Source organism: Amblyomma maculatum, chromosome 11, assembly GCF_055883805.1.
Source record: "Amblyomma maculatum isolate TAMU_Amacu chromosome 11, ASM5588380v1, whole genome shotgun sequence".
NCBI lineage: Eukaryota > Metazoa > Arthropoda > Arachnida > Ixodida > Ixodidae > Amblyomma > Amblyomma maculatum.
The window spans coordinates 100,518,428-100,806,490 of NC_139354.1; the positions used below are offsets into that span (position 1 = coordinate 100,518,428).

The 288,063-nt window shown below is 45.3% G+C and overlaps 2 protein-coding genes, 4 long non-coding RNA genes and 1 pseudogene across 12 annotated transcripts; 4 read left to right on the plus strand and 3 right to left on the minus strand.

The window, feature by feature from the left end:
- Nucleotides 1–24,464: 24,464 nt before the first annotated feature.
- Nucleotides 24,465–76,761, minus strand: LOC146174498 (uncharacterized). 3 transcript variants are annotated; one of them, XR_014701824.1, is made up of 6 exons: nt 76,713–76,761; nt 66,408–66,481; nt 64,527–64,622; nt 45,359–45,422; nt 25,404–25,500; nt 24,465–24,641 (listed from the first exon to the last, which is right to left on the minus strand). It is a non-coding gene; the product is annotated as an uncharacterized LOC146174498 (long non-coding RNA). The 3 variants fall into 3 exon arrangements; XR_014701825.1 differs by lacking the exons at nt 66,408–66,481; nt 76,713–76,761 and adding an exon at nt 72,409–72,486; XR_014701826.1 differs by lacking the exons at nt 64,527–64,622; nt 66,408–66,481.
- LOC146174499 (uncharacterized) lies at nt 31,995–32,772 on the plus strand (annotated as a pseudogene).
- On the plus strand, nt 32,790–43,286 carry LOC146174500 (uncharacterized). The gene is given in 3 exon segments (XM_084584264.1): nt 32,790–33,200; nt 33,306–33,974; nt 43,200–43,286. Coding segments are annotated over 3 exon segments (1,167 nt in total).
- Nucleotides 76,762–83,357: 6,596 nt separating the features above from the next.
- On the minus strand, nt 83,358–234,477 carry LOC146174501 (uncharacterized). 4 transcript variants are annotated; one of them, XM_084583576.1, is made up of 5 exons: nt 234,267–234,477; nt 229,741–229,803; nt 85,111–85,378; nt 84,881–85,023; nt 83,358–83,724 (listed from the first exon to the last, which is right to left on the minus strand). In XM_084583576.1, the coding sequence occupies exons 3-5, from the start codon at nt 85,245–85,247 to the stop codon at nt 83,666–83,668; spliced, it is 339 nt and encodes a 112-aa protein (XP_084439702.1). In that variant the 5' UTR covers nt 85,248–85,378; nt 229,741–229,803; nt 234,267–234,477; the 3' UTR covers nt 83,358–83,665. The 4 variants fall into 4 exon arrangements, 3 of the variants coding, with proteins under 3 accessions (XP_084439702.1, XP_084439701.1, XP_084439703.1); XM_084583575.1 differs by lacking the exons at nt 229,741–229,803; nt 234,267–234,477 and adding an exon at nt 122,024–122,209; XM_084583577.1 differs by lacking the exons at nt 83,358–83,724; nt 229,741–229,803; nt 234,267–234,477 and adding exons at nt 84,129–84,199; nt 122,024–122,209.
- LOC146174502 (uncharacterized) lies at nt 95,333–102,722 on the plus strand. Its single transcript, XR_014701813.1, has 3 exons — nt 95,333–95,489; nt 97,361–97,510; nt 102,369–102,722. It is a non-coding gene; the product is annotated as an uncharacterized LOC146174502 (long non-coding RNA).
- On the minus strand, nt 163,298–202,584 carry LOC146174503 (uncharacterized). 2 transcript variants are annotated; one of them, XR_014701822.1, is made up of 5 exons: nt 202,504–202,584; nt 200,615–200,710; nt 184,200–184,263; nt 164,241–164,339; nt 163,298–163,480 (listed from the first exon to the last, which is right to left on the minus strand). It is a non-coding gene; the product is annotated as an uncharacterized LOC146174503 (long non-coding RNA). The 2 variants fall into 2 exon arrangements; XR_014701823.1 differs by lacking the exons at nt 163,298–163,480; nt 164,241–164,339 and adding an exon at nt 181,638–181,664.
- A 23,479-nt stretch (nt 234,478–257,956) lies between the features above and the next one.
- LOC146174504 (uncharacterized) lies at nt 257,957–266,052 on the plus strand. The gene is made up of 3 exons (XR_014702255.1): nt 257,957–258,044; nt 260,144–260,347; nt 265,551–266,052. It is a non-coding gene; the product is annotated as an uncharacterized LOC146174504 (long non-coding RNA).
- The last annotated feature ends 22,011 nt before the right edge of the window (nt 266,053–288,063 follow it).

Genomic DNA, 288,063 nt, shown 5'->3' on the forward strand with positions numbered 1-288,063 from the left:
ATGAAACCTTCCGAGGCACTTGGTCAGTCAAACATGGTACTGCTCAGCCACACAAGTACGTTCATACAACTTGGTTAAAACAAGCTTAAATCAAGCTGTCTTTCACATAAGGCGGTACATTGCAACTGCAGTGCGCGTAAAAATTGGAAGTATTAGAAAAATGACACTGTTTCTCAAACTTCTGCAGTCCTTGAAGACCAATAATGTAAAAAAAGTTAGGAAAAAAATATTCTCCGAGAATCTTGCCCTCCGTACACAGCTGAATTGACAAGGAAAACAAAAACCAGAAAGTGTGCATCTGCACCTGGCAAAGCTAACAATAAATAATTGTAAAAAACTATATGCTGCATTTGCACATAGCAGAGCTAACAATAAATAAAGCGAGTGACTATATGCTGCGTCTGCACATTGCAGAGCTATAAATATAAGTAACTGTGAGAAAACTGCATGCTGCGTCTGCGCCTGGCAGAGCTAACAATAAGTAATTGCGAAAAACTATATGCTGTGTCTGCACATAGCAGAGCTAAATAAAATTTCACTCAAAAACAAAAAAACTGTATGCTGTGTCTGCAGCAGAACAAAACAAAGATAAAAACAAATCTAAAATTTACATTGGTGGTTGAATCTGATTCCTTAAAATTAAAGTTAACACGCCAACAGTTTGCACAAGCAGTTCCTGTTGTGCGCCGGATGCTTGAACTGCAGCTGTCAGGTTCTGCATGGCCTTCATATAAAAAAAGCTCCAATTAGAAATTTATACCATTGAATAACTACCCATAGTTTTTGGTGTGAAATGTTAGATATTCAGGCATCTTGGACAGGATATCGTTATAGAATACTCATGGCAGTGCTATAAGCCGAGTTGTCACAACCAATTTCCAAGAAGTAGAGGAATTGAAAAATAAGTCCACGTACATTATGCTCAAAGTAATGGTTTCTACTTCCCAAAATGTGGTCGGTACTGTGAGTACACACCTGTAACATGTTGTGCTGGAATGCAGCATGTTGTGCATTCTAAGCCTCCACCAAATCCGCCAGACGCCGAGTTTCTAGCAGCGCCTCCCGCATCAGATCCTCGCCGCTGTCAAGCCTGCTGCGCCTCCTCCTGGGCTGCGGTGCCCTAGGCAAGGGCTGCGGCAAGGCCTGCGGCAAGGGCTGCGGGGAAGACTGGGGGGAAGGCTGGGGGGAAGGCTGGGGGGAAGGCTGGGAGGAAGGCTGCAGGGAAGGCTGCGGCGAGGGCTCTGCTGCAGGAGAAGGCTGCGGCGAGGGCTCTGCTGCAGGAGAAGGCTGCGGCGAGGGCTGTGGTGACGGGTGAGGCGAGTACTGCGGTGACGGGTACGGCGAGTACTGCGGTGTGGCTGTTGGAGAAAGAAATGTCCTCATGATGCAATGCTCTATGCAGTGGAATGTGGAGCAATTTCTTACGTTACTGCTGATGCGAATGCACTGAACACCAGCAACAGAAGGCACAATTGGTGGCCAATAGGCAATGCTGTTGCAGCATATTTCATATCAACATACGACAGATTGTTATGGCCCATCACAACCTCATTGTATAGTGTGACAATGTCAGAGACACAGTTATAATGATGCATTATCACTGCACTTTTACTGCTAGTGCTACAAATACTGTTACTCCTCATGCATTTACAACAAAGTGTAGTGTGGAGTATGCATAATGGCAGGCCAACTCACAAGCTGTGGGGCCAGGCAGATCCTCTTCCTCTGCACAGGCTTCCACAGACTGCGCCGCACCCCTCGAAGTACTCGCACTGGGGTGCAATAAAGACGTAATTTGTAGCAGCAGAAGACATACTGTCAAAGTTAGGGTGAGATAAGCAGAGTGCACAAGTCGTAATGTATACAAATCACACATTGAAAGAGTTATCCCACCTGCTGCCCACGCTGCCACTCGTCCCCGCCCTGTCTCCTACGGACACCCTGCTGCCTCCACTTGTCCCCGGCCTTTCCCCCGAAGACACCCTCGGCTGCTGGCGGCGGCTGGCGGCGGGCTGGTACGCCTGTTAAAAAAAACCATAACGCCACACGTTCGCACATAACTGCGTGTATGCTCATGCAAGCAAAGTATGCGTCAAACCACGATGGACACTTACCGCACATGCGAACAGTGGAGGCCCGACTCCGGTGGCACTTGCCGTGCCAATTAGGTTGAGAACCCGGCCCCCCAGACCGCCAAGCTCGCCACCTCCGGTTTGGCTTCAAGAGAATGCGGCGAGGTACGTTGAAATGACATTTTACAAACTGATGTTCACGGACTTACCGGCACTCTTGCTTTATGCGGGCTGCCTCCGCGCGCTTGCGGCAGCAAAGCACGTGCCACAAATGCCGCCAACCGTCGGCGGTCTTCTCGGCCGGGCCCTCATTATTTAACAGAGCCGCCAGCTCTTTCCATAGTTCACGCTTTTCAGCAGCCGTATACGAACTTCTCAGGTCCGCGGAGCTGCGTGCTAGCAGAGGATGGGTTTCCATGAACTCTACTAGCAGCAGCTCCTGCTCGCGCGACATCCTCCGTTTAGGCGCCATTTCGACTAACGCGTCAAAACTTTCAGGCAGCAACTGGCGGCAAAAAAAGAGTCCATAGTTTCTTGTTGCGGTTTCGATGACGTAGCAACATAAACAGCCTTTGGCGTGCAACAGCTAGGATTGCGACTGGAAAAGCAGGAACCATAACGTACGATTTATCTTTCAAAACGAAATAGCAACAGCAAATAGTTATTTTACGGTTACGTATGCAGGCGCAGCGCTGAAGGAACTTGCGTCGCAGGATAAGAACGAACGATAACTAGTACGGTTGGTAGCGAGCGCCCAACCGTCCCTGTTTGCTCGTTCTTAAATGAATGACTTCTGTGTTGGACGATCATACAGCCATGATAGTTTATTTTTTTCAAATAACCGTGTATCGTGGTCCCATCTCGTGTCTCCTAAAAAAGAAACGCAACCACAATAATGTACTTGGCGCATATCACCCTTACACCACTTTTTACATCCATGTAAACGCTGGCAGATAACACAAAACTTACCTCAGCAGGTTGTCTTCGTCGATTTTACAGTCCGTGAACTTCACTGGCTTCGATCACAATTTTCCGTGCACTTAGGACAACCACACAGAACCTTGCATTCAGAGCCGTGGAATCAGCTGTTTTCTAGGAGGCCGCCATGTTTATTGTTTACCTCTGCAAGCGCGCCTTTACGGCGACAAATGTTACCAATAAAAAAGTTTAACTGTACAAGTGTAATTGTTCCTTTTTGTATTTGATATAATTGAACTTTAAATACAGTTTCTTGAAAAACAAAAACATTATATATTTTATTCACTGCGTTTATATGTAAAAAAATAGCAGACTGCCCCTTGACGCGCACATAAATTTCTTGCCGTGAAAATAAGCGGCTTGGGGCGGCACCCTGGCGATCATTGGTTGATTCCGATTTTCGTCGCGCGTTGACGTCTCGCCGAGACGTCACGGCGTCGTCATTTTGACGTCACGCTCTATAACTTTAGAGCGAGAACCGTAATTCGGCCCCTGGGCTTGGCCAATGCCTTGTTTTGGGCTTGTCCTTCCTGGCTATGGAGGGAGGCTTCCCATAACTGTATGTTTTCATGTAGCTTGTTTAGCGCTGGGCAAGCCCAGAGCATGGGATTTACGGTCGCTATGCCTTCACAGTTTTTGCATTTGGAAGAGTGCATCTCAGGATGCCATTTGTGTAGGATATACGGGTTTGGCAAGGTATCCGTCTGCAGGTTTCGACAAATTGCGTCTTCCTTCTTTGTGACAGATTTATGGGAGGGAGGGTTCTTTTGGTTATTCTGTAGTTTTCCAGAATTTCTCTGTGTGTGGTTAAGTCTCGCTTTTTGAACAGAGAGTGGTCTGCCCGCTCTGGGGACCGGTGTCTAAGTCCTCGAGCGACCTCGTTGGAGATCTGGTTCGCTGTCAGTCCACTGTTGGCGGGCGCCCATGTTATTTTAATTAGGTCGATGGGTACGTTTTCCTTGCCTGCTTGCAGAATTTAGCTGGCCTCTTTGGACACCTTACCGTTCTCATAGGCTTTGATTGCAGTTTCAGAATCGATCATTATTATTCTGCTTGATGAATTTGTGATTGCCAGGGCAATCGCTGCCATCTCTGCCTCCTATGGTGAGCATTGTCTTATGCTACAGCTGGAGATTACCTCGAATTTGTCGCTCACCGTTACTGCAGCGTAGTGCCCTTCTGGGTACTCTATCGCATCGGTGCACACTACCCCTTGTTTTGGAGGAGGGAGCTTTAGAGTCTTTGGACTCTACTTCTCCTGCGTTCCTCGTTGTGTATGGGGTGCATGTTTCTTGCGATGGGGGGTATTCTTATCTTGCTGGCAGTTTATTTGGGAATATGGCGGTTATCCCCTGTCACGATTCTGGGTTTTGGTAAGTCAGCTTCCTAAATATGGATCTGGCAGTTTTGCTTCCAGTTAGTCTGACATATTGGGCAGTGAGGTTCGCCTTGACACTCCTAGATTGAGGATCGTCTCGGTTTATGTGCGCGCTAGTAAACCTAGGGCTGTTTTGACACCTTTATTGGTGAGGATGTCTGCCTAGTCTCTCTCTGCTTTAGTTGTCTTTAAGTACGGGATAGCGTAGGTGATTCAGCTAATGATTAAAGAGTGGGCAAGCCTAAGTAGTTTCGCCTCCTTCATCCCCGCGTTTTTGTCTGCGGTCGTTTTGAGAAGCCTGCAAGTTTGGTTTGTCCTGGCTTCTTGTCTGTTTATTGTTTCTATGTTTCTTCCATTTAGTTGTATCCACATACTCAGTATCCTGATACTTGTCCGCCCTTTGGACAGGAATGTTGTTGACCAGAAGCTGCATATTTACCTGCTGCTTGCTCACATTTAGCATCTCCAATTTTTCTGGCGAGGATTTTAACTCTATGGGTCTCAGATAGGGTGTCTTCTATTTGGCAATCGCTCTCCCCTCTGTCAACCAGAAGGGTGAGGTCGTTAGCGCAAGGAGCGGGGCAGAGGCCCTCAATCTTTCTTAGTCGTTCTGGCAGCCCGATCATTGAATTTTTAAAGGGGTAGGGGACAGCACCGATCCCGGTGGTGTACCTTTGTTGCTTAGCTTAATGTTTTCTCTTGTTGTGCCCTTTACTTCTACGTTCACGATTTGGTACGTGAGGTAACTTTTGATGTATTTGTATAGCTTGCTTCCTACATTTAGACTATCCAGGTTCAATCCCGCGAATCATTTCAATCGTTTTTGTTCTTTTTAGAGAGCCGCTAGCATGTGGCCATATCAATGTGAATCTTGCGCGCGGATAAATTTTGTATTGTTTGTTCATTCATGCGTGTCGTCCCGAGATGATACTGTATAATTTTATTTGTCGCGAAAGATGCGTCGAGCTGTATCTCGAAGATTCCAGCCTGTCTTGCGCGTGTCTACAATGTTCCAGGTTATGCTAGTCACTGTTTTCGTCTTTACCTAGACGTTTCTTCCTCGCCTATCAATTGAGTGTTGACGGGCGCGATAGGCATTCGTTGTTCGACGACCAGTGAGCACGATTGCTGTGATCGCCGCCGCCGAATCGCTCAGTTCTTTTGCGGACGCAAGTAAGCACAATAAAGAGTTTCTTTCGTGCACTCCCGGACTCTTCATTTCTTTTCATCGGCCTTGTCACCAGCACTTGACAATATCCACTATCGGCCTTAAGTCACATTGTGTAAGCAATTGCAAAAATCTATTGGAGAGTTACCATTGAAGGAGGAGGTCATGTCCATGTGGAGGAAATGCTCAATTAAGAGATGTTTGCAGAGTAGAAGATGGAGCTTCTTTTGAATAATTAGAGTGAGAGCAGGCTTTAAGGATTTATTCGCTATGGTGGTAAATCTGACTACCAAATATTTAGACACGGCGAAATCACACTGGTTAGTTCTTTTCACTCACTACTTGTTCCCGAACAGTCAAATATCTGATTCTTATGAAGATATCTCAAGATTCCTTCAAACTGTGTTTTATTTCTGGAGATCAGATCTCACCGAGGAGCTTGCAAGCTGAAATGGTGATTCGGGAAACGAATATTTGGGTCTAAAAATGTGTTTCGCTAAATAATGTCTGAAATATTTATTTCTTGGGTACAAGGATGTGATACACGGTAATCTACTCTTTTTAAACAAGAGTATTTCGAATTAAAATCTAGTAACCAATAAAATATGAGCTCGAGCCGAGAGGTGTGCGCAGGCAGTTGCGCAGAACGTAAAATTGCACAACGACTCATCAATTTGATTTGCCGGGAATAATTTGCTTGATATGCATGTAATCTTGCGAAGTTTTGATCTTCCAATTTTTTAATTGTGTCAAAAACGAAACCAAACAATCGAGTTGATGTTTTTAGAATACAAATCAAATTTAACGCAAATATTTTTTTTTATTTTGAGGTGATTTTACCTAATCTTATTCCAACCCTACTTTGACTCGATATTTCCTCTTTTTCCATGTATTGCTAGAAGGAAATTCTGAAACAAATATCTTCCATGCTTCTAATCATATTATCTTTCGCTATTTTTGTTACAGATGTGTCTTCTCAACCTAATGGAGGACAGAAACATTAGCGGTCAGGCGAACGAGGACGCTATCACTTTTGCTCGATACGCCGCATTATTTTACGGATGGAACTAAACAAAAACATTGCAGTTGTTTGCTGACTTAAAGTAAAGTTCAGAACAATTGTAAGAACATTACTGTAAATATAGAGACTCTAAAAACTCTAAGGATCACAAATGATGTCACACAAAACTGCGCTTCAGGGAACTCTACTGCACAAAAGGTAAACGTGGTTGGGGCTTTCTAATACAGAAATATTTGTAACGACAGCGATAATCTTTCAGTCGCGTAGTATGATGCATACATGAATAAAATCTGAACTTTAGTGTAATTAAGGACAACCCGGAATAGCGCTGTGATCTGTAGCAACTCCACTCAATATATTCTTCACCATGAAATGGTTATCAAGATGCCAGAGATTAAATACTCCAAATGTCATTGTACTTAACGTCGTTTTAGAAACACTTTGGCTTTCATCCAAAAGCCTGACAAGTTCCCTCTTGTACGTTTAGGTCATGTTAGGAGAGCACGAAAACATCAAATGCTTGAAATGTTCACGCGATTGTTTCCAACACAACTAATGACTGTTTCAAGGTTAGGTTCCCGTGTAGCTAAGAGACGACTTACAGACAGCACAAGCGTGCAGCAGTGACGTCTGGTTTTGCCAATCCGCCTCTGCGCTGATGAAAACTTTGAACCAGTGCATTGAAAATGATTTTATTAGTCTGCTAAAAAACGTTAGGAATTTCTAAAGCTTAGTGTCGTGTTGGCTTGCGGATGCTGGTGATCTCTGTTAGTATTTTGTTCCCTACCTTCTGGTCAAATCTTACGGCACATTTCCTTCAAAAGTTTCAGTCATGCAACATAAACACTTTCCGTTGACTTTTTCACTCTTGTGAAAAATCAGCTTCATATGGTTCCTTCGTGCTCAACTATTCACTCCTCGCCACGCCACTCGCTCTAAGTTACACCACTGAATGAGACTGCCAAGGATTTATGACGGCAATTTTGATCTAGAACCTCCGCCGCATAAATTTAAACAACGTTTTGCTTCTTATGGTCCTCAAGCTGATAAACAATTTATTACCTTCCTATTTTCTATACCTTCAGTGTCTTCTCTCTAGAAAGATTTATATCAACCTTTTCTGGGGAGCCAGAAATTTCTCACGTTCACTATTTTGCCTGTTTATTTGGCTGTTGCGCGCCTGGAAATTCAATAACTGAATTAGTATCAGCTCAGAGGAGGGAAATTACCGTTTAATACTACACGGACATAAATTATCCAAGGCTTTTTGGCTCACATGCCGACGAAATACTTCAGGGCTGGATTCTTTCCGGCGTCTTATATTTAGTATGATCGGTCAGGCAACGCTGCTTTAGGCAGTCATTGGAATCGATGCGTAGATTCGCGTAACTGATCAAAGTTTCTTAAAAACTGAGAAAAATAAGACAACAATATGAATTAAATTACAGGTATCATGCACGCCATATAATTTGGAACTAGCCCATGCGAGGTTTTATATATTCCTTCAGATTTTGTCAGCACCTGTAGTGCCTCACAAATACACTGACCCAAAGAGTCGAGGGTGGTATCCATCCATTATTTTTTTCATTTCATGCACCCCTTTTCGTAATAGATTGAACTAGCGCGCAAAGCGGATAAGCAGATTGTTTCTTCATCAATCACTTTTGACGAAGAAATAATGAGCTTACTTGCAGTCTGTGGTAGAGAGACATGCATATCTTTTATGTGACCGTTGAAGTACCAACGCCAGAGTCGGTTATTGAACACATGCTCTAAATGAATCAGGCATCCGTATGGCCAGGATGTGGAAAAATAAATGTACTTTTTGTAGAGGAATTTCGGAAAGGGAAATAAGACGTAATTGTTTTTGAGAGAATTGCATTGGGCCACGCAATTGAAAACAAAATTAGTGGGAACTTTGAACCCACCAGTAAAGGACAATCTTGTATGTCGTCCTTATGGTGAATTCGAGTGGAAGAGCAGGCGCACTCGAGAGCACTTTGGAAGTGCTCTCAGACAAGCGGGTGGTCTCAATTGAGAGAGCAGGAGTAGAATCACTGGCTTCCAGTGGTAGAGGAGGAGGACGTTTCCTCCGCTGAGAGCACCCGAGTGCACTCTCGGCTGCTCCCTCGTCTAAAGCGAGTGTAAAGGAAGTCACATGGTGACACGGCTGCACCTGCCGGCGCGGCTCGCGGTGTCGACCGGTTAGCATCTCTCAGGGGCCAACATGGTAACAGCGTACTCGCAATCGACATTGGCTTACGATAATTGTGACAGCGACAGCCGAAATGCTTTCGATGCTGTGAGAACGTGAAACTCGGCAGTAGCTTTTTTCGAGCTTCCAAGTTTCTTTACGTCGTTTCGAGCGTTTCAATAGAGACGATGATCGGCGTGGCTCTGTCTCATAACACACTGGCGATTAACGTACAACTAAATCTGGAATTGAATGATGTGATCTATATGCATAACAATTTTCACAGCCGTTCTTGGGGCCACTCTAACACGATGATTACTGCCAAAATGTTCACTGCAGTCTCAAAACAGGGCCAATGCATCAGAGAGTATAGCCCGCGCCATGGCCCCAGTATAAACAGTAGAAAAATAAATAAAACGAGGAAGATAGTAATTTACCGAGCGATTGTTCCACGAAAGAAAAACAGAACAACATAGAGCGCTTCTAATGCACAATACGTTACGTGTTTCGCAAGCTTTAGCGCTCTTTCTTGCACTGCCTATAAACAAACCGATTCCTCGGTCATCGCAATGCTTCCCGGAAAGTTTGCATACAAATAAGATTTAGTTACCAGCAAACTAGTGTTCTCGCTGCGGCGCTTGCCGGTTTTGAAGCATCGATCGTCGGCCTTTTTTCCTTCAATGTTTGTGCTACAGCTCCTTGTTCAGTGAAAATTACGGCCACGGTAGCAGAGCATGACCGAAGAGCCTGCGCCCCTAGCTTTGCCAGCGCTGTGAATCTCCACATGTTAAAATGAAATAGGTGCACAATATAATGAGCATGTCCAGAACATAGTTGCAAGTCCTGAGAGCAGGCAGCAAGCTCTGATGGTCAAGAAGTTGTATATTTTAGAGCGGCCGCAATGGCCTGTACACCTCGAAACGTGAAGTTCAATTAAAAATGCTGCCTTGACATAAGGGCGCTGACATCTTGTGCTGATGATATTGCCCTTTTCTGTATTGATAAAAAGAGTGTGACCGAGGTTTTCCCCGTAACTGAGCGTTTTTGTTATAGTTCGGGTGCGTCTCTTAACCTAGATAAATCAGAAGCGTCTGGTTAGGTCACTGGGGTACAAAGCCTAAATTTTTGCCGGCATCAGGTGGGACTCCGAATACTTACAGTATTTGGCGGTTCCTTTGCATCAATATCGCCATTGTGGGCCTCACTGGGATTCTCAGGTCTCATCAGTTAGGCGACAAACCCAGGCATGGATGGGGAGGGAGCTACCTCTATTTGCATGAGCACAAATATGCAATGTCTTCCTGATTTCTGAGCTTATCTATGTATTGCATGCAAGAAACAAAGCACAGTCCATGCATACAATTTTTGCTACTTTTGTGTGGCGCTCTCAATGGGAGCCTATGTGTCGAGATAATTTGTGTCTCCCTCTGGAAGCTAGTGGAACTGGCCTGCAGCCCTTGTTTGGTCATCAGCTTGTTTCAAGGTATTTTTTTAAAGCAAGCCATTCCTTCCTCCTAGCTGTGTTTCATAGACGATTAAGTGCTCATTTGCTTTAATTTGTTTGCGCCCACTGGTAGTAGAAGTGACGGTCCTTTGGGGGGTTTCTCAAGGAAGTTGCGAAACATTCCATTTCCTTATTGTACGGTTTTCCTTGAAATACGTATACAGTCCATCCAGAAGACCGATGAAAAACGTTTTTATTGAGACATTATTTCCTGTACCGATCTATTGGCAGCCTTACTTCCCCTTTTTAGACAATAGTGTATTAAACCGGGTTCAACGAATGTATGTACAATCAGCCGCAAAGCCTTTCTTTTTTAGACTTCACATATCAACTTTACCCGTAAAAACGTGGCTTCGTGCAAAAGGGACTTTTGTGCAATGGTCAGTAGACTGTGGCCTGTGTCAGCAGCCAGAAACTATAGATCATTGCTTTGTGTATTGCTGTGATGCAGTGCTTTGGGGAGACATTCTTCAACTGACTCTCAAAATCAAAAAAGGACATTAATATTACGCCCTATATGATAAGGTTTTTGCCTACAAAAGAAGCTTCTGCGGCGCCATGTGACCTTTTTGTACTCATGGGACTTTTTAGCCCTTGGAAGAGCCGCATGACGGATCACTACGCAGAGCAACCACGTTCATAAAAGTCTTTTTTCAGAAAATAATGTGCTATTGCGCGGGGGTTATATGCTGCGCAGGATCGACCTCCTGCCTGATTACGTTTACTGGATACATATATATGTCTCCCGGAATTTTGATATGTGATCAAAGTGAGAGCTTGACGCCTATGTAACTGTGTATTGACAGGTTGCGGAATGCGACCTGGTTAAAGAGCTCTAAGCACTTGCATGCAATAAAGAAAAAAAAAAACTCTGCGTGGCTGAGTGGTTAGCGCAGAATGCTAGGGGCTCGTGGTAGTAAGTTCGAATCGAGTTGGGTATATTTTTTCCTCCAAAACAATTTTTTTAGCTTTTATAATGTATTTGAAGGCGTCGTTACTTTTTAGTTTCTCCTTTTTATCCAAGTCCTTTTTCGCCGGGATGCAATAGGCGAAGAATGATATTAGGTATAGGATCGACGCTGTCATTGGTATGAGCGGCAAATATGCCTCTTTTATTTACTATGCCTGCAAATAGCACGTTGAAGCTCTTATTGCCACATTACGTGGGTCAAATGTGCCATGATTTAGTGAAGAATTCAATGACGACGCCTTTTTCCTCCGGCACTTAGCATAGCTGTATACGTTTCGTGGCATTCGTAGCTGCAGTCGAGCGGTCAGGTCAGGGATAACGGGAGTTTGCAGTCGAAGCGGCGAAGGGGCCGATATGTTGGCTCAGAGCGGATTTCGCTCGCTCGTTCCGCCGAATGCTCAAGTTTAAACGAGGCATCAAAATGCCGGCTGCTAAGAGTCGGCGCTCGGCGAGCGTAAAGCATTGCTCAGGTGCTGTATGCATGTTTGAGAGTCGCTGCTAGCGTCGAAAGGGCCAATGGAGGTGGGTCGCCGCGCTGTGAGAACAAAGGCATAGAAAACATGCATTTCTACACGGAGCGTGATCTCTCCTCGGGTTCGCAACGAGAATGTTGGGGAAAGAAGTGCGGTCACCTGGTCGTGGCGCACTGTTCTCGACCCGTAGAGAGCGTTCCCGTTAGAGGACAGTTGCACCCTCGTTCGGCGTGCTCCTGTCTACTCTGTACTACTCGGCGCCTCTGCTCTCGTCCCGCCAACCGAATGCGCCATTAGTGTTAGATGCGTGGACGCTATGCTAGCTGCACTATTCAGTGAACTCACACAAGCCTATATTTGAAGGTACTCCCAATACTAGAATAGGGGTAACACGTGTGCTGAGGGAAGAAAACGCCAGACCTTCAAAACAGAGATCTCAAGTCAGAGAGGGCGATACATCCTACAAATTATTATAATGTACGCCAGGGGCAGTCACATGGACAGCGAATAAACGACGCTGTAGAAAACTTTGTTGTCCAATGTAGATGTCTAACTTGGTGTGTAAATACGCTGCTTATTTTGGGGCATAAATTACAGGCAAAAGGCTGCTTCATCTTTGAAAAGCTCGAGGGAGGGCACAATAATGAACTATCGACTATCGGTAAAAAAGGCTTGCTACGCATTAGGAGGGAAGATTGCTTCTTCTACCAGTCGATTAACACCTTTAGGCCAGTGCTGTTTTGTATTTTCTTAGTACGTCTTGATCACCAGTGAAATTTGAGAAGAAAAAAAACGCTCTGTTCTTTCAGAAAAAAAGTGTGAAATGTCAGAGCCCTTCTTTTATTATAACAGGCAATTGATGCTTTTGAAGGCATAGGGACCAATTAAAGTAAGTTGAAATAAGAATCATAAACCGCGCATACGACGAACCTTTAATCGATTATCAGTTTGAGGAGCCGATCACGATCTAAAAGGTAAAATAAGTAATCATACGATGGTAAGAGGTAAATAAGAACTGAACAGCGCATTTTGCATACATTCTATTATGATTATAATAACTTTCACGTATGTAATCAAAGCTATATTGACATGTTCAAGAACAAAAGTAAGCTGTGCGTCTTTATTTGTGGCTAAAATAATATGACACAGGGAGCGTTTCTGAAAAAAACAAAACAAAAATTATATGCCTGTTTTAGCAGAGTTTCGGGCATGCCTTGAGGAGCTGAGATTATATGTGACTGATATATTCTGCTGCGAATTTCCTTCTCTGTACATAGCAACATAATATTCTGGCGATAATTTAACATGCTCAGGTGATATTCCCATTAGGTATTCATGCATGACTAGGCGCTCTGTTTGATGGCGTGTTGGTTTTCAGAAATTTGTATAGCCTTGAATTTTATATCACCTGTCATTTCATTTTGCTAAATAGCTCTGCGATGGGCGCCAAGCTTGCTTCATAATTCGACATGCACGCTTAATTTTCACTTCCTCTTCCTCTCTCTTGTGCACCGTCCGGTTTATAGAATATAAAGACACACCCACTTATTAGAAATTCTGTCATCTCTGCCAGGATTGCATTTTAAGACAATGTCTCTGGTAGGTCGGATTGAAGATCGAGATGTACTCGAGGCGAAGTCATACCTTCCTGCCTCTGCATTGAATATTTATAGAAATTAAACACCCCTTTGGAATTTCATCGCAACAATATTGTTGATTATTATTGCTATTTTGGAACTTCTTTACCATTTCTACGTTGAGAATGCGTCAATAGCATATTTGACTAGCTTGAAACATTTTCAATATTCACTTCTCTGATTCGGTCGAATATTAGAATTATAGGGTGTTCTCTTAGCTGTTCGATTATTTTCAAATATTCGCACAATCTACTATATTCTCAAGGTTGCAGACGTTTAATATAATTGCATCCAAATGTAAGACATTGACCGGCGGCATCGATAGCTCAGAGGAAGGAGGATAATGGAGTAAGAGGGTGCGGTTCGGCTGCATCTCAAGAGTAAACCGTATGCTTTAGAGTGCTTGAATAAAAAATGCCTACCCTGCTAATGCGTGGAGTGGAGCGTTAACGAAGCAGCGCGTTATTTAAAGCAAGAAGGCTCACGCTTCGGCCGCATCTTGTGGCTTCTTGTGCCTTAATGAGTTTTCCAAAGTGACTTTACTAATGTGAGCACATAGGGCAAGGGACCGCCGATTAGGCGGTCCTTTGCCCTTGCGGTCCCTTGATTAACCTATTAGGCGGCATTCATATAACGAAGGTTATTGACCAAATAGTCGTGTATTCAATTTTATTGCAACTGCTTAACATTGCTGTCCTGTAAAAATTTCGGCTTTGGCGTGGTGAGGAAAAATTCAAGATTATGATTCTGGTAGCTTGTAGTTATCAGGTCACATGATCTGTCAGTCAGCTGCCTGAGGGCCGTGGCACGCCACGATATGATAGGAAATCGTTGAAGGTGGAGCTTTTTGAAAAATTTGGGGGGGGGGGGGGAGGGGGGAGGTGAAATGGATATCGATCGCTGCGATCTTAGAGGGAAACCTTGAAATTTATGTGTGAATTGCTGTTGCACGTATTGCGGTAGCTTATGGCTTATGCTACAAATATATGCGAGATAATGAAGGCGGATATTAAAGCAACGGTGACTAAGCGTGTAGAAAGTGCATCTTCGCAAAAAAATGAAACTGAAATCTAACTTCAGACAGAGCCAAGAAATATATCGCGTGTAAAATTTAAAACGGGCATCAAATGTAAACAGAGAATAAGAATACGCTTTCGGTACACTATGTAAACTGATCAAGCGAGCTTATGAGCTGTACAAGAGAACTGTGTTCAAGAAATCTTTTTACATGTGACTGCAGTTTATCTCATGACTAATGTATATTATTAGGCGAAGTTTCAACGTCCCGAAGTTATCATATGAAAGACTATTGATTGCGTTAGGAGCTCAGTGTACCGCTAAGAATTCGAGTACGCTGGAAAGACCTAAAGGGCACTCAAGCTCTGCCTTTAAGATGAAGTGAAGCATTCTTCGGTGAAAAAAAAAAACAATTTGGCGATTTTTCAATTATCTGAATATATTTTGAATATGAACAAAATATATAAAACTTGGGTGTTCGCAGTTTAGAAAACATTTTTAGTCGTTTTTTGTTTGACACATTGACAGAAAACTTTGGTGCACCTAACGTGGTCTCTTCATTTGTGATATTGCCAGAAAGTAATTGTTTCGAAGTTTTTGATCAGAAACTCCGGTTTCTATTTCACTTTAAAATATACTCTTGCGATAGGCGTTGTGAAACCCATTTAACTCGATCTTTCTGACTCCGAACTGCTTTCAAAATGCCTTCACGGGAGGACCCAGATTGTCAGTGAGGCACTAAGCCAACTAATTTGGGTGAGGTGTCCTTAAATCACCTTTGTCAGTCTCAAAACAGTTGAGGCAGTTGTCGATGATGCAAGTACATGTTTTAGTAATGTAAATGCATCACGAGTAAGGATGCTGAAACATTTAAGAGCCACTCCAGGACCACTGTGCGTGTCAAGTTTAACATCTCTGGAGATAAGGCGGGTTCAAAAAGTGCTTTCAAACTGACATCTGAAGCGAAACAGTGGGAAAAAAGACCGAAAAACCATGACAAAGAGTAGAGCAATGTAGCTATGCTTCCACTTCAAAAACCTACAGTTTAAAGAATATTTGAGGAACAGAAAACGTTCAAAGATATACTTCAGTGAAACACTTTGTGGGGTATGTTGGTGCATTGTTACTAATATTTCAAGGGTTGCAACGACGGCCCACAGAAATAGAGACGACAGGACATGTGCTACATGTAACAATATATTGAAGCTGATAAACAGCTACTTATATGCAATTACAGGGCGGGGGAAGGGAAAAAGTGAACAAAAGGTAGAGGATGCACGCGCGATCACAAAGATGACACATGAAGGGGCATGTGTGATACAAAGATATCTAAAACATGTCTAAAAAACCTTCCCTCTTTTTCACATATCATGTTTGACGAAGTGCTAACGCAGGCACTCCCACTCCTAGCGATTTTGTATGTCTCAATCAATTAACGTGCAACACTGTATTTACTTTTGCAGACGATCCTTGTATCTTCAAGTCTGGCTTCGCAATTTCGTTTTTCTTTTTTCCCGCATTCTTTCAAGTCAAGCGGCAGATTCGAGCCTGATCCGTTCTTGACGGATATTTTGTGCACTCTTAAATGGTCATTAATGCACCGGAACGTTTGTCCGGTGTAAATCCTTCCACAGGTCAGCGGGATGCTATAAACAACTTTCATAGCCCATTCCACAAAAGGGGTAGCATGTTTAGTTTCAAATACTTTCCTGGTATTGCTTTCGGAATTGATCATTCTAGATAATGATGCGAGTTTCGTGGGGGCAGTAAAGACGAAGGGAACTCTGTTCTTCACGGCCACATGCTTTTTCATGGGAATAAGGAATTACCACCGACTTAACTTTATTTTGCGGCTGCTTTGCATTCATTCTTGTTTCTTTTCAATCTTTTTTCACCTTTGTGGCTCTTCCCGGAAGACACCAGCGTGGCCCTTCCCGGGAAGACGCGATAGGCCGAAATCTGGCACAGTATTGCTATCGCAATAAAACCTGCCTCCATTGCGACTGCATTCAGCATCCTTGCCATGCCAGGCTACCACGCAACGCATAGTCCACAAAATATTGTTGCCTGGTGGCATATGGCAAGCGACGGAACACGGCGACACAACAGCAACAGATCGACGTGATGACGTGATGATGAAATATGGTTTAAAGGTATACAACATGAACCTGAGGGCTAATTGGTCTGGCATCTTCAGTTGCGCTGCACCACTTCAAGATGCTTTAATGGCCAGCGGGCCTAGCGCGCTGGCCATTAAAATGGCCATTGGAATCATTGGAATGATTCTAATTCGTACTGCCATATATGAATATGTGCAGTCAGTCTAGCAAAGGTATATTGGTGGGTTTTTCGGGAATTAATTTAGTATTTTAGATTTCAGAACTCCCGTGAATATATTCGCACTAGTCTGTGTCAATGGAGGGCTCATGCAGGTTCTAAATTTCTGCAGGTAGTAACATCAATCAAAATTGAAATAATTTAAACTCGGCACTTGTTTAAGGTGCAATAGACAAACTTCCGACTCATGAGGTTGGGCGATGTTGAATAATATTTGAGAAAGGGCATCAATACTTTCAATAGAAATAAGATAGAAAGTGTAGAGAGTGTAGAGAGTGCCATGACAGCGTGTTAAGTATACATACATATGAAAGGTTGGACGTGTTTAATCGAGCTAATTTAGCTTTTACGGTGCAATAGACAAACTTCCGACTCATGAGGTTGGGCGATGTTGAATAATATTTGAGAAAGGGCATCAATACTTTCAATAGAAATAAGATAGAAAGTGTAGAGGTTGTAGAGAGTGCCATGACAGCGTGTTAAGTATACATACATATGAAAGGTTGGACGTGTTTAATCGAGCTTTTTAATAAAAGCTCGATTATTTGGAGGATGTGAGGTTTGTCCTGCACGAATGAAGAAAGCTGGTAGGAGTTCTACTGCGTTTTTATTTAGGTATACCGACAGGTATTCTGTGGCCGTATTATTGTTAAAAACAGTGGGCCTTCCCGGGGTGTCTCTAGTAAACAATCCCTCTGTGGAAACCTTGTGAATCTCGAAACAAACTTGATTGTTTGTTTGATGGCTTAAAATATTTGTAATGAATCTAGGTAATTAATTCGCTGCCATAAGTTTGATGAAATTAAATTTATTCTCCAGTGAGGCTTTAAACCCTTAAGGGACAGAAAATATAAGGAGGCATATAATCCATGAATTTAGAATATTGGAACCAAAAGGAATAAAAAGCTCAAAAGAAACATTCGAATCTCTTAAACATATTCCCTCTGCACCATAACTAGTCCGGGAAAAATCCCATATAGCGTGAATTGTACAGTTCACAGCACATGCACACTCCCCCTCCCTCCACCTCAGAAATAACATAAGCTGCATGTGTTTTTCCAAGCATCTTTACATCTTATCACTTTTTACTTATTTTAGTTCGCCCTTGAATCCATTTCTTCAGATAATGTCTTGCTTGGAAGTAATGATTCACTGTGTTGTTATTATTCTGTTTCTTTGTCCTTTTCTCCTCCTCCTGAAAAGCTCTTGATAACTATTTCATTGTAGCAGTGTTTCTTATCAGTATCTTTTGGTTGCCTGTCCCCTTTCAAGTACTGTGCATCAGCATGAAACCTGCTTTGGGTGCTCACTCATCATCCACCCTGCATTGCTGATTTTCTGCTGCTGCTTCCTTTTATTTTTTTCCGGTCAAGGAATCATTGGTTCCAGGTTCATAGACATTTATACCGTAGGAAACATCATCTCACTCCTTGCCCTGTTCCCTTCTCCTCCACCTGCCTTTTCTTCTTCGCAAGCAAAAGGGAATTTAAACCCCACCAGTCATGACTGCGCTGTTCAGGGAGACCCCTTTTCAAAATGTTGGCTCGGCTTGCAAACTGAGGATCCTTACAACCTTTGTTCAGTTTTTTCATAATCTGGAAATAGAGAACGTAGATGCAACTGAATGCCTGTGCTACTGACATATAGCCACTTTGGAAATATTAGTTTGATGTTTTGTTGTACTTCATGAAGGGAAATGGTTATTCCCATTTGCATTTCTTACACAAAAGCCATCCTAGTGCTATCTGTTATATATGTGTTGTAAGCAGTTTATCGACTTAAAGGGCACAGAAAAAAAATTTTGACTTTCATATGCTAACGATGCATGTCTGTAGAAATTGTCTCTAAGAACTGAAGGCGATTTTTTAAAGCTGAGCGTGGACCCTTAGTTTAGATATATATTACATATTTCATTACCACTCGGCTGTGTGCCGAGTTGAGGGGAGGAGGATCATATTTTTTCTTTGTTATTTTTTATATTAGACCTTCCTTAATATTGCTTGCAGTCTGGTGATGAGTGGCAAAATACTGATGGTTTCTGCAGTTTTCTAACCTTATTTGTATTTGCTGTTTGCTAATGTCAGTTTGTTTTCAGGTATATACAAAGGCATCAATTGCCTTTGCTTTTGTACAGTGATTTTTAAAATTCAGTTACTTAACACATTGAGTAAAATGAATTCTTCATGACTACCATTCACACAAACTTGCAGTTCTTACATGACTTCAACATGCTGATCAAGAAGGACGGCAAAGAGGCAGTTGAAATTGGCCTTAACAAGACAATTGGCTTGGTTTTGAAGGACACCATTCTTGCAAAAAAAGCACATTGCCCAGGTGCTTGAAGTGTGTTCTGAGGGAATAAGTGAAAGCAGCAAGAAGCGTAAGTGTTAAGCTGTTTCCTTCTGTTTGCTGCATGTGCTATCTAGTTGGCAGTTTTTTGCTGATAGCCTACATTTTTTGCCATTTTGCATTGCCTTATAGATAAACTAAAAACATGGCTAAGCATCAGAAATAATAATAAAACCATAACTAGCCTGTGCATTTATTCATATGTAACAGTTTTTGCATTAGCTAAATTTCAATTACCTGTTATTCTTCTCTATTGTAATGGTGCAGCTTTTTCGAATCTGTTCAACTACTAGTAGAGAATTAGGGGATACCTAATTCAAATCTTCACAAGCTTTGCTATTTTCTGCTGTAAGATGTTTGGCTTTCAGTTTGTATGCCTCTACATGTTTTCAATTTTGTTTATTTGCATTCCTAAACTAAAAAATAAATTATCGCCTCGAAACTCAGCTTTCTCCTTCTTTCTACAAGGAGGTACACCATTGTTGTGTTGCTTATTTCTATTGTAGATGTACAGGCAGTATGCATTCTGCAACCCTTGCCAAACATTGGGAACCAGCCGAGAGCTCTGGATGTTATGTTTGTACCATTTGTAAGTTTTCTCTTTGTTATTTGAATATTCAGGAAGCCTACTTGAAACCGATATTATTAGCGAATTTTCTTTGTTTCTAAAATGGCTTATAGTCTAACTTGTAATATGTATTAGTGATTCATAATTCAAATAGAAATAATACACAGGTTTTCATCACAACTGTGAATTCTTTCCTGTGAAAAGATTATTTGCACTGTAAGTACCATCAAAAGCACTTGTAAGAGACCCCTGCCATCACATGCTTACCACGTCGTATTGCATACAAGAGTCACCTGATAAAGCACTGGTAATGTTAAGATTGGTGCAGTGTGCCATTTGACTAAGCACTCTGCTGCAGTGTACCAGCAGTGCTTTATTAGAGGGCTCTTGCAGGCAGCTTAGTGGGGTTCAGCATGTGCTGGAAAGGGGTCTCTCAACCTGCTCATGCATGCTAGTACCTAACATGTTCTTATTATCTAGAATATATAAATCTGAGACTGCTTCAAAAGAAAAATTTGTTGTATTGTCTTATCCAACAGGCTTCTGAAGGTGGGTAATGCAGTTTTACAGTGCTTAAAAAAATGCTGTAATTTGCTAGCCAAGTATGAAATGATGTAATAATTTTAATGCTTCTGAGATTAGGTTTACCACGTTGGTTGGGAGAAAATACTGCTGTGTTTTAATGTTCATGTTGTATAAATGTAATGCCTTCAACTACAGATGCTAACATTTCATGCATACCATGTGGCACTGTCAATAGACATTTTTATTTATAGCAGACATTCTCAATAAATCCAAACTGTTATTTTTGCATTTCAAGTTAGTCAACAAATTTTTAGTATTCGGACCTTTAGCATTTCAAAGTGCTTAGACTGCCTGCCGCTATGCCGATTACAACTTCTTGAACACGAGCTTTCTGCTGCCTCTTGAGCCTCACCACTGATGTTCTGTATGTCTACGCATACACTGTGCTATTTGTGGAAAATATTTTAACATGCCATGCTTCAGTGTTGACATTTTTTGGAGCTTCTGCTGTTTGGTTGTTTGGTAATGCTCTGCTGTTGCACACATAATTGTCACTCAACTCAAAGCTCCAGTGTACACTTTCAATGAATAATGTGCGATGAAGTTTCAGAACTGCTACATAGGGCAGCGATAAAACTTTCTCCTTGTAACTAGAACTTAAATGTAAACACTTCAGGAAACATTGCGATGACCTAGTGCTCGGCTGGTTCATACTTAGCGCAAGGAGTGAAAAAGTTCAGAAACGCATTATGTGCTACATATTACATGCACTTTGTTTTTTTTTGTAGTGTCCCATCGCTAAGTACTATTTCCACATTTTTTGTTTGGTTCTGCAGTATCTACTTGGCCAGTACAGAGTATGCTGTAGGTCTTGTGTGAAGCCTTCAATTGAGCCAGCTGTTATTATTTTAGTAGTACACACCATGTTTCAGTGCTGTCAGCAAATAATTACATTTTTTGAAGGTAGCCTATAACTAATTTCATTTTCAGTTGCAAGATATTCAGAAGTGGGTAATGTGAGGGTCAGAACTATGCTGATCGTGGTTGCTTAAAAGAGATGCTCTCCCACTAATGCTGGAAAAAAAAAACTCCCTTGATTTTATATTCAAGTGCACATTGTATTCAAAGGAAACAGTGCTTACTCGGGCACTGTTATTCATTTCCCCATTTATTTGCCTATTTCTAAAATGATACTGGGAGCAGTGCAGCCCCAGCATCCATTCAGCACTTGTTTGTGCTTTGTGGGATACCAGAAATGCACTTGCATCGTTGTAAATGTCAGTATTTTTTCCCATCATACAAACGCAACTAGTGTCTTCGCGTCACAACTTCGCTGAATCTTGCAGACCACCAGCGTACCCAACAGAAATGTGTGAAAAAGAATTGGTTTTGCACTGGAAGGTGCTGGTTTTTGTAATAGGGTAGTTCAGTTTACAAATGCTGTTAAACCAGCATGTAAAATACAAGGCAGTATTTTTGCCTTTTGGCCTGCATTGCCAGTTTAGAATAATTTAATTTATTACCATTTTTGAAACAACTTTTTCCGATTAAGATCATGTGAATGCTGTTAGGAGTGATAGACATCCAGCTATTACTTTTTGCTTCTGCATACTTTAGCAAGCTATTGGTTATTTACATTTTTAACTATCATATTAAACATTCCAGTGCATGTGAAACGAAAAGTTCATGGGGCAGCATGGAAGTTCTCTAACCCAGGCGCTTTTGATGAGTGAAGCCATTTTTATTTGACAAAATAGCTTTCATAATCTAAAAATATCATGCAACAGCATGCTGCATGAATAAAAATGGGTTGACCTTACGTGCTCTCATTTATGATTTGTTCAAGGACTGGCAGCTTTGTGCCTCCTGAACCAACCATAACAGTTCACTCTGCATTCTTAATTGTGAGATAACCACCAGTGGTTTCTGATGGGGCCCTTTTCCAGCACACTGCTGTACACTAAACTATACACTCCGTACACTCGACTAAAGGGGCATTGGTGTATTCTCAATATAGAGTAGAAAACATGTTGAACTTGCTTTTTGCCATGCGCAGTGCACATTTATACAGCTGCTCTCTTATGCACTTCTTTCACAATTTTATCATGGAACCGGAAGAAAAGCCTGCCACGCCGTGCGTAGGATATACTGGGAGCAGCATCAAAGACACTGAAGAGCATTTCCCCTTCATTGAGCAACGGAAGCTTCTTCGAGTCATCGACTCTACTTAGGGTATTGTTCCAATAACGGGTGGATTTTGGCTGTTCAATCTGGCATATGGCAAGGGTTCCAATAATTTGTACTGCTTTATAGAGCCCCTCTATTTGGGCGTCTGCGTGTCGAAGCCAAGATGCACTGCACGACGCTTTATTTCACCGCACAAGGCCGAATTTTATGCAAGTTCACGCGTTGACGCTGGCAAAGCATAGGATTAATATTGTGTACTGTGATTATTGTTGCATACGACTAATAGTTTTGTTTTTGTTTTTCAAGAAATGTCACCATGCTGTTGTGTGCATTGTTTGGTTCTGTTCTTCACGAGAATTGTATACTTTGTTGTCTGCATTTGTTGGAACTGTTTGGTTCTTTCATTTTTTGGGGTATTTACGTACGTAACATGTGTGTTTTAGCTGTCTGCTAGGGTCTTGGTTGAGAGCGGCAGTATTGTTAAATAAATGAGGTTCCATAGCGCGCATCAATGAAGGAACAGAACACAAGTGCCCCCTGACCTCCCCCCCCAAGCATCCGAGCACCCACTAGCCCGAACCCTGACCCTTCTATGCCAAATAAAAGACTTCCAGTTTCCTCCTGCGTGTGAAGCTGTGACATTTTTTCGTAACATGCTTTGTGAATTTGAGAAAACAATCATACTGGTATGGGTCATTCGGGATGTCAAAATAATGGCATGCAGCATCTTTTTACATGCTCATTTGGCATTGCAGGTGGTTACTAGGTATACGATTAAGCTTGACTGCAACGGTGCACATAGGAAAAACATTAAAGAACGTGTAGTGGCAAAAGTAATTCCCAATTAGGGAACGCAATATATGCAGGTTACGCGCACTGATTTTTTTGAAGGGGTGTAAGGGTGCAATGCCACTGCTCTCACCCTGCAATAGGTTGTAACGGTGATGAAAACACCCCAGTGCATTGGTCCCATAGAAGGGTGTTTTGACCAACCGAATCACCATCTTTGAGGGTGTACTGGCACTCTGAAGCCACTTTTTTTAAGTGTGCATGGGTGTTAGTTATAGACATGCGAAAACACCTAATAAGGTGTTTTTGTTTTTACAGTGTAGCGAGAATATTCAAGTTGATAATGATAACGAGAGATTCGTAAATACTCACTGCTAATTTAAAAAGAATCAATGAATGAATAAATAAAGCTTTTGGTTGATTGAAGCGGTGGCTCTCAGCCACTGTTGCCTTATTATTTTGATAAAAGAATAAAAAAATGCTTTTTGCCCCCCACCCAGCAATTTGTTCTGAGAGCAATCATAATCATATAAAACATAAGCATTTTATTACAAAATATTAGAAAATGGCTAAAACACACAGTATTGAGTGTAGAATAAGAAAAAGATGCTACACGGTATGCAAGAGCACAGAGCACGAGTTGAGGGGAAGCCTCAGTTCGCAAGTCGACGCAACGTTCTGACAAGTGGACTTGTCATCTCTGCGAAGACCAGAAAATGTGCACGAGCGAATACGCCCAGCGTGGCTAGCCATCGGCTGACATCAAACGTTCTGTATTGCGGCAGCAGACAAAAGCTCTAGAGCGAAGCAGCAATAGAATGCTCTGTACTGGGTCAAATAACTGCAACGGTCCGCCAAAAGAAACTTCGTGCAGGGTTCAGCAGTTATGAAGTGGCTTCGATGCTTTTTTCCCGCAAAGAAAGCACTGTTCTAGGAGCGCATGGCGTACTCTTCAAGACGCAGTCCTTTTACCTGGTTCATTGGGCCAGGAGGTAACCACCTGCTCCTTTTCATTTTTTTTTCACGTCCTCCACTTCCTTGGCTGGCTGCCGAAATTACAACTTCTGTGTTTTCTTTGCTCACATAAGTAGTCAACCTTGCGTGAAGTTCCTCAATAGCTTTCACGAAGGGTGGATCGTTATGTTCGACGTTGCTGGCAACTTGTACTTAGCTACATGCATCATATATCGAAGGGCGCGGCTACATGCATCATATATCGAAGGGGGCGTGTAGGGGCGTGCACAGGCAAGAACAAGAAACGGAGAGACTAACCAACACAGGGATGACCATGAAGTGAACATTTTATTTCTGTGCGTTAAAGAGGAATACATAGATGACTCCAGTCTAGAAACATACAAACGTAAACCCATAGGAAAACGCCACCAAAGATGTTGATGTATCTTTTGTGCGTGATGTTCTATCTCTTCGGTGCACGGTGCTCAAGCAACTAGCCAACCATAATGCTTCAGCATACCTGCAGGTGATAAGCGAGAAGCTGCATAAGTATCACGCCACACTGCAGCGTTTCTACGACAATGTAGTCATTAGATGATCACGTCGTTGTTTCATCTCTTCTAAGCATCTAACTCAAAAACTCTCGGCTCGAATGATTTCTAAGCAAAGTTTGTAGTACAACTTGCCACTCACTAATTAGATAGCGCCAGATGGACGTTTCAATGCGGAGTTATCACATTGTATATGACAACATATGTCAGTATCGTGATAATTGGCCAGTAAAACAATTAGTGCCGCATCCACACGACCTCGACCAAAACTGTAAAAACCCCACGGGGATATCCTAAGTTTCCACTAAACGGGGAATTAATGTTAATGAGATGTAACAAGCTGTTTCATTTATCGGCCTCCACAGGTGGAAACTGATTCTTTATTGAAGAGTGTTTGATCTTTGAGTGGAGAATTGTGATATATATATATGTAATTCATATCCACGACTCTTGACTTAGAAACATACTTCTGACTATAGCATGCAACACATACTTGTAACCCTCTTCAACAAGGTTGTTTTAATACGTCTTTTTTACTGTAAACATCAAAACTAAATTAGATAATAATGCTTTCAGATTCACACCGCGCAGCCTAAATGACTTCCGATAAATGCTTCGTCTAAGGTAGTGGGCTCCATAAATTACCCAGCGCACGTTTCAAGGCTTCAGCAGAAAATAAAGGACAAACGAGAAAGCCATGGAATTCAGCACAAAGAGCGAAGATTTCTCACTTAGGTTTATGCTTCAGCCAATGCAGTACCCACTACACCATGGATTCTGACCAGTGCAGGAACAGCTTCCCCAGCAGGATCCCAAGAAGCCACAGAACTGAAAAAAAAACAATAACACAATATATCACCTAGATTTTGCTCCTGACTTTTCCCGGTACCATATATTCCACGCCGCATGCCAGACAGTTTTTTTATTCCTAGCCACGGATAATATGTTTTCGTTTGACACTTTGAGCTGAAGCAAAGGCAACCAGCTGCGAATCTCACCCCGACATCGCATAAAACCCACAAGATGTGTTCGAACATGGCTAAACTTAGACCGGATTCTGGCTTACAGACTGTAAGTCGTAATAACATGGATGTCAGATTCCCACCACTGGTCTCTCCTCCAAGCACATTCACGAAGTGTAAAAATCTGGGGTTACTTTCACAAAGAAGAGATTCACTGCCGCAGCGGCAATTTATTATAGGCTAAGAATCATGTTTCAGGACGGTTGCAATGATTTCCAAATCAGCAGCAGCATCATTATTTAGTGCACGTATAGCTGAATGCCTAATTTAGTATGAATGATCACCGAAAGCCTAGATTGTAGAAAGTATGTGTCGAGTCCAAGAGAACCAATGTGTTAATTTTTTTTTCGCTATTACTAATTCAAACAATTTTAAATAAAACTAAAATAGAAACCTGTATTCTGTAGAGAAATAGAGTTCAGATTGAGGCTGCCAATGTTGTGTTTTATATATAAAGCGCAAATTAACAACTGCAATGAGGGACGCTTCTTGATCTTTAAACAAGTTCTAGTGAATGACTTTCCTCAGTCTGGCCGTATTGATTGACTTCCCTTCATCTGGGCCACGGTATCTATCAAGGCAAACTGTTTTAGATAATTCTATATCGGCAGCGTTTCAATAGAGGGAAAGCAGCAAATTGAAACTGAAACTGATTTCTTGCCCAGAAAGGAAGCTCCCGATGATCAACCCGTTATGTCATATAGGGTGCTTGAAAATCTTTCTCACACAGTATCAATGGCAAAACCAGATGCTGGAAATCACGAAAGCGCTCATAGATACCTTAAATGCCTGATACATTCCTAAAAACCGGCTCCTCGCGCTTGATGCAATCATTAAAGAGGTATAAACTTTGTCGTTTCAAGCACACATCTTTCCACAGAAGGCGTCTGAATTTAGGCCATTTATACGGAGAATTCTTAAACTGAGAAGACGAGTAGCTCCAAAATTCGCTAGAATCTTTCAGGATGAGAAGTGATTGAAATAACATATTTTTCAGATTCCGGATGGCAGATTAATCCGCAGTGCTTTCCTTATAAGAGAAACATTATTGCGCTTGTAGGTTGCTTTCGATGTGTCCAATGTCAGTGATCGTATTTATTTTAAATAGCGATGTGTTGGATGTCTTTCCATTGTGGTAAAATGTGATCCTGAAGATTGACGTCACCTTAAAGCGGTGTTTTATTCAAAGAGGACTACAGAGAGTCAGAGGTAGACTTAAGTCGGTCAAAGAATTTTGGCCTCAAATTGGAGATAAATATATGGAACCCGAACAGCCTATCAAAGCTTGAAAGAAATACAAAAATTGAATTTTCTATGTCAGTTAAGGTCATGTCTGTCTACAAAAGTGTTATGTCTATTGAGCTATAAATTCTTGAAATATGTATGTCTCAAAACTCATTGTGCGAGGTGCTATCACAACTTCAATGTCACTATTTCTGCTGCTGATATGAAACCTCATTAATGTTGGCTAGCAACAGCCACAACAAAGGTGCCTACCAGCTCTGCTTTCTCTTGCCATCTCGTGACATCATAAACCCCACTGAATAATCAGCAGCAAACTTCCACCCAGTGCCTCAAATATCAGCAGGTTGATGACGACGCCTTGTCGTCGAGCCACACATGTTTGTGACCGTCAAATGTTTTCCTCGTACTGATCGTTAGCGAATTCTCGGACCTAACAAGGTTACATGGCTTAACTCCAGTTAAAATCTGTGGCAAATGGCCCCATTTAGCGAGCATCATTTAGGTGGCAGTTTTTAGACTATGCTTCAAAACCGGTGCTGTGATAGCCTTCTCCTATCATCCAGCCTGTCCGACGTGGTTTGTTGAATGAGAGCGATTTTCAAACTATAATGGCTAGCAGGTGGAGGATTAAGTGGTATCCCATTCCGTGCTTTAAACCGGATATGAGGGAGGCTTTGGCTGCGTTCTCAAAACAAAGCGATATGTAACCGGATTGCGGCTGTGTGGCAAAAACGATGACGACGGATACTGTTGAGGGAGGGCGTTTTATGATTCCTGAAAGGTAGAGAAGATATTGAGGTGCTATAGGATGAATACTGACGGTGACTACGGCAGAAGAGGAATACTGGAGCGACTGCGCTAATACATCGCACAACATTACGATAATCAATGGGTATGGACTCAACGGTCTTGGAGAATATTCAAGAGAGCGGGACTTGAGAGCAGGTGAAAGTGTGGGGATCAGAGAGGAAGGAGTCTATGAAGGTAGTGGCCATTGTGAGCAAAATTCGGGAGCATGGCCCTGACACGCTTTGCTTCTCAGTGTTGCTGTTTCAAAGAGAGATTGGTTGCTACCTGAGATGGCAAGTAGGGGAAAGATAAGGTGGAAAGGCAATTGAAAATTCTGTACAATATTAGACAGGCAGCCCTAAGGGCTACAAAAGCGCGCAAGCGCCTTCATTATAGTGTAGCTTTCTATACAATTACAGCTGTATTTCACACCGTGTGTATCTTGGAAATGTATTGCATATGTAGCTTACAAATTGACGACTTGGTAGGCTTTCACGCAAAGCTTCGGTAACACATATAGTCTACTGCTTCTTTGGCCGAGAGTTCCCGACAAGGCCATGAGAGCCACTGCCTGCCTGCCCAGATTCAGAGGCGGCTTCTTTCCCCCGATCTGTATATTCTCGTGAGGGCTCTGCACAGTAAATGGACATTCAGAGTCATGTAATCCGACATGTCGCTATGTTAAAAGCTGCGAACATTTTTTGGACTGATTTGCCATGGTGATCCTGTTTTTGTTGCAGGTGTAAAGTCACAAACTTGCCTTTTGCTCGTGTGAATATTTGAATTGTGTCTGCTGTTTGATGCCTTGTAACTGCCTGAAACTATTTTCACAGTTTTAGCTCAGGGAAGGGACCAGAACCTTCTTGCAAATAAACTGGATTGAAGTTAACCGAAAGCAATGTCGTTGTGCGGCGGTCTCGGCAGCTTTCTTGCTATGCAGCGGTCCCTGTCTTTATTGTGAGGGGATTCGTCTACTCCAGGCAACGTGTATTTATCACGGCTACGCTCACGGATCGCGACCGCACTCTCACAGCTGGCTGGGTTAATGGAAGCAGAGCTAATAAAACGTCATGAAGACGAAGAAGCACACAGCACAGTGCTAGAAGGTGTTGCGATTGGAATTTGAAAACGTAGATGTTCACTGCACAGCGCGAGAATGTGTGCTAGTTTTACACAAGGCGTCATCAGTTTGCCGCAGAATGCGTCCGACGCAGCTACCTCTACAGTGGCACAACCAGCGCCCACTGTCGTCGTTGCGCAGCCTTGTGATCCGGGAACCTTTTGCGGCACCGATGACATCGACGTCGAAGACTGGCTCGCTATGTACGAGCGAGTCAGTAAGCACCACCGATGGGACACAACGTTGATGCTTGCAAATGTCATTTTCTATCTGGTTGGTACGGCGCGCGTCTGGTTCGAGACTCACGAAGATCTAACATCCTGGGACAGGTGCAAAGAGAAGCTTCGGAATCTCTTTGGCAAGCCGATCGGACGCAAGCTCGGCGCTAAAAAGGACCTGGCATCGCGAGCACAGTCGTCGACCGAATCATATCTGTCGTACATGAAAGACGTACTAGCTCTATGCTGCAAAGCGAACAGCGCCATGCCCGAGTGGGACAAGGTGGGCCACATCTCGAAGGGCATTGCTGACGACGCTTTTAACCCTCTATTTTGCAAAGATTGTACGACGTTCGACTCCGTCCTCGAGGTATGCCGGCGGTTTGAGCAAACTAAACATCGTCGTATTGCTCCCCGCTTCGACCGCTTGCCAAGCACAGTTTCTACGTCTTCGTGCGAAGATCTGCCAACACTGCAGTAGCCGTACCATGAGCCAAACTTGACCAGGATCGTTCACAGAGTGCTGGAGGCAATGGCCCCCGTCGCATTCACACCTCAGCCAGCGGATGCTACTATAGCACTGATCCAAGCTCTCGTTCGCCAAGAAATGGCGAACGTGGGCCTTAATGCGAGCGTAAGCCTCAGCTCTGGTCAGCCGTCCGCACAGCCATCTGTCCAGCCCACAATTTCGAGGGTAGCTGCTGCGGCTCCGACTGCGGCCTTCCCGACGCGATACCCCGAATCTACCCGACGCTACCGCAACCCAGAAGAATGGCGGACCTTGGACAACCAACCCATCTGCTTCAACTGCTCACGTGCCGGCCACATTTCTCGCCATTGCCGCAGCCGTTGGGTTCCGCCACCTCGACCTCGCTACTATCATGATGGCAGCACCGCCTACGGACTACACCCAACCTCTCTCCGTGATACGCCCTCTCGTGACTTTAACCCGCCATCCCCGCGCATGTCCAGCCGATCGCCGTCTCCCCAGACCCGCAGTTCCCGCTCGACTCTACCTCACCGTTCCTCGTCCCCTCACTTCTCTGGCCCGCTCCAGGAAAACTGATCAATGCAGCTCCGGCAGGTGAAGCTGCATTGACGACCCGGCCCGAAAATCCTCTGCTGACCCTCGCTCATCACCGCTATCTTCCACATATCTGTGTAGATGCTGTGCCTGTTACCGCCTGTAAGGCCGCAGTGAAAAGCGACTCCGGCGTGCAGTCGAGCTGGCGGTCAAACCCCCCACGCACCGAGGCCAAGGAGCGAGCGCTGTAGTTTTTTTTCTGCTTTTCTCCCCTTTTCTTGGGCGCGGGCACTCGAGCGCGCGGGAGGCTTGGTTTGTTTCGCCCCTTCGCCCCGAGGCGTCGCCAAGAAGCGAACGACAGACGCATCCTTATCAGCCGGAAACAACAGCAGCACGCTTCTGCGAACCACTTTACGGCCAGCTCGTCCAGCGATGTCCCGCCCTTGGCGCCAAGCATGGATGCAGGGAGACGCCAGTAATGAAGCTTTTTGCACTGCCACAAGCGCTCACTAAATGTCCTGCAGAAGGCGACAATAGGCGCGACCCTTGGCCCTCCCAAGTAGGCAATCAGCCCAGCGGCCTCCCGCTGTGTCGCGAGACATTGGGTCCGAGCAACAGCGACTGTACACTGCTCTGGGACAGTGCCCCCCCCCCTTTTCCTCGAACGGGACGGCTGGGTGTCCTAGTCTCCAGATCTCCCTTGGCGTTTCTTTCACAAAGGCGCCAGCTGCAAGGTCGCGTCGCAAACACGCTGAGGAGGGGAGGCAAAGGCAGGCGCCCTGTGAGAGGGTTTGGGTACCAGCGAGTGGAGAGAGTGTGTGTTTTGAATGTTTTATTTTTATTTGGCGTAAATAAGGACCTGGGTCCAAGATTATTCCCAACCCATGGGGGTTGCGGCATGTTTTTAAATAATTTGATTGGCTGCTTCATTTTCGGGGCGGATCACCTAAGTGGCCGCCCTTGGGTCTTTGTAGATGACTGGTATCAAAAACCTCGGACCATGTTCGACAGTCAAGATTGAGGCTCCGTGCTTAGCACGCATTTACACCCCCTAGGCTTTAACCGAAACGCTCGGTAGGAAAGTAAGGGCCTGTAAAGTGACTTCTCTGTGTGAGAGTCTTCATTTTCTTTTAAGTTACAGTTGTCTGTGTGACTTGTTGCTGTAACTTTGCCTATGTATACTATTTTGCTTCTGTAAATATATATCTCCTCTTGACCATCATCAGATCATCGTCTTCTGCTTCTTCACTGCCGAATGACCACGTTTGGAGAGGCTTCAGCCCCTCCGAAGATTGGCAACGAATGAGCTATATATCACTGGCGCCGCACGACAGGGTTCGGCAACCAGCGACCACGATCATCACCCAGAGCACCCAGGCCCTGGGAGCCCACTAGGCAACAAGCGTCCGCACGTCCAGCCAGAAGCAGCAAAATGATCGAGGCCCCGAACCAGAGGCAGCGTTCTGGGGAAGGACTCCGACGAGGCTGCGGCACCAAGGGACGGAGGCCCCAACTGGCGAAACCAGCACGGGTAAGCGGGATTTCTTGAGCTTTATTGTAGTGGCTATGGCTCAAGCGCAAAGTGGCGTATGGTTTTAACACGGAGCATGATGGCGAGCGTAGGCGAGAGAGAGACAGGGGGAGATATAACAGATGACAGCGAGCAGTCGCAGCAAGCGACAACTCAGCCTGTAGCAGGAGCGCTACGTGAAGTAGCGGAGATGTCGCTATCCGATGCTGTTGCAATTCGCCGCATGGAACTAGATTTTGAGCTGCAAAAATTGAAAATTCTTTCACAGGAACGCCTAGAGTTACAGAAACTTGGGCTAGATCCAGCGGTTGCAATGGCGATAGCGGGAAGCGGGCAGACGTCTGTAAGGTCAGACATTGACGATCAGCGTCGAATGGAGCCCGATCCAGACTCCCAATGCGCCAAAGTCCTTAAGGGAGTGAAGCTGTCGTGTTACGCGGACGTGCCGTTATGGTTCGAGGGAGTCGAGAGAATTTTCACGACGTGCAAGGTGCCAAACGGAAGCCGCGTTCACTTAATCATGCCAGCATTAGCTGAGCGTGTCAGGTACCTTCTCCGTAAACTCGGGGACGATGAGTGTGGCAGCTACGAGTCGGTAAAAACAGCCGTTTTAAAGAAGCTGAAGCTTAACCCATCAGAATACCTCGAACGCTTTGAGCGCGCGACGAAACGCCGCGATGAAACCTGGGCGCAGTTCACCTCGCGCACTAAGAAGTACTTTCAGTACTACCTTCGATCACGGGACGTAGAAACCAAAGACGACCTGGTATCATTGATCATCGCAGATCGCATAAAGGGCAGCTTGAGCCCTGAGGGATTAGAGTATGTGCGTCTTCGTGAGAAGGAGAGGTGGCTACAACCGGATTAAATATTCGACGTTCTCCAAGCGTTCGAGCAGGCTAAGGGCAAGGGGCGCGCAGCGAAACAAATTGTTGTGTATGCGGAAAAACCGAAGGGACCCCCGCGAGCGGCGAACAATGATAGCAAACGGCCAATTCAGTGTTATGAGTGCCGCGCATCTGGCCACCGAGCCAAGCAATGCCCTCGCGCTTCACAAAATGTGCAGAAGAAGGAGAAACGCACTCGAGCTCAAAAAGTAGCTGTGGCCAACGCAGAGGCATGCGAAACACCGGCGTCAGTACCCTCCCTGACAACCCTAGTAGCAGAGATGAAAACTCCCCAGTCATTAGACGAGGTACGCAAATCGAAGCTACAGCAGGTGGAGATTGAGTGCGCAGGGATACCGGCGACAGCTATAATTGATACCGGTAGCGAGATAACCGTGGTTAGGGAAGGCCTCGTGCCAAGTATATGTCGGGAGCCATCCGGCTCGATAAAGCTAGTATCGGCTTTTGGGGAGACGGTTAACACAAAACTGGTCACTCTTGCGGTAAGCATCAGGCGGCCCACCGCACACATAGCAGGGCCCGAGGCAGTAGACATTGTATGCGCGCTTTCTGATAAGCTGGCGGAGGGAGCGGATGGTTTGCTCTCCAGGGAGGATTGGGAACTGCTTTCGGAGATAGACAGTCTATACGAGGCACTTGTTATGATTAAAGCATGCCCTCTGTCTGAAGCAGTTAACGCGTCTGTCACCATGGCGGAGCAGAGCGCAAAGCTGAGCTCTACATCACACGAGGAGCAAGCGGCGGGGCCTGAGGCAGACAAACTAATGAGTGGTGAGCAGGGTGTGGTGACCGAACAGCCTTGTGAAGTAGATCTGGAAGAAAGCGAGAAGGAAGATGTAATCTCGATCCAGGATGACGCGGACGCAGCCTTAAAACAGCGCCAGGCATTCAGATCCGACCAATTATCAGACGAAACCTCAAAGAAAGCGTGGGCTGACGCAAAGGCAGGGAAGGCAGGCATGTTTGTTTCAGACGGCTTGTTGTATCACTGGGACTCGATCTCCGGTAGCAAAGTGAAGCAGCTTGTGCTCCCCCTTAGCAGGCGTGAAGAGGTACTCTGCCTTGCGCATGAGTCCCTTTGGGGCGGCCATTTGGGGCCACGGAAGACAAAGACCAGAATTAAGTACAGCTTTTTCTGGCCAGGCTTAGAAGGGGACGTAACGCGACACTGCAGGACATGACACGGCTGTCAAGTCCGCTAAGACAGGCGAATTAAAGATAGGGTTCCCATCACACCTCTCACCAGACCCGACCATCCGTTTCAGGTCGTAAATGTCGATATAATCGGGCCGCTCGATTTTCCGTCGAGCAGAGGTCATAGGTACGCTCTCTGCCTCGTTGACTTGTGCACGCGGTGGCCGGAGGTAGTCTCTTTGCGATCCCTAACCGCTAGGGCAACATGCGACGCCTTGCTTACGATTTTCAGCCGCACAGGCATACCTGAGGTAGTATGTTCAGATCAGGGAACGAACTTCACAGTGCAGCTGACGTGTGAGATGTTAGCAAGACTGGCATGCGCACCGCGTTTTTCGACACCGGAGCATCAGGAGAGCAACGGGACAGCGAAAAGGTGGAACCGCGTCTTGAAGAACATGTTGTTTCGTGTTATTGAGAAAGATCCCAAGAACTGGGATAGACGGGTCCCGTTCGTTCTCTGGGCGTACAGGGAAACCCCCATGACACTACAGGCGTGGCGCCGTTCCGGCTCTTATTTGGTAGAAACCCTATCGGAGCGCTGGAAATTCTGCAGCGAACATGGACAGGCCAGCAACCCCTCCCGAACACACTCAGGGAAGAACCCGCGAATTATTTGCGACAGCTACGTGAGCAGCTAGAAGTAGCAGCAGAAGTAGCGAGTTTGACGTCGAAAGCACGTCAGGGAACTTACGCGCAGGCGTATAACAGGCGCGCACGGAGCAAGACGTTTGTCATCGGAGACCTGGTATTGCTCTTTGACACAGACCCTGGCAGTGAAATGGCCGCCAAATGGCTCGATCCATTCGTCGTAACCGCGCAAGAGAGGCATAACTCGTACAGAATCGACAAGGGAAAAAAGGCTACAGCGATAGTGCATGCGAACAGGCTGCGACCCTACTACGCACGTGTCAGCCATGTCGGAGTAGTTTTCGAGGAAGACGAGGAGTTTGGTGAAATCGAGTACACCCCTCGGTCTGTGCCTGAAAGATGTGGTGGTTGTCTGATAGATGCGGAGAAACTCGCACACCTACCTACTCAGGACCGCCTCGAGATCTCGGAGGTGTTTGCCGCTTACGCTGATTTGTTCAGCGAAACGCCGGGAGTCGCACGAGTTGGGGCACATAAGATAGAGCTGCACGAAGGCCACCAGCTCAAACGCACTTTCCCATATCGTGTGCCGGAGGTATTAAGGAGTGAGGTGAGCCGCCAGGTAAACGAGTTGCGAGACCTCGGGCTGGTGTATAAGGTGGAAAGCGAGTGCGCCCATCCCGTTGTATGCGTGCGTAAGAAGGATGGATCGGTGCGCATGTGTGTTGACTATCGCGCTTTAAACGCAGCGACGCGCACGGATGCCTTTCCAATGTCACCCCTAAAGAGCTCATCATGAGGGTGGGCCGCGCTAGGTATATCCCTCTTATCGACTTGCGACATGGATACTGGCAGGTGCCGGTAGCTCCGGAGAGCCAACATCTGACCGCCTTTGTAACTCACGAGGGACAATATGCTTGGCGCGTCATGCCGTTCGGGCTAAAGAACGCCGCGGCCACCTTTCAGCGGATAATGAACACCCTCCTCTCGAAACATCAGGCTTATGCGGCCGCATACCTCAATGACATCGCCATTTTCTCTTCCTCGTGGACTGAACACTTGCGGCACTTGGAAATTATTTTTTATTTGTTGCGCGACGCCAAGCTTAAAGTGAGCCAGGAAAACTGTCAGGTCGCACAGGCCCACATTAAGTACCTAGGACACATAGTGGGAGGCGGAACCCATGGGCCCGACCCAGAAAAGATATCGGCCATTCGTGGGCTCGTGCCCTCCGCAACAAAGAGACAGCTACGGAGTCTGCTAGGCTGATGTGGTCACTACCGCGATTACGTTAAAGGATACGCCGTGGTGGCCCCACAACTCACGTCTTTGACGAGGCGAGGTGTACCTAACACGATTCCGTGGAGCCAGGAAGCGCAAACGCGCTCGACAGGGTCAAGTCAGCTCTGTGCGAAGCTGCATCACTTAACACTCCCGACATTAAAAGGCCATATTGGGTGTTCACCGACGCGTCCGACGTTGCAGCGGGGGCTTGTTTGGCGCAGATGGGAGACGAGGGACGGGAAAGGCCGATAGCGTTTGCAAGCCACCGATTCACGCCAACGCAGACCCGCTGGTCTACGATCGAGCGGGAAGCAATCGCCATTATCTGGGCACTAAAGAAATTTGATCATTGGGTGTACGGGGCAGAAATAACTTGGTGTCTGACCACAATCCCCTCTCCTATCTCACGAATAGTACGCCTCATGGGACAAAACTCGCGCGATGGGCGCTGGCCTTACAGCGCTACAATGTGACGGTGACCCACAGGAAAGGGTCAAGCAATGATAACGCCGACGCGTTAACCCGTGTCCCTAATGTGACTTGGGGCGTAGAGCAAGCACACGCTTGAGCCATGGCCTTTCGGCGACGCGTGAATGTTCCCGCGTACCCGATGCAATGTGTGATGTGAACGGTGGAGTGCGCGTGAACTTGGCGTGAAGACATCCAATTTCTCGCGCGCGGTACTTTCGCGAACACTGTCCGGTCCGCCGATGCGAATGTGTGATTTGTTTTGTGTTATACCCATCTTGTGTCGCGAGATTCATTTGGTGTTCCATTCACGTGCGAAGTGTCTTACATGTTTTGTTTTCTTAGCGGTTTGTTGCGGCCTTTGTTGTATTAGGCTGAAATGACCCGATTCCAAGCTCATTTACCCTCTTAGGAGGGACGTGTAGGGCCGCAGTGAAAAGCGACTCGCACGTGGAGTCGAGCTGGCGGTCGAACCCCCCACGCACCGAGGCCAAGAAGCGAACGTTGTTTTTTTTTCTCCTTTTCTTGGGCACGAGAGCGCTGGCGCGCGGGAGGCTTGGTTTGTTTCGCCCCTTCGCCAAGAGGCGTCGCCAAGAAGCGAACGGCAGACTCATCCTTATCAGCCGGAAACAACAGCAGCACGCTTCTGCGAACCACTTTACGGGCAGCTCGTCCAGCGATGTCCCGCCGTGGCGCCAAGCATGGGTGCAGGGAGACGCCGTTAATGAAGCTTTTTGCACTGCCACAAGCGTTCACTAAATGTCCTGCAGAAGACGACAATAGGCGCGACCCTTGGCGCCCTCCCAAGTAGGCAATCAGCCCAGCGGCCTCCCGCTGTGTCGCGAGACATTGGGTCCGAGCAACGGCGACTGTACTCTGCTCTGGGACAGTGACGCCCCCCCCCCCCCCTTTTCCTCGAACGGGATGACTGGGTGGCCTAGTCTCCAGATCCCCCGCGGCGTTTCTTTGACAAAGGCGCCAGCTGCAAGATCGCGTCGCAAACACGCTGAGCAGGGGAGGCAAAGAGAGGAGCCGTGTGAGAGGGTTTGGGGACCAGCGAGTGGAGAGAGTGTGTGTTTTGAATGTTGTATTTTTATTTGGCGTAATTAAGGACCTGGGTCCAAGATTATTCCCAACCCACGGGGGTTGTGGCATGTTTTTAAATAATTTGATTGGCTGCTTCATTTTCGGGGCGGATCACCTAAGGTGACCGCCCTTGGGTCTGTTGATGTCTGGTATCAAAAAGCGGTCCTTGGACCATGTTCGACAGTCAAGATTGAGGCTCTGTGCTTAGCACGTATTTACACCCCCTAGGCGTTAACCGAAACGCTCGGTAGGAAATTAAGGGCCTGTAAAGTGACTTCTCTGTGTGAGAGTCTTGATTTTCTTTTAAGTTACAGTTGTCTGTGTGACTTGTTGCTGTAACTTTGCCTATGTATACTGTTTTGCTTCTGTAAATATATATCGCCTCCTGACCATCATCAGATCATCGTCTTCTGCTTCTTCACTGCCGAATGACCACGTTTGGAGAGGCTTTAGCCCCTCCGAAGAATGGCAACGAACGAGAGAAACATCACTCCACCCTAATTTACACTGGTGCCCAAATTTCCGTCCTCAGCTCTTCGTTTCGCTGCCGACTCAAAAAAGTTGTCGCACCCGCCTCTTCATCAGCCGTTCGTGTCGCCGATGGAGGCGTCGCTGCCGTCGTGGCACTTTGGACTGCGCACGTGAGCATTTGTGGTCGAACTACCCCTGTGCTCTTCACTGTAATCGACCGCTGCCCTCACGATGTGATCCTCGGCATCGACTTTTTAACGGCGCACTCTGCCCTGATTGATTGTTCAAGTGGCCTCCTTCGCTTAGACCTGCCTTTCTGCTCCGACCGCACAGATATCAAGCCACGCCTCTGCTCCGTCTAGTTTGTTCGCCTACCGCCCGAAGCTGCCATGTATGTTCCTTTGGCCCCGTTTCCTGCTATTCCTGATGGTACATACGTCACTTGTCCAATCACCGATCTCCACCGTAACATCATACTCCCTCACACTGTCCTGACCGTCACGGATAACAGAACCTATCTTGCTGTCCTTAACTTTAGCCGCTCTGTCCAAGTTTTGCCCAATGGCATTGCACGCGCTGATTTGCTTCCGTTGGCTGACTGCGAAGTTTCTGCCCTCAAGCCTGTGCCTATGTCTGAACCCCGCGTATCAGCTACTCGTTCGACCCTTTCAAATCCCATGATAGCACCCGATTTGACACCTCAGCAAGCCAGTGCTCTCTCCGACCTTTTGTTTTCGTACAGCGACATTTTTTTTCTTTTGGCGACCGACCTTTGGCCCAGACACCTGTCGTTACCCATCGCATCAATACTGGTGATGCCAGCCCTATTCACAAAAGGCCTTATCGAGTCTCTCTTGCTGAGCGCCACGTGATACAGAAGGAGGTCGACAAGATGTTGACAAATAATATTATTGAGCCTTCCTGCAGTCCTTGGGCGTCTCCTGTCGTTTTAGTCACAACGAAAGATCAAACTTGGAGATTCTGTGTAGATTACCGCCACCTCAATCAGATCACTAAAAAAAGGTTTATCCGCTCCCGAGAATTGACGACGCCCTCGACTGCTTGCATGGTGCCAGCAATTTCTCAGCTATTTACCAGCTATTGCATGGTGCCAGCGTTCGTCGACAGCAATAGCTGTCGACGAACGGGATCGAGAGAAAACCGCATTTGTCACCCCTGACAGACTATACGAATTAAAGGTCATGCCATTTGGCCTCTGTAACGCTCCTGCGAACTTCGAGCGCATGCTGGACTCGCTTCTCCGTGGCTTCAAGTGGACAACGTGCTTATGCTACTTAGATGACGTTGTCGTTTTCTCTCCCACGTTCACAAGTCACCTTGAACGGCTTTCTACGATACTGGCAGTCTTTCGCCGCGCCGGTCTTCAACTCAACGCAAAAAAATGCAGCTTCGGCCGCCGCCAGATCAAAATCCTGGGACATTTGGTTGACGAAAATGGTGTGCAGTCCGACCCTGATAAAGTTCGTGCACTCCGCGAGTTCCCTACACCACGTAATACAAGTGATGTGCGAAGTTTTCTCGAGCTCTGCTCCTACTTCCGTCGCTTCATTCGGAGCTTCGCTGACCTAGCACATCCCCATACCTCCCTTTTGCAGAAAAAAGTGAATTTCTCGTGGAGCCGTGAACAAGCTCAGGCCTTCACAACGCTCATTTCCGCGCTCACCACTCTCCCTGTACTGGCGAACTTCGACCCGTCTGCGCTTACAGAACTGCGCACCGACGCTAGCGGACATGGTATTGGCGCCATCCTTGCCCAGTACCAGCACGCCCACTCTCGTGTGATTGCCTATGCCAGCCGCCTTCTATCTCAGTCCAAGCGCAATTATTCCATTACGGAGCACGAATGCCTTGCACTTGTTTGGGCGTTGACCAAATTCCGCCCTTATTTGTTTTGGCGGCCCTTCAGCGTGGTGACGGACCATCATGCCTTGTGTTGGTTGTCATCACTTAAGGACGCTACTGGCCGCTTAGGTCGCTGGGCCTTGCGATTACAAGAATACACGTTTACTGTTCTGTACAAGTCAGGCCGCCTACATCAAGACGCCGACTGTCTGTCCCGCCACCCCGTTGACCCTCCTGAACTTCCTGACAATACTGCTGAGGACTGCGTTTTATCCATTTCGAACGTGTCCCGCACGTACGACTATGTTCGACGGCGATTCTTCTGGCCTGACCTCTACAGCTCTGTTCGTCGCTACGTCGCCACCTGTGAGCTGTGCCAGCGCAGGAAGACCCCGTCTCTTCAGCCTAGTGGGCCCCTGCAACCACTCGCAGTTCCAACTGAGCCCTTTTCTCGAGTTGGTCTCGACCTCCTTGGGCCATTTCCCACATCCTCTTCAGGGAACAAATGGATTGTTGTAGCGACCAATTACGCCACCCGGTAGGCCATAGCCAGAGCTATCCCCACCAGCTGTGCCTCCGACGTTGCAGACTTTCTTCTGCATGACGTCATCTTGCTCCATGGTGCCCCTCGTCAACTGCCCACCGATCGCTGCTTCCTTTCTAAAGTTGTTAATGACCTTCTGCGCTCATGCGCTACGCGCCACAACTTCACAACGGCCTACCATCCACAAACGAACGGTCTTACTGAGCGCCTTAATCGTACACTGACCGATATGATGTCAATGTATGTGTCTGACCATCACCGTGACTGGGACATCTCTTTACCTTTCATAACATTCGCTTATAACTCCTCACGGCATGATAACGCCGGATACTCTCCCTTTTATCTACTCTTCGGCCGCGACCTTCTACTTCCCTTCGACACCTTACTGCCTCTTGACGATTCCTCCTGCAGTTACGTTTCTGATGCCATCGCCCGCGCTGATGCCTCCCGTCATATTGCTCGAGACCGGCTTCGTGCGTCCCAGCGTTCTCTAAAGCACCGTTACAATCTCCAGCACCGTGACGCCTACTACCCTCCTGGCTCCATCGTACTCCTCTGGCTCTCTGCTCGATGTGTAGGCATGTGCGAGAAACTTCTGCCCCGCTACGTGGGCCCTTACCAGGTCTTGCGGCAACTTACCAACGTGACGTACGAGATTATCCCTGTGAACCGCCACTCTCCTGCAAACCATCATCCAGAAGTCGTGCAAGTCGCCCGTCTGAAACCTTATATCTCGCGCTCACCTGTGTAGTCTACGCACCGGGACTGTGCTTCCTCCGCGGGGGTGGGGGGTATTGTTACGGTACGCAGTGAAAGAGACGATGACGAAGTGCTGGGCTAGTGGAGAAAGACGACGCTGCAGCTACATCTGGCTCTCCTGTGAGTGTGTCCCTGACGGTGAACTGTTGCGGCTACGGCGTACCATCACATCCTAACATCTCGACGTGCCTCGTAACAATATGTTCGAGGGGTTAAAAAGCACCTAGTCCTACAATCCGGTCCGCAGTTGAACGAGTCCTTTTGGACCAGTTTATAACTATATACTGGAAAGGAAAATGGATTGTTTATTGAACCGGAGTAATAGTGGGTCTGCCACGGAATGAACTTAACTCGTTGAGGAGTGCCAGTGCCAGTAACCGTCACAATTGGGCCATTGGAAGCCATACGTAAACAAATAAGAAAGGAAGGTTTCTTCAGGCAAACTCCCGCTAAATGGTGGCAGTGATAGCGATTCGGGAGCGGCCGAAGCGCAAAATGCAAAGAAAGAATTAGAGTGTGCAAAGCCCTTCACTTGCTACAGGTGTAAAAATCCAGGATACATTGGCGTCAACCTCCACAATGAAAAGATTGCTTCTTGTATCTCAATGACTACGAGGAAGACATCAGTGTATGCAAGATCTAGTGGTCAAAGAGAAGCCTGGCATGGTACTAGGTGAGTTTGCCGCAAAAATAACTGTTTCTCATCTCAAAATTGTGTCGCCTTCCATTATGCAGGCCAGTGTGCGTATATACGACAGTTTGTGAAAGAGCAGAGCGTGTGCTTGCACATCGTGGAGATAGTACTCGACGGTCCTTTTCGTCAGATAAGGACCGAACTGCCGTGTCCGACAACCTCCCTAAATGCTATTCGTATTTGGCATTCACCAAATCTAATATGCTCGTAGGCGTTAGGGCCACCCGTTTCAGGGAGAGTTGTGCTGCCCTTAGCACGTTCAATAGCGCGACTAATGGCGACGCAGCTTATTTCAGAAACTTCTGCAACGGCAAAAACAGGAGTTGAAACTGTGACCGATGTGAAGGATAGCGGATCAAAAAATGTTGAGATCGAAACCTCCGCCACAAGTAAGCATGAAAGTGAGATTGACGAACTGCGGTACAGGACGCACTTGACGGTAACCTCTTGCCACCAGTGCCTCCTAATGTCACACGATATTTAAGTGGCAAACGAGATGACATTTGAGATGGAACCGGTCAATTATCCCACGGCACAAGAGATCAGAGAGCTCCGCCGCAGACCGAATACGGCAGCAAAGCATACTTTTTTCTAAATGTGAACCTCTGTGCTGTATCGCTTATTCTACGATTAGCCCGTAATGGAGAAACACAGATTGGTCATTCTTGAAAATCATTGCGAAGACTTACTGCGACATTCCCATGGATGCGTAGAGTCGTGTCACCTTGGTGTTTGGAAAGCAAAACAAAGGCTACTGCAGGTATACTATTGGCCCAAATGCCTTAACGAGATCTATAGAGCTTTTTACAGCGCATTAGACACATGCCAACAGATCAGGAAGGCGTAAGATATGTGAAAAGAACCGATAGTCTTAATATCCTCATTAGCAACCCACTTCCCCGGTTAGTGATAGACGTAATTTTTGCAATCCCTATGACAGAGAAAGGATACCGTTACATACTATCTTATGCCCAGCCACAAAGTTTCCCGGGGCTTAACGTGGCGTGTGATGATCTCTGAGAGAGGTGTGCATTCGCTGCTGTCAGTTTTTGCACGAGTTAGATTCTCTTCCGAGATCAAAAGCAACCAGGGCAGCGCATATCACAACTGTCCTCACTACATAATTTATCAAGCCATGTGTCATTAAGACTGTGTATAGCTCAATCCACCGTCAGCAGGACAACAGCGTAGGCAGGTGAATTCTGTTCTCAAGCACATTCTTGCAAGACACAATGTTAGGAAAACTAGCGCGACTGGGATGGCTGCGTACCTGCAACAGGTTTCGCCTTTTAATCGGCGCCACATGAATCCGCTGAATTGATCCTGGCTGTTATAGCGAAGTCTGGGAGGGGCAAGGTGAAAATCCAACAAAGGTAGAATTCGTTTTGAAACTCTGCAATTGCTTACGTAACATTAAAGAACTTATAGAGGTCAGCATGAAGTCATTGCAACCTCGTTCCAAAGTGTACTATGATAATACTCCGTCAGAAGAGCAATCACATCACGGAACAAATGATGTTGCTGAGACCTTTACGGCAGAATAGGCTCGAAGTGCAGTGGGAAGGACCTGCTGAAGAGGTTGCTAAGCTGCCTGACAGTAACTCCGCGGTGAAAATCTCTCGCAGGCATTAAAGCTTCCGCATCCATCATCGCAACCTGATCAAGCCTTACGTGCAGGGAGATGCCTTGGTAAATCTAATATTAAACATTTTTCAGGAGATGAATGACAGTGTGCTTTATCTTAGCGGAGAGATGCGCAATACTCATGGACTCATCAAAGAGATGGAGCGGAGGGTGAACTGAAAAAGCTCAGTTATCTGGTTTTAGTGAGCTCATAGCTGAGTTTCAGAAGTGTTTTGTGGACAGACAAGGAAGACCTAATTTGACTTGAGCACAATAATGAGCTGACTTCTAGCGACTCAGTGCGGTCAAAGTGCTACCAATTTTATGCAAGGTAGAAAAAATATTGGATAGACAAGTTAAGCGAATGCTCAAAGTTGCTGTAATAAAACCAGCGAAAATCGGTATCGTTTCGCCAATGGTCTTGGTAGAAGCTCGAGATAAAGATCCCGCTCCTCTAGTAAATCATATTCCCAATATTAAAGAGGGAGAAGAACAGGTCAGTCGAGCGGCCTATCAACTACGCTGGCTACTGGCAAATACCGCTCGCTGAACGTGCCATCAGATACGCAGCTCGAAAGTCAAAGAGTGCGCTTGCATTATATGGGCCATCCAAAAAGTGCAGTGCTCTCTTCTGGTTTGCAAATTCACTGCAGAGACGGACCATTGTCCCTTGGCCTAGCTGCAAAGTGCAATATCAAGAAACAGTTAACTTCTAAGATAGAGCTTGGTTCTACAGTAGTATAATTTTGAAATGAAGAACAAGAAGGGCAAGTTATTTGGGAATGCAGACGAACTTTGTCATTTTTTGCTAAGCGGTCGAAGGTTATTTTCACCATTCCCCTAAATTGCTAAATGACTTTTTGTTTAGTGCGCCTGTCTGTGACAATAAGTTGGCACGTTCAGTTTTCAGGGCATACGTGGGTCATAAGCCTTGAGTGAAATCTTTTCTCGGAAAAGTAAAAATTTGATGGCGTTCCTCTTTTTATTCTGACCTTTTCGGAGGGGAGCGGAGAGCTTACTTCCATATATACTTGAGTTTTTGACTCTAAGAATATGAGCTGTGACAATGAACACAGCAATGAAGCTGTCACGTCGAGCGACAGAGAGCTTTGAGCCTCCATTAGCAGGCGATTAAGTTGCCTGTCCGCGCAGCAGCTGCGACTGCTACCCACCGTGAATAGTTTTGGCGGGGGAGGAGGCTGTCACGAGCGTACAGCCGGCGAGCCGGTAGCGGATCGTATGACTAACTGAAGTAAAGAGAAAGAAGGAAACGCTACTTCTTTCGAAGAAACAGTCCGAGGAGTCTCCACACTTTAAGTGGAGTTTGACCCTCCCGGCGAAGCAGCGCCTACTGAGAGAAACAGAATGGAGATGTGAGCGGATCGTAGCCAAGTTTGTGAAGGGTGGATGAGGAAGAAAGCAGTCATCCATTATGTGTAGTATGCAAAGAAGTAGGCGGTTATTGGGAATTGGTGCCGCTCCTTCTTTTGACCCTTAGGAAGCTTCTGAGAAGCGAACTCACCTGCACCATTGAGACAGCTCTTTACTGAGAAAACGGTGCTTGCTACCTCTTCGCCTTTCCAGATCTCCCAGACACTAAGTGATCCCGCCTAGTAGAACAATAGATGGCCAGCCCTTGCATCGTTCCAACTAAGTATTGATGTGTGTAACCTGGTCGCCGATCTCTGAGCTATGTGTCTTGAGATTAGATTGTTTGGCGTGATCGGAGAGGGAAAGAGAGCAAAAGATTTAAGGACGCTGCGGGGCGAGAAATATTGCCCTGGGCACTCAATAAATAGCGCATCCAGTTGTTTTTTTCGATAGAGTGTTAAATCCTTTCCATATTGCTGCTGTGTCGATTTTCACAGGAATAAGTTTTCTAATAGCGCATTCAGCCAGCTAGTGGTCGTTTCACCAACATCGCAGCATCAATTTCTACTGAACCCCAAGACTCGGCACTGTACCAAAGTGAAGGCCGATTCGAGCTAGCCCCAGCTTCACTACTCGGCCTAATCCATGCACCACTATGGTGCTATATTTATGAATGTGCGAGCGTGTGTAGCCTGTTATTTTTATGAATAACTTTATTTGGTGTAACTTCACAGATGGTACTTTGGTAATTGTTACTATGACCCTTCAAAAATATCTCGCAATTTTATAAGCAGATGAAATCCTAGCAGCACTAAAGTGGCTTAAGCTAGGTGAAAGAGACACTGCTGACGGCGTATAAAAATGACAGTGATGTAACTTACCTCTCCGAAACACTGCGGGGAAGTGGCCCTTTTTTGCGGTGGATTTGTAAGCCAGCCATTCACGCTAAATAAGAAACAAACATATTAATTATTAGGCTAAGCACCATGCTCATCGTAATGCTAAGCGTTAAGCCAGTTGTCACAAACATAGCCCAGACAATATGTCACCAAATTCCCCCGCGAATATTTCACAATACACATATCTTGAAACATTGCAACTTTCAGTACCAGTCATCAGAGCTAGGCATTTAGACCTTTTTTCTTAGCTGGTAACTAAGAGTCAATAAATTATACTTACTATATCAGCTATTACGTTTAAGTTTGAAATTAAATTTAAAAATGAAATTTATTCTTGTCTTTAATTAGGTAGTGTGATCACGGAACCTTCCTGCAACGAATTTGATGAGCAGAAAGAGCATATACAGCGGTGGTTTCTACAGGTGGCGCTGTTGTCGGAAATATTTGTTTTCTTTTACTTTTCCTTTGACATACACTTATTAGTGCACTGATATAGTGGTGCTTTCGCTGTTTACAAACTTGGGAAGTAAATTAGATCTGGCGACCTGCACGTGGTCCTCTTTGCACGTTGAGTGGGTCAAAGTGGTTATGGCTGCCTCCCTTTGCTCAATGACTAACAGCCAGCGGTGGGGGTGGGCTGCCGGGACCTACCCTCTGGGGATGCAAAACCCCATGAAAGTTGGCGTAGAACTCTCACACAGTTGTGAGGGCAAGCTCAGAACATGATGTCCGATGCCTGAGCGGAGGTAGGGCTGGGTGCACACCAGTGCTTCTTCCAGTCTGAGCACAAGGAATCCGACGAGACAAAAGGCAGAAAGTGCCGAAATTCGAAATCTCCCTCCGGCACGCGGGGGTCCAGCCGCGATTTAAATCCCCCTGAGAGGCCCCGATTCCTGCGTTAGGGGAACCCTGGTCTTCGTGGAGAGGGGGGAGGGGTATAAATGGTGGCTGGGCTTCAAAGTTCCCCTCTGGGAAGTGGCCATACCGGCCAGCCGGCCGTCTTATGTGTCGTGGCGGGACGCCGAGAATGAGGAGTCGAATAGTTGCCAAATATAGTGCAACACCAGCCGAGGTAAGGGAGTAAAGGTTAGTAGGCCCAAGATTACCTCCAAATGAGCCCGGGTCATAGATATGGGTCCGCCAGCCAGGCCATGCACTAGCGCACCTGGGTAGGTGTTGAGTAATCTGAGATGAAGAAATAAAGGCAGGAGGATGATTGGTAAGCCCAGGTGATGTCTGTTGGGTGCTTCCTCCTTAGGGTTGTGCCTTAGGAGGAAGCATCTTCGCTACAAAACTCGCAGATGGAACCCATGAAAGCACTCGGTGGGCCAAGGAGCCGCGGGAGAAAACTATCTCCTTGATTTGACTGAACGAACGACCCAGGCCCGCGGTTATTGATACGGTCTATGAAACCGGGTGTGTTCTGGAGGGGACCCAGATTCTCCACCTCCACATTAGGTTTTCACCTGTCTCGGCGTCGATGCCCGTGTGCACCCGGTGAGTGAGTGGAATTTCCACAAAGTGAGGTCGCATATTCGAAGCATCTTGGTGCTCTACCTGTCTCGGACAGAAAAGGCATTACGGGGAGCCATGAAATATCAGAATGCCATGGCGAAAACTCGCTGTCGCCAGCTTCCGTCCAACTGCCCATAACCGAACCCCATATTCCTATTTCCGATTTCCTATTCTACCATCCCTTTCCGCTACTTCTTAGGGGAGATCAGGGGAGTATCTCCGGGCTTGTACTCCTTTATGTGGGTCGCTGTAGTAGCATGCCTCTTTTATTTATTACTTCCATATTAAAACTTTTGTACGGATGGGCATGCTCATTTATATCGACAATTCTGCATCTTTCTATACCCGCGATACAGTAGTGGTGCGGGAGGAGTGTGACATTGGACTCCATCTTAGTCAATGTTTACAAACTAGTATTTTAATATCTGCGTGAAATACGCTTGTGTGGCTTGTGCAGTTTGGTTTTGCAGACAGGCGGGCATTATGTGCGGCATAAGGTGTCATGGTTAGACGATCTATTTAATAACATTAGCAATCACCACTTTATGTATTATTTTAGCTGTAATATTACAATATGGTAACTGAAGGCTCTCTATATTATGTTCTAGCCTCATTTTCAAATTTTGACCTCACCTGCCCTGTACAGAAACAACAAGACCAAAAGAGCCACAAGGCTGCATATGACCGAAGGAAGAGTCTCAGGGAACAGCTGGAACCTTCTGTCCAAGACCAGAAAAAGCCATCTAATTCCCAGCGTCCCACTACAAAGCGACTATTGACTACGCGACAGAAAATGTCTGGTCACTCTGGCAAGAAGAACTCGCAACCCCTTCATCCTCCGACTCGCGAGGACTTCCCCCCTCTGTCACATGAAAATCAAGAGACGGCACCACCCCCTCGGACCAATGTCTGGCATCAAGAAGTTCAAGAACTGCCAGCTGCCCCACGTCCGCTTCTCAAGCCAGCTACGCTCCCACCACCGGGTAAGCCGAGCCCGCCACTTCCCATTTCCCCTCCCAAACCTTTCTCTTATACATCTTCCGATTCCACACCAGTTATCACATCTGAGAATTATATGCGCCACATAAAAGATCGAAATGACCCTATTATCTGGTACCTTGCAGAAGAAATTTCCGCCATTCGCCAAGCATTCGAACTCATGCATACCCTCCTTAGCAATCTCCTGCAGGATGACGAACGCATGGATTTCCTAAATCATTCTCTTAAACGGCCCCGTCCATCTACATCCCCTGAAGCAACTGCTGCATCCTCTTCTGTCCCTCCCGAGAAGCGCGCTAACGTAGCTTAAGAATGGCAGGGAACAATCACATACACATTGTACAGTGGAATAGCAGAAACCTGCGTACCAATCGAACACTCTTTATCCAATGGCTCCTGACTTTACCCTCGCAGCCCCACGTCATTCTCATTCAAGAATCGCGTGCTCTTAAAGGTATTCCGGGATACCGTGCCCTGCATGCAGCGCATGACAGCGACTGTGCCCCATTAGTGAGCACTTATATTCGTCGGGACATCCGATTTGAGGCCATTGAAGTCCACAGTCGTCTTGAACGTCACCTTATTGCATTTACACTGTATTCTGATCACTTATCTCGCCCTTTGTCCATTCTAAATTTTTATAACCCTCCTACAGAGTACACGCTTTTCAAACCGCTAATGCACTTTACTTCAATATTGTTTCGAGACTCCGACTTCTTGATAGGTGGGGATTTTAATGCCCCGCACGTTATCTGGGGTTACCCACACACCTTCCGAACTGGCCGTATACTCAACAACGCATTAAACGGAGCTCAATTAACTGTTTATAACACCCCAAACTCCATTACCCGGGAAGGTTACAGGAACCAACAATCCACCATGCCAGACCTCACAGTGGACCGCGGACTGCGAGAGGTCACCTGGCAAGTTACAGATGAAAAATTGCTCAGCGACCATTACATTATTAACATCACTGTCCCTAGCCGTACGCGTCCGCGTAAACGTAAAATTTCCCACACAAGCTGGAATACCTTTCTCACTATACGCGACACCTCTCATACTACTGGCAGTCTTCAGAGCTGGACAAAAGCACTCAAACATGCTCAGAACCAAGCTACGCAGGAGAGTTCCACTTCAGCCCCGTCAGATAATCCGGACCCTTACCTTGTACGCATCTGGAAGAGGCGGAAACGACTCTTGCGCACTCTTCGCACTCAGCCCAACAATGCTCGCCTCTCCGACCGAGTCACCGAATTGACGCGACAGGTTAAAGAACACTGCGTTGCACTTGACACCAATCAATGGAACAAAATTTGTAACACCATTAACGGCACACTAAATAAAAAAGAACCTGGCATTTACTCAGAGAACTACTCGGGCCTCAACCGGCGCCTGTTCCCACTCTCGAGAAGCACTATTCTCAACTAGGCGCGGATGCCTTAACAGCCCAACTCCGCGATCTCTACATTCCTCCTCCCCTACCCAGCCTTTATACTCCGTACATTGGTGCCTCCAATGTAGAACTCGATCAGCCGTTTACCCTCTGGGACCTCGACTGGGCGCTAGAACAGCTAAAGCGGAAGTCAGTCCCAGGTGAAGACCAGATTACATACTCACTCATTCGAAATCTCTCTGACAAGGACAAAGAACATTTTCTCAGCATTATAAACTTACATTGGGAAGAAAGCACACTCCCAGCATCTTGGAAACAATCACTTATAACCCTACTTCCAAAGCCAGGCAAAAAACCTGCGCTTCAAAACCTCCGCCCAGTTTCTTTAACATCATGTCTGGGAAAAACCATGGAGCCGATGGTGCTCAATCGGCTCGAGACTCATCTTGAATCCATAGATTTCTTTCCCCCTCAACAAATTGGCTTCCGAAAAGGTGTGTCTACTCAGGATCTATTTTTTCTCCTCATGCACGAATTTGACCCTCCGCCCACTTCCCAGATTCAAGCCATAGTGGCCCTTGATGTGCGAAAAGCTTTTGATAACCTTGCCCATGATCCTCTATTAAACATACTTGCCTCTACTGGCTGTGGTCCAAAGATGTATGGCTACCTCACAGCATTTCTCCGCGACCGTACGGCCAAGTTCCGTCTCCCCGATTCGATATCTGATCCTTTCCCCCTCACACGTGGTACTCCTCAGGGCGCTATTCTGTCACCCACCCTTTTTAACCTTGCAATGACTCCCCTATCTCGTACTTTAGCGTCTATCCCAAACCTAAAACACACATTCTATGCAGACGACCTTACTCTTTGGTGCACTTCTGGTTCTCCTGGAGCAGTAGAGGAGACCCTACAGCAAGGTATCGATGCAGTCGTTAGTTACCTTGATAAAGTAGGGCTATCTCCCGCACCTGAAAAATCCGAATTGCTGCTGATTGCAAAAACTCGTTATCAACGCCAACATAACCAGCTGATCAATCTCACTATGGCAGGTCACCCCCATCCCTCGTGTATCATCCTGCCGGATCCTCGGACTTCATATCCATGAGTCAACCAATCAAGCCAATGTATCTACAACAGTTAAAGTTTGCAATCAGCTTACGCATCTAGTTCGCCGCATAGTCAATAAGCACGCCGGCCTATGCGAGGGTCAAGTCAGGCAGCTTGTCCACGCATTAGCACTTAGCAAAATTTTATATACGATTACTTACCTTACACTAACTTGTCGCCAAAGACATCAGATTGAGGTTGCGCTTCACATATTGTACAAGGCCGCCCTTAACGTCCCTGTACACACGTCCACGGAGCGCCTATACTCTACGGGGCTGTTCTTGCCCCTGGGAGACCTCATACAACAACATCGCGACGGCAAATGGCACGTCTTTCTAGCACCAAACAAAGACATTGGATACTACAGCAGGTTGCACTCAAACCTATAGACCTCCCTATAATTAACCCTCCTTCTTCGCTCCCGGATAACCTCAGAATAATCCCCATTCCAAAAAACGTTGCACCCGACACTAACACAGGCAGACGTTCCGCTCGCGTTTCCAACCATGTTCACCCGACAGATTCTACGATCATCTACACAGATGCATCACGAACTAACGTCGGAGCCGCTGCTTACTCAATTCAGAGCTGTAGCGATGTAGTGACGCATACCCTCGGTCCTTACATAGATCCTCCTTCTACAGCGAATCTCGAGACCCTACCAATAGTTACCAGTATTCAAGACCTCGCACAAGCATCCCCTAACCCTTCAGGATATGCCATATACACTGATTCAATACAAGCTATACGCGCCATTCACAGGGGTCGCATTCCTGAAGAACTACACGATGATCTACACAGAGCTCTTACCAAACTACATCCCCACACTATAACACTGAGGTGGATTCCTGGTCACGCTGGAATCCCAGGCAATGAGGTAGTGCATCGCCTCGCCCGCGAACTTCAACACCGGGCGCCTGGGATTCCCTGGCCTTATCCACCAACGTGGGACACTACTCTTCACTACAAAAAAGAAATCAACGTTCACTATGACAACATTAGAGAAACACTCCGTACACTTCCTCTTCCTGATAAATCTCTCACTACCACGCAAATCCGCATTCTTAGACGCATACAACTAAATACACTGCTTACTCCTGCCCGATCTTTTCTATACAGATTCATACATTCCCCTGCATGCCCAAATTGCCCAGAACACTATGCAAACTTGGAGCATTGCATCTTTTCATGCCCTGTCGCCCTCCAATCTCCTCACTTTCCACACCCTCCTCCCCCAACGTGGCGGGCTTGGTTAGCCTCTGACCAGCTGCAAGATCAGTTGGCCTTGGTGACCCTGGCCCAGGACATTCTTAACGCTTAATGCAATGCGTTAAATAAAGTTGTTTCCTCCTCCTCCTTCAAATTTCTCAAAAGCATATGTGATGAAAATGTGGGAAGTCAATATGTGGTTTGGAAATAGCCTGTGGTGATTTTCACTCGCTTCTTAAAGTGTCATCTTAAGTGTAGGTAGTCCAAAAATGTATGCGACCCTCTTCAACACTATCGAAAACTTAGGTGACGTCTTTATTTGATATAACATAGCTGCTACAGAGGCCATTTGGTCTTGTGTACTAGCAGAAAGCCGACTCAGTGAGTTTTGAATACGGTTTACGATATGCGATTTTTTTAACCATACTCTAGAATAAGGAGGTTCAATATGTGGTTCAAATTTACGTTGGGGGACTTCACTTTTTGCGGTCAGCTAATTCGCGGAAGCCGGTAATTATTTCATCAAGCAAGGGAGCAGTGACCAAGGGTTCGGTTCAGGAAAGCAAGTAAGTATGGCTTCCATACAAAAGCCCTGTTCACTAACAACAACGCTTGAAGAGCGGGGTTCAATTCGTTTGAAGTCGTCCGCGGCATCTTTCGTACGTTGGTGATATATCGCCATCGTTACGATTAAGTGTTTTTTTTCTTTTGTTTTATTACGAGTGATTCAACGTACTGGCATGAAAGCCGGCTCCTTTGTTTGGCTATAATCGAGGCTCCCTTCTAGCAGATATTAGGGGTTCGGCATGAGCGTTGGAGACACCTTTCTTGTTACTGACATCACTCATATAATCCCTCAAAAGTCTATCAAAATTTCCGCTTTTGCCTTGTAAACATGATCACAATCGTTGCAGGGGGTATGGTACTTGACGCGCAGAAATGTTTGTTTTCTCAGTTCTTCTTTCACATTAACCACCTCGTGCCACAATTTTTTTTTGTGCAGGGCGATATGATATGGGCAATTGGCACGTCATAGATTAACATTTTATGCGCGTCAACAGTACATAGAAACAAATCAGCGCAGTGTAGCGTGCGGTAGCAGTGACTTCGCGTGCGGTATGCGCCCGGCTAAGGCTTTTACATGAGCAGAAGAACTCACTGCTACAGCCGCTTCCTGTCAACCTTCAACAGCGCTCACTGACAAAAAAGGCATGGGTACTCAACGGCCTGGAAGTTTTTCCATGAAGGTGTAAAGCGATAACCTCATCCTATAAACGAAACGAAACACGGAAACGTGAGTGTGATAAAATATCGCAATACTTGTCGCAGCGCGCTCAAATTCAGCCTAGGTCTCGGTACGCTTTTTGTGAGCTGATTTCGCCACGCATTGTAGGTTAACTAACGCAGACTCCACGCCTATAGGCGAGGCAACAGGTTGCATTGAAGCCATGGAGTGCATCCGCTCATTTAAAAGCCTTGCGGGCGCGCATCTCCAACGTGAACTGCCTGCCATCGTCTACTAGGCTGCGCTGATTGTACAGTCATGCACGCTTTGCCGTGTACACGTACATAAATTGTATCACTGTAAGTGTAGCACCTGTTCCAGCGCTTCGCTAACGTCAGGTATATAACGATCTGCAGATCGTATATTCCGGTGGTTGCGGACCATGTTTTCTGGTTGCAACGAGTGGCCTTCCACTATATCCAAACAAGTTTTGGGGTAGCTGCAACTGGTCAGTTCGTGGCGTACTCACAAGACGTCGTATGCTATGGTATTGAGATCGAGAGCAGTTTCTGGGAATTTTTAAAGAGTGACGCCGGTACAGCATTGTAAGGTCGTCAATAGTGCATGTTTGCTCGGGTTTTCCTTTTGTGTGTGTTTGTTTGTTTCCTCCCGTTTCGAAAGAGCTGGCCCGCGAGGCGCGCGGGTGGAGCGGCGCCCGTACCCACGGAAACGGGGGACCTTTTTCCTGTTTTTGTTTACAGCGTGAAGTGTCCCTGTGTGGGCGCGTTGTCTGTTTTATGTCTTTCTTGAGGGGCGGGGGGTCTCGCGCGTTGAAGGGCGCTCGGTCGTTCTGTGTTTGGCCTGGTGGTTAGCGCGCAAGGCTCCGAACGTCGTCGGCGGACCCCGTCGAGTGCCGGTTGGGTGTTTTTTTTTTATTTAGTATGTGTAACAGGCCGCCGTAAATCTCGTGTGCGTCCTCGAGAGTGGAATGCCAGTGGTGGAAAGGCCGGGGTTGGGACCCTTCGGCGAACTGGACCTCGGCTGCGATTTTTCACGAATCTGTGTGAACGGGGGGGGGGGGGGGGACACCAAGGACGTTTTCACGGAAACAAAAGGTCAAAAGGTCCTGCAGGAGCAGATGGGAGCGCTGGAGAAACCCCCGATTCAGCTATGCGACGGCTGGAAATGGAGCTGGAGCTGAGCAGAACCACGCTGATCATCGAGCGAGAGAAAACGCGGCAGTTGGAGCTGCAGAGCGGTTTACTGAAGTGTTCGCACTCAGGCGGGAGGCAAATGCGCGAACAGAGGCTTGCGTATTTCGCTAAGCGCCTAAAGAGTTTGCTCACCACAATTCCAACAGATCCAGAGGTACCCTTGTGGCTCGAGGGAATTGAGGGCATTTTTCGTTCTTATAAGGTGCCTGAAGAGGTTAGAAGCCATTTAGTTATGCCCCTGATGACCAACAGAATCCCGCACCTGTTCTCAAAGCTCTCTACCGAAGAGCTAGATAATTATGATAGGGTCAAAAAGGCCATTTTGTCTGAGCTTTGACTGTCTCCAGGTGATTACCTAAGGCAGTTCCAAAATGCGCTGCCGGCTGAAAACGAGACCTGGCAACATTTTGCGTCGCGAATCGAAAGCTACCATGCTTTTTATACGGCGGCGCGGGAAATCAAGACGCTCGAGGACCTGATTGCTCTGAAGATCAGATGAAGCAGGCACTGAGCACTGAGGCTCAGAAGTATGTCAAATGAGAGGATGGGGACGGCTGGGTGAAGCCACACGAGATAGCAAAATTGGTGGAGGCTTTCGAGGATTTCGAAGGAAAGGGGTCAGGAAGGAAACAAATAATTGCAGGCCGAAGCCCCTCTGGCAAACCTCTGGCAAACAACAACCAACTTTGCAAAAATCAACTCTTTCTCCGCCGGCGCACCCAGGGTCCTCCAAATCTCCTGCGTGCTTCATTTGTAATGGCCTACATTTTGCAAGGTCCTGCCCTGAAAACCCCACCAACAGTGGAGCCGGCAACATGCGGTGTAATGGAGAAAACATTGTAGGGCAGTGGAGTTGCGGAGATGCTGGCAGCATCGGCGGCGGAGCCATGGATGCGGGCAGACGGATAGCCACCGTTGATGTTACGACATGTGCAGTGTCATTGTTAGGGAAGGGAAAAGCCTCACGCGACTGCGTCAACCTGAGATGTGGTGACGCGGTTCTGCCAGCGCTGGTTGACAGTGGCACCGAAATTACTGTCGTAAAAGAGGGCGCGCTACCTAACAATGGAACGGAGAAGGTGGGCGACGTCACACCTGCGGGTGCGTTTGGTAATAGAGTGCTGGCAAAACTAGCTCGAGTTCCACTCAGCTTAGAGGCAGGTCAGGGTCAGCATGTCGGAGGAAGCGCGTCACTGCTCTGCGCCCTAACAGGGGAACTGGCTTCCAAGGAGGCAGACTGCCTCCGTTCTGCAGACGCTTAGCACACGCTTGAACAACAAGCACGCAACAGCGGTTGCGAAGTGCCCGACAAGACAGGACAGGCGGCCGTCACCTTTGAGGCAAGTAGCGGCGAGAGAGGTAGAACCTCGCTCATTAGAAAAGGCCGAGAGGGACCGGAGAGCGGAGGAGGTAATTGGAGACGCAGAAGGAAGACGTGGCGAAAAACTGAGAGCGCCGTGGGAACTAGGGGTAGGCTGCGGCAAAATCAAACATGCGCATGCAAATCATTGGCACCTCTATCATGGCGCAGCAGGCCACCAGAGCTGTTGCCGCCCACTGTGGTTTCCGAGGGCAGGCAGAAGGACCACTCTGAAAAATGTTTTCGTGTTGGATGCGTTCGCATGGTGCCATGCTATATGCCTCGCATGCGGCGGTTGCCTTGTGTCTCAGTATCTATTTGTTGAAAGTGGCGTTTTCTTTTCTTTTTATGCGTTGTAATGAAGTTGTGCCGACCTTTGTGTTATTTATCGTTTGCGGCAACCAGTGAGGTTGTTACAACGATCTTAGGAGGGGCGTGTAAGGTCGTCAATAGTGCATGTTTGCTTGGGTTTTCCTTTTGTGTGTGTTTGTGTGTTTCCTCCCGTTTCGAAGAGCCGGCCCGCGAGGCGCGCGGGTGGAGCGGCGCCCGTACCCACGGAAACGGGGGACCTTTTTCCTGTTTTTGCTTACAGCGTGAAGTGTCCCTGCGTGGGCGCGTTGTCGGTTTTATGTCTTTCTTGAGGGGCGGGGGGTCCCGCGCATTGAAAGGCGCTTAGTCGTTCTGTGTTTGGCCTGGCGGTTAGCGCGCAAGGCTCCGAACGCCTTCGGCGGACCCCGTCGAGTGCCCGTTGGGTGTTTTTTTTGTTCGGTATGTGTAACAGGCAGCCGTAAATCTCGTGCGCGTCCTCGAGAGTGGAATGCCAGTGGTGGAAAGGCCGGGGTTGGGACGCTTCGGCGAACTGGACCTCGGCTGCGATTTTCCACGAATCTGTGTGAACGGGGGGGGGGGGGGGGGACACCACGGAAGTTTTCACGGAAACGGGGGACCGCGCGAAAATGACGAGGTGCGATGGGTGGCCCGGAGAGTTGCGGCCCGAGCGGAGAAGCCGGACGTTCTCCCATACGCTCGCTTGGGACGGCGGACTGTCCTAAGGAGGGCGACCCGACTCATTGTCTTATCTGTTCTTTGTTTCGACTGTGCTGTGCTTGTTTATCTAACCAACCCATTATTTTAATTAAATCAGTTTGTGAATTTAATTCGGCCCATTGCTATTATTTCGACGAAGCAAGGAGACGGGACCACCACCAACAACAAGAAGAAAAAAAAAGAACTTCAAGAAACAGCAAAAAGAAGTTTACTAGCATGTTTTTGGCATGCAGGATTTACAGAACAAAACACAGGTACCTGACTGTGTGAGTGTTGTTGATAAAGATTTTGAAGGAAATAATGTGGCCGCCAAGCTCCACTATTACGAACAAAAGGACAGTCAGCTGGCATCCGCCTATGCGATAGTAAACTTGATGGGCTCTTCCATCTTTATATAGGCTCGGTGAAGGCGGTAAGTGCCTACTTTTTATTACACAAAAGGAGTCATCAATGTATGGGAAGAAGACTTTTGGAGGAATTGAAGTTGCCAGAGTCCGGTTTTCTATGGCTTTCATGGTGAGCTTCGCGGCCGTGACTGAAATGAAGGCGCTTATTGCTGTTGCGTGCTGTTCGGCGTTAATGGAACTTGACGGCCACAATTTTTTTTGAGCAGAAAATAAACCTTTCGAGGCATCGTGTACAAGATCCGTTGCGAAAATTGCGATCATGTCTATATAGGTGAAAGCGGGAATTTTAAAAGACGTTTGAACGACGATATGAATGATGTCGAGAAGAAGCTGTAAGAAAGATGTCTCCAACGCAATTGCCCAGCACACCGTATCAGCAGTGGACAATATCTGCTTCGAAGGAGTCTCGATTACAGCCATAGAATAGGAATTCGCTTCCACGCCAGTATCTAGATTCACTCGTATTACAAAATGCAAAAAAACACTTCATCGCAGGGATAGCATCTCTCGGCAACATATATGTAAGGCCGCATTGAAAAGTTACTCGCGTGTAGAGTCGAGCTGGCGGTCGAACCCCCGAGCGTCGAGGCCAAGGAGCCAGCACTGTTTTTTTCTTCCCTCTACTCGGGCGCTAGCCGCGCCCCGCTTGGCGGGCAGAAGGCTTGGTTTGTTTCTTCCCTTCACCCCCTCCCCCCAGGCGTCGCGAGGAAGCGACGGCAGACGCACCCTTATCGGCCGCGAACAACAGCAGCGTGCTTTTGAGAAGCGTTTTACGTCCGGCTCTCCCAGTGATCTCCAGCTGTGTCGCCAAACACTGCTGCAGGGAGACCCCGCTAATGAAGCCATTTTCCCTGCACCAAGCGCTCCCTAAATGTCCGGCAGAAGGCGGCAATTGGCGCGGCCCTTGGCCCCCCCGCAGCGACTCGTCGGGTGCCAGCAACCGCGACGGCACACTTCTCCGGGACAGTGCCGCCCCCCCCCCCTTTCTCGAACGGGACTGCTGGGTGACCTAGTCTCCAGACCCTCAGGGCGTTTCTTCCAGAAAAGCGCCAGTTGCAAGATTTGCGTCGCAAACACGCCGGGGAGGGGAAGGAAAGACAGGCGCCGTGTGAGAGGGTTTTGAGGACCGGCGAGTGGAGGGAGTGTGTGTTATGAATGTTGTGTTTTTATTTCATGTAGTTAATGGCCTGGGTCCAAGATTATTCCCAACCCACTGGGGTTCTGGCGTGTTTTTCAATAATTTGATTGACTGCTTTATTTTCGGGGCGGATCAACTATGATGACCACTCTCGGGTCTTTCTTGATGTTTTTCATCAAAAAGCGATTCTCAGGACAGGTTGAGCAGTCAAGATTGAGGCTCCGTGCTTAGCATGTCTCTACAGGCCATAGGCTTTTAACCGAGACGCTCGGTAGGAAAGTAAGCGCTTGTGGAGGGACTTCTCTGTGTGAGAGTCTATTTTCTTTTAAGTTACAGTTGTCTGTGTGACTCTTGTTACTGTAGTTTCCAGTTTCCAAATGTATACTTTTTTTTTGTTGTGTAAATATAATTCTCCTTCTTACCATCATCTCATCATCGTCTACTGCTTCCTCACTGCCGAATGACCAGATTTGAAGAGGCTTCAGCCCTCCGAAGACTGGCAACAAACGAGCATAAAATTAATGTATGCATGATGCCTCCGACGATTATTGAAACGAACGTGAATGCCGTTTTCCAAGCGTAATTTGTAATGAATAATACTTTTGTATGGAAACCTAAACAAATGTGTATGTCAAAACTTATGGTCTGAGTTCTTTTTGTTTTTAAAATATTTTGTTACTCTACCAGACGCGATTTCTCACTACCTTAGTTTTTAAGGCGACAATGAACTTTTAAAAGCGGGCTTTTTGTATATGAAGATGTCTGAAGCGGCAAATTTGCTTTCCGCTTTTCATCTTTCGCTGTTGTGTAGGGGGTCCATCTACTTGGGAATTGGAAGGACCTGGTATTCAGCTCTGCTTTCGGGGATGAGCGTTTTTCTTGGGGGGCTAGCTTTCTCGTCGATGAATCGTCCCATGATGTTCAGTAGGTGTCTACCAGTGCGACTTTGTTCTAGTCTGGGTTCTTGGCAGAACAGGATTGCTTCTTTGTGTTCTTACGAGGTGGCCGAGATGCCCATTGCCATAAACGCCTCAATGGATGCATGACTTGGTAATCCGAGTGGTAGTTTATAAGCTTTCCGAAACTGCGCATCAATTTTCTGTGATTTCGTTCTGGTGACGTTGTGGTATGGGAGACTATAGGTCCAGCGGGAGACTATCATCGCCTTTACTATTGTGATCGTGTCCTTGTCCTTTAAACCTCCGATCCTGTTTGCAATTCTTCGGATCATGCCGCAGACCGCACTGGTTGCCCGAGTCAGTAGCCTGAGTGAGTGCGTTCTTTCCCCGTGGCTTTGTAGCCACATACCTAGTATCCTCAAAGATATTACTTCTCTGATTTCTTTATTTTGAAGTCGGATTTGAATCGGCTCTGCCTTGAAATTTTTCTAGGTCGTATCCCGCAACCTGTCTTACGGTCACACCAGGATCAAGCTCTAACTTTGCCAACAGATTACAATTCCGGGAGACATACTTGCATAATGTAAAGGTAACCAAGTAGGAGGTCAATTCTGCGCAGCATATACCCCCCGCACCATACCACACTGTTCTCTGAACAGAGACTTCGATGAACGCGATGGCGCTGCCTGGCGACCTGTCATGCGGCTCTTCCACATTCTAAACACTTCCTTGAGCACAAAAAGATCACATGGAACCTCAGGAAGCTTCCATTGTAGGTAAACGATTATGGTATCGGGCGTAATATTGCTGCGAAGATGACGAAGCGGGCAGTGGAGCGGCGCGGAGTGCTCGCGCCAGGCCCGCTGGCCATTAAAGCATATTTCATCGTCATGTCAGCAAGTTGTTCTCTTCCTGTTGTGTCGCTGTGTTTCATCGCTTTTCACGCCACCACGTAACATTTCGTTGGAGGTGCGGTTCATCCCTATCTTCGCCTTGCACCGTCAAAGCCAACCGTACGCCGGGTTCATTGGCCGAGAGCCCGTGGAGATCGCCGCCCAGCTTTGCCTCAGCCCTTTTTGTTCAGACACGACCAGCCGCTCTCCCCAGCCCCGTCCCCAGCCCTGACCACAACACACGACGACCAGGAAGAGCCCAAAGCCGACCCAACCGACCCCACGACGAAGCGACCTCACGACCACTAGAGCAAAGACAGCACCCCTGCCCAAGCCGTTCGGCGTGTCCATGAGCCTTGGCCTTCGGCAAACGGTGACGATTGGACTTGATGCTCCGGGGCAAGCATTCATCCCATCTTTGCATTAATTGGGGTCTTCAGCGTTTCATGTCCTAATCCTGTGTCTGTGCTCATGGTCACTTCATGCAATGGATTTCTAGCAATCGATCGGGACGATCGCTCGGTGGCCCCGGGTAATGCTACGAAGATGACAAAGCGGGCAGTGGCGCGGGGCGGAGTGCTCGCGCTAGGCCCGCTGGCCATTAAAGCATATTTCATCGTCATGTCAGCAAGTTGTTCTGTTCATGTTGTGTCGCCGTGTTTCATCGTTTGCACGCAACCACGTAACAATATCAATGTCATTTTTGAGAATCCGTTGAAAAATGTCCCCCAAAAAACACTGCATCACGGTAACACACAAAGCAATGATTTTTAGTGTCTGACTACTGATGCAGTCGACAGTCTACTGACCATGGCACAAGGGTCCCTTTGGCATGAAGCCATGTTTTGACAGCTAAGGTTCACCACTTTTTTCCTTGTTGCCTGTATTCGACACAACATTTACAACAGAAAATGTCACACACAATGGCCCTAAATTGTTGAGACGCCATTTGGATACGTGGTTATAATCCTTTGTATGTACAGAACTTTGACTTTCGGTCATTGTATGTTTTTGCTCGAGTGTGAAATATATAGCCATATTTCACCTACTGCTTGAAATACGCTGATTAATTTTCCTGGCTATCCTGAGGGGACACCAACACTCTACATCTTTATAATACATCTCTTTCCCGGAGGCAAATGTGAGAATATCATTATTTACAAATTACAAGCATTTTTATATAATCTTAGAATACATTTATTTTTCCTACATAAAGAGATATCCGACTCAATAACCCTTGTCACATTGCATGAGTTAGCTTCACATGCTACGCGCTGAGCAGCGATGTCTATGAAACACTTCCGACTAAGCGTTTGTATATCTGGACACCCGAGGAAGCGTCAGCCGATATGGCGATAGCTCGGCATATTTCGATTGTCGGCGATGTGTTTCATTTATGCACGAGCATATTTTTGTCATCGCTTATGAAACGCTACGTTCTTTCAATTTTGCATTGAAGGTTCTTAGTCGCGTATATAAGATACACTGTAAGAAGATACGAGCTGGAGCGGCTGCTCCAGGTGCAAAAGGAATGCGATGCGCACATGTACTTGATGGCACACACTACGAGGGCTACAAATCTCCAAGGTATTTGTGAAATAATGCTTGTTCCGCATATACGGAAAAGTTTTATCCTATATTAGTATTGTTCCATGCTTATTTTAAGTTTTGGCATGCTACGGCATATTCATTCTTGTTGAACTGCACTATCAGTCCAGTTTGTGATGACAAAAAGAAATGCTGTATTCAGTATTAGTTCCAATAATGATGGGTAAGTCTGGTTTGATTCCAACCTGACATGGTTTATTCGATATATGAGCTCCACACCGGAACGGTCCCGAAGGTTTCAGATGCATACCGAAGAGGGATCCAGGTTTGATATGCATAACGGAAATTGTTCGGTATTAGCTTCATACCGAACCGGTCCGTCTGGGTTGAGAATCAAACCTAACGTGTTATGTTTAGGTCGACCTTAAAATCGGATGTCGCCAGTCCGGTATAAACTCCATTTGTACCAGATCGCAGTATCTATAAATAAATAAGATAAAAATAAATATACCGTACAGGTCTGTCCTGTTCAAACGATTACCAGCTCGGTATAAACCGGTTTCAGCCCCATAGGTGAGTACAGGTAAGATGCAACTGTTGTGTACTTTCCTCTTAAACGATGCCGGTAAGCTGCTAGTCATAATCTGCGAGTGCTTGCCAAATGCGCTCCATCCCAATCTTATTCTTCTTGTTATTTCCTTTTCATAGTCCGAATCTGCGCTTACTACCTGTTCTAAGTAGACATATTCGCCTACAGCTTCCAGTGCTTCCCTACCTAACGTAAACTGCTGTTCCTTCCTGAGGCTGTTGAACATTATCTTAGTCTTCTGCGTATTGATTTGCAAGCCTACCTTTCTACTTTTTTTGTCAAAGTCATCAATCATTATTTGCAGTTCATCCCCCAAGTTACTTAGCAAGACAATGTCATCCGCCAATCGTAGATTACTGAGGTATTCTACATCTACGCTTTTTTCTAACTGCTCCCATTCCAAGTCTCTGAATACTTCCTCTAAGCAAACTATGAATAGTACTGGGGAGATCGTGACTCCTTGCCTAACACCTTTCTTTATGGGAATTTTGTCACTTTCTTTATACAGAACTATGGTTGCTGTGCAACCACTATAAATACCTTCAGCACTTTCACGTATGGCTCGTCTACCCTCTTATTTCGCAAAAAAAGGTTTCTACTGAGTCAAATGCTTTTTCGTAATCAATGAATGCTATGTATAAGGGCTGGTTATTTCCGAGCACTTTTCTATCACCTGATTGATAGTGTGGATATGATCGATAGTAGAGTACCGCTTCCGAAAAACCTACTTGATCCTTTGCTTGATTGCAGTCTAAGACTGTCCTCATTCTATTAGTGATTACCTTAGTAAATACCTTATACATAAAAGACAGTAAGCTCATTGGTCTGTTTTCTTTAGATCCTTAGCGTCTCTTTTCCTATGATTGAGGATATTGGTAGCATTCTTCCATGGTTCCGGTACCGTCGATGACACCAGACACTATGTATACATGGTGGCCAGTTTTTCAAGCACGATATCCCCCCCGTCCTTCAACAAATCTGTAGTTATCTGATCCTCTCCAGCTGATTTCCCCCTTTTTATAGTTTCTAATGCTTTCTTGACCTCGTCCTTCGTCACTGATGGAACGTCTGACTGTTTTTCCCTACCGCCAATTTCATTACGGTCCTGACTACTTTGGCTACTGTAGAGATCTGTATATAACTCCTCGGCTACTTTGACTCTCTTGTCCATATTCGCGATGAAGTTGCCCGATTTGTCCCTTAGCGCATATATCTGGTTTATGCCTATGCCCAATTTCTTCTTTACCGCTTTAAGGCTTCCCCCACTCTTTACAGCATGCTCAATTTTCTCCATGTTATACTTTCTTTATCGGCCGCCTCGCGCTTACTGACTAGCATTGATATCTGGGCAATTCTATCTGGTCTGTTGGATTGGAAGTTTTCATACTCTGGCGTTTTTTAATCAAATCTTTCGTCTTGTTATGCAGCTTACCGGTATCCTCTCTAACTATTCTACCGGCTACTTCTACAGCGCACTCAGCAATGATATCTCTGAAATTACTTTTCATTGCTTCTAGGGTAATGTCGCCACCCTCGGCTAGAGCTGAATATCTATTCTGTTGCGAGATCCTGAACTCTCCTGCCCCCCCCCCCCCCCCCTCACCTCTAATTCAATTCGTTGATGGGTCTCTTTCATACTAATCTGTTGCATTCTTTCTTCAGATTTAGGCTAATTTTGGACCTCACCATCCGTTGGTCACTGCATCGCACTTTCCCGATTACCTCTACATCTTGCATAATGGCGGGGGTTGAACAAGTATGAAAGCAATTTTAATTTAGTCTCCCCGTTTGGACTTTTCCATGTCCATTCCCGGTTCTTCCATTTGCTGAAGAAAGTACTCATGATTCTTAACGTATTACAATCTGCAAACTCAACCAGTAACTGGACGACGCAGAGGGCTATGGAACGAAAAATGGTAGGGGTAACATTAAGAGATAGGAAACGTCCAGAGTGGGTCAGATAAATAACTCAAGTTACTGACATTCTAGTGGAAATCAAGAAGAAATGGGCATGGGCAGAACATGTAGTGCGAAGAGAGGATAACCGATGGTCGCTTAGGGTAACAAACTGGATTCCAAGGGAAGGAAAGCGTAGCAGGGGGCGGCAGAAAGTTAGGTGGGCGGATGAGGTTAGGAAGTTCGCAAGGATCAAGTGGATGCAGCTAGCACAGAACTGGGTTGTTTGGAGAAATATGGGAGAGGCCTTCGCCCTGCAGTTGGTATAGTAAGGCTGCTGATGATGATGATTAGCCTGTTTATGCTGCGTACAGGACTGATCACACAAGTACGATGTTTATTCCGTATAATAAAGCACCAGTAAAAACCGTTTTGATGCCATACTGGGATTTTTCGCAAAAGCTATTACATACATGATACCGTTCTTGAAGTCAAATCTGCCTCAATATTCTGCAACCTTCACAGGCACTCAGATAGGATCGACTAAACAATCACCCTTACTACCACGTGTTGGGTTCTCAGTGCAGAGAGCTCTTCAGGAAGTTGTACCCCACGGTAGCAGTCCTGAAGTAAATTACAACAGCGTTCGGTTGTCTCTAAATTCAGGAATAGTTAATCTTTTTTGGAGTCTCAAAAATAAACACATACCTTAGGATTATGCTTTGGAAACAGAGCAGCAATCCAAGAGGGTACAACAGGTTATTCTGCATTGTTAACTTTGCTGTAGCCACTGTAGTATTCGTGCTGAAATGACAACAAAGAACCGTACGACAACGCTCTCATTCGAATTGAAATTTATTCTTCAACAAAACGCTGTTCTTAGGGCGTAAAACAGCACGGCGGAACATGAACTCCTTTACACAAAGCATCACAACAGCGTTGGCTATGGCGATACACACATCAGCACACCTGTAAGGCACGCTACATCAGGTTCGAGACCAACAAAAAATTAAAATTTCGTATCTATGAAATGGGAGATAATTACGATATAAATATTTCGCGCAAAAGATTTCATTGTGTTCCTTTTATGTAATTTAAAACGAGTGGCCTAATCGCCCGCTGAAAGCCAAGATCTGAAGAAAATGACCTCGCTGCACAGAAAAAAAAGAGGAAGGCTTCTTAGTTCGCCATCTGATGGGGCGCGCACTTAAGCCTCTGGCTCCCTTGATCGGACCAGATATCGTTCTTTGCTACACGATCGCCCTGCGTTACTGGTCGTGTATCGTCCTCCAGACAATCCAATAAAACCCTTTTCAACGATAATACTACCAGTTTACCCATTTCGAATTCGCAATACAATGCTCGTTACCGGCGGCGCCAGTAAAAGTTCACTGTTATAACTTCATGCAGAGACTAGAAACGATGTTCCGCCTACTCTCAAACACTGACTGTCGTGGCATAGGAAAGTGAGAAGAGACGATGTCTGAGGCGATATACAAAAATTGAAGATGACAAGTTTAAAAATATTTGTATTCGTTCATTGAAGCACTTTTCGAAGGGGCGTAAGACTCTGAAATGATTATTAAAGAATAATTGCCTCAACAGGACTCCGACGTGAGCGTTCGGAATGAAAATATTGGTCAAGTTTTGTTCCTAGCAGCATGTTTTAGAACGCAAAACGCAGACTCTTATGCTATGGTTAAATAACCAGCTAAATCGTGGCTCCTTTCATTAAAACATTTATACACATGTGTCACTTGACGCGCCTGTAAATTCCTTCTGATTGCTTCGTGCGGTTTCGAAAAAAGAATACATTATTGACTGCAATCGATTTATTCAAGTAAAAAGGTGAATAGATATCTTTGCGTTTCTGTATTGCAGTGGTTACGGCGCTCTACTACTGTGCCCAAGAATGCGGCGTAGAATCTCGGCCACGGCAGGCGATTTTCGATGGAGGTGAAAAGCAAGGCGATCATTTACTTGGACAGTATCAGCTGCCGTGAGAAACCGCTGGTCGTCCAAATTTCCAGAGCCTTACACTATGGCGTCTCACATAGCCTAAGTTGCTTTTGAAAGTTAAATGCCACAAATAAATATGTCTTTGCTAAAAAAAGGCTTCTAAATATTCTGTGAAATATTCGGTGTACGCTCTGATGTGAAATCTATCTATCAGAGCTACCTCATGTTACTTTTTTGTAGTCATGATCGGTAGTCGAGAATAGATTACGGTGCTACCAATGCGAAAGCGGCTTAAGGTTATGCATTTTTGCATCTGAGAGATGTCAGAATTCTAAAGAAAGCCGTGAATGGAACAAAGACCGAAGTCTATTGGTTTACATCCGAATTGAGAAAGTGGCTGATCCCATGTCTTGTGCCTGAATATGCAATAAACAAGTTACTCGTGTGATTCTTGTGCTTCATTTGGCGAGAAAATTACTTCACATTTGTGCATTATTCCATCATCACTATGAACTGAATTCTTCCCTGAGTTCGTAGGCAGCATTGAAAATGTAAGCTACGATTAAGATGACTGCCTCTACCCTATTGCAAACCCCAGTGCCACTGGTTCCCAGCGCCCCCGCGCCATACCTGATTATGGTCTCATGATACTGGAAACTGGGCGCACTGGGTCGCGGCATACGGCACGCTCCGCACTGGCGGCACTGTTCGTCCGCAGAAAAAAAGGCCCGGGATAAGAATTAAAAAGTAGAAAGTGACAAAGCAAGTTAAGGACATAAAAAAAACCCTAAAAAGTAAACTAAAAAACAAAAAAAGAGTGGCACCTAGCGCGCTCCGAATTTGGTTACCTGGTCACCTATACTTAATAACTAGCTCGCCACATTAACCACTCGGCCACGCCGACTTTTTGTTTTATTTATTGCCTGACGTTTGCAAGACAACGTGATAGCGAAACATATTATAGAGCATGCACAGATGACATGCGGAAAAGTGCAAATAAGTGGAAAGGAACTGGTCTAACAATTTTTGCAAGAGCCACAGTGTGCAACCTCTTCTTCATTTTTAGGCTGTGGTATGTGATGCAAGTTTTACACTGTGCAAGATAGAGTGTGCAGAAGCTGCATAGGGTATTCGCGGTTTTTGTGTGGGCTTCAAAATGGGAAAGATGTAGCCGCACCAATTTATTCAGAAGTGTCAAGGTTGGCGGCGTGGGCTTAGGGCATCTTTTTTTTTGCGGCAGATTTTCAGTAGATTTCTGTTCCTCGGCCACGCCGACAACTGGTGCCTTTCGAAATATTTCTGAATTTTATATCATGACCGCATTTATAAGATTGGGACTTCAGCTTTCGCAGTCTACATGCAATTGCTGCCGCTCTCACAACTACAACTTCTTGATCATTGGAGCTTTGTACATGCTCTCACGACTTGCAGCTAATGTTCTGGATGCCTATGCGCGCTATTTTGTGCACTGGAATCCTTTTAACACGTGGAGTTTGACAACGCTGGCCAATTTACCAACGCCGGCTCTTCGGTGGTGCTCTGCTACCATGGGCGTAAGTTTCGCTGAACACGGAGCTTTAGTACAAACCTTGAAGGAAAAATGTGCGACCAAGCTTCAATACCGGCAAGCGCAGCGGCGACGACGCTATTTTGCGTGTAACTAAGCCTATTTGTATGTAAACATTTCGGGAAGCGTTGCGATGACAGAGGGCTCGGCTGCTTTATACGCAGAGTAAGAAGCAGCGCAAAAGCTTGAGAAACAGGCCAAATATTATGCATTACAAGCGCTGTATGTTGTTTTTTTTTCTCATGGGCCCATCGCTCAGTAAACTACTCTCTTCCTCGTTTTATTTTTTTTTCTTTCTGCTGTTTATACTGGGCAATGGTGCAGGCTACGCTCGCCTGCGACTGAGCCAGCATTCAATATTTTGGCAGTGATCATTGTGTTACCACGGCCGCTCGATGGAAGCGCACTGGGTGCGGCCTGCTGCGTCGCGCCGCCGTCAATGGGGAAGCGCGTCCTTGGGGAGTCCTTGCGCCCGCTATTTCTGCTGAGGGCACCACTGTTCGGGGACACGTCGCCGCCGGGGTCGCCGGCTCTGAGCGCGCAGTTTGCTTCCTTTCTGGGCGCGTTCACCTCGCGTCTGCCTGGCACACGCAAACTTTTTTGTGTGCGCGTGTGCAAGCACGTTAACTTTGAAACTGGCTGCGTTTGGTTTTTAAGGCGAAAGCCGTTCTAGGCTCACGGAGCGAAAATCTATGCGCAGAAGCTGTGCCTGTTATGTGTGCGTCGCATCTGTGCACCGGTGTGCCAGTCGCAAAAGCGGACGTGCCAGGGAGATTAAGAATGAAACTGATTGATGGTGATAGGTAATCAATAAATTATAAATAAACATTGATAGAGGTAATGTAATGCTAATGACTAATAATGGTTACTAAGGACTAAAAGAATTTGTAATGACCAGTATATCAAACTACGACATGTAATGACCGCAATTGATTAGAAATGAGTAAACGTGCTTAGCGATGTGTGGTAATGACTATAATAGCTAGGCATGACTCATCATTACTGTTAATGACTACGAAATGACCAATATGTGAAACGACGACATGTAAGGACCACTGCTGATTCTAAATGAGTAACCTGCTTAGTTATGAGTGATAAGAGCTACAGTGACTACGCAGGCAGACTCATCATGACTGAGAAAAGACCAACATATCAAACGACGACTTGAAATGACAAACTGTGGCAAACAATGAGAGGCAAATGATAGGAGAAGGGTAGGCGTTCGCCGTCCTCCGCTTAAGAGACATCTAAGAGACCTTCTAATTTTATCTGCTGAGCTCGCTTCAGGCAAAGACAGCAGCGAGGAGTGCAAATGCACTCGCTTCCTCTGAAATGAAAGCAGCGCTGAGGTTAAAAAGTCCAGATGCTGACGCATAATGCCCTATCAGCTGCCATTGAATTTGCTACAAGGGACAGCAGATTGGACTTGTTGGTGGTTAGTTATAGGTTAACCGTGCAAACAGCGTGACGGGAACAGAGGAGAAGAAGACGGCACATCCGCGCTAGTTGTGTCGTCCTCTTTTCCTGTGTTCCCGTCATGTTGTTTAACCTATTTAGTTACCAGGGAGCTGGCCAGTGAACTAGGATTTTTAACGATATGTTGTGAAGCAGATGAACACGATGAGGTCGCAGGTCATGTTGCGAGGACATATCAGAAAAAGCTACGAAGGGTTTTTTGTTTGAAGCATGCAGTTTGTTTGAAATTTTGACGCGCTAGTCTGAGTGGCCTTGCAAGTAAAGGAGCCTGTGCATACAACATTTGTTTATACTGTTGAGTCTGAGCCGATGCGATAAAATGAAAAGCCATGTTTCACAGAAAATCCAGCGCTCGCTCTGTCGGTGGAAAGTCGGGAAAAAAACCTCTCTGTAAGAGGCACTTTAGTTGGTGATATGGCAAGACACCTTTGGCGCAATGAGAACACATGACATGTTCAATGTGGCAGCAGCTGCCAAACCAGAGAGAGTCAATAAGATGTAAGGGTGAAATGGGAATTATTGAAAGCGGGACCCTTAGATCCTAAGTCAGGCACACTATACTCCTATAGGGCACGTTCGTACGGCTTCGGTAAAAAGGGGCTTTATATAGCTATGTGTAGGGTGTTATTTCATATAATGCGGTGGCTTAAGGCTGCATTCTAATGATATTCGACAGAGGCAGCAATTACGGGATACGGTGAATAGGCAGGTAGCAAAGTGCGGGCACTCTAACAAGGCTCCTCAAGGAGACTTAAGAACCCCAAGTTTTGTTTATCACTACCAGGTTGTTGCTTAATTTATGCGATATTTAGTAATGGTTTTGAGGCGACATGTCAGTCGAGCAAGAGCCCGTTGCAGGAAATATGAGTCAACCGGACAAGTTACAGGTTAATGAAAACCAAGGACAATGGAGGCTTGAACACCCCGCAAAGGAACTAATCAAGCTTTGTCAGTTTACGAGCACCTTCATTAACAGGATGATGAAGTCTGAAGAGGTCCGGTGAAATAGCAAGCTGTGTAAACTTTTGGTTTCATCATTGTTTTCTCACTGTACACAGTACCTGCAGCTAATCTATAAAAACAGTGATCGTGCCCATGCTAAGGCGCTATGCAAGATGTCGTTAAGTTGCTGCCCCCAACGGTAGAGAGCTGGGCTGGAAATGTCAACTCAACAGTGGAGCAATGTTTATGGCTATGGCATAAACCTCTCCCAAAAAAGGTTTTCCGTCTGCGATTGGTCATTTTCTTCCTTTTTTTGTGTAGCCATTAAATAAGCGTACTCGGCTGCTCGCTGAATCTCGGCTGCAGTTGCGCTCAGCCGCGTGAACATGCTTGTGATCACAGCTAAGAGTTTCACAACAGCAACACTCGATGCGCGTTCTTCCATTGAAAATTACGAACCAGCAAAAATGTATGGGTTTGCGAGCAGCCAATAAAAATAGTAATAAAAACGTTCGGCGCATATACGTAGCCCCTTGAGGCAGACCGGCTCTATCAAGCGCGCTTACTTTGTTCGGTCATGCAAAATGCGGAAAGCCATGACGGACAGCGTTCTGGCGTTCTGACGTACAAAGTTTAAGGTCTCCAACTGAGTCGAAGATCCCAGGTTATCATCTAGATTTAACTTAATAAACATCTTCATATTTCCACCGTAAAATTTGTCACAATGAGATAGAAAGGTTGGTTACATGCCGCATTTTCACAGATGTTGCTCATAGTAGGACATTTTTATTGGATAGGGCTGGCAGCTTAGAACAGGTTGACATCAATTTGTGTATAAAAGCTGTAGGCAGAAATGAGTAAATTGTATGAAAATGACACACGGAATTCGCGACATAGTTAATAAAGTGGTTATGCATTAGGCTACCATGGCAGCTGAACAGCTTCGGCTTGTTCACAGCCGGGTCACATTTTAATGTGACGAACAACTGGATCCGAATGCAACATCACAGTAATGCGACCTCTCCAATCGAGTGGCCTTGAACCACCGTCACTATAAGTTTTTCGGGGTACACTTCAGTATACATCCTTGCCGAGCAAGCGCTAAGTGCTGACATGGTCACACTAGACATGGCAGTATGTACTAATTCTTGTTGCCAAAGTTTGTGAAGCGAAGCTCTTATATCCTTAAAATAAAAGGCTTCTACCACGCCTACGCCTCCCTCAAAGCGAAGCCAGGCGCAGCTCTCCGCGCGCGGCTGTCCCCGAACGGTGGCGCCGCGGCGGTAGCGACTGGAAGTAGGCGCCTCCCGCCGGTTTCGGGCTACGTAGCAGGCCGCGCCTAGTGCGCTTCCATCGAGCGGCCGTGGTGTTACAGTGCCCTTAAGATCAGCTGTGAAGTTTGTTATGCATGTCAGCCCACATTATTCAATTCCAGTTTTAGTTGTGCATTAATCGTCAGTGTGTCATGAGATATCAAAGGCGCGGCGGTCGGGTCTCTCTCGAAACGCTCGAAACAACCTAACGAAACATGGAAACTCTAGAAAAAAGATACTGCATTTGTTTTCTTACAGGTGCGCAACGACTTCGAGGCAAAAAGCGCTTGCTTGAACGATATTTATCACATGCGCCCCGATGGTCGATTGCGAATACGCTGTTGCCACGTGGCCCCTGAGGGATGCTACTCCGGTCGACGCCAGAGGTCGCACCGGCTAATTGGGGTACTGAGACCAGTGCGGCCCCAGCGCTTCTCCCAATGCATCGCGGATTCCAGTGACAGCGAGCGTCAAAAAGCTACTCCCAGCGTTTTTCTCCCATCGTACCAGTGCAACCAGTGTCTTCCCGTTACTGCTTCATTGAATATTGCAGACCTCCAGAATGCCCAGCATATCCAGTGTAAGACTAGCGCGAAAATCGTACTTGGTTCGCACTGAAAGACGCTGAAAAACGCTGGTTTTTGCCATAGGGTATCTATTTCATCTGAAGCAGGTTTAATATCTATCCTCACGATTCCACATTAGTTACTATAATATTTTTTGCACACGGTAAGGCTAGTTCAGTCTATATCGCTCTAGAACTCTTTGCATTGCGCGTTTACGTCAAAGGTACTATAGGCATATCTAGATGGAAACGTTTTACAGTAAAATAAACTCGCAAACCTAATTACAGATTACATTCTACGGCGCACTCGTCCTGTATCTAAGGTTACCTTTGATAGTGAAAGTTGAATCGATGCTTACCCTTAAGTCCGGATGAGAATTTCGGTCACTGGTTTAGGACCTCTCTGCATATCCGTTACCAGTACTAACACACCCACAGACCAGGCTTCGGATTTGAAAGCTCATGTCTTGATGACAGCCCAAGGATACCAATTACAATTATTGATTATTTGAGAGCGACGTGTGTGAAAGCGGCGTTACAGTCTTCGATTGTTTATTGTTGGTGTGCTCGTGAGTACAATGCTGCTCTTTTCAGAGCCTCAGTGCGGCCGGCCCGTATACGCATCATGGAAACGTGACGGGACATGTGCAGCACTTTATTCAAGGTTCCTTTGTACTTTCGCAATGTTTCCTTGACGAACGGACAATTCTGACTCAATGCGCTTATAAGATTGGCCATCTCGTGCATTCACTCTAAGACAAGACGTACCTGTACAGGCAGGTAATTGATATAAGCATCAACTGTCCTCCATGTATGGCCCACTGCCTTTCTGGAGAGGCTTCCTAATGCATGCCGTGGTAAAGAAAGTTCGCCTGCAGGGCCATTGGAAAAAGTTCTCTAATCTTAAGGTTCTTCGTTTTCATATCTTTTGCTCTCTTATAGCAAGTGTTTTGCCAGAAATGAAAATATATTTTTCAATGTCTACGGCAGTGCACGCCTCGCGTGGCGAAACATTCTTCTGTTCTGTGTACAAATTGTAAAACAGAAAACGACCTTCAACAATGTTTACGACCTATCCAGTCAACCTTATGCTTGTAGAAAAACGCAGAATAGCGTTTTATAAAGCTAAGTAAAAAGAAGACACTTTTTAGATTTTTATAACCTCTCCTGCATCATTCAGCTTGCCAGTTACACCAGCCCACTCAGTGCAACGGTTATCAAAAGAACTGACGCCCCCAAAATAACCGTGATCATATTCGCAAGATCAGCGGTTGCTTATTTAAAGGCTAACTGTAATTAGTTTTCTTCACGCTGGCTTTAACCAAATACACCAAGATGGTGTTGTCGAACTTCGCTCACTGCAGCGTGTTGCTAAATCCTATGGAAGCTTATCAACTAGCGAAACATGCTAGCTTGGGCACGGCAGTTCCGCAGTTCGTGTAGTTCGGCAGTTCGCGCAGTTCCGATCTTCGTTTTGTGTTTGCCGGTAGTCAGGCTGGTGGCGAGGATATAGTGATCGCTACCCAGGTGTTGGTCCGTATTAATCCAATTTGGTCTATCTGCGTTTTTTACTAGCACAAGGTCTCGGCAAGTATCTCGGTAGACTTGCCCAATCTGGTTGGGACCGCAGGGTCTCATAGGAGCGTGTCTCTCTTCGGTTTTTCATTATAATTATCGTCATCATCAGCCTGACTATACCCACTTCAGAGCGAAGGCCTCTCCCATATTTCTCCACTTAACCCGGTTCTGTGCTAGCTGCATCCACTTGACCCCTGCGAGCTTCTTAACCTAATCCGCCCACCTAACTTTCTGCCGCCCCCTGCTACGATTTCCTTCCCTTAGAATCAATTTTTTTACCCTAAGCGACCATCGGTTATCCTCTCTTCGCACTACATATCCTGCCCATGCCCATTTCTTCTTGATTTCCACTAGAATGTCGGTAACTAGAGTTTTTTATCTGACCCACTCTGCACGCTTCCTATCTCTCAATGTTACCTCTGCCATTTTCCGTTACATAGCCATCTGAGTTCTCCTTAACTTAGTAGAACCCTCTTGGTTAGCCTCCACGTTTCAGCCCCATAGGTGAGTACAGGTAAGATGCAACTGTTGTCTACTTTCCTCTTGAGCGATACCGGTAAGCTGCTAGTCATAATCTGCGAGTGCTTGTCAAATGCGCTTCTTTCCAATCTTATTCTTCCTGTTATTACCTTTTCATGGCCCGGATCTGCGGATACTACCTGTCCTAAGTAGACATTCGCCTACTACTTCCAGTGCTTCGCTACCTAACGTAAACTGCTGGTCCTTCCCTAGGCTGTTGAACATTACCCTAGTATTCTGCATATTGATTTTTAAGCCTATATTTCTACTTTTCCTGCCTAGGTCATCAATCATATTTTGCAATTCATCCCCCGAGTTACTAAGCAAGGCAATGTCATCAGCAAATCGCAGATTACTGAGGTATTCTCCATCTACCCTTATCCCTAACTGCTCCCATTCCAAGTCTCTGAATACTTCCTCTAAGCAAGCTGTGAATAGTCCTGTTTAGATCGTGTCTCCTTGCCTAACATCTTTCTTTATGGGAATTTTGTTACTTTCTTTATTCAGAACTATAGTTGCTGTGCAGCCACTATATAAATCTTCCAGCACTCACGTACGGCTCGTCTACCTCTGATTTCGCAGTGCCTTTATCACCGCCGAAGTTTCAACTGAGTCAAATGCTTTTTCGTAATCTATCAATGCTATGTATAAGGGCTGGTTGTATTCCGAGCATTTTTCGATCTGCAGGTTGAATGTATGGATATGATCGATAGTAGAGTACCGTTTCCGAAAATCTGCTTGATCCTTTGCTTGATTGCAGTATAAGGTTGTCCTTATTCTTTTTGCGATTACCTTAGTAAATACCTTATACTTAACCGACAGTAAGCTGATTGGTCTGTAATTTTTAAGATCCTTAGAGTACCCTTTATTATGAATAAGGATAATGTTTGCATTCTTCCATGGTTCCGGTATTGACACCAGGCACTGCGTATACAGGGTAGCCAGTTTTTGTAGCACAATATCCCCCCTGTCTTTTAACAAATCTGTAGTTATCTGATCCTCTCCAGCTGATTTCCTCCTTTTCATAGTTTCTAATTCTTTCTTGACCTCGTCTTTCGTCACTGGTGGACCGTCTGACTGTTTTTCCCTACCGTCAATCTCATTACGGTCCTGACTACTTTGGCTACTGTAGAGATCTGTATAGAACTCCTCGGCTACTTGGACTATCTTGTCCATATTCGCGATGACGTTGCCCGCCTTGTCCCTTATCGATACATCTGGTTTTTGCGTATGGCCAAATTCTTCTTTACCACTTTAAGGCTTCCCCCGTTCTTTACAGCATGCTCAATTTTCTCCATGTTATACTTCCTTACATCAGCCACCTTGCGCTTATTGATTAGCTTTGATATCTTGGCCAATTCTATCAGGTCTGTTGGATTGGAAACTTTCATACTCTGGCGTTTGTTAATCAAATCTTTCGTCTCCTTAGACAGCTTACCGGTATTCTCTCTAACTATCCTGCAGCCTACTTCTACAGCGCACTCAGTAATGATATCTCTGAAATTATTGTTCATTGCTTCTAGGGTAATGTCGCCATCCTCGGTTAGAGCTTAACATCTATTCTGTAGCAAGATCCTGAACTCTCATGCCCTCCCCCACACCGCTGTATTTATAGGTGAAGCTGAATTGTACACGACACAGGATTTCCCAATCGGCTGCCATATTGCATTTTGGATACGCCCCCTGGTAGTTATACTCGACCTTGGGCATCATTTCTTGGTCATATGGAAGACTAGCACTCATGGAGTGCTGTGAACTGCAGCACTTAAAAGATGGCAAGCGCACAAAAGTTCGCGTTTCATACCAGGAGCCGTAAAGACCTACCCAAACAGCAGCAAGGAGTAAGCGTTCTCAGAGGGTGCAAAATTCAATGTTGTTGTGGATGTAGGAAGAAAAGAAATATCTACAGGCCTGCTACTGGCTCTGTAGCTGTGCCACCTGTGCTAAAAAGGGCATAGGAAGAGATTGGCGCGCAATTTCGTAGTACGGAAGACCTAAAATGGGGATACAAGAAGTGAATTAATGTCACACCAAGAATGTGACATCATGCAACCGTTAGTAGAGCCGAAAAAGATCATAGCAAGAGATTGGCACTCAATTTGAAAGTACCAAACACTAAATTAGTTATTTAAGGCACACAATTAGGATGGCATCAAGCATCTGACATCACGCCACTGGAAGTAGAGCCGAACGAGGGCAGAGGAAGTGATTGGCGCGCAATTTGAAAGTACCGAAGACTAAATTGGGTAAACAAGAAGTGGAATATTGTGACGGCAATAATGAGACATCACGCAATCGAAAGTAGTGCCGCAAAATTGCATAGGAAAAGATTGGCGCGCAATTAGAAAGTGCCAAAGACTAAAATGAGTAAACAAGAAGTGAATGAAGCAAGTAGAAGCAACGAAGAGCAGCGTCCGTCTTTCGCACTACTTCAATGCAGGTAGTGCAGTGCTCCAATGTTGTTTTTTTGGTTAAACGGTACAGCTCAAAAAAAGGTAATCAATAAAAAAAAACAAATGAAGCTTTGTATAGTTTTGATAATTAAAAATACATCTACAGGAATTTTCACTAAAACTTTTCGTAAAGCGTGTCGCTAATGATATATAGAGACTTACGAAGTATATAGAAAGCGCGCCGTCAATTTCATGCTACCTCCGCTGGATCCCCCTGTGATAAAAACGCTCAGTGCTCTTAAATTGATATTCACAACCACAATGAAAGACACTACAGATAACTTTGTCTGGCAGGAACCCTCATCGCACTGCTCTATAGCACGTGCTGACTGCAAAAACACCATTACTAGTAAGTACACAAAACATTATAGGTCATGTTAGGATTTAAATTATTACACTATTCTAAAGCGGGAAATGCAGATTGCGGTGCTTTGGCTCTCTCTCGCTCTCTTTATATATATATATATATATATATATATATATATATATATATATATATATTCAAATCAGAAAAGTACTCACAGTTAGATTATGAGTGGCGAGCGTAAGTAGAATTCGTTGGTTCTCGGTAGTATATTGTCGTGACGCTGGGGCTAAGTCGACCCGGCCTTCACTTGGTAGCGTGCAGAGACTCGGGTTCATGAAGGATTGAATCTTCGAAGTTGGTGAAATATGTACAAGCAGGTTTAATGGCACTTTGAGAAACTTATTTACAATATTTACATGGAAAAGAAGGGTGCATCAGCAAAATGGCAAGCGTTAAGAGTTCATAGCGAGAAGCGACTGGATGAGCCGTTTACCCAGGGCCCAGAGCGACATTTCGTGCTCTGCAGCGTCCTTAAAACCCCCTATGTCCAGCCCCTCTCTGAAGATGCTGACCAACCAAATCCAGGGCACGCCCCTCAGATATCGGCATCCAATCGAACACATCACTGCACTGATGGTCTGAAGCACTGACTGGTCCGGCATTAATTCGTTGGGCGTGATCACTTGTTGGCGGGAAAAGCTTGGGAACGGCGAGGAGAGGAGGTACATTTCTATTCTTCAGCAAAGAAACCACAGGCTGGTTCTGACAAGTGGGTTTACTTCTCAGAAACCCAAGTGCACGTGGGCGCCGCATACGCTCCCAGCATTGTCCGTTTTCGACAATTGCAAATCTTTCCTGCATTCCTGGGAAATCACTTAATGGCTGTATGCGTCATGCTCCTTTCTTGTCCTGCACGTCAGCGGACATGTCACTCTGTCGTCTCCTTTGGAAAGTAGACATTCCTCACTGGACGATAGGGCTTCTCGACTGGAAGGGTGAACAAAAGAAAGAAAGCACTTCCTGCATTTCCCGCAGGGGGACGTTTCTTTGTGTTTTTCCAGACGTTCTCTTGACAGGGTCAATTTGGCATTTGCAGGCCTCCACAAAGCAAAACAGGCTTACAAAACAGGATTCCTGGAAACAGGCTCACTTAGAGCCATTGGACCATCACCACATATCCACAACACGTATCCATGCCCACAGGCGAGCAATAGAGCGCGCAAATGCGGATGCACGGTCGTAACAGCCTCCTCCCCCGCCAGAAGAGTCACGGAGGGCAGCAGTCGCCGCTGCTGCATGAAGAGACGACTTAATGGCCTGCACGTGAACGCTTGAAGCTCGCTGTTGCTTGTCGCGTTGTCTTGATTGTTGTAGGCCAAATTGCTCGAGCTGTCTGAAACTCAACCACATGTCTAAACAAGCACTCGGCTCCCGTCTGAAGAGACCAGGTTAAAAGAAAACTGCCATTGTTGTTCGAGAAAAGCCCACTCTCAAAACGTTCAGGACCCACGTATGCCTCGAAAACCAAACGTGATGCTTTACATAGTCACATATATTCAAGCGCACGAAAAAAAAAAGAAAAAATAAAGAACCTGATTATCAATTTGGATACATGGCGAGGAACATCTCGGACCGCTTAGAAAGAGCGGCTAAGCGCGTCCGCATTCCCATTTAGCTTCCCTTTTTTGTATCTTATTTCAAAATTGTACTGCTGTAAAATCAAGCTCCACCTAAGAAGGCGACTGTTCTTCGATGTCGCAGTTTGCAGCCAAGCCAGGGGACAATGGTCCGTCTCTACGGTGAATTTGGCCCCTCCAAGATAGCACTGCAATTTTTGAATGGCCCATACAATGCAAGCGCACTCTTTCTCTGACGCGCAATAAGCCCTCTCTCTAGAACTCAGTTTTCTGCTCAGGTAGAGCACAGGGTGCTCATTACCGTCGTCATCTCTCTGGCAGAGAACAGCACCTAGCCCTCGATCACTGGCATCACACTGGACCGTGAATTCTCGGTCATAGTCTGGAGCTCGCAATACCGGACGGCTAATCAGCACAGCCTTCAGGTTTACGAAGGAGGCTTCCTTTTGTTCGTCCCAGACTACATTTGTCGGTTCTGTCTTGCGGAGAGCGTCGGTCAGAGGGCTAGCCAAAGCTGAATAGTTAGGGATGTAGTGATTGTAGTACCCAGTCAGACCTAGGAATGCTCGAATTTCCGTCTTCGTGCTCGGCCGCGGATAGTCTGCTACCGCAGAAATCTTAATCTCGCTGGGTTTCCTGAAACCCTGACCTACATTGTGACCCAAGTAGTCCACGGTCGCCCTTGCCAGGCAACATTTCTCGGCCTTTACGGTTAGTCCAGCTTGACGCAAAAGGCTCAGTACAGCTCTTAGATGTACCATATGGTCCGCCCATGAGTCGGAAAAAACCGCAATGTCGTCCAAATAAGGCACCGCGAATGTTTCACACCCCTTTAAAACCCTATCCATGAGTCGGGAAAAACAAAATGGAGCATTTTTGAGCCCGAAACTCATCATTGTTGGCTGGTAGCTGCCCGTCGGAGTGACAAAAGCCGCGTATCTGCTGGCGCGTTCAGTGAGCGGTACTTGCCAGTATCCTCGAGTAAGGTCCAGCGTAGTCACATATGCCGCTCTACTGACCTGTTCTACTCTCTCCTCAATATTCGGAATAGGATACACTTGATCCCTGGTGAGAGAATTTAGCTTTCGGTAGTCTACCACAGGCCTAGGGTCTTTACCTGGAGCTTCTACTAAGATCATAGGCGAAGCATAATCGCTTTCCGAGGGTTTTATTACTCCCAATTTCAGCATGCGAGTTACTTCCCTATCCAGAATTTCTCTTTGCCTTGGAGAAAATCGGTAGCACCTTGATCGCACTGGCACGTCTGAAGTCAGCTCAATATCGTGCTCAGTCAAATCAGTTCTGCCTGGCCTGTCCACGAAGCAGGCCTCAAACTCTGTTATTATCTCGCCCAGATCGGACAGCTGGGATTTCTTTAGTTCTCCTCTCTGCTCCGTCTTTTTGAGAAGCTCCTGAGCGTTGCTTCCTTTTCCGCTGAGGCAAATCAAGTTGTCCCCCATCTCCTCGGGAAGGTTTAACGTTAGATTTACCACGGCTTCCCTCTGCACATAAGGCTTCATAAGATTGCAATGATAAATGCGCACTGCTTTACGCCTATCGGGGATTTTCACTGCGTAGTTAGTGTCAGAAAGCTCTGCAACGACTTTAGCAGGTCCTTCCCACTGTACTTCGAGCTTATTCTTGGGATCATTGGCTTGCTCCATAGCTAAGTCCTCTCGGGTTACACTTAGAAGTCTCGTGAGATTACTAGACACCGGCGGCAAGAGGTTACTCTCTAGAACGTCCTCATTTCGTGTCTTATCAAGCTCACTTTCTAGTTGACTTATCTGAGATGCCTCGCTCTCAAAGTTTTCTGACCCGCTATCTTCTACATCGACCACTGTTTTAACTGCCGTTTCCTCCACTGTGGAATTTTCTGGTATGAGCAGTGTAGCTAGTTCTCGCGCCTTTGAACGTGTTAAGGCTTGCACAACTCTGTCTCCGAACAGGATGCCCCTCTTTCGCAGTAGCATGTCCGATTTGTTGGAAAACAAATACGGATAGCTTTTAGGAAGCTTTCCTGAAACAGCAGCCTCGGTTGTTAACTCGCCGAAAGGGCCCTCGATGACCACGTTCGCGATTGGCAAGCACACACTCTGTTCCTCCACTACCTGGCGGATCCATGCACACTGTCCTGTATAGTCGGAAGGCGATACATACGCCGGATGGACAACATCCATCGTTGCGGCCGAATCGCGCAGTACCTTGCAAGGCTTCCCGTTGACTACTAGGTCATGCAGGTAGGGTTCTAAAAGCTGCATATTTTCATCGCAGTCACTGACGTACGAGAAAGCAATCTTTTCTTTCCGGCAGTTGACGGCAATGTGACCCTGCTCATTACACCTAAAGCATGTGAGCGGCTTCCTAGCCTCAAGCTTATTCTTTGTGTTCTGCGCGTTGGTCACTTCCCCACTTTTCTCACTGCCGTCCTTTCTAGGGCGTTTGCCTGAAGAAGCCTTCCTTTCTTCGTTTGCAAATCTAGCAAAGTGCCTTTTCTGACGGTTATTCACACTCAACTTGGGATTGCGGAGCCTATCCACTGCTGGGTTGCTGAATTGTCGGCGCGAAGCGTACTCCTCAATGAGTTCGGCAGCTTCAGTTGCCGACTTAATGTCGCCTCGGTCCTGTAACCAATTTCTTTCTTTTTCTGGGAGGCAGCTATAAAACTGCTCCAAAAGAATTCGCTCGACTACAGCGTCCCTATCACTGTAGGAATCAGTGCTCTTTAGCCACTCGCCCAAATTAACTCTTAAATTGTACAGGAATTCAGGGTAACTCTCGTCCCTGGACTTAGTAGCGTTCCGAAAACGTCGTCTGAACGCCTCGGCGCTAAGCCTATACTTTCTCAGAAGGCAAGCTTTGACCTTCTCGTAGTTGTCCGCGTCCTCCTTGCTTAGCCGCGCGACAACCTCCGCTGCCTCGCAGGGCAGAACCGTCAATAATCTCTGAGACCAAGTGCCTCGCTGGAAGGACAGTTTTTCGCAGGTTCGCTCAAAGTTAGCCAGATACAGACCGATATCCCCTGATATCACATATGGCTGCATGTACTTTGACATCTTGAAATATGCCTCCTTGTTGAGAAGAGGTACCGCTAGCTGGGGACAATTGCCCGACCTCTTGCTCAACTCTAGTTCTAATTTCCGGAGCTCAATTTCTAGCTCCAGCCTTTTTGCTTCTCTTTTAATTTCACGCTTCTTTTCCTCTTTTTCCCTCTCAAGTTCACGCTTCTTTTCCTCTTTTTCCCTCTCAAGTTCACGCTTCTTTTCCTCTTTTTCCCTCTCAAGTTCACGCTCACGCCTCTTTTCCTCGTTTTCCCGCTCTTTCTGCTGTCTGAGCTGCTCCTCCTTTTTTTGTCCGATGAGGTTCCATGCTTCACTGAGCTCTTCATCATCGGTTCCCAAATCAGTGATTGCTTTTATAATCAAGGGTTTTCGTGCCAAACCACGTGTATCAATTCCCAATTCCACACACAATTGCAACAGTTCCGGTTTCTGCAGCTTTTGTAGGTCCATGATCGCTCCGAGTGTCGGCTACTTCCAAAACAACAGTGCAAACTACCAAACCTAAGGGCGTTTCAACACTTTTTACCAGTTCTAAAATCTAACCCTGTTCTAGAACCTGGTCCACATCAGAAGAAAAGCCAAGCACTCACCCACACATGCGATCGATGTTCCGAGCTGCTCTCTTGTTGGCCGATTGTTGCGCCTGCTTGTTGCTTGAGATGCCACCTCCGATCACCAGATGTAGTGGCTTGTAGCTTCAGATCCCACCTCGAATCACCAGATGTTGTAGCTTGTAGATCCAGATCCACCTCCAATCACCAGATGTTGTGGCGTGTAGATTCAGATCCCAACGCTGGTCACCAGTTGTCGTGACGCTGGGGCTAAGTCGACCCGGCCTTCACTTGGTAGCGTGCAGAGACTCGGGTTCATGAAGGATTGAATCTTCGAAGTCGGTGAAATATGTACAAGCAGGTTTAATGGCACTTTGAGAAACTTATTTACAATATTTACATGGAAAAGAAGGGTGCATCAGCAAAATGGCAAGCGTTAAGAGTTCATAGCGAGAAGCGACTGGATGAGCCGTTTACCCAGGGCCCAGAGCGACATTTCGTGCTCTGCAGCGTCCTTAAAACCCCCTATGTCCAGCCCCTCTCTGAAGATGCTGACCAACCAAATCCAGGGCACGCCCCTCAGATATCGGCATCCAATCGAACACATCACTGCACTGATGGTCTGAAGCACTGACTGGTCCGGCATTAATTCGTTGGGCGTGATCACTTGTTGGCGGGAAAAGCTTGGGAACGGCGAGGAGAGGAGGTACATTTCTATTCTTCAGCAAAGAAACCACAGGCTGGTTCTGACAAGTGGGTTTACTTCTCAGAAACCCAAGTGCACGTGGGCGCCGCATACGCTCCCAGCATTGTCCGTTTTCGACAATTGCAAATCTTTCCTGCATTCCTGGGAAATCACTTAATGGCTGTATGCGTCATGCTCCTTTCTTGTCCTGCACGTCAGCGGACATGTCACTCTGTCGTCTCCTTTGGAAAGTAGACATTCCTCACTGGACGATAGGGCTTCTCGACTGGAAGGGTGAACAAAAGAAAGAAAGCACTTCCTGCATTTCCCGCAGGGGGACGTTTCTTTGTGTTTTTCCAGACGTTCTCTTGACAGGGTCAATTTGGCATTTGCAGGCCTCCACAAAGCAAAACAGGCTTACAAAACAGGATTCCTGGAAACAGGCTCACTTAGAGCCATTGGACCATCACCACATATCCACAACACGTATCCATGCCCACAGGCGAACAATAGAGCGCGCAAATGCGGATGCACGGTCGTAACAATATGAACATGGGCAACCTCCCACTCTGTTGGCTTCATTGAAACGCGTGTGTTTGGAAGAAGCTACTTAAATAGCAAAAACAAAGTTCTCTTCGAGTTTTTTGCTCCTGTCAAAACGTTCAGCAACACAATACATCCAATAATCTCAGTTTTCTATCTCTCTCTCTCTCTCTCTCTCTCTCTCTATATATATATATATATATATATATATATATATATATATATATATATCAAATAAGGTGAGAGAGAGGGACAGGCGACGGTAGATTTTCTTTTGTATTGTTTATTTCAGCAAATAGGTTATTCAATCCTGCCAAAAAAAAAACAAAAACACTACGCGAACAGAGCTCAGCGGCTTTGAATTTAAAGAGGAGACCCCATTGATTCGAAACATATAGAAAAAACGTTATTCCTGCAGAGTGATATGCGCCGGGTTAATGCTCTTGGTCTGCGAGACATTGTGCACGCAGATCGTTCATGGATGTAGCGCTCCTAGAAGCCTGTAAAGACATACACTACACAATATACCTATACTTATCTTCTCCTCGGGTGTGTGTAAAGGCTTGCCTGCTCAAACGCCGAGGAGTTGCAGTGGCGCTATGACGTGCATGATCCCTGCAACACTGCCCACGTTGGAATCTAGTTTGGCCGAATGGGGATAATCTTCAGCGGGCAGCGGGCATTCCGAAATTACGCTTCGCACATCAGAGCTGAAGTGTGGTTCAGGTGCTTCTCTCGAACGCACATGCCTGCAAAAAGGGGAACAGAAACCCGGACGCGTTTACATTATTGCTGGTCGTATTTCGGTGGTGCGTTTCAAGCCAACCTCTTCGCGCATTCGAGAAACGCGTTGTAAAGAATATAGTTATAGGTGGTGGGTTTTATGCTTAACATTCTGGGGTATAAAGGTGGTGGTCTCCTTGAACCGACCTAAAGGCAGATATCAAGACAAGAGAAAAACACCAAAAATGAGGCTAGTCAGCATTGCTAAATTTGAGTCTAACTGTCCGAATACGGTACGAATGTCTCGAAAATGTGAGGCCATCAAAGTTTTCAATATCACCCACTCCACCACTACGGCGTCTCTCATGCGCAGAGGCGCTTTTGGAAGTTTAAACTTTATAATACAAACAAGATTTATTGCCACTAACCATTCAAATTTTGTTTTTCTTCACCGCTTGCATTCTGCCTGGCCAATTCCATTTCACAGTCCAATTTTGTGCTCTAGGTAGCGGGAAAAGCGCCTTTCTCAGTTTACTTACAACGCGAGATGCGCAGAGATAAGTATGAACCTTTGTAGCCAAGAAAAACTATTTTCTTATTTTATTGGAATTTCCCCCTATACCTTGGCTCGTTTATTTACATGTTTCTGCGCTGACAGTAAATTGAGCACTGCAATATGAAACAGGCACCATCTGATGGACTATAGAGAAGCATGTTTGTGGTTACCGCACTACTGAAATTTTTAGCTTTTTTTTTCTTTTTTGCGTTAGCAAGTAAGCCGAACAAACAGCTCATTCTCTTCAACGCCAGTCTCTTTGCCATTGTAACCTACGCGTGACATCCAGGCTCGGGAGGCTACAGTCCTCCCCATAGTGTACGCTTCTGTTTGAACTCGGCACTGGTATTTTTTTTAGAGGGAGGCTGTTCCTTGCAAGGCCGGCAAAAACTGTCTGACGCCTCGCATGAGAAACGGAACGTTCATTTTTACGGACGTGTCCCAAACTGCACGATGAAAAATGCGCTCCATTGCTTCTGCCTTGGCGAGACTGATTCATTAGGGAGCTGGATCTTAAACTCAAGTGGCAGTTCAGCTCTCTCTACATTCACGACCTTGCAAGTATCTTCAATAGTTTCTTCTTTAATTCATCTAAGGTAGTTAGAGAAGACTTGCGGTTTTCATACCTCTTACTGGCGTTCCCGTCTGGTCCGATGTTCCCGTTTGGGCGTCGCCCCATCTGTTGAATGCAGCAACCCATTCAAATTGGTCCACCAGTCGCAGGATCCTATCCCTGTTCACCATTGACACTTGGCGGATGTCGGAGATTCTGGAAGATATCAGTAATAGATGATTAAGGCTCTGCAATTGCTGTTTTGAGGCGTCTTTCTGGGGTAGAGCGTTGTCCGGTACTAACCCGTATTCAGGCGATAGCCCTTGGAGGCGCCGAATGGGCCGGTGGCCTGTGGTCTGTTGCCCGTGAGTTATGAGTACACGGTTGTTGTCTCGGCTTGTAGGGGAAATCCCGAAAGCGAAGAGCAACACCTCCACCATTGCAGGGAGCCTACAGCAACTTTCGACGCAATACTACTGCACTTCACAGGCGAGGACATCCTTGGCGTCCCCGCCAGCCTGCCGTATGCACAGGATGCCCGACGGCTTGCCTGCCTCCCTATTGAAAAATCCTGTTTAAAATCCCCACAAGAAATTGTATATAAGTTTATTGTACAGGATCTGGGATACAGGATTGCGGGTTATTTCAGAAAATTCCATTACTGTCCAGGAAACGACGGAGTGAAGCCGCGCGGAGGTCTGATACAGGAACGTCCTATATGGTTGATATCCCTTGTTTCCGGAAAAAACGCGTAGCCTGGCTTTAAAAAGAATGGAATATAAAATAACACGATTAACTTGAAAAACTAGAAAATAAATAAATAAAAGCTCCCACCTGCAAGCCTTATTTAAAGTTCGGTCTTCCCGCCCTTGAGACGGACGCTTTAACCACTACTCCCCGGGGATATAGTTTTTTTGACATGGTATTTATTACCTATGGTCATGTACACAGACTATTTACAATGCACTCAGCTGTTGCTGAGATGCACAACACAAAACACAACTGAAAGGCAGGCAATGATAAGCACCGTGTCACCAGCGGAAACCAATCAGGTTGGAAGACATTTTCCTCATAAATGTCCTTCAGTTGCAGCATCATTCTACTAAAATGGAGTCTAGGTGGTACAACAGGTTCAGCGTTGCGATCCAAAATGCGTGTCTTCCACAAGCTATGAAGTCCAATAAGGAAAAACATGTCATATGGTTCGTAATCAGATTGTGTAACAGCAAGATACAGCAAACTGTATGCGTTTAGAACAAGGCCTTTAAAATTTTTAGAGTTCTTTGCAGCACATCCCTAAAAATAATTGCGTCTTTGCAAATAATGAAACACTGCTCAATTGTTTCAGGCACATCACACAGACGGCAGTTTACAGAAAATACCAATATATTTTTTTCTATAGAGCCATGTGTTGACAGGTAGAGCTTCGGTGTGTAAATTAAAGCAAAAATGTTCTCGTGCAAGGAGAAACCTGCATTTTTCGCACCCTCTCTAATACATCATGACCCTTAGGACCAAAGTATAAAGAACGACACAGTGGTGGCCGAAAAAGCATTGTTATGAATTCATTGTATAGTGTCTTGCGCGAAACTGAATATAAGTACTCCTTCGAGAATCGTGCTGTCTAAAACCTCACCGAAACATAAACTTCCTGCGTAAATCCTAGTAACTCTGGGCGGTCATAAAAAGCTGAAGAAAACACTAAGTCAGGAAGCAAATTCATGAAATTACCTTGTAGGAATTCTCTAATATTCGGATGTTAACAATCACGAAAAAAGAAGAAACGGGCAACTAACTGCCTTACATACAGAGGCACTAAGCCGAGCCCCCCCCCCCCCCCCTGCACAAACAGGTCGGAATACTTTATCCCGTCGAATCGGTTCACAATTGGATGACCAAATAAACGCCGCAAATGTTCGGTGAAAGCGCTGGATGTAATGCCTAGCACAGTGGAGGACATGAAGCACATAATAAAGTTTTGTCGCCAAAAGCATGCTGCAGGCCTGAGCCCGACCGAATATGGAAAGTCGATAGGGCACAAACGTTTCAGCCTAACGCTGAAAGACTGGAACGTTCTCTTTTCAGTAATTTTCACTTGCCTTAAATGAATGCAGTTGAACGCCTAGATGTTTATGGGGCGCACATTACCATTCCACTCCTGCATATAGTGACGGTGTTGAGCCCCACGAGCCAAACCAAAGGCCGGAACTGCTGGAGTGATTCATCGGAGCACCAGAAACAATGCCCAGTTGTTCTATACTGGATATAAGCATTTCTAATAGCTGTCTAATAGGTTTGTTTTCATGCTGACTTAGTGCGCTGGAGTGTCTGGCAGCGTCATTCTGGTCGCGCTCCATGTATCGGCCCGACTTCTGTTTAGAAGCCGAAATACTCTGCCCGCTATCAGTTCCAGAAATGACGAGTTCTTCAAGTTTCTGGTTAATTGATACAGGCTGAACCGACTTGAAACTGCGCAGAGCTCTGGTTCCGGGAATTCCTGTATGGTCTGTTCGTTTCAGAAAAAAAACTGAACGTCAGGATGGAAAAAGCATGGAGGCTATAAAATAACAACACCACATTTGAAAAAGAGCAAAATATTTCTTAACCAAGAAATTAAAAATTTACAAGTCGTGATTCAAACGTCCTGCCTTCCCAATCGACAAGCAAACGTTTAACCACTACACCACTACGGCATTTTTTTTCTGACATGGTATTTATTACACTTGGCTATGTACAGAAAGGGTTATGTACACAAACTATTTACAAGGCACTCAGCCTTTACTGAGCTGCACAACAGGAAACAACTAAAAGCCAGGCAAAGATAAACATCCTGTCACCAGCGGAAACCCATCAGGTCGAAAGTCATTTTCATCATAAATGTCCTTCCAGTTGCAGCATCACTCTGCTAAAATGGAGTCTAGGTGGAACAACAAGTTCAGCGTTGCTATCCAACATGCATATCTTCCACAAGATATGAAGTCTACTACGGAAAAACATGTCATATGGTTCGTAATCATATTGTGTAACAGCAAGATACCGCACACTCAACAAACTTAGAACAGTCTTTCTTTAGAGTTCCTTGCATCACGTCCCAGAAGAGAATTGCCTCTTTGCAAATAATGAAACAGTGCTCAATTGTTTCAGGCACGTCACACAGACGGCGGTTTACGGAAGATACAAAAATATTTTTCCTATGGAGCGATGTGTTAACAGGTTCGGTGTGTAATTTAAAGAAAAAGGTTTTCATGCATGGATAAATCAGCATTTTGCGCACCCGCTTTAGCATATCATGACCCTTAAGACCAAAGCATACAGACCGATACAGTGGTGGCAGAAAAAGCATTGCTAATGATTCTTTGTTTAGTCTGGTTGCATTGTTCCTTGTTGAGCGGGATATGGGTAGAGTGGTTATATTTCTGTTTATGTAGTCGATATTGCTCTTTCGAACTTTGGGTATTTTGGGGGGATGCTGGATTTGCGGTCATATTCTACCGATCGCCCATTAAACTCGCTGAATCTTTCTCCTGGCTATCACGAGGGGCTGTCCGTGTCCCGCATCTTTACAATGTATTGCGTTCTTGCAGACAAACCTCAGAATGTCACAATTTACTAGTGCTTATTTGTTTTGTCATCATATTCGAACACATGTAAGTTTTTCTACATGCACAGATATGCGTTGCACCAACGCTTGAAATACTGCTTGTTTTAGCTTCACCTGCGGCCTGCGGAGCAGCGACATCAATGAATTCACTTCCGACCAAGAGTTTTGCATACATACGCACTCGAGGAAGCGGCGCCCGATGTTCGGCTTATCTGTGCATTATTCGATGGCCAGAGATGTGTTTCATTTAGTCCCGAGCGTATTTTCATCGTCTCTAATGAAACGCTACATCGTTGCTTGCACTTGCGCGTTGAAGGTGGCAGATCTTTAGTGGCAGATATGAAGATGCACCACAAGATCATACACGCTGCAGCGACTGTTGTACGTGCAAAAACAACGCGATGCGCGTATGTACTTGCTAGTCACACATGTACTTGCTAGTTCAAGACGAGGAAGACCGTTGCAGATATGAAATGAAGGGAGATGTGCGGATTCTTGTTGATATAGTTGCCAGTGCAGCCGTGTCCTTGTGTGGGGGTGTGTGCTTCTTATGCTTTGTGTTATCTGCTCTGCTGCCTTCTTCCAAGAGAAGCGTGACATATTATGCGCATTTTACATTCTGTTAAACAATTAATAAAGGCACACTTCAGAGCTCACGTGGAAGACGTGGCCATACATGGTGCACGCTGCAAAGACAATAATTCGTGAATAATGCAACCGCCCACAGCGAACTGCAGGGTAAGATGTGCAGTAACCGATAATTCACACCCTCACATAGAAAACATCATATTTTGATGTAGTTAGCAAAGATACGCCTGTTTTGATAGTCCGGATCTCTAGCCGATCGTCCCTTCGCTTTTGAGGAAGGTTTCACGCGGATCTAGCTCGCCCTCGTTTTTCTTTGAGACATACTGCTATAAATTCAATAAGACCCTTGCTAATTTTGGCTTTAGCGATCAGTTTAAGGTATTAGCGAAGGTTCTTTCTCGTCTGCTGCTTGTGGAATTAGTCTCTTCGCCGCGCCAGGTTTCTATGGGCCCAGGCGCTGCCTCCCGCAATTTCCCAACAACTTAATGGCTCTCTTCATTCCTCCGACCACAAAGCTTCCTTCATAACAGTCCACAACTCTTAGCGGAGTGTTTCCTGAAGGAATTCAAATATAAAATAGTTGTCTGTAATTGTACATAGACGTCTTCTTCGAATCGTTGCCTCATATATCGAAAAAGATAAAACAGCTGAGGATCTGCGCTCAAATTTCAGCTTAAAAAGGAACATAATCGTCGGCAATGTTTTATTGAAACTCTGCCGTATCCACTTGTGACATTCCGTGCTCAATTTTTTCCACAGCTTCCTCTGCTTTCCTAACTTGCATTACACTATAACCTTCACCCCATTTTCTTTGGTTTTGGTTCTAACCAAGAAGGAGAAGTCGACTATATTATTACAGACCGGCTTGGCACTCGGTTCTTATAGATGCTAAATAGTTTCACGGACGGTTGATTTGTTTCTAAATCATTAACGCTTTATGTGTTGAAGCAATACATAAAAGGGGCATATCACTAAGCGTAGAAAGCTGGACATTCTAGTACAATTGTGAAACACCGTTCCAGCGCACGCAAAAACACGGACAAAGCTGGAGAGACACACGTGAACGCCAGATTCAAACTGAGATTTATTCTACAAACAATCATGTATGGGCAAAAAGAGGGCAGGCCGTAAACGTATACCGCAACCAGATAACAATATCAGATACATTCATATCAGGCACCAGTGTCATGACCCTTTTTTTTCCTTGTTTTCTTCATTTTCTCTTCCCATCAGCAAACCTATCGCATACATGGCCGACCCATCGCATTTACCTTAGAGAAATTCGTCTCTTTCTCGAGCAGTCACATAGAAGGGGCCTGACAGAATTGTTTCATTCATTAGTCTGCCACATAGTGATAACAATGCTGTTGGCGACAAATGAGGAGGCTTGAAATTCACAGTAACAACTTATTTATTTGGCTAACTTGCGTCCGCAAAACAACTAAGCAACTAAGCAAAAGAACTAAGAACTAAGCGGCAATAGCAAAAAACATGCTCGTCGATCGTCGAACTAAGAATGCCTGTCGCACTCGTCAACGCTAAATTTAAAAGCGGCTCCGAAACATCAAGGTACCGTCGAAAAACGTTACTAATTCAACCTGGAGCATTGTAGAAACATGCGCCATTGGTCGGATTCTTCGAGAAAGATCTCTGCGCCTTTTGCCGGACAAACTGTAAATGTGCATCTCGCGACATCGAGCATTATCAAAATAAGAATACAGAATTTTTATGCGTGCCAAAATCAGTAATTATGTCGCATGCCGGCGGCTGCTAAAAACAAGAAATGCAGTTTTTAAGGTTTCGCGGCAATATGAAGGCTTAAATAATTTATCCGCTCCTTTGAGTAATAAACTTGCGCAACACCTGCGTCTCATTCAAAAACGCCTTGTATGCTGGCTTGTGCGAGCAACGAGAAGTTGGGCAACTAGGTGACCTTTGCCGCTCGAGCAAGCATTCATTTATGCAGCGTCCCGTCTGTCCGATGTACCGTCTACCACATCGTGTGTGTTTCTTTTTTGTACATGTTTTTTTTGTGCGTAACTTCCTTCACACTCCTTAGCAGGGCTATCAGGGAAGCGGGACGAGATCCGCTACTAGTGTTAGATTTCAGTGCGCAGAGCCTCTCATGGGGCTGCAACCGCGACGACATACGAGGACGGAAGCTAGCGGAGGCAGCGTCTACATTAGGCCTAACCCTACACACCGACCCAGCGTACCCAACGCGGGTTGGGAACTCGGCGCAGAGGGACACTTGTCCGGAATTAACCTTTTCGAAAAACTCGAGGCGAGTGGAGTGGACGAATACAGAGGAAAAACTCGGTAGCGACCTCTGCTTGATTAACATAACGATCCGAACTATAGCCCTTACCAGACAGACGAGGCAGACTAGGCTTCCGGATTGGGCAAAATTCAGACAAGATAATAACGTTAGTTCTATCCAGGAGCAGGGATACCAAGCCTGGACCAAACAGGTGATGACCAGCTTGCGTTTGACGGAACTGAGGGTAGAGCTCTCTGAGGCGGTGACAGATGTAGACACTCACCTCCTTCCCCTCTAGGAAGCCAGACGCAGCTTGGTCAAAAGATGGCGCAGGCAGAAACATAACCGCAAGCTAAGAACCGGATCGTGACGATAACTAAAGAGGCGGCAGACTACGCTTCGCAATTCGCAGACGCTAACTGGGTAGAGCGGTGCAACGCCGAAGCTTGGCAGATGTCTGCAAAAACACATGGCGTCTTTTCCGTGCGCTTATAGATCCAAACCAGATGGGCACCGAGACGCAGCAACACCTGCAGAGAGCGATACACGCCTTTCAAGGAAATACGGCCCAGCTAGCACTGAAGCTCGGAGACCAGTACTTGAAGACAACCCAAGACCCAAAGAGAGAAGCTTACAGGTACAGTGGAGACAAAAGGTTGAGCTAGATCAACGTTTCAAACTATACGAGATCAAGGCGGCCCTACCCAGGCAGCACAAAGCATTGGGCCAATGTTGTAAGTACGACGGCAAACAGCGGCCCTACATTGGGCCAGCCTAACCAGCGTGCTCCCAACATAGGACATGCCAGTCAGCACAATGTCCAACAATGGCCCAGTCTAGCCAGTGCTCTCCCAGTGTTGGCGCTGCCAGTAGCCAACGCTGGCTAGCTTGGGCCAAGATGTACAGCGAGTTCCCGATATTGGCACTGCCGTACATACAAAATGTCTATGTTGGACCGAGATTGCCGTTGTTCTCCCAATAATAGTCGCACCGGGTATTAAAACTGGCTATGATGGGCCAAGCTGTCCTGCGTTCCTCCGTCATTGGGTTTGCCGTCTTTAAAACTGGCTACAATGGACCAAGTTGTCCTGTGTTCTTCCGGCATTGGATGTGCCGGTTTTTAAACATGGCTACAATGGACCATGTTTTCCAGTGTTCTTCCAGCGTTGCCCGTTCAGTTTTTAAAACTGGCTACAATGGACCAAGGTGTCCTGTGTTCTTCCGACGTTGACCGTTCCGTTGTTTTAAACTGGCTGTAATGGACCATTGCAATTTGTCTTGTGTTTTTCCAGTATTAGCTATCCCTGTATGAAAGCTGCCCACGATGGACCACTTTGTCCTCTGATCTCGCAATTGTCATTGCCATCCTAAAAACGCAGCTTTAATGGGCTGCCGAAGTGAATATTTTCCGTTGACCATTCAATCAAAACAAATTCTCCATTTTTATGGTTGAATACACGTGCGCTGGACGCCAAACCGCGGCATTTAATTCCGACAACATTCCAGCCGATCGTTCGGACCTCACAAAGTACCACGTACGGGACGACAATTACTATAACGCATTCAAGCACGTACCGCTGCCACTGTCTGGATTCGTCTTTTCGGTGCGCTCATATGCGGCGCACCTTTGGGGGTCAGCTATATGTGTTTATGGTTTTAGCCTATTGGCATGCATGCAGATTTCGTCGCAGGCGCATAAGTTTGTCGCACAATTATATCTAATGATAGCACGACCGTGCGACCACATATGTATACCCCAGACCGGCTAGCACTCACGACCCAATATGCCTGTATTGGACGCCGATTACATCCCTGCATCTATACTTAATCTATAGTACAAATCCAGTTGTCAGTGAGAACGCGCATAAAAACGAAATCGTGTCGCCATAGCATGTTCATGTGACATTAAATTAGTGATTAGAAGGTAGCTTTTTCAATGCCGAAAAGGAAAACGTTGCCTCAAGTTGAAGGAACAAATGACCATTTTCTCAGCGATGTTTTTGTTCTAGTGCCTTTGTATTATCCATAAGGAACTACGCGCAGCATCGTCTGTTTACCTGGAGAAAGGACCGAATACGATGTTTGTACTTTGTAGACGCAATCACTGGAAAATGAAAAGCCGGAAGACTCGCGAGGTTACCATTTTAGTTTTGGGCATTCACACGGTGGTAAAAAAAAATTGACAGTTTTTCGTGCAGACTGCGAGCATGAAGGCCCCGGTACATTCATATGGCGTACAACATATATATCGCCAATAAACAAAAAAATAGTTTTTTCCGCCAATTAGTTTAGAGTTTGACCATTCCAACCGCGGTAGGCGGTGGCAAAGGAATAAAAAAAAACTGTGCAGGAATGAAAATAATGTGCGCTGTCGAGTCATTCGAAAAAACGAATGCAGCCTATAAACACTGTTTTAATGAGGCAGTTTTTCATGCCCTTTCCAATTCTTTCATCCTACTAAAATGATTTGGAATACGTTGCTTGCTCATTGAACGTTATCGTCTTTTTGTGCAATCCGCGTTAAGGTGAAGGTGATTGCGAAAAACGTCTGTGTATTGCCTGATGCCACAGCGCATCAGGACCTCGACGCGCACAAAATTGATTCTGAATCATTCATTGATGTGTCTGTTACCGTCGATTTGCGAAGTCGAGACAAAACATGAGCGAAGAAATATTGTTACAGCTGGAGAATGATGAGGACGAAGTGGCGCGCTCGTTTGTGGAAGATTAGGAAAAAGAAGTGCGTCGAATGGGCGGCCCTCGTAGTTTGGCTCCTTGGCTGTTCCTCAATGTATATATCTTAATTCCTCTTTTGTAAATATATTTCTCTCTGCTACAAAATTATATGCCAAAATTTAAAAACCTTGAACAATTCACAAATTCCGTAGAATGTTCAGAACAGCGCGGTGCGCTATAATTGGACAAAGGCTTTATCTATGTGGCCATAATTACTTGCGCAACAAAATTATGCAAGGTGTTTTAATGGTTTTGAAAGCTGAGGTAGTGTAGAATAGGTGGAAAAAGTTTAAACAATGTGAAAACTGTTTTTGTTTTCCTAAAAATTTTCAATGTTCGCTGTTTTCTGTAAATTAGCGCGATCGTGTCTCTGTATCCAAATGTCATAAAAATATGAGCTTTAGCTGTTTGCGGATAATTATGCTGAGAACATATTGTGGAATTATCGCTGCTCTATCATGAACCTTTTCTGAAATAAAGGCCTGCAAATTAGGAAAATTTTCGTTTCCTGGGCCGATGTTGAGAATTTTTATAAAAACATCTACTCATACCCGAAAAGCGAACATTAACTGAATACAAATAAAAACATGTATATATTTAGTCGGATAATTTTCAGCTAGCTAACTTTAGCATAATTTGTATAATCTATAACCAAAGTTGGCCAGAATAGAAGAGAAGCTCGGAACTCCGCCTCTTTGACATTATTAATCAGTCATCACGCAACAATATATAATATTTTGAAGTAAATATAAAAGGTTGAACTACCATCCTTTGTTCGATCATACGTGGCGAAAGGGAGGGGACGCGCACATTTGTCGATGCACCAACTGTATGGATTTACGCAAGAATGTGGATGGTAGATGGGGAGGCTTTCTATTTTTTTAGAAAATGTTTTTCCGTGGTTGGCTTGAAGAAAAAATGCGTTTGCGAACACACAAAACAAAACTATTTATTAGAACTCGACTCGAGCGGTGCGCGCTGGCGGCCGCTCATCGGCACGGTCCGAAGTCACGGCTGGCCGGTGCAAGCAGAAGAGGGCTGGGTAAAGGAGGAATGGAATGTTGAGAGGGTCGTTGGTCCTTCGTTCCCACGCGCAGCCCTTGCGAACACAACACCGCGGCGGGAATCGCGCGCTGGTTGAGCGGCTCGTTGTTCCCCCTCGCCTACGCGTCTACGTGCAAGACACAACAGACAGCATCCCCAGCTGCGCAGCTGTGCGGCCTCCTCCCGAAGCGTTCATTTCAGAGCTTGTTGGAGACGCTACAAGACTTGTGACAGCTTCTTAAACCTTTCTTTAATTTCTTCCCCCATTAATTTTCTTTTTCATTGTGCTGTGCATAATTTTCTCTTGCGCCTATACATGTCCATGTGCTCCGGTTGGTGCTTGCTACATATCAGTGAACAGCTGAGCTGTGAAATGTCGCCGGAGTACGGATTACAGCAACGGCGGGATACCATCGGCATTATCAGACTCAGTGAACGCCGTCATCTTAGACCGTGAGTGTATATCTTTGCAGCATGCCATTGCTTCATAATTGGTTCTATATAATCTCCTACCAGTCCCAAATGTTCTCTTTCCGTATTCTCCTCGAAACAACTGCGCGAAGCATGACTTCAAGAACTAATAGAATTTTCGTCCGGGTTACATGCAACCAAGTGCGTGGACTTATTTGCTGGCTGCGATATGAATAGCATTTGCGCCGAAAATAGAGGAGCCGTGCGTAACAGGTGTGTATGCCACCAACACGTGACAGAACACTGCAGGCAGCCATTTGCGCAGTTTTTTGACTGTGCAGCGCGCCGCAATCAATTAGTAACCAGATACTATGCGCCCGGCTTTGTACATATATTTTGGTCAGCCTCTCTTCTGCGCGCAGGAAGCCATGTTCACACAGTTTTCGGATTTGTTAAGAGTTAAGGGCAGTTTTTTGCTTTCAGATGTACAGACGAAGTTTTGAAAACTGTTCGTGCCGTCTGTGCAAGCGAATTTTACAGTGGGGCAGACATGTGCGTGATGCCGCTTGATGATTAGGCTATAATTAAGTCATAATGAACCTCCACTTTTATAATGGTTAATATCATATTGAGGAATTGAAAGCCGTGAACAGCGCAAGTGAGCCCCTTTTCAAAATTTTCTTAATCGACGCCCCCCTTCTGAGCCCGCGCCTTCAGGTGAGGGCGTTATCAGAAAGCGGCGACAATAGGAGAGCGATTTCGCAGACGCGCTTCGAAAGCGGGGGAAAATAACAATACAAGCAAAAATGCACATCAGCCGTGTGTGCACTGCGTCCCTGTCACTGCAAAGTAAACAACGTGCACGCGGGACACATTGTACAAAACATTGATGGCCGGTATGAGGCAACCATATCGTCCGAAATATTGCTTGCGAAGCGCTCGATCACGGCGCGCACTTTCAGGCGAAATGGGACAGGCCGTCAGGTCCGCCTGTTCGGCAATTACAGCTCTTTGTATACCTCACGTACCGTACCGTATGCATGAAGTGCACGCCATAGCCATCGTGCAAGAATGTTGAAACCGAAGCAGCGATCCACGTATTCTAATTCTATAGGAAATCATTTGGGAGTAGAAAAGAGCAACTTAATATGATGTGCATGGTTCTTTAATGAACGATATGTATAAATTGACGGTTGAATAGTTACAGTAATGGAGTGTACCGCTAGAATTGTTTACGGCCGTGACCGCAATAAACATTACTCATATTGCTCTTAGCTTTAAGCTCTGGCATTGATAAGCCTATCTAAAGAACCGACTGGCAGTGACAGGTTGTTTAAAGCTGTTGATCAAAAGGTAGGCCATCATGCTATTATTGCAGGCATATTTGCTTCTTTTTGTACCTCTGTTTACTAAAACTTAATTTTGTTCCCCATTCCTAGGGACGCTGCACCTCTTACAACACTCACTGTTGAGTCGCTTTTATTCAAGTATACAAAAAGGAGGAAATGCGCATGCACTCATAGGATAGCCTGTCTTTCCGTTAACAGCTGCAAATAACACGCCACTGCTCCTCGGTACCTTGGATAAAGTTTTCAATGGGGTTACCTGAGATGCCTAGCAAGTGCTGTAATATTTATACCAATCCCTGCAGTGAAAAAGAAAGGTAACACTGCATCACTTTAACTGCTGCATGCACCTAAAACGTGCCTTAATTTATTGCCTATTCTTATAGACGCAGGACCTCTTGCTATAGGCTTTGTTCAGTAAGCAACCGTCTTTCATTGCTTCAATTTCTATCTCTCCACCACTTTCTTGTTGCTCTGGGTGTGATCATTTGATTTCATTGTTCAAATCATATTGTTTTATCATGTGTGAATGATTTAGCCTGCACATGCATGCTTTCATTTTTTTAGATGCGCATCGGGAGCGTTTTCTACATAGAAATGGATCGATGGAGTTGTATCACTGGTGCGAAAACCGACAACCCCCAGAAGATATGTGTCCTGTGGTTGGAAGGGCAATAAAGAAGAAGAAAATCAGCGGAAAAGCCTGCCTAAAAAAAGGTAGCACTGCAACACGGTAACTGCTGCATGCACCTTTAAATATGCCTTATTTTTATTGCCTATTCTTATAGACGGTGGACCTCTTGCTATTGGCTTTTTGCAGAAAGCAACCGCCTTTCATTGCTTCAATGCCTATCTCTCCACCACTTTTTTGTTACTTCGAGTGTGATCCTTTGATTTTATTGTTCAAATCATATTATTAAATCGCCGGTGAATGATTTCGCCGACACATACATGCTTTCATTTTTTTAGGTGCGCATCGAGAGTGTTTTCTACGTATAAATGGATCGATTAAGTTGTATCACTAGTGCGAAAACCAACAGTTCGGTACCCCCAGAAGATTTGTGTCCTGTGGGTGGCAGGGGTATAAAGAAGAGGATAATCAGTGGAAAAGCCAGCCTAAAAACTTACAAAGATGGCGCAAAAGCGAAATGCTGATCAGGGTTAGAGTCTGATTACTTCTGTTATCCCATTTCACTTGCTAGGTGATGTGACATATATGAAGCACCTTAGTATAATTTGTGGTATACTCACTGAAAATTGTGTAGACATTAACTTTTTTCTCGTTCAATTATTTGGCGTGACGCACGAATTGGAATAAAACGAAGTCGTCCACACATCTAATGCCCATAGACATGAGATGCGTGGATGAGCTCATTAATTGTGTTCCTATGTGAGCATGCAATAGTTTGTCGAATATATTAATATGTTAAAAGTTGATTTTTTTACTGTTAACCGGAGTAATACATATGCTCCATATCGTAGCATTATTCGCCTGTAGTTTGTATCTGCTCTTTCCTAAATTGTATTCTACAAAGTATACGTGTGTCATCTCGTACGTCTATTTAACTAGCGAACAATTTGCAATCGAATCCCTTTTGTGATGTTGTTTCAGCTACAAATAATGTATGACAGTTGTGACAATATAGGTAGCTTTTGGTATAACATATAGCGCGAAATCTTTAATATATGCGATGATATTTTTATTCACCGCATTGGCTAAACCAGCCTGTTGAAGAGACGAAATGAAAACAAATATGGATGTCTTCGGACAGGAACAGTAATCATGGTGCCATGACCATTTTTTTAAATTAAATTTTCATATGTCGTGGGCTAATGTCTCGACACAAAGGAATGACCCTTAGGTTTGCCAGATGCGGCGTAGTATTCTCGAAAAAAAAAAAAAACGCCTATCACTAAAGCTGGAAAACGCCGTTTTTGTCGTTTCAAAAAGTTGCACGTTTGGAGGCCGGCTGGTTGCGTAAAATTTTGTCATCCACTGTTTTTTACTCACCGCATTTGGGTAACGTTTACTTGTATAAGAAGTATTAAAAGTGTGTTTCATTGATGCAGTTGATTTAGTAAAAAATCGCAAACTTTGCTTCAAGAACAACACGCTACAAAAATGTTAATGTTCAACCTTACATACTGGCGTGACGCGTTGCGTTGTTTGCACTAAAACATTCTGTGTTTATTACGCAGGTCATATTGTTAATTTAAGGCAGAATTTGGAGCTCTAAGCTGCTATGTGTGTTCTCTGTAACGCCACCAAAAGTATTATGCTGGAAAGCGATTTGCTTATGATTGTAATTATAAAAATTACACATTGAAAAATCATCTTCAAAAATATAGTATTGTTAGTGGTGGTCAAAGCTGAGAAATGGAATAATATATTAATAACCTAGATTGAATACTATTGCACCTAGCAATAAAAAAGAATGCAGGACAGAGAAAAAGTTCAGCCTCAACTTGCGTTCTGCCATGAAATTGACAGAAATAGTGAATTAATACCATTTTAAGCTATATTAAGTATTTGTCCCAGAAGCAGAAAAACGGTGTATAAGCGCTGACAAGGTTTTAAATTTTACTTAAGGTAAAATGTAACTAAATTCAGCAAATACTAAATTGAAGTTTTGATGCCTATTCCATAAGGGGGAGCCATATAAGCACATCTATAGAACAAAAACAAGCATTTTTATATTTCTAATATTACATTTTGCAGAATTCAATATATTTACTGACTCAAATTAACAAAGCTCTTTGCATTGTTTCCACAGATTTTGATAAAAATTGATGTTGCGGCCGTTTCTTCAATTCTAATCAGTTTTCCTTATTTTACCATTTTCTTACTTTTGTCCAATTTCAAAATAATATGCAGATACACACACAAATCTAGAGCTTCAAATTTTTCCAGAAATAAAGAATGGAACCTAGATAATGTAGGGAAATAGTTTCTGTGCCAAGATATTATTGGATCTTACAAGAATGCAGGCTGAGTTTGGCCATTATCAGCACAAGCACTCGGTTTAATATTTAATGTTATATTTTTAAACAGTATAACGCAACACTTCTTAGTCCGTGATATTTTTGAGCTACTGAAGATTTTTGAGAGGGATTTGAATGAAAATCGAAGATGATCTTTTTTTATTGCAGCAAATTTGCCCTTTACTGCTGTTTTCGAATTCTGAGCAATTTTGATGCGTTGTGGAGAACACACCTAGTGGTCTGGAGCTCCAGATACTGCCTGGAATTAAGAACATGCGTCAGGAAGTGAAAACATATTTAGTGCAACGAACCTAATGCATCATATGCCAGTACATAAGGTTAAAAATGAATATTTTTGCAGCGTATCGCTCCTGAAGAAAAGTTTGCGATTTTTTATAACACAACTGCAAAAACAAAACAGGTTTCTAATAGTGTTTGTAAATATAAAACCTGCATATATTTAGTGAGTAAAAAAGAGCAGATGACAAAATCATGGTATCCAAACTTGCAACATTTTGAAATGGAAAAACAGCGTTTTCTACCTCTAGAGATATACCATACAATTGTTTTTTTCGAGGAAACTACGCGTATCTTGAAAAGCTAAGGTTAATTCTTTTGTGTCTAGATATTTTGCCCACCACATATAAGAATTTCATTGGAAACGAAAGATGGCCATGGGACCTCGATTATGTTTGTTATCTAAGGCACCCATAATACGCTGTGAGAAAGCCAATATCAAGGGCTTTTTTTAATATTCCATATTTTGAACGGTGGTGCCATCTAAGAAAATTTGAAAGCTAGGCACACCTTAGGTGTCGCCAGCCCTCACTTTCTGTTAAAGCTGCATTTGCTAAGCTGAATTAATGCGTTGAGTACTTTATTTTAGCCACGAATATAGCGCTATTACGTGTCAATTTTAAAGAAAGGCCGCAGTGACGCGATTCCTGTAGAATTTGTAAGTGAAATCTTTAAACCTTACAAATCTACCCATATATATGATCTATTTCAGGTTTTATTCAAGCTACATTACACCTGCTGCGCCCCATAGCTTGAGCCAAGGGTTATAAATAAACCATTAGAAACAGATGATGGAAACCGGTGGTGCATTGCTGGCAGCCACTTAGGACAGCGCAGAAAATTTTTATTTTGTACGTGGGGAAGTGAGGTTATTCGCTTCAAGTACTAAATATTCACTTTAGACAATAAATAGGACTTACAGAGTCGGTGAGCACGTTCGGAAACCCCTGTTTCAATATTTGCGGTTAGAAACCTCATGTGTACCTTTTTTTTCCAGCTGCAGATAAATTCCGGGTTATGTAGATACCGAAACCGTTACCAGCCCATTCGCACACCTCAACTGTGCTGCTCACAACATGATTTTGAGCGGACAAAACAACCTGCCGCTATGATTGCTAGCCCCATGCATGAGTATGAGTAAGGGTGATATGCTGACGATGGTTGCTTCGCGTCGGCCCTTTGGCGCACATGAAGGCTCGAGTTACAATGAGCGCGCCGAACTTTGCAATGCGGATAATGACTACAAAGCGGTAAGGATATAAATGAGTTTAACAGTATTTTTCAGCTGTAAAATACAAATACAGTCTTGTTGGACGATATGCTGGCGCGGACGAAGAAACCATAGGCAACTTGTAGGTCTAACGCTACACAGGGCTGTCGAGCCAAGCCAAGTCCTCAATTGTATTGTCCGGAAATCAGATTTCTGTATTTTCGTGGTTTCCTATTGTATCTGGCGTTCAAAATGCAGACGTGAGGGTTCTTTATCACAAATAATCAAACGTGGTTTGTGCCGGTACTCTTCAAAGTAGCAACACCATTTATTGTGTAAGTCATTAATCAGTAATTTAGGTAAATAATGTCAATTAAGAATTCCAAACAAAACCTTTTCTGTGCCGCTCAAGGTAGCTTCCAGCAATATATATCTGGTTTCCTTTGCCTGCTTCCGAAATGTTTTTTTTTTTTATCCCTTGGATCAAATTTGCTTGGACAAGCAGTATATGTGTAAAAATGATGCACCTGTGAGCTACCCGTTTAAGTGAGCTCCCGTTTAAGTGAACTACCCACAAAACCAGTCAAAAGCGTATATCAGCTAACCAGCGGCCAGTGCAGCAGTCGTGGGCTTAGATCGCTTGTGTATATTATATCTAGCCATTTAAAAAAAATGCAAATGGTCGCCGAACATTCTCTTGGTAACGATATTTAGTATAAACTGTTTGCACATCGCAGAAAGCGTAGGAGCGGTAAAAAACTAGCGCGCCAGTCATATGCGGAGACAGCCGACAATCAAGCACTAATTCCTAGTGTGGGATGAAACACTGGCTGTCTCAGCCGTATTGCTGTGGAGGCGATCAAAATGCAACAGGGCACATGCTATGCAATGTATGTGCGTCTTTCATCCTAATAAACCCAAGGCAGCTGAACCTAATCTGGAACTCATCAGTATAGTGTTTCTCATTGACCATAAATTTCGGTACATGAATCCTGGAATTTTCTACATCTTCCTAAAATAATGCGCGCGTTTTTATATGCCTCGTAATAGTGTTGTAAATTTTGTTTCCTCATTGTTTTTGTGCAGGTGCCATTTGCGAAAAAGTTGGGGTGGACGATTTGGAGGCACACGCATTTATTCGCAGGTGGCTGCCTGGTTCCTGTGACAGGGGGGGGGGGGTGGAAGAAAAAGGCGTTATGCTGAAACCTCCCCTGGCAAACCAGGCATGCCATTTGTGAATGCAATTGCAGGGTCAGCCCCCTCACTACGCCTATGAGTGTGCCCTCCAGCTCCCTGGCCCCTTCCATTTCCCGAGAGCCCGCCCTGCCCTGACAAAACCTGCCACTGCCCCGCTAACTGCTGGTGTGTGTTCCCTCAGCGCTGGCTAGTAACAACTGCCGTCTATAGTAACAATTGCAATAAATATTATCTTTTTGTGAACCATGCCCTTGTTTTGTGAATATCTACTGGTTGCTCATGAGCGACAATTTGAATTTATATGACCACTCCTATTTGAAAGACCATTATTGTCCCAGCAAGTTCGATGTGCTGTCACGAATATGGCTAGAATGAAAAAGGCTGCATTTTATGGCCTGCACAGGCAGTGCCACAAAATGTGTAATCTTGACATCATCAATGGTCCATGAATGGAGTAGCCGGTGTACCCATAAACCATTGGATTAATATTGGTATCGACAATATGCGGCATGAATGGAGTAGCCAGTGCACCTGCAATGGCTAACCATTGGTATGATATTGGCATTGACAATGGGCCATCAATGGAATAGCTGGTATTAAACAAATATTGGTAATACAATGATGGTATAATGCTGGACAGTATTGGCAAGAATCATGGTGCATGAATGGAAAGTCTAATATTGTGCCTACATTGGAGGCTCCAGCTTGGTTGAACACTGGACCAATCTTGGAACGAAAGATGGGCCAAGAATGGAGAATGTAGTAAAATGCCCAAATGCCAATATCAGTCCAATATTGATGCCATTCTTTTCCAGTGATGAACCATTGTTGGACCAATGCTGGTGTGCTGCTTGGGTAGTGAGAATGAAACGCGGGACCGCACCAGGAAGGGGCGGGACCACGGTAAAGCAATCCCTTCTGGAACACTTTAATTCAATCTAGACGGGCGAAGTTCCTCTTCTCACCAAATGGCACTCATAACATTCATCCCAAAAGCAGGCAAAGCCACAGATACGGGCCACCTCAGGCCCATTTCGTTCATGTTGTGCGTGGGCAAATTGATGGAAATAATGGTGAGAGAGACTCTCCGAGTATCTAGAAAACAAGCGAGTCTTCGGCGACTCGATGTACGGCTTCAGGCCAAATAAATCGGCTCGGACGTTCTGTTACAGCTTAGCAGAGAGATACTGAATCCGATAGAACATCCGAATGGGGATAAGATAGTGCTGGCTCTAGATCTGAAGGGAGCTTTCGATTACGTGGCGCACGAGGTGACCCTGAAGCACCTTTTGGAAACGGGATGTGGAAAGAACACGTTCGAGTATATAAAACGCTTCCTCTCACAGAGACAGACCTGCGTAAAAATCCAGAACGCCGAACACGGTCCTTTTATATCAGGTACCAGTGGAACACCACAGGGAGCGGTGCTATCCCCGCTACTTTTCGACATGCCAATGAAGAATCTCCCGTTTAACCTGGAGAAAATCTCGGGTAAGCAGCACGCGCTGTACGCGCACAATATCTTCATATGTTCCACGCCGGGCTCTCGGGGAGAAATTGAGGCGAGCTTGCAGGAGGCATCCACCGCTGTAAATGAGGACGCGAAAAAATTTGGCCTTCGGTGCTCACCGAAAAAATTCAAATTCGTCCATATTCGTCCCTCCAAAATAAGCACAGACAAGATAGAATTGCGACTTGGATCAGACCCGATATCTAAGAGACGGGAAATTAGTCCTAGGTCTTTTCATTCACCAGCGAAAGCTAGCGACGACCACGCTCGACGAGCTAAAGAAGGTGGGAGATCAGGTGGGCCGAATGGTCCGCAGAGTCTCAAACAAGAATGAGGGACTGAGAAGCAAAAATGCTCTATGACTAGCCAATGACTTTGTACCAAGCAGAATCATGTACTCGACCCCTTATCTCCACCTCAAAAAACACGACTACAACATCATCGAGGTGATCACGCACAAAAGACCGCAAAAGGCCTTCGACCTCCGTATAACGACGTCGAACCTGAGACCCCAAGATCTGGGTATGATGAACTCGTTCGAGGAGCGTAGAGAAGCCCACCTATCAAGCCAATACACGCGATTATCGCAAACACCGTCGGAGAGTCGCCTGTAACCCATCTACACATACAGCACACAACAGTAACCGAGGAAAGAGAAAGACTTCCCCAGCAGTGGCGATACGCCCTGCACTTAAAACCACTACCCACTAACATATCCAAGGATGACAACGAGGGTAGGCGTATGGCCAGGGCAGAGGCCCTAGCTCATGACTATGGAGGGAAACCCGGAGTGTACTATGTGGACGCATCCTTCCCGCACCAAGGTTGGTGGTACACGGCGGCAGTGATCCACGTGTCCAAAACGGTAAACGGACTCACATTTAAAGCCCGAAACGTAACCCAGGCAGAGGAGGTTACCATTGCGTTAGCAGGAACACACTCCGATTTCAAAACAATCATTACGGTCGTGTAGGAACATTCATCAGGGCTGGGTCTTGTACCTGGCCTGCCGGCTACTAAAAACAGCTCGTACGTTGGAAGTCCGTCCCTTCGCTTGATAGTCTGCGCTCCCGCCCACTCGGGGCTAGGAGGAAACGAGGCACCAGATGCCGCCGCCCGCGCGCTTTCTAACCTGGCAACCTCGTCCCGCTCCTCCTCCACAGAAGGCTTCACACCAGCCTACACTTTCAGAGAAATTACTCAGCTGTGCGAAACCAGGCACAATATTTACCCCTACCCGTGTAAAGGGTTAACGAGAGCGGAGGAACGCGGGTTTCTACACCTTCTTACGAACACCGTGATGTGCCCGGCATCACTTCAACACTTTGACAGCGCCTTCTCCAGAAAGGGCTCGCACTGTGGGGAAATATCCTTGGACCTCTTGCACATGGTATGGGCATGCCCCTCCAGTCCTGCCTTTGCACCTAACTCAAACCCCACCCGGGAGGACTGGGAGGCGACCCTACACGCCTGCTTCGACCTGAAAGCCCAAAAGACGTAGGTCAAACGAGTAATGGCGGCAGCTGAAGCCACTGAGGTCACGTACTAGGGACTCCACCTAGTGCTTGTGATGGAAAGGGCACTAAGTCTCACCCCAGAGCGAACTCCATATAACCATTTTTAATTAAAGTTTTCACCGCCATCCTCGCGTTGGAAACATTTCATACAATAGTATCATAGAACGGGGTCACTTCAAAGAGTTGAATTATTTAGACTGATTTCTATTCTAGCTGCAAATCAAGAAAATCGCGAGAAACATAAATTAGTTCAGAGTGGTGTAGAAGCTTTATTATAAAGCAGAACACATTATCTAAAGCACAGGGTGGTTTCATTTTAGTAACAGGCACGATCTGACTACATTATAATTTTGCAATATAATTTACTCTGTATATTATAACAGTCAAGTTATTTGAGCTCTATGTTTTTATTCAAGCAAGACCTATGATAGCAACCGGCGTAATTTATTTTATTTATTTACAATAACCCTAAAGGCCCTCGTACGAGGGCCTTTAGGGTTATATAAGATATAATACATAGGGAGATATGAGCCCATAAATAATAAAAACAGCAGAATCACTCTAAAAAATGAAATGTCAGGAAATTTCACTATTGTTGCACAAAAGTAAAAGGATAAGGAATGCAGATGAAATGTACAAACTCCGACCGGGGTGGCGCAGTGGGTACGGCGTTCGACTACTGTTCTCAAGAATGCGGAATCGAATCCTGGCCTCGGCGGCAGCTTTTTGATGGAGGCGAAAGCAAGGCACCCGTGTGGTATGTGATGGCAGTGCACGTTAAAGGAATCCCAGGTCATCAAAATTTCTGGAGTCCGCCACTGCGGTATCTCTCATAACCTGAGTCGCTTTGGGACGTTAAATCCCACACACCAAACCAAACCAACCAAACTGTACAAAACAATTCAGAACATATATGATACATGAAAAGGAAAAATATGCGAAAATGTCGTGTAAAATGCGAATAATATAAGAAATACAAAAGCTGTTAGCTCGCGTTTTCTTTTAGCAAATCTAGAAAAGGCTGTAAACAAAGTGTCAGTAGCTATGCGTGATGGTATTTCATTCCAGTCTACTATTGTGTGAGCGATGAATGATTTTGCATAAAAAAAGAACGGCACGCTATATGATTTACTTTGTTATCGTGGCCACGGCGAGGGAAGACTGCAGAGAGTGGCAAAAAAAATAATCGTGAAGGATGGAATGATAATACAGTTTCTGAAATAAGGTTAAGTGAGCGAAATAACGTCGACGTGATAGTGGTTCTAATAGTGGTTCGTTGGAAGCTCCGTCGTACTCTGGGAGGGGGCTATTATAAGAATCGCCAATGTACACGTTAATTAGTGCGTCCATAAATTCCGCGTCTGTACCCTAAACGCTTTCCATAATCTAATTACCAATTGGGATTTTGAGTTGGTCGGATCTAATAGGTATCTCTGCAGACCCTACGAAGGGTGGATGTTCGTGGCCCTACGGGGCTGGGACGGTAGGTCAGCCGCGCAAGCCACTTATCCTCACAAAACATCATGCTTCAAATTTCCGAAGAAATTCTACATCCGCAGCATCGAAACCACACGAGAGCCTTACTGGCTCTGGACCTCACCAAAGCGTTTCATAATATACAACATGACTCAATCCTTGACACCCTCTCCATCCTAGGGGTAGGAGAACGCACCCACTCATATATCGCAGCCTTTGTTCGCGACCGCACCCCCACCTTCTCTCTGTGCAACCGCAGAACACCCCAGGGATCAGTTCTCTCCCCCCTACTATTTAACGTCACCCTCATCCCGATGGTCCACAATCTAACACAAATCCCAAACCTCTCCCACACCCTCTATGCGGATGACATTACCCTGCGGACAACTACGGGAAATGTAGGAAATATAGAGAACACTCTTCAAGCAGGAGCGGACGTAGTGGCAACGCACGCAGCATCCATCGGCGTAGCGTGCTTCCCCACTACATCCAACCTCCTGTTGCTCCACCAAAACCGCCGCCTTAACAAGCAATAACATCCCTCCGTACACGTCCTCATAGATGGGCTCCAAGTACCAGAGGTCAGCAAACTTCGAGTTCTGGGAACGTTCCTGCAAAACAATGGACTCAACACAGAAACTATCCTGAAACTGACTGTCACCATCCATCAAACGAATAGCGAACAGGCACAGAGGCATGCGAGAGCACGATCTCCTGTGGCTTCTACAGGCATTTGGCATCAGCCGAATGGTCTATTCAGTCCCGTATCTCTATCTTACAAAGACAGAAACTGAGAAAGTTGCACTAATTCGTCAGGCATACGAAACAGCACTTCACCTCCCGAAACATACTTCTACCACACGCCTCCTTAACATGGGAGTGCACAACACATTTCAAGAACTAGTAGAAGCTCATCGTACTGCCCAGATCAACAGACTTTCCTCCACAGACAGGTATGTTCATTCTCGCAGCGCTAAAACTCCACCATATGGTCCAGCCATTGAAAACAGCCACCTAGTCTCCCAACACATCCGGGACAACCTTAACGTACAACCCGTACCTAAAAATATGCACCCTGCTCACCACAAGGTATGACGAGAAGCTCGAGCCAAGGCATTACACAAAGCCTACGCGACTTACACCAAAGCGGCCTACGTAGTCGCGGCTGAATGCAGTCACCCCATGGTATATGTCATCAGTGTGATTTCTTATAACTTCAAACACATAGTTTCTGCCTCTGTCAAAGCGAAAACGTCGACAGAAGCCGAAGAGGCAGCCATAGCACTAGCCATCTCCTCTTCCACTGCCGCTCATTTTCAGCGATTCTAAAATGGCCATTCAAAATTTCGCAAGAAAGAAAATACACCAATTCGCTCATCAAATCTTACCCTCTGGTTCAACAGCTCCTCGACCCATTCACATCGTCTGGGTACCAAGCCATGCAGGCAAACCCGGTAACGAGGCAGCCCACTCAACTGCTCGAGCGCACGTCAACCGAGCGGCGCATATCGAAGCCTGGGGAAGCACGCGAGACAGACTTCTCACCCGTCATGATATAAAACTTCATTACCGAGAACAACGACTCTTATACCCCCACCTCACACTTCTCTCTCAAAACCCCAACAAATAATCTGGCGACAGCTACAACCCAAAACCTTTTCCTCCAAAGCTTGGTTGGCCTTGGCACACCCGTGCCGGTACGACCCGACGTGCTCTCTATGTGGCGCACCTAGAGCCACCTTCAATCACATAATGTTTCTATACGAACATTTGAAGACACCGCCCGAATGGGCCCTCACGGACCAAGAGGGTTGGGAGATCGCGGTCTCGAGCTCGGACCCAGCAGCGCAAAAGATGCTGGTTGACTGGGCTGAAGCGGTCGCTGCCTGGCACGGCCTGACAGACACCAGCCGCGATTAGGAACCACCTCTACCATTGTAATGTACCCTGGTTCTCACAATAAATGTTTTGCATCCAACGCATTTTATCTGTTGTAGGCCGTCATTGCAACCGCCACCGCTTAGGTGGTGGACGACGGCTGTTGCGGCGCGCTCTTTCTCTTCCTCTTTTTTTTCGTTCTTCTCTACTTTCTCTCCTGTCCGCACGAGGCAACGGAGGTGGCTCAGCTACAGAACCAGTAGCCGGAGCAGGCCCGTGCATTTTCTTTTCCTTCTTCCTACAGCCAACACACGTTCTGGAAAGGCTCATGCCGCCTTCCATCTCGTCGCATCTGCTGCACCAATTCTGTGCGCATAATTCAAATTCTTTGTTATGTCTAGCTGTTCTCGTTCTAAGATTATGGTTACATTTTTACTTCTTTAGTCTGCGCTCTATTGCACGAATCGCCTGGTAACGTCTTGACCTGTCATGACGGCACATCGTGCGCCCCTCGTAGAACACAACCAGCATTTCATTGAACGCATCAAAGTTCACCGGCGTTCTATATTTCTTTTACAGGAAAGGAAAGGCTAGTATCTGTCAGTCGCGGAATCTTACTATTATCCTCACTGTAGACAAGGCCTATTATGAACAGAATTTCTCGATCCGGGGCTTGGCGGTGGTTCGGAGGCGGCTTCGCCGACTTCCGACTGGCAAATTGAATTTTAGGCCAAACTATGTGCTATCACCATGGCGGTCTCTGAAGAGAGTGCTTGCAACACTCAGTGTACCGGGTCTTAGGTGGCGCCAGAGACCGATGAAACTTCCCCGACGTTTGCGCAGCAGGTGTCTAGAAATTGTGGCAGTCCAAGAGACGAAGATAAAGAGCGAGGAGGAGACCGAGAGGGCATTATAGTCCTTTTTGGCAGATTTTTATGCCATTGTTGCACATGCTGTGGGCTTGTCGGCAGGTAGTTTTCCGTTTTAGCGAGAGACACTGCCTTGTTCTGGCCTAACTTATAATATCGACGCCGAGGGCCCGCTGATATGTTGCGATCTTCTACTCTTGAGGAAGCCATGGCGGATAATTAACATTTTACGCATTTAATACTGTGACTCAGTGCATAAGTTTCTTTGAGTACATAGCCAGCTTACTGAACTCTAACCGACATCTTGTGCTAATGGGCGACTTTAACTGCTTGTTTGCAACCCCAGTAATCGTTCTAATTCAGGAGCACGCAGTGCCAGGAGCGGTGACCTTTTGTTCCGTGTTACAGAGGATGCTGGACTAGCTGATACAGGAGAGTCCTGCCGTGCTTCTAGATCATTCACCCACATTCAGGGGCATTCTCACGCTCGTCTAGATTGGATTCACGCATCTTGTACATTAGTGTCCCGTGGGTTTGCATGAGAAACTTTACCGGTTTTGGTTTCTGATCACTGCATTGTGGCGGCCCCGCTCGGCGGCAATGACCATTCAAAGTTTAGGCCGTAGTGGAAACTTTGGAAGTGAAACTCATCAATGGTAAATGAGCAAGAATTTATCATTCGTGTGCGCTCAAAGCTCCAGCCATGTCTTTCCGGCAGTCTGCCCTCGTTAGCCGCTTGAAAAATATTGAAGCAGGAAGTACGTGCTATTGCAATTGAACTTGGCTCAATTAAATCTCCATACCAGAAACATCAGGGGCAGGCACTTAACAAAAGCTTGTGCAAACTTTATGAACTAGAATGCGAATCCCCTGGATCTTATACGGAAAAAAATTGCTAGTGTGAAAAGTGAATTACAAAGGCATGATGCCGAACGATACAAGGGTGCCTTAATTCGATCTCGTGTCAAGCGTGCTGTGCACTGCGAACGCCCGACGCGGGAAGCTTTGCTTGACGAACGTCATCATGTCATTGGAAAGCTGATTCCGGGATTAATGGGTAATGGCACATTGGTTACGAGTACGAATGAGATTACGTCAGTATTCGTGGATTATTACTCGATGTTTAGTGCAACTCCTCCTGTGAAAAATTCTGACATTATCTCGCGTTTCCCATCCCGGTTGACCCCTTTATTAAAAGATGATCGTTCCTTAAGTTGTGGCTCTTTCACGCAGCAAGAGGTAGAAGTGGCAATTGACCAATTACCTCTCTCGAAACCGCCTGGTGGTGATGGAATTTCCTCTGAATTTTACAAAGCTTTTAAAACTGTTCTTGTTCCTATCCTGCTAGATCTCATAGTGATGAGGTTTGATGTAGAGGCCCTTCCCGAGACATTTACCAAATGTCTCACAATCTTTAATCCAAAGAATACTGATGAAGAAAAATTCCGCTCAACGGAAGGCTATACACCAATCACGCTTGCAAATGTGGATTACATGATTTTCGCCAAAATTTTATCAAATTGCCAACAGTTGGCAATATCGGCTCTCATTCGCCTTCACCAGACGTGCGGCTTGAGGGCCATACAATGTAATGTACACATTGCGCGCACAATTCTCGAATCGTGCTCCTGCTCCCATGATCAGGTTGCTGTACTTCAGGTCGACCTCGCAAAAGCATTTCATCCAGTTCGTCATTCATTCCTGTTTTCTCTTCTGCACCGAGCAAATGTAGCTTGTGTAGTACTCGAGGGGGTGCACCTTTGCTATAGAAATTGTTCGACTCGCCTGATTGTAAATGGCCACTTAACAAGCCCCGCACCAATCACCTCTTCTGCGAACCAAAGCTGTCCGATGATACGCGGCGTTATGCTCTTTACTTGGAGCTACATAGTCTGAGTGTTTTACGTAATACTAGTATCCATGGATTCTCTCTCTTCGAAATGAGGTTAAAGAGCTAACATATGCGGGTGATCTAGTGTTTTTTTTTTGCACTGATACAACAAGCATAGAAAACGTTATATCCAGCATAGAACAATTTGGCATTATTTCTGTTGCTGAGATGAATCACTCCAAGAGTTCTGGATTTTGGTTTCATTCGTAGGGCTCATACTGCCCCTACATGTAGGAGTGGAGTGGCCACGTGTGCCCCCTAAATATCTGGGCGTTACACTGCATGCAATTAAGTCACGTGCAAATTACTGGAAAGAGCGAGTTCCTCTCTTCAAGCGTTATGCTAATACATTTGTTCCCTATCGGCTTTTAATCTTCGGTCGAACTCAGGCCTGCAACATGTTCTGGTGACAAAAATTTATTACGTGCTTCAGGTAATCCACTGTGCTAGACATTATATCCAGCGTTTTCGCAGAATATTTGCGAATTTTATTTGGTCATCAAATTTTGAACCGATTCGACGTGATAACCTATTCATACCTGTTTGTGCAAGGGGGTCAGCTTAGTACACCTTTATGTGAGTGCCGTTTGTTCTTTTTTCATGATTGTTCAAATCTGATTATTGAAGCATTCCGGAAAATTAATTTCATGAATTTGTTTTCAAACTTAGGGGTATGTTCAGATTTTACTGACCGGCCAGAGTTACTAGGATTTATGCAGGAAGGTTTTGCTTTTGTGCAGTTTTTGATGGTACGGTTCGCGAATGAGTACTTATACTCTGTTTCGCGCAAGAGTCTATACAAGGAATTGATAGCAATGCTCTTTCTACCACCAATGTTCCGTCCTTTATACTTTGGTCTTAAGGGCCATGATGTTCTATAGATAGTGCGCAAAATGCAGATTTTTCCTTGCACGAAAACATTTTTCTTTAAATTGCACACCGAAGCTCTACCCATTAACACAGGGCTTCATAATAAAAAAATATTTTTGTATCTTCTGTATATTCCCGTCTGTAAATTGCGTCTTGCAAAGACGCAAATCTCTTTGGGACGTGCTGCGAAAAACTCTAAAGAAAAACGTTGTTCTTAATTCGTAGTCTGCGGTATCTTGCCGTTACACAATGTGATTACGAACCATATAAAATGTTTTTCCTTCTTGGTATCCATAGCTTGCGGAAGAAACGCATCTTATATCACACCGCTGCACCTGTTGTTCCACCTAGACTCCATTATAGCCGAATGATGCCGCAACTTAGGAGATTTAAGAAGAAAATGACTTTCAACCTGACTGGTTTGCGCTGGTGACACGGTGTTTATCTTTGCCTGCCTTTTTTGTGTGTTTTCTATTGTGCAGCTCAGCAACGGGTCAGTGCTTTGTAAATAGTCTGTGTACATAATTCTTTCTGTACATAAACACGTGTAATAAATACCGTGTCAGAAAAAAAAATCCGGGGTGTGGTTCCATTTCCGGTGGAGGCAAGGTTCTTTAATTTATTTCAACTCTCGCTCTCTAAAGCATGTCACATCTACTGATAACCTTCCGTCGACATCAATGAGGCATTAAATGTTTTTGTCTTATTAACTCAATCGCAATATTATGCAAAATACAAAACTTTTCATATTCTGCGCAAAAAGCTTGCTGACACTGCTCGAAAGTGACATGTCTTGACAGGCACTTAACCTTTCTTTGTAACGAACTTTGTTGTGCAGCACGTGTATTTAAGTAAATCAGATTCTTTGTGCCCCTGAGTGCTCTATGGTAACTACACAATTCGTTCTTCATCTGTATCACAGAGGACGCCCCGCAGTATAAACTGAGCGGGGATCTCCTATAAGAAATGAATAAATTTTGCAAGTAACATTCTAGGCAGTTATTAAGAAAATATTATATAAGCATGCAGAGAAAAACTTATAATACAATGCTAACGAGGAACAGTGGGGAAGATTTAAATAATTAAGAGCTGCAATCAAAAATCCACTAATGTGCAGCGAGCTGAGAATTCAAATTACTGATAAACGAATGAAATAAGATAAACACGAAAGCTTAAGAGCCAGAGAAAGATATTTAGTCGATCTAAGAAATAAAATAGGAAACATGTAAGTCTTTACGTACTGAGAAAATGAGTGAGAGTACGCTGATATTTGATTTTGGATGGCAATTAATTCCTCAAAGATATGCCTGAAAAGCATGTAGTTTGTTTTTCATAATTAGTCCTGATTGTTAGTAACAGCAGATTACCATATTGAGCAAGTCTGGTGTTATTATTGTTAAAGAGCTCGGATGGACACAAAAGCACTCAGAACGACATGATTATTGCGCGTTTGAAAGATAATGTATGCCAACCTCAAAATATAAAATTTATTGTGACCTAAAATATGAAAAGCTTTTCTTCTGCAACTGCTCCTTCAAGTCGCATTCTAAAGTGAATGCAATTCTTAAACCATCGTTCCTTCTGTAACTTAAAATGAGACAATCCAACGGATAGTAATATATTTATGTTTTGAAATTCCCTTCATGTCATCATCATCATCAGCCTGACTTACTGCAGGGCGAAGCCTCTCCCATATTTCGCCAATTACCCTGGTTCTGTGCTAGCTTCATTCACTTGACACCTGCAAACTTTTTAACCTCAACCGCCCACCTAACTTTCTGCCGCCCCCTGCTATAGGCTTTCCTTCCCTTGGAATCCAGTTTGCTACCCTAACGACCATCGGTTATCCTCTCTTCGCACTACATGTCCTGCCAATCCCCATTTCTTCTCCTTAATTTCAACTAGAATGTCGGTAACTTGAGTTATTTCTCTGGCCACTCTGCACGCTTCCTATGTAATAATGTTACCCCTACCATTTTTCAATCCATAGCCCTCTGGGTTGTCCTCAATCTAAGTAGAACCTTCTATGTTAGCCTTCACGTTTCAGCCCCATAGGTGAGTACAGGCAAGATGCAACTGTTCTATTCTTTCCTCTTGAGCGATACCGGTAAGCTGCTAGTCATAATCTGCGAGTGCTTGCCAAAGGCGCTCCATCCCAACCTTATTATTCTTGTTATCTCCTTTTCATGGTCCGGATCTGCGATTACTACCTGTCCTAAGTAGACATATTCGCCTACTACTTCCCGTGCTTCGCTAACAATCGTAAACTGCTGTTCCCCCCCAGGCTGTTCAACATTACCATAGTCTTCTGCATATTTATTTTCAAGCCTACCTTTCTACTTTTCCTGTCTAGGTCACCAGTCATTATTTGCAGTTCATCTCCTGAGTTATTTAGCAAGGCAATGTCATAATCAAATCGCAAATTACTGAGGTATTCTCCATCTACCCTTATCCCTAACTGCTCCCATTTCAAGCCCCCGAATACTTCCTCTAAGGAAACTCTGAGTCATGTAACGATGTGCATCTTCAAAGTTAAGCGCTCACACATTTTTGGCATTGTGCCTTTCTAACTACCCATCTGCTTGTACATACCTTTCGTAATCAGCCTTTTTTCTCTTGCTTTTACCCTCATTATGCTCATTTTATAAAAAAGCACTATGTACCTCAGTTTCCAACTCACTGCCCGATACTCTTTTCCGTATCTTCAATGTCATCTTTAGCGGTCTGTTTAATAGATAGCATTTTGTTTGTTTGAAATTGCACTAAAATTTATATTGGCTTCATCAAATGCAACTTTTTAACTTGTGTTTTCATTGTCGCGCTGATTTGGGCTCATTTCTACCTTTAACTTGTGTTTTCATTGTCGCGCTGATTTGGGCTCATTTCTACCTTTACTGCTCTCCCATTCGACTATACGGTACAGCCCGACATTCCTTTTTTGCTTGAGCTGAACTGCCATAACCATGCGTAAATCTTGGACTAAAATGATGGTATTAGTGTTGCTAACTTTTAATTTCATTAGCTGATGTATAGTCGAATAATTCTGACATGTTTATAATACTTATGCTTTTTATTCTACGGGGTAATGGTAGAATACTAGTACCTGTTAAAAAGCCAACTCGTAAAGAGTGTGGACAGACGTAAAGCCGTTCTCACGTGTTTTAATCCTGTCACCTCCTCTCAAGACGAAAATAAAACCCAAATCATTTTAACTGCACATTTGATACAAAGGGGTGAAGATCACTTACTTCAGAGTCTTCACTATTTACGCTAATTTGTGTGCAGTGTGAAATCTTACACGTTTGTGTGCATAACAATTTGCTGCGTTAAACCGCCATTAATGCTGTCGGTTAGTCTCTTTACCACATTTACCACTGTTTAAAGCCAGCTATACAGCCTTTGAGTGAAAAATGTTCTCATGTTGCTGAAGCGCCAGTCTCCCAGCTCTGCTGTGTGGCGTCTTAAGCTATTAGTGCAAATTAGATACTTGCCGAGCTAATGGCAAATTTATGCTCTGTATAGCAAACGAAAATGCTATAACGATGCCCTTGATATAACAATCAAAGTATAAGCAAAAATCACGGGCTGCGTTATGTATACACATATGTACAGCACTATTCTCGTTGAAACAATACACAAATATTTGTTTTCATGTTAGGACAGCACCCCTTTGCGCCACCAGATGGATAGGTTTGTATCCACATCCTTGAATTTGTAGCCATGAACCTCACTTTCTCTTAACAAAGTGTGTACTTTGTGACTTCTAGCCTTGTCTCTTATACATATGCTATGCCCACAGCGCGCACTTACAACAGATTCAGAGAAGCATATTAAAATAGAAATTGCAGGGCACAGTTGAAGATAAAAAAAATTTGTTTCCATTATCTTTATTCTCGTTCCGATTAAAGTAATTTTACAGTCGGCAGAAATTGAAGGTCTTCTCAATATTAAGGCTTATTTCTAAGTACCGTTAACAATATTTGTCTATGTATATAGTGCCTTTTCAAATTTTATTATGAAATGTAGGTACCCACAAGGAGCATAGAAGGGCGTACAAGACTTCAGTTGCCGTCAGTAGTTTTGGTTCATTGCACGTGTATGCTCTCTACAATACAAAATATGTTCATTAACAACTGTCGCATTCGGTTTTAGACAATGCTCCAAGAGTACACCGCCCAAATTCCATCGCGTCTGCCTTTTCTACAAAACGCTTTGCAAAACGGTCGTCTTGAAATGATACGAATATGTTTCTTATAACAATTCTAAACGATAGGTTTTATACTCCTCTTTACTGCCAGTACTGCCTTTGGAAACAATGGCTTATTCATGAATTCGATGAAAGGTGGAGAGCATATATTACTGAAAGGTTATTGCTGCGCAGAGTGGTGACGTCCGCAAACAGATGTTGAAAAAGAACATTTGCACTTTGACCTACCGAATAGGCAGATCAATTTCTAAAGCATTTGCGGGCCTTCATGATTCAAGCCAGAGCCCTCGACTGACGCTATCAATATGATTCTATGTGTGGCATGCCATCGTGGTCTCGGCGCAAAAAAAGGCGGCGGCCTCAGCACACCTGTCAAGCACGCGCAGTTCGTTCTTCTTTTGCGTCGAGAACGAAGAACGAACTGCACGTGCTTGGCAGGCGTAATGTGGCTGTCTTCTTTTGCGCCGAGACCACGATCGCATGCCACAGACACAATGCATCCGTTCCCGGCGAATATATCCATCCTTATATATATTGCGAATTTTTCCACTTTACTCTCGTATCATTCATGGGGCTCAAATATATAGCTCTTATTGAGAACGACAGGGAAAAAAGTAATGTCAAATGTGTCTCCAAGAAAACGTTTCGCAGGGACTTTTCACAATAGCTTGCAATTATGGATGAGGCGTTTTATTTTTGTGCCACTTATTGACCTTTACCGGGAGCCTTAAGATGTTGATCGCGGCAGATGCTTCCATAGCTTGCAATTATGGATGAAGCGTTTTATTCTTGTGCTACTCATTGGCCTTTACCGGGAGCTTTAAGATGTTGATCACGGCAGATGCTTCCATAAAGTTTGTGTCCCTATTGCAAAAACCAGTGCAACTGGGTGCCAGCGACCCAGCGCCATACCTGATTAAGGTGCCAGTTTGACGCTGGAAACTGGGCGCACTGGGACGCTCCGCACAGGCGGCACTGTTCACCCGGAGAAAAAGAAGGCGTGGGATAAAAATTAAAAAGTAAAAATTAACGAAACAAGTTAGGTACATAAAAAAACTTGAAGTAAAAAAAAAGACAAAAATAATGCACCATGCGCGCCTCGAACTAAGTCCCTAGGCACATATCAATCATTAGCTCAGCACGCTAACCACTCGGCCTCACCGAGAACTGGAAGTTAACGAAACATTCCTGCATTTTATGTCATGACTCGCATTTATAAGCTTGAGACTTTATGTTTCGCAGTCTACAAGCCATTGCTACCTCGTTAACAATTGCAACTTCTTGATCATTTTAGCTTGCTGTCTGCTCTCACGACCTGCAGCTAATGTTCTGGGTGCCTATGCGCGCTATTTTGTACACTGGAATCATTTTAACATGTGGAGTTTGTCATCGCTGGCAAATTTACCAACGCAGGCTCTTGGGTGGTGCTCTGCTACCGTGGGCGTAATTTTCGGTGAACACGGAGCTTTAGTAGAAGCCTTCAAGAAAAAAAGTGCGACCAAGCTTCAATACCGGCAAGCGCCGCAGCGATGACCCTAATTGCGTGTAACTAAACCTTATTTGTATGTAAACATTGCGGAAAGCGTTGCGATGACCGAGTGCTCGGCTGCTTGATACGCAGAGTTAGAAGGAGCGCAAAAGCTTGAGAAACACGCCAAATATTATGTATTACAAGCGCTGTATTTTGTTGCTTTTTCTCTCATGGGCCCATCGCTCGGTAAACTACTATCTTCATGGTTTTAGTTTTTCTTTCTGCTGTTTATACTGGGCCGTGGTGCAGGCTACGCTCGCCTGCGATTGAGCCCGCATTGAACATTTTGGCAGTAATCATTGTGTTTAAGTGCCCTTAAGATCAGCTGTGAAGTTGGTTTTGCATGATAGCCAACATTATTCAATTCCAGCTTGAGTTGTGCGTTAATCGCCAGTGTGTCATGAGATCGAGGCGCGGCGGTCGTTGTCTCTCTCGAAACGCTCGAAACGACCTATCGAAACATGGAAACTTTAGAAAAAAGATACTGTCTTTGTTTTCTTACAAATGCGCAACGACTTCGCAGCAAAAAGCGCTTGCTTGAACCATATTTTTCATATGCCCCCCGATGGTCGATTGAAAGTACGCTGTTGCCCTGTTGGCCTCTGAGGGATGCTACTCCTGCTGACACCGCAGGCCGCACCGGCTATAGTGGGGCACTGGGACCAGTGGGGCCCCAGCGCACATACAGCGCTTCTCCCAGTACATCGCGGATGCCAGCGACACACCTAGCGTCAAAGAGCTAATCCCAGCGTTTTTCTCCCATCGCACCAGTGGAGCCAGTGTCTTCCCGTTACTGCTCCAGTGAATATCGCAGACCTACAGCGTGCCCAGCAGATCCAGTGCAAGACCAGCGCGAAAATCTTACTGGTTTCGCACTGGAGACGCTGGTTTTTGCAATAGGGGTTCTTTTCTATTTTTTGCCTCTCAGTTTTCAAAAGTTTCGTCAGTGTAGCACGGCCATTCCGTTTTTTTGCTTCCAGCGGCTACGAGAAATATAAACCATTTCAATGAAAGAAAATGGCTTGCAATCGCGTGAAAAGAAGTTGTGCTAAATATGTAGGTGCGGTGCGCTGTAGGATAGGTACTTTTATTTGTTTTTCTGCAAGAATAACTTTCCAACTTGAATTGGGATATTGGGATACCTGGACACGGGATGAGCAGTATATATATATATATATTTTTTTTTTTTCTTCCAAAAAACAATAGTTCTAGCGCTCTGTGTGACGTACTTTCACTGTCATTTTTTTAATACTTCTCAATATCATGATCAAAAGACAGCTTCTGTTGAGAACCCGTTGAAGAAAAATAGATGAATATGTTTGTCGTGAATTATTCGTTATACTCAATTGGTAAGAAAAAGGAACGCTTATTCAGCAACTGCACGTTGTAGGAAAACAGTTACCATGATAGCCGTAAATTGATTGTCGCGAGCATTTACATCTCATCGTGAGATGTTCCCACATATCAGTGATTTCCTTGATAAAAGCAGTGCCCCTCTCCTTGAGCAATATTTTCCATGAGGAATGACACGCAGTAAACCACATTAGTACAAAGCATCTAAGTTAGATATTCTGGGTGAGTGCGTTCCTAAGAATTAAATATACTTGTATCCAACATGCAGTTCGAGGTCTAAACTAAATAAAGTGCTTATTGCAGATTCTCGCTTGCGTCTTCAAGTGGAATGTGTGTAGGTGTGGCTTGGCGGTAGTTACAACCCCAGAGCCGAATTAATTCCTCTACAATGTCAGCAGTGAGCTGCCGTCGGCGGTCCCTGATCACACGTAGAGTGCCTTGACGGAGAACATTCGAATGGAGCATATACGACGACACATACTTGCCTTGACATATACAAGAGCTGACATCTTCACATATCTTGTCAAATAACCCACACACACTAAAATCCAGCCGTTTCCTTTGTAGACATGAAAAATGGGCAACGAAAATTGATTGCAACCTTTCAAAAGGAGCCGGTGGTTACATTATCGGTTGGAGAATACCAGCAGGACAAGTGGTGTGAGACTTGAGTTGGAGATGCACTGTTTTGTGGTTTTAAACATTTTTCACGTTTAAAAGCTCTAGCGAAGTCTTTGCAATATATAAGAGAACTAAAAGTGACCCAATGCGATGTCGTTGCGCTTTCCGGGTAGCTCAGAATTGCGGAGATTTCGCTGGAAAACGAAAAGCACCGATACACACTCAGCCAAGTAATTGTTTTATAGGAGGCAATTTTTATGGTAAACGATGTAGAATATTCTCCTGTGTGGCCGCAGCAGCAAACCGTTGCAGCGTGAGGTCATTTTGTTGCTCTCGACGGAAGATCTTTGTTTATGAAAATGGCTTGGAAATTGAGGCCAAAATTCCTGGAAGTCTGCATCTTCGGTAGTTATTGGGAATGAATGGAAGGCAAGTAGTTACCATCACTGTGGCGACGACGTCTTTTGTAAACGACAGAAAAGTCATATTACTGCAAGCGCAACGTACAACGCCCAAAACAAACACAGATATCGCGTAGGCATATGAGCCAGCAAGAGGAATGATGATCTGTCACGATCGTGAACGATGATCCATATAGGTATCCGGCCACTTTGCCCGATAGATCTTACGACTTCAAGAATTTGACGTGACCGTAGTCTATAAGTCGGGCCGCAAGCATTCCGACGCAGACTGCTCCTCCCGCGCTCCCATCGACGCTCCCCCGAAAGAAGATGACGACGACACCTTTTTGGGACCGGTAAGCGTCAGGAGTTGTGCGCACCAACAGCGCTCCGACTCGGACTTGAAAGACCTGCATGATAAGACCGCTTCTCCTCCAGCTGTGTTCAAGCGCCATTTATCATCATGAAGAACTTCGCACCCAACAGGACCGCGCAGCATCTTGTGCCTAAAGACTCCGGGAAGAAATTTTGCAAGCCCTGCACAATGAGCCCACATTATGTCATCTCGGGTTGGCGCGCCCGTTGCATCGAATCCTGGAGAAGTACTACTGGCCGCAACTCTCTGCCGACGTAACCGATTAGGTGAAAACGTGCCGCGAGGGTCAGCGACGCAAGTAGCCGCCGATCAGACCAGCTGGGCTGCTGAACCAGATACCTTCCCCAACCATGCCCTTTCAAAAAATTGGGATGGATCTCCTCAGCCCCTTTCCCTCTTCATCAACAAGTGGATCATCATGGCCACCGACTACCTTGCCCGCTACCCGGAAGCGAAAGCGGTTGTACCGCGCCAAAATTAGCGAAATGTTTTGTCGAATATATTCCCTTGAGACACGGTGCCCAAGAAGTGCTCATCACGGACAGGGGAAAGTCATTTACGGCAGAGGTGATACAAGCCACCGTGGAATGCAGTGATACAAGTCATCGCCAAACAACTGCGTACCCTCCTCAGACTAACGGACTTACGGAACGCCTGAACAAAACGATCGTGGACAGCATCGCCATGTACGTCAACACCGACAAGACTTGGGACGCCATCTTCCAGTATGTGATTTTTGCGTATGACACGTTCATCCAGGAGAGAGCCACAGTGACCCCGTTCGTGCTTGTGTATACGGCAGGGAGCCCTCAACGACCATCTACGCGATGCTGCTGCACGTGACAGGAGATAACGCCGACGTTCCCTCCTACCTGCCGCATGCAGAGGAAGCCTGACGACTTGCCCGGCTGCGCATCAAAGACAAGCAACACACCGATGCCCGGCGGTACAACTTGCCACAACTTGACGCAGAATACAGGCCGGCAAACCAAGAGTGTACTCGAACGTCGTTAAGCCGCCTCCGACTGAACGAAAAGCTCTTACCGTGGTATTCCGGCCCATACCAGGTCCTTCGGCGCACCGGACCGCTTAATTATGAAGTCATTCCCGACGGCACGTCTACATCTCAGCGGAACAAGACGAGCCCAGAAATCATCCACGTTGTGCGCATAAAGCCTTATTACGCGCGCTAAAGGCCCTTGTTACTCTAATATCTCGTATTCTGTCTATAATTTGTTTATTTTGTAAGTATCGAGGTGACGCCTTTTTGAGGGGGGAGAGAGAGAGAAAGCACTTCATTTGCACACATCAGAGAGTATGGGTGATTGGGCGAGACGTAGCTCCCTCTTTTACCGTCTATCTCCCCCCTAGACATCGGCCGCGAATCAGTTGGCTTCCGGCGGCGGCCTGGGCTTGGCCAATGCCTTGTTTTGGGCTTGTCCTTCCTGGCTATGGAGGGAGGCTTCCCATAACTGTATGTTTTCATGTAGCTTGTTTAGCGCTGGGCAAGCCCAGAGCATGGGATTTACGGTCGCTATGCCTTCACAGTTTTTTCATTTGGAAGAGTGCATCTCAGGATGCCATTTGTGTAGGATATACGGGTTTGGCAAGGTATCCGTGTGCAGGTTTCGAGAAATTGCGTCTTCCTTCTTTGTGACAGATTTATGGGAGGGAGGGTTCTTTTGGTTATTCTGTAGTTCTCCAGAATTTCTCTGTGTGTGGTTAAGTCTCGCTTTTTGAACAGAGAGTGGTCTGCCCGCTCTGGGGACCGGTGTCTAAGTCCTCGAGCGACCTCGTTGGAGATCTGGTTCTCTGTCAGTCCACTGTTGGCGGGCGCCCATGTTATTTTAATTAGGTCGATGGGTACGTTCTACTTGCCTGCTTGCAGAATTTAGCTGGCCTCTTTGGACACCTTACCGTTCTCATAGGCTTTGATTGCAGTTTCAGAATCGATCATTATTATTCTGCTTGATGAATTTGTGATTGCCAGGGCAATCGCTGCCATCTCTGCCTCCTATGGTGAGCATTGTCTTATGTTACAGCTGGAGATTACCTCGCATTTGTCGCTCACCGTTACTGCAGCGTAGTGCCCTTCTGGGTACTCTATCGCATCGGTGCACACTACCCCTTGTTTTGGAGGAGGGAGCTTTGGAGTCTTTGGACTCTACTTCTCCTGCGTTCCTTGTTGTGTATGGGGTGCATGTTTCTTGCGATGGGGGGTATTCTTATCTTGCTGGCAGTTTCTTTGGGAATATGGCGGTTATCCCCTGTCACGATTCTGGGTTTTGGTAACTCAGCTTCCTAAATATGGATCTGGCAGTTTTGCTTCCAGTTAGTCTGACATATTGGGCAGTGAGTTTCGCCTTGACACTCCTAGATTGAGGATCGTCTCGGTTTATGTGCGCGCTAGTAAACCTAGGGCTGTTTTGACACCTTTATTGGTGAGGATGTCTGCCTAGTCTCTCTCTGCTTTAGTTGTCTTTAAGTACGGGATAGCGTAGGTGATTCAGCTAATGATTAAAGAGTGGGCCAGCCTAAGTAGTTTCGCCTCCTTCATCCCCGCGTTTTTGTCTGCGGTCGTTTTGAGAAGCCTGCAAGTTTGGTTGGTCCTGGCTTCTTGTCTGTTTATTGTTTCTGTGTTTCTTCCATTTAGTTGTATCCACATACTCAGTATCCTGATACTTGTCCACCCTTTGGACAGGAATGTTGTTGACCAGAAGCTGCATATTTACCTGCTGCTTGCTCACATTTAGCATCTCCAATTTTTCTGGCGAGCATTTTAACTCTATGGGTCTCAGATAGGGTGTCTTCTATTTGGCAATCGCTCTCCCCTCTGTCAACCAGAAGGGTGAGGTCGTTAGCGCAAGGAGCGGGACAGAGGCCCTCAATCTTTCTTAGTCGTTCTGGCAGCCCGATCATTGAATTTTTAAAGGGGTAGGGGACAGCACCGATCCCGGTGGTGTACCTTTGTTGCTTAGCTTAATGTTTTCTCTTGTTGTGCCCTTTACTTCTACGTTCACGATTTGGTACGTGAGGTAACTTTTGATGTATTTGTATAGCTTGCTTCCTACATTTAGACTATTCAGGTTCAATGCCGCGAATCATTTCAATCGTTTTTGTTCTTTTTAGAGAGCTGCTAGCATGTGGCCTTATCAATGTGAATCTTGCGCGCGGATAAATTTTGTATTGTTTGTTCATTCATGCGTGTCGTCCCGATATGATGCTGTATAATTTTCTTTGTCGCGCAAGATGCGTCGATCTGTATCTCGAAGATTCCAGCCTGTCTTGCGCGTGTCTACAATGTTCCAGGTTATGCTAGTCACTGTTTTCGTCTTTACCTAGACGTTTCTTCCTCGCGTATCAATTGAGCGTTGACGGGCGCGATAGGCATTCGTTGTTCGACGACCAGTGAGCACGATTGCTGTGATCGCCGCCGCCGAATCGATCAGTTCTTTTGCGGACGCAAGTAAGCACAATAAAGAGTTTTTTTCGTGCACTCCCGGACTCTTCATTTCTTTTCATCGGCCTTGTCACCAGCACTTGACAATATCCACCATCGGCCTTAAGTCACATTGTGTAAGCAATTGCAAAAATCTATTGGAGAGTTACCATTGAAGGAGGAGGTGATGTCCATGTGGAGGAAATGCTCAGTTAAGAGATGTTTGCAGAGTAGAAGATGGAGCTTCTTTTGAATAATTAGAGTGAGAGCAGGCTTTAAGGATTTATTCGCTATGGTGGTAAACCTGACTACCAAATATTTAGACACTGCGAAATCACACTGGTTAGTTCTTTTCACTCACTACTTGTTTCCGAACAGTCAAATATCTGATTCTTATGAAGATATCTCAAGATTCCTTCAAACTGTGTTTTATTTCTGGAGATCAGATCTCACCGAACAGCTTGCAAGCTGAAATGGTGATTCGGGAAACGAATATTTGGGTCTAAAAATGTGTTTCGCTAAATTATGTCTGAAATATTTATTTCTTGGGTACAAGGATGTGATACACGGTAATCTGCTCTTTTTAAACAAGAGTATTTCGAATTAAAATCTAGTAACCAATAAAATATGAGCTCGAGCCGAGAGGTGTGCGCAGGCAGTTGCGCAGAACGTAAAATTGCACAACGACTCATCAATTTGATTTGCCGGGAATAATTTGCTTGATATGCATGTAATCTTGCGAAGTTTTGATTTTCCAATTCTTTAATTGTGTCAAAAACGAAACCAAACATTCGAGTTGCTGTTTTTAGAATACAAATCAAATTTAACGCAAATATATATTTTTTTTATTTTGAGGTGATTTTACCGAATCTTATTCAAATCCTACTTTGACTCGATATTTCCTCTTTTACCATGTGTTGCTAGAAGAAGGAAATTCTGAAACAAATATCTTCCATGCTTCTAATCATATTATCTTTCGCTATTTTTGTTACAGATGTGTCTTCTCAACCTAATGGAGGACAGAAACATTAGCGGTCAGGCGAACGAGGACGCTATCACTTTTGCTCGATACGCCGCATTATCTTACGGATGGAACTAAACAAAAACATTGCAGTTGTTTGCTGACCTAAAGTAAAGTTCAGAACAATTGTAAGAACATTACTGTAAATATAGGGACTCTAAAACTCTAAGGATCACAAATGATGTCACACAAATCTGCGCTTCAGGGAACTCTACTGCACAAAAGGTAAACGTGGTTGAGGCTTCCTAATCCAGAAATATTTGTAACGACAGCGATAATCTTTCAGTCGCGTAGTATGATGCATACATGAATAAAATCTGAACTTTAGTGTAATTAAGGACAACCCGGAATAGCGCTATGATCTGTAGCAACTCCACTGAATCTATTCTTCACCATGAAATGGTTATCAAGATGCCAGAGATTAAATACTCCAAATGTCATTGTACTTAACGTCGTTTTAGAAACACTTTGGCTTTCATCCAAAAGCCTGGCAAGTTCCCTCTTGTACGTTTAGGTCATGTTAGGAGAGCACGAAAACATCAAATGCTTGAAATGTTCACGCGATTGTTTCCAACACAACTAATGACTGTTTCAAGGTTAGGTTCCCGTGTAGCTAAGAGACGACTTACAGACAGCACAAGCGTGCAGCAGTGACGTCTGGTTTTGCCAATCCGCCTCTGCGCTGATGAAAACTTTGAACCAGTGCATTGAAAATGATTTTATTAGTCTGCTAAAAAACGTTAGCAATTTCTAAAGCTTAGTGTCGTGTTGGCTTGCGGATGCTGGTGATCTCTGTTAGTATTTTGTTCTCTACCTTCTGGTCAAATCTTACGGCACATTTCCTTCAAAAGTTTCAGTCATGCAACATGAACACTTTCCGTTGACTTTTTCACTCTTGTGAAAAATCAGCTTCATATGGTTCCTTCGTGCTCAACTATTCACTCCTCGCCACGCCACTCGCTCTAAGTTACACCACTGAATGAGACTGCCAAGGATTTATGACGGCAATTTTGATCTAGAACCTCCGCCGCATAAATTTAAACAACGTTTTGCTTCTTATGGTCCTCAAGCTGATAAACAATTTATTACCTTCCTATTTTCTATACCTTCAGTGTCTTCTCTCTAGAAAGATTTATATCAACCTTTTCTGGGGAGCCAGAAATTTCTCACGTTCACTATTTTGCCTGTTTATTTGGCTGTTGCGCGCCTGGAAATTCAATAACTGAATTAGTATCAGCTCAGAAGAGGGAAATTACCGTTTAATACTACACGGACATAAATTATCCAAGGCTTTTTGGCTCACATGCCGACGAAATACTTCAGGGCTGGATTCTTTCCGGCGTCTTATATTTAGTATGATCGGTCAGGCAACGCTGCTTTAGGCAGTCATTGGAATCGATGCGTAGATTCGCGTAACTGATCAAAGTTTCTTAAAAACTGAGAAAAATAAGACAAAAATATGAATTAAATTACAGGTATCATGCACGCCATACAATTTGGAACTAGCCCATGCGAGGTTTTATATATTCCTTCAGATTTTGTCAGCACCTGTAGTGCCTCACAAATACACTGACCCAAAGAGTCGAGGGTGGTATCCATTCATTATTTTTTTCATTTCATGCACCCCTTTTCGTAATAGATTGAACTAGCGCGCAAAGCGGATAAGCAGATTGTTTCTTCATCGATCACTTTTGAGGAAGAAATAATGAACTTACTTGCAGTCTGTGGTAGAGAGACATGCATATCTTTTATGTGACCGTTGAAGTACCAACGCCAGAGTCGGTTATTGAACACATGCTCTAAATGAATCAGGCATCCGTATGGCCAGGATGTGGAAAAATAAATGTACTTTTTGTAGAGGAATTTCGGAAAGGGAAATAAGACGTAATTGTTTTTGAGAGAATTGCATTGGGCCACGCAATTGAAAACAAAATTAGTGGGAACTTTGAACCCACCAGTAAAGGACAATCTTGTATGTCGTCCTTATGGTGAATTCGAGTGGAAGAGCAGGCGCACTCGAGAGCACTTTGGAAGTGCTCTCAGACAAGCGGGTGCTCTCAATTGAGAGAGCAGGAGTAGAATCACTGGCTTCCAGTGGTAGAGGAGGAGGACGTTTCCTCCGCTGAGAGCACTTGAGTGCACTCTCGGCTGCTCCCTCGTCTAAAGCGAGTGTAAAGGAAGTCACATGGTGACACGGCTGCACCTGCCGGCGCGGCTCGCGGTGTCGACCGGTTAGCATCTCTCAGGGGCCAACATGGTGGCAGCGTACTCGCAATCGACATTGGCTTACGATAATTGTGACGGCGACAGCCGAAATGCTTTCGATGCTGTGAGAACGTGAAACTCGGCAGTAGCTTTTTTCGAGCTTCCAAGTTTCTTTACGTCGTTTCGAGCGTTTCAATAGAGACGATGATCGGCGCGGCTCTGTCTCATAACACACTGGCGATTAACGTACAACTAAATCTGGAATTGAATAATGTGATCTACATGTATAACAATTTTCACAGCTGTTCTTGAGGCCACTCTAACACGATGATTACTGCCAAAATGTTCACTGCAGGCTCAAAACAGGGCCAATGCATCAGAGAGTATAGCCCGCGCCATGGCCCCAGTATAAACAGTAGAAAAATAAATAAAACGAGGAAGAGAGTAATTTACCGAGCGATTGGTCCACGAAAGAAAAAAAGAACAACATAGAGCGCTTCTAATGCACAATACGTTACGTGTTTCGCAAGCGTTAGCGCTCTTTCTTGCACTGCGTATAAACACACCGATTCCTCGGTCATCGCAATGCTTCCCGGAAAGTTTGCATACAAATAAGATTTAGTTACCAGCAAACTAGTGTTCTCGCTGCTGCGCTTGCCGGTTTTGAAGCTTCGATCGTCGGCCTTTTTTCCTTCAATGTTTGTGCTACAGCTCCTTGTTCAGTGAAAATTACGCCCACGGTAGCAGAGCATGACCGAAGAGCCGGCGCCCCTAGCTTTGCCAGCGCTGTGAATCTCCACATGTTAAAATGATTTAGGTGCACAATATAGTGAGCATGTCCAGAACATAGTTGCAAGTCCTGAGAGCACGCAGCAAGCTCTGATGGTCAAGAAGTTGTATATTTTAGAGCGGCCGCAATGGCCTGTACACCTCGAAACGTGAAGTTCCATTATAAATGCTGCCTTGACATAAGGGCGCTGACATCTTATGATGATGACATTGCCCTTTTCTGTATTGATAAAAAGAGTGTGACCGAGGTTTTCCCCGTAACAGAGCGTTTTTGTTATAGTTCGGGTGCGTCTCTTAACCTAGATAAATCAAAAGGGTCTGGTTAGGTCACTGGGGTACAAAGCCTAAATTTTTGCCGGCATCAGGTGGGACTCCGAATACTTACAGTATTTGGCGGTTCCTTTGCATCAATATCGCCATTGTGGGCCTCACTGGGATTCTCAGGTCTCATCAGTTAGGCGACAAACCCAGGCATGGATGGGGAGGGAGCTGCCTCTATTTGCATGAGCACAAATGTGCAATGTCTTCTTGATTTCTGAGCTTATCTATGTATTGCATGCAAGAAACAAAGCACAGTCCATGCATACAATGTTTGCTACTTTTGTGTGGCGCTCTCAATGGGAGCCTATGCGTCGAGATAATTTGTGTCTCCCTCTGGAAGCTAGTGGAGCTGGTTTGCAGCACTTGTTTGGTCATCAGCTTGTTTCAAGGTATTTTTTTTAAAGCAAGCCATTCCTTCCTCCTAGCTGTGTTTCATAGACGATTAAATGCTCATTTGCTATAATTTGTTTGCGCCCACTGGTCATAGAAGTGACGGTCCTTTGGGGGGTTTCTCAAGGAAGTTGCGAAACATTCCATTTCCTTATTGTATGGTTTTCCTTGAAATACTTATACAGTTCATCCAGAAGACAGATGAAAAACGTTTTTATTGAGACATTATTTCCTGCACCGATCTATTGGCAGCCTTACCTCCCCTTTTTAGACAATAGTGTATTAAAGCGGGTTCAACGAATGTATGTACAATCAGCCGCAAAGCCTTTCTTTTTGACACTTCACTTATCAACCTTACCCGTAAAAACGTGGCTTCGTGCAAAAGGGACTTTTGTGCAATGGTCAGTAGACTGTGGCCTCTGTCAGCAGCCAGAAACTATAGATCATTGCTTTGTGTATTGCTGTGATGCAGTGCTTTGGGGAGACATTCTTCAACGGACTCTCAAAATCAAAAAAGGACATTAATATTACGCCCTATATGATAAGGTTTTTGCCTACAAAAGAAGCTTCTGCGGCGCCATGTGACCTTTTTGTGCTCATGGGACTTTTTAGCCCTTGGAAGAGCCGCATGACCGATCACCACGCAGAGCAACCACGTTCATCAAAGTCTCTTTTCAGAAAACAATGTGCTATTGAGCGGGGGTTATATGCTGCGCAGGATCGACCTCCTGCATGATTACGCTTACTGGATGCATATATATATCTCCCGGAATTTTGATATGTGATCAAAGTGAGAGCTTGATGCCTATGTAACTGTGTATTGACAGGTTGCGGAATGTGACCCGGTTAAAGAGCTCTAAGCACCTGCATGCAATAAAGAAAAAAAAAAACTCTGCATGGCTGAGTGGTAGCGCAGAATGCTAGGGGCTCGTGGTAGTAAGTTCGAATCGAGTTGGGTATATTTTTTCCTCCAAAATAATTTTTTTTAGCTTTTATAATGTATTTCAGGGAGTCGTTACCTTTATCCGAGTCCTTTTTCGCTGGGATGCAATAGGCGAAGAATGATATTAGGTATAGGATCGACGCTGTCATTGGTATGAGCGGCAAATATGCCTCTTTTATTTACTATGCCTGCAAATAGCACGTTGAAGCTGTTATTGCCACATTACGTGGGTCACATGTGCCATGATTTAGTGAAGAATTGAATGACGATGCCTATTTCCTCCGGCACTTAGCATAGCTGTATACGTTTCGTGGCATTCGTAGCTGCAGTCGAGCGGTCAGGTCAGGGTTAACGGGAGTTCGCAGTCGAAGCGGCGAAGGGGCCGATATGTTGGCTCAGAGCGGATTTCGCTCGCTCGCTCCGCCGAATGCTCAAGGTTAAACGAGGCATCAAAATGCAGGCTGCTAAGAGTCGGCGCTCGGCGAGCGTAAAGCATTGCTCAGGTGCTGTATGCATGTTTGAGAGTCGCTGCTAGCGTCGAAAGGGCCAATGGAGGTGGGTCGCCGCGCAGTGAGAACAAAGGCATAGAAAACATGCATTTCTACACGGAGCGTGGTCTCTCCTCGGGTTCGCAACGAGAATGTTGGGGAAAGAAGTGCGGTCACCTGGTCGTGGCGCACTGCTCTCGACCCGCAGAGAGCGTTCCCATTTGAGGACAGTTACACTCTCGTTCTGCGTGTTCCTGTACTGCTCTGTACTACTCGGCGCCTCTGCTCTCGTCCCGCCAACCGAATGCGCCATTAGCGTTAGATGCGTGGACGCTCTGCTAGCTGCACAATTCAGTGAACTTACACAAGCCTATATTTGAAGGTACTCCCAATACTAGAATAGGGGTAACACGTGTGCTGAGGGAAGAAAACGCCAGACCTTCAAATTAGAGATCTCAAGTCAGAGAGGGCGATACATCCTACAAATTAATATAATGTACGCCAGGGGCAGTCACATCGACAGCGAATAAACGACGGTGTAGAAAACTTTGTTGTCCAATGTAGATGTCTAACTTGGTGTGTAAATACGCTGCTTATTTTGGGGCATAAAGTACAGGCAAAAGGCTGCTTCATCTTTCAAAAGCTCGAGGGAGGGCACAATAATGAACTATCGACTATCGGAAAAAAAGGCATGCTACGCATTAGGAGGGAAGATTGCTTCTTCTACCAGTCGATTAACATCTTTAGGCCAGTGCTGTTTTGTATTTTCTTAGTAAGTCTTGGTTCACCAGTGAAATTTGTGAAGAAAAAAAACGCTCTGTTCCTTCAGAAAAAAAGTGTGAAATGTCAGAGCCCTTCTTTTATTATAACAAGCAGTTGATGCTTTTGAAGGCATAGGGACCAATTAAAGTAAGTTGAAATAAGAATCATAAAACGCGCATACGACGAAACTTTAATCGATTATCAGTTTGAGGAGCCGATCACGATCTAAAAGGTAAAATAAGTAATCATGCGATGGTAAGAGGTAAATAAGAACTGAACAGCGCCTTTTGCATACATTCTATTATGATTATATTAACTTTCACGTATGGAATCAAAGCTATATTGACATGTTCAAGAACAAAAGTAAGCTGTGCGTCTTTATTTGTGGCTAAAATAATATGACACAGGGAGCGTTTCTGAAAAAAAAAAATATATGCCTGTTTTAGCAGAGTTTCGGGCATGCCTTGAGGAGCTGAGATTATATGTGACTGATATACTCTGCTGCGAATTTCCTTCTCTGTACATAGCAACATAATATTCTGGCGATAATTTAACATGCTCAGGTGATATTCCCAATAGGTATTCATGCATGACTAGGCGATCTGTTTGATGGCGTGTTGGTTTTCAGAAATTTGTATAGCCTTGAATTTTATATCACCTGTCATTTCATTTTGCTAAATAGCTCAGCGATGGGCGCCAAGCTTGCTTCATAATTCGACATGCACGCTTAATTTTCACTTCCTCTCTCTTGTGCACCGTCTGGTTTATAGAATATAAAGACACGCCCACTTATTAGAAATTCTGTGCATCTCTGCCAGGATTGCATTTTAAGACAATGTCTCTGGTAGGTCGGATTGAAGATCGAGATGTACTGGAGGCGAAGTCATACCTTCCTGCCTCTGCATTGAATATTTATAGAAATTAAACACCCCTTTAGAATTTCATCGCAACAATATTGTGGATTTTTATTGCTATTTTGGAACTTCTTTACCATTTCTACGTTGAGAATGCGTCAATAGCATATTTGACTAGCTTGAAACATTTTCAATATTCACTTCTCTGATTCGGTGGAATATTAGAATTATAGGGTGTTCTGTTAGCTGTTCGATTATTTTTAAATATTCGCACAATCTACTATATTCTCAAGGTTGCAGACGTTTAATATAATTGCATCCAAATGTAAGACATTGACCGGCGGCATCGCTAGCTCAGAGGAAGGAGGATAATGGAGTAGGAGGGTGCGGTTCGGCTGCATCTCAATAGTAAACCGTATGCTTCAGAATGCTTTAATAAAAAATGCCTACCCTGCTAATGCGTGGAGTGGAGCGTTAACGAAGCAGCGCGTTATTTAAAGCAAGAAGGCTCACGCTTCGGCCGCATCTTGTGGCTTCTTGTGCCTTATTGAGTTTTCCAAAGTGACTTTACTAATGTGAGCACATAGGGCATATAGGACCCCCGATATGATTTAACCTATTAGGCGGCATTCATATAACGAAGGTTATTGACCAAATAGTCGTGTATTCAATTTTATTGCAACTGCTTAACATTGCTGTCCTGTAAAAATTTCGGTTTTGGCGTGGTGAGGAAAAATTCAAGATTATGATTCTGGTAGCTTGTAGTTATCAGGTCACATGATCTGTCAGTCAACCGCCTGAGGGCCGTGATACGCCACGATATGATAGGAAATCGTTGAAGGTGGAGCTTTTTGATAAATTTGGGGGGGAGGGAGGGAGGTGAAATGGATATCAATCGCTGCGATCTTAGAGGGAAACCTTGAAATTTATGTGTGAATTGCTGTTGCACGTAATGCGGTAGCTTATGGCTTATGCTACAAATATATGCGAGATAATGGAGGCGGATATTATAGGAACGGTGACTAAGCCTGTAGAAAGCGCATCTTCGCAAAAAAATGAAACTGAAATCTAACTTCAGACAGAGCCAAGAAATATATCGCGTGTAAAATTTAAAACGGGCATCAAATGTAAACAGAGAATAAGAATACGCTTTCGGTACACTATGTAAACTGATCAAGCGAACTTATGAGCTGTACAAGAGAGCTGTGTTCAAGAAATCTTTTTACATGTGACTGCAGTTTATCTCATGACTAATGTATATTATTAGGCGAAGTTTCAACGTCTCGAAGTTATCATATGAAAGACTATTGATTGCGTTAGGAGCTCTGTGTACCGCTAAGAATTCGAGTACGCTGGCAAGACCTAAAGGGCACTCAAGCTCTGCCTTTAAGATGAAGTGAAGCATTCTTCGGAGAAAAAGAAACAATTTGGCGATTTTTCAATTATCTGAATATATTTTTAACCTTCACAAAATATATAAAACTTGGGTGTTCGCAGTTTAGAAAACATTTTTTGTCGTTTTTTGTTTGACACATTGACAGAAAAACTTTGGTGCACCTGACGTGGTCTCTTCATTTGTGATATTGCCAGAAAGTAATTGCTCCGAAGTTTTTGATCAGAAACTCCGGTTTCTATTTCACTTTAAAATATACTCTTGCGATAGGCGTTGTGAAACCCATTTAACTAGATCTTTCTGACCCCGAACTGCTTTCAAAATGCCTTCACGGGAGGACCCAGATTGTCAGTGAGGCACTAAGCCAACTAATTTGGGTGAGGTGTCCTTAAATCACCTTTGTCAGTCTCAAAACAGTTGAGGCAGTTGTCGATGATGCAAGTACATGTTTTAGTAATGTAAATACATCACGAGTAAGGATGCTGAAACATTTAAGAGCCACCCCAGGACCACGGTGCGTGTCAAGTTTAACATCTCTGGAGATAAGACGGGTTCAAAAAGTGCTTTCAAACTGACATCTCAAGCGAAACAGTGGGAAAAAAGACCGAAAAACCATGACAAAGAGTAGAGCAATGCAGCTATGCTTCCACTTCAAAAACCTACAGTTTAAAGAATATTTGAGGAACAGAAAACGTTCAAAGATATACTTAAGTGAAACACTTTGCGGGGTATGTTGGTGCATTGTTACTAATATTTCAAGGGTTGCAGCGACGGCCCACTGAAATAGAGACGACAGGACATGCGCTACATGTAACAATATATTGAAGCTGATAAACAGCTACTTATATGCAATTACAGGGCGGGGGAAGAGAAAAAGTGAACAAAAGGTAGAGGATGCACGCGCGATCACAAAGATGACACAAGAAGGGGCATGTGTGATACAAAGATATCTAAAACATGTCTAAAAACCTTCCCTCTTTTTCACATATCATGTTTGACGAAGTGCTAACGCAGGCACTCCCACTCCTAGCGATTTTGTATGTCTCAATCAATTCACGTGCAACACTGTATTTACTTTTGCAGACGATCCTTGTATCTTCAAGTCTGGCTTCGCAATTTCTTTTTTCTTTTTTCCCGCATTCTTTCAAGTCAAGCGGCAGATTCGAGCCTGATCCGTTCTTGAGCGATAGTTTGTGCACTCTTAAATGGTCATTAATGCACCGGAACGTTTGTCCGGTGTAAATCCTTCCACAGGTCAGCGGGATGCTATAAACAACTTTCATAGCCCATTCCACAAAAGGGGTAGCATGTTTAGTTTCAAATACTTTCCTGGTATTGCTTTCGGAATTGATCATTCTAGATGATGATGCGAGTTTCGTGGGGGCAGTAAAGACGAAGGGAACTCTGTTCTTCACGGCCACATGCTTTTTCATGGGAATAAGGAATTACCACCGACTTAACTTTATTTTGCGGCTGCTTTGCATTCATTCTTGTTTCTTTTCAATCTTTTTTCACCTTTGTGGCTCTTCCCGGAAGACACCAGCGTGGCCCTTCCCGGGAAGACGCGATAGGCCGAAATCTGGAGCAGTATTGCTATCGCAATAAAACCTGCCTCCATTGCGACTGCATTCAGCATCCTTGCCATGCCAGGCTACCACGCAACGCATAGTCCACAAAATATTGTTGCCTGGTGGCATATGGCAAGCGACGGAACACGGCGACACAACAGCAACAGATCGACGTGATGACGTGATGATGAAATATGGTTTAAAGGTATACAACATGAACCTGAGGGCTAATTGGTCTGGCATCTTCAGTTGCGCTGCACCACTTCAAGATGCTTTAATGGCCAGCGGGCCTAGCGCGAGCTCTCCGCTCAGCGCCACTGCCCGCTTCGTCGTCTTCGTAACAATATGTTAGTAGCAGGCGCGTTAAAAGAGCACATTGTGAACGCATTGCGTGGTTTATGACTTACTAATATGTGTTTGGGATCTGTGCCAATGTCACAACAATAATAAAGTACAATTTTTAAATAATGTACACTCTTTTATTTGAATTTGGATTTTTATGAAAATAGGTAATTAACTTTCCCCCTGTTGAGTCCGCTGTTGAGGTGCAGTTAAAGTGAACCATATTTTTATCTCTCTGATACAGATTATCACGTAGTCGTATGGTATCAAATGATCTTAAAGTTCGCACTGAAAACAGTTCAGAACAAAAAGTTTTTTCGCAAACTCTTCGTACAATTTTATTATCTTCAAGAAATAAGCTAAACATGTACTCTTTCGGAATATAATTGGTTCAGAAAAGCCCTTTTTTGCTGAAGAGTTAGTCCGGAGTAAACATTTACCTAGTTTCTTTATTGTGGCTTTCTCATTTCGCCTGTGGTTCTAATTCAATTAATTTCCTGCTTGTGTTCTACTACTGCGAACTCGCTGTCAATTTGAAGAGATATTTTCGGAAGGCGCTTGTAGCAATGCATGTATTTATAAATAACATGCGTTATTTAGCAAGGCAACAACTACTCAAATGGCCGTTATACACGCCCACAATAATAGACGAAACGCCAGGAATAATTTGGGCTTATCAGAGTAACAGAGTCTGAGTATTTGTAAGCTTTGCAGTATGAGGTTTCAGGATCGTTTTGTTTTTCATATTTTCACCGGGGAACGCCAGTTGCACAAAATAATACGCCTACATCCACACATGCTGATATAATTGGTTTTCTAGGATGATATAGGCAAATGATCATCTGCTTTGAATAGGTGGCGAAAACTGAGATTGTATTAGACGAGTCGAAGTTCCTGTGTGTATAACTTATAAATTCTTTGTAAGCTTTAATACAAACTTCATTTGTGTGGAATTTGGCGTCAATGACCTGCATTAAAAAACAAAATAGGGGATTCAACTGGTTTCGCTTACACTCTTAGTGGCGAAAGACTTTCCTCTTTCTTTTCAATACTTTTTTCTCTTTGCCTTCTTCTTCAGAACCTATTGCGACGTCTCGTTGGCACATCTTGTAGACACAAGATATTCATAATGAGCTGAAAAAGTATTTCGTCTTAATAGGGACTGAAGCGCACGATTTCTGGCAGAACGGTTCGCATAACTCTGTCGCGTTATTAAGGAGGTAAGGCCGGATAAGATGATGGAGCCCTATGGGGGATTCCATGTCATTCTCTGTGCTGACATGCGGAAACTGCCTCCTGTTAGGGAAGCCGAGGTGTAAAAAGACGGCGGGGGTAGTGTAAATACGGGTGTGTTACCTTGGCACCATCTCGAATACCTCCCTTTACCCAAGTAGTCCGACAGAGCGACGCAGTGTTCTCAAGCCTGCTAATCAAGATTGGTGATGGTGCGGTGCTCGATGAATCCGAAGTTAAACTGCTCGAGGACAGATTTGTGGACCCCGACGAGGTCTCGGCGCAGTGCACCGACGCCGTGAGGCTGTACTTTAGCACAATGCGAAGTGGATTCCTACAACGGCAAAGTGGCACAAGCCAGTCGCAACAAAGAGGAGCATTTGGCAAGATATGTGGTCATTGGATACAGGTGCCCGGAAGAGAGAAATTCGGCAACGAGTGTTTTAGAGAAGTGTAGCCGTGTGGAAACAGGCAACCTGTCTTTAATGGTCGTCTTATGCTTGGAGAAGCCATACATGTTATTACGGAATTTGGACATCACAGACTGACTTGTGAATGGCATGGTAGGAACACTGAAACACATCGCGTATGATGTACAAGAAGAACCATGCAGAGTTTGGCTCAAATGTCCGCCTGGCGTTGGCATCATAGCCAAGGGGAAGCTTGCAAAGCGTGGTTAGAGCCGACACATGAGCAACTGGATACCGATTGATTTGGTGTCTATGCAGTTCCAATTGAACGGAAAGCTGGTCAAAATATGTTACCGTGCACAATATGGAGACGACGACGACGTGCTGATGTGAAGTAGGGAACAAGACGACGCTCAGGCCTAGCTGACTTCGTTCTGTGGTGTGCGGTGTTTTGTGTGCTTCTAACAGTGAACTAGCGTTTACCACCGTGTACTTTTCCTTAGCGGTATGTCGGTCAAGCGGACGCAGTTTCCACTAATACCTGCCAGTGCAATGACCATATACAAGTCGCGAGGTGGAACGTTCGATGCAGTCCTCTACGAGTATGCATCCAACCACCACCAGAAATTGGTGTATGTAGCATTGAGTCGTGCTACAAGTTTACAAAGCTTATATCTGACAAACAAGGATGGATGCCGACAGTTCATCCATAAGGAGCCTAATCCGGACAAGTTTCTCCTGGCAGAATTTGAAAGGCTAGAAAAGCATAGGTTGGTTACAGCTTTCAGTCGTTGTGAAGACTTAATCGCCCAATTTTAGGTCACGGCTGTCACATTGAATGTGAGATCCCTTGCTGTGCCTCAACACGACATAGCCGCAGATAAACTCTTAATGTCAGCTCATGTGCTAGTATTCACTGAGACAGGGTGCTCTGGGGATACTCCCATCTGAATACCTGGGTTCAAGTTCGTCGAGGGGGAGGGGGGCTAGGCGCGATAACCAAAGTAGAAGCGCAGGGGTATGCATATACGTAAGGCAACTCTTGTAAGCAACCATATTGAAAGCCCCAGTGCCTACCAAAGATGGGGAAGTAGTGTGTGTTGAAGTGATTGCTTTGGACTTAGTTGTGGCTGGTGTCTACATCTCACCGCAAACAGGAGACGATGCTGCACTCAAAACCTTCGCAAACGGCCTGCCGAAGCGCACTGATAAAAGAATGTTCATATGCACTGGTGATTTCAACAAGGACCCAAGAAGAGACCCCAAATTCACCGAGGCCTTAGACGAAAAGTACTACCTCCAGCTATGACCTCCGCAGCCAAGATCAACTACTCAATGGGGGAGCAGTTTCGACTTGGCCGCTTACAGAAATGCAGACGGGTATTCAATAAGAGTTACAAGTGAAGGGTCACTTTTTCATGGACCACCGAAGTGTGTTTATTGGCTTGAATAAAAGCGATGAGCCACTGTACCAATGCGTCTCTTGTGTGACTAGTGTGTGCCTTGGATTTACCAGGACATTTACCATGAGTGCCAAGCATGCCGTTGTAGCCAGTGCAGGAACAGCAGTTCTACACTCTGCAATAACATTGCCGACAACCAAGTATATCCTTACAGCTGCAGCGATTATAGTTTCACTACTAGTTGTACACAGAATAGCCTAGGGATCACCTCAGCAGCACAAGGTATACAACAAGTTTCACTCAAGCACCAAAACAGCAGGACTATCACGTGAGCGAGGGCGTAGCCATGGGTATTGCTTTCGCAATTTTCCGGCTTAACCAAGTTGATCTAAAGCCATTTTTCGTCTTTGCACTTTCGCTCCTACCTTCCTCCCTTTTCTTACGGCGCGGTTCAAGTGTCCAGAAGGGAATTGTGAAAGCTACTGGGCCTTCCCTTTGGACCAATTATATTAATAATTAATAGAATTCTGCTGTTGAGCAAGTGGTAAAATGTTCTCGAGATATCTTAGCAGAATATTAAACAATGAGAATTGAGAGGATTTACTTCCTTTGGAAACCTTTATTAAATATCTGAAAAATTTTTAGAAAACGAAGACTTGAGAATGAGTGAGCAGCACCTTTGTTTATCCCATATTGGAAAGGGGCAGTGCGGGAAGGAGGGAAGTCTCACACTTGATAGGCATCCATCGCCTTAGCCCAATCCAGAATCTCTTCCTGGAGATCTGGCGCTCGGCTCCACAAGGCTGCCTTCCACTGCTCCTTTGAAAGGACATGTTTTCTTTAGTGGAGGTTGGCTAGTGTAGCCTTATGTGATAGGGTCAATGTTGGCTCTGGCCAGGCAGAAATTACAAGATGAGGGCTATTACATAGCTGGATGAATGCTGTGTCGGAAGGCAGGAGTGGGAAACGTGTGAGTCTGAAGCTGGTGATACAGAATCTCGCGATAACGAGAGATATTGAAGCGTGCCGGAGGACACAGCAGGAGATCGAGGCAGTAATGGTTGGTTCGTGGGGTTTAACGTCCCAGAGAGAGAGAGAGAGAGAGAGAGAAATAACATTTATTGCACCCGTCAAAAGGTTGGTGAGGATCCGAGGCGAAGCTCTGTCCCAACCATGTCCTCCCCCTCAGCCGTCGACCTGGATTCCTTGGATCTGAGCAGCGGCCAGAGTAAGACGGATGACTTCTCGTTGCCTTTTTCGTCCTGCTTGAGAAGTAGTGCCTCCCAGGTCTCATCTGTTCGGTCAGGTTCTCCAAATCTAGGACACGGCAATATCATATGGATCATGTCCGCTATGCCATCGCACCGTTTGCACCTGGGGCTAAAAATTTCCGGGTGCCACTTGCTGTAAAGCTGAGGGTTCGGGAATACTCCAGTCTGTAGCTTACGCCACATAACCTCTTCGCTTTTGGTAAGTTGCTTACACGCTTTTGGTAGTACTGATCTGCCTAATTTGTAATGAGTTAGGATATCTTGGTAGGTGTTAAAATCATCGTCGAACTGTAGTGGCTCCTCACAGCGCAAAGGTTACGGGGTTGCGCATAAGTCGTCACTGGGATCTTAGAATGTAGCTAATTCTCGGGCCAGCACGTGCGCTTTCTCGTTCCCCCTCAACCCCTGGTGCGCCGGTGCCCAACTGAGCGCGACCTGCTCTGCCGGTGGTGGACCACTGGCCAACACTCTTGCTGCTATGGCCGAAATGCGGCCCGCGAATCGCTGATTTCGAGTCTGTAACTATAATTTTGACCTGTTGTGTTAGAGCTAGCGCGATGACCACCTCTTCCGCCTCGATTGTGGTCGAATTTCGGGTGCTGCAGCAAACTACCGAGCCCCCGTCTTCTCTAGTTGCTACTGAAACACGTCCCCTACCGTTCGCGCATTGTGCGGCATCTGTATATAAGACGTCCTGTCTTCCCTCAAAACGGGCTTGCAGCGCTGTTGCTGTATCACTCCTCCGGCTCTCATGGTAAACGAGGTGCATGTTTTTGGAAAGCCAGCGACGGTCAGCGCACGTTAAAGATCCCCAGGTGGTCAAAATTACTCCGTAGCACTCCGCTACGGCTCCTCTTTCTCGCTTTCCACTTTCACTCCCACCTTCCTCCCTTACCTTACGGCGCTGTTGAGGTGTCCACAGAAAACAAGTGAGTGAGACAGTTACTGCGCCTTTCCTTTCCTATAAATCAATCAATCAATCAGTTTTAACATCAGAAAGCGACTCAGGATATGTGAGACGCCGTAGTGGAGGACTCTGGAAATTTCGACCACCTAGAGAGGCAGTAATGGTAACATGTCATGAAACGAAAGGAGACGGGTTTCCAGTTCTATGCTCCCCAACCTGGATGACTAATCAATTGCACAGATTGCAGACTACTTCAACAAATGCTGGGCGGAGGGCACCCCCCCTCAGTCCTGGCGACACTCCAAGGTAATATTTATAGCAAAACCGAAAAAGCCTCTTAAACTAGAAAATCTGCGCCCAATCTCGAGCACTTGGTGTCTCGGGAAACTTTTTGAGCACGTCGCGCTTGCGAGATTGACACTTCACATAGCGGAAAAGGACATTTACCCACACAGCATGGTGAGCTTCCGCCCTATCTCTCCGCTCAGAATGCCATGCTGCAGCTCACTCACGACATCTTCGACCCGGCTATTTTAGGCCACAAAAAGGCAGTCCTGGCTTTGGATCTGTCCAAAGCTTTTCATCGCCAGGCGATCATGACTTCCCTCTTTCCCCTGAACATAGGTGTACAGATGTACACTTACATTCAGGCTTTTGTAATTGTCTAATGGCTGAGGTTCATTTTGGCTCTCTTGCCTCTCCACTCTACACCCTCAAGAGCGTCGGTACACCACAGGGGTTCGTCCTCTCTCTTTTCCTATTCAACGCCAGGACATCCCACTATGAACCACACACGGTAGTGATGGCGACATAGAAGGTACCTCACGCAGCACCGCATCACTCCCACAAGAACACGCCCAGAGCATCCAACTCTCATGCTCCCCAGAGAAGTTTGAGCTACTTACTTATACTTCACCCCACGGCCCGCGGATGCCGTACTACATCCATTGTCATTGAACTCGATGGCTGTCCCATCCCAGAGGTTAATAAGCTTCGGGTTCTAGAACTTCACATACAGAACAATGGCAACAACACCTTAACTCTCATGAAACTAAACCGGGTGACAGGCGCCATATCGCACCTCATCCGCCGAGTTTTGGGCATGAAGGAGAACGACCTCTGCCGTCTTATTCACGCCTTCTTCCTCAGCCGTTTCTTACACACAGTCCCCTACCTACGACTAATCAAGCGTTCAAGACGGCCCTACATCTCCCAATCAATACTTCCACAGAACGCCTTCTGCAGCTTGGCCTCCACAACACAGTTGGGGAGCTTGTGGAGGCCCATCGCCAAGACCAAAACTTCCGTCTCACCAAGACCTCCACCGGTCGCCATACCCTGGAAACTTTAGATGCTCGTGTCCCAGTGAATGTCCCTACCCTCCTTCCCATACCTAGCCCCTTCACCGAGACGTTCTCATCAAGCCTCTCCCTTGCGCCCCAGTATCGCGAGCAACGCCGCCGAGCCCGAGCAGCGGCGCTCCATAAATACTATGGCTCCGAAACGAACGCCGTATGTGTGGACGCCGCATGCACGAATGAGGGAGCAGTATTGGCCGTCACCAATTCCTTTCTGCAACTTCTTACTACTGTCCCCCTCCTCTCGGTCGCCTACTCGAAAGCAGCCGAGGAAGCAGCCATCGCCTAAGGGCTTACACACGCGGAAGCACGGTACATAATTTTCCACCCTAAAACTGCGATACTAAATTTTGCGCACGGCAGAGTTCACGTTTCTGCATTCAGCATACTGAGCTTGCCAGCCGCTAACCCACCCCACTATGTTGAGCTGATAAGGGTGCCTGCGCACTCTGGGAATCCCGGTAATGAGGCCGCCAATGCGTTAGCCCGAGGTTCTTTAAACCGGGCGCCGGCAGCCTCCGATGCGGGATTCGCAAATGGTCCCATGCACTCCTTCAGTGAGCTAACGCAGGCCTATTGGGCCGAGCGACTTCTCTACCCTCCACCTCACCGATTTCTAGATAAGTACCACCAGACCCTCTCGAGAAGACTACAGACGAGCACCCTCCCGACCCCTTATAGTACGTCTCACTACCACTACACCGTCACCGATCCCTCCCGGATCCTTTGTAACAACCCCACCGCCACCCTCGCTCACACCCTGTTCTAATCTCCGGCGGATCCTCCCCCACGGATTCTAGAGCACCTTACCACCTGGGAGGACTGGGAGACTGCTGCACTCTTAGGACCCAGTTCGGCAGAAGATAGCCACAGACTGGGCTGCCGATGTCATGAACCATAGGAGCATAAACTTTTGAGTGTCGTCGGTCCGTGCGGGGGCCCAAGAGCATGCATGCCTTAAACGCCTCTGCTTTTATAAAGTTATTACCACCACCACCAGCACAGGAAGTGGATCCGCGTTGCCGAAGGTGGACTCCATTGCCTGCGGCCGCACAGTGAAACCTAGGGCGCTGGCTTGAGCTGCCTCGTTACTATGCATGTGGGTGGTCTAGAATAAGGTGATATATTGGGTTCAAGGGGGCCTTATGAGAAGAGACAGGGCTGGAAGGAATATTCAACCCGCGAAGAAATGATGGATGAGTGATTTAGAATCTCTGAACATGGTGGCAATATCGGGAGCGGTCAGACCAAGAGCGAGGCATATATGCTATAAGCTGTTATAACGCGGCCGTTGGAGTCGACGGCTGACAGGGCATAGGAAGGGCCTTATGAATATTGTACTGCATCGATATATAGCCCCTACTTGACCCTGGAAAGTTGTCTTTAAAGGACTTCCACCCGTTTTTGATGTCGTTGGGGTTTGTTAAGAGGATACTCGTACAAGAGGGTACTCTTGTATTATTTACCGAATTAAATTTTGCGGATAGGAATTCAAGTATATTCCGACCAGTTACCCGGAAAAATATTTTCCAGGCAAGCCGGGCATACTGTCAGGTGAGTTAAGATTTTACTATTTCAAGAATGGTGTTCAGATTGCATGTTTAAAGACCTTCGGTTGGGGCAATAAAAGGAATACGAGGGGCATATTTTTGAACTCACACCAGAACACTTGAGATATCTTCCAGAATTTCCGCGTAGGTATCTGCTACTCCTCGATTCTGTAGTGAATTCATGGCTGCTCCGATTTTGCCCGAGTCAAAAACATTCTCGTAGTATACAATAGCTCTGCACAGGTAATAGTTCTTTGTTGCACATTTTTTAAATAATATGCTGGACAAAATATTTTGCCGCATTGCCTTATATATGGCGGCTTGGTGCACTGGTAAAATGAAGTGTAAGGTTGGTGCTACTTGTATTCGAGACTGCATTAGTAAATACCATGTAAGTAATGGACAGTAGGCTGAACAATCTGATTTTAAATACGGTAGCATCAAAGATCCAATTATTCCAAAATTCAGTACAAAGCGTTTTGAGCAAAAAACCATGACAGGCATGGCGGTGCAGGTAGCAGTTAGCAGCTGGCATGTTCGGCCGCTGAGTATTTGACGGTTTGTGCAATTTTGTAACGCAATATGACACCAGAAAGTTGTGACCAGCTGCCAACTCTTGTTGCTCATTTGAGTTGGGATAATGGAATGAACTTCAATCTCCCAGTACATTTAAATGAAAGCCAGGAATGCTATAGCCAGGCTACGGCGGAATATAAGCAGGGCGAAGTTAAAACGGAGATTTATATGTCGGGTGGACACCTGCGCATCGTGGCATACCAGTCAAAGTAAAAAGTTCTGAATTGGACGTCGTAAGAGTCAAGCGTCCCTTGTGAATTCCTTATCGTTGGCATTCTTTCAATATTGCGGTACTCTTAATCTTGTTACGTGTGAACAGCAAAGAGGACAGCACGACATGGCGATAAGTTGAAGGATGATTTTAATGGTTGGCCCAGCGACGGCTCCTCTCGCGCCACTGCCGATCTTCTTCGTAACACTTCTCTGGGCAACCGAGCGATCGTCCTGATCGGATCGCTTGAAGTTGATGGTGACGTGACGGTGAGGACGTTGAAGGCAATACAGGAGTGAATGACTTGCTTGCCACCACAATGTCTTATGCGTGGGTGATCCGCCTCCCCTGGAGCTCTTCAACCATCTGCCACCAAAGCATCCATTGGACCGATGCCTCGAGGTCGCGTCGGGCGGCTTGGCGGGGGTTGCGTTTTCGTATCCATCGGTAACTTCGGGTCATTCGGGTCATTCGGGTCTTTCGTCTCGGGTCTGGTTAGTCTGTGTGTTCTCGTTGTCTTTAGATCCGTACTGGGGGCTGGCCGGTGGTAGTTGGTCGGGTCTGGGCTGGAAGGGCTGGGGCGAAGCTGCTCGACGATGTCCCTGGGCCCTCGGTCGACGGTCCCGGCTTACAGATGGCGTCGATGCTCCAAGGCGAGGATGGGGATGACGTACGCCTCACCTCCAAACAAAAAATTACATGGTGACAGCAAAGAGGACAGCAAAACATGGCGATAGTGTGAAGGATGATTTTAATGGGTGGCCTAGCGCGAGGGCTCCTCTCGCCCCACTGCCGATCTTCTTCTTCGTAACAATATTATTAATCATTGCGTATAAAGGGTGGCGACTTTTTTAGTACGTGCCCTTCATTACCCGTTTACAGGTTTATATAAAAATGATCTTCTCTAGCTATTTTCTTGAATCTATTTTGCCAATGGCACCACTTTGTCGGTAATTATTATCATTGAAATATCTCATTTAAGTGCCTAAATGATGCTTTCGGTATTCCTCTTACAGTGCCTACTCTGTAGATTGATCTAGAACTCCATCGGCTATATCCATAGTCGTAATTCATTTTGTGCCTTGTTCATAGTCACAAACGCAAAATTTTATCTATGCCCTGCTTCCTCCTGATCACATCCATGTTAGGCCTGTTCCTTTGAGAATATTAAACTTATTCACGTTGTTTTACCTTATGTCCATTGGTTGACTTCATGGTTCTGTTTTATCCTGTCTTTCATTGCGTAGACTTTCCCACTTAGGTTTACGAATAAGATCTTCCGTCTCTTTAGAAATTCGAGCGGTATCTTGTAGTAGTAGTGTAGTACCATGCCGACTATCGGCGCGGTACAATTTTCAAACATGCCTCTTAAATCACTGTTTCGTTTTTTTACTTTATTGATAGCCTACTCCAAAATCATTTCTGCAGCGAGATTCCTTATTCCTCGGCTTTTCATCTCTCTGATTCAATGAAGGGCCACTACGTTCTCCAGTTCCGTCCTTATATCTAGATGTAGTCAAGTCAGTGCAATTATATGGTTCGCAATTCCACCCAAACGATACAAAGAACCGCTACCTGTACAATACCAAGGTTGCGTTTGAATAAAAAAATATTTTGCGTTTCAGTCTTCCCATTGCTTTCTTTATTATTTTCATTCGCTCTTTCAATTTGGGAGCAATGGTATTCATATTTCACCCATTCTTCTGACTTCCAACCTCTAAAAGTGACTCTCTTCAGCTAGGTCAGCACCCTACCTTTTAAAAGAACCTGTGGCACAAAAATGAAGAGCTACCCTTGCATTCGAGTGAACTAAGTTCGATGACTACTAATTTTTACCAGTGGCTAATTACGCGGCTACGATCCTTTCTAAGAGTAAGAGAAAACTATTACAAGGAGTTATATCTACGGTCAGTAACGGATCCATTCTCCTAATTTCCTGCGTTTTCGAAGTCTGTTCTTTGTCAGAAACGACAAGCGTCTCTTTATAAACTGGAAATTCACGGCCGCTATCGCTGGGCACACAATGATCGCTCGGTTGCCTAAATTAATGAGATAAATTTACAAGGCCTTGATGATAAGTGGGCAGTTGTGTGCAAGGGATGAGATATGAACATGGTTCCTTCAGCCCGAAGTCCTAAGCCATATGACCTCAAAGTTTTTCGAAGCTTGCTGGATGTATGTCCAAATACTGTAGTAGCTTTGAAATTTATGCTAATAGGTATGTGTCTTAAATAAAGGCCCGGAGGAAGAAGGTGCTGAGCCGCATTATGAAGCAGACAGTCACGCAAGGTACAGACACCACAGCGCTTGTGGTGTCTGTGTCTATTCTTTCGTCTGTGTGTTTAGCGCTGTTTTATTTTTAAACCAAGGTACAGGAGCATGACATTAATTTTGAAGCTGCCTAGAGATAGGGGAGACCTTGGCATCCCAGACCTGGGTTTTGTAGCCTTCACCTTGCACGTTAGGTGGACACAAGTGCTACTCAGCTCAGACATGCCTCTGACTCGAAGCCTGACAAGGTTTTTTTCTAGCATTTTCTCGTAATATTCGTATCTGCCTGTTTGCCCAGAGCACGTATTCTCACTGCGTGCCACGATCCGGCTCTCCATCACACTTTTACGCCCAGGCAACCACCTGCCTTACACGTCATGGTAAGGTGGAGGATGATATTGATATAGGTTCGGTTGCGCTCAAGAATTTAGTTAGGCTCGTCACTCCAAGTTTTTCTCCTCACCTCCATCAGTATGAGCTTGTAGATGTTAGGCCCAACAGGTGGTACATCACGGGGGAATTTTCGGAAGCTAGCAAAGTGTTCGTTATATATCGCTTCGCCAGGGGAGTCCTCCCCATTAATGCTCAAGCGTTTACACAGGCCAGCTGGCGACCAACTTGTCTACTTTGTGGCGGTAGAGAGGACACTGTGCACATGTTTTTGCAGTGTCGTCTTCGTGAAGAGTTTTTCCGTCAAATAGCTGACCTCTTCTAGCTTCCGGGCATACTGCAACAAAGTGTGCGATATCAGAATCCTTTGCCAGGTGTAGCCGTTAATCAACTCGTTCTCCTACTCGTCAAGTACATGTACTAAGTATGGCTTGCACGCTGTGGTGCCGCATACAGCATTAGGGTTTCGGGCCTCCATGAAGCAACTGCAAAGGGGAAGAAGGAGGTCTGGTTCCACTTGCAGCGGGAGCGTCGCATTCTCAGCTAGTGGAGGTTCTCGGAGATTTGGTTTCGGTTGTCCGTGATTTTTTCGGTTACTGGCTCAACACTTTCTGTATCGATATGATTCCATTACAGCAAACGACTGTCCTCGATGACATATGTTGTGTGATTATGAAGGTCCGCGTCGTTGGCTCTATGCCGTTATGGCGCTGCAGGCTGTTTTCGCATTTGATGCATCCAACCCCTGTGGGAGCATCGCACAGCGGGTCCTCTTGCCCGAGTAGGGCCGCCACCTCGAACAAAAACTCTCCTCCAGACCCACATGGTCCGGAGGAAGGGGGCCGCTGCAGGAGGTGTTGAACGGATGATGATGGGCTGATGGGCTATGTGAAACTCTGGGGCACGATACTTTCGGGTGTCATCAACAACGTTAGTCCGCTCGGGCGTCGCTGTGCGACTACAGCTGTGTCGGGCTGGTAGTCCTCAGCCCCCAGGGCGACTTTCTAAAAATATGCCTGCACATATGTATAAAGATTCCTTTGTGTTCATCTCTTCGTTGCTGACTCGGTTTCATCGCTACCGCCAAGGAGCAGCTAGCTCTCATTCACGAAACGGGTGACGTGAGCTACGTGCAATACTTCCTTCGACACAACAATAGTGACCTTTCGCAAGGAGAGGCGAAGTTTTTGCTTGTTAAAGGTACAGCGGCATGGAGTCGATGAATCCAATACCATAAACACCTGAAATGATGCTGAGAATTATATCGGAAAGACCACACTGCCTTTGGAGTTCTTTGGAATATACAGTTCGTGCCTCGGAAACTGCGGCGGTTTGTTTGCCATCTCTGAAGCGGGTCGTCGGCGTATGTGCGAGATGTAGAGGCGACGTGGTGAACGATGCACCTCCGCGCATTGCCGTATATTGATTCCAGGAATGCCACGCAAATACAAAATAGGCCTGTTGTGCGAAGTGCGGCATGGAGGTGAGGTCTGATGCTAAGGATTATCAAAAGATGTGCATGCTGAACGCACGGTGGGCGAAGAAAAGCCACTTGCCGGACCAAAAGGTAGGTGAAAAGCGACTTCTTAATATTGTAACGTAACGTTACAGAGAAGGCGCTCTGGCACCGAAGAACACCAACAGCCAGTCAAGGCAGCACAAAAGCGCAGCACCGTATTGCTTCGTCGTCTTTTCCGAATCCCCAGTTCAAATCTTCGTCGTCTATGAATGGCATGTGTCATTGCCCCCCTTCTTGGCAGCATCGCCTCGATGCTGCAATTGCTGCTTGATGCGAAATGCAATTTGCTTGATGCAATTTTGAAAGATCAAGAGAGACATTTCTACTCGTAGTACCTACGCACCTACGGCCTGACATCTTGAGCGCTTGTCACGACGAACCTTCCGCCGGCCACTTGGGAGTTATTCGTACGCTTGCAAGAATTCGGGAGAAATACTATTGGCCGAAATTATTACCTTCAGTACGATCCTACGTTAAAACCTGCCGTGACTGTCAACGCCGAAAGACTCCACCCGTGAAACCAGCTGGACTTCTTCAGCCGATCGCTCCACCGCAAACTCCATTCCAACAAGTGGGAATGGATCTTCTTGGTCCTTTCCCGAAGTCAACTAATGGAAAGCGTTGGATTGTTGTCGCGACAGACTACTTGACCCGATATGCTGAAACCGCATCGCTCACAAATGGAACTGCCACCGAAGTAGCAGAGTTTTTTGTCCACGACATCGTGTTGCGTCATGGCGCTCCGGCTGTTATCATTACCGACCGCGGGGCAGCTTTTACGGCCCGCCTGACTAAGGCTGTACTGAACCTTACACATACTAGCCATAGACGGGCCACCGCATACCACCCGCAAACTAATGGCTTGGTGGAACGGCTAAACAGAACTCTGGCCGACATGCTGTCTATGTACGTGGATATAGAGCATAAGACCTGGGATCAAATCCTCCCATATGCCACGTTCGCATATAATACGGCACTTCAGGAGACGACGCGGCTCACACCCTTCGAGCTTGTCTTCGGCCGTCGGGTGACCACTCCATTGGATACAATGCTGCCCGTATACACCGACGACGAACATGAGCTTGACCTGGACATTGCTAGTTTTACTCAGCGTGCGGAAGAAGCGCAGCACCGTATTGCTTCGTCGTCTTTTCCGAATCCCCCGTTCAAATCTTCGTCGTCTATGAATGGCATGTGTCAATATTTGCTACGCAGTACCTGAACAGGGACCAACGCGAATGCTGGAGCGTAACTGCGCAGCGCAGAGCCAGATGATTGAATTGTAGGGGCAGTGAATAGCAATGAGAGCACGACCGGAGTGGATAAGGACCGGATTTGGGGAGGACTTCTGAGACTTGTAGATTGCACAGCGAAGCTTCGGAGGCCACATGGTGATTCCGTCACAGATGGCAGCAGAGGCAGCGGTCGTGCTACCTCCTTAATCGCAAAAGCTCATTCTTGCGGAGAAGACAGATGCTCCCGCTTCGCAGCCAGTCCAGCGAGCGAAGCATCAGGTGGGCGGCGAACCAGAACACCCTGCTTGTGCAGCTCAGTCAAAGCTTTCGCTTAGGTCGCAGGCGGCCTTTTCTATAGTATGCTCCCTGGCGAAGTACATGCTGAAGGCGCCTTCATCGATCCCCTTAAGGACATACGTATTTTATCGGTCTCTGTCGTGGTCCGGTGAGCAAGCCGACACAACCCAGCAACGTCCTCAATAAAACATCGTTAGCGTAAAAACACCTCAAAGGATTTGGTCTTAGGTAAGCCAGGTGGTGGTGTCGAGCTCGTGGTTTCGGAACCACAGATTGGCCATGTCGCTCAATTAGAAGATGACGTTGTTGAGCTTGCGATCGACATCTCAGTTGTGACCGCTCACTCGTTCATAGGCGAACAGTCAATAATCGACGTCGTCGTCGCTGCTACCACTGAAGGTAGCGGGGCGTTGCTGACGTAGGGGAGCAGCGCAGGTGACTGGTGGAGCTAGACGTTGTGATGTCAGCTCCGTCATTGTTGCGATGAGCGTTCGGCTGCGATGTTCCAGGCCGAGAACTGTGCTGGGGACCTCGAATGCACATCCAATATGTGAAAAAATTTACTGACTTGGTCTGATGCCCTACGTTGCCAATAGTTTGGACACAATGATAAAACCACCGGCAGCAGGATACAGCTTCAGCGCGAGAGATAATTTGCCGCATACAAAGGACGATGACAAAGATATCGCAGCAAGAGCAATCTTTGTCTTCCTTACAGTGAGCGTCGTAACTGCAATAAAAAGTATTCATAAAGAATATCATAAGTAATTTCTTGCACCAATAGGCATCTATAGATTAAAGCCTGGAGGATTAGAGAACGAATTCAGCAGACATTTTTAATTTTGTGAAATGAAATGTCTAATAATTATATACGTGAAAAGCCTTGGAAATAAATCAGCAAATGCGAGTTCTGATACACTAGTAAGTGGATTACGATAAAAAACTTAGCTAGTATGTAATGCGAATTTCATTTATGTCAATGGGCACGATATTGACGGAAGGAAGGCATGGGTTGGGGAGGTCACGAAGTTAGAAGGGTGGACGAAGTAATGCGCTTGGTGGTAGATTGTGAACAGAGAACTCCTAACGTTGTTGAATGGTAAGGTTTGAGAGGGGCCCTTACATACACTGTAAAAACAAAAACACCTTTTTGGGCATTTGTCGCATTCAAAACACCCTTACGCCCTGATTCTGGGGTGTTCATGCCAATGGAAATCACCTCTTGCATACCAAAGGGGTGTTTTGGTTGGAGAATATGCCTTAGGGCGTTACGGGCAAGCAATATCACCTAATATGCTGGGGTTATATGGCTGCGTAACTTCGTAGCCTTTTATACACAAGCGGCGCTGCTAATATAATAAAGCACCAAAAATAACTGTAAAATTAGAACCACACACGAGTCCTTTCTAAAAATGAAACTGAAACTGCAACAAAATTTCACCGCCAGGAGGCCGCCGGTAGCAACGCATGCTCCTTTCAAATTATGGCCGTTAGCATTGTGAGGTGCGTTTCGACCACGTTTCGGCGAATGCTTAATGTGCTTCTTCGATTGTTTACCTTCGTGAAATGTGTTGCGTTTTGCGTGCATATGTGTTACAGAAGTGTGTACGCTTGTGAAGTGCCTTCTACATGTGGTGTTTAACGCAAACGGGCATTTATCGTGTCGGCCAGTGTCTGGGCTTCTTTTCGCTTTGCTCAGGTGGAAGGACTGCTGCACCGTGTTGTTTGAAATGTTCCAAAGAACGCATAGACGATTTTTTTTTCTGCGTGACTAAGAGGTATATGCGCCGATTACATTGCACTCGCACTGAAATCGCACTGGTTGGTTCGGTGCCGGTGATGCGAAGGCAGACAGCGTACTTCACGGCTGGCGCAATCGCCTGCAAAGGTAAGATATTGCGCTTTGTGGGAAGAGAGTCCTACCAGATTGCTGCATTCTGTGTCTTTTTGTGCCGGAAAGCTTCAGATTGTGCTGAAATGAAAACGTGGGAAACGCGCTTGTTTTCACCTGGCTGCCAAAATGACATCGCACATGTGGTTAGATGTCGTGGCGAGTTGCGCAGATTTCGCGCAAGAACATCAGTCTCAACTTTCTTGAACAGAAATAATGTATGTGCTATGTTTCCTTGCATTTTATACGCGCAGGAGGTTCACGAAACGATTTTCGTTTCTTGACAGTTTGATACATGCGCTCAATTCGAAACGGCTCAGTTTTGTTCTACCGCTTTCGTTCGTGCGGCAGGGTCATGTGGGCGTACTACCTTAATTCGCCTGGCACCCTCAGCTCTCCCCTCCTCCCCCTCTCTTTTATTATTTTTTTTTTACTCGGAGCATTGCGCACGTCGCCGCCTCCCGTCCTGCTGTTCGGGGAGCGTTCTCTCCTCTGTTTACACTTTTCTGTTCGAGAAGGCTATGTTTGTTCTGGGCGGCCGTTCAGTGTGGCACGCCTCTGCGCTCGTGCTCTCTACCTCGAAGGGCGCCGGTCGGCCGGCCTGGTTGCATAATAGTTTATTCCAAACTGCGTAAACTACATGTCGCTATAATCAGCCTATATCACCTACCCTGCGTCAGTACTTGCGTTTTCAGTCACAATGGGAGCATTTTTCATTTTACGGGAACCATATCTTGCGTTTGCATGGAGTGTGAAGTTGTATTTTTGTTATGCTGCTTTTATTATGGCATTTACTTTCGCTCTCGACAAATCGTTTAGCTATGTATTTTATTTTCAGTAAGACTTCCATTAAGGCACTTGTATACGTGCTAAGTCAGCTGATGTGGTTCAAACCATCCAGTTTTCATTATTTTTGTGGTGACATTTCAACATAACTGTTTGACCGCATTGCTATATTTTTGTAGTGTCTTTAGACTAGAATAAATGGATATTTGCTACTGATGCATCAGTATTCAAGTAGAGGTCAACAGCTTGAATTCTGTGGCCAAAAATTGTACCGGATGTTGCTATTACAGAGTTTGGTTCTCACCAAATGTTTACTTTTTTTTGTCGTTTGCTTAAATGTACATATGAAGCGGTTATCATAGCCTTAGTCGCATATGTTTACCTGCTTTGCTCATCACAGTGCGCATATTGCAGGCTATTTTGTGACTTACTGTTATTGAAAAAATTTGCATTGCATGAATGGAGCGCCATACTTGTACAAGATTTTACTCATCTCGTGTGACACTCCTTCGGCTAAATATATTGAGACTGTTGTATATGTGTGTTATATCGTTTCCTTCAAACCTTGAAAGCTAGGATGTGATGCCAGTCATTACAGCTTAGAGAAGCATTTTTCTTAACGCAGTCCCCATGTTTAGCGAAGTAGAAGTTCTTTGCTGTCTTTTGTGTCATTGCATGATCATAGCGAAGCAGAATGTCTGCTCTTGTTAAACATGGAAAGCGCATAAAAACACACGGACAACAGCAAGAGACAGACACACGAGCGCTTACTTCCAACTGATTTTAATTTCATGCGAGAAGCAGCATATATGTCCACTTGAGATCTCATGCGCATGCGAAGAAAAAAAAAAACTCAAACAGGAAAAAATATTATCTGGCTGCACATGTAAAAGATGAAAGATATGCAATCTCTTTCTCAGACAGCAAAATCGACGCACCACTTACACAATCATCGCCAGTTCGTGCTATCTCACTTGCCTCAAAAATTTCACGCGTTGATTTACACTTGCTTTTATACAGAACTTCACATTGATGAAAGAGAGGACGACAATTCTTCTTGCTTTTGCACTTGAGGCAATGAGTGCTCAAATGCCCACCTTTTCTATTGTCCACAGCGTAATTATGTTCACCTATGTAGAACTCAGAGCTCTTGCTCTGAAATCTACATATGCATTGCTGAGAAGCGACTGATGAACTGTTTTAACCTGTATCAGTGTTTCAAAAGCGACAATATTGTTTGTTGATCGCAAAGGTGTACTGCAAAAGTTGGCTTTATTTCATTATAGAGTGCAATGGGCCCATAAGGAAAATGCAATTTTGCATTCTGTTTTTCTTTGTGATTTATGCAGCATTGATAAATAAAAGTAGCTTTTAGATTTTAATGCAGTTGAACACATGCAGGTTTATAGCAGCAAACCACTTATTATCAGTAAAAAACCGACCCTGAAACGCAAGCGAGATGCTTGAGTTTTCTCTTTGTGAAGCCAACCATACTTTGCCGTGTATTCTACTTTTAAACGCGATAATCAAATTTCTTATTTATTGATTAAATTGATAGGCAGTGCATGTTTCTTTGGACCATGTGTTACTTTTCAGTGTCGTGTTAAAGTAATATCTGGTCCAATCTGTAAGCATTATTATCTTTGACAACTGGTGGAGAATGTTGAGACTTAATGAAATGACTGCCCACTTAGCAATTCATAATTACATGACCAATGTGTCGCACAGGAAGGAGCATAAAGCTTAAATGGAGTTTTATCATTTTTTGCAAGGTTAGTTTGCTAGTAATCAATGTCGTTTACATACATGCTGAAATATGACAAGAGAAAATCATTACGTGCATCATGAAAAGGAGGTAATAGATTGAACATGTTATTGATCCTTGTTTATAAGGGCCTTTAAAAAAATGCTAATGTATGTATCCTGAAACTTACTCAGTTGACTTTTCGTTTGCTACCTGTTTCTTTCTCTGATCTTTGTATTTCTGAACCAGACTTGACAAGTGCATTTTTCTTTATATAAATGTTCTGAGTTGGGTCACTACATTAGCATACAAAAATATATGTTTTGTATCATTCACAGGATTCACGACTCTTCATACAAGGGAGAGGTGAAGGGGCGTGAAAGAGCACGCGGGACATAGAGTATACAAGATGAGCACTCGGTCGTACCATGTATTGTGTGAGTGTTCTTTATGTAGCCCTCCAAAACGTAATGAATTATAGCTCGCAAACATATGCTATATAGGCTTCACCACTCCTTTGAATACAAGAAATGCAGCCTACTAGATGTCTTCCAGTGGCTTTCCAGAACGTGTTTACATTTAAATTTTCTGCAGTTTTTTTTTTGTTTTTTAAGTCAATGAGTGACATTGATAGGTTGTTCTCCTTGCAAGATCTCTCCCAATATCATTTAAAACACTTGCTACCTTATGCACAATATTTCTTCAATATGCATTTTGAAATTATTTTGTGTGCCAATGCACAAAGATGTGCATGTTTCTGAACTGCAAAAATGCCTCTTTCGTCTGTACTGGCACTCACTGCAGCTTCAAAGTGCCTGCTTAAAGGTTACGCTTAGGATATTTGGCCAGCACCATTTCTGACTTTTTTTTTTCTTGAGTAGCAAATAGCTACCTCTTTTCAGAAATCAGCAGATGAAGAATTATTGTGAAGAATTCTGCAGCGGTATTTCTGTAATACGATTCAATTTCTTTTCCTTGCTTGTATTCCTTGCTTACAATGTCTTGAATGATGACTGATAAAATCTAGGTATTATTGCATTCGCTGGGTTTCTGCACAAGGAAGTTTTAAGTTTTCCATATTTCGCAGATACCGTGGTATTGGGAAAATTGACTAAATTGCGAAGACTAACAAGTAAATGTAATGCTGCTGTGTTGATTATTTGATGAGAGGAAGCGATTGGAATGATTCTAATTCGTACTGCCATATATGAATATGTGCAGTCAGTCTAGCAAAGGTATATTGGTGGGTTTTTCGGGAATTAATTTAGTATTTTAGATTTCAGAACTCCCGTGAATATATTCGCACAAGTCTGTGTCAATGGAGGGCTCATGCAGGTTCTAAATTTCTGCAGGTAGTAACATCAATCAAACTTGAAATAATTTAAACTCGGCACTTGTTTAAGGTGCAATAGACAAACTTCCGACTCATGAGGTTGGGCGATGTTGAATAATATTTGAGAAAGGGCATCAATACTTTCAATAGAAATAAGATAGAAAGTGTAGAGAGTGTAGAGAGTGCCATGACAGCGTGTTAAGTATACATACATATGAAAGGTTGGACGTCTTATTAAAAAGCTCGATTATTTGGAGGATGTGAGGTTTGTCCTGCACGAATGAAGAAAGCTGGTAGGAGTTCTACTGCGTTTTTATTTAGGTATACCGACAGGTATTCTGTGGCCGTATTATTGTTAAAAACAGTGGGCCTTCCCGGGGTGTCTCTAGTAAACAATCCCTCTGTGGAAACCTTGTGAATCTCGAAACAAACTTGATTGTTTGTTTGATGGCTTAAAATATTTGTAATGAATCTAGGTAATTAATTCGCTGCCATAAGTTTGATGAAATTAAATTTATTCTCCAGTGAGGCTTTAAATCTTTAAGGGACAGAAAATATAAGGAGGCATATAATCCATGAATTTAGAATATTGGAACCAAAAGGAATAAAAAGCTCAAAAGAAACATTCGAATCTCTTAAACATATTCCCTCTGCACCATAACTAGTCCGGGAAAAATCCCATATAGCGTGAATTGTACAGTTCACAGCACATGCACACTCCCCCTCCCTCCACCTCAGAAATAACATAAGCTGCATGTGTTTTTCCAAGCATCTTTACATCTTATCACTTTTTACTTATTTTAGTTCGCCCTTGAATCCATTTCTTCAGATAATGTCTTACTTGGAAGTAATGATTCACTGTGTTGTTATTATTCTGTTTCTTTGTCCTTTTCTCCTCCTCCTGAAAAGCTCTTGATAACTATTTCATTGTAGCAGTGTTTCTTATCAGTATCTTTTGGATTGCCTGTCCCCTTTCAAGTACTGTGCATCAGCATGAAACCTGCTTTGGGTGCTCACTCATCATCCACCCTGCATTGCTGATTTTCTGCTGCTGCTTCCTTTTATTTTTTTCCGGTCAAGGAATCATTGGTTCCAGGTTCATAGACATTTATACCGTAGGAAACATCATCTCACTCCTTGCCCTGTTCCCTTCTCCTCCACCTGCCTTTTCTTCTTCGCAAGCAAAAGGGAATTTAAACCCCACCAGTCATGACTGCGCTGTTCAGGGAGACCCCTTTTCAAAATGTTGGCTCGGCTTGCAAACTGAGGATCCTTACAACCCTTGTTCAGTTTTTTCATAATCTGGAAATAGAGAACGTAGATGCAACTGAATGCCTGTGCTACTGACATATAGCCACTTTGGAAATATTAGTTTGATGTTTTGTTGTACTTCATGAAGGGAAATGGTTATTCCCATTTGCATTTCTTACACAAAAGCCATCCTAGTGCTATCTGTTATATATGTGTTGTAAGCAGTTTATCGACTTAAAGGGCACAGAAAAAAAATTTTGACTTTCATATGCTAACGATGCATGTCTGTAGAAATTGTCTCTAAGAACTGAAGCCGATTTTTTAAAGCTGAGCGTGGACCCTTAGTTTAGATATATATTACATATTTCATTACCACTCGGCTGTGTGCCGAGTTGAGGGGAGGAGGATCATATTTTTTCTTTGTTATTTTTTATATTAGACCTTCCTTAATATTGCTTGCAGTCTGGTGATGAGTGGCAAAATACTGATGGTTTCTGCAGTTTTCTAACCTTATTTGTATTTGCTGTTTGCTAATGTCAGTTTGTTTTCAGGTATATACAAAGGCATCAATTGCCTTTGCTTTTGTACAGTGATTTTTAAAATTCAGTTACTTAACACATTGAGTAAAATGAATTCTTCATGACTACCATTCACACAAACTTGCAGTTCTTACATGACTTCAACATGCTGATCAAGAAGGATGGCAAAGAGGCAGTTGAAATTGGCCTTAACAAGACAATTGGCTTGGTTTTGAAGGACACCATTCTTGCAAAAAAAGCACATTGCCCGGGTGCTTGAAGTGTGTTCTGAGGGAATAAGTGAAAGCAGCAAGAAGCGTAAGTGTTAAGCTGTTTCCTTCTGTTTGCTGCATGTGCTATCTAGTTGGCAGTTTTTTGCTGATAGCCTACATTTTTTGCCATTTTGCATTGCCTTATAGATAAACTAAAAACATGGCTAAGCATCAGAAATAATAATAAAACCATAACTAGCCTGTGCATTTATTCATATGTAACAGTTTTTGCATTAGCTAAATTTCAATTACCTGTTATTCTTCTCTATTGTAATGGTGCAGCTTTTTCGAATCTGTTCAACTACTAGTAGAGAATTAGGGGATACCTAATTCAAATCTTCACAAGCTTTGCTATTTTCTGCTGTAAGATGTTTGGCTTTCAGTTTGTATGCCTCTACATGTTTTCAATTTTGTTTATTTGCATTCCTAAACTAAAAAATAAATTATCGCCTCGAAACTCAGCTGTCTCCTTCTTTCTACAAGGAGGTACACCATTGTTGTGTTGCTTATTTCTATTGTAGATGTACAGGCAGTATGCATTCTGCAACCCTTGCCAAACATTGGGAACCAGCCGAGAGCTCTGGATGTTATGTTTGTACCATTTGTAAGTTTTCTCTTTGTTATTTGAATATTCAGGAAGCCTACTTGAAACCGATATTATTAGCGAATTTTCTTTGTTTCTAAAATGGCTTATAGTCTAACTTGTAATATGTATTAGTGATTCATAATTCAAATAGAAATAATACACAGGTTTTCATCACAACTGTGAATTCTTTCCTGTGAAAAGATTATTTGCACTGTAAGTACCATCAAAAGCACTTGTAAGAGACCCCTGCCATCACATGCTTACCACGTCGTATTGCATACAAGAGTCACCTGATAAAGCACTGGTAATGTTAAGATTGGTGCAGTGTGCCATTTGACTAAGCACTCTGCTGCAGTGTACCAGCAGTGCTTTATTAGAGGGCTCTTGCAGGCAGCTTAGTGGGGTTCAGCATGGGCTGGAAAGGGGTCTCTCAACCTGCTCATGCATGCTAGTACCTAACATGTTCTTATTATCTAGAATATATAAATCTGAGACTGCTTCAAAAGAAAAATTTGTTGTATTGTCTTATCCAACAGGCTTCTGAAGGTGGGTAATGCAGTTTTACAGTGCTAAAAAAAATGCTGTAATTTGCTAGCCAAGTATGAAATGATGTAATAATTTTAATGCTTCTGAGATTAGGTTTACCACGTTGGTTGGGAGAAAATACTGCTGTGTTTTAATGTTCATGTTGTATAAATGTAATGCCTTCAACTACAGATGCTAACATTTCATGCATACCATGTGGCACTGTCAATAGACATTTTTATTTATAGCAGACATTCTCAATAAATCCAAATTGTTATTTTTGCATTTCAAGTTAGTCAACAAATTTTTAGTATTCGGACCTTTAGCATTTCAAAGTGCTTAGACTGCCTGCCGCTATGCCGATTACAACTTCTTGAACACGAGCTTTCTGCTGCCTCTTGAGCCTCACCACTGATGTTCTGGATGTCTACGCATACACTGTGCTATTTGTGGAAAAAATTTTAACATGCCATGCTTCAGTGTTGACATTTTTTGGAGCTTCTGCTGTTTGGTTGTTTGGTAATGCTCTGCTGTTGCACACATAATTGTCACTCAACTCAAAGCTCCAGTGTACACTTTCAATGAATAATGTGCGATGAAGTTTCAGAACTGCTACATAGGGCAGCGATAAAACTTTCTCCTTGTAACTAGAACTTAAATGTAAACACTTCAGGAAACATTGCGATGACCTAGTGCTCGGCTGGTTCATACTTAGCGCAAGGAGTGAAAAAGTTCAGAAACGCATTATGTGCTACATATTACATGCACTTTGTTTTTTTTTTTGTAGTGTCCCATCGCTAAGTACTATTTCCACATTTTTTGTTTGGTTCTGCAGTATCTACTTGGCCAGTACAGAGTATGCTGTAGGTCTTGTGTGAAGCCTTCAATTGAGCCAGCTGTTATTATTTTAGTAGTACACACCATGTTTCAGTGCTGTCAGCAAATAATTACATTTTTTGAAGGTAGCCTATAACTAATTTCATTTTCAGTTGCAAGATATTCAGAAGTGGGTAATGTGAGGGTCAGAACTATGCTGATCGTGGTTGCTTAAAAGAGATGCTCTCCCACTAATGCTGGAAAAAAAAACTGCCTTGATTTTATATTCAAGTGCACATTGTATTCAAAGGAAACAGTGCTTACTCGGGCACTGTTATTCATTTCCCCATTTATTTGCCTATTTCTAAAATGATACTGGGAGCAGTGCAGCCCCAGCATCCATTCAGCACTTGTTTGTGCTTTGTGGGATACCAGAAATGCACTTGCATCGTTGTAAATGTCAGTATTTTTTCCCATCATACAAACGCAACTAGTGTCTTCGCGTCACAACTTCGCTGAATCTTGCAGACCACCAGCGTACCCAACAGAAATGTGTGAAAAAGAATTGGTTTTGCACTGGAAGGTGCTGGTTTTTGTAATAGGGTAGTTCAGTTTACAAATGCTGTTAAACCAGCATGTAAAATACAAGGCAGTATTTTTGCCTTTTGGCCTGCATTGCCAGTTTAGAATAATTTAATTTATTACCATTTTTGAAACAACTTTTTCCGATTAAGATCATGTGAATGCTGTTAGGAGTGATAGACATCCAGCTATTACTTTTTTCTTCTGCATACTTTAGCAAGCTATTGGTTATTTACATTTTTAACTATCATATTAAACATTCCAGTGCATGTGAAACAAAAAGTTCATGGGGCAGCATGGAAGTTCTCTAACCCAGGCGCTTTTGATGAGTGAAGCCATTTTTATTTGACAAAATAGCTTTCATAATCTAAAAATATCATGCAACAGCATGCTGCATGAATAAAAATGGGTTGACCTTACGTGCTCTCATTTATGACTTGTTCAAGGACTGGCAGCTTTGTGCCTCCTGAACCAACCATAACAGTTCACTCTGCATTCTTAATTGTGAGATAACCACCAGTGGTTTCTGATGGGGCCCTTTTCCAGCACACTGCTGTACACTAAACTGTACACTCCGTACACTCGACTAAAGGGGCATTGGTGTATTCTAAATATAGAGTAGAAAACATGTTGAACTTGATTTTTGCCATGCGCAGTGCACATTTATACAGCTGCTCTCTTATGCACTTCTTTCACAATTTTATCATGGAACCGGAAGAAAAGCCTGCCACGCCGTGCGTAGGATATACTGGGAGCAGCATCAAAGACACTGAAGAGCATATCCCCTTCATTGAGCAACGGAAGCTTCTTCGAGTCATCGACTCTACTTAGGGTATTGTTCCAATAACGGGTGGATTTTGGCTGTTCAATCTGGCATATGGCAAGGGTTCCAATAATTTGTACTGCTTTATAGAGCCCCTCTATTTGGGCGTCTGCGTGTCGAAGCCAAGATGCACTGCACGACGCTTTATTTCACCGCACAAGGCCGAATTTTATGCAAGTTCACGCGTTGACGCTGGCAAAGCATAGGATTAATATTGTGTACTGTGATTATTGTTGCATACGACTAATAGTTTTGTTTTTGTTTTTCAAGAAATGTCACCATGCTGTTGTGTGCATTGTTTGGTTCTGTTCTTCACGAAAATTGTATACTTTGTTGTCTGCATTTGTTGGAACTGTTTGGTTCTTTCATTTTTTTGGGGGTATTTACGTACGTAACATGTGTGTTTTAGCTGTCTGCTAGGGTCTTGGTTGAGAGCGGCAGTATTGTTAAATAAATGAGGTTCCATACCGCGCATCAATGAAGGAACAGAACACAAGTGCCCCCTGACCTCCCCCCCCCAAGCATCCGAGCACCCACTAGCCCGAACCCTGACCCTTCTATGCCAAATAAAAGACTTCCAGTTTCCTCCTGCGTGTGAAGCTGTGACATTTTTTCGTAACATGCTTTGTGAATTTGAGAAAACAATCATACTGGTATGGGTCATTCGGGATGTCAAAATAATGGCATGCAGCATCTTTTTACATGCTCATTTGGCATTGCAGGTGGTTACTAGGTATACGATTAAGCTTGACTGCAACGGTGCACATAGGAAAAACATTAAAGAACGTGTAGTGGCAAAAGTAATTCCCAATTAGGGAACGCAATATATGCAGGTTACGCGCACTGATTTTTTTGAAGGGGTGTAAGGGTGCAATGCCACTGCTCTCACCCTGCAAAAGGTTGTAACGGTGATGAAAACACCCCAGTGCATTGGTCCCATAGAAGGGTGTTTTGACCAACCGAATCACCATCTTTGAGGGTGTACTGGCACTCTGAAGCCACTTTTTTTAAGTGTGCATGGGTGTTAGTTATAGACATGCGAAAACACCTAATAAGGTGTTTTTGTTTTTACAGTGTAGCGAGAATATTCAAGTTGATAATGATAACGAGAGATTCGTAAATACTCACTGCTAATTTAAAAAGAATCAATGAATGAATAAATAAAGCTTTTGGTTGATTGAAGCGGTGGCTCTCAGCCACTGTTCCCTTATTATTTTGATAAAAGAATAAAAAAATGCTTTTTGCCCCCCACCCAGCAATTTGTTCTGAGAGCAATCATAATCATATAAAACCTAAGCATTTTATTACAAAATATTAGAAAATCGCTAAAACACACAGTATTGAGTGTAGAATAAGAAAAAGATGCTACACGGTATGCAAGAGCACAGAGCACGAGTTGAGGGGAAGCCTCAGTTCGCAAGTCGACGCAACGTTCTGACAAGTGGACTTGACATCTCTGCGAAGACCAGAAAATGTGCACGAGCGAATACGCCCAGCGTGGCTAGCCATCGGCTGACATCAAACGTTCTGTATTGCGGCAGCAGACAAAAGCTCTAGAGCGAAGCAGCAATAGAATGCTCTGTACTGGGTCAAATAACTGCAACGGTCCGCCAAAAGAAACTTCGTGCAGGGTTCAGCAGTTATGAAGTGGCGTCGATGCTTTTTTCCCGCAAGGAAAGCACTGTTCTAGGAGCGCATGGCGTACTCTTCAAGACGCAGTCCTTTTACCTGGTTCATTGGGCCAGGAGGTAACCACCTGCTCCTTTTCATTTTTTTTTCACGTCCTCCACTTCCTTGGCTGGCTGCCGAAATTACAACTTCTGTGTTTTCTTTGCTCACATAAGTAGTCAACCTTGCGTGAAGTTCCTCAATAGCTTTCACGAAGGGTGGATCGTTATGTTCGACGTTGCTGGCAACTTGTACTTAGCTACATGCATCATATATCGAATGGCGCGGCTACATGCATCATATATCGAAGGGGGCGTGTAGGGGCGTGCACAGGCAAGAACAAGAAACGGAGAGACTAACCAACACAGGGATGACCATGAACTGAACATTTTATTTCTGTGCGTTAAAGAGGAATACATAGATGACTCCAGTCTAGAAACATACAAACGTAAACTCATAGGAAAACGCCACCAAAGATGTTGATGTATCTTTTGTGCGTGATGTTCTATCTCTTCGGTGCACGGTGCTCAAGCAACTAGCCAACCATAATGCTTCAGCATACCGGCAGGTGATAAGCGAGAAGCTGCATAAGTATCACGCCACACTGCATCGTTTCTACGACAATGTAGTCATTAGATGATCACGTCGTTGTTTCATCTCTTCTAAGCATCTAACTCAAAAACTCTCGGCTCGAATGATTTCTAAGCAAAGTTTGTAGTACAACTTGCCACTCACTAATTAGATAGCGCCAGATGGACGTTTCAATGCGGAGTTATCACATTGTATATGACAACATATGTCAGTATCGTGATAATTGGCCAGTAAAACAATTAGTGCCGCATCCACACGACCTCGACCAAAACTGTAAAAACCTCACGGGGATATCCTAAGTTTCCACTAAACGGGGAATTAATGTTAATGAGATGTAACAAGCTGTTTCATTTATCGGCCTCCACAGGTGGAAACTGATTCTTTATTGAAGAGTGTTTGATCTTTGAGTGGAGAATTGTGATATATATGCGAAATTCATACCCACGACTCTTGACTTAGAAACATACTTCTGACTATAGCATGCAACACATACTTGTAACCCTCTTCAACAAGGTTGTTTTAATACGTCTTTTTTACTGTAAACATCAAAACTAAATTAGATAATAATGCTTTCAGATTCACACCGCGCAGCCTAAATGACTTCCGATAAATGCTTCGTCTAAGGTAGTGGGCTCCATAAATTACCCAGCGCACGTTTCAAGGCTTCAGAAGAAAATAAAGGACAAACGAGAAAGCCATGGAATTCAGCACAAAGAGCGAAGATTTCTCACTTAGGTTTATGCTTCAGCCAATGCAGTACCCACTACACCATGGATTCTGACCAGTGCAGGAACAGCTTCCCCAGCAGGATCCCAAGAAGCCACAGAACTGAAAAAAAAACAATAACACAATATATCACCTACATTTTGCTCCTGACTTTTCCCGGTACCATATATTCCACGCCGCATGCCAGACAGTTTTTTATTCCTAGCCACGGATAATATGTTTTCGTTTGACACTTTGAGCTGAAGCAAAGGCAACCAGCTGCGAATCTCACCCCGACATCGCATAAAACCCACAAGATGTGTTCGAACATGGCTAAACTTAGACCGGATTCTGGCTTACAGACTGTAAGTCGTAATAACATGGATGTCAGATTCCCACCACTGGTCTCTCCTCCAAGCACATTCACGAAGTGTAAAAATCTGGGGTTACTGTCACAAAGAAGAGATTCACTGCCGCAGCGGCAATTTAATATAGGCTAAGAATCATGTTTCAGGACGGTTGCAATGATTTCCAAATCAGCAGCAGCATCATTATTTAGTGCACGTATAGCTGAATGCCTAATTTAGTATGAATGATCACCGAAAGCCTAGATTGTAGAAAGTATGTGTCGAGTTCAAGAGAACCAATGTGTTAATTTTTTTTTCGCTATTACTAATTCAAACAATTTTAAATAAAACTAAAATAGAAACCTGTATTCTGTAGAGAAATAGAGTTCAGATTGAGGCTGCCAATGTTGTGTTTTATATATAAAGCGCAAATTAACAACAGCAATGAGGGACGCTTCTTGATCTTTAAACAAGTTCTAGTGAATGACTTTCCTCAGTCTGGCCGTATTGATTGACTTCCCTTCATCTGGGCCACGGTATCTATCAAGGCAAACTGTTTTAGATAATTCTATATAGGCAGCGCTTCAATAGAGGGAAAGCAGCAAATTGAAACTGAAACTGATTTCTTGCCCAGAAAGGAAGCTCCCGATGATCAACCCGTTATGTCATATAGGGTGCTTGAAAATCTTTCTCACACAGTATCAATGGCAAAACCAGATGCTGGAAATCACGAAAGCGCTCATAGATACCTTAAATGCCTGATACATTCCTAAAAACCGGCTCCTCGCGCTTGATGCAATCATTAAAGAGGTATAAACTTTGTCGTTGCAAGCACACATCTTTCCACAGAAGGCGTCTGAATTTAGGCCATTTATACGGAGAATTCTTAAACTGAGAAGACGAGTAGCTCCAAAATTCGCTAGAATCTTTCAGGATGAGAAGTGATTGAAATAACATATTTTTCAGATTCCGGATGGCAGATTAATCCGCAGTGCTTTCCTTATAAGAGAAACATTATTGCGCTTGTAGGTTGCTTTCGATGTGTCCAATGTCAGTGATCGTATTTATTTTAAATAGCGATGTGTTGGATGTCTTTCCATTGTGGTAAAATGTGATCCTGAAGATTGACGTCACCTTAAAGCGGTGTTTTATTCAAAGAGGACTACAGAGAGTCAGAGGTAGACTTAAGTCGGTCAAAGAATTTTGGCCTCAAATTGGAGATAAATATATGGAACCCGAACAGCCTATCAAAGCTGGAAAGAAATACAAAAATTGAATTTTCTATGTCAGTTAAGGTCATGTCTGTCTACAAAAGTGTTATGTCTATTGAGCTATAAATTCTTGAAATATGTATGTCTCAAAACTGATTGTGCGAGGTGCTATCACAACTTCAATGTCACTATTTCTGCTGCTGATATGAAACCTCATTAATGTTGGCTAGCAACAGCCACAACAAAGGTGCCTACCAGCTCTGCTTTCTCTTGCCATCTCGTGACATCATAAACCCCACTGAATAATCAGCAGCAAACTTCCACCCAGTGCCTCAAATATCAGCAGGTTGATGACGACGCCTTGTCGTCGAGCCACACATGTTTGTGACCGTCAAATGTTTTCCTCGTACTGATCGTTAGCGAATTCTCTGACCTAACAAGGTTACATGGCTTAACTCCAGTTAAAATCTGTGGCAAATGGCCCCATTTAGCGAGCACCGTTTAGGTGCCAGTTTTTAGACTATGCTTCAAAACCGGTGCTGTGATAGCCTTCTCCTATCATCCAGCCTGTCCGACGTGGTTTGTTGAATGAGAGCGATTTTCAAACTATAATGGCTAGCAGGTGGAGGATTAAGTGGTATCCCATTCCGTGCTTTAAACCGGATATGAGGGAGGCTTTGGCTGCGTTCTCAAAACAAAGCGATATGTAACCGGATTGCGGCTGTGTGGCAAAAACGATGACGACGGATACTGTTGAGGGAGGGCGTTTTATGATTCCTGAAAGGTAGAGAAGATATTGAGGTGCTATAGGATGAATACTGACGGTGACTACGGCAGAAGAGGAATACTGGAGCGACTGCGCTAATACATCGCACAACATTACGATAATCAATGGGTATGGACTCAACGGTCTTGGAGAATATTCAAGAGAGCGGGACTTGAGAGCAGGTGAAAGTGTGGGGATCAGAGAGGAAGGAGTCTATGAAGGTAGTGGCCATTGTGAGCAAAATTCGGGAGCATGGCCCTGACACGCTTTGCTTCTCAGTGTTGCTGTTTCAAAGAGAGATTGGTTGCTACCTGAGATGGCAAGTAGGGGAAAGATAAGGTGGAAAGGCAATTGAAAATTCTGTACAATATTAGACAGGCAGCCCTAAGGGCTACAAAAGCGCGCAAGCGCCTTCATTATAGTGTAGCTTTCTATACAATTACAGCTGTATTTCACACCGTGTGTATCTTGGAAATGTATTGCATATGTAGCTTACAAATTGACGACTTGGTAGGCTTTCACGCAAAGCTTCGGTAACACATATAGTCTACTGCTTCTTTGGCCGAGAGTTCCCGACAAGGCCATGAGAGCCACTGCCTGCCTGCCCAGATTCAGAGGCGGCTTCTTTCCCCCGATCTGTATATTCTCGTGAGGGCTCTGCACAGTAAATGGACATTCAGAGTCATGTAATCCGACATGTCGCTATGTTAAAAGCTGCGAACATTTTTTGGACTGATTTGCCATGGTGATCCTGTTTTTGTTGCAGGTGTAAAGTCACAAACTTGCCTTTTGCTCGTGTGAATATTTGAATTGTGTCTGCTGTTTGATGCCTTGTAACTGCCTGAAACTATTTTCACAGTTTTAGCTCAGGGAAGGGACCAGAACCTTCTTGCAAATAAACTGGATTGAAGTTAACCGAAAGCAATGTCGTTGTGCGGCGGTCTCGGCAGCTTTCTTGCTATGCAGCGGTCCCTGTCTTTATTGTGAGGGGATTCGTCTACTCCAGGCAACGTGTATTTATCACGGCTACGCTCACGGATCGCGACCGCACTCTCACAGCTGGCTGGGTTAATGGAAGCAGAGCTAATAAAACGTCATGAAGACGAAGAAGCACACAGCACAGTGCTAGAAGGTGTTGCGATTGGAATTTGAAAACGTAGATGTTCACTGCACAGCGCGAGAATGTGTGCTAGTTTTACACAAGGCGTCATCAGTTTGCCGCAGAATGCGTCCGACGCAGCTACCTCTACAGTGGCACAACCAGCGCCCACTGTCGTCGTTGCGCAGCCTTGTGATCCGGGAACCTTTTGCGGCACCGATGACATCGACGTCGAAGACTGGCTCGCTATGTACGAGCGAGTCAGTAAGCACCACCGATGGGACACAACGTTGATGCTTGCAAATGTCATTTTCTATCTGGTTGGTACGGCGCGCGTCTGGTTCGAGACGCACGAAGATGATCTAACATCCTGGGACAGGTGCAAAGAGAAGCTTCGGAATCTCTTTGGCAAGCCGATCGGACGCAAGCTCGGCGCTAAAAAGGACCTGGCATCGCGAGCACAGTCGTCGACCGAATCATATCTGTCGTACATGAAAGACGTACTAGCTCTATGCTGCAAAGCGAACAGCGCCATGCCCGAGTGTGACAAGGTGGGCCACATCTCAAAGGGCATTGCTGACGACGCTTTTAACCCTCTATTTTGCAAAGATTGTACGACGTTCGACTCCGTCCTCGAGGTATGCCGGCGGTTTGAGCAAACTAAACATCGTCGTATTGCTCCCCGCTTCGACCGCTTGCCAAGCACAGTTTCTACGTCTTCGTGCGAAGATCTGCCAACACTGCAGTAGCCGTACCATGAGCCAAACTTGACCAGGATCGTTCACAGAGTGCTGGAGGCAATGGCCCCCGTCGCATTCACACCTCAGCCAGCGGATGCTACTATAGCACTGATCCAAGCTCTCGTTCGCCAAGAAATCGCGAACGTGGGCCTTAATGCGAGCGTAAGCCTCAGCTCTGGTCAGCCGTCCGCACAGCCATCTGTCCAGCCCACCATTTCGAGGGTAGCTGCTGCGGCTCCGACTGCGGCCTTCCCGACGCGATACCCCGAATCTACCCGACGCTACCGCAACCCAGAAGAATGGCGGACCTTGGACAACCAACCCATCTGCTTCAACTGCTCACGTGCCGGCCACATTTCTCGCCATTGCCGCAGCCGTTGGGTTCCGCCACCTCGACCTCGCTACTATCATGATGGCAGCACCGCCTACGGACTACACCCAACCTCTCTCCGTGATACGCCCTCTCGTGACTTTAACCCGCCATCCCCGCGCATGTCCAGCCGATCGCCGTCTCCCCAGACCCGCAGTTCCCGCTCGACTCTACCTCACCGTTCCTCGTCCCCTCACTTCTCTGGCCCGCTCCAGGAAAACTGATCAATGCAGCTCCGGCAGGTGAAGCTGCATTGACGACCCGGCCCGAAAATCCTCTGCTGACCCTCGCTCATCACCGCTATCTTCCACATATCTGTGTAGATGCTGTGCCTGTTACCGCCTGTAAGGCCGCAGTGAAAAGCGACTCCGGCGTGCAGTCGAGCTGGCGGTCAAACCCCCCACGCACCGAGGCCAAGGAGCGAGCGCTGTAGTTTTTTTTCTGCTTTTCTCCCCTTTTCTTGGGCGCGGGCACTCGAGCGCGCGGGAGGCTTGGTTTGTTTCGCCCCTTCGCCCCGAGGCGTCGCCAAGAAGCGAACGGCAGACGCATCCTTATCAGCCGGAAACAACAGCAGCACGCTTCTGCGAACCACTTTACGGCCAGCTCGTCCAGCGATGTCCCGCCCTTGGCGCCAAGCATGGATGCAGGGAGACGCCGGTAATGAAGCTTTTTGCACTGCCACAAGCGCTCACTAAATGTCCTGCAGAAGGCGACAATAGGCGCGACCCTTGGCCCTCCCAAGTAGGCAATCAGCCCAGCGGCCTCCCGCTGTGTCGCGAGACATTGGGTCCGAGCAACAGCGACTGTACACTGCTCTGGGACAGTGCCCCCCCCCTTTTCCTCGAACGGGACGGCTGGGTGTCCTAGTCTCCAGATCTCCCTTGGCGTTTCTTTCACAAAGGCGCCACCTGCAAGGTCGCGTCGCAAACACGCTGAGGAGGGGAGGCAAAGGCAGGCGCCCTGTGAGAGGGTTTGGGTACCAGCGAGTGGAGAGAGTGTGTGTTTTGAATGTTTTATTTTTATTTGGCGTAAATAAGGACCTGGGTTCAAGATTATTCCCAACCCATGGGGGTTGTGGCATGTTTTTAAATAATTTGATTGGCTGCTTCATTTTCGGGGCGGATCACCTAAGTGGCCGCCCTTGGGTCTTTGTAGATGACTGGTATCAAAAACCTCGGACCATGTTCGACAGTCAAGATTGAGGCTCCGTGCTTAGCACGCATTTACACCCCCTAGGCTTTAACCGAAACGCTCGGTAGGAAAGTAAGCGCCTGTAAAGTGACTTCTCTGTGTGAGTCTTCATTTTCTTTTAAGTTACAGTTGTCTGTGTGACTTGTTGCTGTAACTTTGCCTATGCATACTATTTTGCTTCTGTAAATATATATCTCCTCTTGACCATCATCAGATCATCGTCTTCTGCTTCTTCACTGCCGAATGACCACGTTTGGAGAGGCTTCAGCCCCTCCGAAGATTGGCAACGAATGAGCTATATATCACTGGCGCCGCACGACAGGGTTCGGCAACCAGCGACCACGATCATCACCCAGAGCACCCAGGCCCTGGGAACCCACTAGGCAACAAGCGTCCGCACGTCCAGCCAGAAGCAGCAAAATGATCGAGGCCCCGAACCAGAGGCAGCGTTCTGGGGAAGGACTCCGACGAGGCTGCGGCACCAAGGGACGGAGGCCCCAACTGGCGAAACCAGCACGGGTAAGCGGGATTTCTTGCGCTTTATTGTAGTGGCTATGGCTCAAGCGCAAAGTGGCGTATGGTTTTAACACGGAGCATGATGGCGAGCGTAGGCGAGAGAGAGACAGGGGGAGATATAACAGATGACAGCGAGCAGTCGCAGCAAGCGACAACTCAGCCTGTAGCAGGAGCGCTACGTGAAGTAGCGGAGATGTCGCTATCTGATGCTGTTGCAATTCGCCGCATGGAACTAGATTTTGAGCTGCAAAAATTGAAAATTCTTTCACAGGAACGCCTAGAGTTACAGAAACTTGGGCTAGATCCAGCGGTTGCAATGGCGATAGCGGGAAGCGGGCAGACGTCTGTAAGGTCAGACATTGACGATCAGCGTCGAATGGAGCCCGATCCAGACTCCCAATGCGCCAAAGTCCTTAAGGGACTGAAGCTGCCGTGTGACGCGGACGTGCCGTTATGGTTCGAGGGAGTCGAGAGAATTTTCACGACGTGCAAGGTGCCAAACGGAAGCCGCGTTCACTTAATCATGCCAGCATTAGCTGAGCGTGTCAGGTACCTTCTCCGTAAACTCGGGGACGATGAGTGTGGCAGCTACGAGTCGGTAAAAACAGCCGTTTTAAAGAAGCTGAAGCTTAACCCATCAGAATACCTCGAACGCTTTGAGCGCGCGACGAAACGCCGCGATGAAACCTGGGCGCAGTTCACCTCGCGCACTAAGACGTACTTTAAGTACTACCTTCGATCACGGGACGTAGAAACCAAAGACGACCTGGTATCATTGATCATCGCAGATCGCATAAAGGGCAGCTTGAGCCCTGAGGGATTAGAGTATGTGCGTCTTCGTGAGGAGGAGAGGTGGCTACAACCGGATTAAATATTCGACGTTCTCCAAGCGTTCGAGCAGGCTAAGGGCAAGGGGCGCGCAGCGAAACAAATTGTTGTGTATGCGGAAAAACCGAAGGGACCCCCGCGAGCGGCGAACAATGATAGCAAACGGCCAATTCAGTGTTATGAGTGCCGCGCATCTGGCCACCGAGCCAAGCAATGCCCTCGCGCTTCACAAAATGTGCAGAAGAAGGAGAAACGCACTCGAGCTCAAAAAGTAGCTGTGGCCAACGCAGAGGCATGCGAAACACCGGCGTCAGTACCCTCCCTGACAACCCTAGTAGCAGAGATGAAAACTCCCCAGTCATTAGACGAGGTACGCAAATCGAAGCTACAGCAGGTGGAGATTGAGTGCGCAGGGATACCGGCGACAGCTATAATTGATACCGGTAGCGAGATAACCGTGGTTAGGGAAGGCCTCGTGCCAAGTATATGTCGGGAGCCATCCGGCTCGATAAAGCTAGTATCGGCTTTTGGGGAGACGGTTAACACAAAACTGGTCACTCTTGCGGTAAGCATCAGGCGGCCCACCGCACACATAGCAGGGCCCGAGGCAGTAGACATTGTATGCGCGCTTTCTGATAAGCTGGCGGAGGGAGCGGATGGTTTGCTCTCCAGGGAGGATTGGGAACTGCTTTCGGAGATAGACAGTCTATACGAGGCACTTGTTATGATTAAAGCATGCCCTCTGTCTGAAGCAGTTAACGCGTCTGTCACCATGGCGGAGCAGAGCGCAAAGCTGAGCTCTACATCACACGAGGAGCAAGCGGCGGGGCCTGAGGCAGACAAACTAATGAGTGGTGAGCAGGGTGTGGTGACCGAACAGCCTTGTGAAGTAGATCTGGAAGAAAGCGAGAAGGAAGATGTAATCTCGATCCAGGATGACGCGGACGCAGCCTTAAAGCAGCGCCAGGCATTCAGATCCGACCAATTATCAGACGAAACCTTAAAGAAAGCGTGGGCTGACGCAAAGGCAGGGAAGGCAGGCATGTTTGTTTCAGACGGCTTGTTGTATCACTGGGACTCGATCTCCGGTAGCAAAGTGAAGCAGCTTGTGCTCCCCCTTAGCAGGCGTGAAGAGGTACTCTGCCTTGCGCATGAGTCCCTTTGGGGCGGCCATTTGGGGCCACGGAAGACAAAGACCAGAATTAAGTACAGCTTTTTCTGGCCAGGCTTAGAAGGGGACGTAACGCGACACTGCAGGACATGACACGGCTGTCAAGTCCGCTAAGACAGGCGAATTAAAGATAGGGTTCCCATCACACCTCTCACCAGACCCGACCATCCGTTTCAGGTCGTAAATGTCGATATAATCGGGCCGCTCGATTTTCCGTCGAGCAGAGGTCATAGGTACGCTCTCTGCCTCGTTGACTTGTGCACGCGGTGGCCGGAGGTAGTCTCTTTGCGATCCCTAACCGCTATGGCAACATGCGACGCCTTGCTTACGATTTTCAGCCGCACAGGCATACCTGAGGTAGTATGTTCAGATCAGGGAACGAACTTCACAGTGCAGCTGACGTGTGAGATGTTAGCAAGACTGGCATGCGCACCGCGTTTTTCGACACCGGAGCATCAGGAGAGCAACGGGACAGTGAAAAGGTGGAACCGCGTTTTGAAGAACATGTTGTTTCATGTTATTGAGAAAGATCCCAAGAACTGGGATAGACGGGTCCCGTTCGTTCTCTGGGCGTACAGGGAAACCCCCATGACACTACAGGCGTGGCGCCGTTCCGGCTCTTATTTGGTAGAAACCCTATCGGAGCGCTGGAAATTCTGCAGCGAACATGGACAGGCCAGCAACCCCTCCCGAACACACTCAGGGAAGAACCCGCGAATTATTTGCGACAGCTACGTGAGCAGCTAGAAGTAGCAGCAGAAGTAGCGAGTTAGACGTCGAAAGCACGTCAGGGAACTTACGCGCAGGCGTATAACAGGCGCGCACGGAGCAAGACGTTTGTCATCGGAGACCTGGTATTGCTCTTTGACACAGACCCTGGCAGTAAAATGGCCCCCAAATGGCTCGATCCATTCGTCGTAACCGCGCAAGAGAGGCATAACTCGTACAGAATCGACAAGGGAAAAAAGGCTACAGCGATAGTGCATGCGAACAGGCTGCGACCCTACTACGCACGTGTCAGCCATGTCGGAGTAGTTTTCGAGGAAGACGAGGAGTTCGGTGAAATCGAGTACACCCCTCGGTCTGTGCCTGAGAGATGTGGTGGTTGTCTGATAGATGCGGAGAAACTCGCACACCTACCTACTCAGGACCGCCTCGAGATCTCGGAGGTGTTTGCCGCTTACGCTGATTTGTTCAGCGAAACGCCGGGAGTCGCACGAGTTGGGGCACATAAGATAGAGCTGCACGAAGGCCACCAGCTCAAACGCACTTTCCCATATCGCGTGCAGGAGGTATTAAGGAGTGAGGTGAGCCGCCAGGTAAACGAGTTGCGAGACCTCGGGCTGGTGTATAAGGTGGAAAGCGAGTGCGCCCATCCCGTTGTATGCGTGGGTAAGAAGGATGGATCGGTGCGCATGTGTGTTGACTATCGCGCTTTAAACGCAGCGACGCGCACGGATGCCTTTCCAATGTCACCCCTAAAGAGCTCATCATGAGGGTGGGCCGCGCTAGGTATATCCCTCTTATCGACTTGCGACATGGATACTGGCAGGTGCCGGTAGCTCCGGAGAGCCAACATCTGACCGCCTTTGTAACTCACGAGGGACAATATGCTTGGCGCGTCATGCCGTTCGGGCTAAAGAACGCCGCGGCCACCTTTCAGCGGATAATGAACACCCTCCTCTCGAAACATCAGGCTTATGCGGCCGCATACCTCAATGACATCACCATTTTCTCTTCCTCGTGGACTGAACACTTGCGGCACTTGGAAATTATTTTTTATTTGTTGCGCGACGCCAAGCTTAAAGTGAGCCAGGAAAACTGTCAGGTCGCACAGGCCCACATTAAGTACCTAGGACACATAGTGGGAGGCGGAACCCATGGGCCCGACCCAGAAAAGATATCGGCCATTCGTGGGCTCGTGCCCTCCGCAACAAAGAGACAGCTACGGAGTCTGCTAGGCTGATGTGGTCACTACCGCGATTACGTTAAAGGATACGCCGAGGTGGCCCCACAACTCACGTCTTTGACGAGGCGAGGTGTACCTAACACGATTCCGTGGAGCCAGGAAGCGCAAACGCGCTCGACAGGGTCAAGTCAGCTCTGTGCGAAGCTGCATCACTTAACACTCCCGACATTAAAAGGCCATATTGGGTGTTCACCGACGCGTCCGACGTTGCAGCGGGGGCTTGTTTGGCGCAGATGGGAGACGAGGGACGGGAAAGGCCGATAGCGTTTGCAAGCCACCGATTCACGCCAACGCAGACCCGCTGGTCTACGATCGAGCGGGAAGCAATCGCCATTATCTGGGCACTAAAGAAATTTGATCATTGGGTGTACGGGGCAGAAATTAACTTGGTGTCTGACCACAATCCCCTCTCCTATCTCACGAATAGTACGCCTCATGGGACAAAACTCGCGCGATGGGCGCTGGCCTTACAGCGCTACAATGTGACGGTGACCCACAGGAAAGGGTCAAGCAATGATAACGCCGACGCGTTAACCCGTGTCCCTAATGTGACTTGGGGCGTAGAGCAAGCACACGCTTGAGCCATGGCCTTTCGGCGACGCGTGAATGTTCCCGCGTACCCGATGCAATGTGTGATGTGAACGGTGGAGTGCGCGTGAACTTGGCGTGAAGACATCCAATTTCTCGCGCGCGGGACTTTCGCGAACACTGTCCGGTCCGCCGATGCGAATGTGTGATTTGTTTTGTGTTATACCCATCTTGTGTCGCGAGATTCATTTGGTGTTCCATTCACGTGCGAAGTGTCTTACATGTTTTGTTTTCTTAGCGGTTTGTTGCGGCCTTTGTTGTATTAGGCTGAAATGACCCGATTCCAAGCTCATTTACCCTCTTAGGAGGTACGTGTAGGGCCGCAGTGAAAAGCGACTCGCACGTGGAGTCGAGCTGGCGGTCGAACCCCCCACGCACCGAGGCCAAGAAGCGAACGTTGTTTTTTTTTCTCCTTTTCTTGGGCACGAGAGCGCTGGCGCGCGGGAGGCTTGGTTTGTTTCGCCCCTTCGCCAAGAGGCGTCGCCAAGAAGCGAACGGCAGACGCATCCTTATTAGCCGGAAACAACAGCAGCACGCTTCTGCGAACCACTTTACGGCCAGCTCGTCCAGCGATGTCCCGCCGTGGCGCCAAGCATGGGTGCAGGGAGACGCCGTTAATGAAGCTTTTTGCACTGCCACAAGCGTTCACTAAATGTCCTGCAGAAGACGACAATAGGCGCGACCCTTGGCGCCCTCCCAAGTAGGCAATCAGCCCAGCGGCCTCCCGCTGTGTCGCGAGACATTGGGTCCGAGCAACGGCGACTGTACACTGCTCTGGGACAGTGACGCCCCCCCCCCCCTTTTCCTCGAACGGGATGGCTGGGTGGCCTAGTCTCCAGATCCCCCGCGGCGTTTCTTTGACAAAGGCGCCAGCTGCAAGATCGCGTCGCAAACACGCTGAGCAGGGGAGGCAAAGAGAGGAGCCGTGTGAGAGGGTTTGGGGACCAGCGAGTGGAGAGAGTGTGTGTTTTGAATGTTGTATTTTTATTTGGCGTAATTAAGGACCTGGGTCCAAGATTATTCCCAACCCACCGGGGTTGTGGCATGTTTTTAAATAATTTGATTGGCTGCTTCATTTTCGGGGCGGATCACCTAAGGTGACCGCCCTTGGGTCTGTTGATGTCTGGTATCAAAAAGCGGTCCTTGGACCATGTTCGACAGTCAAGATTGAGGCTCTGTGCTTAGCACGTATTTACACCCCCTAGGCGTTAACCGAAACGCTCGGTAGGAAATTAAGGGCCTGTAAAGTGACTTCTCTGTGTGAGAGTTTTGATTTTCTTTTAAGTTACAGTTGTCTGTGTGACTTGTTGCTGTAACTTTGCCTATGTATACTGTTTTGCTTCTGTAAATATATATCGCCTCAAGACCATCATCAGATCATCGTCTTCTGCTTCTTCACTGCCGAATGACCACGTTTGGAGAGGCTTTAGCCCCTCCGAAGAATGGCAACGAACGAGAGAAACATCACTCCACCCTAATTTACACTGGTGCCCAAATTTCCGTCCTCAGCTCTTCGTTTCGCTGCCGACTCAAAAAAGTTGTCGCACCCGCCTCTTCATCAGCCGTTCGTGTCGCCGATGGAGGCGTCGCTGCCGTCGTGGCACTTTGGACTGCGCACGTGAGCATTTGTGGTCGAACTACCCCTGTGCTCTTCACTGTCATCGACCGCTGCCCTCACGATGTGATCCTCGGCATCGACTTTTTAACGGCGCACTCTGCCCTGATTGATTGTTCAAGTGGCCTCCTTCGCTTAGACCTGCCTTTCTGCTCCGACCGCACAGATATCAAGCCACGCCTCTGCTCCGTCTAGTTTGTTCGCCTACCGCCCGAAGCTGCCATGTATGTTCCTTTGGCCCCGTTTCCTGCTATTCCTGATGGTACATACGTCACTTGTCCAATCACCGATCTCCACCGTAACATCATACTCCCTCACACTGTCCTGACCGTCACGGATAACAGAACCTATCTTGCCGTCCTTAACTTTAGCCGCTCTGTCCAAGTTTTGCCCAATGGCATTGCACGCGCTGATTTGCTTCCGTTGGCTGACTGCGAAGTTTCTGCCCTCAAGCCTGTGCCTATGTCTGAACCCCGCGTATCAGCTACTCGTTCGACCCTTTCAAATCCCATGATAGCACCCGATTTGAGACCTCAGCAAGCCAGTGCTCTCTCCGACCTTTTGTTTTCGTACAACGACATTTTTTTTTCTTTTGGCGACCGACCTTTGGCCCAGACACCTGTCGTTACCCATCGCATCAATACTGGTGATGCCAGCCCTATTCACAAAAGGCCTTATCGAGTCTCTCTTGCTGAGCGCCACGTGATACAGAAGGAGGTCGACAAGATGTTGACAAATAATATTATTGAGCCTTCCTGCAGTCCTTGGGCGTCTCCTGTCGTTTTAGTCACAACGAAAGATCAAACTTGGAGATTCTGTGTAGATTACCGCCACCTCAATCAGATCACTAAAAAAAGGTTTATCCGCTCCCGAGAATTGACGACGCCCTCGACTGCTTGCATGGTGCCAGCAATTTCCCAGCTATTTACCAGCTATTGCATGGTGCCAGCGTTCGTCGACAGCAATAGCTGTCGACGAACGGGATCGAGAGAAAACCGCATTTGTCACCCCTGACAGACTATACGAATTAAAGGTCATGCAATTTGGCCTCTGTAACGCTCCTGCGACCTTCGAGCGCATGCTGGACTCGCTTCTCCGTGGCTTCAAGTGGACAACGTGCTTATGCTACTTAGATGACGTTGTCGTTTTCTCTCCCACGTTCACAAGTCACCTTGAACGGCTTTCTACGATACTGGCAGTCTTTCGCCGCGCCGGTCTTCAACTCAACGCAAAAAAATGCAGCTTCGGCCGCCGCCAGATCAAAATCCTGGAACATTGGGTTGACGAAAATGGTGTGCAGTCCGACCCTGATAAAGTTCGTGCACTCCGCGAGTTCCCTACACCACGTAATACAAGTGATGTGCGAAGTTTTCTCGAGCTCTGCTCCTACTTCCGTCGCTTCATTCGGAGCTTCGCTGACCTAGCACATCCCCATACCTCCCTTTTGCAGAAAAAAGTGAATTTCTCGTGGAGCCGTGAACAAGCTCAGGCCTTCACAACGCTCATTTCCGCGCTCACCACTCTCCATGTACTGGCGAACTTCGACCCGTCTGCGCTTACAGAACTGCGCACCGACGCTAGCGGACATGGTATTGGCGCCATCCTTGCCCAGTACCAGCACGCCCACTCTCGTGTGATTGCCTATGCCAGCCGCCTTCTATCTCAGTCCAAGCGCAATTATTCCATTACGGAGCGCGAATGCCTTGCACTTGTTTGGGCGTTGACCAAATTCCGCCCTTATTTGTTTTGGCGGCCCTTCAGCGTAGTGACGGACCATCATGCCTTGTGTTGGTTGTCATCACTTAAGGACGCTACTGGCCGCTTAGGTCGCTGGGCCTTGCGATTACAAGAATACACGTTTACTGTTCTATACAAGTCAGGCCGCCTACATCAAGACGCCGACTGTCTGTCCCGCCACCCCGTTGACCCTCCTGAACTTCCTGACAATACTGCTGAGGACTGCGTTTTATCCATTTCGAACGTGTCCCGCACGTACGACGATGTTCGACGGCGATTCTTCTGGCCTGACCTCTACAGCTCTGTTCGTCGCTACGTCGCCACCTGTGAGCTGTGCCAGCGCAGGAAGACCCCGTCTCTTCAGCCTAGTGGGCCCCTGCAACCACTCGCAGTTCCAACTGAGCCCTTTTCTCGAGTTGGTCTCGACCTCCTTGGGCCATTTCCCACATCCTCTTCAGGGAACAAATGGATTGTTGTAGCGACCAATTACGCCACCCGGTAGGCCATAGCCAGAGCTATCCCCACCAGCTGTGCCTCCGACGTTGCAGACTTTCTTCTGCATGACGTCATCTTGCTCCATGGTGCCCCTCGTCAACTGCCCACCGATCGCTGCTTCCTTTCTAAAGTTGTTATTGACCTTCTGCGCTCATGCGCTACGCGCCACAACTTCACAACGGCCTACCATCCACAAACGAACGGTCTTACTGAGCGCCTTAATCGTACACTGACCGATATGATGTCAATGTATGTGTCTGACCATCACCGTGACTGGGACATCTCTTTACCTTTCATAACATTCGCTTATAACTCCTCACGGCATGATAACGCCGGATACTCTCCCTTTTATCTACTCTTCGGCCGCGATCTTCTACTTCCCTTCGACACCTTACTGCCTCTTGACGATTCCTCCTGCAGTTACGTTTCTGATGCCATCGCCCGCGCTGATGCCGCCCGTCATATTGCTCGAGACCGGCTTCGTGCGTCCCAGCGTTCTCTAAAGCACCGTTACAATCACCAGCACCGTGACGCCTACTACCCTCCTGGCTCCATCGTACTCCTCTGGCTCTCTGCTCGATGTGTAGGCATGTGCGAGAAACTTCTGCCCCGCTACGTGGGCCCTTACCAGGTCTTGCGGCAACTTACCAACGTGACGTACGAGATTATCCCTGTGAACCGCCACTCTCCTGCAAACCATCATCCAGAAGTCGTGCAAGTCGCCCGTCTGAAACCTTATATCTCGCGCTCACCTGTGTAGTCTACGCACTGGGACTGTGCTTCCTCCGCGGGGGTGGGGGGGTATTGTTACGGTACGCAGTGAAAGAGACGATGACGAAGTGCTGGGCTAGTGGAGAAAGACGACGCTGCAGCTACATCTGGCTCTCCTGTGAGTGTGTCCCTGACGGTGAACTGTTGCGGCTACGGCGTACCATCACCTCCTAACATCTCGACGTGCCTCGTAACAATATGTTCGAGGGGTTAAAAAGCACCTAGTCCTACAATCCGGTCCGCAGTTGAACGAGTCCTTTTGGACCAGTTTATAACTATATACTGGAAAGGAAAATGGATTGTTTATTGAACCGGAGTAATATTGGGTCTGCCACGGAATGAACTTAACTCGTTGAGGAGTGCCAGTGCCAGTAACCGTCACAATTGGGCCATTGGAAGCCATACGTAAACAAATAAGAAAGGAAGGTTTCTTCAGGCAAACTCCCGCTAAATGGTGGCAGTGATAGCGATTCGGGAGCGGCCGAAGCGCAAAATGCAAAGAAAGAATTAGAGTGTGCAAAGCCCTTCACTTGCTACAGGTGTAAAAATCCAGGATACATTGGCGTCAACCTCCACAATGAAAAGATTGCTTCTTGTATCTCAATGACTACGAGGAAGACATCAGTGTATGCAAGATCTAGTGGTCAAAGAGAAGCCTGGCATGGTACTAGGTGAGTTTGCCGCAAAAATAACTGTTTCTCATCTCAAAATTGTGTCGCCTTCCATTATGCAGGCCAGTGTGCGTATATACGACAGTTTGTGAAAGAGCAGAGCGTGTGCTTGCACATCGTGAAGATAGTACTCGACGGTCCTTTTCGTCAGATAAGGACCGAACTGCCGTGTCCGACAACCTCCCTAAATGCTATTCGTATTTGGCATTCACCAAATCTAATATGCTCGTAGGCGTTAGGGCCACCCGTTTCAGGGAGAGTTGTGCTGCCCTTAGCACGTTCAATAGCGCGACTAATGGCGACGCAGCTTATTTCAGAAACTTCTTCAACGGCTAAAACAGGAGTTGAAACTGTGACCGATGTGAAGGATAGCGGATCAAAAAATGTTGAGATCGAAACCTCCGCCACAAGTAAGCATGAAAGTGAGATTGACGAACTGCGGTACAGGACGCACTTGACGGTAACCTCTTGCCACCAGTGCCTCCTAATGTCACACGATATTTAAGTGGCAAACGAGATGACATTTGAGATGGAACCGGTCAATTATCCCACGGCACAAGAGATCAGAGAGCTCCGCCGCAGACCGAATACGGCAGCAAAGCATACTTTTTTCTAAATGTGAACCTCTGTGCTGTATCGCTTATTCTACGATTAGCCCGTAATGGAGAAACACAGATTGGTCATTCTTGAAAATTATTGCGAAGACTTACTGCGACATTCCCACGGATGCGTAGAGTCGTGTCACCTTGGTGTTTGGAAAGCAAAACAAAGGCTACTGCAGGTATACTATTGGCCCAAATGCCTTAGCGAGATCTATAGAGCTTTTTACAGCGCATTAGACACATGCCAACAGATCAGGAAGGCGTAAGATATGTGAAAAGAACCGATAGTCTTAATATCCTCATTAGCAACCCACTTCCCCGGTTAGTGATAGACGTAATTTTTGCAATCCCTATGACAGAGAAAGGATACCGTTACATACTATCTTATGCCCAGCCACAAAGTTTCCCGGGGCTTAACGTGGCGTGTGATGATCTCTGAGAGAGGTGTGCATTCGCTGCTGTCAGTTTTTGCACGAGTTAGATTCCCTTCCGAGATCAAAAGCAACCAGGGCAGCGCATATCACAACTGTCCTCACTACATAATTTATCAAGCCATGTGTCATTAAGACTGTGTATAGCTCAATCCACCGTCAGCAGGACAACAGCGTAGGCAGGTGAATTCTGTTCTCAAGCACATTCTTGCAAGACACAATGTTAGGAAAACTAGCGCGACTGGGATGGCTGCGTACCTGCAACAGGTTTCGCCTTTTAATCGGCGCCACATGAATCCGCTGAATTGATCCTGGCTGTTATAGCGAAGTCTGGGAGGGGCAAGGTGAAAATCCAACAAAGGTAGAATTCGTTTTGAAACTCTGCAATTGCTTACGTAACATTAAAGAACTTATAGAGGTCAGCATGAAGTCATTGCAACCTCGTTCCAAAGTGTACTATGATAATACTCCGTCAGAAGAGCAATCACATCACGGAACAAATGATGTTGCTGAGACCTTTACGGCAGAATAGGCTCGAAGTGCAGTGGGAAGGACCTGCTGAAGAGGTTGCTAAGCTGCCTGACAGTAACTCCGCGGTGAAAATCTCTCGCAGGCATTAAAGCTTCCGCATCCATCATCGCAACCTGATCAAGCCTTACGTGCAGGGAGATGCTTTGGTAAATCTAATATTAAACATTTTTCAGGAGATGAATGACAGTGTGCTTTATCTTAGCGGAGAGATGCGCAATACTCATGGACTCATCAAAGAGATGGAGCGGAGGGTGAACTGAAAAAGCTCAGTTATCTGGTTTTAGTGAGCTCATAGCTGAGTTTCAGAAGTGTTTTGTGGACAGACAAGGAAGACCTAATTTGACTTGAGCACAATAATGAGCTGACTTCTAGCGACTCAGTGCGGTCAAAGTGCTACCAATTTTATGCAAGGTAGAAAAAATATTGGATAGACAAGTTAAGCGAATGCTCAAAGTTGCTGTAATAAAACCAGCGAAAATCGGTATCGTTTCGCCAATGGTCTTGGTAGAAGCTCGAGATAAAGATCCCGCTCCTCTAGTAAATCATATTCCCAATATTAAAGAGGGAGAAGAACAGGTCAGTCGAGCGGCCTACCAACTACGCTGGCTACTGGCAAATACCGCTCGCTGAACGTGCCATCAGATACGCAGCTCGAAAGTCAAAGAGTGCGCTTGCATTATATGGGCCATCCAAAAAGTGCAATGCTCTCTTCTGGTTTGCAAATTCACTGCAGAGACGGACCATTGTCCCTTGGCCTATCTGCAAAGTGCAATATCAAGAAACAGTTAACTTCTAAGATAGAGCTTGGTTCTACAGTAGTATAATTTTGAAATGAAGAACAAGAAGGGCAAGTTATTTGGGAATGCAGACGAACTTTGTCATTTTTTTTCTAAGCGGTCGAAGGTTATTTTCACCATTCCCCTAAATTGCTAAATGACTTTTTGTTTAGTGCGCCTGTCTGTGACAATAAGTTGGCACGTTCAGTTTTCAGGGCATACGTGGGTCATAAGCCTTGAGTGAAATCTTTTCTCGGAAAAGTAAAAATTTGATGGCGTTCCTCTTTTTATTCTGACCTTTTCGGAGGGGAGCGGAGAGCTTACTTCCATATATAGTTGAGTTTTTGACTCTAAGAATATGAGCTGTGACAATGAACACAGCAATGAAGCTGTCACGTCGAGCGACAGAGAGCTTTGAGCCTCCATTAGCAGGCGATTAAGTTGCCTGTCCGCGCAGCAGCTGCGACTGCTACCCACCATGAATAGTTTTGGCGGGGGAGGAGGCTGTCACGAGCGTACAGCCGGCGAGCCGGTAGCGGATCGTATGACTAACTGAAGTAAAGAGAATGAAGGAAACGCTACTTCTTTCGAAGAAACAGTCCGAGGAGTCTCCACACTTTAAGTGGAGTTTGACCCTCCCGGCGAAGCAGCGCCTACTGAGAGAAACAGAATGGCGATGTGAGCGGATCGTAGCCAAGTTTGTGAAGGGTGGATGAGGAAGAAAGCAGTCATCCATTAGGTGTAGTATGCAAAGAAGTAGGCGGTTATTGGGAGTTGGTGCCGCTCCTTCTTTTGACCCTTAGGAAGATTCTGAGAAGCGAACTCACCTGCACCATTGAGACAGCTCTTTACTGAGAAAACGGTGCTTGCTACCTCTTCGCCTTTCCAGATCTCCCAGACACTAAGTGATCCCGCCTAGTAGAACAATAGATAACAAGCCCTTGCATCGTTCCAACTAAGTATTGATGTGTGTAACCTGGTCGCCGATCTCTGAGCTATATGCCTTGAGATTTGATTGTTTGGCGTCATCGGAGAGGGAAAGAAAGCAAATCAATTTAAGGACGCTACGGAGCGAGAAATATTGCCCTGGGCACTCAATAAATAGCGCATTCATTTGCTTTTTTCGATAGAGTGTTAAATCTTTTCCATATTACTGCTGTGTCGATTTTCACATGAATAAGTTTTCTAATAGCGCATTCAGCCAGCTTGTGGTTGTTTCACCAACATCGCAGCCTCAATTTCTACTGAACCCCAAGACTCGGCACTGTACCAAAGTGAAGGCCGATTCGAGCTAGCCCCAGCTCCACTACTCGGCGTAATCCATGCACCACTATGGTGCTATATGTATGGATGTGTGAGCGTGTGTAGGCTGTTATTTTTATGAATAAGTTTATTTCGTGTAACTTCACAGATGGTACTTTGGTAATTGTTACTATGACCCTTCAAAAATGTCTAGCAATTTTATAAGCAGATGAAATCCTAGCAGCACTAAAGTGATTTCAGTTAGGTGAAAGAGACACTGCTGGCGACGTTTAAAAATGACAGTGATCTAACTTACCTCTCCGAAACACTGCGGGGCACTGGCCTTTTTTTGCGGTGGATTTTTAAGGCAGCCATTCACGCTAAAAAAGAAACAAATATATTAATTAATAGGTTAAGCACCATGCTCCTCGTAATGCTAAGCGTTAAGCCAGTTGTCACGAGCACAGACCTGACAATATGTCACCAAAATCCCCCGCGAATACTTCACAATACAGATATCTTGAAACATTGCAACTCTCAGTACCATTCATCAGAGCTAGGCATTTAGACCTTTTTTCTTAGCTGGTAACTAAGAGTCAATCAATTATACTTACTATATCAGCTATTACGTTTAAGTTTGAAATTTAATTTAAAAATGAAATTTATTGTAGTCTTTTAATAGGTAGTTGTGATCACGGAGCCTTACTGCAACGAATTTGGTGAGCAGAAAGAGCATATACAGCGGTGCTTTCTACAGATGGCACTGTTGTCGGAAATATCTGTTTTCTTTTACTTTTTCTTTGACATACACTTATTAGTGCACTGATATAGTGGTGCTTTCGCTGTTTACAAACTTGGGAAGTAAATTAGATCTGGCGACCTGCACGTGGTCCTCTCTGCACGTTGACTGGGTCAAAGTGGTTATGGCTGCCTCCCTTTGCTCAATGACTAACAGCCAGCGGTGGGGGTGGGCTGCCGGGACCTATCCTCTGGGGATGCAAAACCCCATGGAAGCTGGCATGGAACTCTCACACAGCTGTGAGGGCGAGCTGTGAACATGATGTCCGATTCCTGAGCGGAGGTAGCGCTGGGTGCATACCAGTGCACGTTCCAGGCCGAGCACAAGGAATCTGATGAGACAAAAGGTAGAAAGTGCCCAAAATTCGAAATCTCCCTCCGGCACGCGGGGGTCCGGCCACGATTTAAATCCCCCTGAGAGGCCCCGATTCCTGCGTTAGCGGAACCCTGGTCTTCGCAGGGAGGGGGGGGAGGGGTATAAATGGTGAGTGGGCTTCAAAGTTCCCCTCTGGGAAGTGGCCATACCGGCCAGCCGGGCGGCTTAGGTGTCGTGGCGGGACGCCGAGAATGGGGAATCAAGTAGTTGCCAAATATAGTGCAACACCAGCCGAGATAAGGGAGTGACGATTAGTAGGCCCAAGATTACCTCTGAATGAGCCCGGTTCATAGTTATGGGTCCGCCAGCCAGGCCATGCACGAGCGCACCTGGGTAAGTGTTGAGTAATCTCAGATGAAGAAATAAAGGTAGGAGGATGATTGGTAAGCCCAGGTGATGTCTGTTGGGTGCTTCCTCCTAAGGCTTGCGCCTTAGGAGGAAGCATCTTCACTAAATATCTCGCAGATGGAACCCATGAAAGCACTCGGTGGGCCAAGGAGCCGCGGGAGAAAACGATCTCCTTGATTTGACTGAACGAACGACCCGGAACCGCGGTTATTGGTACGGTCTATGAAACCGGGTGTGTTCTGGAGGGGGCCCAGATTCGCCACCTCCACATTAGGTTTTCACCTGTCTCGGCGTCGATGCCCGAGTGCACCCGATGAGTGAGTGGAATTTCCACAAAGTGAGGTCGCATATTCGAAGGATCTTGGTGCTCTACCTGTCTCAAACAGAAAGGCATTACGGGAAGCCATGAAGTATCAAAAAGCCATGGCGAAAACTCGCTGTCCCCAGCTTCCGTCCATCTACCGATAACCAAACGCCATATTCCTATTTCCGATTTCCTATTCTACCATGCCTTTCCGCTAATTCTTAGGGGAGATCAGGGGAGTATCTCCGGCCTTGTACTCCTTGCTGTGGGTCGCTGTAGTAGCACGCCTGTTTTATTTGTTACTTCCATATTAAAACTTTTGTACGGATGGGCATGCTCATTTATATCGACAATTCTGCATCTTTCTATACCCGCGATACAGTAGGGGTGCGGGAGGAGTGTGACATTGGACTCCATCTTAGTCAATGTTTACAAACTTGTATTTTAATATCTGCGTGAAATATGCCTGTGTGGCTTGTGCAGTTTGGTTTTGCAGACAGGCGGGCGTTATGTGTGGCATAAGGTGTCATGATTAGACGATCTATTTACTAACATTAGCAATCACCTCTTTATGTATTATTTTAGCTGTAACATTACAAAATGGTAACTGAAGGCTCTCTATATTACGTTCGAGCCTCATTTTTGAAATTTCTTAAAAGCATATGTGATGAAAATGTGGCAAGTCAGTATGTGGTTTGGAAATAGCTTGTGGCGACTTTCACTCGCTTCTTAAAGTGTCATCTTAAGCGTAGGTAGTCCAAAAATGTATGCGACCCTCTTCAACACTGTCGAAAACTTAAGTGACGTCTGTATTTGATATAACATAGCTGCTGCAGAGGCCATTTGGTCTTGTGTATTAGCAGAAAGCCGACTCGGGGAGTTTTGAACATGGTTTTCGATATGCGATTTTTTAACCATACTCTAGAATAAGGAGGTTCAATATATGGTTCAAATTTACGTTGGGGGACTTCACTTTTAACTGTCAGCTAATTCGCGGAAGCCTGTAATTAATTCATCAAGCAAGGGAGCAGTGACCAAGGGTTCGGATAAGGAAAGCAAGTGAGTATGGCTTCTATACGGAAGCCCTGTTCACTAACAACTATGCTTGAAGAGCGGGGTTCAGTTCGTTTGAAGTCGTCCGCGGCATCTTTCGTACGTTGGTGATATATCACCATTTTGATGATTCAGTGTTCTTTTCTGTTGTTTTATTACGAGTGATTCAACATACTGGCATGAAAGCCGGTTCCTTTGTTTGGCTATAATCGAGGCTCCCTTCTTGCAGATATCAGGGGTTCGGCATGAGCGTTGGAGATACCTTTCTTGTTATTGACATCATTCATATGATCCCTCAAAGGTCTATCAAAATTTCCGCTTTTGCATTGTAAACATGATCACAATCGTTGCAGAGGGTCTGGTACTTGACGCGCAGAAATGCTTGTTTTCTCAGTTCTTCTTTCACACTAACCACCTCGTGTCACAATTTTTTTTGTGCAGGGCAATATGATATGGGCAATTGGCACGTCATAGATTAACATTTTATGCGCGTCAACACCATAATACGTACATAGAAACAAATCAGTGCATTGTAACGTGCGCTAGCAGTGACTTTGCGTGCGATATACGCCCGGCTAAGGCCTTTACATGAGCAGAACTCACAGCTAGCAGCCGCTTCCTGTCAACCTTCAACAGCGCTTACTGACAACAAAGGCGTGGGTACTCAACGGCCTGGAAGCTTTTCCATGAATGTGTAAAGCGATAACCTCATCCTATAAACGAAACGAAACACGAAAACGGGAGTTCGATAAAATATCGCAATACTTGTCGCAGCGCGCTCAAAATTCAGCCTAGGTCTCGGTACTCTTTTTGTGAGCTGATATCGCCACGCATTGTAGGTTAACTAACGCAGACTGCACGCCTAGGCGAGGCAACATGTTGTATTGAAGCCGGGAAGTGCATCCGCTCATTTAAAAGCCTTGCGGGCGCGCATCTCCAACGTGAACTGCCTGTCATCGTCTACTAGGCTGCGCTGATTGTACGGTGATGCAAGCTTTGCGGTGTTCACGTACATAAATTGTATCACTGTAAGTGTAGCCCCTGTCCCAGCGCTTCGCTAACGTCGGGAATATAACGATCTGCAGCTCCTAAATTACGGTGGTTGCGGACCATGTTTTCTGGTTGCAACGAGTGACCCTCGACTGAATCCAAACAAGTTTTGGGGTAGCCGCAACTGGTCAGTTCGTGGCGTACTTGCAAGACGTCGTATGCTATGGCACTGAGGTCGAGAGCAGTTTATGGGAATGTTTAAAGAGTGACGCCGGTACAGCATGTTTTTGGCATGCAGGATTTACAGAACTAAACGCAGGTACCTGACCGTGTGAGTGTTGTTGATTAGATTTTGCAGGAAATGATGTGGCCGCCAAGCTCCACTGTTACGAACAAAAGGACAGTCAGTTGGCATCCTCCTATTCGAGAGTAAGTTTGATGGCCTCTTCCATACTTTATATAGGCTCGGTGAAGGCGGTAAGTGCCTACTTTTTATTATACAAAAGGAGTCATCAATGTACGGGAAGAAGACTTTTAGAGGTATTGATAGTTGCCAGAGCCCGGTTTTCTATGGCATTCATGGCGAGCTTCGCGGCCCTGACTGAAATGGAGGCGCTTATTGCTGTTTCGTGCTGTTCGGAGTTAATACAACTTGACGGCCACAATCTTTTTTTAATGGAAAAGAAACCTTTCGAGGCGTCGTGTACAAGATCCCATGCGAAAATTGTGATCATGTCTATATAGGTGAAAGCGGGAATTTTAAAAGACGTTTGAAGGATGATATGAATGATGTCGAGAAGAAGCTGTAAGAAATATGTCTCCAACGCAATGGCCTAGCACGCCGCATCAGATGTGGACAATATCTGCTTCGAAGGAGCCCAGATTACAGCCTTAGAATAGGAATTCGGTTCCACGCCAGTATATAGATTCACTCGTATTACAAACAGAAAAAAAAACACTTCATAGCAGGGATAGCATCTCTCGGCAACGTATGTGTAAGGCCGCATTGAAAAGTTACTCGCGCGTGGAGTCGAGCTGGCGGTCGAACCCCCGAGCGTCGAGGCCAAGGAGCCAGCGCTGTTTTTTTTTCTCCCCTCTACTCGGGCGCTGGCCGCGCCCCGCTTGCCGCGCAGGAGGCTTGGTTTGTTTCTTCCCTTCGCCCCCTCCCCCCAGGTGTCGCGAGGAAGTGACGGCAGACGCATCCTTATTGGCCGGTAACAACAGCAGCACGCTTCTGAGAAGCGCTTTACGTCCGGCTCTCCCAGCGATCTCCCGCTGTGTCGCCAAATACTGCTGTAGGGAGACCCCGCTAATGAAGCCATTTTCCCTGCACCAAGCGCTCACTAAATGTTCGGCAGAAGGCGGCAATGGGCGCGGCCCTTGGCCCCCCAGCAGCGACTCATCGGGTGCCAGCAACGGCGACGGCACACTTCTCCGGGACAGTGCCGCCCCCACTCACTTTCTCGAACGGGACTGCTGGGTGATCTAGTCTCCAGACCCTCAGCGGCGTTTCTTCCAGGAAGGCGCCAGCTGCAAGATTTGCGTCGCAAACACGCCGAGGAGGGGAAGGAAAGACAGGCGCCTTGTGAGAGGGTTTTGAGGACCGGCGAGTGGAGAGAGTGTGTGTTATGAATGTTGTGTTTTTATTTCATGTAGTTAAAAACCTGGGTCCAAGATTATTCCCAACCCACTGAGGTTTTCGCATGTTTTTCAATAATTTGATTGGCTGCTTTATTTTCGCTTTATTTTCGGGGCGGATCGTCTAAGGTGACCGCTCTCGGGTCTTTGTTGATGTTTTTCAACAAAATGCGATCCTCAGGCCAGGTTGAGCAGTCAAGATTGAGGCTCCGTGCTTAGCACGTATCTACAGGCCCTATGCGTTTAACCGAAATGCTCGGTAGGAAAGTAAGGGCTTGTGGAGGGACTTCTCTGTGTGAGTGTCTATTTTCTTTTAAGTTACAGTTGTCTGTGTGACTCTTTATTACTGTAATTTACAGTTTCGCAATGTGTACTATTTTTCTCGTGTAAATATAATTCTCCTCCTCACCATCATCTGATCATCGTCTACTGCATCCTCACTGCCGAATGACCACGTTTGAAGAGGCTTCAGCCCTCCGAAGACTGGCAACGAACGAGCATAAAATTACTGTATGCATGATGCCTCGGACGATTAATGAAACGAACGTAAATGCCGTTTTCCAAGCATAATTTGTAATGAATAATACTTTTCTATGGAAACCTAAACAAATGGTTATGTCAAAACCTATGGTGTGAGTTCTTTTTTGTTTTTAAAATATTTTGTTACTCTACCTGAGGCGATTTCTCACTACCTTAGTTTTTAAGGCGACAATGAACTTTTAAAAGCGGGCTTTTTGTATATGAAGACGTCTGCAGCGGCAAATTCGCTTCCCGCTTTTCATCTTTCGCTGTTGTGTAGGGTGTCCATGTATTTGGGAATTGGAAGGACCTGGTATTCAGCTCTGCTTTCGGAAATGAGTGTTTTTCTTGGGGGGTTAGTTTTCTCTTCGATGAATCGTCCCATGATGTTCACTAGGTGTCTACCAGACCGACTTAGTTCTAGTCTGGGTTCTTGGCAGAACCGGATTGCTTCATTGTGTTCTTCGTAGGTGGCCGAGATGCCCATTGCGATAACAGCCTAATTGGATGCATGACTTGGTAAACCGAGTGGTAGTTGATAAGCTTTCCGAAACTGCGCATCAATTTTCTGTGATTCCGTTCTGGTGACGTTGTGGTATGGGAGACTTTAGGTCCAGCGGGAGACTATCATCGCCGTTACTATTCTGATCGCGTCCTTGTCCTTTAAACCTCCGATCCTGTTTGCTATTCTTCGGATCATGCCGCAGACCGGACTGGTTGCCCGAGTCAGTAGCTTGAGTGTGTGCATTCTTTCCCCGTGGCTCTGTAGCCACATGCCTAGTCTCCTCAAAGTTTTTACCTCTCTGATTTCTTGGTTTTGAAGTCGGATTTGAATCGGCTCTGTCTTGCTTAAGGCAAGCTCCGTATTGGCATTGCACTGACGATGCCATATACGCCATATCACGATCACGCGCTTGATGGAAGTTTTTCTATGTCGCATCCCGCAACCTGTCTTACGGTCACACCAGCATCGAGCTCTAACTTTGCCAACACATTACAATTCCGGGAGACATACTTGCATAATGTAAAAGTAACCACGTAGGAGGTCAATTCTGCGTAGCATATACCCCCCGCACCATACCACACTGTTCTCTGAACAGAGACTTCGATGAACGCGATGGCGCTGCCTGGCGAACATTCTAAACACTTCCTTTACCGCAAAAAGATAACATGGAACCTCAGGAAGCTTCCATTGTAGGTCAAAGATTATGGTATAGGGCGTAATATCAACGTCAGTTTTGAGAATCCGTTGAAAAATGTCCCCCAAAAAACACTGCATCCTGGTAACACACAAAGCAATGATTTATAGTGTCTGACTACTGAGGCAGTCGACAGTCCACTGACCATGGCACAAGAGTCATTTTGGCATGAAACCAAGTTTTGACAGCTAAGGTTCACCACTTTTTTTTTCTTATTGCCTGTATTCGACACAACATTCACAACAGAAAATATCACTTACAATGGCCCTAAAATGTTGAGACGCCGTTTGGATACGTGGTTATATTCCTTTGTATGTACAGAACTTTGCTCTTTCGCTCACTGTGTCTTTTTGCACGGGTGGAAAATATGTAGCCATATTTCACCTACTGCTTGAAATACGCTGATTCATTTTCCTGGCTATCATGACGGGACACCAATACTCTACACCTTTATAATACACCGCTTTCCTGGAGGCAAATGTCAGAATATCATTATTTACTAATTACAAGCATTCTTATATAATCTTATAATATATTTAATTTTTCCCTACATACAGAGATATCCGACTCAGTAACGCTTGTCACATTGCATGTGTTAGCTTCACATGCAGGGAGTTGAGCAGCGATGTCTATGAAACACTTCCGACTAAGCGTTTGTATATCAGAACACCCGAGGAAGCGTCGGCCGATATGGCGATAGCTCGGCATATTTCGATTGTCGGCGATGCGTCTCATTTATGCACGAGCATATTTTTGTCATAGCTAATGAAACGCTACGTTCTTTCAATTTTGCATTGAAGGCTCTTACTTAGTCGCGTATATAAGACACACTGTAAGAATATACGAGCTGGAGCGGCTTCTCCACGTGAAAAAGGAATGCGATGCGCACATGTACTTGATCGCACACACTACGATGGGTACAAATCTTCAAGGTATTTGTGAAACAACTCTTGTCCCGCATATACGGAAACGTTTTATCCTATATTACTACAGTTCCGTGCTTATTTTTCGTTTTGCCATGCTACGGCATAGTCATTCCTGTTGAACTGCACTATCAGTCCAGTTTGTGATGATAAAAAGAAATGCTCGATTCAGTATTAGTTCCCTTAATGACGGGTAAGTCTGGTTTGATTCAAACCTGACATGATTTATCCGATATATGAGCTCCACACCGGACCGGTCCAGGCGGTTACAGATGCATACCGGAGAGGGATCCGGATTTGATATGCATGAAGGAAATTGTTTGTTCGGTATTAGCTTCATACCGAACCGGTGCGTCTGGGTTGAGAATCAAACCTAACATGTTATGTTTAGTTCGACCTTCAAATCGGATGTCGCCAGTCCGGTATAAACTCCATCTTTACCAGATGGCAGTATATATAAATAAATAACATAAAAATAAAATATCGGACTGGTCTGTCCTGTTCAAACGATTACCAGCTCGGTATAAACCGCTTTCAGCCCCATAGGTGAGTACAGGTATGCAACTGTTGTATACTTTCCTCTTAAACGATGCCGGTAAGCTGCTAGTCATAATCTGCGAGTGGTTGCCAAATGCGCTCCATCCCAATCTTATTCTTCTTGGAGTTTCCTTTTCATAGTTTTCATAGTCCGGATCTGCGGTTACTACGTGCTCTAAGTAGACATGTTCGCCTACAGCTTCCAGTGCTTCCCTACCTAACGTGAACTGCTGTTCCTTCCTGAGGCTGTTGAACATTACCTTAGTCTTCTGCGTATTGATTTTCAAGCCTACCTTTCTACCTTTTCTGTCTAGGTCATCAATCATTATTTGCTGTTCATCCCCCGAGTTACTTAGCAAGGCAATGTCATCCGCCAATCGCAGATTACTGAGGTATTCTCCATCTACGCTTTTTTTCTAACTGCTCCCATTCCAAGTCTGAATACTTCCTCTAAGCAAGCTGTGAATAGTACTGGGGAGATCGTGTCTTCTTGCCTAACACCTTTCTTTATGAGAATTTTGTTACTTTCTTTATACAGAGCTATGGTTGCTGTGCAGCCACTATAAATACCTTTCAGCACTTTCACGTACGGCTCGTCTACCCCCTGATTTCGCAATGCCTGCATCACCGCCGAGGTTTCTGCTGAGTGAAATGCTTTTTCGTAACCACTGAATGCTATGTATAAGGGCTCGTTATATTCCGAGCATTTTTCTATCACCTAGATTATGGCACGGATATGATCGATAGTAGAGTACCGTTTCCGAAAACCTACTTCATCCTTTGCTTGATTGCAGTCTAAGATTGTCCTAATTCTATTAGCGATTACCTTAGGAAATCATCACCGGAGTGTTCTTCTGGCGTCGCGTCAGGCCTACCTCTGCAGACTGTGCCAGCTCTGCAATCATCACCCGTCATCCCAACCTGTGTATCATGCGGTCACCTGTCATCACCAGGTACTTCAGGACTCTCACCCTCTGATGCTCATCTACAACACGCATCTGGTGCTTCCACCGCAAGCTGGGATCGGCTGATGCCTACAGGTCAGGATGATTTTCCTGATAGCTCAGATACTTCGCCTGCCATTACCTGTATAGATGCTGCGGCGAAGTCTGCTCAAGAGCCAGACAAATTTATTCAAGTGCCATCGAAGCGTCGCCGCAGCTCGAGGCGGTCGAATTTCAGTGTCGACGCAACTAACGCGTCTAAAGCGCCCAAGTGCAACCTCACAGTAATCATAAAACCAGTAGATACCGGATACCGTATTACTCGCTTTAATCCGCTGGCAATGAGGCAAGCATTCGAATCTCTCGGTCCAGATGCCGTCTTTCAAGTTCGCCCCAACGAGTGGCTTAATCTTCTGGCAGTTGACACCCGAGCCGCGGTCGCTACTGAACGCCTTTTACAAATACGATCAACAGCAGGAATTGCAGTGCAAGCATACGAGCCCCGACCAAACAACTGTGGCGTAGGAGTAATCAAGGGTGTGCCCCTGGATCTTTCTCAAGAAGATATCTACTCGGCACTACTGCAGAGAGTTCCAATAAAATCGGTGCGCCATCTGGGAAATTCCGAAAATATCCGCATTGTTTTTGTGACAGAATCTGCGCCAGAATACGTTATACTTAGATATACAAGATACTGTGTGCATGAATACATCCAAAAACAACGACAATGTGTTAGATGTCAGCGCTTCGGCCATGTGACTACTGCTTGCCGACTAAGCTTGCGCTGCCCACTCTGTGGGGGAAATCATGACCGTACCACGTGCCCAAGTGACATCCCCATTTGTCCCAACTGCGGAAAGCAGCATGAGGCAACGTTTTCCAGCTGCACTGCCTAATAAAAGGAGAAACTAATCTATAAGTACAAGATATCCAACAATACCGACTACAACTCAGCAAAAGCTGCTTTAATTGACCAAAATCCAATCAGGAGTAGTCATCACAGAAAAAAAACCATTGACGGGAAAGAAATCACAAGGACAGTCACAGAAAGATGCTGTTGGTCATCCAAGAATTGATGACGGGGTTGAATTTCCTCCTCTTCCACAACAATCAGAGCTTCAACAACCATCTGTACCAAGTCCACAAAAAATTACTGCACAGCAGCCTCATTCGAGGAGTGCATCCCGGAACCGCTCATGCGAAACCTCTATTCGCAGAAACTCTGACATTTCTTGTTCCCAACTGTGCTCACTTGTTGAGGCTGTTCGTGCTTTTCTTATACCACTCTCCTCGCCGGTGGCGAAAGCCATCCTTAAAATTCTTGATTTCATATCTCCTCTCCTCGCGCAATGGCGGTAGCAGACAATCAGTCGTCTGCTCCACCCAGCGTGCAAGCCATCCGAAATAAGGCCACCATCTTTCAATGGAATGCCTGCACCCTCCGCCCCCGTCTCTCTGACTTTCGACACTTGGTCTTCAAGCATCGTTTTCCTATAATTGCTATATCAGAATCTCGGCTTAATACTACAATCCGTCTCTCAGGCTACACAGTACTGCAATCAACAACTGGTACAGACCTCAGTAAAGTTATTCTGGCTATCCGGAAAGACGTCAACTTCATCCAGCATCCCATACCAACTGATTCACTTAATGAGTACATTGCAGCCACTTTAAAGTGCATGAACATGCAGTTTACAGTAATTGCCGCCTACATACCACCTCGTGCTAATTTCAATATTGAACGCCTACAAGATATCATGCGAAGTACCCCTGTGCCACACATTATAACGGGAGATTTCAACGCACATCATCCTGCTTGGGGAGGCGTCAGATCTACAGCCAGAAGCCGGCAGCTATTCGACTTCGCACTTTCCAACAATTTATTATTTATCAACGACGGCCAAGCAACTTACTATCAAGGAGCACGGTCCAGTGCTCTTGATATCTCCATGATCTGTGCTGATCTGTCAGCTTCAACAACCTGGCCTGTGGACATCGAGACTCATGGCAGCGATCACTTACCTACATATATTGAGGTTTGTGGCTTTTCTCTCGCCTCTCAGCGGAATAAAGTTCGCTACACGAACTGGGAAGCTTTCGCTGATGCCGTAGAAAAGCAGGATCCGTCAAATTTAAATTATGACTCCTTCATTGCTGCAGTAGCACATGCTCAAACATTGCACACGAGAGTCCTCCACCTGCCAAAGGTGTACTCAGCTGTTGACGCCGAATATGAAAACCTTCGAGCAATACGTCGCAGAGCAGAAAGACGAGCGCGCAAGACACTTTCTAGAGACGTTATCCGGACTTCTAGGCGAGCACAAAACACGTTCAACGCCATTTGGACAAGCTAGAAAGAAGGAAAAGGACATCTTTTTGTGCAAAATTAGATCCTAGAAAGCCACTATCTAAAGTATGGAGTATTGTATGAAGCTTAAGAAGTCAGCCTTCACAACTTCATCCTTTCGAGTGCGTGGCTCTAAATGCCAATACTACGTGTCTTCATGTAGCAGAAATGTTCTGTTCAAAGATGATTGCTCCATTAGCAGCTCCTTCACTGCAAAATGTGCTCCCCACCTTTGTCCCGTCGCCCAACACTGCTTTCCTAGACGAATTGTTCACTATGGAAGAACTTCAAGCTGCGCTAGCAGTTACCAACAAAAGATCTTGCCCAGGGCCTGACCGTGTTAGCTACATTTCGCTGTCGCGTCTTGGAAGAAAAGCCAAAACTCAGCTGCTTACCATCTATGACAACTCTTGGATAGCTGGCAGCCTTGTAGAGAGATGGAAGACTGCGCGCGTAATACACACGTCCTTAAACCTGGTAAGCCATCAATTGATATAAACGCTTATCGTCCTATTGCACTGCTAAGATGTGTTGGGAAATTGATGGAAAAAATCGTTCATTCACGCCTTACCTGGGACTTGACGAATAGGGGAATTTACCCTCCATCAATGTCTGGCTTTCGAAAAGGCCGAAGCAGTATTGATAATGTTATTGCTCTTGCCAACTGTGTCAGGCGCAGCAAAGCTGAGCGGTCTTTAATTATTGCCGTTTTCCTTGACGTTAAAGGAGCATTTGATAATGTCACGCACGAGGCGATTCATTCAGCCTTGCGTTCAGTTGCCATTGCTGGACGAATGTATAACTGGCTTTCTGATTATCTTCGTGATAGGATCATTTACATGTCAACGGATCAAGGTGACACGTCCTTACATCATGTGTCTCGTGGCGTTCCTCAGGGAGGGATTTTAAGTCCAACGCTCTTCAATATATCTCTTCTTGGTTTGGACAAGTCCTTGCCACCTACTGTTGAAATCTCCCTCTACACAGATGACATCTGCATATGGTGCTCCGGAAGAAACAGGCGCATTGTGCATGCTCGGCTACAAAAAGCAATAGTTGGCATTGCATTATTTTTAAACAAGCGAGGTCTTGTTATATCTCCAGAAAAGTGCGCAGCAATTTCATTTTCACGACGTGATCTCTCCCGTTATGTACTGAAAGTTGCTGCCACTCCTTAACCGTATGTCAACCATCAAAAATTTCTAGGTGTGACCTTTGATAGGTCTCTTTCATAGTCACGACACGTTCAACAACTTAAGACCAAACTCTCCTCATACGTATCTATATTCCGTATGCTCTCAACGACCAGAACAGGCTGCTCTACCGATTCCTTATTACGGCTTTATGGAGCACTTTGTGAAGGTCTCCTTCGTTATAGCCTCCCTGTTCTTCAAGGCCTCTCGCAGTCAAGCATTAAACTACTTGAAGCCATGCAGGCCAAAGCTTTGAGAGTGTGCCTAGGTCTTCCAAAGAACACTTCCACAGTGGGCACTCTGGCGGAGAGCAGACGCCTATCTGTAACTGTGCTGATACCGCAGGAGCTGCTTCGTGCCCAGCTGCGCTTTGCACGTGAACCTACCCACCCGTTTTCAGAGGAAAGTATGACATCACTCTCCCATCTACTGCCTGCGCAATATCAAAGCGCAGTACCGTCATCTTTCCCACCATGGAGGTTTGCTTCATGGCAAATTTGGACAACTATACCTGACATCAAAAGAAAAGCCCACACCCCAGGACCCGCACTTAAATACTTCGCCCTTGAGCACATCTGTGCACGCTACAGTCATCATTGGCACATCTATACTGATGGCTCTGTCACAGCTATTTCTTCATCCATCGACGTGTGGATACCATCACTGCACACCACAATCTCGGCAACACTCAGTCATCGCACTTCAGTTGTGGCTACTGAGTTAACTGCTCTGAGAGAAGCAATTATATATATTCTACAACAACACCCTGCAGCATGGGTTATCTTCAGCGATTGTCGCGCTGCACTACAATTGCTTAAATCATCAAGAATTCAGGAAGAGCTCGTCATTGACATAAATAAGCTACACACAGAGGCCTATGACTTGAGTCACAGCATTGTGCTACAGTGGTTACCGGCTCACTGCGGCATCGCGGGCAACGACTTCGCCGACGCCGCTGCAAAAGAACTAAAAGATTCCACAAGGACAATTTCAGTACCATTCTCACGAAGAGATGCAGCAAGACTTGCAGCAACTGAATCATGGCGATTGCAACGCTCTCTGTGGTGTGATCCTAACCATCAATATCTACCTCTACACCGAATAGATCCCACTTGCGTCTTTCGAATTCCTCACAATTTGAACAGGTGGCGTCGAAACTGTCTACACCGAATCCGCTTGAATGTGTCATACACAAACTACTTCCTAGATAAAATAGGCATAGCGAGCGGTCCTCTGTGCTCTACATGTGACGTGTGTGAAAATTTTGAACATTTGGTAACCTCCTGTCAACGGTTTACTGCACATCGCAGGATTCTGCGCAATAATTTAAGCTTACCTAAAGACACAACCTTGCGCCTTGAACATGTCCTGGGTCCTTCGTGCGACGGATCGTCTGCTGCGCGAGCTACCAAGGCCTTACTAACTTTTCTGAAGGACACAGGGTTGATTAATACCCTTTAGAACTCATCTGTGTGTGATTATGTGCGTGTGAAAGTTAACTTTTCTTAAGGACACAGCGTTGATCAATACCCTTTAAAACTCATCTGTGTGTGATTATGTGCGTGTGAAAGTGTGCGACACCGATTCTCTTTTTTCTCATTTATTTCCCCTCCCCCTCCCACACTCTGTCACCCTCATCCCTCAATCCTCATCAGGAGTAGCATGCTAGGCTTACCACCAGGCAGACATCTCCTGTTGCCATTAAAATACATATCTCTCTATCTTAGTAAATACCTTATACGTAACAGACCGTAAGCTGATTGGTCTGTAGTTCTTAAGATCCTTAGCGTCTCTTTTCTTTTGATTTAGGATAATGGTAGCATTCTTCCATGGTTCCGGTACCGTCGATGAAACCAGGCACTACGTATACATGGTGGCCAGTTTTTCAAGCACGATATCCCCCCGCCCTTCAACAAATCTGTAGTTATCTGATCCTCTCCAGCTGATTTCCTCCCTTTTCATTGTTCCTAATGCTTTCTTGTCCTCGTCCTTCCTCACTGGTGGAATGTCTGACTGTTATTCCCTACGCCAATCTCATTACGGTTCTGACTACTTTGGTCACTGTAGAGATCTGCATACAACTCCTCGGCTACTTTGACTCTCTTGTCCATATTCGCGATGACGTGGCCCACCTTGTCCCTTAGCGCATACATCTGGTTTATGTCTATGCCCAATTTCTTCTTTACCGCTTTAAGGCTCCTCCCGTTCTTTACAGCATGCTTAATTTTCTCCATGTTATACTTCCTTATATCGGCCGCCTTGCGCTTATTGACTAGCTTTGATATCTGGGCAATTCTATCTGGTCTGTTGGATTGGAAGTTTTCATACTCTGGCGTTTCTTAACCAAATCTTTCTTCTTGTCATACAGCTTACCGGTATCCTCTCTAACTATTCTACCGCCTGCTTCTACAGCGCACTCAGCAATGATATCTCTGAAATTACTGTTCATTGCTTCTAGGGTAATGTCGCCAACCTCGGTTAGAGCTGAATATCTATTCTCCTGCGAGATTCTGAACTCTTCTGCCCCCCCCCCCCCCCCCCTCCCCTCTAATTCGTTGATGGGTTTCTTTCTTACTAATCCGTTGCATTCTTTCTTCAGATTTAGGGGAATTTGGTACCTCATCATCCTGTGGTCACTGCATCGCACTTTCCCGATTACCTCTACATCTTGCATAATGGCGGGGGTTGAACACAGTATGAAGTAAATTTCATTTTATTCTCCCCGTTTAGACTTTTCCATGTCCATTCCCGGTTCTTCCGTTTGCTGAAGAAAGTATTCATGACTCTTAACTTATTACGCTCTGCAAACTCAACCAGTAACTGGACAACGCAGAGAGCTATGGAACGAAAAATGGTAGGGGTAGCATTAAGAGATAGGAAGCGTGCAGATTGGGGGTAAAAAAAATAACTCAAGGTACTGACATTCTTGTGGAAATCAAAAAGAAGAAATGGGCATGGGCAGAACATGTAGTGCGAAGAGAGGATAACCGATTGTCGCGTAGGGTAAAAAACTGGATTCCAAGGGAAGGAAAGCGTAGCATGGGGCGGCAGAAAGTTAGGTGGGCGGATGAGGTTAGGAAGTTCGCAAGGATCAAGCGGATGCAACTAGCACAGAACCGGGTAAATTGGAGAAATATGGAAGAGGCCTTCGCCCTGCAGTGGGTATAGTCAGGCTGATGATGATGATGATGATGATGATGATGATAAACCTGTTTATGCTGCATACAGGACTGATCACACAAGTACGATGTTTATACCGGATAATAAAGCACCGGTAAAAACCGTTTTGATGCCATACTGGGATTTTTCACAAGAGCTATTACATACATGATACCGTTCTTGAAGTCAACTCTGCCTCAATATAATACAACCTTCACAGGCACTCAGATAGGATCGACTGAACAATCACCCTTACGACTACGTGGTGGGTTCTCAGTGCAGAGAGCTGTTGAGGAAGTTATACCCCATGGTAGCAGACCTGAAGTAAATTACAAAAGCGTCCGGTTGTGTCTAAATTCACGAATAGTTAATCTTTTTCGGAGTCTCAAAAATACGTACATACCTTAGGATTAGGCTTTGGAAACAGAGCAGCAATCCAAGAGCGTACAACAGGTTATTCTTCATTGTTAACTTTGCTGTAGCCACTGTAGTATTCGTGCTGAAATGACAGCAAACAACCGTACGGCAACGCTCTCATTCGAAATGAAATTTATTCTTCAACATAACGCTGCTCTTAGGGCGTTAAACAGCACGGCGGAACATGAGCTCCTTGTGCACAAAGCATCACAACAGCGTTGGCTATGGCGATACACACATCAACACACATGTAAGGCACGCTACATCAAGTTCGAGAGCAAAAAAAAAACAACTTAAGATTACGTATCTATGAAACGGGAGATAATTATGATATAAATACTTCGCGCAAAAGGCTTCATTGTGTTCCTTCTATGTAATTCAAAACGAGTGGCCTAATCGCCCGCTGAAAGCCAAGATGTGAAGAAAATGACGTCGCTGCACAGAAAAAAATGACGAAGGCTTCTTAGTTCGCCATCTGATGGGGCACGCACTTGGACCTCTGGCTCCCTTGATCGGACCAGATATCGTTCTTTGCAACACGATCGCTCTACGTCACTGGTCGCGTATCGTCCCCCAGACAACCCAATTAAACCATTTTCAACGATTATACTACCAGTTTACCCATTTCGAATTCGCAATACAACGCTCGTTACCGGCGGCGCCAGTAAAGGTTCACTGTTATAACTTCATGCAGAGACTAGAAACGATGTTCCGCCTACTCTCAAACACTGACTGTCGTGGCATAGGAAAGTGAGAAGAGATGATGTCTGAGGCGATATACAAAAATTGAAGATGACAAGCTTAAAAATAATTGTATTCGTTCATTGAAGCACTTTGCAAAGGGGCTTAAGACTCTGAAATGATGATTAAGGAATGATTGCTTCAACATGATTCTGACGTGAGCGTTCGGAATGAAAATATTGGTCAAGTTCTGTTTCTAGCAGCATGTCTTAGAACGCAAAACGCAGACGCTTATGCTATGGTTAAATAACCAGCTTAATCTTGACTCCTTTCATTAAAAAGCTTTATATACATGTGTCACTTGTCGCGCCTGAATTTTCCTTCTGATTGCTTTCCTGCGGTTTCGAGAAAAGAATACATTATTGATTGCAATCTATTTATTCAGGTAAAAAGGTGAATAGATATCTCTTCGCTTCAATATTGCAGTAGTTAGGGCGCTGTACTACTGTGCCTAAGAATGCGGCGTAGAATCTCGGCCACGGCAGGCGATTTTCGATGGAGGTGAAAAGCAAGGCGATCATGTACTGGACAGTATCAGCTGCCGTGAGAAACTGCTGGTCGTCCAAATTTCCGGGGCCTAACACTATGGCGTCTCACATAGCCTAAGTTGCTTTGGAAAGTTAAATGCCACAAATAAATATGTCGTTGCAAAAAAAAAGGCTTCTAAATATTCTGTGAAATCTTCGGTGTACGCTCTGATGTGAAATCTATCTACCAGAGCTACCTCATGTTACTTTTTCGTAGTCATGATCGGTAGTCGAGAATAGATTACGGTGCTACCAACGCGAGAGCGGCTTAAGGTTATGCATTTTTGCATCTGATAGATGTCAGAATTCTAAAAGAAGACGTGAGTGGAAGAAAGACCGAAGTCTATCGGCTTACATTCCAATTGAGTAAGTGGCTGAACCCATGTGTTGTGCCTGAATATGCAATAAACAAGTTACTCGTGTGATCCTTGTGCTTTATTTGGCAAAAAAATTACTTCACATTTCTGCATTGTTCCATCATCACTCTGAACTGAACTCTTCCCTGAGTTCGTAGGCAGCATTGAAAATGTAAGCTACGATTAAGATGACTGCCTCTACCCTATTGCAAAACCCAGTGCCACTAGTTTCCAGCGCCCCAGCGCCATACCTGATTATGGTCTCATGACGCTGGAAACTGGGTGCACTGGGTCGCGGCATACGGCACGCTCCGCACTGGCGGCACTGTTCGTCCGCAGAAAAAAAGGCCCGGAATAAGAATTAAAAGGTAAAAAGTAACAAAGCAAGTTAGGTACATCAAAAAACCCTAAAAAGTAAAAAACAAAACAAAAAAAGAGTGGCACATAGCGCGCTCCGAATTTGGTTACCTGGGCACCTATACTAAATAACTAGCTCGCTACATTAACCACTCGGCCACGCCGACTTTTTGTTTTATTTATTGCCTGACCTTTGCAAGACAACGTGATAGCGAAACATATTGTAGAGCATGCACAGATGACATGCGGAAAAGTGCAAATAAGTGGAAAGGAACTGGTCTAACAATTTTTGCAAGAGCCACGGTGTGCAACCTCTTCTTCATTTTTAGGCTGTGTTATGTGATGCAAGTATAACACTGGGCAAGATAGAGTGTGCAGAAGCTGCATAGGATATTCGCGGTTTTTGTGTGGGCTTCAAAATGAGAAAAGTGCAGCCGCACGAATTTATTCAGCAGTGTCAAGGATGGCGGCGTGGGCTTAAGGCATCTTTTTTTGCGGCAAATTTTCAGTAGATTTCTGTTCCTCGGCCACGCCGAGAACTGGTGCCTTTCGAAATATTTCTGAATTTTATGTCATGACCGCATTTATAAGGTTGGGACTTCAGCTTTCGCAGTCTACATGCAATTGCTGCTGCTCTCGCAATTACAACTTCTTGATCATTGGAGCTTTGTGCATGCTCTCACGACTTGCAACTAATGTTCTGGATGCCCATGCGCGCTATTGTGTGCACTGGAATCCTTTTAACATGTGGAGTTTGACAACGCTGGCCAATTTGCCAACGCCGGCTCTTCGGTGGTGCTCTGCTACCATGGGCGTAAGTTTCGCTGAACACGGAGCTTTAGTACAAACCTTTAAGGAAAAATGTGCGACCAAACTTAAATACCTGCAAGCGCAGCGGTGACGACGCTATTTTGCGTGTAACTAAACCTTATTTGTATGTAAACATTTCGGGAAGCGTTGCGATGACAGAGGGCTCGGCTGCTTTATACGCAGAGTAAGAAGCAGCGCAAAAGCTTGAGAAACACGCAAAATATTACGCATTACATGTGCTCTATGTTGTTGTTTTTTTCTCTCATGGGCCCATCGCTCGGTAAACTACTGTCTTCCTCAGTTTATTTTTTCTTTCTGCTGTTTATACTGGGCAATGGTGCAGGCTACGCTCGCCTGCGACTGAGCCAGCATTGAATATTTTGGCAGTAATCATTGTGTTACAGTGCCCTTAAGATCAGCTGTGAAGTTTGTTATGCATAGTAGCCCACATTATTCAATTACAGCTTTAGTTTTACGTAATCGTCAGTGTGTCATGAGATATCAGAGGCGTGGCGGTCGGGGTCTCTCTCGAAATGCTCGAAACGACCTAACGAAACATGGAAACTCTAGAAAAAAGATACTGCATTTGTTTTCTTACAGGTGCGCAGCGACTTCGCAGCAAAAAGCGCTTGCTTGAACGATATTTATCACATGCGCCCCGATGGTCGATTGCGAGTGCGCTGTTGCCATGTTGCCCCTGAGGGGTGCTACTCCGGTCGACGCCAGAGGCCGCACCGGCTAACTGAGGTACTGAGACCGGTGCGGCCCCAGCACTTCTCCCAATGCATCGCGGATGCCAGTGACACACCGAGCGTCAGAAAGCTAATCCCAGCGTTTTTCTGCCACCGTACCAGTGCAACCAGTGTCTTCCCGTAACTGACCCAGTAAATATTGCAGACCTCCCGCATGCCCAGCAGATCCAGTGCAAAACCAGCGCCAAAATCGTGCTTGGTTCGCACTGGAAGACGCTGAAAAACGCTGGTTTTTGCCATAGGGTATATATTTCATCTGAAGCAGGTTTAATATCTATCCTCACGATTCCACATTAGTTACTATCTTATTTTTTGCACACGGTAAGACTAGTTCAGTCTATATCACTCTAAACCTATTTGCATTCCGCGTTTACGTCACAGGTACTATAGACAGATCTAGATAGAAACGTTTTACAGTAAAATAAACTCGCAAACATAATTACAAATTACATTCTACGGCGCACTCGTCCTGTATCTAAGGTCACCTTTGATAGTGAAAGTTGAATAGATGCTTACCCTTAAGTCTGGATGAGAATTTCGGTCACTGGTTTAGAAACTCTCTGCATATCCGTTACGAGTACTAACACACCCACAGACCAGGCCTCGAATTTGAAAGCTCATGTCTTGATGACAGCGCAAGGATACCAATTACAATTATTGATTATTTGAGAGCGCCGTGTGTGAATGCGGCGTTACAGTACTCGATTGTTTATTGTTGAGTGTGCACGTGACTACAATGCTGCTCTTTTCAGAGCCTCAGTGCGGCCGGCCCATATACGCATCATGGAAACGTGACAGGACGTGTGCAGCACTTTATTCAAGGTTCCTTTGTATTTTCGCAATGTTTCCTCGACGAACGGACAATTCTGACTCAAAGCGTTTATAAGATTGGCCATCTCGTGCATTCACTCTAAGACAAGACGTACCTGTACAGGCAGGCAATTGATGTAAGCATCAACTGTCTTCCATGTATTGCCCACTGCCTGTCTGGAGAGACGTCCTATTGCGCGCCGCGGTAAAGAAAGTTCGCCTGCAGGGCCATTGGAAAAAGTTCTCTAATCTTAAGGTTTTTCGTTTTCATATCTTTTGCTCTCTTATAGCAAGTGTTTTGCCAGAAATGGAAATATATTTTTCAATATCTACGGCAGTGCGCGCCGCGCCTGTCGAAACAGTCTTATCTTCTGTGTACAAATTTTAAAATAGAAAACGACCTTCAACAATGTCTACGACCTATGCAGTGAACCTTATGCTTGTAGAAAAACGCAGAATAGCGTCTTATAAACCTAGGTAAAAAGAAAAGACACTTTTTAGATTTTTATAACCTCTCCTGCATCATTCAGCTTGCCAGTTACACCAGCCCACTCAGTGCAACGGTTATCAAAAGAAGTGACGCCCCCCAAAATAACCGTGGTCATATTTGAGAGATCAGCGGTCGCTTATTTAAAGGCTAACTGTAAATAGTTTTCTTCACGCTGGCTTCGGCTAAATACACCAAGATGGTGTTGTCGAACTTCGCTCACTGCAGCATGTTGCTAAATTCTTTGGAAGCTTATAAACTAGCGGAACATGCTAGCTTGGGCACGGCAGTTCCGCAGTTCGTGCAGTTCGGCAGTTCGCGCAGTTCCAATCTTCTTTTTGTGTCTGCCGGTAGTCAGGCTGGTGGCGAGGATATAGTGATCGCTACCCAGGTGTTGGTCCGTATTACACCAATTTGGTCTATCTGCGTTTTTTGCTAGCACAATGTCTGGGCAGGCATCTCGAGAGACTCTCCCAATCTGGTTTGGACCGCAGGGTCTCTTAGGAGCGTGAGTCTCTCTTGGGTTTTTCATTATCACCATTATCATCAGCCTGACTATACCAACTGCAGGGTGAAGGCCTCTCCCATATTTCTCCACTTAACCCGGTTCTGTGCTAGCTGCATCCACTTGACCCCTGCGAACTTCTTAACCTAATCCGCCCACCTAACTTTCTGCCGCCCCCTGCTACGCTTTCCTTTCCTCAGAATCCATTTTGTTACCCTAAGCGACCATCGGTTATCCTCTTTTCGCACTACATGTTCTGCCCATGCCCATTTCTTCTTGATTTCCACTAGAATGTCGGTAACTTGAGTTTTTTATCTGACCCACTCTGCACGCTTCCTATCTCTTAGTGTCACCTCTACCGTTTTCCGTTCCATAGCCTTCTGGGTTGTCCTCAACGTAAGTAGAACCCTCTTGGTTAGCCTCCACGTTTCAGCCCCGTAGGTGTGCACAGGTAAGATGCAACTGTTGTCTACTTTCCACTTGAGCGATACCGGTAAGCTGCTAGTCATAATCTGCGAGTGCTCGTCAAATGCGCTTTTCAAAATCTTATTCTTCTTGTTATTTCCTTTTCATGCTCAGGATCTGCGGATATTACTTCTCCTAAGTAGACATATTCGCCTACTATTTCCTGTGCTTCGCTACCTAACGTAAACTGCTGGTCCTTCCGTAGGCTGTTGAACATTGCCCTAGTATTCTGCATATTGACTGTTAAGCCTATCTTTCTACCTTTCCTGACTAGGTCATCTATCATTATTTGCTGTTCATCCCCCGAGTTACTTAGCAAGGTAATGTCATCAGCAAATCGCAGATTACTGAGGTATTCTCCGTGTACCCTTATCCCTAACTGCTCCCATTCCAATTCTGAATACTTCTCCTAAGCAAGCTGTGAATAGTACTGGGGAGATCGTGTCTCCTTGCCTAACATCTTTCTTTATGCGAATTTTGTTACTTTCTTTATTCAGAACTATAGTTGCTGTGCAGCCACTATATAAATCTTCCAGCACTCACGTACGGCTCGTCTACCCCCTGATTTCGCAATGCCTGTATCACCGCCGAAGTTTCAACTGAGTCAAATGCTTTTTTGTAATCAATCAATGCTATGTATAAGGGCTGGTTGCATTACGAGCATTCTTCGATCACCAGGTTGATTGTATGGATATGATCGATAGTAGAGTACTGTTTCCGAAAATATGCTTGATCATTTGCTTGATTGCAGTATAAGGTTGTCCTTATTCTATTTGCGATTACCTATTAAATACCTTATACTTAACAGACAGTAAGCTGATTGGTCTGTAATTTTCAAGATTCATAGAGTCCCCTTTCTTATGAATGAGGATAATGGTAGCATTCTTCCATGGTTCCGGTACCGTCGATGACACCAGGCACTGCGTATACAGGGTGGCCAGTTTTTGCAGCACGATATCCCCCCTGTCTTTTAACAAATCTGTAGTTATCTGATCCTCTCCAGCTGATTTCCCCCTTTTCAGAGTTTCTAATGCTTTCTTGACCTCGTCTTTCGTCACTGGTAGAACGTCTGACTGTTTTTCTCTTCCGTCAATCTCATTACGGTCCTGACTACTTTGGCTACTGTAGATATCCGTATAGAACTCCTCAGCTACTTGGACTATCTTGTCCATATTCGTGATGACGTTGCCCGCTTTGTCCCTTATCGCATATATCTGGTTTTTGCGTATGCCCAAATTCTTCTTTACCACTTAAGGCTTTCCCCGTTTTTTACAGCATGGTTAATTTTCTCCATGTTATACTTCCTTATATCGGCCACCTTGCGCTTATTGATTAGCTTTGATATCTTGGCCAATTCTATCAGGTCTGTTGGATTGAAAACTTTCATACTCTGGCGTTTCTAAATCAAATCTTTCGTCTCCTTAGACAGCTTACCGGTATCCTCTCTAGCTATCCTACCGCCTACTTCCACAGCGCACTCAGTAATGATATCTCATGATATCTCTGAAATTATTGTTCATTCCTTCTAGGGTAATGTCGCCATCCTCGGTTAGAGCTGAATGTCTATTCTGTAGCGAGATGCTGAACTCTTCTGCCCTCCCCCTCACCGCTGTATTTATAGGTGAAGCTTAATTGTACACGACACAGGATTTCCCAATCGGCTGCCATATTGCACCTTGGATACGCCCCCTCGTGGTTATACTCGAGCTCCGGCAACATTTCATGGCCATACGGAACACTAGCTCTAATGGAGTGCTGTGAACTGCAGCACTTAAAAGATGGCAAGCGCACAAAAGTTTGCGTTTCATACCAGGAGCCGCAAAAACCTACCCAAAAAGCAGCAAGGAGTAAGCGTTCTCAGTGGGTGCAAAAGTCAATGTTGTTGTGGGTGTAGGAAGAAAGAAAAGAAAATGCACAGGCCTGCTACTGGCTCTGTAGCTGTGCCATCTCCGCTCGAAAGGCCATATGAGGAGATTGGCGCGCAATTTCGTAGTACGGAAGACCTAAAAAGGGGAAACAAGAAGTGAATTAGTGTGACACCAAGAATGTGACATCATGCAACCGGAAGTAGAGCCGAAAAAGAGCATAGCGAAGGATTGGCACTCAATTTGAAAGTATCAAACACTAAAGTAGTTATTTAAGGCAGACAATTAGGATGTCATCAAGGGCGTGACATCACGCCAGAGGAAGTAGAGCCAAAAGAGGGCAGAGGAAGTGATTGGCGCACAATTTGAAAGTACCGAAGACTAAAATGGGCAAACAAGAAGTGAAATAATGTGAGTACTCACCTATGGGGCTGAAACGTGGAGGCTAACCAAAAGAGTTCTGCTTAAGTTGAGGACAACCCAGAGGGCTATGGAACGAAAAATGGTAGGGGTAACATTAAGAGATAGAAAGCGCGTAGAGTGGGTCAGAGAAATAACTCAAGTTACCGATATTCTAGTGGAAATTAGGAAGAAGAAATGGACATGGGCAGGACATGTAGTACGAAGAGAGGATAACCGATGGTCGCTGAGGGTAACAAACTGGATTCCAAGGGAAGGAAAGCGTAGCAGGGGGCGGCAGAAAGTTAGGTGGGCGGATGATATTAAGAAGTTCGCAGGGGTCAAGTAGATGCAGCTAGCACAGAACCGGGTTAAGTGGAGAAATATGGGAGAGGCCTTCGCCCTGCAGTGGGTATAATCAGGCTGATGATGATGATGATGATGATGGAATAATGTGACGTCAATAATGAGACATCACGCAATCGTAAGTAGTGCAGAAAATTGCATAGGAAAAGATTGGTGCGCAATTAGAAAGTGCCAAAGACTAAAATGAGTGAACAAGAAGCGAACGAAGCCAGTAGAAGCAACGAACAGCAGCATCCGTCTTTTGCACTACTCCAATACAGGTAGTGCAGTGCTCTAATGTTTTTTTGGTTAAACGGTGCAGCGCAAAAAAAAAGGTAATCATTAAAAAAACAAATGAAGCTTTGTATATTTTTTATAATTAAAAATACAGCTACAGGAATTTTCACCTATAACTTGTCTTAAAGCGTGTAGCTAATCATATATAGAGACTTACAAAGTATATAGAAAGCGTGCAGTCAATTTCTTGCTACCTCCGCACGATCCCCCTTTGATAAAAACGCTCAGTGCTCTTAAATTGATATTCACAACCACAATAGAAGGCACTACAGATATCTTTGTCTGACAGGCATCCTCACGGCACTGCTCTATAGCACGTGCTGACTGCAAAAACACCATTACTAGTAAGTACACAAAACATTAGAGGTCATGTTAGGATTTAAATTATTACACTATTCGAAAGCGGGAAGTGCAGATTGCGGCGCTTAGGCGCTCTGTCTCGCTCTCTTTATATATATATATATATATATATATATATATTCTGATCAGAAAAGTACTCACAGTTAGATTATGAGTGGCGAGCGTAAGTAGAATTCGTTGGTTCTCTGTAGTATATAAACGTGGGCAACCTCCCACTCTATTGGCTTTATGTAAACGCGGGTGTTTCGAAGAAGCTACTTATATAGCAACATCAACAAAGTTGTCTTCGAATTTTTTGCTCCTGTCAAAACGTTCAACAACACAATACATCCAATAATCTCATACTTCTATTTCTCCGAGCAGCGGATGCTTACTCCGCTCAGCACAGACACACACACACACACACACACACACACACACACATATATATATATATATATATATATATATATATATATATATCAAAGAAAATGAGAGAGAGGGACAGGCGACGGTGGATTTTCTTCTGTATTGTTTACTTCAGCAAATAGATTATTCAATCCTGACAAAATAACAAAAAAACTTGAAATCTACGCGAACAGAGCTCAGCGGCTTTGAATTCAAACGGGAGACCCCACCGATTCGAAACATATAGAAAAAAACGTTATCCCTGCTTAGTGATATGCGCCGGATTTATGCTCTTCGCCTGCGAGACATTGTGCATGCAGATCGTTCATGGATGTAGCGCTCCTAGAAGCCTGTAAAGATATACACTACAAAATATACCTATACTTATCATCTCTTCGGGTGTGTGGAAAGCTTGCCTATGCTCAAACGGCGAGGAGTTGCAGTGGCGCTATGACGTGCATGATCCCTGCGACACTGCCCATGTTGGTATCTAATTTGGCCGAATGGGGATCATCTTCAGCGGGCAGCGGGCATTTCGAAATTACGCTTCGCACATCAGAGCTTAAGCGTGGTTCAGGTGCTTATCTCGAATGCACATGCCTAGAAAATGGGGAACAGAAACCCGGACGCTTTTACATTATTGCAGATCGTATTTCGGAGGTGCGTTTGAAGCCAACCTCTTCGCGCATTCGAGAAACGCGTTGTAATGAATATAGTTATAGGTGGTGGGTTTAATGCTAAACATTCTGGGGCATAAAGGTGGTGGTCTCCTTGAACCGACGTAAAGGCAGATATCAAAACAACGACCATTATAGAGAAAAACACCAAAAATGAGGCTAGTCAGCATTGCTAAATCTGAGTCCAACTGTCCGAATACGGTACGAATATCTCGAAAATGTGAGGCCATCAATTTTTTCAATATCACCCACTCCACCACTACGGCGTCTCTCATGTCCAGAGGCGCTTTTGGAAGTTTAAACTTTATAATACAAACAAGATATATCGCCACTAACCATTCAAATTTTAAGTTTTTCTTCACCGATTGTAATCGGCATGGCCAATTTCATTTCACAGTCCGATTTTGTGCGCTAAGTAGCGGGAAAAGCGCCTTTCTCAGTTTAGTTACAACGCGAGATGCGCAGAGATTAGTATTGAACCATTGTAGTCAAGAAAAACTATTTACTTATTTTATTGGAATTCCCCCCTACACCTTGGCTCGTTTATTTAGATGTTTTTGCGCTGACAGTAAATTGAGCACTGCAATATGAAACAGGCACTATCTTATGGACTATAGAGAAGCATGTTTGCGGTTACCACAACACCGAAATTTTTAGGCTTTTTTTTCTTTTTTGGGTTAGCAAGTAAGCCGAACAAACAGCCCATTCGCTTCAACGCCAGTCTCTTTGCCATTGCAACCTAAACATGACATCCAGGCTCGGGAGCCAAGCGTCCTCTCCATAGTGTATGCTTTTGTTTGAACTCGGCACTGGTATTTTTTTTAGGGGGAGGCTGTTCCTTGCAAGGCCGGCAAAAACTGTCTGTTTGACGCCTCGCATGAGAAACGGAAGGTTCATTTCCATGGACGTGTCCCAAACTTCACGATGAAAAATGCGCTCCATTGCTTCTACCTCCATATGCTTCATTGCTTCTAGCGTGCTCTCTTCTCTAATCCGGTCATTGAGACAGGAGAGCGCGCTACGGCAATACCGGATAAGTCTGGCACTAATCTCGCTGTGCACTGCAAACACTGCGTTGATTGTAGAGACCAAAAATATCCGGCTGACCTTCACAATATTAAGGTTATGAAAAGGATAAAGGACAAGCTAGCAAAAGAAATATGTGAAGCATATGCAATCTGCGACTTGGGAGACCAATGTGTCGGTATGCCATCAGTGGTTTTGTTGAAGAAATACTTGGAATTTTTGCTCAAACCGGCAGGATGTTCAAGACAAGGAAGACGGCTGCAGACGTGAAATGAAGGGAGATGTGCGGATTCTTGTTAATATAGTTGTCAGTGCAGCGGTGTCCTTGTGTGTGGGTGTGTGCTTCATATGCTTTGTGTTGTTATCTGCTCTGCTGCCTTCTTCCAAGAGAAGTGTGACAGATTGTGTGCATTTTACATTCTGTTAAACAATATTAATGGCACGCTTCAGAGCTCAAGTGGAAGATGTGGCCATACATGGTGCACGCTGCAGAGACAATAATTCGTGAATAATGCAACCGCCCACATCGAACTGCAGGGTAAGATGTGCAGTAACCGATAATTCACACACTCACATAGAAAACATCATATTTTGATGTAGTTAGCATATATACGCCTGTTTTGATAGTCCGGATTTCTAGCCGATCGTCCCTTCGCTTTTGAGGAAGGCTTCACGCGGATCTAGCTCGCCCTCGTTTTCCTTTGAAACATACTGCTAGAAATTCAATGAGCACCTTGATAACTTTGGCTATAGCGATTTCAAGTCAGTTTAAGGTATTCGCGAAGGTTCTGTCTCGTCTGCTGCTTGTGGCATTAGTCTCTTCGCCGCGCCAGGTTTCTATGGGCCCAAGCGCTGCCTCCCGAAATTTCCCAACAACTTAATGCCTCTCTTCATTTCTCCGACCACAAAGCTTCCTTCATAACAGCCCACAACTGTTAGCGGAGTGTTTCCTGAAGGAATTCAAAAATAAAATAGTTGTCTGTAACTGTACATACACGTCTTGCTTGGAATCGTTGCCGCAATATATCGAAAAAGATAAAACAGCTGAGGAGCTGCGCTCAAATTTCGCCTTAAAAAGAAACATATTCGTCAGCAATTTTTTATTGAAACTCTGCCGTATCCACTTGTGACATTCCGTGCTCAATTTATTTCACAGCTTCGTCTGCTTTCCTAACTTGCATTACACTCTCACACCTTCACCCATTTTCTTTTGTTTTGGTTCTAACAAAGAAGGAGAAGTCGACTATTTGATTACAGAAGGGAAAATGTTTGGGCGTGTTGGTTCATCGTCAATACAGCGAAGCGCTCAAAAGCACAAAGGACGAGGAGGGAACAGGAAAATAGCGCACTTTCAACAAATGTTTATTGCGGTTGCGGAGCGTATATATAGACACTTCGGAATAACAAAGAAAGAAGGAAAAACATGAGCACGTGCCGCCTAAGCTAAGAAATCCAGCTCAGTTTTTGATAGAGCCACCCACGGTTTGCTGACGCATTCATCCCCTGATCGTGCTATCTGCTATGCTTTCACAATCTCCCTAGTTATGCTGGTACGGTGGCGATACAAAGCAATAGTTTTGTCGAACAAAGGCTGGCAAGGTGTCTCGCTGTCATACTTTTTGCAATGCACAGCTAGCTGTCCGTCTATGGCAATATTGCCGACCTTTTTAGATTGTCAATGTCTGGACGATGTAGTGTCTACCACACGAAAGCGGGATCTTATACACAACATCCTTCTGGAATGATACCAAGGGATCCCTATGTTTGATATTGCATGCTGGTTTTTGCGTACGTGTGGGACAACTTAACCTACAAAGGCTCATCAGCTTCTTTGGTGCCGAAAACAAAACTTTTACTACGGATCGCTGCCCAACTTCCTTCAGACCGGCTTGGCACTCGGTTCTTATAGATGCTAAATAGTTTCACGGACGGTTGATTTATTTTTAAATCATTAACGCTTTATGTGTTGAAGCAATACTTAAAAGGGTCATTTCAGTAAGCATAGAAAGCTGGGCTTTCTGGTAAAATTGTGAGACACCCTTCCAGCGCACGCAAAAAACACGGACAATGCTGGAGAGACACACGTGAACGCCAGATTAAAGCTGAGATTTATTTTACAAACAATCATGTATGTGCAAAACGAGGGCAGGCCGTAAACGTATACCGCAACCAGATAACAGTATTAGATACATACATATAGGGCAACAGTGTCATGTCCCTTTTTTTTCCCTTGTTTCTTCATTTTCTCTTCACATCAGCAAACCTATTGCATACACGGCCGACCCATCGCATGTGCCTTAGGGAAATTCGTCTCTTCCTCGAGCAGTCACATAGAAGGGGACTGACAGAATTATTTCATTTATTAGACTGTCACATAGTGATAACAATGCTGTTGGCGACAAATGAGGAGGCTCTAAATTCACTGTTACAAATTGTTTATTTGGCTAACTTGCGTCCGCAAAAGAACTAAACAACTTCGTAAAAGAACTAAGAACTAAGCGGCAATAGCAACAAACGTGCTCGACGATCATCGAACTAAGAATGCCTGTCGCACTCGTCAACCCTCAATTTAAAAGCGGCTCAGAACCATCAAGATACCGTCGAAAAACGTTACTAATTCAACCTGGAACATTGTAGAAACATGCGGGATTGGTCGGTATCTTCGAGAAAGATCTCTGCGCATTTTGCCGGACAAACTGTAAAGGTGCATCTCGCGACATCGAGCATTATCAAAAAGGAATACAGAATGTTTATGCGTGCCAAAATAAGAGTGATAAGCTCACATGCGGGCGGCTGCTAAAAGCAAGAAATGCAGTTTTTAAGGTTTCGCGGCAATATGAAGGCTCAAATAATTTATCCGCTCCTTTGAGTAATAAACTTGCGCAACACATGCCTCTCATTCAAAAACGCCTTGTATGCTGGCTTGTGCGAGCAACGAGAAGTTGGGTAACTAGGTGACCTGTGCTGCTGCAGCGTCCCGTCTGTTCGATGTACCGTCCGCCACATCGGGTGTGTTTCTTTTCTGTCCATGTTTTTTGCGCGTAACTTCCTTCACACTCCTTAGCAGGGCTATCAGGGAAGCGGGACGAGATCCGCTACTAGTGTTAAAATTCAGCGCGCAGAGCCTCTCATGGGGCTACAACCGCGATGACATACGAGGACGGAAGCTAGAGGAGGCAGCGTCTACATTAGCCCTAACCCTACACACTGACCCAGTGTAACCAACGCGGGTTGGGAACTCGGCGCAGAGGGACACTTGTCCGAACTTAACCTTCTCGAAAAACGCGAGGCGATTGGAGTGGACGAATACAGAGGAAACACTCGGTAGCGACCTCTGCTTGATTAACATAACGATCCGCACTAAACCCCTTACCAGACAGACGAGGCAGACTAGGCTTCCGGATTGGGCAAAATTCGGAAAAGATAATAACATTAGTTCTATCCAGGAGCAGGGATACCAAGCCTGGACCAAACAGGTGCTGACCATCTTGCGTTTCACGGAAACGCAGGTAGAGCTCTCAGAGGCGGCGACAGATGAAGACACTCACCTCCTTCACCTCTATGAAGCCCGATGCAGCATGGTCAATAGATGGCGCAGGCAGAAACATAACCGCAAGCTAAGAACCGGATCGTCGCGATAACTAGAGAGGCGGCAGACTACGCTTCGCAATTCGCAGGCGCTAACTGGGTAGAGCGGTGCAACGCGGCAGCTTGCCAGATGTCTGCAAAAACACATGGCGTCTTTTCCGTGCGCTTATAGATCCAAACCAGACGCGCACCGAGACGCAGCAACACCTGCAGAGAGCAATACACGCATTTCAAGGAAATACGGCCCAGCTAGCACTGAAGCTCGGAGACCAGTACTTGAGGACAACCCAAGACCCAAAGAGAGAATTTACAGGTACAGTGGAGACGAAAAGGTTGAGCTAGATGAACCTTTCAAACTATACGAGATCAAGGCGGCCCTAGCGAGAATGAAACGCGAGACCGCACCAGGAAGGGGCGAGACCACGGTAAAGCAATCCCTTCTGGAACACTTTAAATCAATCTGGACGGGCGAAGTTCCTCTTCTCACCAAATGGCACTCATAACATTCATCCCAAAAGCGGGCAAAGCCATAGATACGGGCCACCTCAGGCCCATTTCTTTCACGTCGTGCGTGGGCAAATTGATAGAAATAATGGTGAGAGAGATTCTCCGAGTATCTAGAAAACAAGCGAGTCTTCGGCGACTGTATGTACGGGTTCAGGCCAAATAAATCTGCTCGGATGTTCTGTTACAGCTTAGCAGAGAGATACTAAATCCGATAGAACATCCGAATGGGGATAAGAAAGTTCTAGCTCTAGATCTGAAGGGAGCCTTCGATAATGTGGCGCAAGAGGTGATCCTGACGCACCTTTTGGAAACGGGATGTGGAAAGAACACGTTCGAGTATATAGAACGCTTCCTCTCACAGAGACAGACCTGCGTAAAAATCCAGAACGCCGAACACGGTCCTTTTATATCAGGTACCAGAGGAACACCACAGGGAGCGGTGCTATCACCGCTACTTTTCGATATGCCAATGAAGAATCTCCCGTTCAACCTACAGAAAATCTCGGGTAAGCAGCACGCGCTGTACGCGCACATCTCCATATGTTCCACGCCGGGCTCTCGGGGAGGAATTGAGGCGAGCTTGCAGGAGGCAGCCACCGCTGTAAATAAGGACACAAAAAAATGTGGCCTTCGGTGCTCACCGAAAAAATTCAAATTCGTCCATATTTGTCCCTCCAAAATATGCACCGACAAGATAGAATTGCGACTTGGATCAGACCCGATATCTAAGAGACGGGAAATTAGTCCTAGGTCTTTTCATTCACCAGCGTAAGCTAGCGACGATCACGCTCGACAAGCTAAAGAAGGTGGGAGATTAGGTGGGCCGAATTGTCCGCAGAGTCTCATACAAGAATGAGGGACTGAGAAGCAAAGATGCTCTATGACTGGCTAATGACTTTGTACCAAGCAGAATAATGTACTCGACCCCTTATCTCCACTTCAAAAAACACGATTAAAACGACAAAAACACGATCATCGAGGTGATCACGCACAGAATAGCAGAAAAGGCCTTCGACCTCCCTATAAGCACGTCGAACGTGATACCCCAAGATCTGGGTATGATGAACTCGTTCGAATAGCTGAGAGAAGCCCACCTCACAAGCCAATACATGCGATTATCGCAAACACCGTCGGAGAGTCGCCTGTAACCCATCTACACATACAACACACAACTGCAACCGAGGAAAGAGAAATACTTCCCCAGGAGTGGCGATACGCCCTGCACTTAAAACCACTACCCACTAACATATCCAAGGATGACAACGAGGGTAGGCGTATGGCCAGGGTAGAGGCCTTAGCTCACGACTACGGAGGGAAACCCGGAGTGTACTATGTGGACGCGTCCTTCCCTCACCAAGGTTGGTGATACACGGCGGCAATGATCCACGTGTCCAAAACGGTAAACGGACTCACATTTAAAGCCCGAAACGTAACGCAGGCAGAGGAGGTCGCCAGTGGGTTAGCAGGAACACACTCCTATTCCAAAACAATCATTACGGTCGTGTAGGAACGTTCATCAGGGCAGGGTCCCGTACCTGGCCTACCGGCTACTAAAAACAGCTCGTACCTGGCCTTCCGACTACTGCAAAACAGCTCGTACGTTGGAAGTCCATCCCTCCGCTTAATAATCTGGGCTCTCGCCCACTCGGGGCTAGGAGGAAACGAGGCACCAGATGCCGCCGTCCGCGCTCTTTCTAACATGGCAACCTCGTCCCCCTCCTTCTCCACAGAAGAATTCACACCAGCCTACACTTTGAGAGAAATTACTGAGCTGTGCAAAACGAGACACAATCATTACCCCCACACGTGTAAAGGGTTAACGAGAGCGGAGGAACGCGGGTTTCTACAACTTCTTACGAACACCACGATGTGCCCGGCATCACTTCAACACTTTGACAGTGCCTTCTCCAGGGTAGGCTCGCACTGTGGGGAAATATCCTCGCCTCTTCCACACGGTATGGGCATGCCCCGCCAGTCCTGCCTTTGCACCTAACTCAAACCCCACCCGGGAGGATTGGCAGGCGACCCTACACGCCTGCTCCGACCTGAAAGCCCAAAAGACGTAGGTCAAACGAGTAATGGCGGCAGCTGAAGCCACTGAGGTCACGTACTAGGGACTCCACCTAGTGTTTGTGAGGGAAAGGGCACTAAGTCTGACCCCAGAGCAACCTCCATGTAACCATTTTTAATAAAAGTTTTCACCGCCATCCCCGCGTTGGAAAAATTTGACACAATTGTGTCATAGAACGGGGTCACTTGAAAGAGTTGAATTATTTAGACTGATTTCTATTCGAGCTGCCAATGAAGAAATTCGCGAGAAACATAAATTAGTTTAGAGTGATGTAGAAGCTTTATTATAAAACAGAACACTTTATCTAAAGCACAGGGTGGTTTCATTTTAGTAACAGGCGCGCTCTGACATTATAATTTTGCGATATAATTTACTCTGTATATTATAACAGTCAAGTTGTTTGAGCTCTATGTTTTCATTCAAGCAAGACCTATGATAGCAACCGGCGTAATTTATTTTATTTATTTACAATAACCCTAAAGGCCCTCGTACAAGGGCCTTTAGCGTTATATAAGATATAATACATATGGAGATATAAGCACATAAATGATAAACACAGCAGAATCACTCTAAAAAATGAAATGTCAGAAAATTTCACTATTGTTGCACAAAAGTAAAAGGATAAGGAATGCAGATGAAATGTACAAACTCCGGCCGGGGTGGCGCAGTGGGTACGGCGTTCGACTACTGTTCTCAAGAATGCGGAATCGAATCCTGGCCTCGGCGGCAGCATTTTGATGTAGGCGAAAGCAAGGCGCCCGTATGGTATGCGATCTCAGTGCACGTTAAAGGAATCCCAGGTCATCAAAATTTCTGGAGTCCGCCACCTCGGTGTCTCTCATAACCTGAGTCGCTTTGGGATGTTAAATCCCTAAAAAGCAAACCAAACCAACCAAAGTGTACAAAACAATTCAAAACATATATGATACATGAAAAGGAAAAAGATGCGAAAATGTCGTGTAAAATGCGAATAATATAAGAAATACAAAAGCTGTTAGCTCGCGTTTTCTTTTAGCAAATCTAGAAAAGACTCTAAACTTAGTGTCAGTAGCTATGCGTGATGGTATTTCATTCCAGTCTACTATTGTGCGAGCGATAAATGATTTTGCATAAAAAAAAAGAACGGCACGCTATATGCTTTACTTTGTTATCGTGGCCACGGCGAGGGAAGACTGAAGAGGGTGGCAAAAAAAATCCTCGTGAAGGATGGAATGATAATATAGTTTCTGAAATAAGGTTAGGCGAGCGAAATAACGTCAACGTGATAGTGGTTTCAATAGTGGTTCGTTGGAAGCGCCGTCGTACTCTGGGAGGGGGCTATTATAAGAATCGCCAATGTACACGTTAATTAGTGCGTCCATAAATTCCGCGTCTGTACCTTGAACGCTTACCTGGTTTTTGATAATCTAATTACCGATTGGGTTTTTGAGTTGGTCGGATCTAATAGGTATCTCAGCAGACCCTACGAAGGGTGGCTGTTCGTGGCCCTACGGGGCTGGGACGGTAGGTCAGCGCCGCAAGCCACTTATCCTCACAAAACATCATGCTTCAGATTTCCGAAGAAATTCTACACCCGCAGCATCGAAACCGCACGGCGCGCTAAAACTCCACCAATTGGTCCGCCCATTGAAAACAGCCACCTAGTCTCCCAACGCATCCGGGACAACATTAACGTACAACCCGTAGCTAAAAATATGAACCCTGCTCACCCCAAGGCAAGGCGCTACACAAAGCCCACGCGACTGACGCCAAAGCGGCCTACGTAGTCGCGGCTGAATACAGTCACCCCACGGTATACGTCATCAGTGTGATTTCTTATAACTTCAAACACATAGTTTCTGCCTCTGTCAAAGCGAAAACGTCGACATAGCCATAGCACTAGCCAGCTCCTCTTCCACTGCCGCTCATTTTCAGCGATTCTAAAACGGCCATTCAAAATTTCGAAAGAGAGAAAATACACCAATTCGCTTATCAAATCTTACCTTCTGGTTCCACAGCTCCTCGACCCATTCACATCGTCTGGGTACCAAGCCATGCAGGCAACCCCGGTAGCGAGGCAGCCCACTCAACTGCTCGAGCGCACGTCAACCGAGCGGCGCATATCGAAGTCTGGGGAAGCACGCGAGACAGACTTCTCACCTATCATGATATAAAACTTCATTATACCAAGAACAACGACTCTTATATCCCCACCTCACACCTCTCTCTCAAACCCCCAACAAATAATCTGGTGGCAGCTACAAACCAAAACCTTTCCCTCCAAAGCTTGGTTGGCCTTGGCACACCCGTGCCGGTAGGACCCGACGTGCTCTATGTGGCGCACCTAGAGCCACCTTCGATCACATAATGTTTCTATGCGAACATTTGAAGTCACCGCCCCAATGGGCCCTCACGGACCAAGAGGGTTGGGAGATCGCGGTCTCCAGCTCGGACCCAGCAGCGCAAAAGATGCTGGTTGACTGGGCTGAAGCGGTCGCTGCCAGGCACGGCCTGACAGACACCAGCCGCGATCAGGAACCACCTCTACCATTGTAATGTACCCTGGTTTTCACAATAAATGTTTTGCATCCACCGCATTTTATCTGTTGTAGGCCGCCATTGCACCCGCCACCGCTTAGGTGGTGGACGACGGCTGTTGCGGCGCGCTCTTTCTCTCCCTCTTTTTTTTCGTTCTCTACTTTCACTCCTGTCCGCACGAGGCAACGGAGGTGGCTCAGCTACAGAACCAGTAGCCGGAGCAGGCCCGTGCATTTTCTTTTCCTTCTTCCTACAGCCACAACACGTTCTGGAAAGGCTCATGCCGCCCTCCATCTCGTCGCATCTGCTGCACCAATTCTGTGCACATAATTTTAGTGCATAATTTTCAAATTCTTTGGTATGTCTAGCTGTTCTCGTTCTAAGATTATGGTTACATTTTTACTTCTTTAGTCTGCGCTCTATTGCATGAATCGCCTGGTAACGTCATGACCTGTCATGACGGTACATCGTGCGCCCCTTGTAGAACACAACCAGCATTTCATTGAACGCATCAAAGTTCACCGGCATTCTATATTTCTTTTACAGGAAAGGAAAGGCTAGTATCTGTCAGTCGCGGAATCTTACTATTATCCCCATTGTAGACAAGGGCTATTATGAAGAGCATTTCTCGATCCGGGGCGTGGCGGTGGTTCGGAGGCGGCTTCGCCGACTTTCGACTGGCAAATTGAATTGTAGGCAAAACTATGTGCTATCACCATGGCGGTCTCTAAAGAGAGAGTGCTTGCAACACTCAATGTACCGGGTCTTAGGTGGCGCCAGAGACAGATGAAACTTCCCCGACGTTTCCACAGCAGGTGTCTAGAAATTGTGGCAGTCCAATAGACGAAGATAAAGAGCGAGGAGGAGACCGAGAGGGCACTATAGTCCTTTTTGGCAGATTTTAATGCCATTGTCGCACATGCTGTGGGCTTGTCGGCAGGTCGTTTTCCGTTTCTGCGAGAGACACTGCCTTGTTCTGGCCGAACTTATAATGTCGACGCCGAGGGCCCGTTGATATGTTGCGATCTTCTACTCTTGAGGAAGCCATGGCGGATAATTAACATTTTACGCATTTAATACTGTGACTCAGTGCATAAGTTTCTTTGAGTACATAGCCAGCTTACTGAACTGTAACCGACACCTTGTGCTAATGGGCGACTTTCTCTGCTTGTTTGTAACCCCAGGAATCGTTCTAGTTCAGGAGCACGCAGTGACAGGAGCGGTGAACTTTTGTTCCGTGTTACAAAGGATGCTGGACTAGCTGATACAGGAGAGTCCTGCCGTGCTTCTAGATCATTCACCCACATTCAGGGGCGTTCTCACGCTCGTCTAGATTGGATTTACGCATATTGTACATTAATTTCCTGTGGGTTTGCATGCGAAACTTTACCGGTTTTGTTTTCTCATCACTGCATTGTGGCAGCCCGGCTCGGTGGCAATGACCATTCAAAGTTTAGGCCGCAGTGGAAACTTTGGAATTGACACTCATCAATGGTAAATGACCAAGAATTTATCACTCGTGTGCGCTGAAAGCTCCAGTCATGTATTCCCGGAAGTCTGCCCTTGTTCGCCGCTTGAAAAATATTGAAGCAGGAAGTACGTACGATAGCAATTGAACTTGGCTCAATTAAATATTCATACAAGAAACATCAGGGGCAGGCACTTAACAAAAGCTTGTGCAAGCTTTATGAACTAGAATGCTAATCCCCTGGATCTTATACGGACAAAATTGCTAGTGTCAAAAGTTAATTACAAAGGCATGATGCGGAACGATACAAGGGTGCCTTAATTCGATCTGGTGTCAAGGGTGCTTTGCACTGCGAACGCCCGACGCGGCAAGCTTTGCTTGATGAACGTCATCATGTCATTGGAAAGCTGATTCCGGGATTAATGCGTAATGTCACATTGGTTACGAGTACGAATGAGATTACGTCCGTATTCGTGGATTATTACTCGAAGTTTAGTGCAACTCCTCCCGTGAAAAATTCTGACATTACCTCGCGTTTCACAACCCGGTTGAACCCTTTATTAAAAGATGATCCTTCCTTAATTTGTGGCTCTTTCACGCAGCATGAGGCAGAAGCGGCAATTGATCAATTACCTCTCTCAAAAACGCCTGGGGGTGATGAAATTTCCTCTGAATTTTACAAAGCTTTTAAAACTGTTCTTGATCCTATCCTGCTAGATCTCATAGGGATGAGGCTTGATATAGAGGCCCTTCCCAAGACATTTACAAAATGTCTCAGTCTTTAATCCACAGAGTACTGATGAAGATAAATTCCGCTCAATGGAAGGCTATACACAAATAACGCTTGCAAATGTGGATTACATGATTTTCGCCAAGCTTTTATCAAATTGCCAACAGTTGGCAATATCGGTTCTCATTCGCCTTCACCAGACGTGCGGCTTGAGGGGCCGTGCCATACAATGTAATGTACACATTGCGCACACAATTCTCGAATCGTGCTCCTGCTCCCATGATCAGGTTGCTGTACTTCAGGTCGACCTCGCAAAAGCATTTGATCCAGTTCGACATTCATTCCTGTTTTCTCTTCTGCACTGAGCAAGTGTAGCTTCTGTAGTACTCGAGGTCGTGCACTTTTGCTATTGGCCTCGAGATCGAGCAGAGTCGCCACCTTGCAGCTCAGCGGCGAAACCTGCTCAGTGTGGATGCGTTTTCGCGTCTCGTGCTAGCCCGCAGTGATTTACGCGCGCGCATGCGGCGTGTACAGGAATGTTGTTTGTTTCGTGGTTCCTGTGTGCTTTTGCTTGCTTATATGCCTTTTGCAAATGAAATATGAACAGGCTATTACCCCAAGCTCTATTAAAAAAAATCAAAATACTTGTCCGTATCGAGTATATGTCATTCTGGACAAGGACATCGTCCGTCGCGGTCTTCTGCGCTTGAGATCCTTTGACACGCGGTGTCTCAAACGAAGTGGTATTGTCGTTAGCGCCGTGTCAAAGCAAAACAGGTCGCTGCCGTCAATAAACGTTAATGCAAACGATCAGAAATCGCATATTCCAGTGTCTGTTTCGAATCCTGCAGATACTAAAACATATGCCACCGCAGACTGCTTAATAGCAGAATGAAGTTTGAACAGGCCACTCTATGCCTGCTATACCTTCCGAATACATGGTACAGTTTTGTGAGTACTTTTGTTTTTTGCTTTTAAACCTCTGCCGCGTTATCTCAGGGGTAAGGGCACTCGATGGCTGATTTTGAGAACGGGCGATTCAATCACGACCGTTTTGAAAAGCGTTCCTCTGCTGTAGGATTTGACTGCACATTAAACAATCTCGCATGGTCGATGTGGTGGTAATAAGGAAAAAAAAAAACGACACGGAAACCAGCCTCTGCAATCATCCTTCATAGCCGATGGGCTTTCATGCGTTAAACCCCGTGCTAAAATATGCATTTTTTTATTTGCTGTTGAAGGATTCTGCGCATCCGTACCAGTGGCAGTGAGCACGTTTTGCTTTAGAGAAAAGCTCGAATGTTTGGGAAACATCTTCCCTGCACCTAATTGTTACACTTAATATATATTAGATAATACACCTAGATCAATGTACTTTACTGGTAGCCTATTATAATCATTATAATTCCTTTTCGTCTAAGTGCTGTCTTCCGAGTGAACTCATCGTTTCTGACAAGGGGAGTAAAACAGCTTCATGCGGGCCTAATTATCAGTGTTTAGATCGGGAATAAATACATCTTTATAGCTGCATAATAAGATGACCTCCATTTCTTTTGGAATAGTTCTATATCCGGCACCTGTTTTCGAATTAACCCCAATTTTTTACTTCGCATAGGATTTAATCACTGCTCAATAATTAGTGACAAAGAAATCTTCAGCATTTAAAATTGCTTGCCAGAACATGAGAGTGCCAATGCGCAGTTTATGACGATCTCTTCGAAGCGAGTGATGTTCTGGCGACCAAACTGCAACATGTTCTGGCGACAAAACTTTATTACGTGCTTCAGGTACTCCACTGTGCTAGACATTATGTCCAGTGTTTTCGCAGAATATTTGCGACTTCTATTTGGACATCAAATTTTGAACCGATTCGACTTGATAACCTACCCAGAACCGTTTTTGCAAGGGGGCTCGGCTTAGTACACCTGTATTTGAGGCAGTTATTTGCCCGTTTATTCTTTTTTCATGATTTTTCAAATCTGATTATTGGAGTATTCCGGAAAGTTAATTTCATGAATTTGTTTCCAAACTTAGGGGTATGCTCAGATTTTACTGACCGGCCAGAGTTACTAGGATTTATGCAGGAAGGTTTTGCTTTAGTGCAGTTTTTGACGGTACGGTTCTCGAATGAGCACTTATACTCTGTTTCGCGCAAGAGTCTATACGAGGAATTGATAGCAATGCTCATTCTACCATTAATGTTCCATTCTTTATACTTTGGTCTTAAGGGCCATGGTGTTCTATAGATGGTACGCAAAATGCAGATTTTTTCTTGCACGAAAACATTTTTCTTTAAATTACACAACGAAGCTCTACCCGTTAACACATGGCTTCATAACAAAAAATATTTTTGTATCTTCTGTATATTGCCGTCTGTAAATTGCGTCTTACAAAGACGCAAATCTCTTTTGGGACCTGCTGCGAAAAACTCTAAAGAAAAACATTGTTCTTAATTCGTAGTCTGCGGTATCTTGCCGTTATACAATGTGATTACGAACCATATGAAATGTTTTTCCTTGTTGGTATCCATAGCTTGCGGAAGAAACGCATCTTATATCACACCGCTGCACCTGTTGTTCCACCTAGACTCCATTATAGCCGAATGATGCCGCAACTTAGGAGATTTACGAAGAAAATGACTTTCAACCTGACTGATTTGCGCTGGTGACAAGGTGTTTATCTTTGCCTGCCTTTTATGTGTGTTTTCTATTGTGCAGTTGAGCAACGGCTCAGTGTTTTGTAAATAGTCTGCGTACATAACCCTTTCTGTGCATACCCACGTGTAATAAATACCGTGTCAGAAAAAAAAAATCCGGGGCGTGGTGCGATTGGTACAGCGCTGAGCAGGGTATTCATGGGATGGAGGATCCATTTCCGGTAGAGGCAAGGTTCTTTTTTTATTTCAACTCTCGCTCTCTAAAGCATGAAACATCTACTGATAACCTTCCGTCGACATCAATGAGGCATTAAATGTTTTTGTCTTATTAACTCAATCACAATATTATGCAAACTACAAGACTTTTCATATTCAGCGCAAAAATCTTGCTGACACTGCTCGAAAGAGACATGTCTTGAAGCAGGTACTTAACTTTCTTTGTAACGAACTTTGTGGTGCAGCACGTGTATTTAAGTAAATCAGATTCTTTCTGCCCCTGAGTATTCTAAGGTAACCACACAATTCGTTTTTCATCAGTATCGCGGAGGACGTCCCGAAGTATAAACTGCGCGGGGATCTCCTATAAAAAAAAAATAAATAAATTTTGCATGTAACATACTAGGCAGTTATTAAAAAAAGATTATATGAGCATGCAGAGAAAAACTTATAATACAATACTAACGAAGAACAGTGGGGAAAATCTAAGTAATCAAGAACTGCAATCAAAAATCCACTAATGTGCAGCGAGCTGAGAATTGAAATTACTGATAAACGAATGAAATGAGATAAACACTGAAGCTTAAGAGCCAGAGAAAAATATTTAGTCGATGGAAGAAAACAAAAATAGAAAAAAAATGTAAGTCTTTACGTACTGAGAAAATGAGTGAGAGTACGCTGATATTTGATTTTGGATGGCAATAAATTCCTCAAAAATATGCCTGAAAAGCATGTAGTTTGTTTTTCATAATTAGTCCTGATTGTTAGTAACAGCAGATTACGATGTTGAGCAAGTCTGGTGTTATTGATAAAAAGCTCGGAGGACACAAAATCACTGAGAACGACATGATTATTGCACGTTTGAAAGGTAATGTATGCCAACTTAAACATATAAAATTTATTGTGACCCAAAATATGAAAAGCTTTTCTTCTGTAACTGCTCCTTCAAGTCGCATTCTAAAGTGAATGTAATTCTTAAACCATCGTTCCCTCTGTATCTTAAAATGAGACAATCCAACGGATAGTAATATATTTATGTTTTGAAACTCCCTTCATGTCATCATCATCATCATCAGCCTGACTTACTGCAGGGCGAAGCCTCTCCCATATTTCGCCAATTAACCCGGTTCTGTGCTAGCGGCATCCACTTGACACCTGCGAACTTCTTAACCTCAACCACCCACCTAACTTTCTGCCGCCCCCTGCTATAGGCTTTTCTTCTCTTGGAATCCAGTTTGTTACCCTAACGACCAGCCATTATCCTCTCTTCGCACTACATGTCCTGGCAATGCCCATTTCGTTTCCTTAATTTCCACTAGAATGTCGGTAACTTGAGTTATTTCTCTGGCCCACTCTGCATGCTTCCTATCTATTAATGTAACCCATACCATTTTTCGTTCCATAGCCCTCTGGGTTGTCCTCAATCTAAGTAGAACCCTTTATGTTAGCCTCCACGTTTCAGCACTATAGGTGAGTACAGGCAAGATGCAAATGTTGTATACTTTCCTCTTGTATACCGATAAGCTGCTAGTCATAATCTGCGAGTGCTTGCCATATGCGCTCCATCCCAATCTTATTATTCTTGTTATCTCCTTTTCATGGTCCGGATCTGCGATTACTACCTGTCCTAAGTAGACAAACTCGCCTACTACTTCCAGTGCTTCGCTAACAATCGTAAACTGCTGTTCCTCCCCGATGCTTTTCAACATTACCATAGTCTTCTGCATATATATTTTCAAGCCTACCTTTCTACTTTTCCTGTCTAGGTCACCAATCATTATTTGCAGTTCATCTCCTGAGTTATTTAGCAAGGCTATGTCAACAGCAAATCGCAGATTACTGAAGTATTCTCCATCTACTCTTATCCCTAACTGCTCCCATTCCAACTCCCTGAATACTTCCTCTAAGCAAGCTGTGAATCATGTGATGATGTGCATCTTCAAAGTTTAGTGCTTACACATTTTTGGCATTGTGACTTTCTAACTTCCCATGTTCTTGTACATTACTTTCGTCATGAGCCCTTTTTTCTCTTGCTTTTACCCTCATTATGCTCATATTATAAGAAATCACTATGTACCTCAGTTTCCAACTCACTGCCCGATACTCTTTTCCGTTTCTTCAATGTCATCTTTAGCGGTCTATTTAATAGATAGCATTTTGTTTGTTTGAAATTGCACTAAAATTTATATTGGATTCATCAAATGCAACTTTTTAGCTTGTGTTTTCATTGTCGCGCTGATTTGGGCTCATTTCTACCTTTATCGCTCTCCCATTCAAATATGCGGTACAGCCCGACATTCCTTGTTTACTTGAGTTGAACTGCCATAACCATGTGTAAATCTTGTACTAAAATGATGGTATTAGTGTTGCTAACTTTTAATTTCATTAGCTGATGCATATTGGAATAATTCTAACATGTTTATAATACTTATGTTTTTTATTCTATGGGGTAATGGTACAATACCAGTACCTGTTAAAAAGCCAACTCGTAAAGAGTGTGGACAGACGTAAAGCCGTTCTCACGTGTTTTAATCCTGTCGCCTCCTCTCAAGACGACAATAAAACCCAAATCAGTTTAACTGCATACTTGATACAAAGGGGCGAAGATCACTTACTTCAGCGTCTTCACTATTTACGCTAATTTGTGTGCAATGTGAAATCTTACACGTATGTGTGCATAACAATTTGCTGCTGTAAACCGCCATTATTGTGCATAATGCTGTCGGTTAGTCTCTTTACCACGTTTACCACTGTTTAAAGCCAGCTATACAGGATTTCAGTGAAAAATGTTCTCATGTTGCTGAAACGGCAGTCTCCCCGCTCTGCTGTGTGGCGTTTTAAGCTATTAGTGCAAATTAGATAGTTGCCTAGCTAATGGTAACTTTATGCTCTGTATAGCAAACGAAAATGCTATAACGCTGCCCTTGATATAACAATCAAAGCTTAAACAAAAATCACGGGCTGCGTTAGGCATACACATATGTACAGCACTATTCTCGTTGAAACAATTCACAAATATCTGCTTTCATGTTAGGACGGCACCACTTTGCGCCACCAGATCGATAGGTTTGTATCCACATCCTTGAATTTGTAGCCATGAACCTCACTTTCTCTTAACAAAGTGTGTACTTTGTGACTTCTAGCCTTGTCTCTTATACATATGCTATGTCCACAGCGTGCACTTACAACGAATTCAGAGAAGCATAATAAAACGGTAATTGCTGGGCACAGTTGAAGATAAAAGAAATTTGTTTCCGTTATTTTTATTCTCGTTCCGGTACGTAATTTTACAGTCGACAGAAATTGAAGGTCTTCTCAATATTAAGGCTTATTTCTAAGTACCGTTAACAATATTGGTCTATATATATAGTGCCTTTTCAAATTTTATTATGAAATATAGGTACCCACAAGGAGCATAGAAGGGCCTACAAGACTGCAGTTGCCCTCAGTAGTTTTGGTTCTTTGCACGTATATGCTCTCTACATTAAAAAATATGTTCATTAGCAACTGTCGTATTCAGTTTTAGACAATGCTCCAAGAATACACCACACAAATTCCATCGTGTCTGCCTTTTCTACAAAACTCTTTTCAAAACGGTCGTCTTGAAATGATACGAATATGTTTCTTATAACAATTCTAAACGATAGGTTTTATACTCCTCTTTACTGCCAGTACTGCCCTTGGAAACAATGGTTTATTCATGAATTGGATGAAAGGTGGAGAGCATATATTACTGAAAGGTTGATGCTGCTCAGAGTGGTGTCGTCCGCAAACAGATGTTGAAAAAGAATATTTGCACTTTGACCTACCGAATAGGCAAACCAAATTCTAAAGCAATTGCGGGCCCTCATGATTCAAGCCAGAGCCCTCGAGTGACGCTATCAATATGATTTTATGTGTGGCATGCCATCGTGGTCTCGGCGCAAAAAAAGGCGGCGGCCTCAGCACACCTGTCAAGCACGCGCAGTTCGTTCTTCTTTTGCGTCGAGAACGAAGAACGAACTGCATGTGCTTGGCAGGCGTAATGAGATGCTTCCATAGCTTGCAATTATGGATGAAGCGTTTTATTCCTGTGCCACTCATTGGCCTTTACCGGGAGCTTTAAGATGTTGATCACGACAGATGCTTCCATAAAGTTTGTGTCCCTATTGCAAAAACCAGTGCAACTGGGTGCCAGCGACCCAGCGCCATACCTGATTAAGGTCCCAGTTTGACGCTGGAAACTGGGCGCACTGGGACGCTCCGCACAGGCGGCACTGTTCGCCCGGAGAAAAAGAAGGCGTGGGATAAAAATTAAAAAGTAAAAATTAACGAAACAAGTTAGGTACATAAAAAAAACTTGAAGTCAAAAAAAAGACAAAAATAGTGCACCATGTGCGCCTCGAACTAAGTCCCTAGGCACATATCAATCATTAGCTCAGCACACATAACCACTCGGCCTCACCGAGAACTGGATGTTAATGAAACATTCCTGCATTTTATGTCATGACTCGCACTTATAAGCTTGGGACTTTATGTTTCGCAGTCTACAAGCCATTGTTACCTCTTTAACAATTGCAACTTCTTGATCATTTTAGCTTGCTGTCTGCTCTCTCGACCTGCAGCTAATGTTCTGGGTGCCTATGCGCGCTATTTTGTACACTGGAATCATTTTAACAAGTGGAGTTTGTCATCGCTGGCAAATTTACCAACTCAGGCTCTTGGGTGGTGCTCTGCTACCGTGGGCGTAATTTTCGCTGAACACGGAGCTTTAGTAGAAGCCTTCAAGGAAAAAAGTGCGACCAAGCTTCAATACCGGCAAGCGCCGCAGCGATGACCCTAATTGCGTGTAACTAAACCTTATTTGTATGTAAACATTGCGGAAAGCGTTGCGATGACCGAGTGCTCGGCTGCTTGATACGCAGAGTTAGAAGGAGCGCAAAAGCTTAAGAAACAAGCCAAATATCATGTATTACAAGCGCTGTATTTTGTTGCTTTTTCTCTCATGGGCCCATCGCTCGGTAAACTACTATCTTCCTGGTTTTAGTTTTTCTTTCTGCTGTTTATACTGGGCCGTGGTGCAGGCTACGCTCGCCTGCGATTGAGCCCGCATTGAACATTTTGGCAGTAATCATTGTGTTTAAGTGCCCTTAAGATCAGCTGTGAAGTTGGTTATGCATGATAGCCAACATTATTCAATTCCAGCTTTAGTTGTGCGTTAATCGCCAGTGTGTCATGAGATCGAGGCGCGGCGGTCGTTGTCTCTCTCGAAACGCTCGAAACGACCTATCGAAACATGGAAACTCTAGAAAAAAGATTTTGTCTTTGTTTTCTTACAAATGCCCAACGACTTCGCAGCAAAAAGTTTTTGCTTGAACCATATTTTTCATATGCCCCCCGATGGTCGATTGAAAGTACGCTGTTGCCCTGTTGGCCCCTGAGGGATGCTACTCCGGCTGACGCCGCAGGCCGCACCGGCTATAGTGGGGCACTGGGACCAGTGAGGCCCCAGCGCACATACAGCGCTTCTCCCAGTACATCGCGGATGCCAGCGACGCACCTAGCGTCAAAAGGCTAATCCCAGCGTTTTTCTCCCATCGCACCAGTGCAGCCAGTGTCTTCCCGTTACTGCTCCAGTGAATATCGCAGACCTCCAGCGTGCCCAGCAGATCCAGTGCAAGACCAGGGCGAAAATCTTACTGGTTTCGCACTGGAGACGCTGGTTTTTGCAATAGGGGTTCTTTTCTGTTTTTTGCCTCTCAGTTTTCAAAAGTTTCGTCAGTGTAGCACGGCCATTCCGTTTTTTTGCTTCCAGCGGCTACGAGAAATATAAACCATTTCAATGAAAGAAAATGGCTTGCAATCGCGTGAAAAGAAGTTGTGCTAAATATGTAGGTGCGGTGCGCTGTAGGATAGGTACTTTTATTTGTTTTTCTGCAAGAATAACTTTCCAGCTTGAATTGGGATATCGGGATACCTGGACACGGGATGAGCAGTATATTTATATATATATATATATATATATACATATATATATATATATATATATATATATATATATATATATATATATATATATATATATATATATATATATATATATATATATATATATATATACTTTTTTTTCTTTTTTTTTCCAATATTACAATAGTTCTAGCGCTCTGTGTGACGTACTTTCACTGTCATTTTTTTTAATACTTCTCAATACCATGATCAAAAGATAGCTTCTGTTGAGAACCCGTTGAAGAAAAATAGAAGAATATGTTTGTCGTGAATTATTCGTTATACTCAATTGGTAAGAAAAAGGAACGCTTATTCAGCAACTGCACGTTGTAGGAAAACAGTTACCATGATAGCCGTAAATTTATTGTCGCGAGCATTTACATCTCATCGTGAGATGTTCCCACATATCAGTGATTTCCTTGATAAAAGCAGTGCCTCTATCCTTGAGCAATATTTTCCATGATGAATGACACGCAGTAAACCACATTAGTACAAAGCATCTGAATTAGATATTCTGGGTGAGTGCGTTCCTAAGAATTAAATATACTTGTATCCAACATGCAGTTCGAGGTCTAAACTAAATAAAGTGCTTATTGCAGATTCTCGCTTGCGTCTTCAAGTGGAATGTGTGTAGGTGTGGCTTGGCGGTAGTTACAACCCCAGAGCCGAATTAATTCCTCTACAAGGTCAGCAGTGAGCTGCCGTCGGCGGTCCCTGATCACACGTAGAGTGCATTGACGGAGAACATTCGAATGGAGCATATACGACGACACATACTTGCCTTGACATATACAAGAGCTGACATCTTCACATATCTTGTCAAATAATCCACACACACTAAAATCCAGCCGTTTCCTTTGTAGACATGAAAAATGGGCAACGAAAATTGATGGCAACCTTTCAAAAGGAGCCGGTGGTTACATTACCGGTTGGAGAATACCAGCAGGACAAGTGGTGTGAGACTTGAGATCGAGATGCACTGTTTTGTGGTTTTAAACATTTTTCACGTTTAAAAGCGCTAGCGAAGTCTTTGCAATATATAAGAGAACTAAAAGTGACCCAATGCGATGTCGTTGCGCTTTCCGGGTAGCTCAGAATTGCGGAGATTTCGCTGGAAAACGAAAAGCACCGATACACACTCAGCCAAGTAATTGTTTTATAGGAGGCAATTTGTATGGTAAACGATGTAGAATATGCTCCTGTGTGGCCGCAGCAGCAAACCGTTGCAGCGTGAGGTCATTTTGTTGCTCTCGACGGAAGGTCTTTGTGTATGAAAATGGCTTGGAAATTGAGGCCAAAATTCCTGGAAGTCTGCATCTTCGGTAGTTATTGGGAATGAATGGAAGGCAAGTAGTTACCATCACTGTGGCGACGACGTCTTTTGTAAACGACAGAAAAGTCATATTACTGCAAGCGCAACGTACAACGCCCAAAACACAGATATCGCGTAGGCATATGAGCCAGCAAGAGGAATGATGATCTCTCACGATCGTGAACGAAGATCCATATAGGTATCCGGCCACTTCGCCCGATGGATCTTACGACTTCAAGAATTTGACGTGATCGTAGTCTATTAGTCGGGCCGCAAGCATTCCGACGCAGACTGCTCCTCCCGCGCTCCCATCAACGCTCCCGCGAAAGAAGATGACGACGACACCATTTTGGGACCGGTAAGCGTCAGGAGTTGTGCGCACCAACAGCGCTCCGACTCGGACTTGAAAGACCTGCATGATAAGACCGCTTCTCCTCCAGCTGTGTTCAAGCGCCATTTATCATCATGAAGAACTTCGCACCCAACAGGACCGCGCAGCATCTTGTGCCTAAAGACTCTGGGAAGAAATTTTGCCAGCTCTGCACAATGAGCCCACATCATGTCATCTCGGGTTGGCGCGCCCGTTGCATCGAATCCTGGAGAAGTACTACTGGCCGCAACTCTCTGCCGACGTAACCGATTAGGTGAAAACGTGCCGCGAGGGTCAGCGACGCAAGTCGCCGCCGATCAGACCAGCTGGGCTGCTGAACCAGATACCTTCCCCAACCATGCCCTTTCAAAAAAGTGGGATGGATCTCCTCAGCCCCTTTCCCTCTTCATCAACAAGTGGATCATCATGGCCACCGACTACCTTGCCCGCTACCCGGAAGCGAAAGCGGTCGTACCGCGCCAAAATTAGCGAAATGTTTTGTCGAATATATTCCCTTGAGACACGGCGCCCAAGAAGTGCTCATCACGGACAGGGGAAAGTCATTTACGGCAGAGGTGATACAAGCCACCGTGGAATGCAGTGATACAAGCCATCGCCAAACTGCGTACCCTCCTCAGACCAACGGACTTACGGAACGCCTGAACAAAACGATCGTGGACAGGATCGCCATGTACGTCAACACCGAACACAAGACTTGGGACGCCATCTTCCAGTATGTGATTTTTTCGTATGACACGGTCATCCAGGAGAGAGCCACAGTGACCCCGTTCGTGCTTGTGTATACGGCAGGGAGCCCTCAACGACGCTCTACGCGATGCTGCTGCACGTGACAGGAGATAACGCCGACGTTCCCTCTTACCTGCCGCGTGCAGAGGAAGCCTGACGACTTGCCCGGCTGCGCATCAAACACAAGCAACACACCGATGCCCGGCGGTACAACTTGCCACAACTTGACGCAGAATACAGGCCGGCAAACCAAGAGTGTGTTCGAAAGCCGTTAAGCCGCCTCCGACTGAATGAAAAGCTCTTACCGTGGTATTCCGGCCCATACCAAGTCCTTCGGCGCACCGGACCGCTTAATTATCAAGTCATTCCCGACGGCACGTCTACATCTCAGCGGAACAAGACGAGCCCAGAAATCATCCACGTTGTGCGCATAAAGCCTTATTACGCGCGCTAAAGGCCCTTGTTACTCTAATATCTCGTATTCTGTCTATATTTTGTTTATTTTGTAAGTATCGAGGTAACGCCTTTTTGAGGGGGGAGAGAGAGAGAAAGGACTTCATTTGCACACGTCAGAGAGTATAGGTGTTTGGGCGAGACGTAGCTCCCTCTTTTAGCGTCTATCTCCCCCCTAGACATCGGCCGCGAATCAGTTGGCTTCCGGCGCGGCCTGGGGCCGTATTACGGACCGCTCTATAATTGAGAGCGCTCTAAAACGCCCGCTCCTATTGGTCGCCGTCGCCATCTTGAAATGTTGCGTCACGGGATGCTCCGATTGCGTCGCGGAGGCGAAAAAACAGATGATGTCGCGCACCTAATTATGCCCGTGGTTTTAGACTATTTTTGTAGAGCGCGATGAGACGGTCTAAAACGTTTTAGAGCGAGTTATAGAGGGAAAATGGCGGCGGTGGCCGTGATGTATTGGTGGTTGAGGCGGAGGCAGCGTCGGCACCAGCAACGACGAAGGACAGTGAACGAGGATGCGTTCAACTTGCCGGACGAGCTTTTCCGGCGGCTATTTCGACTTGAGAAGGACACAGTGGAGTGGTTGTGCGGTGAACTAGAGGACGACCTGCGAGGCGAGCGGGCGCACGCATTGTCAGTGCAGCGGCAAGTGTTGTGCACGCTCCGTTTTTTTGCTTCCGGGGGTTTCCAAGTGTGCGTAGGGAACGAGCAGACCGTCGGCCTCGCACAGCCTACAGTAAGCACATGCGTGCGCCGTGTTTCCGAAGCCATCTGCAAAGTCGGCGCGCAGAAAGGGTTGGTGCAGTTCCCAGCGCACCCGGAGGAAAAGGCGGTGGCCAAATCCACCTTTCAACGAGGCAGCATCCCCGGCGTCGTCGGCTGCTTGGACGGTACGCTGATTGCGATTAAGGCGCCGAAGGGTGACGCTGGAAATCGGGCAGCATTTTGGAGCCGCAAGGGTTTCTACGCCATGAACACTATGATCGTGAGTAGCCTACATCTTTGACTTCATATGATCGTTCGTAACCGGTGGCCCCTACGCCGCAAGTTCTCGATTGAGATGGTGTTTTTTTTTTTTAGATCTGCGATGGCAACATGAGGATCCTTGCGGTTGACCCACGCTGCCCGGGATCCTGTCACGACGCCTTTGCTTGGCGCTTCTCGTGGCTGCGCCTCGAGGTGGAGCAAGGCTTGCTGTAAGACGGGAAGTTTCTTTTGGGTAAGGAGCCATAAAACGCCGTTATTCGTAAGGCTGCCTCAGTGACATATATTAAGCAACAGTGCTGCGCACTTACTCGTACCTAGCTTCAAGATTAAGCCGGGCTAGATGTTACAATATACTAAATAACTGAAAGATATGTGACAACAACATCCTTAACTGCACGTCATATTTTGTCTGTGCAGGAGACAGTGGATATCCCTTAGAGCCTTGGCTCCTGACACCGGTGCCGGGACATCCTGCATCTCACTCAGCAGAGAGGCAGTACAACGCAGCACATGCTTCAATGCGAAGTGTCGTCGAGCGCTGCATTGGCGTTCTCAAAAGCCGCTTCCGGTGCCTTCAGAGGTACCGGGCTCTCCACTACGAACCGGACTGAGCGGTTTTTATCATTGGAGCATGTGCTGCTTTGCACAACATCTGCCTGAGGGAGTCCGCAGCTGCCGACGACGTAGACGATGCTGAAGATGACAGCAACGGGCCACCCCTGCCTGCCGAGTACCTGACAGGGACAGGGTCTCGAATGACTTACCTGCGTGGTAGAGCCATACGGGACAACATCATTGGCCTCTTTGGCACAACGCGTCCACAGAGGCAGGCACACCTACGGATGGTGCGACGGCAGCTTCAGCGGCAACAGCGACGTCAACGGCAGTAAGCTGCATACCACCTGAGGGTTCTTCGACAAGCACTGACATCGCACAGTACCTGAACGCCTTGGTTTTCATCTCCATGGAAAAGCAGCCGTCATAGCCAGGATTCATTCGCGCATCCTTCGTACAGCAGTGGAGCGCCCTAACCACTGTGTCACAGCAGTGGAGGACATCGCCTAGTGTTGGTGTGTGAAGACCTGTCTGATGTGCTCTTGGCACAGAGCAGCTGCATCCTAGTATTCAAATTATGACTTTCCTATGTGTGCTTGAAAGCCAGCGGTAGCAAGGAATGCAATGCACTTAGCAGTTGCCTCTTCATGGAAAATGGTGTTCGCCAGCATGCCTCTCAGTTCGTCACCAAGTTTGCCGCTTCGTCATTGCACTTCGTCCTTCTCAAGTCGAAATAGGTGCTGCAACAGCTCATCCAGCAAGTTGAACGCATTCCCGTACACTGTCCTTCGCCATTTCTGGTGTCGACTAGCCTGTTCATGATTACAATTGTGTGTGGCCACTGTGGGTGTATGTGTGTGATTGCAAGAAACACGAAAACATTTTTTGCACCTACTTTATTTGTGCAAAAATAAACTGATTTGGCCGTAGCATTTTATATCACTGTTCGTAATGCAAAACACACCAAGGAAATAAAACATAGTAGCGTATGCCCTGGGAAGTTCTGCAACAAACTCTGACTTAAAATTTTTAGCAGGAACAGCTTAACCCTGAGTGCCATAAATACCAACAGAATAGAAAGCCTGCTATGCAGAGATTACACAAAAACACTCGCATTTTCGACAGAAACCTTGAATGCTAGTAAATTAAGATGTTCAGAATGGTATGCACATATAGAAGCCTCAGTTTTGCACATAACTGCACTGAAATTAGTTACATAGGCAGTGGAATGTATAAAGTATTTCATTGAACATTGCTGTGCATGGATATTACAAAACTAGAAAACCATGTCACTAGTACAAGACATGAATATCACAGATGACGACGCCAACAAGGCTATGTCTGAAGAAATGAACAGTATCAGGTGGTGTAGCAGTTCTAAGCTCAATATTGCAGCCTGATTGCGTGCTGCATTCCTCACATGTAGAAAGGAGCTGTCAACTCGAGCAGCCCCTTTTGAGATTGCAATGAAACCTTCCGAGGCTCTTGGTCAGTCAAACATGGTACTGCTCAGCCACACAAGTACGTTCATACAACTTGGTTAAAACAAGCTTAAATCAAGCTGTCTTTCACATAAGGCGGTACATTGCAACTGCAGTGCGCGTAAAAATTGGAAGTATTAGAAAAATGACACTGTTTCTCAAACTTCTGCAGTCCTTGAAGACCAATAATGTAAAAAAAGTTAGGAAAATAATATTCTCCGAAAATATTGCCCTCCGTACACAGCTGAATTCACAAGGAAAACAAAAACCAGAAAGTGTGCATCTGCACCTGGCAAAGCTAACAATAAATAATTGTAAAAAACTATATGCTGCATTTGCACATAGCAGAGCTAACAATAAATAAATGCGAGTGACTATATGCTGCGTCTGCACATTGCAGAGCTATAAATATAAGTAACTGTGAGAAAACTGCATGCTGCGTCTGCGCCTGGCAGAGCTAACGATAAGTAATTGCGAAAAACTATGTGCTGTGTCTGCACATAGCAGAGCTAAATAAAATTTCACTCAAAAACAAAAAAACTGTATGCTGTGTCTGCAGCAGAACAAAACAAAGATAAAAACAAATCTAAAATTTACATTGGTGGTTGAATCTGATTTCTTAAAATTAAAGTTAACACGCCAACAGTTTGCACAAGCAGTTCCTGTTGTGCGCCGGATGCTTGAACTGCAGCTGTCAGGTTCTGCATGGCCTTCATATAAAAAAAGCTCCAATTAGAAATTTATACCATTGAATAACTAGCCATAGTTTTTGGTGTGAAATGTTAGGTATTCAGGCATCTTGGACAGGATATGGTTATAGAATACTCATGGCAGTGCTATAAGCCGAGTTGTCACAACCAATTTCCAAGAAGTAGAGGAATTGAAAAATAAGTCCACGTACATTATGCTCAAAGTAATGGTTTCTACTACCCAAAATGTGGTCGGTACTGTGAGTACACACCTGTAACATGTTGTGCTGGAATGCAGCATGTTGTGCATTCTAAGCCTCCACCAAATCCGCCAGACGCCGAGTTTCTAGCAGCGCCTCCCGCATCAGATCCTCGCCGCTGTCAAGCCTGCTGCGCCTCCTCCTGCGCTGCGGTGCCCTAGGCAAGGGCTGCGGCAAGGCCTGCGGCAAGGGCTGCGGGGAAGACTGGGGGGAAGGCTGGGGGGAAGTCTGTGGGGAAGGCGGCAGGGAAGGCTGCGGCGAGGGCTCTGCTGCAGGAGAAGGCTGCGGCGAGGGCTGTGGTGACGGGTGAGGCGAGTACTGCGGTGACGGGTACGGCGAGTACTGCGGTGTGGCTGTTGGAGAAAGAAATGTCCTCATGATGCAATGCTCTATGCAGTGGAATGTGGAGCAATTTCTTACGTTACTGCTGATGCGAATGCACTGAACACCAGCAACAGAAGGCACAATTGGTGGCCAATAGGCAATGCTGTTGCAGCATATTTCATATCAACATACGACAGATTGTTATGGCCCATCACAACCTCATTGTATAGTGTGACAATGTCAGAGACACAGTTATAATGATGCATTATCACTGCACTTTTACTGCTAGTGCTACAAATACTGTTACTCCTCATGCATTTACAACAAAGTGTAGTGTGGAGTATGCATAATGGCAGGCCAACTCACAAGCTGTGGGGCCAGGCAGATCCTCTTCCTCTGCACAGGCTTCCACAGACTGCGCCGCACCCCTCGAAGTACTCGCACTGGGGTGCAATAAAGACGTAATTTGTAGCAGCAGAAGACATACTGTCAAAGTTAGGGTGAGATAAGCAGAGTGCACAAGTCGTAATGTATACAAATCACACATTGAAAGAGTTATCCCACCTGCTGCCCACGCTGCCACTCGTCCCCGCCCTGTCTCCTACGGACACCCTGCTGCCTCCACTTGTCCCCGGCCTTTCCCCCGAAGACACCCTCGGCTGCTGGCGGCGGCTGGCGGCGGGCTGGTACGCCTGTTAAAAAAACCATAACGCCATACGTTCGCACATAACTGCGTGTATGCTCATGCAAGCAAAGTATGCGTGAAACCACGATGGACACTTACCGCACATGCGAACAGTGGAGGCCCGACTCCGGTGGCACTTGCCGTGCCAATTAGGTTGAGAACCCGGCCCCCCAGACCGCCAAGCTCGCCACCTCCGGTTTGGCTTCAAGAGAATGCGGCGAGGTACGTTGAAATGACATTTTACAAACTGATGTTCACGGACTTACCGGCACTCTTGCTTTATGCGGGCTGCCTCCGCGCGCTTGCGGCAGCACAGCACGTGCCACAAATGCCGCCAACCGTCGGCGGTCTTCTCGGCCGGGCCCTCATTATTTAACAGAGCCGCCAGCTCTTTCCATAGTTCACGCTTTTCAGCAGCCGTATACGAACTTGTCAGGTCCGCGGAGCTGCGTGCTAGCAGAGGATGGGTTTCCATGAACTCTACTAGCAGCAGCTCCTGCTCGCGCGACATCCTCCGTTTAGGCGCCATTTCGACTAACGCGTCAAAACTTTCAGGCAGCAACTGGCGGCAAAAAAAGAGTCCATAGTTTCTTGTTGCGGTTTCGATGACGTAGCAACATCAAACAGCCTTTGGCGTGCAACAGCTAGGATTGCGACTGGAAAAGCAGGAACCATAACGTACGATTTATCTTTCAAAACGAAATAGCAACAGCAAATAGTTATTTTACGGTTACGTATGCAGGCGCAGCGCTGAAGGAACTTGCGTCGCAGGATAAGAACGAACGATAACTAGTACGGTTGGTAGCGAGCGCCCAACCGTCCCTGTTTGCTCGTTCTTAAATGAATGACTTCTGTGTTGGACGATCATACAGCCATGATAGTTTATTTTTTTCAAATAACCGTGTATCGTGGTCCCATCTCGTATCTCCTAAAAAAGAAACGCAACCACAATAATGTACTTGGCGCATATCACCCTTACACCACTTTTTACATCCATGTAAACGCTGGCAGATAACACAAAACTTACCTCAGCAGGTTGTCTTCGTCGATTTTACAGTCCGTGAACTTCACTGGCTTCGATCACAATTTTCCGTGCACTTAGGACAACCACACAGAACCTTGCATTCAGAGCCGTGGAATCAGCTGTTTTCTAGGAGGCCGCCATGTTTATTGTTTACCTCTGCAAGCGCGCCTTTACGGCGACAAATGTTACCAAAAAAAAAGTTTAACTGTACAAGTGTAATTGTTCCTTTTTGTATTTGATATAATTGAACTTTAAATACAGTTTCTTGAAAAACAAAAACATTATATATTTTATTCACTGCGTTTATATGCAAAAAAAAATAGCAGGCGGCCCCTTGACGCGCACATAAATTTCTTGCCGTGAAAATAAGCGGCCCGGGGCGGCACCCTGGCGATCATTGGTTGATTCCGATTTTCGTCGCGCGTTGACGTCTCGCCGAGACGTCACGGCGTCGTCATTTTGACGTCACGCTCTATAACTTTAGAGCGAGAACCGTAATTCGGCCCCTGGGCTTGGCCAATGACTTGTTTTGGGCTTGTCCTTCCTGGCTATGGAGGGAGGCTTCCCATAACTGTATGTTTTCATGTAGCTTGTTTAGCGCTGGGCAAGCCCAGAGCATGGGATTTACGGTCGCTATGCCTTCACAGTTTTTGCATTTGGAAGAGTGCATCTCAGGATGCTATTTGTGTAGGATATACGGGTTTGGCAAGGTATCCGTCTGCAGGTTTCGACAAATTGCGTCTTCCTTCTTTGTGACAGATTTATGGGAGGGAGGGTTCTTTTGGTTATTCTGTAGTTTTCCAGAATTTCTCTGTGTGTGGTTAAGTCTCGCTTTTTGAACAGAGAGTGGTCTGCCCGCTCTGGGGACCGGTGTCTAAGTCCTCGAGCGACCTCGTTGGAGATCTGGTTCTCTGTCAGTCCACTGTTGGCGGGCGCCCATGTTATTTTAATTAGGTCGATGGGTACGTTCTCCTTGCCTGCTTGCAGAATTTAGCTGGCCTCTTTGGACACCTTACCGTTCTGATAGGCTTTGATTGCAGTTTCAGAATCGATCATTATTATTCTGCTTGATGAATTTGTGATTGCCAGGGCAATCGCTGCCATCTCTGCCTCCTATGGTGAGCATTGTCTTATGTTACAGCTGGAGATTACCTCGCATTTGTCGCTCACCGTTACTGCAGCGTAGTGCCCTTCTGGGTACTCTATCGCATCGGTGCACACTACCCCTTGTTTTGGAGGAGGGAGCTTTAGAGTCTTTGAACTCTACTTCTCCTGCATTCCTCGTTGTGTATGAGGTGCATGTTTCTTGCGATGGGGGGTATTCTTATCTTGCCGGCAGTTTCTTTGGGAATATGGCGGTTATCCCCTGTCACGATTCTGGGTTTTGGTAACTCAGCTTCCTAAATATGGATCTGGCAGTTTTGCTTCCAGTTAGTATGACATATTGGGCAGTGAGTTTCCCCTTGACACTCCTAGATTGAGGATCGTCTCGGTTTATGTGCGCGCTAGTAAACCTAGGGCTGTTTTGACACCTTTATTGGTGAGGACGTCTGCCTAGTCTCTCTCTGCTTTAGTCGTCTTTAAGTACGGGATAGCGTAGGTGATTCAGCTAATGATTAAAGAGTGGGCCAGCCTAAGTAGTTTCGCCTCCTTCATCCCCGCGTTTTTGTCTGCGGTCGTTTTGAGAAGCCTGCAAGTTTGGTTGGTCCTGGCTTCTTGTCTGTTTATTGTTTCTGTGTTTCTTCCATTTAGTTGTATCCACATACTCAGTATCCTGATACTTGTCCACCCTTGGGACAGGAATGTTGTTGACCAGAAGCTGCATATTTACCTGCTGCTTGCTCACATTTAGCATCTCCAATTTTTCTGGCGAGCATTTTAACTCTATGGGTCTCAGATAGGGTGTCTTCTATTTGGCAATCGCTCTCCCCTCTGTCAACCAGAAGGGTGAGGTCGTTAGCGCAAGGAGCGGGGCAGAGGCCCTCAATCTTTCTTAGTCGTTCTGGCAGCCCGATCATTGAATTTTTAAAGGGGTAGGGGACAGCACCGATCCCGGTGGTGTACCTTTGTTGCTTAGCTTAATGTTTTCTCTTGTTGTGCCCTTTACTTCTACGTTCACGATTTGGTACGTGAGGTAACTTTTGATATATTTGTATAGCTTGCATCCTACATTTAGACTATTCAGGTTCAATGCCGCGAATCATTTCAATCGTTTTTTTTTCTTTTTAGAGAGCCGCTAGCATGTGGCCTTATCAATGTGAATCTTGCGCGCGGATAAATTTTGTATTGTTTGTTCATTCATGCGTGTCGTCCCGAGATGATGCTGTATAATTTTCTTTGTCGCGCAAGATGCGTCGATCTGTATCTCGAAGATTCCAGCCTGTCTTGCGCGTGTCTACAATGTTCCAGGTTATGCTAGTCACTGTTTTCGTCTTTACCTAGACGTTTCTTCCTCGCCTATCAATTGAGCGTTGACGGGCGCGATAGGCATTCGTTGTTCGACGACCAGTGAGCACGATTGCTGTGATCGCCGCCGCCGAATCGATCAGTTCTTTTGCGGACGCAAGTAAGCACAATAAAGAGTTTCTTTCGTGCACTCCCGGACTCTTCATTTCTTTTCATCGGCCTTGTCACCAGCACTTGACAATATCCACCATCGGCCTTAAGTCACATTGTGTAAGCAATTGCAAAAATCTATTGGAGAGTTACCATTGAAGGAGGAGGTCATGTCCATGTGGAGGAAATGCTCAGTTAAGAGATGTTTGCAGAGTAGAAGATGGAGCTTCTTTTGAATAATTAGAGTGAGAGCAGGCTTTAAGGATTTATTCGCTATGGTGGTAAACCTGACTACCAAATATTTAGACACGGCGAAATCACACTGGTTAGTTCTTTTCACTCACTACTTGTTTCCGAACAGTCAAATATCTGATTCTTATGAAGATATCTCAAGATTCCTTCAAACTGTGTTTTATTTCTGGAGATCAGATCTCACCGAACAGCTTGCAAGCTGAAATGGTGATTCGGGAAACGAATATTTGGGTCTAAAAATGTGTTTCGCTAAATTATGTCTGAAATATTTATTTCTTGGGTACAAGGATGTGATACACGGTAATCTGCTCTTTTTAAACAAGAGTATTTCGAATTAAAATCTAGTAACCAATAAAATATGAGCTCGAGCCGAGAGGTGTGCGCAGGCAGTTGCGCAGAACGTAAAATTGCACAACGACTCATCAATTTGATTTGCCGGGAATAATTTGCTTGATATGCATGTAATCTTGCGAAGTTTTGATTTTCCAATTCTTTAATTGTGTCAAAAACGAAACAAAACATTCGAGTTGCTGTTTTTAGAATACAAATCAAATTTAACGCAAATATATATTTTTTTTTTATTTTGAGGTGATTTTACCGAATCTTATTCAAACCCTACTTTGACTCGATATTTCCTCTTTTACCATGTATTGCTAGAAGAAGGAAGTTCTGAAACAAATATCTTCCATGCTTCTAATCATATTATCTTTCGCTATTTTTGTTACAGATGTGTCTTCTCAACCTAATGGAGGACAGAAACATTAGCGGTCAGGCGAACGAGGACGCTATCACTTTTGCTCGATACGCCGCATTATCTTACGGATGGAACTAAACAAAAACATTGCAGTTGTTTGCTGACCTAAAGTAAAGTTCAGAACAATTGTAAGAACATTACTGTAAATATAGGGACTCTAAAAACTCTAAGGATCACAAATGATGTCACACAAATCTGCGCTTCAGGGAACTCTACTGCACAAAAGGTAAACGTGGTTGGGGCTTTCTAATACAGAAATATTTGTAACGACAGCGATAATCTTTCAGTCGCGTAGTATGATGCATACATGAATAAAATCTGAACTTTAGTGTAATTAAGGACAACCCGGAATAGCGCTATGATCTGTAGCAACTCCACTCAATCTATTCTTCACCATGAAATGGTTATCAACATGCCAGAGATTAAATACTCCAAATGTCATTGTACTTAACGTCGTTTTAGAAACACTTTGGCTTTCATCCAAAAGCCTGGCAAGTTCCCTCTTGTACGTTTAGGTCATGTCAGGAGAGCACGAAAACATCAAATGCTTGAAATGTTCATGCGATTGTTTCCAACACAACTAATGACTGTTTCAAGGTTAGGTTCCCGTGTAGCTAAGAGACGACTTACAGACAGCACAAGAGTGCAGCAGTGACGTCTGGTTTTGCCAATCCGCCTCTGCGCTGATGAAAACTTTGAACCAGTGCATTGAAAATGATTTTATTAGTCTGCTAAAAAACGTTAGGAATTTCTAAAGCTTAGTGTCGTGTTGGCTTGCGGATGCTGGTGATCTCTGTTAGTATTTTGTTCCCTACCTTCTGGTCAAATCTTACGGCACATTTCCTTCAAAAGTTTCAGTCATGCAACATAAACACTTTCCGTTGACTTTTTCACTCTTGTGAAAAATCAGCTTCATATGGTTCCTTCGTGCTCAACTATTCACTCCTCGCCACGCCACTCGCTCTAAGTTACACCACTGAATGAGACTGCCAAGGATTTATGACGGCAATTTTGATCTAGAACCTCCGCCGCATAAATTTAAACAACGTTTTGCTTCTTATGGTCATCAAGCTGATAAACAATTTATTACCTTCCTATTTTCTATACCTTCAGTGTCTTCTCTCTAGAAAGATTTATATCAACCTTTTCTGGGGAGCCAGAAATTTCTCACGTTCACTATTTTGCCTGTTTATTTGGCCGTAGCGCGCCTGGAAATTCAATAACTGAATTAGTATCAGCTCAGAGGAGGGAAATTACCGTTTAATACTACACGGACATAAATTATCCAAGGCTTTTTGGCTCACATGGCGACGAAATACTTCAGGGCTGGATTCTTTCCGGCGTCTTATATTTAGTATGATCGGTCAGGCAACGCTGCTTTAGGCAGTCATTGGAATCGATGCGTAGATTCGCGTAACTGATCAAAGTTTCTTAAAAACTGAGAAAAATAAGACAACAATATGAATTAAATTACAGGTATCATGCACGCCATATAATTTGGAACTAGCCCATGCGAGGTTTTATATATTCCTTCAGATTTTGTCAGCACCTGTAGTGCCTCACAAATACACTGACCCAAAGAGTCGAGGGTGGTATCCATTCATTATTTTTTTCATTTCATGCACCCCTTTTCGTTATAGATTGAACTAGCGCGCAAAGCGGATAAGCAGATTGTTTCTTCATCGATCACTTTTGATGAAGAAATAATGAGCTTACTTGCAGTCTGTGGTAGAGAGACATGCATATCTTTTATGTGACCGTTGAAGTACCAACGCCAGAGCCGGTTATTGAACACATGCTCTAAATGAATCAGGCATCCGTATGGCCAGGATGTGGAAAAATAAATGTACTTTTTGTAGAGGAATTTCGGAAAGGGAAATAAGACGTAATTGTTTTTGAGAGAATTGCATTGGGCCACGCAATTGAAAACAAAATTAGTGGGAACTTTGAACCCACCAGTAAAGGACAATCTTGTATGTCGTCCTTATGGTGAATTCGAGTGGAAGAGCAGGCGCACTCGAGAGCACTTTGGAAGTGCTCTCAGACAAGCGGGTGCTCTCAATTGAGAGAGCAGGAGTAGAATCACTGGCTTCCAGTGGTAGAGGAGGAGGACGTTTCCTCCGCTGAGAGCACCCGAGTGCACTCTCGGCTGCTCCCTCGTCTAAAGCGAGTGTAAAGGAAGTCACATGGTGACACGGCTGCACCTGCCGGCGCGGCTCGCGGTGTCGACCGGTTAGCATCTCTCAGGGGCCAACATGGTAACAGCGTACTCGCAATCGACATTGGCTTACGATAATTGTGACAGCGACAGCCGAAATGCTTTGGATGCTGTGAGAACGTGAAACTCGGCAGTAGCTTTTTTCGAGCTTCCACGTTTCATTACGTCGTTTCGAGCGTTTCAATAGAGACGATGATCGGCGCGGCTCTGTCTCATAACACACTGGCGATTAACGTACAACTAAATCTGGAATTGAATAATGTGATCTACATGTATAACAATTTTCACAGCTGTTCTTGAGGCCACTCTAACACGATGATTACTGCCAAAATGTTCACTGCAGGCTCAAAACAGGGCCAATGCATCAGAGAGTATAGCCCGCGCCATGGCCCCAGTATAAACAGTAGAAAAATAAATAAAACGAGGAAGAGAGTAATTTACCGAGCGATTGGTCCACGAAAGAAAAAAAGAACAACATAGAGCGCTTCTAATGCACAATACGTTACGTGTTTCGCAAGCGTTAGCGCTCTTTCTTGCACTGCGTATAAACACACCGATTCCTCGGTCATCGCAATGCTTCCCGGAAAGTTTGCATACAAATAAGATTTAGTTACCAGCAAACTAGTGTTCTCGCTGCTGCGCTTGCCGGTTTTGAAGCTTCGACCGTCGGCCTTTTTTCCTTCAATGTTTGTGCTACAGCTCCTTGTTCAGTGAAAATTACGCCCACGGTAGCAGAGCATGACCGAAGAGCCGGCGCCCCTAGCTTTGCCAGCGCTGTGAATCTCCACATGTTAAAATGATTTAGGTGCACAATATAGTGAGCATGTCCAGAACATAGTTGCAAGTCCTGAGAGCACGCAGCAAGCTCTGATGGTCAAGAAGTTGTATATTTTAGAGCGGCCGCAATGGCCTGTACACCTCGAAACGTGAAGTTCAATTATAAATGCTGCCTTGACATAAGGGCGCTGACATCTTATGATGATGACATTGCCCTTTTCTGTATTGATAAAAAGAGTGTGACCGAGGTTTTCCCCGTAACAGAGCGTTTTTGTTATAGTTCGGGTGCGTCTCTTAACCTAGATAAATCAGAAGGGTCTGGTTAGGTCACTGGGGTACAAAGCCTAAATTTTTGCCGGCATCAGGTGGGACTCCGAATACTTACAGTATTTGGCGGTTCCTTTCCATCAATATCGCCATTGTGGGCCTCACTGGGATTCTCAGGTCTCATCAGTTAGGCGACAAACCCAGGCATGGATGGGGAGGGAGCTGCCTCTATTTGCATGAGCACAAATATGCAATGTCTTCCTGATTTCTGAGCTTATCTATGTATTGCATGCAAGAAACAAAGCACAGTCCATGCATACAATTTTTGCTACTTTTGTGTGGCGCTCTCAATGGGAGCCTATGTGTCGAGATAATTTGTGTCTCCCTCTGGAAGCTAGTGGAACTGGCCTGCAGCCCTTGTTTGGTCATCAGCTTGTTTCAAGGTATTTTTTTAAAGCAAGCCATTCCTTCCTCCTAGCTGTGTTTCATAGACGATTAAGTGCTCATTTGCTATAATTTGTTTGCGCCCACTGGTAGTAGAAGTGACGGTCCTTTGGGGGGTTTCTCAAGGAAGTTGCGAAACATTCCATTTCCTTATTGTACGGTTTTCCTTGAAATACGTATACAGTCCATCCAGAAGACCGATGAAAAACGTTTTTATTGAGACATTATTTCCTGTACCGATCTATTGGCAGCCTTACTTCCCCTTTTTAGACAATAGTGTATTAAACCGGGTTCAACGAATGTATGTACAATCAGCCGCAAAGCCTTTCTTTTTTAGACTTCACATATCAACTTTACCCGTAAAAACGTGGCTTCGTGCAAAAGGGACTTTTGTGCAATGGTCAGTAGACTGTGGCCTGTGTCAGCAGCCAGAAACTATAGATCATTGCTTTGTGTATTGCTGTGATGCAGTGCTTTGGGGAGACATTCTTCAACTGACTCTCAAAATCAAAAAAGGACATTAATATTACGCCCTATATGATAAGGTTTTTGCCTACAAAAGAAGCTTCTGCGGCGCCATGTGACCTTTTTGTACTCATGGGACTTTTTAGCCCTTGGAAGAGCCGCATGACCGATCACTACGCAGAGCAACCACGTTCATAAAAGTCTTTTTTCAGAAAATAATGTGCTATTGCGCGGGGGTTATATGCTGCGCAGGATCGACCTCCTGCCTGATTACGTTTACTGGATACATATATATGTCTCCCGGAATTTTGATATGTGATCAAAGTGAGAGCTTGATGCCTTTGTAACTGTGTATTGACAGGTTGCGGAATGCGACCTGGTTAAAGAGCTCTAAGCACTTGCATGCAATAAAGAAAAAAAAAACTCTGCGTGGCTGAGTGGTTAGCGCAGAATGCTAGGGGCTCGTGGTAGTAAGTTCGAATCGAGTTGGGTATATTTTTTCCTCCAAAACAATTTTTTTAGCTTTTTTAATGTATTTGAAGGCGTCGTTACTTTTTAGTTTCTCCTTTTTATCCAAGTCCTTTTTCGCCGGGATGCAATAGGCGAAGAATGATATTAGGTATAGGATCGACGCTGTCATTGGTATGAGCGGCAAATATGCCTCTTTTATTTACTATGCCTGCAAATAGCACGTTGAAGCTCTTATTGCCACATTACGTGGGTCAAATGTGCCATGATTTAGTGAAGAATTGAATGACGATGCCTTTTTCCTCCGGCACTTAGCATAGCTGTATACGTTTCGTGGCATTCGTAGCTGCAGTCGAGCGGTCAGGTCAGGGATAACGGGAGTTTGCAGTCGAAGCGGCGAAGGGGCCGATATGTTGGCTCAGAGCGGATTTCGCTCGCTCGTTCCGCCGAATGCTCAAGTTTAAACGAGGCATCAAAATGCCGGCTGCTAAGAGTCGGCGCTCGGCGAGCGTAAAGCATTGCTCAGGTGCTGTATGCATGTTTGAGAGTCGCTGCTAGCGTCGAAAGGGCCAATGGAGGTGGGTCGCCGCGCTGTGAGAACAAAGGCATAGAAAACATGCATTTCTACACGGAGCGTGATCTCTCCTCGGGTTCGCAACGAGAATGTTGGGGAAAGAAGTGCGGTCATCTGGTCGTGGCACACTGTTCTCGACCCGTAGAGAGCGTTCCCGTTTGAGGACAGTTGCACCCTCGTTCGGCGTGCTCCTGTACTACTCTGTACTACTCGGCGCCTCTGCTCTCGTCCCGCCAACCGAATGCGCCATTAGTGTTAGATGCGTGGACGCTATGCTAGCTGCACTATTCAGTGAACTCACACAAGCCTATATTTGAAGGTACTCCCAATACTAGAATAGGGGTAACACGTGTGCTGAGGGAAGAAAACGCCAGACCTTCAAAACAGAGATCTCAAGTCAGAGAGGGCGATACATCCTACAAATTATTATAATGTACGCCAGGGGCAGTCACATGGACAGCGAATAAACGACGCTGTAGAAAACTTTGTTGTCCAATGTAGATGTCTAACTTGGTGTGTAAATACGCTGCTTATTTTGGGGCATAAATTACAGGCAAAAGGCTGCTTCATCTTTCAAAAGCTCGAGGGAGGGCACAATAATGAACTATCGACTATCGGTAAAAAAGGCATGCTACGCATTAGGAGGGAAGATTGCTTCTTCTACCAGTCGATTAACATCTTTAGGCCAGTGCTGTTTTGTATTTTCTTAGTACGTCTTGGTTCACCAGTGAAATTTGAGAAGAAAAAAAACGCTCTGTTCTTTCAGAAAAAAAGTGTGAAATGTCAGAGCCCTTCTTTTATTATAACAGGCAGTTGATGCTTTTGAAGGCATAGGGACCAATTAAAGTAAGTTGAAATAAGAATCATAAACCGCGCATACGACGAACCTTTAATCGATTATCAGTTTGAGGAGCCGATCACGATCTAAGAGGTAAAATAAGTAATCATACGATGGTAAGAGGTAAATAAGAACTGAACAGCGCATTTTGCATACATTCTATTATGATTATATTAACTTTCACGTATGGAATCAAAGCTATATTGACATGTTCAAGAACAAAAGTAAGCTGTGCGTCTTTATTTGTGGCTAAAATAATATGACACAGGGAGCGTTTCTGAAAAAAACAAAACAAAAATTATATGCCTGTTTTAGCAGAGTTTCGGGCATGCCTTGAGGAGCTGAGATTATATGTGACTGATATATTCTGCTGCGAATTTCCTTCTCTGTACATAGCAACATAATATTCTGGCGATAATTTAACATGCTCAGGTGATATTCCCATTAGGTATTCATGCATGACTAGGCGCTCTGTTTGATGGCGTGTTGGTTTTCAGAAATTTGTATAGCCTTGAATTTTATATCACCTGTCATTTCATTTTGCTAAATAGCTCTGCGATGGGCGCCAAGCTTGCTTCATAATTCGACATGCACGCTTAATTTTCACTTCCTCTTCCTCTCTCTTGTGCACCGTCCGGTTTATAGAATATAAAGACACACCCACTTATTAGAAATTCTGTCATCTCTGCCAGGATTGTATTTTAAGACAATGTCTCTGGTAGGTCGGATTGAAGATCGAGATGTACTCGAGGCGAAGTCATACCTTCCTGCCTCTGCATTGAATATTTACAGAAATTAAACACCCCTTTAGAATTTCATCGCAACAATATTGTTGATTATTATTGCTATTTTGGAACTTCTTTACCATTTCTACGTTGAGAATGCGTCAATAGCATATTTGACTAGCTTGAAACATTTTCAATATTCACTTCTCTGATTCGGTCGAATATTAGAATTATAGGGTGTTCTCTTAGCTGTTCGATTATTTTCAAATATTCGCACAATCTACTATATTCTCAAGGTTGCAGACGTTTAATATAATTGCATCCAAATGTAAGACATTGACCGGCGGCATCGATAGCTCAGAGGAAGGAGGATAATGGAGTAGGAGGGTGCGGTTCGGCTGCATCTCAAGAGTAAACCGTATGCTTCAGAGTGCTTGAATAAAAAATGCCTACCCTGCTAATGCGTGGAGTGGAGCGTTAACGAAGCAGCGCGTTATTTAAAGCAAGAAGGCTCACGCTTCGGCCGCATCTTGTGGCTTCTTGTGCCTTATTGAGTTTTCCAAAGTGACTTTACTAATGTGAGCACATAGGGCAAGGGACCGCCGATTAGGCGGTCCCTTGCCCTTGCGGTCCCTTGATTAACCTATTAGGCGGCATTCATATAACGAAGGTTATTGACCAAATAGTCGTGTATTCAATTTTATTGCAACTGCTTAACATTGCTGTCCTGTAAAAATTTCGGCTTTGGCGTGGTGAGGAAAAATTCAAGATTATGATTCTGGTAGCTTGTAGTTATCAGGTCACATGATCTGTCAGTCAGCCGCCTGAGGGCCGTGGTACGCCACGATATGATAGGAAATCGTTGAAGGTGGAGCTTTTTGAAAAATTTGGGGGGGGGGAGGGGGGGAGGTGAAATGGATATCGATCGCTGCGATCTTAGAGGGAAACCTTGAAATTTATGTGTGAATTGCTGTTGCACGTATTGCGGTAGCTTATGGCTTATGCTACAAATATATGCGAGATAATGGAGGCGGATATTAAAGGAACGGTGACTAAGCGTGTAGAAAGTGCATCTTCGCAAAAAAATGAAACTGAAATCTAACTTCAGACAGAGCCAAGAAATATATCGCGTGTAAAATTTAAAACGGGCATCAAATGTAAACAGAGAATAAGAATACGCTTTCGGTACACTATGTAAACTGATCAAGCGAGCTTATGAGCTGTACAAGAGAACTGTGTTCAAGAAATCTTTTTACATGTGACTGCAGTTTATCTCATGACTAATGTATATTATTAGGCGAAGTTTCAACGTCCCGAAGTTATCATATGAAAGACTATTGATTGCGTTAGGAGCTCAGTGTACCGCTAAGAATTCGAGTACGCTGGAAAGACCTAAAGGGCACTCAAGCTCTGCCTTTAAGATGAAGTGAAGCATTCTTCGGTGAAAAAAAAAACAATTTGGCGATTTTTCAATTATCTGAATATATTTTGAATATGAACAAAATATATAAAACTTGGGTGTTCGCAGTTTAGAAAACATTTTTAGTCGTTTTTTGTTTGACACATTGACAGAAAACTTTGGTGCACCTAACGTGGTCTCTTCATTTGTGATATTGCCAGAAAGTAATTGCTTCGAAGTTTTTGATGAGAAACTCCGGTTTCTATTTCACTTTAAAATATACTCTTGCGATAGGCGTTGTGAAACCCATTTAACTCGATCTTTCTGACTCCGAACTGCTTTCAAAATGCCTTCACGGGAGGACCCAGATTGTCAGTGAGGCACTAAGCCAACTAATTTGGGTGAGGTGTCCTTAAATCACCTTTGTCAGTCTCAAAACAGTTGAGGCAGTTGTCGATGATGCAAGTACATGTTTTAGTAATGTAAATGCATCACGAGTAAGGATGCTGAAACATTTAAGAGCCACTCCAGGACCACTGTGCGTGTCAAGTTTAACATCTCTGGAGATAAGGCGGGTTCAAAAAGTGCTTTCAAACTGACATCTGAAGCGAAACAGTGGGAAAAAAGACCGAAAAACCATGACAAAGAGTAGAGCAATGTAGCTATGCTTCCACTTCAAAAACCTACAGTTTAAAGAATATTTGAGGAACAGAAAACGTTCAAAGATATACTTCAGTGAAACACTTTGTGGGGTATGTTGGTGCATTGTTACTAATATTTCAAGGGTTGCAACGACGGCCCACAGAAATAGAGACGACAGGACATGCGCTACATGTAACAATATATTGAAGCTGATAAACAGCTACTTATATGCAATTACAGGGCGGGGGAAGGGAAAAAGTGAACAAAAGGTAGAGGATGCACGCGCGATCACAAAGATGACACATGAAGGGGCATGTGTGATACAAAGATATCTAAAACATGTCTAAAAAACCTTCCCTCTTTTCACATATCATGTTTGACGAAGTGCTAACGCAGGCACTCCCACTCCTAGCGATTTTGTATGTCTCAATCAATTCACGTGCAACACTGTATTTACTTTTGCAGACGATCCTTGTATCTTCAAGTCTGGCTTCGCAATTTCTTTTTTCTTTTTTCCCGCATTCTTTCAAGTCAAGCGGCAGATTCGAGCCTGATCCGTTCTTGACGGATAGTTTGTGCACTCTTAAATGGTCATTAATGCACCGGAACGTTTGTCCGGTGTAAATCCTTCCACAGGTCAGCGGGATGCTATAAACAACTTTCATAGCCCATTCCACAAAAGGGGTAGCATGTTTAGTTTCAAATACTTTCCTGGTATTGCTTTCGGAATTGATCATTCTAGATAATGATGCGAGTTTCGTGGGGGCAGTAAAGACGAAGGGAACTCTGTTCTTCACGGCCACATGCTTTTTCATGGGAATAAGGAATTACCACCGACTTAACTTTATTTTGCGGCTGCTTTGCATTCATTCTTGTTTCTTTTCAATCTTTTTTCACCTTTGTGGCTCTTCCCGGAAGACACCAGCGTGGCCCTTCCCGGGAAGACGCGATAGGCCGACATCTGGCACAGTATTGCTATCGCAATAAAACCTGCCTCCATTGCGACTGCATTCAGCATCCTTGCCATGCCAGGCTACCACGCAACGCATAGTCCACAAAATATTGTTGCCTGGTGGCATATGGCAAGCGACGGAACACGGCGACACAACAGCAACAGATCGACGTGATGACGTGATGATGAAATATGGTTTAAAGGTATACAACATGAACCTGAGGGCTAATTGGTCTGGCATCTTCAGTTGCGCTGCACCACTTCAAGATGCTTTAATGGCCAGCGGCCCAGGCAGCACAACAGCCCGGGCCAATATTGTCAGTGAGTTGGCAGAGATCAGCCCTATGTAGGCCCAGCGCTGCCATCTTATGGCTGGTATTGGTTGTGCCATTCTATAACACGTCCAACACTGGCCCTGAGGATTCCATTGGTAACCAATATTGTTCGTACCTATTTATAATGATAACAACATTGGCCCGTCATATCCGATGCCCTCACAATATCGGTGGTACCATTATACAAGGACGGCAACGATGGGCCTGGATGTCCGGCGTATCACCGGTGTTGGCGCTGCCATGAGATAAGGATGGCTATAACGGACAGCATTAGCCGGCAGTCCACTGATGTTGGCCAATATTCGACATATGCTGGACAATAATGTCAGCTCTGTTACAATGGCCCGCCAATGTCAGATATACACTCAGATATAGATATGCCCTTTCATAAGGATGGCTATATCAAACAGCGTTAGCCATTACTCCACTGACGTTGGCTATTATATGGCATATGCTGGACAATACTGTTGGTTCTGTTACCATGTCCCGCCAGATGCATTGGCATACACTTTAGTCAACATTGTCTTGTCTATTTCACCTACTGGTCAATGTTAGATGCAAATTAGCATGTGGCTGGAAATATTCCGTGGGAAACCGCATTAGCGTGCTTTTGCGGTTGGCAGGCTCATTTAATACTTGGAGTCGTTAACTGTGCTGTTATAATCGATGTTTTCAAGTTACCTTTGCAATTTTTAATGCTTCGGAAATCTTGTGTTTAAATAGTTATAGTTCCGCGGTGCTGGTTTCCGTCGTGTTTGCTTTAATTCCACCTAGCTGTTGTTGATGTTGCTTGGGATTACACCATGTTCTTTTACACTAGATCTTCATTGACTTAAGCTGGCACTGTAATCAATCCACATGTATACTGTGACGAATTTGGATGAGACCGACGATCGGTCAACGGCATCAAATATGTTCACCACCGTTTGCTGGTCCGGGCGGCGGCGGCGATAAATAGCTCCACGCCGACCGAGAGATCAGAAAGAATCAAAACGGCATGTCATATATCGTGCATAGGCAATGGTTGCTATTTTTTGTATTCTATTCGGCAATGGTCTAGGTTCTTCCATGGCTGCTCCCGTGGTGATTCCTGCTGCTCTGGGTGAAGAGAATTCCAAAAGTTTTAGCAAATTTCTTTGCCCCCGAGTGTATCAGTTTTAACAACAGTGGCTTCAAACAGACGATTACCGCAGGACACGCATGCAGTGCGATGCAATTAATGAGCGATAAGCGTCGGCCTATTAAGGCTCGTACGCGACTCAGATCGAGTATGGCGAGCGCGCTTCCATCGAAATACACTTTAAAAATACACTTGGCCGTTCAAGCTATACGAATACGAAGCATCGCAGCACATACTTTCGCTTAAACGATTCAACAATGGTGATCTAAATTAAAGCTGGGTTATTGAGCGGTAAATTAAACGTCGGTCCGCACATGCATGAACGTTCCCACATATGGCAAATCGTATCGACGCTTCCTGCTTCGTTGTCGCTCTAAGAAGTGAAGTATTAGAAAAAAATGGAGAGAAAACACTGCACGTACAATCTCAGTATGAATAATATTAAGGTTATGCTGAAACAAATAACTGGGTTACAGTTTCACTTTTCTTCATCGCACTCGTTCGCAAATTTGTTTTTTCTCAAGCGTCCGCTGTTGTTGACGACACACCGCGCACTTCTGTTCCAGTCCACTGAGGGCACTCACTCGCGCCGAAATATGGACGCTCTGTTCGCTGCTTGCTAGGGTGCATTGAAAACATCACAAACAAAGGAAGAAAAACATTGAGGCACGGCGCCAGCAACAGCGGCGCCGACTTGCCCGAGTGGATGCGCTCTGCAGGTGGGGTTGTCGGGTTACAAGCTGCGCGATGCAATCCAAGACGCAGGCCCTGACGCTCCACGTGTGGTTCAAGGTGCACACGGCCGCCGCCCGGGCGGGAATTCACGACGCAGTGCGTCAGCCGCTATACTTTAAAGCTCTATTTCTTTCATATACCTATTTGACATACGTGCAGCTAGCGTAACTGACGTCTTAGGGTTTGCAAGAGTAGACCATTCCATACGTGCAAATCACTGATGGAATATCGCACACATACGGTACTGGTAAATGCTCTATGATTATCTTGAAACACTAATTCGGCAAACGAGTACGCCAGCTATTTGCTAAACAAGCCGTGAATATTCAAATCACTGCAGTGGCAAAAATGATCGCAGAGCCAGCTATAGAGTCACCCGCGGCACGGCGGCGGGCCGGCTTCCACATTTCACAAGAACTTGAAACGCGAAATATATCCGCGGGGGGCTTTGTCACACTGAATTTCATAGGAACACAAAATAGCTTCGTGTAGCGGCCAGTATACAAGAGCGGCAGCTAAGCAGAACAGCTTTGATTCGACGCCATGCCAAGTGCATGGATAGCATAATTTTAGAATTTCTCGTTTGTTTGTTCTTTTTTTCGCACAAGTGCGAAAAAAAGAAGTCTGTAACGTTTCTCCGCTTTTATTCACACCCCCAATTTCGCGATTCCGTCGTCGTTCACTGCAATACAAAGCTTGCGCTACATATGGAAACAAGGAATAACTGTAGAGTTCAAAAACTAAATAAAGCAGTCGTTGTTTTACAATTAAGCTTAATTCGGTATCAAAGCTTATTTATTCTCTAACTACCTCCGTGGTGGAACAGTTACAGGCGTGCGCGGGGAAGGAAGTTTTTTTTTTTTACAAATATTGTGTATGGAGAGAAGATACCCACATGTAAACTGACTTGTTAGCATTTGAACGAAAAAAAAAATGTGGAAGAAAAGACTGGAAACACAAATAAAATACGAAAAGGTACAATGGGTATATTAACAACTGGATTACAATGACACATCTTTGTTTCGCACACGCTCGTTCGCACAGTTTTCCAACGCCTGCTCTCCGTGCTGACGCACCGCTCAATCCCGTCCTCGCGCACTTCGCACTCCTGTCGTTCCCCGATCGCTCTCTCTCACCGCATGCGATGCGAGCAAGGTCCGAGGTTGCATACGCGCGTCGAAATCCACGCAGGTGCGCCAAAGCGGTGGACGGGTCGACGCACCACTCAGGGGCCAAGGGGCGGACGGCCGCCGCCCAGGGGAAGGAATTGCGCAGTAATAAAAAGACAAACGCTAACAGATTGGAGACTTCTTTCAAACATTTCCGGGCTCTCACAACAGGTTGCATAGAGAAATGTGCTTTTACCGCATTTTCTTGGCCAATAAAATATACGCAAGAAACTAAACTGAGAAAGAAACAAGCGCCTAATGAATCGGGCCAACAAACGACTAATCTAGCAGATAGAATGATGCTGACGGTGCGGATATATGAGAAAAAATGTAAGCATCGTATGCAACTAGCTTATAAAGAGGTGGCAAGTCGTGGTACTGAGATGCTTAGCTCAATAATTTTCAACAAACTTGCTTCAAATCCTCATTTCAGGGTGATTGAAATATTCCACTCGATTGAGCACTATTGCATGAAAGCATTTTCGTTGGTATGCTAAAAGTGAGCAAACTATTCGTAGTAGAACACAGCATTCACAAAATACAACTTGAACAGGTTTGGGTGTTGTAAACAAAACAGCTAGGCGCCTCTCCAGGACGACGACGCGCTTCGCTGCTGGCACAGAGCCCTACATAGATGAGCAGTAACAGCAGCGCATCGTTCAAGGCTGATTCAAGTCCTGTCATCTAGGAAACGCTTGCTAAACGGAGGGTACAAAACCGAGACCATCGATCTGCTGAAAAAGCGATTACTAAAAAGCTCGAAGGATGACGTGACAATCGCTTAGCCGGCATGACGGCGGCAGTTGTATTTTGTTTCAAAGAGGGCGCTCCGTTCTTTCGTCCATCCAACGGCCGCTCGTTCGCTCGGCTCGACGTTCGGTGGCACCGCGCACGGAAAATGCTTCTTTCTTCAAGAAATATTCCATGTAAGTTCTCAAATTTTTTCATCCAGGTTTTATAAAGCGTTTGTGTATATTGGAGCAAAATATTAGCCTCTTAGATTGAGCATTTTTTAAATTACAAGCGTTGTCTTACATTTCATTGTTGCTGCAGGCTGCGTAAGCCATGTGCTAGGGAGATTTGTCTTCTTTTAGCATATTTCTTACGTTGTTAACTTTTCAAAAGTGGTTCTCAAGTATGCGCGACTTGATTCCGATCATTTTGCAGCTTATTTCAAGTTAAACCGTTGCTGTTTTGCAGAGTACTGATTTCCTAAAGTAAACAACTGCGTCGCATCGTAGCCCTAAAAGCCAACTTCGGATATTCACGGCGTTACAGTGGCTGGAACGGCGTATAGCCGTCACTTGGCTCGGTCGCTCGGGTTCCCTCGGGTGACCTCGGGCGGAGTCGGTGGAGTCCGGGCAAAAGCATATATTTTCGTGTCTGGTGCGATAAAACGCTAACCGCATGAGTCGCGCGGCAGCACTATGCGCAGTGAGCTTAGGACCGCTAAAGCATTGCCGCTCGGCGCTGTCGCCCAGGTTCTGAGTTTTTAGAAATCGCTCATGATGCTGGAACCAGCTCGCGAGGCAGCCAATCGCAAAAGGCTTTGGGGTACTCACCTTCGTTGTTTTTGTTTGTTTGTTTTTTTGCATGCAAAGTTTGTTTCCCTTGTCCGGTATGAGCGAAAATCCTGCAGACGCTCATTTCGTCTGATCCGTGCATATATGAGCGCATCGAGACGGTTTAGTAAAAGCTTGGTAGGGTAGTATTGCAAAACAAAAAAGGCTAGTGTGGCTAGATATTGCTAATTTTCGAAAGTTGCAGAAAAACGCCACTGCTTTCAATCATGTCTGCATCGCAGTATAGTAGCACGCCGCTGCGCTGGGACCATTTTTTTTTTTTGGGGGGGGGGAGGGGGGGCTCGACGCTTTTCAAGAAATTTCATCAGTGTTGCTGTTTAGTGCAAGAAACTGGATATAGCGTAACTATACTCATTTACTAAACGAAGAGGCGGCGCTAACAAAGCAAGGCTGAAAACGCGTCTCTGTCGCTGAGGTCCTTCGCTCTGTGCGATGTGCACTAGCGGCAGCGACAGGCGTTATCGTCGTCGTCGCGCGATGCATCGCCAGGGATTGTGGCCTATTTTTTTCTTTCTGTATCGTTGCTTCAGCTGCAATAGATCAGTTGCAAAACCTACACGTCAGCTTCCCGGCGCGACAGACATTCCTGCACAATGGTGGCATAGACTTTGGGGTAATAGTTGGGTACAGTGCTAGCACATCGCCTGACGGGAAGGGTAATTCCCGCACCTCTTGCCCATTCGTCACAGTATCATTCGCGTGCCTATTGTCGCCCCGCTATTACCCTCTCCGGTTAGTGTCCCTTTTCTAAATTTTCTTTCTTCACACCTAGGGTGACAGTGCTCCACCCTTTATTCCAGTGTTAAGAATGCCTGAAAACCTTTCTCTAACAATGGCCTGTGCGTGGGGAACTGCATCCCAAGCAGCGTGGACTGTGGTAGATGCATGTACTGCACCTAATTATTATCCCTGAATCAGGTTCTGTCGCCACTGTGCATGAATTCCTGCCTCATAGGGAAGCCGACTTGTAGGTTTTGCAACTGGTCTGTTATAGCATGTCCAGCAGGGCGGGAGCCTTCAGTGTGAGCGCTGGGTGGGCTCAGACAATTTCAGTTCCAGGCCGGGTTCGGGTTTGTAGCATGAGGCCCGGGTCGGGCTCAAAATTTATGCCCGTGTACACCTCTAGTCGCGTCGGTTGTGTAGCACACGTTTGGCGCCCGTGCATGCTTTTAATTTTGTTCTCCGCACCATGACACTTTGCTCCAGCATCAAGACTGCGTGAAACATCAGTATGCATTTTCCGGTCGTTATGCTAACTGATCGCCCCACCGCCCTGGCACAGCTATGTTATACCATGTGTAACATAGAGTTGCAATTAGTACTTTTTTTGAGACAGCTTTCAATTGAAATTATAGATTAACTAAACAGAGAAGAGCCGTGGTATGCTTTTATCATGATTTAGAGGCATCGATTTAATGGAGACTTTCTTTCCTTGCATTTAGGGCTCTTTGCTCTATAACGCCCGCAGTCCAGCTGCTCCACTTGTATCATCGCACTGCTTTTGCACAAGCAATCATCTGCCATCAAAGGAGTGCTGCGTGAATGTGAGGCAGACAACATCATCATCATTTTGGTGCTGCAAAACCTGTCAACAACTGTGGGAGCCTTGCCATGAAACATGCTGTGTGTAAGGAAGCATTGCCTCGGTAGGTATGACACATTGCCTTTGTTTTGCTTTATATAAAGGCTTTAAAAAAGGCTCTGCTGGCTTTTCGCTGTATGATTGCATGCTATATGACTTTTTCTAGCTTTTTAGCTCAAGTCTTACTTGTTCAGAAGTCTTGCCCACAGTATGCAGAAAATAATATCCTTCATGTCCCTGGCAGTGCTTTAATAGCTGGTGCTATATTTCGTTGCTTTATTTCAACAGTATGTGACTATTCCAAGTTGAGGCATGATTGAGTGAACCTGTGGTGTAATAGCACAATAACAGACATAGCTTGTTGAACTGACGAAGTAGTTGTCATTTGCGTAACACGGGAGAGCAGGTGCTTTAAGTGATGGAATATTTAGCATACTTGATTATGCTTGCATTACAAGAATTCGCAGGAAGCCTGTATTGAGGTTTCAGAGAAGAAAGCCATTAAGTATTGCTCAGGTTATTTGCCTTCCACTCTCCCTTCATTACTGCTGCCTGCACTGTATGTATTTGTTCATACAGACATGCAGTTACTGACTGCTTGTACATTTCTGGTTGCCTACACTGGCTTCAGTCATGTAGATCTAATATTACTTTGATCTAAACCAGGCTATTTACTTTGCTCAAAGTGACAATTATAATTAATTCTCTCCCCAAGCCATTGAGATTTGCCATTAGCTCCCAACTCGCTTTATTCGCAGCTGCAATGAATTTATTCTGTAACCCTAGAGCAAGACATTTGCAGAAAGGAGATCATCATGCAATACTCGTGCAAATTTTGTAAATTTTAGAGGACATTCTGTTTGTTTTTGCATACGCTTCGGTGTTCGGAAAACAGAGCAGACTAGCTTACAGTGCAGGAGGGGTGGGCTGCAAGACAAAAGGAAATTATTAGTGCAGCTGCTCATTCAGGCGTGCATTCCTTGTGCATTTATTGCTCTTATATATGTGCACCTTTGCCTGCATGCTTGCCAGGGCTTTCCCCATAATGGGTGGCAGTGATCTTGCCGCCTACCTCTCAGGGGGACTGCCCTTTACCAACTACTTGCCCACAACCAACTCACCTCCTGGGCTTCAAATTTGTCATACTCAAGGACGATTTTCTGTGTTTGAGGTTACCAGTGACGTCACTTAAGATACGCAGTGTGCATCATTGGTCCATTAGTTTCATTTCGGGATGTTGTCACCCCTTATATTCCCTACTCATATTTCTTCTTCTACATCCCCTTGCAACTGCCAAACGAAATAAGACGTATAAAACTGGCAAACTCCCGCAGTCTCTAAATGCTAAGTCAACAACCAAAAAGCTTTTACATGTCTAAATAAAAGTAGAAATGATCCGCCGATTATTTTTTTGATTGTCATGTCTAGTCAGACGGTGTAGTGAACTGCCACATGACCAAGCAAATTGCAACTGTAAGTGCACTGAGGAGTCATGCGTTAGAGCAAGCATATGGATCTTGTGTTGCTTAGCTGCTTAACTCCAAATATCCTCCTTTGTCAGACAAGATATTTTTTTAGAAAACTGGATGGGGAGCCAGAAGAAAGCAGATTGGATTCTTAGCAGCATTGCTACTTGTTACACGTGCGTTCCACCCCTGTATACATGAACTCGGCAGTATTGGGTCGAGTACATCTGTCGAGTGAAAAATCAGTTCTGGGGTTCATGTATACACAGTCGGGTCGAGTAAAATAGGCGGCGGAGCGGGTTGCGTTAACTCGCTTGCAGGGGGTAGGTTAATTCGCTTGACGCGCTTATCTAAAGGCATGTAGACGCTGTCCAGTCAGGGAGTCTAGTTATGGGGAACTCTAGGCTATGAAAAAGCCTCTGGAGCGGCGACGAGCGTCACTCGAAATGAATGATTTTTAGCGCTCATCAACGATAAAAAATAATCGAAGCTCTCGATAGTAAAAGGCAATGGGATCAAATACGAGTAAGAACTTGCACAATAACTTCGAATCTCGATGCAACGCTCTGCTACGATACTTACTCACTAGAAAGCGAGTTCATGTAGACATCAGCCGGGTCGAGAATGATGACCTTGCTTAATCAACGCTGATTCAACCCGGTGCTGTCGAGTCCATGTAAACAGGGCTATTGTACTTGTAATTTTAGGTTAACTCTCATTTCGTGTATTGCACATTAAATTTGAGTGATATTGGTGCTTTCTTGCGTATGTGCTGTTTTGTTCTGCAAACAGTACTATTTCTCCAGACACAATCTTAATTTTAATTTGAGTACAAAATATTGTCCATATTCGAAAAAAAAAACAATTTGTGAGTCTGTTAAGAAATTTTGATTTTGAAATATATTCACAAAATAGCAACATTTTATAGATACTGAAATGTAAAATGTGTGCGAAACAACTTTTCAGCTCAGGATTAAACTGGGTTTTCAAGGAACTTATTGTGATAGGGTGAAAGTAAAAAAATCACTGTCATGCTAGATGTATCGTTTTTTATGATCCCATAGTCACATCAAGCATTGTATTTTATGGTGTGCTTAAGCAATGAAAATAATATTTGGCCTCAGATATTCAGGCAGATTACTATTCTCTATACCAACAACTACTATGAATTGGTTTTAAGAAATCAGATGCCCGAGCACCACACCTGTTACCTGGACATAAAATCACCCATGTATGCCTAACTGAATATAATCTTGCACGTGGAAGGTTGCCGATGGTATGGCCATATGATTAGCTGTGATGAGGGAAAATGCATACCTTGTAGGCTGCTAGCTGATAAGGAAGTACAATATCATTGTACTCAGATCTAGCATAACATTTTCCTGCCTATGCAAAGTAAATTTCTAGTACTTGCTCAATTGCTCATTGCAGGCTGCCTGTAATAATTTTAGCTGAACAAGCATGCACTGTATGATTACTAGAACTTCTTGTTGGGCTTGTTCGTGTTTATTTATTATAAACTGAAGGCGCCAAAACAATGCACGCACACAAGAAAAAAACGGGACAGAGTTCCACTCACAACTGATTTATTGTGCAGAACAGAGTACATATATATATCTCACTGCAGGCACATGCCCAAGGAACACATTCAGCTACATCACATTCAGCATCATGTAGTTTAACATAAGCTATGTTCAAGAAATGCTTTCTCAGAGAAAGAGGCTGTGGTATGAGGCATGGGCTTCTTGAACATATCTTAAACTACATGATGCTGAATGGGTTATTTGCGCATATGCCGGCAGTGAGATATATATGTACTTTATTCTGCACAATAAATCAGTTGTGAATGGCGCTCTGTCCCGTTCTTTTTTTCTTGTTTGTGTGCATGTTGTTCTGGTATCTTTAATTTATGATGAGCACTGTATGAAAACTATTCCTTGGTACATTACAATTAAGGCAATTGTTTATAGTAGAATGCAGCAAGCAATAAAGCTGTGAAAACTAAAAAGCTGGAACTTGAAATGGTACGGTTATCTTGAGAATATTATATGCGTACACAGCCTTGAGAATATCTGCGATCTACACATCTCCCTCAGTTAGCCGATTGAAGATAGCTTGATGACTCTGTCAGGGCAATTATTTCTTTATTCTGGCCGCAGTAACGTATGCGTGCCTGTAACTGGTGTACTGCAGAAAAAATATTCTTTAATGTGTTCTTTAATATCATCCAGTCTTGCATGCTTAGTAATCCATATTGTCTATTGCAGGAATGTTTAAGAATTTTTTTTTTTAAAATTGAAAGTTCTGGAGCCTGAACCGTCAGATTTTCAGGAACTGTAATTCTATATGAACACTAAGCATCTACCTGAAGTTATCGGTTTGCCGGAAGCAGGTTTTTACTTCCAGATATCCTTCTTTTGTATCTGGAATGGATATTATTTTGCATATAGGTTTATCATCCCTACGTCATAAGATGCTGCATGCCTTTGCAGGCCCAGAAACCGGTCGCAAAGTGCTCTAAAAGAAGAATGTGTGGCAATAGGCCTTCAATATATACAGTAGAACCCCTTTATAGTACAGCCACTGAGGCCAGCGAAAATATTTACTATATCATGGTCTTTACCCCGCCGGGGTGGCGCAGTGGTTACGGCGCTCGACTACTGTTCCCAAGGACGCGGGATCGAATCCCGGCCTCGGCGGCAGCTTTTCGATGGAGGCGAAAAGCAAGGCGCCCGTGTGCTGTGCGATGTCAGTGCACGTTAAAGAACCCCCGGTGGTCGAAATTTCCGGAGTTCTCCACTACGGCGTCTCTCATAGCCTGAGTTGCTTTGGGACGTTAAACCCCACAAACAAAACCATATCATGGTCTTTACTGTATCAGTGGTCTGTGATGACATGGTCCTGAAAGTGCTGTCTAGTAGTTAAATAGGCACTTACTGAACACGTCTTGTTGCTTAATGAAAAAAAAAAAACCTAAATACCTTCCATCTCGCTTTTATCATCTCTTTGTGTAATTTTTTCATTATAAAATTTCTCTACATCTTGTGGAAGTACCTTTGAAGCATGAAGACGTGATTACGAATGCAACCAAGTTCGATTTCATGTAAAAACTAAAGCCTTGCATGAACATGGTGTCCCTTTTTGCTCTTTCTGTCTTTTAAAAGGCAATAAGTAATAAATTCGCATGGCACTCAAGTGCTGTAAGACCTTACTCGCTGCACCTCCACTTTCTGCCACCACTGCCTCATGATTTGTACTGCACATTGCAGTGTATGTTGACCCATTTCTTTCCCTTCCCTATTTCTTGCTGCACGTTTACTCCTTAACTTCCTGAATAGAACACGCTGCCTCCTTGCTATGTTTGTAGACAGCTTTACTTTTTTCTTCTTTGCGCTGCGCGCTTTCCCTCACGGCTCCAACGCTTCTGTAAAGTAGGCTTCATCTGACTGCTGCTACGGCTAGTAGTAAAGCCACCTAAACGAACACTCGGGGTTATTGTTCTGTTTTCAAATACAAAAAGTCTTGGCTTCGCGACTCTAGGTAGTGCGCGGGAGTCGTCGCCAGGGTCAGAAGCACTTTAACCGATTTTTACCAAAAACATCTTTACTATAAAGGGGGAAAATGTACAGTTGATGAACTGGGACTTCAGTTTCACTTTACTATATCAGAGGTTTTACTATAGTGGGGTTCTGTATTTTGTACTCGATCGTATAGAGCACCCAGACTTCAAATATGTGTTTGGATAAGTGTTGAGAAGGTGAGTTTAGATCTTATTGTGATATATGCTTGTCTTCTGTGCAGATGTCATTTGTAAGACCCACGGACCAATCTCCTCAACAAACTGTTCCTGAACGGTTGTTTCCTGCGGGGTGCCCAGCTTACTACCTGGGCCATGTGCTTCCCCCGCCCCCTCAACCTCATCACTTGATCCATTGACCCTTCACTGCCAACTATCATGCTCAACACAGTCCACTGCCATTTTCCATCCATGGTGGACACTGCCCTGAAATGCACCCATGCTCAGCCTCCTATTCCTGCAACACCTCTCGCACTACAAGGCTATAGTGCATCAACCCTGCTCAACATGTCCAGCCCCTTCCATCATGACCAATGCACACTGCACCCAATCACCTCTACCTGCACTACCTGGTCATGTGCTGCTTAGTGCCCTGTTTCCAATTACACCTACTAGCCTCTCCCATATTAACCCTGTATCCAATGCCTCCTGCACTGCATTTTGGCCCTCTGATGTCCTTGTGGCATTTACATGTATATGAGCTCTCAATAAAATGTTTTCGGAAAATATTTTGCTTGTCTCATTTAATTGCATGGTTTTTATGGCTCCTTAGGGAGATGACATGCAAGGTGGTATTGGGAAATGACTGCATAAGAAAACCACAATTATCAGAGTGACAGTTAAGCAAATGGCAGCAGTAAGGGCAAGGGTGAAATAACTGCATGGCTAAAGGTGGCTTAACAGTGGCAGGCCACGTGTGCCGATGAATACTTGTTGCATGCCAATAAATACCAATATATGATACGCACGGCACGGCCGGTTTAATGCCAATGTCAGTCGGGCCAATGAATACTAGTGGCATGCCAATACGTGACACTAAGGGCACGGCTAGCTGATAGCCTATGTCGGCAGTGCCAAGACAGGTGCAATGTTGGCATATAAGCCGGACCAATATATAAAAATGTAGTAATTTCTCAAAAAGCCAGTGTTACGCCAATGTTGGTACCAATTTTTGTCGACGTTGGGCCGGGATTGGTGCGATGTTGGTGTGCTGCCTGGGGGGCCTAGCGCGAGCTCTCCGCTCCGCGCCACTGCCCGCTTCGTCGTCTTCGTAACAATATGTTAGTAGCAGGCGCGTTAAAAGAGCACATTGTGAACGCATTGCGTGGTTTATGACTTACTAATATGTGTTTGGGATCTGTGCCAATGTCACAACAATAATAAAGTACAATTTTTAAATAATGTACACTCTTTTATTTGAATTTGGATTTTTATGAAAATAGGTAATTAACTTTCCCCCTGTTGAGTCCGCTGTTGAGGTGCAGTTAAAGTGAACCATATTTTTATCTCTCTGATACAGATTATCACGTAGTCGTATGGTATCAAATGATCTTAAAGTTCGCACTGAAAACAGTTCAGAACAAAAAGTTTTTTCGCAAACTCTTCGTACAATTTTATTATCTTCAAGAAATAAGCTAAACATGTACTCTTTCGGAATATAATTGGTTCAGAAAAGCCCTTTTTTGCTGAAGAGTTAGTCCGGAGTAAACATTTACCTAGTTTCTTTATTGTGGCTTTCTCATTTCGCCTGTGGTTCTAATTGAATTAATTTCCTGCTTGTGTTCTACTACTGCGAACTCGCTGTCAATTTGAAGAGATATTTTCTGAAGGCGCTTGTAGCAATGCATGTATTTATAAATAACATGCGTTATTTAGCAAGGCAACAACTACTCAAATGGCCGTTATACACGCCCACAATAATAGACGAAACGCCAGGAATAATTTGGGCTTATCAGAGTAACAGAGTCTGAGTATTTGTAAGCTTTGCAGTATGAGGTTTCAGGATCGTTTTGTTTTTCATATTTTCACCGGGGAACGCCAGTTGCACAAAATAATACGCCTACATCCACACATGCTGATATAATTGGTTTTCTAGGATGATATAGGCAAATGATCATCTGCTTTGAATAGGTGGCGAAAACTGAGATTGTATTAGACGAGTCGAAGTTCCTGTGTGTATAACTTATAAATTCTTTGTAAGCTTTAATACAAACTTCATTTGTGTGGAATTTGGCGTCAATGACCTGCATTAAAAAACAAAATAGGGGATTCAACTGGTTTCGCTTACACTCTTAGTGGCGAAAGACTTTCCTCTTTCTTTTCAATACTTTTTTCTCTTTGCCTTCTTCTTCAGAACCTATTGCGACGTCTCGTTGGCACATCTTGTAGACACAAGATATTCATAATGAGCTGAAAAAGTATTTCGTCTTAATAGGGACTGAAGCGCACGATTTCTGGCAGAACGGTTCGCATAACTCTGTCGCGTTATTAAGGACGTAAGGCCGGATAAGATGATGGAGCCCTATGGGGGATTCCATGTCATTCTCTGTGCTGACATGCGGAAACTGCCTCCTGTTAGGGAAGCCGAGGTGTAAAAAGACGGCGGGGGTAGTGTAAATACGGGTGTGTTACCTTGGCACCATCTCGAATACCTCCCTTTACCCAAGTAGTCCGACAGAGCGACGCAGTGTTCTCAAGCCTGCTAATCAAGATTGGTGATGGTGCGGTGCACGATGAATCCGAAGTTAAACTGCTCGAGGACAGATTTGTGGACCCCGACGAGGTCTCGGCGCAGTGCACCGACGCCGTGAGGCTGTACTTTAGCACAATGCGAAATGGATTCCTACAGCGGCAAAGTGGCACAAGCCAGTCGCAACAAAGAGGAGCATTTGGCAAGAGATGTGGTCATTGGATACAGGTGCCCGGAAGAGAGAAATTCGGCAACGAGTGTTTTAGAGAAGTGTAGCCGTGTGGAAACAGGCAACCTGTCTTTAATGGTCGTCTTATGCTTGGAGAAGCCATACATGTTATTCCGGAATTTGGACATCACAGACTGACTTGTGAATGGCATGGTAGGAACACTGAAACACATCGCGTATGATGTACAAGAAGAACCATGCAGAGTTTGGCTCAAATGTCCGCCTGGCGTTGGCATCATAGCCAAGGGGAAGCTTGCAAAGCGTGGTTAGGGCCGACACATGAGCAACTGGATACCGATTGATTTGGTGTCTATGCAGTTCCAATTGAACGGAAAGCTGGTCAAAATATGTTACCGAGCACAGTATGGAGACGACGACGACGTGCTGATGTGAAGTAGGGAACAAGACGACGCTCAGGCCTAGCTGACTTCGTTCTGTGGTGTGCGGTGTGTTGTGTGCTTCTAACAGTGAACTAGCGTTTACCACCGTGTACTTTTCCTTAGCAGTATGTCGGTCAAGCGGACGCAGTTTCCACTAATACCTGCCAGTGCAATGACCATATACAAGTCGCGAGGTGGAACGTTCGATGCAGTCCTCTACGAGTATGCATCCAACCACCACCAGAAATTGGTGCATGTAGCATTGAGTCGTGCTACAAGTTTACAAAGCTTATATCTGACAAACAAGGATGGATGCCGACAGTTCATCCATAAGGAGCCTAATCCGGACAAGTTTCTCCTGGCAGAATTTGAAAGGCTAGAAAAGCATAGGTTGGTTACAGCTTTCAGTCGTTGTGAAGACTTAATCGCCCAATTTTAGGTCACGGCTGTCACATTGAATGTGAGATCCCTTGCTGTGCCTCAACACGACATAGCCGCAGATAAACTCTTAATGTCAGCTCATGTGCTAGTATTCACTGAGACAGGGTGCTCTGGGGATACTCCCATCTGAATACCTGGGTTCAACTTCGTCGAGGGGGAGGGGGGCTAGGCGCGATAACCAAAGTAGAAGCGCAGGGGTATGCATATACGTAAGGCAACTCTTGTAAGCAACCGTATTGAAAGCCCCAGTGCCTACCAAAGATGGGGAAGTAGTGTGTGTTGAAGTGATTGCTTTGGACTTAGTTGTGGCTGGTGTCTACATCTCACCGCAAACAGGAGACGATGCTGCACTCAAAACCTTCGCAAACGGCCTGCCGAAGCGCACTGATAAAAGAATGTTCATATGCACTGGTGATTTCAACAAGGACCCAAGAAGAGACCCCAAATTCACCGAGGCCTTAGACGAAAAGTACTACCTCCAGCTATGACCTCCGCAGCCAAGATCAACTACTCAATGGGGGAGCAGTTTCGACTTGGCCGCTTACAGAAATGCAGACGGGTATTCAATAAGAGTTACAAGTGAAGGGTCACTTTTTCATGGACCACCGAAGTGTGTTTATTGGCTTGAATAAAAGCGATGAGCCACTGTACCAATGCGTCTCTTGTGTGACTAGTGTGTGCCTTGGATTTACCAGGACATTTACCATGAGTGCCAAGCATGCCGTTGTAGCCAGTGCAGGAACAGCAGTTCTACACTCTGCAATAACATTGCCGACAACCAAGTATATCTTTACAGCTGCAGCGATTATAGTTTCACTACTAGTTGTACACAGAATAGCCTAGGGATCACCTCAGCAGCACAAGGTATACAAGTTTCACTCAAGCACCACAACAGCAGGACTATCACGTGAGCGAGGGCGTAGCCATGGGTATTGCTTTCGCAATTTTCCGGCTTAACCAAGTTGAGCTAAAGCCATTTTTCGTCTTTGCACTTTCGCTCCTACCTTCCTCCCTTTTCTTACGGCGCGGTTCAAGTGTCCAGAAGGGAATTGTGAAAGCTACTGGGCCTTCCCTTTGGACCAATTATATTATTAATTAATAGAATTCTGCTGTTGAGCAAGTGGTAAAATGTTCTCTAGATATCTTAGCAGAATATCAAACAATGAGAATTGAGAGGATTTACTTCCTTTGGAAACCTTTATTAAATATCTGAAAAATTTTTAGAAAACGAAGACTTGAGAATGAGTGAGCAGCACCTTTGTTTATCCCATATTGGAAAGGGGCAGTGCGGGAAGGAGGGAAGTCTCACACTTGATAGGCATCCATCGCCTTAGCCCAATCCAGAATCTCTTCCTGGAGATCTGGCGCTCGGCTCCACAAGGCTGCCTTCCACTGCTCCTTTGAAAGGACATGTTTTCTTTAGTGGAGGTTGGCTAGTGTAGCCTTATGTGATATGGTCAATGTTGGCTCTGGCCAGGCAGAAATTACAAGATGAGGGCTATTACATAGCTGGATGAATGCTGTGTCGGAAGGCAGGAGTGGGAAACGTGTGAGTCTGAAGCTGGTGATACAGAATCTCGCGATAACGAGAGATATTGAAGCGTGCCGGAGGACACAGCAGGAGATCGAGGCAGTAATGGTTGGTTCGTGGGGTTTAACGTCCCAGAGAGAGAGAGAGAGAGAAATAACATTTATTGCACCCGTCAAAAGGTTGGTTAGGATCCGAGGCGAAGCTCTGTCCCAACCATGTCCTCCCCCTCAGCCGTCGACCTGGATTCCTTGGATCTGAGCAGCAGCCAGAGTAAGACGGATGACTTCTCGTTGCCTTTTTCGTCCTGCTTGAGAAGTAGTGCCTCCCAGGTCTCATCTGTTCGGTCAGGTTCTCCAAATCTAGGACACGGCAATATCATATGGATCATGTCCGCTATGCCATCGCACCGTTTGCACCTGGGGCTAAAAATTTCCGGGTGCCACTTGCTGTAAAGCTGAGGGTTCGGGAATACTCCAGTCTGTAGCTTACGCCACATAACCTCTTCGCTTTTGGTAAGTTGCTTACACGCTTTTGGTAGTACTGATCTGCCTAATTTGTAATGAGTTAGGATATCTTGGTAGGTTTTAAGGTCATCGTCGAACTGTAGTGGCTCCTCACAGCGCAAAGGGTACGGGGTTGCGCATAAGTCGTCACTGGGATCTTAGAATGTAGCTAATTCTCGGGCCAGCACGTGCGCTTTCTCGTTCCCCCTCAACCCCTGGTGCGCCGGTGCCCAACTGAGCGCGACCTGCTCTGCCGGTGGTGGACCACTGGCCAACACTCTTGCTGCTATGGCCGAAATGCGGCCCGCGAATCGCTGATTTCGAGTCTGTAACTATAATTTTGACCTGTTGTGTTAGAGCTAGCGCGATGACCACCTCTTCCGCCTCGATTGTGGTCGAATTTCGGGTGCTGCAGCAAACTACCGAGCCCCCGTCTTCTCTAGTTGCTACTGAAACACGTCCCCTACCGTTCGCGCATTGTGCGGCATCTGTATATAAGACGTCCTGTCTTCCCTCAAAACGGGCTTGCAGCGCTGTTGCTGTATCACTCCTCCGGCTCTCATGGTAAACGAGGTGCATGTTTTTGGAAAGCCAGCGACGGTCAGCGCACGTTAAAGATCCCCAGGTGGTCAAAATTACTCCGTAGCACTCCGTTACGGCTCCTCTTTCTCGCTTTCCACTTTCACTCCCACCTTCCTCCCTTACCTTACGGCGCTGTTGAGGTGTCCACAGAAAACAAGTGAGTGAGACAGTTACTGCGCCTTTCCTTTCCTATAAATCAATCAATCAATCAGTTTTAACATCAGAAAGCGACTCAGGATATGAGAGACGCCGTAGTGGAGGACTCTGGAAATTTCGACCACCTAGAGAGGCAGTAATGGTAACATGTCATGAAACGAAAGGAGACGGGTTTCCAGTTCTATGCTCCCCAACCTGGATGACTAATCAATTGCACAGATTGCAGACTACTTCAACAAATGCTGGGCGGAGGGCACCCCCCCTCAGTCCTGGCGACACTCCAAGGTAATATTTATAGCAAAACCGAACAAGCCTCTTAAACTAGAAAATCTGCGCCCAATCTCGAGCACTTGGTGTCTCGGGAAACTTTTTGAGCACGTCGCACTTGTGAGATTGACACTTCACATAGCGGAAAAGGACATTTACCCACACAGCATGGTGAGCTTCCGCCCTATCTCTCCGCTCAGAATGCCATGCTGCAGCTCACTCACGACATCTTCGACCCGGCTATTTTAGGCCACAAAAAGGCAGTCCTGGCTTTGGATCTGTCCAAAGCTTTTCATCGCCAGGCGATCATGACTTCCCTCTTTCCCCTGAACATAGGTGTACAGATGTACACTTACATTCAGGCTTTTGTAATTGTCTAATGGCTGAGGTTCATTTTGGCTCTCTTGCCTCTCCACTCTACACCCTCAAGAGCGTCGGTACACCACAGGGGTTCGTCCTCTCTCTTTTCCTATTCAACGCCAGGACATCCCACTATGAACCACACACGGTAGTGATGGCGACATAGAAGGTACCTCACGCAGCACCGCATCACTCCCACAAGAACACGCCCAGAGCATCCAACTCTCATGCTCCCCAGAGAAGTTTGAGCTACTTACTTATACTTCACCCCACGGCCCGCGGATGCCGTACTACATCCATTGTCATTGAACTCGATGGCTGTCCCATCCCAGAGGTTAATAAGCTTCGGGTTCTAGAACTTCACATACAGAACAATGGCAACAACACCTTAACTCTCATGAAACTAAACCGGGTGACAGGCGCCATATCGCACCTCATCCGCCGAGTTTTGGGCATGAAGGAGAACGACCTCTGCCGTCTTATTCACGCCTTCTTCCTCAGCCGTTTCTTACACACAGTCCCCTACCTACGACTAATCAAGCGTTCAAGACGGCCCTACATCTCCCAATCAATACTTCCACAGAACGCCTTCTGCAGCTTGGCCTCCACAACACAGTTGGGGAGCTTGTGGAGGCCCATCGCCAAGACCAAAACTTCCGTCTCACCAAGACCTCCACCGGTCGCCATATCCTGGAAACTTTAGATGCTCGTGTCCCAGTGAATGTCCCTACCCTCCTTCCCATACCTAGCCCCTTCACCGAGACCTTCTCATCAAGCCTCTCCCTTGCGCCCCAGTATCGCGAGCAACGCCGCCGAGCCCGAGCAGCGGCGCTCCACAAATACTATGGCTCCGAAACGAACGCCGTATGTGTGGACGCCGCATGCACGAATGAGGGAGCAGTATTGGCCGTCACCAATTCCTTTCTGCAACTTCTTACTACTGTCCCCCTCCTCTCGGTCGCCTACTCGAAAGCAGCCGAGGAAGCTGCCATCGCCTAAGGGCTTACACACGCGGAAGCACGGTACATAATTTTCCACCCTAAAACTGCGATACTAAATTTTGCGCACGGCAGAGTTCACGTTTCTGCATTCAGCATACTGAGCTTGCCAGCCGCTAACCCACCCCACTATGTTGAGCTGATAAGGGTGCCTGCGCACTCTGGGAATCCCGGTAACGAGGCCGCCAATGCGTTAGCCCGAGGTTCTTTAAACCGGGCGCCGGCAGCCTCCGATGCGGGATTCGCAAATGGTCCCATGCACTCCTTCAGTGAGCTAACGCAGGCCTATTGGGCCGAGCGACTTCTCTACCCTCCACCTCACCGATTTCTAGATAAGTACCACCAGACCCTCTCGAGAAGACTACAGACGAGCACCCTTCCGACCCCTTATAGTACGTCTCACTACCACTACACCGTCACCGATCCCTCCCGGATCCTTTGTAACAACCCCACCGCCACCCTCGCTCACACCCTGTTCTAATCTCCGGCGGATCCTCCCCCACGGGTTCTAGAGCACCTTACCACCTGGGAGGACTGGGAGACTGCTGCACTCTTAGGACCCAGTTCGGCAGAAGATAGCCACAGACTGGGCTGCCGATGTCATGAACCATAGGAGCATAAACTTTTGAGTGTCGTCGGTCCGTGCGGGGGCCCAAGAGCATGCATGCCTTAAACGCCTCTGCTTTTATAAAGTTATTACCACCACCACCAGCACAGGAAGTGGACCCGCGTTGCCGAAGGTGGACTCCATTGACTGCGGCCGCACAGTGAAACCTAGGGCGCTGGCTTGAGCTGCCTCGTTACTATGCATGTGGGTGGTCTAGAATAAGGTGATATATTGGGTTCAAGGGGGCCTTATGAGAAGAGACAGGGCTGGAAGGAATATTCAACCCGCGAAGAAATGATGGATGAGTGATTTAGAATCTCTGAACATGGTGGCAATATCGGGAGCGGTCAGACCAAGAGCGAGGCATATATGCTATAAGCTGTTATAAGGCGGCCGTTGGAGTCGACGGCTGACAGGGCATAGGAAGGGCCTTATGAATATTGTACTGCATCGATATATAGCCCCTACTTGACCCTGGAAAGTTGTCTTTAAAGGACTTCCACCCGTTTTTGATGTCGTTGGGGTTTGTTAAGAGGATACTCGTACAAGAGGGTACTCTTGTATTATTTACCGAATTAAATTTTGCGGATAGGAATTCAAGTATATTCCGACCAGTTACCCGGAAAAATATTTTCCAGGCAAGCCGGGCATACTGTCAGGTGAGTTAAGGTTTTACTATTTCAAGAATGGTGTTCAGATTGCATGTTTAAAGACCTTCGGTTGGGGCAATAAAAGGAATACGAGGGGCATATTTTTGAACTCACACCAGAACACTTGAGATATCTTCCAGAATTTCCGCGTAGATATCTGCTACTCCTCGATTCTGGAGTGAATTCATGGCTGCTCCGATTTTGCCCGAGTCAAAAACATTCTCGTAGTATACAATAGCTCTGCACAGGTAATAGTTCTTTGTTGCACATTTTTTAAATAATATGCTGGACAAAATATTTTGCCGCATTGCCTTATATATGGCGGCTTGGTGCGCTGGTAAAATGAAGTGTAAGGTTGGTGCTACTTGTATTCGAGACTGCATTAGTAAATACCATGTAAGTAATGGACAGCAGGCTGAACAATCTGATTTTAAATACGGTAGCATCAAAGATCCAATTATTCCAAAATTCAGTACAAAGCGTTTTGAGCAAAGAACCATGACAGGCATGGCGGTGCAGGTAGCAGTTAGCAGCTGGCATGTTCGGCCGCTGAATATTTGACGGTTTGTGCAATTTTGTAACGCAATATGACACCAGAAAGTTGTGACCAGCTGCCAACTCTTGTTGCTCATTTGAGTTGGGATAATGGAATGAACTTCAATCTCCCAGTACATTTAAATGAAAGCCAGGAATGCTATAGCCAGGCTACGGCGGAATATAAGCAGGGCGAAGTTAAAACGGAGATTTATATGTCGGGTGGACACCTGCGCATCGTGGCATACCAAAGTAAAAAGTTCTGAATTGGACGTCGTAAGAGTCAAGCGTCCCTTGTGAATTCCTTATCGTTGGCATTCTTTCAGTATTGCGGTACTCTTAATCTTGTTACGTGTGAACAGCAAAGAGGACAGCACGACATGGCGATAAGTTGAAGGATGATTTTAATGGTTGGCCCAGCGACGGCTCCTCTCGCGCCACTGCCGATCTTCTTCGTAACACTTCTCTGGGCAACCGAGCGATCGTCCTGATCGGATCGCTTGATGTTGATGGTGACGTGACGGTGAGGACGTTAAAGGCAATACAGGAGTGAATGACTTGCTTGCCACCACAATGTCTTATGCGTGGGTGATCCGCCTCCCCTGGAGCTCTTCAACCATCTGCCACCAAAGCATCCATTGGACCGATGCCTCGAGGTCGCGTCGGGCGGCTTGGCGGGGGTTGCGTTTTCGTATCCATCGGTAACTTCGGGTCATTCGGGTCATTCGGGTCTCTCGTCTCGGGTCTGGTTAGTCTGTGTGTTCTCGTTGTCTTTAGATCCGTACTGGGGGCTGGCCGGTGGTAGTTGGTCGGGTCTGGGCTGGAAGGGCTGGGGCGAAGCTGCTCGACGATGTCCCTGGGCCCTCGGTCGACGGTCCCGGCTTACAGATGGCGTCGATGCTCCAAGGCGAGGATGGGGATGACGTACGCCTCACCTCCAAACAAAAAATTACATGGTGACAGCAAAGACGACAGCAAAACATGGCGATAGTGTGAAGGATGATTTTAATGGGTGGCCTAGCGCGAGGGCTCTTCTCGCCCCACTGCCGATCTTCTTCTTCGTAACAATATTATTAATCATTGCGTATAAAGGGTGGCGACTTTTTTAGTACGTGCCCTTCATTACCCGTTTACAGGTTTATATAAAAATGATCTTCTCTAGCTATTTTCTTGAATCTATTTTGTCAATGGCACCACTTTGTCGGTAATTATTATCATTGAAATATCTCATTTAAGTGCCTAAATGATGCTTTCGGTATTCCTCTTACAGTGCCTACTCTGTAGATTGATCTAGAACTCCATCGGCTATATCCATAGTCGTAATTCATTTTGTGCCTTGTTCATAGTCACAAACGCAAAATTTTATCTATGCCCTGCTTCCTCCTGATCACATCCATGTTAGGCCTGTTCCTTTAAGAATATTAAACTTATTCACGTTGTTTTACCTTATGTCCATTGGTTGACTTCATGGTTCTGTTTTATCCTGTCTTTCATTGCGTAGACTTTCCCACTTAGGTTTACGAATAAGATCTTCCGTCTCTTTAGAAATTCGAGCGGTATCTTGTAGTAGTAGTGTAGTACCATTGCGACTATCGGCGCGGTACAATTTTCAAACATGCCTCTTAAATCACCGTTTCGTTTTTTTACTTTATTGATAGCCTACTCCAAAATCATTTCTGCAGCGAGATTCCTTATTCCTCGGCTTTTCATCTCTCTGATTCAATGAAGGGCCACTACGTTCTCCAGTTCCGTCCTTATATCTAGATGTAGTCAAGTCAGTGCAATTATATGGTTCGCAATTCCACCCAAACGATACAAAGAACCGCTACCTGTACAATACCAAGGTTGCGTTTGAATAAAAAAATATTTTGCGTTTCAGTCTTCCCATTGCTTTCTTTATTATTTTCATTCGCTCTTTCAATTTGGGAGCAATGGTATTCATATTTCACCCATTCTTCTGACTTCCAACCTCTAAAAGTGACTCTCTTCAGCTAGGTCAGCACCCTACCTTTTAAAAGAACCTGTGGCACAAAAATGAAGAGCTACCCTTGCATACGAGTGAACTAAGTTCGATGACTACTAATTTTTACCAGTGGCTAATTACGCGGCTACGATCCTTTCTAAGAGTAAGAGAAAAATATTACAAGGAGTTATATCTACGGTCAGTAACGGATCCATTCGCCTAATTTCCTGCGTTTTCGAAGTCTGTTCTTTGTCAGAAACGACAAGCGTCTCTTTATAAACTGGAAATTCACGGCCGCTATCGCTGGGCACACAATGATCGCTCGGTTGCCTAAATTAATGAGATAAATTTACAAGGCCTTGATGATAAGTGGGCAGTTGTGTGCAAGGGATGAGATATGAACATGGTTCCTTCAGCCCGAAGTCCTAAGCCATATGACCTCAAAGTTTTTCGAAGCTTGCTGGATGTATGTCCAAATACTGTAGTAGCTTTGAAATTTATGCTAATAGGTATGTGTCTTAAATAAAGGCCTGGAGGAAGAAGGTGCTGAGCCGCATTATGAAGCAGACAGTCACGCAAGGTACAGACACCACAGCGCTTGTGGTGTCTGTGTCTATTCTTTCGTCTGTGTGTTTAGCGCTGTTTTATTTTTAAACCAAGGTACAGGAGCATGACATTAATTTTGAAGCTGCCTAGAGATAGGGGAGACCTTGGCATCCCAGACCTGGGTTTTGTAGCCTTCACCTTGCACGTTAGGTGGACACAAGTGCTACTCAGCTCAGACATGCCTCTGACTCGAAGCCTGACAAGGTTTTTTTCTAGCATTTTCTCGTAATATTCGTATCTGCTTGTTTGCCCAGAACACGTATTCTCACTGCGTGCCACGATCCGGCTCTCCATCACACTTTTACGCCCAGGCAACCACCTGCCTTACACGTCATGGTAAGGTGGAGGATGATATTGATATAGGTTCGGTTCCGCTCAAGAATTTAGTTAGGCTCGTCACTCCAAGTTTTTCTCCTCACCTCCATCAGTATGAGCTTGTAGATGTTAGGCCCAACAGGTGATACATCACGGGGGAATTTTCGGAAGCTAGCAAAGTGTTCGTTATATATCGCTTCGCCAGGGGAGTCCTCCCCATTAATGCTCAAGCGTTTACACAGGCCAGCTGGCGACCAACTTGTCTATTTTGTGGCGGTAGAGAGGACACTGTGCACATGTTTTTGCAGTGTCGTCTTCGTGAAGAGTTTTTCCGTCAAATAGCTGACCTCTTCTAGCTTCCGGGCATACTGCAACAAAGTGTGCGATATCAGAATCCTTTGCCAGGTGTAGCCGTTAATCAACTCGTTCTCCTGCTCGTCAAGTACATGTACTAAGTATGGCTTGCACGCTGTGGCGCCGCATACAGCATTAGGGTTTCGGGCCTCCATGAAGCAACTGCAAAGGGGAAGAAGGAGGTCTGGTTCCACTTGCAGCGGGAGCGTCGCATTCTCAGCTAGTGGAGGTTCTCGGAGATTTGGTTTCGGTTGTCCGTGATTTTTTCGGTTACTGGCTCAACACTTTCTGTATCGATATGATTCCATTACAGCAAACGACTGTCCTCGATGACATATGTTTTGTGATTATGAAGGTCCGCGTCGTTGGCTCTATGCCGTTATGGCGCTGCAGGCTGTTTTCGCATTTGATGCATCCAACCCCTTTGGGAGCATCGCACAGCGGGTCCTCTTGCCCTAGTAGGGCCGCCACCTCGAACAAAAACTCTCCTCCAGACCCACATTGTCCGGAGGAAGGGGGCCGCTGCAGGAGGTGTTGAACGGATGATGATGGGCTGATGGGCTATGTGAAACTCTGGGGCACGACACTTTCGGGTGTCATCAACAACGTTAGTCCGCTCGGGCGTCGCTGTGCGACTACAGCTGTGTCGGGCTGGTAGTCCTCAGCCCCCAGGGCGACTTTCTAAAAATATGCCTGCACATATGTATAAAGATTCCTTTGTGTTCATCTCTTCGTTGCTGACTCGGTTTCATCGCTACCGCCAAGGAGCAGCTAGCTCTCATTCACGAAACGGGTGACGTGAGCTACGTGCAATACTTCCTTCGACACAACAATAGTGACCTTTCGCAAGGAGAGGCGAAGTTTTTGCTTGTTAAAGGTACAGCGGCATGGAGTCGATGAATCCAATACCATAAACACCTGAAATGATGCTGAGAATTATATCGGAAAGACCACACTACCTTTGGAGTTCTTTGGAATATACAGTTCGTGCCTCGGAAACTGCGGCGGTTTGTTTGCCATCTCTGAAGCGGGTCTTCGGCGTATGTGCGAAATGTAGAGGCGACGTGGTGAATGATGCACCTCCGCGCATTGCCGTGTATTGATTCCAGGAATGCCACGCAAATACAAAATAGGCCTGTTGTGCGAAGTGCGGCATGGAGGTGAGGTCTGATGCTAAGGATTATCAAAAGATGTGCATGCTGAACGCACGGTGGGCGAAGAAAAGGCACTTGCCGGACCAAAAGGTAGGTGAAAAGCGACTTCTTAATATGTGCTACGCAGTACCTGAACAGGGACCAACGCGAATGCTGGAGCGTAACTGCGCACCGCAGAGCCAGATGATTGAATTGTAGGGGCAGTGAATAGCAATGAGAGCACGACCGGAGTGGATAAGGACCGGATTTGGGGAGGACTTCTGAGACTTGTAGATTGCACAGCGAAGCTTCGGAGGCCACATGGTGATTCCGTCACAGATGGCAGCAGAGGCAGCGGTCGTGCTACCTCCTTAATCGCAAAAGCTCATTCTTGCGGAGAAGACAGATGCTCCCGCTTCGCAGCCAGTCCAGCGAGCGAAGCATCAGGTGGGCGGCGAACCAGAACACCCTGCTTGTGCAGCTCAGTCAAAGCTTTCGCTTAGGTCGCAGGCGGCCTTTTCTATAGTATGCTCCCTGGCGAAGTACATGCTGACGGCGCCTTCATCGATCCCCTTAAGGACATACGTATTTTATCGGTCTCTGTCGTGGTCCGGTGAGCAAGCCGACACAACCCAGCAACGTCCTCAATAAAACATCGTTAGCGTAAAAACACCTCAAAGGATTTGGTCTTAGGTAAGCCAGGTGGTGGTGTCGAGCTCGTGGTTTCGGAACCACAGATTGGCCATGTCGCTCAATTAGAAGATGACGTTGTTGAGCTTGCGATCGACATCTCAGTTGTGACCGCTCACTCGTTCATAGGCGAACAGTCAATAATCGACGTCGTCGTCGCTGCTACCACTGAAGGTAGCGGGGCGTTGCTGACGTAGGGGAGCAGCGCAGGTGACTGGTGGAGCTGGACGTTGTGATGTCAGCTCCGTCATTGTTGCGATGAGCGTTCGGCTGCGATGTTCCAGGCCGAGAACTGTGCTGGGGACCTCGAATGCACATCCAATATGTGAAAAAATTTACTGACTTGGTCTGATGCCCTACGTTGCCAATAGTTTGGACACAATGATAAAACCACCGGCAGCAGGATACAGCTTCAGCGCGAGAGATAATTTGCCGCATACAAAGGACGATGACAAAGATATCGCAGCAAGAGCAATCTTTGTATTCCTTACAGTGAGCGTCGTAACTGCAATAAAAAGTATTCATAAAGAATATCATAAGTAATTTCTTGCACCAATAGGCATCTATAGATTAAAGCTTGGAGGATTAGAGAACGAATTCAGCAGACATTTTTAATTTTGTGAAATGAAAGGTCTAATAATTATATACGTGAAAAGCCTTGGAAATAAATCAGAAAATACGAGTTCTGATACACTAGTAAGTGCATTACGATAAAAAACTTAGCTAGTATGTAATGCGAATTTCATTTATGTCAATGGGCACGATATTGACGGAAGGAAGGCATGGGTTGGGGAGGTCACGAAGTTAGAAGGGTGGACGAAGTAATGCGCTTGGTGGTAGATTGTGAACAGAGAACTCCTAACGTTGTTGAATGGTAAGGTTTGAGAGGGGCCCTTACATACACTGTAAAAACAAAAACACCTTTTTGGGCATTTGTCGCATTCAAAACACCCTTACGCCCTGATTCTGGGGTGTTCATGCCAATGGAAATCACCTCTTGCATACCAAAGGGGTGTTTTGGTTGGAGAATATGCCTTAGGGCGTTACGGGCAAGCAATATCACCTAATATGCTGGGGTTATATGGCTGCGTAACTTCGTAGCCTTTTATACACAAGCGGCGCTGCTAATATAATAAAGCACCAAAAATAACTGTAAAATTAGAATCACACACGAGTCCTTTCTAAAAATGAAACTGAAACTGCAACAAAATTTCACCGCCAGGAGGCCGCCGGTAGCAACGCATGCTCCTTTCAAATTATGGCCGTTAGCATTGTGAGGTGCGTTTCGACCACGTTTCGGCGAATGCTTAATGTGTTTCTTCGATTGTTTACCTTCGTGAAATGTGTTGCGTTTTGCGTGCATATGTGTTACAGAAGTGTGTACGCTTGTGAAGTGCCTTCTACATGTGGTGTTTAACGCAAACGGGCATTTATCGTGTCGGCCAGTGTCTGGGCTTCTTTTCGCTTTGCTCAGGTGGAAGGACTGCTGCACCGGGTTGTTTGAAATGTTCCAAAGAACGCATAGACGATTTTTTTTCTGCGTGACTAAGAGGTATATGCGCCGATTACATTGCACTCGCACTGAAATCGCACTGGTTGGTTCGGTGCCGGTGATGCGAAGGCAGACAGCGTACTTCACGGCTGGCGCAATCGCCTGCAAAGGTAAGATATTGCGCTTTGTGGGAAGAGAGTCCTACCAGATTGCTGCTTTCTGTGTCTTTTTGTGCCGGAAAGCTCCAGATTGTGCTGAAATGAAAACGTGGGAAACGCGCTTGTTTTCACCTGGCTGCCAAAATGACATCGCACATGTGGTTAGATGTCGTGGCGAGTTGCGCAGATTTCGCGCAAGAACATCAGTCTCAACTTTCTTGAACAGAAATAATGTATGTGCTATGTTTCCTTGCATTTTATACGCGCAGGAGGTTCACGAAACGATTTTCGTTTCTTGACAGTTTGATACATGCGCTCAATTCGAAACGGCTCGGTTTTGTTCTACCGCTTTCGTTCGTGCGGCAGGGTCATGTGGGCGTACTACCTTAATTCGCCTGGCACCCTCAGCTCTCCCCTCCTCCCCCTCTCTTTTATTATTTTTTTTTTTACTCGGAGCATTGCGCACGTCGCCGCCTCCCGTCCTGCTGTTCGGGGAGCGTTCTCTCCTCTGTTTACACTTTTCTGTTCGAGAAGGCTATGTTTGTTCTGGGCGGCCGTTCAGTGTGGCACGCCTCTGCGCTCGTGCTCTCTACCTCGAAGGGCGCCGGTCGGCCGGCCTGGTTGCATAATAGTTTATTCCAAACTGCGTAAACTACATGTCGCTATCATCAGCCTATATCACCTTCCCAGCGTCAGTATTTGCGTTTTCAATCACAATGGGAGCATTTTTCATTTTACGGGAACCATATCTTGCGTTTGCATGGAGTGTGAAGTTGTATTTTTATTATGCTGCTTTTATTATGGGATTTACTTTCGCTCTCGACAAATCGTTTAGCTATGTATTTTATTTTCAGTAAGACTTCCATTAAGGCACTTGTATACGTGCTAAGTCAGCTGATGTGGTTCAAACCATCCAGTTTTCATTATTTTTGTGGTGACATTTCAACATAACTGTTTGACCGCATTGCTATATTTTTGTAGTGTCTTTAGACTAGAATAAATGGATATTTGCTACTGATGCATCAGTATTCAAGTAGAGGTCAACAGCTTGAATTCTGTGGCCAAAAATTGTACCGGATGTTGCTATTACAGAGTTTGGTTCTCACCAAATGTTTACTTTTTTTTGTCGTTTGCTTAAATGTACATATGAAGCGGTTATCATAGCCTTAGTCGCATATGTTTACCTGCTTTGCTCATCACAGTGCGCATATTGCAGGCTATTTTGTGACTTACTGTTATTGAAAAAATTTGCATTGCATGAATGGAGCGCCATACTTGTACAAGATTTTACTCATCTCGTGTGACACTCCTTCGGCTAAATATATTGAGACTGTTGTATATGTGTGTTATATCGTTTCCTTCAAACCTTGAAAGCTAGGATGTGATGCCAGTCATTACAGCTTAGAGAAGCATTTTTCTTAACGCAGTCCCCATGTTTAGCGATGTAGAAGTTCTTTGCTGTCTTTTGTGTCATTGCATGATCATAGCGAAGCAGAATGTCTGCTCTTGTTAAACATGGAAAGCGCATAAAAACACACGGACAACAGCAAGAGACAGACACACGAGCGCTTACTTCCAACTGATTTTAATTTCATGCGAGAAGCAGCATATATGTCCACTTGAGATCTCATGCGCATGCGAAGAAAAAAAAACTCAAACAGGAAAAAATATTATCTGGCTGCACATGTAAAAGATGAAAGATATGCAATCTCTTTCTCAGAGAGCAAAATCGACGCACCACTTACACAATCATCGCCAGTTCGTGCTATCTCACTTGCCTCACGCGTTCACGCGTTGATTTACACTTGCTTTTATACAGAACTTCACATTGATGAAAGAGAGGACGACAATTCTTCTTGCTTTTGCACTTGAGGCAATGAGTGCTCAAATGCCCACCTTTTCTATTGTCCACAGCGTAATTATGTTCACCTATGTAGAACTCAGAGCTCTTGCTCTGAGATCTACATATGCATTGCTGAGAAGCGACTGATGAACTGTTTTAACCTGTATCAGTGTTTCAAAAGCGACAATATTGTTTGTTGATCGCAAAGGTGTACTGCAAAAGTTGGCTTTATTTCATTATAGAGTGCAATGGGCCCATAAGGAAAATGCAATTTTGCATTCTGCTTTTTCTTTGTGATTTATGCAGCATTGATAAATAAAAGTAACTTTTAGATTTTAATGCAGTTGAACACATGCAGATTTATAGCAGCAAACCACTTACTATCAGTAAAAAACCGACCCTGAAACGCAAGCGAGATGCTTGAGTTTTCTCTTTGTGAAGCCAACCATACTTTGCCGTGTATTCTGCTTTTAAACGCGATAATCAAATTTCTTATTTATTGATTAAATTGATAGGCAGTGCATGTTTCTTTGGACCATGTGTTACTTTTCAGTGTCGTGTTAAAGTAATATCTGGTCCAATCTGTAAGCATTATTATCTTTGACAACTGGTGCAGAATGTTGAGACTTAATGAAATGACTGCCCACTTAGCAATTCATAATTACATGACCAATGTGTCGCACAGGAAGGAGCAAAAAGCTTAAATGGAGTTTTATCATTTTTTGCAAGGTTAGTTTGCTAGTAATCAATGTCGTTTACATACGTGCTGAAATATGACAAGAGAAAATCATTACGTGCATCATGAAAAGGAGGTAATAGATTGAACATGTTATTGATCCTTGTTTATAACGGCCTTTAAAAAAAATGCTAATGTATGTATCCTGAAACTTATTCAGTTGACTTTTGGTTTGCTACCTGTTTCTTTCTCTGATCCTTGTATTGCTGAACCAGACTTGACAAGTTCATTTTTCTCTATATAAATGTTCTGAGTTGGGTCACTACATTAGCATACAAAAATATATGTTTTGTATCATTCACAGGATTCACGACTCTTCATACAAGGGAGAGGTGAAGGGGCGTGAAAGAGCACACGGGACATAGAGTATACAAGATGAGCACTCGGTCGTACATGTATTGTGTGAGTGTTCTTTATGTAGCCCTCCAAAACGTAATGAATTATAGCTCGCAAACATATGCTATATAGGCTTCACCACTCCTTTGAATACAAGAAATGCAACCTACTAGATGTCTTCCAGTGGCTTTCCAGAACGTGTTTACATTTAAATTTTCTGCAGTTTTTTTTTGTTTTTTAAGTCAATGAGTGACATTGATAGGTTGTTCTCCTTGCAAGATCTCTCCCAATATCATTTAAAACACTTGCTACCTTATACACAATATTTCTTCAATATGCATTTTGCAATTATTTTGTGTGCCAATGCACAAAGATGTGCATGTTTCTGAACTGCAAAAATGCCCCTTTCGTCTGTACTGGCACTCACTGCAGCTTCAAAGTGCCTGCTTAAAGGTTACGCTTAGGATATTTGGCCAGCACCATTTCTGACTTTTTTTTTCTTGAGTAGCAAATAGCTACCTCTTTTCAGATATCAGCAGATGAAGAATTATTGTGAAGAATTCTGCAGCGGTATTTCTGTAATACGATTCAATTTCTTTTCCTTGCTTATATTCCTTGCTTACAATGTCTTGAATGATGACTGATAAAATCTAGGTATTATTGCATTCGCTGGGTTTCTGCACAAGGAAGTTTTAAGTTTTCCATATTTCGCAGATACCGTGGTATTGGGAAAATTGACTAAATTGCGAAGACTAACAAGTAAATGTAATGCTGCTGTGTTGATTATTTGATGAAAGGAAGCGATTGGAATGATTCTAATTCGTACTGCCATATATGAATATGTGCAGTCAGTCTAGCAAAGGTATATTGGTGGGTTTTTCGGGAAATAATTTAGTATTTTAGATTTCAGAACTCCCGTGAATATATTCGCACAAGTCTGTGTCAATGGAGGGCTCATGCAGGTTCTAAATTTCTGCAGGTAGTAACATCAATCAAACTTGAAATAATTTAAACTCGGCACTTGTTTAAGGTGCAATAGACAAACTTCCGACTCATGAGGTTGGGCGATGTTGAATAATATTTGAGAAAGGGCATCAATACTTTCAATAGAAATAAGATAGAAAGTGTAGAAAGTGTAGAGAGTGCCATGACAGCGTGTTAAGTATACATACATATGAAAGGTTGGACGTGTTATTAAAAAGCTCGATTATTTGGAGGCTGTGAGGTTTGTCCTGCACGAATGAAGAAAGCTGGTAGGAGTTCTACTGCGTTTTTATTTAGGTATACCGACAGGTATTCTGTGGCCGTATTATTGTTAAAAACAGTGGGCCTTCCCGGGGTGTCTCTAGTAAACAATCCCTCTGTGGAAACCTTGTGAATCTCGAAACAAACTTGATTGTTTGTTTGATGGCTTAAAATATTTGTAATGAATCTAGGTAATTAATTCGCTGCCATAAGTTTGATGAAATTAAATTTATTCTCCAGTGAGGCTTTAAATCTTTAAGGGACAGAAAATATTAAGGAGGCATATAATCCATGAATTTAGAATATTGGAACCAAAAGGAATAAAAAGCTCAAAAGAAACATTCGAATCTCTTAAACATATTCCCTCTGCACCATAACTAGTCCGGGAAAAATCCCATATAGCGTGAATTGTACAGTTCACAGCACATGCACACTCCCCCTCCCTCCACCTCAGAAATAACATAAGCTGCATGTGTTTTTCCAAGCATCTTTACATCTTATCACTTTTTACTTATTTTAGTTCGCCCTTGAATCCATTTCTTCAGATAATGTCTTACTTGGAAGTAATGATTCACTGTGTTGTTATTATTCTGTTTCTTTGTCCTTTTCTCCTCCTCCTGAAAAGCTGTTGATAACTATTTCATTGTAGCAGTGTTTCTTATCAGTATCTTTTGGATTGCCTGTCCCCTTTCAAGTACTGTGCATCAGCATGAAACCTGCTTTGGGTGCTCACTCATCATCCACCCTGCATTGCTGATTTTCTGCTGCTGCTTCCTTTTATTTTTTTCCGGTCAAGGAATCATTGGTTCCAGGTTCATAGACATTTATACCGTAGGAAACATCATCTCACTCCTTGCCCTGTTCCCTTCTCCTCCACCTGCCTTTTCTTCTTCGCAAGTAAAAGGGAATTTAAACCCCACCAGTCATGACTGCGCTGTTCAGGGAGACCCCTTTTCAAAATGTTGGCTCGGCTTGCAAACTGAGGCTCCTTACAACCCTTGTTCAGTTTTTTCACAATCTGGAAATAGAGAACGTAGATGCAACTGAATGCCTGTGCTACTGACATATAGCCACTTTGGAAATATTAGTTTGATGTTTTGTTGTACTTCATGAAGGGAAATGGTTATTCCCATTTGCATTTCTTACACAAAAGCCATCCTAGTGCTATCTGTTATATATGTGTTGTAAGCAGTTTATCGACTTAAAGGGCACAGAAAAAAAATTTTGACTTTCATATGCTAACGATGCATGTCTGTAGAAATTGTCTCTAAGAACTGAAGCCGATTTTTTAAAGCTGAGCGTGGACCCTTAGTTTAGATATATATTACATATTTCATTACCACTCGGCTGTGTGCCGAGTTGAGGGGAGGATGATCATATTTTTTCTTTGTTATTTTTTATATTAGACCTTCCTTAATATTGCTTGCAGTCTGGTGATGAGTGGCAAAATACTGATGGTTTCTGCAGTTTTCTAACCTTATTTGTATTTGCTGTTTGCTAATGTCAGTTTGTTTTCAGGTATATACAAAGGCATCAATTGCCTTTGCTTTTGTACAGTGATTTTTAAAATTCAGTTACTTAAAACATTGAGTAAAATGAATTCTTCATGACTACCATTCACACAAACTTGCAGTTCTTACATGACTTCAACATGCTGATCAAGAAGGACGGCAAAGAGGCAGTTGAAATTGGCCTTAACAAGACAATTGGCTTGGTTTTGAAGGACACCATTCTTGCAAAAAAAGCACATTGCCCGGGTGCTTGAAGTGTGTTCTGAGGGAATAAGTGAAAGCAGCAAGAAGCGTAAGTGTTAAGCTGTTTCCTTCTGTTTGCTGCATGTGCTATCTAGTTGGCAGTTTTTTGCTGATAGGCTACATTTTTTGCCATTTTGCATTGCCTTATAGATAAACTAAAAACATGGCTAAGCATCAGAAATAAT

Bases quoted from the DNA above. Each gene is read 5' to 3' on its own strand.
- LOC146174501 (XM_084583576.1), bottom strand. From the start codon at position 85,247: ATGGTGGAGGTGTTGCTCTTCGCTTTCGGGATTTCCCCTACAAGCCGA. The intron at 85,024-85,110 runs GTTAGTACCGGA...GATATCTTCCAG, and splicing joins GGGCTATCGCCTGAATACGG to AATCTCCGACATCCGCCAAG. The intron at 83,725-84,880 runs GTATGAAAACCG...CCCTTTTTGCAG, and splicing joins GACGGGAACGCCAGTAAGAG to GCATGTGCGTTCGAGAGAAG.